Source organism: Musa acuminata, chromosome BXJ2-11 (assembly GCF_036884655.1).
Source record: "Musa acuminata AAA Group cultivar baxijiao chromosome BXJ2-11, Cavendish_Baxijiao_AAA, whole genome shotgun sequence".
In the NCBI taxonomy this organism is placed as follows: domain Eukaryota; kingdom Viridiplantae; phylum Streptophyta; class Magnoliopsida; order Zingiberales; family Musaceae; genus Musa; species Musa acuminata.
This window is the reverse complement of record NC_088348.1, coordinates 1,604,133-1,825,798: the sequence shown is the minus strand read 5'-3', so window position 1 is coordinate 1,825,798 and position 221,666 is coordinate 1,604,133. Positions and strand designations below refer to the sequence as shown.

The 221,666-nt window shown below is 40.8% G+C and overlaps 29 protein-coding genes and 2 long non-coding RNA genes across 42 annotated transcripts; 17 read left to right on the top strand and 14 right to left on the bottom strand.

The window, feature by feature from the left end:
- Positions 1-1,213: 1,213 nt before the first annotated feature.
- Positions 1,214-3,087, bottom strand: LOC103970227 (ammonium transporter 1 member 2). The gene is made up of 2 exons (XM_009383922.3): positions 2,518-3,087; positions 1,214-2,435 (listed from the first exon to the last, which is right to left on the bottom strand). Exons 1-2 carry the CDS (start codon positions 3,018-3,020, stop codon positions 1,424-1,426), a joined length of 1,515 nt encoding a protein of 504 aa, XP_009382197.2. The 5' UTR covers positions 3,021-3,087; the 3' UTR covers positions 1,214-1,423.
- A 10,326-nt stretch (positions 3,088-13,413) lies between these two features.
- Positions 13,414-18,009, top strand: LOC135584855 (E3 ubiquitin-protein ligase WAV3-like). 4 transcript variants are annotated; one of them, XR_010492536.1, is made up of 3 exons: positions 13,868-14,925; positions 15,840-17,805; positions 17,846-18,009. XR_010492536.1 is itself a non-coding variant. In XM_065133068.1 (2 exons), exons 1-2 carry the CDS (start codon positions 13,432-13,434, stop codon positions 17,742-17,744), a joined length of 1,947 nt encoding a protein of 648 aa, XP_064989140.1. In that variant the 5' UTR covers positions 13,414-13,431; the 3' UTR covers positions 17,745-18,009. The 4 variants fall into 4 exon arrangements, 3 of the variants coding, with proteins under 3 accessions (XP_064989140.1, XP_064989138.1, XP_064989139.1); XM_065133068.1 differs by lacking the exon at positions 13,868-14,925 and adding an exon at positions 13,414-13,473 and having other exon boundaries at positions 15,840-18,009; XM_065133066.1 differs by having other exon boundaries at positions 13,869-14,925; positions 15,840-18,009.
- Positions 18,010-21,360: 3,351 nt separating this feature from the next.
- On the top strand, positions 21,361-22,394 carry LOC135627258 (MYB-like transcription factor EOBII). Its single transcript, XM_065133279.1, has 3 exons — positions 21,361-21,596; positions 21,727-21,856; positions 21,922-22,394. Exons 1-3 carry the CDS (start codon positions 21,455-21,457, stop codon positions 22,289-22,291), a joined length of 642 nt encoding a protein of 213 aa, XP_064989351.1. The 5' UTR covers positions 21,361-21,454; the 3' UTR covers positions 22,292-22,394.
- Positions 22,395-32,504: 10,110 nt separating this feature from the next.
- On the top strand, positions 32,505-45,953 carry LOC135627726 (ABC transporter C family member 5-like). Of its 2 annotated transcripts, XM_065133921.1 has the most exons (12): positions 32,506-33,055; positions 33,141-35,396; positions 35,474-35,794; positions 35,868-35,954; positions 36,693-37,352; positions 37,450-37,614; positions 39,024-39,318; positions 39,535-39,749; positions 43,585-43,890; positions 43,976-44,039; positions 44,491-44,730; positions 45,467-45,953. In XM_065133921.1, the coding sequence occupies exons 2-12, from the start codon at positions 33,354-33,356 to the stop codon at positions 45,577-45,579; spliced, it is 4,509 nt and encodes a 1,502-aa protein (XP_064989993.1). In that variant the 5' UTR covers positions 32,506-33,055; positions 33,141-33,353; the 3' UTR covers positions 45,580-45,953. The 2 variants fall into 2 exon arrangements, with proteins under 2 accessions (XP_064989994.1, XP_064989993.1); XM_065133922.1 differs by lacking the exons at positions 43,976-44,039; positions 44,491-44,730; positions 45,467-45,953 and adding an exon at positions 41,189-41,318 and having other exon boundaries at positions 32,505-33,055; positions 43,585-43,768.
- A 951-nt stretch (positions 45,954-46,904) lies between these two features.
- LOC135627951 (uncharacterized) lies at positions 46,905-50,629 on the bottom strand. 2 transcript variants are annotated; one of them, XR_010492734.1, is made up of 2 exons: positions 49,810-50,629; positions 46,905-47,592 (listed from the first exon to the last, which is right to left on the bottom strand). It is a non-coding gene; the product is annotated as an uncharacterized LOC135627951 (long non-coding RNA). The 2 variants fall into 2 exon arrangements; XR_010492733.1 differs by having other exon boundaries at positions 50,241-50,629.
- Positions 50,630-54,743: 4,114 nt separating this feature from the next.
- Positions 54,744-59,994, top strand: LOC135584759 (uncharacterized). Of its 2 annotated transcripts, none has more exons than XM_065133920.1 (7): positions 54,744-54,931; positions 55,815-55,870; positions 55,938-56,102; positions 56,639-56,715; positions 56,804-58,576; positions 58,709-58,895; positions 58,967-59,994. In XM_065133920.1, the coding sequence occupies exons 3-7, from the start codon at positions 56,030-56,032 to the stop codon at positions 59,635-59,637; spliced, it is 2,781 nt and encodes a 926-aa protein (XP_064989992.1). In that variant the 5' UTR covers positions 54,744-54,931; positions 55,815-55,870; positions 55,938-56,029; the 3' UTR covers positions 59,638-59,994. The 2 variants fall into 2 exon arrangements, with proteins under 2 accessions (XP_064989992.1, XP_064989990.1); XM_065133918.1 differs by having other exon boundaries at positions 54,745-54,931; positions 55,958-56,102.
- A 4,029-nt stretch (positions 59,995-64,023) lies between these two features.
- Positions 64,024-66,761, top strand: LOC103970220 (xyloglucan galactosyltransferase KATAMARI1 homolog). Its single transcript, XM_009383899.3, has 2 exons — positions 64,024-64,133; positions 64,301-66,761. Exon 2 carries the CDS (start codon positions 64,636-64,638, stop codon positions 66,370-66,372), a length of 1,737 nt encoding a protein of 578 aa, XP_009382174.2. The 5' UTR covers positions 64,024-64,133; positions 64,301-64,635; the 3' UTR covers positions 66,373-66,761.
- A 2,598-nt stretch (positions 66,762-69,359) lies between these two features.
- Positions 69,360-70,876, top strand: LOC103970219 (GATA transcription factor 1-like). Its single transcript, XM_009383898.3, has 2 exons — positions 69,360-70,000; positions 70,106-70,876. The coding sequence occupies exons 1-2, from the start codon at positions 69,830-69,832 to the stop codon at positions 70,712-70,714; spliced, it is 780 nt and encodes a 259-aa protein (XP_009382173.1). The 5' UTR covers positions 69,360-69,829; the 3' UTR covers positions 70,715-70,876.
- A 3,321-nt stretch (positions 70,877-74,197) lies between these two features.
- LOC135627127 (UDP-glycosyltransferase 92A1-like) lies at positions 74,198-75,763 on the top strand. The gene has a single exon (XM_065133100.1). It carries the CDS (start codon positions 74,242-74,244, stop codon positions 75,688-75,690), a length of 1,449 nt encoding a protein of 482 aa, XP_064989172.1. The 5' UTR covers positions 74,198-74,241; the 3' UTR covers positions 75,691-75,763.
- A 4,589-nt stretch (positions 75,764-80,352) lies between these two features.
- On the top strand, positions 80,353-82,073 carry LOC135627724 (UDP-glycosyltransferase 92A1-like). Its single transcript, XM_065133917.1, has one exon. The coding sequence runs from the start codon at positions 80,384-80,386 to the stop codon at positions 81,839-81,841; it is 1,458 nt and encodes a 485-aa protein (XP_064989989.1). The 5' UTR covers positions 80,353-80,383; the 3' UTR covers positions 81,842-82,073.
- A 4,601-nt stretch (positions 82,074-86,674) lies between these two features.
- Positions 86,675-87,526, top strand: LOC103970843 (putative ripening-related protein 1). Its single transcript, XM_009384771.3, has one exon. It carries the CDS (start codon positions 86,691-86,693, stop codon positions 87,237-87,239), a length of 549 nt encoding a protein of 182 aa, XP_009383046.2. The 5' UTR covers positions 86,675-86,690; the 3' UTR covers positions 87,240-87,526.
- Positions 87,527-88,303: 777 nt separating this feature from the next.
- Positions 88,304-90,233, bottom strand: LOC135627186 (probable indole-3-pyruvate monooxygenase YUCCA9). Its single transcript, XM_065133183.1, has 3 exons — positions 89,424-90,233; positions 88,959-89,330; positions 88,304-88,684 (listed from the first exon to the last, which is right to left on the bottom strand). Exons 1-3 carry the CDS (start codon positions 90,093-90,095, stop codon positions 88,460-88,462), a joined length of 1,269 nt encoding a protein of 422 aa, XP_064989255.1. The 5' UTR covers positions 90,096-90,233; the 3' UTR covers positions 88,304-88,459.
- Positions 90,234-94,626: 4,393 nt separating this feature from the next.
- On the bottom strand, positions 94,627-100,430 carry LOC103970214 (auxin-responsive protein IAA12). Of its 2 annotated transcripts, none has more exons than XM_009383893.3 (5): positions 99,894-100,429; positions 97,169-97,506; positions 96,897-97,002; positions 96,508-96,569; positions 94,627-95,040 (listed from the first exon to the last, which is right to left on the bottom strand). In XM_009383893.3, exons 1-5 carry the CDS (start codon positions 100,277-100,279, stop codon positions 94,955-94,957), a joined length of 978 nt encoding a protein of 325 aa, XP_009382168.2. In that variant the 5' UTR covers positions 100,280-100,429; the 3' UTR covers positions 94,627-94,954. The 2 variants fall into 2 exon arrangements, with proteins under 2 accessions (XP_009382168.2, XP_009382169.2); XM_009383894.3 differs by lacking the exon at positions 94,627-95,040 and adding an exon at positions 95,799-96,186 and having other exon boundaries at positions 99,894-100,430.
- Positions 100,431-106,353: 5,923 nt separating this feature from the next.
- Positions 106,354-110,120, bottom strand: LOC135627237 (probable pectate lyase 8). The gene is made up of 6 exons (XM_065133252.1): positions 109,856-110,120; positions 108,751-108,819; positions 107,365-108,007; positions 107,162-107,265; positions 106,918-107,056; positions 106,354-106,835 (listed from the first exon to the last, which is right to left on the bottom strand). Exons 1-6 carry the CDS (start codon positions 109,960-109,962, stop codon positions 106,614-106,616), a joined length of 1,284 nt encoding a protein of 427 aa, XP_064989324.1. The 5' UTR covers positions 109,963-110,120; the 3' UTR covers positions 106,354-106,613.
- Positions 110,121-115,308: 5,188 nt separating this feature from the next.
- Positions 115,309-119,095, top strand: LOC135627723 (uncharacterized). Its single transcript, XM_065133916.1, has 5 exons — positions 115,309-115,879; positions 115,973-116,155; positions 118,570-118,639; positions 118,724-118,795; positions 118,879-119,095. The coding sequence occupies exons 1-5, from the start codon at positions 115,550-115,552 to the stop codon at positions 118,929-118,931; spliced, it is 708 nt and encodes a 235-aa protein (XP_064989988.1). The 5' UTR covers positions 115,309-115,549; the 3' UTR covers positions 118,932-119,095.
- A 763-nt stretch (positions 119,096-119,858) lies between these two features.
- LOC135627722 (LRR receptor-like serine/threonine-protein kinase RGI1) lies at positions 119,859-124,969 on the bottom strand. The gene is made up of 3 exons (XM_065133915.1): positions 124,514-124,969; positions 120,665-124,439; positions 119,859-120,584 (listed from the first exon to the last, which is right to left on the bottom strand). The coding sequence occupies exons 2-3, from the start codon at positions 123,648-123,650 to the stop codon at positions 120,067-120,069; spliced, it is 3,504 nt and encodes a 1,167-aa protein (XP_064989987.1). The 5' UTR covers positions 123,651-124,439; positions 124,514-124,969; the 3' UTR covers positions 119,859-120,066.
- A 5,085-nt stretch (positions 124,970-130,054) lies between these two features.
- On the bottom strand, positions 130,055-133,866 carry LOC135585693 (protein SOSEKI 3-like). Of its 3 annotated transcripts, none has more exons than XM_065133622.1 (8): positions 133,738-133,866; positions 133,380-133,627; positions 133,212-133,281; positions 132,995-133,110; positions 131,921-132,863; positions 130,871-131,154; positions 130,657-130,783; positions 130,055-130,442 (listed from the first exon to the last, which is right to left on the bottom strand). In XM_065133622.1, exons 2-8 carry the CDS (start codon positions 133,612-133,614, stop codon positions 130,214-130,216), a joined length of 2,004 nt encoding a protein of 667 aa, XP_064989694.1. In that variant the 5' UTR covers positions 133,615-133,627; positions 133,738-133,866; the 3' UTR covers positions 130,055-130,213. The 3 variants fall into 3 exon arrangements, with proteins under 3 accessions (XP_064989694.1, XP_064989695.1, XP_064989696.1); XM_065133624.1 differs by having other exon boundaries at positions 130,304-130,442; positions 130,657-130,803; positions 130,866-131,154; XM_065133623.1 differs by lacking the exon at positions 133,738-133,866 and having other exon boundaries at positions 133,380-133,725.
- A 10,426-nt stretch (positions 133,867-144,292) lies between these two features.
- LOC135627991 (zinc finger protein ZAT5-like) lies at positions 144,293-145,674 on the bottom strand. Its single transcript, XM_065134500.1, has one exon. The coding sequence runs from the start codon at positions 145,311-145,313 to the stop codon at positions 144,450-144,452; it is 864 nt and encodes a 287-aa protein (XP_064990572.1). The 5' UTR covers positions 145,314-145,674; the 3' UTR covers positions 144,293-144,449.
- Positions 145,675-150,096: 4,422 nt separating this feature from the next.
- LOC135627721 (probable aquaporin TIP1-1) lies at positions 150,097-151,272 on the top strand. Its single transcript, XM_065133914.1, has 2 exons — positions 150,097-150,294; positions 150,401-151,272. The coding sequence occupies exons 1-2, from the start codon at positions 150,162-150,164 to the stop codon at positions 151,018-151,020; spliced, it is 753 nt and encodes a 250-aa protein (XP_064989986.1). The 5' UTR covers positions 150,097-150,161; the 3' UTR covers positions 151,021-151,272.
- Positions 151,273-155,495: 4,223 nt separating this feature from the next.
- On the bottom strand, positions 155,496-156,361 carry LOC135626373 (glycine-rich cell wall structural protein 2-like). Its single transcript, XM_065131606.1, has one exon. It carries the CDS (start codon positions 156,311-156,313, stop codon positions 155,666-155,668), a length of 648 nt encoding a protein of 215 aa, XP_064987678.1. The 5' UTR covers positions 156,314-156,361; the 3' UTR covers positions 155,496-155,665.
- Positions 156,362-163,498: 7,137 nt separating this feature from the next.
- LOC135626420 (glycine-rich cell wall structural protein 2-like) lies at positions 163,499-164,350 on the top strand. Its single transcript, XM_065131678.1, has one exon. The coding sequence runs from the start codon at positions 163,542-163,544 to the stop codon at positions 164,178-164,180; it is 639 nt and encodes a 212-aa protein (XP_064987750.1). The 5' UTR covers positions 163,499-163,541; the 3' UTR covers positions 164,181-164,350.
- Positions 164,351-166,046: 1,696 nt separating this feature from the next.
- Positions 166,047-166,622, top strand: LOC135626268 (glycine-rich cell wall structural protein 2-like). The gene has a single exon (XM_065131458.1). The coding sequence runs from the start codon at positions 166,047-166,049 to the stop codon at positions 166,620-166,622; it is 576 nt and encodes a 191-aa protein (XP_064987530.1).
- A 4,945-nt stretch (positions 166,623-171,567) lies between these two features.
- On the bottom strand, positions 171,568-173,103 carry LOC135626887 (protein SENSITIVE TO PROTON RHIZOTOXICITY 2-like). The gene has a single exon (XM_065132690.1). The coding sequence runs from the start codon at positions 173,030-173,032 to the stop codon at positions 171,944-171,946; it is 1,089 nt and encodes a 362-aa protein (XP_064988762.1). The 5' UTR covers positions 173,033-173,103; the 3' UTR covers positions 171,568-171,943.
- Positions 173,104-174,308: 1,205 nt separating this feature from the next.
- On the bottom strand, positions 174,309-177,158 carry LOC103970206 (silicon efflux transporter LSI2). Its single transcript, XM_009383883.3, has 4 exons — positions 177,001-177,158; positions 175,494-176,897; positions 175,204-175,393; positions 174,309-174,817 (listed from the first exon to the last, which is right to left on the bottom strand). The coding sequence occupies exons 2-4, from the start codon at positions 176,697-176,699 to the stop codon at positions 174,549-174,551; spliced, it is 1,665 nt and encodes a 554-aa protein (XP_009382158.2). The 5' UTR covers positions 176,700-176,897; positions 177,001-177,158; the 3' UTR covers positions 174,309-174,548.
- A 10,743-nt stretch (positions 177,159-187,901) lies between these two features.
- Positions 187,902-189,514, bottom strand: LOC135626190 (UPF0496 protein 3-like). The gene is made up of 2 exons (XM_065131320.1): positions 189,262-189,514; positions 187,902-189,131 (listed from the first exon to the last, which is right to left on the bottom strand). The coding sequence occupies exons 1-2, from the start codon at positions 189,311-189,313 to the stop codon at positions 188,020-188,022; spliced, it is 1,164 nt and encodes a 387-aa protein (XP_064987392.1). The 5' UTR covers positions 189,314-189,514; the 3' UTR covers positions 187,902-188,019.
- A 3,463-nt stretch (positions 189,515-192,977) lies between these two features.
- Positions 192,978-194,747, top strand: LOC135627720 (uncharacterized). Of its 3 annotated transcripts, none has more exons than XM_065133913.1 (3): positions 192,978-193,333; positions 193,795-193,919; positions 194,060-194,747. In XM_065133913.1, the coding sequence occupies exons 1-3, from the start codon at positions 193,100-193,102 to the stop codon at positions 194,679-194,681; spliced, it is 981 nt and encodes a 326-aa protein (XP_064989985.1). In that variant the 5' UTR covers positions 192,978-193,099; the 3' UTR covers positions 194,682-194,747. The 3 variants fall into 3 exon arrangements, with proteins under 3 accessions (XP_064989985.1, XP_064989984.1, XP_064989983.1); XM_065133912.1 differs by having other exon boundaries at positions 194,057-194,747; XM_065133911.1 differs by having other exon boundaries at positions 194,009-194,747.
- Positions 194,748-195,013: 266 nt separating this feature from the next.
- LOC135627719 (probable protein phosphatase 2C 37) lies at positions 195,014-198,975 on the bottom strand. The gene is made up of 4 exons (XM_065133910.1): positions 198,277-198,975; positions 197,551-197,904; positions 197,201-197,306; positions 195,014-195,510 (listed from the first exon to the last, which is right to left on the bottom strand). The coding sequence occupies exons 1-4, from the start codon at positions 198,739-198,741 to the stop codon at positions 195,149-195,151; spliced, it is 1,287 nt and encodes a 428-aa protein (XP_064989982.1). The 5' UTR covers positions 198,742-198,975; the 3' UTR covers positions 195,014-195,148.
- A 3,130-nt stretch (positions 198,976-202,105) lies between these two features.
- Positions 202,106-202,729, top strand: LOC103970841 (transcriptional regulator SUPERMAN-like). Its single transcript, XM_065131457.1, has one exon. It carries the CDS (start codon positions 202,106-202,108, stop codon positions 202,727-202,729), a length of 624 nt encoding a protein of 207 aa, XP_064987529.1.
- Positions 202,730-204,110: 1,381 nt separating this feature from the next.
- LOC135626267 (transcriptional regulator TAC1-like) lies at positions 204,111-204,629 on the bottom strand. The gene has a single exon (XM_065131456.1). The coding sequence runs from the start codon at positions 204,627-204,629 to the stop codon at positions 204,111-204,113; it is 519 nt and encodes a 172-aa protein (XP_064987528.1).
- Positions 204,630-214,055: 9,426 nt separating this feature from the next.
- On the top strand, positions 214,056-218,725 carry LOC135627718 (ethylene receptor 2-like). Its single transcript, XM_065133908.1, has 3 exons — positions 214,056-214,284; positions 215,010-216,892; positions 218,036-218,725. Exons 2-3 carry the CDS (start codon positions 215,147-215,149, stop codon positions 218,564-218,566), a joined length of 2,277 nt encoding a protein of 758 aa, XP_064989980.1. The 5' UTR covers positions 214,056-214,284; positions 215,010-215,146; the 3' UTR covers positions 218,567-218,725.
- Positions 218,726-219,515: 790 nt separating this feature from the next.
- Positions 219,516-221,400, top strand: LOC108951702 (uncharacterized). Its single transcript, XR_001976235.2, has 2 exons — positions 219,516-220,525; positions 221,182-221,400. It is a non-coding gene; the product is annotated as an uncharacterized LOC108951702 (long non-coding RNA).
- The last annotated feature ends 266 nt before the right edge of the window (positions 221,401-221,666 follow it).

The following is a 221,666-nucleotide window of genomic DNA, read 5'->3' as shown; positions in this document are numbered from 1 at the left end:
GTTTCATTCGGATTAATTATGGTTCGTTTCAGTTCTAAAAGCCCGAAACTTGGTTTCGTGATTGCTTTGAGTTGAGCAATTTGGTACGGACCCGAATCCTTCCGTGTGAGCTTTTCTCCCTAATAGTATCTTTCAGAAAGGAAGTGATCGCCGTCCACTCATCAAGTGCTATTTTTGTAGGCTGCACTTTTTGACCTCTCTTCCATTCCTGATGCATATATATATATATATATATGTCTCGTATCGGAAGCAGGAAGCGAAAGGCAATAAATGCATAGCGGCCGACCCTTCACATTCATAGCTTCTTTCCAAGTCAATGACCTCTTTTCCAAACCCATGTGTCATAAATATTAGAATCTCTCTCTCTCTCTCTCTCTCTCTCTCTCTCATGGTGGATGTTGTTGACTAATTGTCCTTTGCTATAAATATTAGAACCCGATGATCCGAGTTCTAATTTTGCAGATTTCTAGTCTTGATAATTGATAGACATAATCTGAGTTATAGAAACCAAAGAAAGTTAATTCTAAGACATGGTTTAGGATCTTTTACTACATCCCGTAATGCTCTTGCTGTCATTATAATCAAAGATTTCCCTACTTTCTCCGGTTTCAGTCGAGGCTTCGTCCTCTTTCCTGTTGACAGGCATTGGACTGCGGGGGAAGAACAAATAGACAGACTTCAGAAGCGTCCATGGATCGCACGGTTCAAAGTCAATCCGCATCACGAGCATCGACATCATGTCTTTGATCTCAGAATCAGATTCTTCTCCGGTTCTCTCGCCACCGGACTTCGACAGTAGATGGTGTCGCGAGGTGAGGAGGATGGAGGATGAGAGACTGCAATTTCTGCAGGCTTTTCCCGGATCTCGACGCCTTACATGGTTGACTGAGCTCGGTGGCCACGGGACCACCAGTCGGTGCTGCGCCTTCTTCGTTGTCTCATTAGCTGACCTCCAATGCCATCCGAGAGTCGTTCCCACATTATTGGTACCGCAAGGAGGCATATCACGTTAATAAACCTCCACTAGTGATACTACTCTGTCGCCTCGTCTTCCTACCCCTTTCTTGCTTTTGCTGGTCTGTACGTTTAAGAGGAATCACCTCCATCACTTGATTCTTGGCCACACCTTTCTTCAGCAAAGAACAAGAACCATTTCCACGGGATTCACTCAGATCCTTAAAAGAAGTCTCCACCACCACCACCCACCAACCCATACGAAAAAGGTAAAAGAAGTTCGATTGCTGGTAACATCATGAACCCAACACCATTACAATGCAAGACGGGGGAGAAGACAGAGACACGTAACCTAATCCAAGACACTGGTACTACTAGATTCACCGGTCACCACAGAACCAATCATCCTGTACACATTACCCTGTTCTTAGCAGGGACAGAGAAGAGAAAACACGTCCATCTTGGAGAGTTACACCTGGTTGGCGGTGGCCGTCTGGTTGGCCTTCGGCTTCACCGGCGTCGGCGAGGACTTGAGCATGAACCCGCCTCTGGGGCTGCCGCCGTGTGCGCTGGGGTCCTCGTCGTGGTAGTCGTAGGCGAAGCCGCCGTGCCGGGTGAGGTCCATCCCGGCCAACTCGTCCTCGGCGGAGATCCTGAGCAGGTTGAGCTTGTGCAGCGCGAAGAACAACGGGCCCATGGTGCAACTCACCCACCCGGTGATCACCAGGATCTGTACGATGTGGGCGCCCAACAGCCGCCCGCCCCCGCCCATGAATAGCCCGTAGGGCCGCCCCGGCCGCCCCGGGTACACCTCGTTCACGTACTTTTCCCGAGCGAAGAGCGCAGTGAAGATGATCCCCCACGCGCCACAGCCGCCGTGCAGCTGCGCGGCCTCGAGGGGATCATCGAACTTGAGCTTGGCGGCGAGCTTGTTAAGGCCGATGAGAACCCAGGCGGAGACGAAGCCGCAGACGATGGCGGCCCACGGGTCGACCACGGAGCAGCCAGATGTGATGGCCGCGAAGCCGCCGAGGAGGCCGTTGCAGACGTCGAGCACGTTCCAGTGGCCCGTCTGGAGGCGCTTCCCAAAGAGGGTGGTGAGGGCGGCGGTGCAGCCGGCGAGGGTGGTGGTGACGGCGGTGCGGCCAACGGCGGACCACTGGCCGTGGATGGAGCCGCTGGGGCCGTAGGTCCGGAAGATGATGTTGAAGGAGCCTGGGTTGAAGCCGTACCAGCCGAACCAGAGGAGGAAGGTGCCGAGCACCACCAGGGTGGCAGAGTGACCGCGGAGGTTCACGGAGCGGCCGGCGTGGTCGAAGCGCCCGATGCGGGGGCCCTCGATGAGGGCGCCCCACAGCCCCGCGATGCCTCCCACCATGTGCACCACGCCCGACCCCGCGAAGTCGATCACTCCGGTCTCGAACAACAGCGACTCCCCGGCGTTCCTCGCCGCGGCAGCCCACCCGTCGCCCGACCAGAACCTATCAGCCATCACCACATGATCATCAGCCAAAACAGAGGATCAACCAAACATGACGAAGATGAGATCGTAAAGATCAATACCAGTGGGAGACGACGGGGTAGACGAAGCCGGTGAGGAAGGAGGAGTAAATGAGGTAGGCCACGAACTGGGTGCGCTCGGCGATGGAGCCGGAGGTGATACCGGCGGCTGCGATGGCGAAGGCCCATTGGTAGAGGAAGTTGGAGTAGTCGAAGCTGGGCTGCGGCACCTCCTTGAGGCCGAAGAAGTGCTTCCCGATGAAGCCGTTCGAGGGACCGCCGAAGGCAAAGGCGAACCCGAAGAGGTAGTAGAAGAGACCGCCGGCCGCGGCGTCGAGCACGTTGGTGAGCATGATGTTCATGGTGTTCTTGGCGCGCACGGAGCCGGCGCAAAGCATAGCGAAGCCGAGCTGCATGGCGAACACGAGGTAGGCGGAGAAGAGAAGGTAGGTGGTGTCGATGGCGAAGCCGGCGTCCGTGAACTGGTTGCAGATGTAGTCGGCTGCCGCCGACGAGTTGGCAACGCCGCCAAGGAGCGGCGCCAGATCTGACGTGCACGACGACATCGCGCCTCGAACGACTGCTCTCTGCCAACCGCGTGCCCGATGGGTGGATACGGGGAGAGAGGACCAGAAATGGAGTGAGTTCTTATGGGCCACCCGATCGGAGGAAGCGACAAAAAGGAGGCCGAACAAAATAATAATCTTTTATTATGTTAAAAGTTCCATTTCCACAACATTCGTTTCGATTAAGTCTGATTTCGTCCTCGCAATCCATTTTGTGTTGGCTTGGAAATTACTTTTTAATTACGAGACCCAATATCTTAAAAGAAATCTCAATATGAAAAGGCTTTCTTATGAAGAATAAAAAACAAAAATAAAATTAGGTACCACATATACTTAAGTGAGAAATCCAAAATTTTCAAGATTTATATAAAAAATATATAAGAAAATATGTTAAATAGATTATATAAAAATATCTATATCTCTTCTCGTTTGTCTCATTTCAGTTCCATGATGATTGAAAATACTAATATCGTACCTTTAGCAAAAGACTACGCCAAAGATTTATCTAGCATACATCTATAGGTACCTAAGGTATGTAAATGTTTATTTAGTTATTTCTTATGTAAAACATACTTGACATTACTGATTTATATAGCAACATTCTTATAATTATTGATTTAATAAGGAAATATACTCGAGAGATGTTCTCTTGATATGGCTTGTCTAGTATATGTTGATTGGATTCTAAGTGTGGAGTGTCTTTATCAAAATAATTATCATATTATTTATTTTTTATTATACTTTGGGATAAAATGTTTATCCATCTCGGAACATAATATATATTTTGAGACCTTAAACATTGTCACTTATTGTTGTGGTAAACAACCTTGAGCCGTGGCCTCAGGGCTGACGCGGCTTGGTTCGGGTCCGGATGACGGGGATCTTCCCTAAACGACCTTCGAGCCCACCGAGACAGTCGATGCTGTGGTCGGGACGGTGTCGTCGTACCCTCCAAGCAAGAACTACTCGTCTTTACGTCTCGCGGGAACCTTCGGCTTCGTCCCTGCACAAAGGTTGGGTCGGGGTGCTCAGCCCAACCCCTCCGACGATCAAGTTAATCGATGTTAGGGGGATTTCAGATGAAGTCTTTTCCCCTTCTGTTCTTCCCGTTCGCGAGGGCATTTATAGGGAAGTTTACTGTTTCCTGATGTGCCCACTTGTAGGGGGCAAGCTGGTAGCGTCTAACATTGGTGTTGGCGTGACGTGAAGAACCGAGTCTGAGCGGGCGTTAATGCGCCTCGACTGACGTTCTGGTCCGTTTGAACAGGTGCTGTCGTGTCGATTGAGGCGTGAGGCGCCATCTGACGTTAGTCGAGTCTTATCATAATCACTATCCTAATCACTTATATTAAAAAATGATTAAGTTATGCTTAGGTTGATTTCTTATCTTAAGTGGATGTATTATGTACAAATAAAATATCTTAAGATATGTTGAGTGTTTTGAATGTTTTTAATTACGGGATGCTTTGGGATACATTAAATGCTTTGAATGTCCTTTTGTTACACCTTCATGATTTATTGAGTCATAAGTATAAAATTATATCTTTTGGCATATGTGATGAAAAATCTAGAACTTGGATAAGGAAATTTTTTTCAAAAAAATAAAAACATTTATATCTTATATCTATTGTTGTCCTACTTCAATTTGAGAGTAGAAGTTATTTGTATTCCATATCTTGCTTCCCAAATAAGTTTTCACTAAAATCCCTCCGATTAAATTAGTATATATATATATATATACTTTAAAATTATATTTAATTAATTATTAATTTAATAAAAAATATGGCCCGTCTAATGACATTTTACTATCTTTGATAGTTGATGTGACATATATAATAAACACCAATTAAATTTTATTATATCAAGTATCGATTGGTAAAAAAAATAATGATCATATAACTAAAAAATTGAAGATAAAAATTTTAACTTCCTAAGATATAATTAGAGTAAATATAAAATTATATTAATCCAAACATAAAACGTTTATATCTTATATCTATTGTTCTACTTCAATTTGAGAGTAGAAGATATTTGGATTCCATATCTCGTTTCCTTTGATGATTAAATTAGTATGCCTTTTAAATTATATTTAATTAATCATTAATTTAATAAAAAAAAATATATGGCCCATCTAGTGACACTTTAGTTGATGTGACATATATAATAAACACCAATTAAATTTTATTATATCAAGTATCGATTGGTAAAAAAATAATGATCATATAACTAAAAAATTTAAGATAAAATTTGAACTTCTTAAGATATAATTAGAGTAAATATAAAATTATATTAATCCAAACATAATCACCGGATCATACTTTCACTTCAAACTATTTTGTATATAACCAAACGATTCCGAACTACAATACCAAACTTTATCTATAATTTTAAATTTTAACCAAAAATGTTTTTTTTCTCGAGTTTTGGTTTTGAAAAATAAGAATTTTATGATGACGTAATTTGGTGATGGAATATGATATTTGAGTTTGTTTTCACCTTTATATTGTGGATGACTTTGATTCTATTCTTTTCCGGTGGCTGTCATATTTTAAGATAATGGAACCTTTCCTTGGAGTGGCGGTGGAAGTCCCATACCAATTAATAGAACATGAGTGAATTCAACTTGACACAGTAAGTTTATTCAGACATGATTCGTTCTCACTCTGATCCTTTTCCACCTCTGACAAATTGTAGAATCCAATACAATTTCCCGATAAAATAATGTTCTGTCATATTAAAATGTTTTTTGTTTTTTGTTTTTTGTTGTTGCGAGAGACAGATGATGTTTATGTTGGGCTCGAATCTCAAGGGATATTAAGTGGCAATGATGCAGCTGATCGTATGTGCCAATTTCCCATCCATTAAAAATACCTGGTGGTGATATTTTAATGGAAAGGAATCCATGAGGCATACGACATGTGTTTGGTGGGCAATGGAGATGCTTTTGATACCGTCAAAAGTGGGCCATTAGAACATGACCGTCAAACCCTTGGTAACCACGGAAGAGTAGAACATGATGTTCTTATTTCCTTTTGGTTATTGTCTTATTGCATTCCACTTGAACATAATATGTATTATTTCTCCTGCTCATAATATAATTCGTACAAAGTGGCCTGAGCAGATTAAATGAAATGAGTTGGTTTAGTATTGTTCTTTCTACACACGACAAAATCTTTCTATGTGATGATGTAAATCCAGTAGTTATGTTGGGTAAGCATTGAACATTTTTATACCTCAAGCCTTTAGTGTTCTCATATATTATGTGATCGACTATGGTGATAAAAAGTATATATATATTAATATTAAACACCATTGATAACATCATATATTACCTTAGTCAGTAGTTTGTCAATTAATATTGTCCACATAGTGGCAAAAGAAGATTGCTCCACACGTAACATTGATCTTGATAATGTAATGGCATGGCAGTAGTGTGTTTGGTGTCATCTTCTCGAAAGCACAGCATTTTGTTTAGAGATAAGAGTGTGGTGAAAGGTCTCTACCCTAATAAATATTTCCAAGCAGAAAATGGAAAGTTGACATTTGACTCTGCATGGATTTCCTACACGACCAATCACAAGAGGCTGTGGACTTTCGGAAGATGACGTGTGAGCATTTAAAGATTACAACTCTCAATCGAGTTGATGTGTTGTTGCGTATGACGCTGTGAGAGTGAACGAATATATATGGCATTGGAGCTAATGAGCAGCAGGAAGCAATCTCAGGTCACGAAAGACAATATTATTCTTTTGGAAGATGTGTGCAATAAGAAACCTCGAGAAGAATCTTGCAACAAGTTCTTCTCTCTTCTCTCTCTCTCTCTCTCTCTCTCTCACACACACACACACATGAAGTACAACCAACGAAATTAGAATCAGTATCTACGTAAGCTTGTACAAATCTCAATCAACAAAGTCAAACTTCTCTACCTGGAAGATCCAACAGTGTCTTATTCGAATCCTGTGATGCAAGACTTGAAGTATTTCAGTTCATTTTCGTATGCATCATGTGGGACGTACTATAAAAAATATATTTAGATTATTCATATATGCAGTACTTCCAGCTAGCCGCTAAGTTTGATGATATCTTCTCAATCTTTGCTGTTAATTTAAGGTAGAACAACAATATTTGAAGCATGTCATCGTAAGGACATGACATAGGGAATCTCGGTTTTATTGGCTCTCTCTTTTATGGTATCTTCTGTTGAGTTTGCTGTTCCTTCAAGGAAAAAGTTCATGGAGAAGTCAATTCTTTTCTAAGTAATTAATTATATTTGCATGCCATACATATTGCAAGAAAACAACTCAATTCTTTGCAAGTTGTTTGCTGGAGGAATTGGCAAGATGAAGTGACTGAGGATTATTTTTATAGCGTTGAGTATTAATCGGTGCAGAACTCCGGCGTTGGTCCGGCGTTGGATCTCAACGTCAGGATAGAAAGTCCACTCGATAGCTTGTGCCAACGGTGCAGTATCACATATCAAAATAGATATGACCCCCGAGGCTACCTAATCAAACGATTTGACGGCATTTAGTAACCCTACAAATACTCTCACAAATGCTCAGTTCATGATTTTGGCATAGTCTTTCTGTCCATGAAGAATGATGTTTGACATCAGCCTCATCAGAAGTTCTACAGCACAGTTATCAATGTACTCCGAGATGAAAGGGATCTCATGTGGTGTATTACTCCATTCGTGGTCTCGAATTCGTACTTGGATGTGAGTTGATCCCTTTATATAATTGGGCCTGAGACTGGGCTTGCATTGGCCCAGTTTTCGTGGGCCGTAGCTGCACAGGACGTGACCTTCTCCATCATTCCTTCTACCATACAAGTTTGTAACCATTGGCTCAGCAATCACCTGGGAATTTAGTTTCTCGACCCAGATCACCAATTTTTCTTGCTTCTCATCTTGGGATGGACAGATTTAATTCACATCTGAAACACTGAAACAAAGATGAAGAAGAGTCCCCCCCACGTTTGCTTTTGCTTCCTTAAAGAGAGAGAGAGAGAGAGAGAGAGAGAGAGAGAGAGAGAGAGAAATGAAAGGATGCCGAATGCTACTTGAGAAAAATAAATCACGATAACATTCTCATGATCTTCTTAATATTTAGAAACTGTTTCTAAACCATAAAATTTCTGATAACATATTATCACGATTCTATTAATAATAAAAAATCATGATCTCAATCTCATCTCCTAAATCATGAAATGATTTAGTGAATATTTTATATTTATTATTGACTACGAAAATCATGTAATCATGTATATAAATTTATACTTACTATCAATAAAATTTAAGTTATTTTTCTCATGATTTCAGAGCCATAGTTGCTCCAAGAAGTTTTTTTTTTTTTAATCTTCTCTTTAATATTATGGCTTTGTACCTCTTCCTTAGTTGGGGTTGTACCTCTTCCTTAGGTTTTTTTTCTTTTTCACTCTTCGATAGGGCGGGTAATATCTCTTCAACTAGCCACTCATCTTATATCATCCCCAACTCTTTTATTTCTGAAAATAATCTTGTCTCCATGAATGTAACGTCGAAGCTCAAGCTTCTGTCAAACTCACATTCATAAAAGTGTCAACAATTCAATAACAAAATCACATGTCAAATATATGATTTGTAAGGTCATATTGTTAAGAAATATTATTGCTCATAAACTGCTAATATCAACCTTCATATTCTGTATATCCTACTATATCACTTACTTGGTTTTCATTATCACTACTGTGTGCTCACTTTGCTGCTTAGTAATTTCAATCTTCATCGAACTAGTTTGTTGATTGTGGCTTCTCATCATATTATGTCTAATTTAAATAATTTATTTTTACATTCATGATGATTTATATAATTTTATAAAAGACGATGATAAAAGTCTCAAAATAATTCACGATCGATCCATAAACTTCGAGCACGTGTAGTCAAAGGTGAACGCAAAAGGTAAAATCGAAGCTTTAACCTTCATCTTCTGCTGCCTAGTGGAGATTGCACTCAAAGTCAAACCTCGAGAACTGCTGCATCTTCCCATCCCTTATTGCAAGGTGGCCAAACTGCTATTTTGTAGATGCAATACCGGGAAAGAAGTCTTAAGAGTCTCTCTCTTCTTAGAGGCCTGTGAAACATGAGTGTCGTTCATGTGAAACTTGAAGACTATTTTCCCAATCAAAGGGAAATCTGAATGTAAAAAATAAGAAAAATGTTATTCTCATATTTATTTGTAGATGCTTTTTTTTGCCACCCCAACCTACCCCCACCTACACACCATTAAGAAGAAACTGACCTGTAGTAGAATCTGAGGTAGACTGGGATCAGACTTCATTGGCGCCGAGGTGGCCTTGGTTCCTGTTCCTCTAAGAGTAGGAGAGATTCCTGTAGCCTATTGTAGGACCATTCAGAAATCCAAGGTCTCTGACGAGCACCTGAAACCTACTTGAAATCATACATTTCCTTCTGAGCACTGAATTAATTGTTCACTTCTCTCTTAAATATACTGCATTTATAGCAGAAACCTACACCAGTCCCAACCTACACCAGTCCCTGAAGAGCCTAGACGTTTGACTGACTGTAAAGCCTAGGGCGCTTGGAACTTCTCACGACCAACTCGGCGTACCTTGGAAAACATCCGCATTGTTCTTGCAACGATTGGAAATTTTCTTATTGTTTTGTTCTTGTGTTGTTTCAAAAGTTTCTTAATACAAATATATGATTATAGTGGAAACTGTCACGAAATGCATGAGCAAGAGAGCAACCTAAGCATGATAGTGGAAACCGCTGAGTTGACTCGGTTTTATCCTATTGGATGGCTTAAGTAAGCCAAAGAGGAATGGCATATATATATATATAGCCGTTACAACATGAAATATATTTCTCTATCTGCACTCAATTACGTAATTTTCGATTCGCATGGATCTCAAATTCTATTAAGTATTATCGTAATCTAAGTTTAGTGAATTGGGTAGCAAGGATGCTAAAAGGTTCGAATCCATGCTGTAGAGGCATCTACGTGGATTTAGCCCAATTCTAAACTAGCCATACTAATGTTCGATTAATTCAGGCCATAAGTTGTTGAATTCCGCCCATTAACAGGTGGAATTGCTGCAGCCAGGCTGATGGATGTGTGTGTTCAATAGTAATACTTGGTCTTCGGTAGAGTTTAGTACAGATTGGATCTTTCCAGTGGCGGATGAACAGATTATTAAGAACAATTACTTTCAAGAAATAAAGTCGAAATTTCTTGTAGCATCATCCACGAGTGTCACCCCGAAGAAATGTTTATGCATGGCCAAGTCCTGGTGGTGGATGGTGGAACAGAAGTTGCCCTTCTTCTTTTACGTACAGACTCATCGTTGGTTTACCAGAAAGAGGAAGCATTAACTTTATGCATGATATTCTTTGTTGATTCTCACCAAGTTGAGCCGAAAAAATAGCTGCTGGGTTGGTTCAATTAACGAGTCGACGTCAAGAGAATGACTGCATTTTATATATCTAACAAAGTTCTCTTATCTTCGAGTAATGGATGATCAGAAACTATATATTTGTTGATGGTTTAAGAATCAATGGAATGAACAGTAAGCTAAACCGTTTATATGAGCGTTCATATTTCATAGTTGGCTCGCAATGTTTTCTACTGATTATATTAAACATTATACACACACACTCTCACTCTCTCTCTCTCTCTCTCTCTCATATGAGATTCCTACGAAGAAAACTACGTGTAGAGCCTCCTAACGAGTGAGCGGAACTTCCTGTTCCCACTTACAATTAGGCTTTATGAAGACCTCATCTTAGGGACAGATGGCATTGCTGCCTTTCGTTGCGCCTTTTGAGAGCATATACACATATGCTTTACTTGCTTCCCGTTATGGTGCGGGGAGGTAGATAGGAAGGATAATAGTCTTGCAGGAAGGAGAACCATTTCCTAAGAACCCTAGGAAAGTTTCCTTTACCTTAGCCGTGCGAGCCTTGCAGGCTTTATGGGGCAAGTCAACATAAAAGTTACAGAACAGGCTTTACAAAAGGGAGCTTTGCGAAGAGAGTCCTCTCCTCGTGAGCAGCTTCACAATGAAAAGCATACACAGCTTGACACCATGGCCTTGAGATGATGACGATGATGAAGTACTGAGCTTTTCTATCACTCTTCCATCTTTTCTCTCCCTGCTCATGATGATTCAGCTAACAACATCACGTCACACCACACGAACTTTAGCTTAGGATTAGCTTTTTTAAGGACATGCACAGACAAAGGCTATTTTGGATAGTGGAAAGGTCGTGGTGCAAAATATCTGTGGTTCACAGGAAGACATGCATGCTGCTAAATTATTGCAGGGTGTGTGTGAGAATCTCATCAAAATGGACTTCACTTTTGATGGGTAATGGAGTAGTAGCTTTTCAAAGCTGGATTTTGCGCTGCTTTTAAAGAAAGCACCCATGCATGTCCACAGCTAATTCCACTGTCACGAATCTTACGCCTTTCTAAGTATGTGGAGCAAAGTAATCAACTAAGCATGACTTCTAGAAAGAAGACAACAAAGTTAATGGAGTGTCCTCAAACTAAGCACCTCCTACTTCTCTACACATGCTTGTTTATATATGTGCCGGTTTAAGAACATTTACCGTCCTAAAAGTGATTCATTCAAATGCGTTGAAAGAATAATAATATACTTCAATCATTATCATGAACCTGAGCTGGTTCCGCCTGCTACAAAAGCAAGCATTTCGGCAAGTGTTGCGGCGGTAGCTGTTGTGGCGTGGCACCGAACTTCGATTCCATTTCATGTTGGGAATTACTGAGGTAGCTTTTCATGGAGGCCATCATCCCTGTGGGGCCGATCCCGAACTTGTGTCTAGTGCGGTTCTGAGACTTGAGCTCTCCAAGTGTTCAATGGTGGAGTGGTCCAAATAAAGTAGACTCGGTGGTTTTGGCAGTGCAATGGAACATTGCACCACGTTCAATGGAATTTTACTGTGTGAGAAGGAAACCACCACTAAGGTTTTAACTACTGCGACTAAAAGGTGAATGAGGTGGAGACGACGGCAGGCATTCCTTTTTTTTTTTTCTTGTCAGTGATTGAGGTGTTGGAGTTGATAAAGCATTTCTTTTATCTCTGAAGTCAAGAAATTTCAGTAGAAAAAATCTCAAAAAACTAAAGATTGATCCTTTTATAAATATCTCATACATCTTATTTAGACTTGATGAAAAAAAAGAAAGAAAATGCTTTGAGTATTCTTCGTTTCTCTCTAAAATGTGTAAGAAAAATGATGTAAATTAGGGGTTTTATAATTCTATCTCACATGATGTAAATTTTACACCCTTTTTTTTTTTACATATTATTTGATAGCTAATCTTGAGATTTTTTTTTTTTTGCTTTCGATTCTTATCACCCTCCCATAGCATATGTGTCGATTCTTACTATGATAGGATGACTAATCGCTATGGCCTAGTCAACGCCAACATGTTGGACTTGTCTAAGGTATTCGATCATACCAGAGTCCAGTTGGGCTAATTAAAATTCCTCCATTTATGAAGTGAGTGGGGGTGTTATTCATCTTAATCGATACCGCTAGCATTTAAACCACATATGGATGCACAGATACACTCGTGCAATTGGGTTCTGTCCACGTACAACATGGACGACGTTACATAATGACGGGGACTTGGTGCCCACGACACCAAAGTCAAAAGGCTACTCATGATTCCGTGAAAGGGACCATATAATATGATCCACCACCCAAGAAGGATATTAGCTATGCTTTTCTTTAATTGCATCACTTATGACCAACAACGAAGGTAGCGTGTGAAATCGTAATATGTTTAATTAATCCTAAACTGTGGGCCAATTGATCTTAATTCGCCCGATGTTTTCTCAAACGGAGATGAGAAGATATAGAAATGGAGAGGAGGAGGTTGACTGGTAGAAGCCTCCTCGTCATCTTGATCTCTCAAGCTCGATGTATGTGATCATGGAAAACCTAAATTATGATTACTACACATCGAAATTCTAGTGATTAGATGATCGACATGTAGTTGGGAAACTCACTAAAACGATTAGGTTCTTTCTACTGGGGAAAGAAAGAATCGTATTATCAACAAAATGTACAAACTAAAGAATCGATCAACCTCACCTTCTCCCACCAAGACATATTTGTTGGAATAGCGAATGCTTCATTTCTTTTTCTCCGTAATGAAGTCTTTGTATACTAATTTTTTTTGTCCTCCAAGGAGAAACCAAAAACACTTTTAATCCCAAGAGGCTGTTATCCTTACTGGGAAGATAACACTTTGAAAAGGACTTAATTCTTATGCTTCATTTTCAATGCACAGAAACCAGGCATTGTCTTCTATATATCTTACCTATTTCCAATTCTAAAGCTGAAGGATTTAGTTTCGAGCGACGCTCAAGTTCATCCGGAATGGCAGCCACCGAAAGCAGCGACGAGTCCTTCCAAGGCCAGGTTTTCTTTATGTAGAATCGCATGATATGTTTGATGGTTTCATTTGATGTGTTTATTCTTACTTTACCCGATCAATCGAGGCTTTGTACTTTCACCCCCGCTTTGATCGCTCGAGTGGGGGTGGATGTGTTGCCGCGGTGGGCGTCTGAACTCTTCGAGAGTGCCACGAAGAGGAAGGGAAAGGCATTAATAGAGTAAAGAAGACATTTATGAGCGATGGGCCATGTCGAAGACCATGCTCGCCAATGTCTGGGCACAGCCATGAGGGCAGTCGTTCCCTAGTAATCCCCTCCTTAAATGTTGCCTTTGGGTTCTGTGCCCTACGTTTCTCACCTTCCTCTTTCTCCGCTTCATATCATTCCGCCCTCTCTCTCTCTCTCGCCACTTTGTATCTGTTGAGGGATCTCCTCTCCTCCTTTCAACGCCAGCTTTTCCTTCTCTCTCTTCTTAATTTACTTTATGTAGGGGCTCGTGGTTGGACGAGACAGCGAAACCCATTCCTTCTGCCGTATGTCACTAAACTGCCCCTTACAGTGACCAATGTAAGGGAATCGATTGAGGAAACGGCAAGGGAGCGTGCTCTGACTATTTGGTATAGGTGACGCTGCCAATTTAGCATCTCAATAAAAATAAATAAAGTTTGTGCTATAAATGTTACACTTATATTTTTTTATTTGTCTTGAAATTTTAATTCATGCAACTCGGTCGTCGATTCCTCGACTCGAGAAACGCGTTTCCTTAACAGATGGGGAATCCCCCGGGTGGACCAAATTACCAGGGTCAAATCCGGAAGTCAAAGCCACCCTAACAAATCATTTAAATCACTTTCCATTTAGCCGTCCAAGGAAAACAGTTCCCCTCTCCCTTCTTCTCCTCCCTTCCCAAAGGTCAGACCCTCACCGTTTCCTGTGGCAGCTCCCTCTGTAGGTGATCACACCACCTCCGCTACCCATTTTCTCCTTTGACGGCGTCCCACCGCCGCCGTTGCCACCCTTAGTCTCCTCTGCCCATCCGGCTTCCTCGTCTACCAACCCTAGTTTAGGAGTATAAACCTCTTTCCGGCCTCCGAAACTTGGTTCTAAGATCTGTTCTTTTTGGTGGGGGTGAGAGCGGGGGAAGAGGAAAGGAGGGATCTTGATCTTGTACGCCACAAGATTCTTGAAGAAAACCGCTGAGGAAGAGGGGAGGAGGTAGAGAATGGGGAGTACGTGGAGGAAGGTGACGAGGGCGCTGGGTCTGAACCTCTGCGTCCAAGTCCCGAGGGAAATGCTTCACGACGACGACGGGGGGTCTCGACCCGGTGGGTCCGCCGCCGGACGCAGGGCCTCCGTCGCCGCCTCGAGCACCACTTCCTCCCCGGCGGGGTCGGTGGGGGCGTCGGATTTCCGGGCCCTGACGCCGACGATGTCCGGTGGCCTCCGGCTATCTAAATCCGGTAGCAGATCGTCACAGGTTCGGTTCTCGTTTCAACCCCTTCTGTTTCTTGATGATTTTTCTATCGGTTCTTCTGATTCAGGCGGATTCATGTGAGAGTTGTGCATGCAAATGGCGATTGAATGCATGTGTTCGCTCCTCCTCTAAAGAACTTTGTTTAGTTTCTTGCTCTTTTAATCTTATGCAAATCTTGAACTCGGATGCAGATTTATTTGCTTCCGTGTCTCTTTTGGGCGTTTCTTTTGTTGGTGTCTCTGTCCTTTGAGGACCAATAGCATTTGGCACGCGAAAAGAGAAAGGCCAAAACTCCTCTTGTCTTTTTCTATTCGAATGCCTTGATGCCTTCACAAAAGGGGCAGTAGACTGCTTCATGTGAAGAATTTTGTTTTGTTTTTTGGCTTTTACTTTTCTAAAACAAGTCTCTGTTGATCAATATTGGAAATGGATTTGTGGGTAGACTTTGTAGCAATTGTGCTGGTTTACTTAGTCAAACTTTTCTCGATTAGCTCATTGTCCTGTTCTTTTTTTCTGACTTTGTCCGGAAATAGAACATTATGCCTGTTTCTTAAGCCATCTGATGTGGAAATTGTATCAGAGTTAAGCCCACGATGCGTTGACCAGTTGATTCTTTGGCTTTTGTGTAGCTTCTATATTAGAAACGGCAAGAACATCTAGAAGAAGAGGAAGGATGAAAAATGTGGATTCTCTTTTGAATTGTTCATCATTGTTTACAGAAGAGGTCATATGGTTTACTTTTCTCCTCACCATGTTGGTTTTTCATTTTTGAGATTTTTGGTTGATTTCCTGTAATGTTCTGCTATTAATTTAGCCTCAAATTAGCTTCAGCGAACTAGTTCTTCTTAGTTTACTCTCACTGCTGTAGTTTGCTGCTGCTCCAGTCTTCTGACATTGATTTGAATGCTTTGGTTCAGAAATGTGCTATCTGCCTTGGATCGATGAAAGCTGGAGATGGTCATGCACTCTTCACAGCTGAATGCTCCCACGCGTTCCATTTCCATTGCATCACGGCGAACGTAAATCATGGCAACTACGTCTGCCCTCTCTGCAAAGCCACATGGAAGGAGATCCCTCTCCAAGCTCCCCTGGCTCTTGGGCATCCTCATCATGGGAGAGCCAGGGTAAACCCAGTCCTGGAGGATGGTCGTATGCATGTTGTACGCCGGCTCCCTCGTGCGGCTTCCGCAAACAGGCGGCGCAATCACTTTCCTTCTTACTTTTATGGTTCAGAACCGAGCAGTTTTAACGATGATGAGCCTCTGGATCTGCAATCTGCAGCAGCCAGAGATCTCCGTCAAGGTCGTCCTGAGATGGTAGAGGTCGAGATACATCCTGAATTCTCAGCCATAGCGCAATCTGATTGCCTGGAGAACTTCGCCGTCCTGATGCATGTGAAGGCTCCTCATGCTACCATGAACCAGAGCCCCCGGTTGAACCTCACCGCAGGCTCTACTGTGCTGCAGAACGTTCGTGCTCCGGTAGACCTGGTCACGGTGCTGGATGTCAGCGGTAGCATGGCGGGCACCAAGTTGGCGCTTCTCAAGCGTGCCCTGAGTTTTCTGATACAAAATCTTGGGCCCTCTGATCGCCTTTCGGTCGTTGCCTTCTCGTCGATGGCGCGCCGACTCATCCCCTTGTGCCGGATGTCTGACTCTGGCCGACGACAGGCCTTGCAAGCCGTCAATTCTCTGGTATCCAGCGGTGGGACAAACATCGCTGAAGGCCTCAAGAAAGGGTTCAAGGTGATCGAGGAACGGAGGGAGAGGAATCCAGTGTGCAGCATCCTCCTCCTCACCGATGGCCAGGACACTTACACCTTATCCTCGAGTGGCAGTGGAGCTCAACGCTCACAACCGGACTACAAAGTACTTGTTCCGTCCTCCATTCTCAGCAGCACAGCGGTATCTGTCCATTCTTTTGGTTTTGGCGCGGACCACGACTCTGCTGTCATGCACGCAATTGCAGAAATTTCTGGTGGCACCTTCTCCTTTATTGAGTCAGAGGGCGTGCTTCAGGATGCCTTCGCACAATGCATCGGTGGCATCCTGAGTGTGGTGGTGCAAGAGTTGCGGCTGGGCGTGGAGTGTGCGCATCCTGGAGTACGACTAGCTCCCATCAATTCCGGCAGCTACAGAAACCAGTTGTTGAATGATGCTCGGACTGGATTTATTTACGTGGGCGACCTTTATGCCGATGAAGAGAGAGACTTCCTGGTTTCGGTGAATGTGCCGTTCGCCATCGAAGAGATCGTGCTGCTCAAGGTGGCCTGTGTCTACAAGGACCCGGTTTCGAAGGATACTGTTCATTTGCCGATCAGAGAGGTGAGGATCCAAAGGCCACAGGTCGTCTCGTCTCAAACTCCATCAATCGAGGTCGACCGCGAGAGGAACCGCGTCCAGGCCGCCGAGGCCATGTCAAATGCGAGGGCTGCAGCCGAGCGAGGTTTTCTGTCTGATGCAGTTTCGATTCTGGAGGAGCGTCGGAGAATACTGTCGGAGTCCCTGGCGGCGCGGGCGAGCGACCGATTGTGCCTGGCTCTGGATGCAGAGCTGAGAGAGATGCAAGAGAGGATGGCAAGCCGACAGCGGTACGAGGACTCGGGGCGCGCTTATGTGCTGTCGGGGCTGAGCTCGCACTCATGGCAGCGAGCAACCGCGCGTGGGGACTCCACCGACGGTTCCAGCCTCCTCCATTCTTATCAGACGCCATCAATGGTCGAAATGCTACACCGTTCCCAGACGCTGCGCGACTCACCCCGGCGTCCTGCCCCACCCATCCAGCCAACCAGGTCCTTCCCATCTCGGCCACGACCAATCTAGTGACGGTGAACAATTGCAAGGAAAAAAAGAGAAAGCTACGGATTCGATGGTATACGTTTTCGTGGATCATCATCCAAGGTGTAAATGAATTAAGTCTGGAGGTGGAATGAGATGGAAAGTGGGTGGAACGTTGGTGTAGGGTTGCAGGGGAGAAGGTATAGGTATGTTGCTTTTGGTTTCGGTGTTGTACATAGGAGAAGGTCTTCCTTGAAGACGATTGTAAGAGGTATTGATCTCTGCAAATACTTGGGGGTGCATTCTTCTATCTGAATCGTGTAGCTGTCTGAGTCAGATACTTTCTTCTCAAATCTGTGCTCTCATCTACTAGTAGTAACCTTTCCCTTTGGCTACGGTAGATGGTTCCGCCATGGCTCTCCTGCAACATCAGTTTCCTTCTTTCCATTACAGTATTGCAGAACTCAGTGTCTTCATTAATCATTCGTTGCATGACAATTCGTGAAATGATTCCAGATTTATTCGCAAAAGGAAATGTTCATAAGAAGCATTTACTTGTTTTCTCTATCCAAAGGAGAAACTAAACAAGTCACGCTCAAAAAGGTAGAAAGCTTGTCAGTGAAAACACAAACAAATTTACCTCCTACAAACAAATAAGAACTGGCCTTCCAAGCTAACCAAAATATATAGCCTTATCCTGACTGAGACCAATAGTCATTCCCTCAAGAACCCAAAGTCCAAAAGGAGACTTCCAGATTAAGCTCAATCAAAGACAAAACATCTCTAATGAACAAGCACTAGAAGAAAGGTGTAGCACACAGTCGGAATGCTGGTGGCAAAGAAAACACACACCAGCAACATCAATGTCTTGAGAATTAAGGAAATCTGAAGTAGATAAGTGGTTGAGTAATAACTTCCAATAGACAAAAAATATTTCTAATCAATAGAAGGTGAGGGAGATGGAAGTTAACTGAGAACTCACAAACGCACAGATAGACCTGATTAATGATTGGCGTTGATGATCGCTCTTCAGATTCATTTGTCATCATTAGGCTGATGAGATAACACTATATCCGATAACATCAAAGAAACCATAAGACCAAAAAAACAAAAATCTATCATATCAAAGTTGAACGCACCCACACTAAAGAACTAACAATATTGCATATTATCCGAAACTTTGATATGATAGATTTTTGTTTTGGCCTTGTGGTTTAAGATTTATAGGGGTCTCAAATAACTAATTATATTTATGGCTCCATGGATGAGGCCATCCCTTCTAATGCAACAATAACTACAACAAGCATAGTACCCAACACATTGGCATGAGGGTAGGAAGGATGGTTCACCATAGCTGACATTTGTGTAGTACGCTATCATAATAGCATCTTCTCCGAGGAGAATTGTTGCCCGATCATTGTTGCCGGACATAGATCCATGGGCCATAATAGAATCCTCTAGAGAAGAAGGGTGATGGATTCTAGCTACATCAGAGCCTTCCTACCACTAATATAGTTACTTCGATGACAGTGCAATTGTCTCCTTGCCCCTAATTGAGGAGCTAATTGTTGCACCATTAGGATATTCAAAGTTTTTGTGGCCAACACAACTACACTAAAAACAAATAAAAGGTAATTTTTCATATATCATAACTTGAAAGATTCTCTCATGGGATTCATTGATCCAAATATCTTGTTTAAGGGACTTTAATAAATATAATTCAACACAAACATCCACAAAATACTCTATTCAGATTGTAAACATGTGAATTAAAATGTTTATCCAAATTTTTTTTAATTCACATATTTTTTTTAATTCACTTCCATTTTATGGATAAACTTTATAGTATTTCACTTGTAAATGAACTATGGTACACTCGATTATAATATCCAAGTGAATTAAAAAAATATTTTATCTAAGTGAATTAAAAAAAATATTTTTTTTAATTCTAATGATTTCATCGCAAGGAGAATCGATATTGATAGAGAAACATTAGGTGAGACATCAAGCTTGGGTGAAAGTTATTTGCTACCTAACTCAGGTTTTGAGACTCTTTCTATAAACTTGAATGACCCATTTTATTGCAATGAAGATGATGATAGAGGTGATGTCTTCCAAACTGAATTGGCTAAAGAAAGATACAAGAAAATTGATGCTTAAAAATACATAAAAATAATAAAAAATTCTCTAAAATGAAAAAATCAATGACATATGTTCATAAGTATCATATTTAATGTTTTCTTACAAATTTGAGATCAATAATACATCTATGCGATGAACTAATTTTAATTTTTTTTCTCAAAAATAGTGTATCACCTATTAGGAAAATTTGTTGAATTAATTTTTTTACATATATTGTTGACCTATTTAGAAGCTCAAATGTGAAAAAAAAAATATTATGTGGATGCCTTATAATTTTTCAGAAATAAAAAAATAACACATGCTAAAAAATTCATAAAATATAAAAAAAACCAATGACATATGTCCATAAGTGCCCTATTCACAGCATTCCTAAAAATTTAAAATCATTTTAAATAATACATATATATGTTGTTTGAAGACTATAGAGTACACTACAACAATGACAATGGAATAAAAAATGTACAAGGATGTACAGTATATAGTAAAAGCATCTATTCAAATTAAATTGATTTTTTTATTTAGTTTAATCCTATATAAACCCAAATGATTTTTCAAGGTTTACATTACCTTTTTAAAAAATAGAAGCACTGTTTATGCATTTTTCAAAATAAGGGCGTTCTATAGAAAAAGCCAAAATTAAATTTTTTTTCATGAATTCATCCTTACCTTTTACCTTTTAATAATTTATGATATTATTATAATCTTGAAGATATCATTATTTTTTAAGAGAAAAGAAAAAAAAAAATGATTGTGACCTCTCCTCTGCACTGCTGATTTGGATGTCCATACGTGGATCGCCACTTCATTGCAATGATTTGTCACGCTCTCTTAAACCTATTCACTTTGCGGATTTTGTTCTTTTTTCTATGTCTGTAATCCATGAATCCAGGAATCCAGGTGTTGACAGGATGGTGCGTCCAGCTTGTCCTCGCGTGCTTAAAGAAGACACAACTGGAAGCTTATCCCATGTTTACCCAAACTGGCATCCCACAAAGCTCAGTATCGAACAGTATTCGGCATCATCATGTACGACACAAAGCAAGATTAAAGGCTGTTTTGTTGAACCATGTGGTAAGAAATAGTTGGTGGTGTAGTCTCCATCGAGGAAACGATCACCTTCCATTAGCATAAGCTAATACGCACTTATCTCTTTGCTTTTCTCCGGTGAGATCATGGCTAGCCTCAACTAAAGCACAGCAGGCAAGTGGATGCGTCGTAAGGAGTCCGTACTCACCGAGTTCCTCCAATCTATCATTTCATCCTCGGACTTGTCAAGATATGGATGTGTCACTCACACTTAATCCTTGAAAAAGATTTAATGAACACCCACTGCAGTCAAGCTCTATCATTTCAGCATCAGACTCGACTCGCGCCACACACGCACACCAATAATGTGGCCAATCCTAAAAAACACCTAAATGATAGCTAGCCCAATGCTAAAGTTTATGCTTCTGGAAAGGACATGCCATTGATCACTATCGAGTACGGTGTAAGCATGCTATCATACTCGTGCTTCGTCTTTTTCTCATCACCGATCGACAAGGCGGAAGGCTTTTATATATAATCAGATATTCTCGATTGCTCCTGCTATAGTGGAAGTTACGGGTGAGGCGATGGATGCGAAGTTTGGCTTGGGAACTCTGGATAATGAGGGCTGGAAGAAGGGGCCGTGGACTGCACAAGAGGATAAGCTCCTCATGGAGCATGTCAACCTCCATGGTGAAGGAAAATGGAACTCGGTCTCCAAGTTGACAGGTAATCAATCGCCATGGCTCAGTTACTCATCTTTGGTCTCTATATTAACTACAGTTTACTGCGTTGCTTTCATTTCTTACGTGTTGCTGAACTTGTTGTTCTGCTGCTGCTGCTGGTTTTTGCACTGCAGGTCTGAGGAGGAGTGGGAAGAGTTGTAGGCTGAGGTGGGTGAACTACCTGAGGCCTGACCTCAAGAGGGGGAATATTACTCCACTAGAGGAGAACATCATTCAAGAGCTGCATGCCTTGTGGGGAAACAGGTATTCACTGCCAGAAACAACCATTTCTTATGTTGTCGTCTTCATCTTCGTGTGTGTCCGTGTAGGTGGTCCACCATCGCCCGAAGCCTCCCAGGGAGGACCGACAACGAGATCAAAAACTACTGGAGGACCCATTTCAAGAAGAGCAAGCCGTCAAAGAACGTGGAGAAGGCGAGAGCGAGATTCCTCATCAGGCAGCGGCTGGAGGACCAACAGCACCAGGACGCCGAGCAGCAACAAGCGGACGTGAGAGCGTTCATGGAGCAAGCGGAGGAAGCCACACCGGTGGAAGACACGGAGGAGATGACCTACTTGAACTCGGTGACCTTCATGCTTCCGGGCGGCGGCTTCGACGGCTACCTGAGCGATGGCTCCACCGAGGAGGGCTCGTGGGGAAGCCTGTGGAATCTCGCTGACGCACCTGATGACACATAGGGCGGTTCTCGTGGCACTTGCCGATGTCAAGTACTCGAGTCTTTGCTGACAACAATACATATTGGAGAGTAATAATATATGTTCCATAAAGAGATTAGAATGAGGCTGAAGCATATCTGAGAAACATGTGGCCCGAGATCTCAAGCAACTTTACTTTGCGATGCCACTTCTTTACTCATTAGAGTCATTAAAATGACTATGGTGGGATGAAGTACGGTGGAGGTGAATGTAATTGATAAAGACAAGAAGCACTATCAAGTACTAACATCTTTAAGCATCTTTGCCACTCAAAAAAGCTTACTAGAATATGTATCAGTGACGATTAAAGAACCAGCACCAACAAATATGAAAGTCCGACGGGTCCAGCCCAGTCACCCATCGGATCCAATCATGTTTGAGTCCATATCATCCATCATATTCGGGTTTTTGTATATCATATCCACTTAGAAAAGGTTCAAAGTTTGGAGTGTTATTTATGCTTGAAATATTAGTTTAGTTATGGCATACAATACCTATGTATCCAATTAATTTTTAAATATATTAATTAAATTTTTTTTATGGTTACTAATGATATCTTATGCTCACATCTTAATTTTATCTCTTATCCTTTGAAGTGGGCCAATAGTAGCTTGATGCATAATTGGCACCAGTATCGAGCATATCACATAAAGAAGCACAAGATACACCCATGCAATTGATCTAATTATTGTCATCATAATTGATCAGGTGTACAAGCATGATTTCACTCTCTCAAGTGCCAAGTCGGGGGAGAGCTATGGGAACGTAAGGACACCCATGGCACACAGTTCGAAAAGCCCCGAGCTCATGTTGCTTCTCTCACACGTGTCACCTCCGTGCCGACACAGCCACCTTGCTATTTAGGCTCCCATGCATGGCTCATCCCCACCCTGCCCGAGAAGTCGGCAAGCATCTAAGGCTAGTGAAGTAAAGCTTTTCTTGTAGCCGTCTTCTGTGCTTTTAGAGCCTTCAAGGAGCAGCGGTGGAGTGTTCATCTTCCTCTAGATGGCTCAGACGCCGCTGCTGTTTCTCAACTTCATAATGTACATAATCGTGATAGGCTTCGCGAGCTGGAACCTCAACCACTTCATCAATGGCCAGACCAATTACCCTGGGAGTGTTCTCCTTCCCTTCCTAGTTCCACGTCATCGAACTATGCTGCTTAGAACAGTAAACTTAATTGATCCATTGGGCTACGTTGTTGAATGAACTCGTGAGTAGGTGTGGCGGGCGACGGTGCGACCTTCTACTTCCTAGTGTTCGCAATTCTGGCCGGCGTGGTGGGAGCAGCCTCCAAGCTCGCCGGAGGAAACCACATAAGACCATGGAGGATAGCCTTGCAGCTGCGGCCGTTTCGTCCATCATCGCATGGGCGATTACCACCTTAGCCTTCGGGGACATAGTTCTCTCTATCATCTCCAGGAAGTAAATTACAAAGCCGACAAGAGTCTATAGACCGACACACGAAGCTGTCGTGAGATATGAGGCTACATATCAATCCACGAAGGAGGCATCAGTAAAAAGCAATCCACTCATGAAGCCAAGTCTAATGAGATATGTAATACATAAGAAATAAATTAGAGTAATGAAATAAAAATAGTTATTATTATGATTTGAACTCTAGACCTGATTGAATTAAAACTATATGACTAACATATCTTTTCATATAATATGATTAATATATCATGCTTTTCCATATTAATATATGATTCTTTAGAAATATAAAATTGATGGTGATGAAGCCGATGATGTTGCAAATGCTCTTAGAGAATTAAGGTGGACTTGGGTGCACGTTTCAATTTTGACCTATATGAAGACCAAGATCAAGTAGGTTTCCAAATTCAATTTCTATAACATTGAAGTCAGTCTCAACAAAAGTAGAGTAGATTTAGTAAAAAATAATTAACCTTGATTATTATGTCTAAAATAAACTTTTTTATTTTAATGTATCAATTATGTTTATGAGTACAGGTATCTACAAGGATTCGCCCCTAATGAGACAGAGATGAAGATATAAACAATAATAAAGGGTATTTTTTATTACCCGCATGGTTATGGGTGGGGATATGTATAGGACCCTACCCCACCCTCGTATCCATCTCTATCGATTTATATTATTATATAATATAATATTTATTAATAATAATATAAATAAAAATATATATTTAAGAATTGAACCCAACATCTATAACTCCAACATTAACCACTAAACTAATTTTATATTTAATTTTAATATATTTAAAAAATTATAAATAATAAATAATAAAAATATTCCACCAAAAGTTTAAGACTGATTATGGGATGAAATGTATTGTATGAATATTAATTCGAGTGAAAATATTTTAATTTTTATCTATTTAGTATTAATTCTTAATTATTCTTTCTTATGTTATAATTAATGTTTAATAATATATTCAAAACATTGTATTCGAAGACGATAAAGATGATTATAAGATAACTAATATATATATTAGTTTTAATAATATTATTTATTTTTAAGCCTTTGTTGCTATACACTTTATATTTTTTTCTTATTTATGTAAGATTCATCTTGCATGCATATACATGAGCAAAGAATTGAAAAAGTGAGATTAATAAAAAAAATTAATTTATAAATTTATTTAGATATATTTGTATTTATTTGATTGTGGTTATATTTGAATATATTTGGTTATATTTATATATGAATATTGTTATGACATGTGTACTTTGTAAATATTATTGTTAATCTTTAAACTATTAATTAGTTTTGATAATAATTTTATAAAATAAATTAATTAGGGGAATTGAAAAATACTTATGATTTTCCTACTCTTAACGGGGGATTTCTAATGCCTGCCTATTTAAATGGGGAATGGGGTGAAGATGAGATATGGGGGAAAAGAGTGCTCGATCAACTTCCCTACTTTTTATAGTGGGTATTTTACGAAATGTTCCTACATTCCTCAATTATCCTTTTGGACTAATATCCACATGACCCGGTTATTGATCGAGTTATGTCTCCTCATAGTTGACTGTATTACTATATATTCTATCACATGTTAATGATACATGTTAATGATGGGGATATAAACCAGGAATAACCTTTGTATATGAACAAATACTAGAAGACCATAATACGTAGCGGAATTAAATGGAAGCACAAATCAAACAGAACACCAAGATATACGTGGAAAACCTCTTCAATGTGAAGGGTAAAAACCACGGGGCAAACTAGAGATAATCCACTATGAGAATAATGAATGTACAAATCTCAATCTCTTGCCCTAAACCCTAGCAGCAATCACAAGAGAACAACTGAGATACAAGGATCACGTCACCGTCTACAATATCTAAAACCTCCCCGAGTAATCACAACAAGAGTCTACTGTAGATTTGATCTAACTTGAGATGAAAACACTACTAGATGATTGAGAACCCTCTCTGCGTTGTCCTTGTCTTCTTCCCTTTCTTTCTCTTCCTTTTCTGTCTTATTTTCTTCATTTTCTTTGGAATCATCCTGGCTATATTCTTCTTCCACGTTGCTACCCTATTTAAGCTTTTTTCTGCCTCCAAAACGTAACCACCACACCCCTTTAATGTTAATTAGGATTATGTTAAGAGAGGGTGTGGGCTGTGGGCTGCCCAAGCCCACTATGGGCTAAATGTATGGGCTGTCAGCCCAATAGTTAAGTCATTATTGACATAGAAGATTACCCCTATTATACATGACACTAGTTATGTATAAATAATTATTATTATATGATTATATTAAAATATATATATAAATTACTTGATATTAATTTCATTGAACATTAACTGATAAGCTTTATAATATGAATTTTTGCATCTTGGTATACTAAAACACTATATAATATGTACTTGCTTCACTATTGATATTTATCGAGGATATTGATTACCGTCATTCAAATAGTATTAGTAGGATGATTTAGTTTAGGGATTTAATAGGTTATAGACATGGCAACTAATAGGTGAAAGATATTACTCTAATGAAAATATAATATAGACCTTATTCCATTGTTATTGGAGAGTTATCCATCCCGAGAGTACGGGAGTTCTAACGAGTTATCGGTTGATATAAGTATGTCGATAAGTGACATATATTATGATATTTATGAATGTTTCATATTGTTATTGTTATTATATTATATCTTATTAATTAAATAATTTATTTAATTTACTGTTCATTTAGTATATCATTTGTTGTTATCATTTTATTTTATATCTACTCAGTAATTATTGCTTAATCATATTATTTTTAAATTTTTTAGAGCCTCAAGGTTCTACAAAATACCAAAACATAAAAAAATACGCTTGTATAAGTAATAAAACTTTTATTATATTTTTTATAGGTATACAATTACAACAGTAAATGTTTTACAGGTAATATATTCTTTATATGTTGCATTATGATACTTGTTTATTACCAAGTCTTTCTATTTAAGTGACAAGGTATAAACAAATGGATACGATGTGTAAGCCTTGGCGTTTGCAAAGCGAAGGTTTGAAGTAGTTTTATAAGCTGTCGGAGGAGCATTTGTTGGGGAACGCTTCCGACCTAGTTTTATATGTTTGCCTTTTTCTATTGGTAACTTGGACTAAGATTAACACGAGAATGATCTTTGTTGGATCTGAAATTATCTTCGACTTGAACCATAAGAATTTGTACTAATAGATATCGACAACGTATAGTTGAAAAGCCAAATGCTTATATCAATGATGCATAACTAAAATGCCAAACATGTATATAAATGACATGCAGTTGAAAGACCAAACATGAATATTGATGATGCACGATGGAAAGGTTGAATAGATGATATATAATTGAAAGGGCAAACAAACATATCAATAACATGCACCAATAAATTGAATGCATATATCAACAACATATAGCCGAAATGTCGAATATACATATTGATGACGTATAGTCAAAAGACTAAATTTGTACATCAACAATGTGTAATCATAAAGCCTAATTCATATATCAACAATGCATAACCAAAAGGCCAAATGTGTATATCGATGACACACCAATCGATTGCCAGTCATCTCTCATATAACACTAATAGTGTTGACTGAAGTCGCTTCTCGACTCAATAGTGATGCATTCAAACGAGCCAAGAAACAAGGGCATAGTGATAGGTGGCAAATGACATGATCAACAGTTTATTATCATATGTCTACACGTGGTTGACACGTCGATCGCTCGAGGCCACATTAGCCGCACACGACTGACATATGGTAGATGATCCTAATGGCTCATGAATGCCATGTGACTATATGGCCACACCTCCACCTCCCAAGGCCACGTCGACCCCGTGTGGTGAAGGCTATGTTTTTCCAGCTTGGATCAAGTTTGAAAATATATACTCGCAAGAATATTATCACTTCACGGTAAAGATTTTGAAGCCTAGGAATGAGTTTATAAGAGCAATTCTATTATACGAAGGAAATCAAAATTTATTAGGCATCCACGTCGAATTGGAGTCAGATTCAGATATCAGAGCAGTTACTAAGGTAGGATGAGATTTACTACTATCTGCTCGCAGAAAAAATAAGAACTATATTAACTAGAAACATGGCAGATCCGAAACCCCAAACTATTTATTACCAAACACACCAATGCTAAACTGGGAATTCACGAGAGCAAATCTATTGCCCAGAATCTATCACCGAACTCGCCCACTCTAAACTGAGAATTCAAGGAACAGTACAGGTTTGGCCCATCCTGGACATCAGAGATACCCAACAAATCTCCTACAACGTTACGTAATCTATCTTGGACTGTTCCATCAAGATTAAGTTCTTACATCAATTCTATATCATCATCGGTGCGCCAATGCATGTCTGTACATCCTACTGTGCATCTGTGAGATCCGTCATCGTCTCCCTCGAATTATTTCTGGTGTCATGTCTCTATCCTCCACAAAAGGATCGCAATGGTTTCCACATGTGTATTGCACCTCTAGATGTACAAGCCATGCGCTGTGGTCTGAGTTGTCCATTACGCACGATTGGATGGAAAAGCTGCTTCATGATTTCTGATCTAGCGCTGCCTGCTCCACCTCCTTCCTTTATTCTTATGAATCTCTTTTCAAGGATTCTCCCCCTTCCACTTGCATGGGATCAATGCCTCTCCCTACTGGAGGAGCTTTTCATGGTCACAACTCCTTGAATAATGGACAGTGCTTTGGAGGATATCCCCTCCTGAAGCTACCTGAGAAACCAAGCATTAGAAGTATATGCATTCAGAAATAGTATCTGGCAGATACCTTTCATGAACGACTAGCTCCCATTACTTGACCAACGTGCAGCCTGAAAGGAGCATGGGATTAAGGCTAGGATTCTCCTCTCATGGATAAGCCTTGTGGAGGATAATGTGGTACCAAAGCACTCCGAGGGTAGCATCAAGTGATCTTTGCGATGGTGCTGCTGTGTGGGAGCACCTGTTTCACAATCACATGGAATATGCTCTTTGGATATGATCACAGGCGGGTGTCTTTGCTGCCTGCATTCTGATATCGAAGAACAATTGGACAGGGATTGTTTCAGTATCTCCTTATGCAAAATCAAAGATCATGTGTCTCTCTATCAGTTATATATTGTGCTTACAGGGCTATAAGACAACATAGAGTCTCTTATATGGTCTCCAAAAAGATGCTTGACATGAAATCATCCTAACTTTCCCCTTTTTATATGCCTGCCGAACTTCTAAAGAAACATGATGATGTCAAAGATTGTCTCATAATCAATGTGAAGTAGTGATGCTATGAGAGGATCTTGCATTGTGTGTGCTCGATATGTTATTATTTAGGTCCATGCACATACTTAAGTGAGAAGTATACTGTGCATGTATATTTATGCATGCCCCTTCGCTCCTTGACACATTTGACGTGACGTGTACATTCACTCGATGCCATTTACTCGCATATACTTCAATACGAAGGAGATGTTTTTGTACGTGATAGGCATATTTTTGGTAACCTCCCCTCCTATCATTATTTATAATCACATCAGCATCAAAGTCAACATGTCGACCGTCGATCAATGCTGATTCCGCATAGGCCGGATGGCGTTAATCGAGTATCATGCCATCCCACAAGAGTCGAGATGACACTGACCGAGTACAACACCATCCTAGAAAGATCGGATCGACGCAACCGAGTACAGCACCGTCCCGGAAAGGTCGGGACGACGTCGACTGAGTACTATACCATTTCGCAGGATTTAGGACGACGCCGACCAAGTATAGTGTCGGAAATCATAATTATGACATGTACGACTGGTCCCCTAGGGGAAGGATAAAAATCCCTCGTGGGGGCAGCAACGATGGTCGGTGATTTTTTACTTAGTTCTAACAAGATTTTCGAAGGGATCGAAATCGGGAGCCCCCTTTCCGACCCCGACCTGTGTGCAGGGACCAACGACAGAAGGGCATGCGGTCCACCAAAGGGGGTTTCCCGATATTAAAGCCAGAGCCCTAGCCTGATCTCGCCAGACCGCGTTGCCTGTTGACCAAACATCGACGTGGACGATCTTATGCACCCGGGACTGAACCAAGCCATGCTAACTTCCTCCCACGGTATAAAGGATCATAGTTTTCATGATTATAGTTTTCAAAAAATAATCATATATAATTTAATCCCAGCCATAGAATCTTTTATGATTCCTGTTGCATACAGATGGTAGGGAAAATAAAAATATTCTAAACGAGCAAAAATATGAGCTTTGAAAGTTCAATTTAGAAGTTTCACATCCCAATTAATTAGTACAATGGTGATAAGTCTAAGGTTTGAATCTATATGTCACCATCATATATGTTATTTGATATAATAAATTTTTTAATAAAAAAATTAATTAGAAGACATTTTTTTGACACCACATTATGTATGCATTATGATGATTTATTAATCAAGCAACAAAGGCAACAAAATCTTAGGGAATGAGAGAATACTCTTCAAATTACATGTAAATATGTTCATATGTATCCGGATTTAGGGAATGGAAGAATACTCTTAAAATTACATGTAAATATGTTATCCGGATTTATGGTTTCCTCTCCTGTAACCAATGAGAATCCACTGGTTCAATGTCCTTAAATATTGTGTTTAGAAAGCTTAATCCAACTGAAAATTAATTAGGTCATTCTCAAATCAAAATCACGACACTATTTCTAAATAAGAAAAATTAATTGCATGATTAAGAATCTTGTTAATGTTCAAAGAACGCCAAAATCAATGATAAGTTTTCTCATGTATCCATTACAAATACTTCTATTTGATTGATTGGTTTTGTAGTACAAGATATGCTACGTATCATTTCGTTCACAATACGTGTTTACGTAGCTAATACTTTATATGACTTTAGTGTCCGACTATAACCAGTGGTTGAGGTGTTACATCAGTCTGACTAATATCCAATTCATCCCACCGTCCGCTTTCATTAAATAGGTCAATTATTATGACCTAACAAATTTGTGTTTATGTGCACATTACAATACCCTCCTCCTATTGATTTTGACTCATATTTGATGTCGAAGAATCATGAAATATATTCTAAACTTTCATCAAGAAATATAAGAATACATGTACATTATTAATGCACAAGAGACGACGGCCAGAGAGTTCAACAGGACACCGGTGGCGTCATGAGAAGGAACACATGTGCAGGTGGCCGCCACCGTGTTGCAGGGTGGCGGGTCGCAACCATGCCAATTTGCGGTGCCTCAACACCCGACGCATTGCACCAACTCCGTCGTCGCGTGGAAGCCACAGTCGCAATCCACGGCTTTGTCCTCCGCTCGCGAGAAAACACTACACGCTTTAAGTTCTTTCCATCACTGTGCTGATCTAATTCATGTCTCCGGTGGTTTCATCGGCATGAGTTGTCGGCATTAAATGAGTTCGTATGCTGACTCATCCTCAAGCCTCTTAATCTTTGGTAGTATCTATCTTACGGAGGATTTTTCTTTATTGTTTTTGGTCTTGATAGTTGTTGGATGATTCATCTTTTCCGCTTATCCCAAAAATTTATCTATATTAATTCTAATGTCAATTAGTGTAAATAAAAAAATATTATATAAATACATGAGTTTGTTCGATCGATCCAGGTGTAGACATCGGGTCCTCCTTCTCGATTTTATCATTTCGGAATATATGAGTTTCAAAAAATATCTTATCAATAAGGGAGATCTTACAGACTTATAAGTCTTTGATTCATATACTCATCGATCAATATGAAACTAAATGATCTTATCAATAAATTTTTAAAAAATAAATAAATCATCATCACTGTCGATAATAGCGTCGTTGCCGAGCAAACGGATTGCATCATGGCATCATCACCTTAAAATGTTCTTTTAAAGAGAGAGATGCTCTCACAGTCACACTCCACCAATGCATTATCATCTCCTTTGCGTGCATATGTAAAAATCATCTTTTTGACTTTACAGTCTTTTTCTTTTCTAGATTTCGAAATATCTTTATTAGTCATTTATCTCTTTTTCTTATTTTCTTTTTGATCTTATTGATTCATCCATACGGTCAACCGATCCAACAACAATAATGCCCGTAGCTGTAGCTGAAGTCCTTTTGACTTTTCCTAGGTGGGTGGTGTCCTTCCTCTTCAAAACTCTCTACTAGAATCTTTTTTCCTACTATCTGAAATATTTTTATTAGTCATCTTTTTTTTTTCATTGTGTCATAGTATTTATAACAAATATTATAATATAATATGTTATATAAAATTTCTAAAAATACTATATTTATAATGTAAACACAATACTCATTTTTTTTTCTTGAATTATATTATTATTTATTATTAAAAATATATTATAATTAGATTGACAGGTCTATACTATATAAGAGAGGAGAGAAATAAGATTGTTGGGAGCATTTTATGTGTTGGGCAAAATAGAAATGTTGTTAAAAAAAAAAATCTGAAAATGAAAGATATTTTTGGGAAAAAATAAAAAAAAAGTTTTTTTTTTTTGGAATTCGCTCAGATCTTTAAACCTTAAATATCTTTTTAATGCCTGATTTCATAATAAACACATAACGGAAACATAAAAAAGATATGAGTCGAATCTAAAACTGTTCAACAGCATGACCAGAGGATATCTATCCATCCATCATAATAATGTGTTCGTCAATATCAGAATATAAATTATGGGGAGTTTGGCAATGATCCTCCTCATGCTATTCTTGTGCAAAAGGAGCCCTGCCATTTTCTGTGTCCTACTCGTCCTCCTCCTCCTCATCCTTGCATGCGGAAATAAAGCTTCACACACAAAGCTGTTGTCACCCCCTCTCATGTATAATAATTAGTCCTGCAACATTGCATCAGCCGTCAAAGAGCAATCCGAGACAAAGTTGAGCACAGCCTCGCCTTCAACCACCATCTTTTAGACTCGCAATAGAGGTTTCCCGAAATCCACCCCCCTCACCCACCACTCGATCCGATGCATCCCCCACAGACCAATGTCACTGCAAATCCCCCTCCCGTGTTACCCGTCTCCAGGGTGGCCTCGCGGTAGCATCATCCCACCGGTTTGGTGTAGGAAAGAGAGTAGGACGGCGATAGGAGAAGCCATTGGAATTTAGAGCACGAGAGCGCACCCCGTTGCCCTGCTCCGCCTCCCTGCACCTCTATCAGTCACTCACACCTCTCAAGATCACAGCTTTGGAATCATCGAACGAGAAAGAGAAAGGAGAGGAGGTGGAACGAGAAGGGAGCCCCGCGGACCAGGTCGGTAAAGATTGGATTGTTCGGGGTTTTCCTCTGGTTTTCGCTTGTCTGTTTGCGCATGATTTCCTTTCTTTTCCTTTGGTAGATGACCAGGAAGCCCCTTTTGTTGTCATGTGCAATGTGTCTTCTGCTGCTGTACAACGGACATCAATCTCTCTGCAACATGTCGCCGTTCCTTAGTTCTCCTCCTCTCTTTTAATATCCGTACCATCGGTGGTGAAATGCCCGTAGCTGAAGTCTTCGCCTTGACCCCTTACCGTTCGAGATCTCTCATCAAAATCCAATCGTTTGTCGGGCTATGGGTTCGTTTTCCCTCAGCTCGTTCGGCGACCTCCCTTTTCCCGAGCAGGTCGCGGCGGCCACCCATGCATCGCTGCTTCTCTTCTTCTTGTTCTTTGCCTCTGCACGGCGAGTTTTCGCCTGCGCCATCCGCCGCATCCCGGCTCCCAAGGATGACGTCCGGAGCCCTCATCCCGTTCGTGGCGATTCTGGTTGCGATCGGTTTGTGATAGTCGGTTATTGGTTCAAGATCACAGCTTTCTGCTGCTTCTTCGTTTTCTTCCTTCAAGCGGCGGTCTTGGGGTATGAAACCGTGACCTTCCTTACAAGAGACGCTGAATCAAGGGATTACACTCTTCTCTACCTGCCTGCCGTGCAAGGATTGGCGTGGCTCGTCTTGGGTTCATCGGTATTCCACTGTAAATTGAAGGCATTGGCCAAGTTTCCATTCTTGATTAGGTTATGGTGGTTTATTTCATTCATCTTCTGTCTTTACATTGGTTACCTTGATACCAAAGGATTGATAACGAATTTGATTAGCCTAAATTCACACATACTAGCAAATTATGCCTCGTCACCTGCCCTTGCCTTCCTTCTCGTTGCCTCAGTTCGGGGTGTCACATCTGTAGAACTTTATAGGGCCCATGGAGACCTCAGGGAACCATTGCTTGCCGGAGAAGAAGAAGCGGGCTGTCTTAGAGTCACACCTTACAGTGAGGCAGGTCTTTTCAGCATTGCAACTTTGTCCTGGCTTGACTCACTCTTGCTGCTAGGTGCAAAAAGGCCATTAGAGATACGGGATGTACCTTTGCTAGCCACAAAAGAACGATCAAAGACTTGTTACAAGATACTGAATTCAAATTGGGAGAGGTTGAAAGCTGAGTACCCTGACAACCAGCCATCATTGGCATTGGCCATTTTTCGGTCATTCTGGAAAGAAGCTGCTTTCAATGCTATATTTGCTGGATTGTTCACTGCAGTTTCTTATGTTGGTCCATATCTGATAAGCTATTTTGTTGATTATTTGAGTGGCAACATAGCATTTCCTCATGAGGGTTACATTTTGGCCTCGATATTTTTTACTGCTAAGTTGATAGAGACTCTTACCACCCGACAGTGGTACCTAGGAGTAGATATATTGGGCATGCATGTTAGATCAGCCTTGACAGCAATGGTGTACAGAAAAGGGCTTAGGTTATCAAGCACATCCCGACAGAGCCATACAAGCGGTGAGATAGTAAACTACATGGCAGTTGATGTGCAGAGAATAGGCGATTATTCATGGTACCTCCATGATATATGGATGCTTCCACTACAAATCATTCTTGCTTTGGCAATCTTGTACAAAAATGTGGGCATTGCATCGGTTGCAACACTGGTGGCTACCATTGTCTCCATTATTGTTACAATTCCTCTCGCCAAGATACAAGAGGAGTATCAGGATAATTTAATGGCTGCCAAGGATGACAGAATGAGGAAGACCTCTGAATGTTTGAGGAACATGAGAATCCTAAAGCTGGAGGCTTGGGAAGACAGGTACCGCTTGAAATTAGAGGAGATGAGGAATGTGGAGTTCAAGTGGCTCCGAAAAGCCTTATATGCACAATCTGTTATAACCTTCATTTTCTGGGGGTCTCCTATATTTGTCTCAGTTGTAACCTTTGCTACTTCTATATTGTTGGGTGGTCATCTTACAGCAGGTGGTGTACTTTCGGCTTTAGCTACTTTTAGAATTCTTCAGGAGCCTCTTAGGAATTTTCCAGATTTGATCTCCATGATTGCTCAGACAAGGGTTTCTCTGGACCGGATATCTGGGTTCTTACAAGAGGAAGAGCTACAAGAAGATGCCACCATAGTAGTTCCTCGGGGCCTTACGAACAATGCTATTGAAATCAAGGATGGAGAATTTTGTTGGGACCCCTCATCTGCAACACCAACACTCTCTGGGATACAACTGAAAGTTGAAAAAGGCATGCGTATTGCAGTTTGCGGCATAGTTGGTTCTGGCAAGTCAAGTTTCCTGTCTTGTATTCTGGGTGAGATACCAAAAACTTCCGGAGAAGTAAGTAATACACCAAAGATTGACTTTATAGTGTAACTCTTTTCTAGGTCACTTTTGACTTGTCTCTCCTATTCCAGGTTCGGATAAGTGGCTCTGCAGCTTATGTCCCTCAGTCTGCTTGGATACAATCCGGAAATATAGAGGAAAACATTCTTTTTGGTAGCCCAATGGATAAGCCAAAATACAAAAGAGTTCTTCATGCTTGTTGTCTGAAAAAGGATTTGGAATTGTTATTGCATGGAGATCAAACCATCATTGGTGATAGAGGTATTAACCTGAGTGGTGGCCAGAAACAAAGAGTGCAGCTTGCTAGAGCACTTTATCAAGATGCAGACATTTATTTACTTGATGATCCTTTCAGTGCACTTGATGCTCACACAGGAAGTGAGCTATTTAAGGTTAGGATCCACAGCTCTTCCTCATTCGGTCCCTTCTAGCAACCTGACTCCCACAACTCATGTAATTTTGCAGGAATACATACTAATGGCATTAGCTAGCAAGACTGTAATCTATGTTACTCATCAAGTGGAGTTTCTACCAGCTGCTGACAAGATACTGGTATGACAAGCTTTAGATATGTTCTACTAAGTAATAACTCATTTTATGCATCTTCAATTTCAATTTATTGTTGCATAATATGAAAAAAAGTCCCTCTTTTACATTCTTATAAAGATCTTATGTTCTTGTTGGCTGTTATATAAGAAAGCTGCTGAAGAATTCTCTAACAGTTTAAATAAAATTGTCAATATCCCATCTGTCCTTTACCTACTTCATTCCCTAAACTTCAACCAACAAGATCCTCCATTTTTTTTAATCACCATCAACAGTCAAATCGTTCACATTATTGCCAATTTTCTTGCAGCTGTTTCCCAGTGCTTACAGCGTTATATAAACTTATTTTTTCTCCCCATTATTTGCTTCTAAGTTTCACAGCTAGTAACTAGTATTTGCTGTTATCAAGAATTGACAGCCAACAAGTTAAGTGGTGAAGTTGGTGTTTTGTTCCCATTTCTGGTTGTATGAAGTTAAAAATGCATCAACCTTATTCTCATTGATATGCTGAATATTTGTTAAGAAGATTACTGCTGTAAGGTAAATGATTTTGTGAAAAAGGTTCTTTCTTGAAATTGATTGATCAACTGCCATTGCAAATTGATTGGACCTTATTTGCAATATAAATATTGATACTTGAATTACTGAATGACCAATCTGAAAAAGGACAGCCTTGTAGGAGTTATTCAGGTCCATATACAAAAATTTCACCATGTTATTCTTAGCTCATTTTAACTGCTGCAGGTCCTGAAAGATGGTTGGATAATCCAGGCTGGAAGATATGAAGAGCTTTTGCAGGCTGGAACTGACTTTAATGCTTTAGTTTCAGCTCACCATGAAGCAATTGAAACAATGGATATTTTGGAAGATTCAAGTGAACCCGATAGGAAAAGGTTAACATCAAGTCCAAGCAATATTGATCAAATGAAAAGTGAAGCACCGGAAGATGAACTGCCATCTGAGAGAAAAGCAATAAAAGAGAAAAAGAAAGTGAAACGTATGAGAAAGAAACAACTGGCTCAAGAAGAGGAACGAGAAAGAGGAAGAGTTAGCTTAAAAGTATACTTATCATATATGGCTGCGGCATATAGAGGAACATTAATACCGTTAATTGTCCTTGCTCAGATTATGTTTCAGGTGCTCCAAATAGCAGGCAACTGGTGGATGGCATGGGCAAATCCTCAAACTAGAGGCGACAAACCAAAGACAAACAGTGTGGTTCTTTTAGTTGTCTATATGAGCCTTGCTTTTGGGAGTTCGCTGTTTGTTTTTATAAGATCTGTTCTTGTAGCTACATTTGGCCTAGCAGCTGCACAGAAGTTGTTTCTAAGGATGCTTAAAACTGTCTTTCGAGCACCAATGTCATTTTTTGATTCTACTCCAGCTGGGCGGATCCTGAATCGAGTAAGTAATCATATTTGGTGTTATTATTTAACATGTCTATCATGCGTTATTCTATATTTTTCAACATTGTTTATCATCTGAATTTACAAATTATCAGGTCTCTGTGGATCAAAGTGTTGTGGATCTTGATATACCTTTCAGACTTGGTGGTTTTGCTTCAACAACGATACAACTTCTTGGTATAGTTGGTGTAATGACTAAAGTTACTTGGCAAGTTCTGTTTCTGTTTGTCCCCATGGCGATTGCTTGCTTATGGATGCAGGTAATTGATTTCTACAGATCTATTGTCTGACAGTATTATTGACAATTGTCTGGAAAATGATGCAATGATTATCTTCAAGTCTATGTGTTTTGCCAATGGTCAGATAATATCTTTTTGAGAAGTCATGATAAGAGCATACATTTGTATTTTTTAGCAACTTATTATGGGATGGTTCGTGCCAAAACAAAAGCTTAGGAACTCAAGCCAATAATCAGTTTTTGATGCAATGATAGTTCTTTTTTCTTGTGATGCTAAAAGGTCGGTACAAAAAGATCATTCTGATTTTGTATTCCATGGTGTCATATTGACTCTTTAGCTTTTAGATGCTAGATAACCAAAGCTTCGATAAAATGATTTTTTTATATTGTTTGTTACCTGGTAAGAATGTTTATCTCCAAGTACTTTCTTTTGGAATTATCATTTATTATGGCTAAATTAATTGGTAGTGTTTACAAAAGTGAAAAAGGGAATGGAGATATGTACTCCCAACGGATGGGTTCTAAACATTTCGGTTAATTGAGATTAATGTAGGCATTCTAAGAAAACAAATATTACAAAGCCTCAACCATTAGTCAAAGTATTTGTTTCTCCTTATTGTAAAGCTGACAAAGTTGTATTTCACCTGTATATTCTTCTGTTTGAACTGTGGTAAAGTTACTCTTGTTATCAAACTGTGGTAAAGCTGACAAAGTTACTCTTGTTATCGAATTGTATGTGTTCTTTAAACAGGCATAGAATGAATAACATTCAGTACCACCCATACCTGTGATAATCTGGGAGGCACTGATTTTTTTTTTTTTTTTCATTTATGATGGTTAGTTATTTGATTTTTGGTGGCATTCAAACCGTCCTATTAGAGATAATTTGATTAGCTTTGGCGTAAGATACCAATTTTTGAAAGCTTTTGAATGGAAACTGCAAGAATGTAGACTGAGGTGGTCTTTCTATGAGTTTCACTCTTGAGCTGTATAAATCACATATAATTATGGTACTTAGGTTTAACATGCATTGTTCTCCCATCTGTAAGAAGTGGGATATTTGCTATATACATATTTGGGATATACAAATATTCACATTTGTATATTTACTATATACATATCTGGAATATTGTTAAAGTACATACATTATTGGTAGATGCTTAGACAGTTTTAATGAAATTAGACTAGAATGAAAAATTTTGCATGAAGTACCAAAGTAAAAGAACTTTTAGCATGAACAAATGTGAATTTTAATTTCTGTCGTGCCATTGTTTTGGTTGATATCTGGAAGTGTAATTGCGACTTTCTTCTGGATTTGAATTGTGTTGTTTGTATGATATGAATACAAATCAGATGGTAAACTTGTGGGTCATTCCTCAAGTACATGAATTCTTGTTGAATAAGTTTTAGCTGATAATTCTACTTGTGCAGAAATATTACATGGCTTCATCGAGGGAGCTAGTTCGGATCGTTAGCATCCAAAAATCCCCAGTAATCCATCTTTTTGGGGAGTCAATTGCTGGAGCTGCTACTATTAGAGGCTTCCGTCAAGAAAAACGTTTTATGAAGAGGAACCTATACTTGCTTGATTGCTTTGCTCGTCCATTCTTCTGCAGTATTGCAGCAATTGAATGGCTTTGCTTGCGGATGGAATTGCTCTCAACTTTTGTATTCGCTTTCTGCATGGCTCTCCTTGTTAGCTTCCCACATGGATCTATCGATCCCAGTATGTATTCTGTGACTTCTAAATAATCTTCAGCATTCTGATAATTTGTAAATTCTTCCTGATACATGACTGAACCCTGATGAAACCTCAACACCAAAACCCCACACACCCCACCCCCCTTCCTTAATATTTAAAATGAAATGAGTTTTTGTTTTTATTTCACTTGACATGTTAGTGGAAAGTTCTATTTCCATGACATTTGCTTTGGTATTGAAGGTATGGCAGGTCTAGCTGTAACATATGGCTTAAATCTTAATGCCCGTTTGTCACGGTGGATATTGAGCTTTTGTAAACTCGAAAATAAAATTATTTCTATCGAACGCATACGTCAGTATTGCCAAATCCCAAGTGAAGCACCACCTGTTGTCAAGGATTGTCGACCTACATCTACATGGCCAGAGACTGGAAAACTTGAACTGATTGATCTCAAGGTGTGTATTCAGAACTCATTTCTGTTCTGCTAACATAATTGTCAGGTTCATTACTACATTGATCAGTAAGTACTTTCAGTATATACTGTTGTTTGGACCTTCTATCTTGTGTTATCTTGACAGAGCTATAATTTGTTCCTGGAACATTTATTATCTGAGTATTAAGAGTACTTCCCTTGTGTGGATTTTCACCCTGTTTAATTAAGTTCCCTAGGTTTATCATCAACTTGCTGATTTAATTCCTGGGCATTGATAACACACCTCACTTTTTTTCCATTTAAAACATCTTGTTTCCATCACTTCTAACCAGGACAACTGGCAGGGTAGTTATGCATGTGAAACATTTTATAATGAATCGCAAAACCATTTTCCTTAAGAGAACAGCAAGTCTTTCTGATGACTTTGCTAAATTCGTTATCTTTCTTTCAAGTTTTCTCTTCCATATAACTAAATTGATGTCTGATAGAATTACCAGTTCCTATCAAATGGCACCTTATTTCGAGGGAAGAGGATCATTTTCAAGAGATATAAAGGGAAGAGGAGAAAAAGAAAGATTAGAGAGAAGTGACAAAAAAGAAGACTTACAATTGTACTTACAGAATAAACTTCAAGATAATGTACAGGGGGCTACAATTATTATATATAGATAACCTGAACTAGTCTTGTCTAATATATTCAAAACTAAAAAAATATAAAATAGTTATATATTCCTTTATTGGGATGCTGGAACACCCTTACCTGCTGGGACAAGCTTCTGTGGATGCACTATGTTATAAAGTTATTGATATGGCATGACTGGCTCCTCTTATAGCCGTCCAAACCCAATAAGTAGCTATAGTCCGGATGCTTCCATGTAGTTACGCTCTTAGCATGGCCGGCCTTGGCCCCCCTTTGATTGACCCTTGAGTGGCTGATGGATGCCTTTTAATGCTGGTGACAATAGACCAACTGCAATAATTAGTTCATAGTAACAATATGTTTGTTGACAGAGCAGTTCTATAGCAAAATCTGAAGGTATAGAAGTCAATGGTGACCCATGCAAACTAGATAAACATCAACTTGTGGGCATGTGTGCTAGTCTTCGTCTAGTCTTGGTAATGAAGTAAAATTAGATATGATAATGTGGATCACCAGGTTGTCTGTCACCATGGGATGGGGAAATGATGAAAAATTCTGAGGTAAGAAAATGCAACTAGTCATGCAATATGAACTTCTGGATTGTAGAAATGCACACTTACAAACTTAATGCATTCCTACAAGAACTTATGCAACCACATGGGCACATGATCATCAATCTGTGAACCTTAATATAAAATGAAGTTCTTGACATTTTATCTGTCTCTTCGACTGATTGGATGACCAGTAAATTATTAACATGCTATTATATTTGTTAGAGAGCTAGAATGAATTCCTTTAACTTAAAGTAATTCATTTCTTAGGTTGTTGGTGCTCTTCAGCCTTCCTTGCAGTTGGAAGAATATCTTATGAAGGGTTACTCAAGTTGTATCATTTTGGATCTCGTTCATAAGTGCTATAACTTAAAGCAAATTCATTATGGCCACATCTGATGTATTACATCGTTAGCATATCCACTCTTCTTTCCCGTTGTTTACTTTAATCATACATTCTGATTCCCCTTAATGTGAACTTTGTTAGTGATCTTTATTATTGTTATTAGATATATTGTTTCTAGTTATAGGCCAATGTTTGTTGCCAATATGTCGTGATGGCTAGATTTTAAGAGCACCTACTGAAAATTCGATTTTGAGTTTGTTCTGTGAAGTATCTTTAATAGGATTATAATAGGCAACTAGGCATTTTGACCATTGAGATATGTCCAATGGACATTTTGTTAAAAGACTTGAACATATACCAGTAGCAGTTCTTGTGAGTACATAGTTAATTCTAGCTTATAAGAGCAGAAGAAGAACAAACATAGGGTTATATGTCACAATTAACTTGAACTACTAAAATATCTTCCATCTCTTGGTCCTCAAATTAGTCGAACATGTTTGTTAGTGGGTGTCACCCACCTTAGAACATTGCTGTTAATAAAAGTATGTTCATGTTAAACTATAAAGCTACTGCACTCGATCTTTTTTTTTCATATATTTTTTGTATTTGACTTGTGTTATTCTCATCTTTTTTGTTCTGTTAGTTTTCAGATAAAAAAGGTGCATTGACATGTTTTGTCACATGGGCCATATGCTTTCTCCCTCTGATTGATGGAAATCACATTGTTACTGAAATATTTTTGGCAATTTATCCAGAACGACCGTACTTTATGGGCTTTTACCTAGGAGTGTGCCACTTTTCAGAATTTACTTGGGATGCTTTGAGAAGATGAAAGGACAAGTATCCCTTGTCCTTTAAGGATTATTATATTGTTCAACCCAAATTCGACTTAAAAACTCCTAAAGTACCCTAAAATAGAACTAACGAAATCACTATTTACATTATATTTGTCTATTATATTTAAGATTAAAGTAAGTTGGACAAACTTTATAGTATTACATTTATAAATGAATTGAGTTATAATTGATTGCAGAATCAATCTGAAAATGTATTAAATTCATCCTAAAAAATATCCTAGAATCACTTAAACTTAGAAAAACCAATTGAATCATTATGTATCCCATAATTGGCTACCATGTTAAAAAAGTGAGGTGAGTTGGATAAACTTTATAGTATTTCACTTGTAAATGAACTATGGTACACTCGATTATAATAGCAAGATGAAAGAAAATTATGTTACATTGGATTCTGTACTGTGTTTCATTTATGGGGGTAACACCATAATGTTTATCCAACTCATCTCAAACTTTAGCCATCGAGGGAAAAATGATATATATTTTAACACCATTGATTTTTTTTTTTATTGATTTTAGGAACTTTTATAGTTTAATTTGGTACATGTTTGTCTTGATTCTGCAATTGAATATAGCATAGTTCATTTATGAGTGCAATACCATAAATCTTGTCCAACTCGCATGATATAAATATGATATAAATAATACCTAAACTTTCACGATTGAAATATCATTTGGTTTTCTATTTTTTATAATTCTAGGGATTTATTTTAAGTTTAATTTGGAAGAAGATAAACCAATTCGGTTCTTTTGAAGGTTTAGTATATCAATTCAGTGGCACTTTAGATATTTGAGCAGATTGGAACATCCCAACTAAATTCTGAAGTGGAGGCTCCTAGGTAACAACCCATAAACTGGGGTTCTACTGGGTAAATCACCCAATATTTTCCTGCACTATAGGTGAGTGCTTTTATGCTTATGTTGGCAATAGAGTTCTGCAAGGTTCTCTCTCTCTCTTGTAGAGGGTTGTAAAATTGCACCGTTTTCGAAATATTTTCCTCCCCAAGTAAGTAATGCTTTAATGCATATATTGCAACAAAAATTTGCAGGGTGCTATAGGTTAGCACTATAACATACTAAACCTAAGCTCTCAAATTTTAAATCCGTACATTATTTGCTGTAATATCAAAGTGCAAGTTCCTAAATGCATAAGGCATCCTTGATCATCATGAAAGATGTAACAATTGTTTGGTAATGCAAGTTCTTAATGTTGTGATCTTTCAATGTAGACTAAATTTTATCATCCAAGTTGTGCCGCTCAACCAATTGTGCAAACCAGACTTGGAAAATCACTTCTGCATAGACATAGAGCATATATTATATTGAGAATAATTCACTTATTTTCAGCCAGAAATGTTGATGATATATTTAGAAGTTTCTCTTGCTTTAAATACTGGATATGCTTTATTTTTCACTGACAGATATGGTAACAACTGACTTGATTTTTCTCTTAAATAACAAAAAAGGTGCGTTATAAAGACACCTTACCTATGGTCCTTCATGGTATAACCTGTGCATTTCCTGGTGGGAAAAAGATTGGAATTGTTGGGCGCACTGGAAGTGGTAAATCTACCCTGATACAGGCACTGTTCCGTTTAATTGAACCTGCAGAAGGCAAAATCATCATCGACAACATAGACATTTCTACCATTGGCCTCCATGATCTTCGTTCTCGACTTAGCATCATTCCTCAAGATCCCACTTTGTTTGAGGGTACAATCAGGGTTAATCTTGATCCCCTTGAAGAGCATTCTGATGATGAAATCTGGCAGGTAAACTAATCCAGGATCCTGAAACTCCTTGTGCACTTCTTTCTCTTGACATTGTACTATGTTCTGAAACTTTTTCCCTCTTCAGGCACTTGAAAAATGTCAGCTTGGAGAGGTGATCCGGTCTAAGCCACAAAAGCTCGATGCTCCAGGTATGTTGCCCGTTCATGTCCCAAAAGGCTGTTCAGCAGTTTCTATCGGTAAATACTAGGGTTGCAAAAGAATTTTTCTGGATTGTCAGCTTAAATGAAGATGAAAATAGTATTTCTTCTCAACTATACAAATGTTATCAGGTTTCTTATATGCAGGAGCATCTTTGAGAGGCTTGACCCACAGAGAGGTTTTACTACAGAGGCCACTAGATACATATAGATTAACATATTTATTTATTATGATATCCCTCATTTCTTTTAATTACATGGGCTTGTTTATGATGAATTTCCAGGTAAAACTTTCCAATGAAAAGTAAATTCTCAAAAGCTTTCTATGTGTGATTCTTGCTCTGTGATGTGCAACTAGAAAAGACCGCATATGTGTTTATTAGCTTCAGTCTGCTAGCTCCAAATTATAATTGGCTAATAACTGTCACTTTGACCTCTCCAGTTCTGGAGAGTGGAGACAACTGGAGTGTTGGACAACGCCAACTTGTTTCGTTGGGCAGGGCTTTGCTGAAGCAGGCTCGAATATTGGTGCTTGATGAGGCAACAGCCTCGGTTGACACAGCTACAGATAACCTTATTCAGAAGATTATCCGAAGAGAATTTGAGGATTGTACAGTCTGCACCATTGCACACCGTATCCCTACTGTTATTGACAGTGACCTGGTTTTGGTGCTTAGCGATGGTAAGTTGTTTATCGAGCCAAACTCCTAATGAAAAATGGAATTAAATTACTAATTTACGAATTTATTAGTTGACTTTTTGTTCGATAGTTCTTTAGTGCAAAAAAAAAGGAGAAAGCATAAAAGATACCTTCTTTCTCGTTTATTTTCTCAAAAACTTTTGCTGGTTTCTTTTATAGTTTTCCTTTGAGAAATACTACAGTGTTTTGCTGGTGTACCGTACCATACCAACGTTTCGACCCGGGCTTGGTACCGGTACGGTGTACCGCTCGGTACACCCAAGTGTACCGAGTACTGTAGCACTGCTATAGCGCTACAGTACATTGCCACAGTGCGTATCGGTACCGGGCGGTCCGTGTACTGCTGGCTGTCGGACCGGTATGTACCGCCCATACTGGGCGGTACGATCCGGTATTGCAGACCTTGGTTTTATTAACATTGTATGGAGTCAAAAAGAGAATAAAGTAGTTCACAGTAGGTTCTCATATAGCATATCTTCATCTGCTCATCCCCTTTGCTTATTAATGATGTGATAAATATAGATATTTCTTGTCTCTCTGCATGTGGTTAATACTTTCAACCAATCTACAAATTTGATAACCTACAACACAAGAAAATAATTGGAACCTTAAAAGCTCCTAATCTGTTCATTATATTTCTGCAAGATAGGTTGTCAACTTCGATGTAGATTTCCAACTGTTGGACTCATCTTACTTTATTATAATTGATGCATCTCAGGTAGAATCACCGAATTTGATAGTCCACACCGGTTGTTGGAAGACAAGTCTTCGATGTTTCTCAGGCTAGTTTCCGAGTACTCTACAAGATCTAGCAGTATGTCAGATGCTTGAGTATATGGGGCTATGGACGAAGGTAGAAGGCAAGGACTCATGTTCTAACTGATGACACTGTTCCACTGCATCCGTGAAGATCAATATCACAGGTAGTTTTCTAACCAACACGAGGAAAATGATGAAAACATACTGACGGCTGGGATAATCTCGTTTAAGAGCTACAAACTCAGAGTTGGGACACTTGCTGTATAACGGAGCTCAAGAAATCGGCCACTTGAGGTACAAGAATAAGGCATTTTTTGATATCATGTTTGAAGTGTTATCCTCATTTCTCATTCCCCGGTAAGGCTAGAATCTATCTGTAACGTGAACTCCGTTCTGTACCAATAAATCAAAGTCATCTCAATGAAGAAGTAATTGTTCTCGGCTAACAGTGTTTCTTGCTACCCTTTCAGCATGCAGCTTCAGTTATTTGTTCTTATGCTTTCCACTTAAAATTTCAATTCCACAAGGTGTATCAGCCTCCTACTTTCGACCTTCAGATTCTGAAACTCCAGTCTTCGACTATGTTCTTGTGAAATTGTTTTGTTTGGTTTTCAAGGTGCTGTTTTTTGTGTTTTATTTGAAGGTTAAAAACATGTTTTTTGTTTCATGTACCCCTCGAGGCTCATCCCATTTTCTTCTCTCTTTAAGATTCTTGGAAAAAATATTTTGCTTCTGTTAAAGGTACATAATGACAGTCGATTTGGATCGCTTCATTGTATTCCGTCACAATCAAACTCATCTCTCTCCTTATACATTCTTTCCCTACTGGTTGTAGCTATCTATCGTCAACAACTGTCAAGTGACACTGCATCCAAAACAAGCACTGGCATATACTCTCAGGTTCCATGTTCTTAATTCTTCAGGTCTCCTGTGAGTTTCCATCTCGAATGGAACTTTGAGCCTTTGGATGCGATTGTAATCTCTCAAGAGAACTAGCTGGACTCCCCTTCGGGACTTCGAATAAGCATAACATGTCAAGATGAATCGAATGAAATGTACACACTTTAAATGACTGCCTTTGCGTTTTCGTTCTGAATCGGTGAGATGTTAACAATGGCGAAGGTAGCTGCTGAAAGCCTCTTAGTCTGAAGCAAACTCCAATAAAATGACACCGAAAAAATTATTTGTGGGAAGAAGACGAAGCTTCTTTGGATCCCAAACAGGACCACGCATCTGTTAGGCTTACAGAAACAAGAGCAAGCCCAAATAAAATCCAATGTAGATTAGTCTGGTAAATATAAGAAAGCTACAAAATATTACAAGCTTCAACTAAGATCTGGCTCAAAGCAGATTGCAGGAAGCTTCAAACCACATTATACACACATAATATTTGATAATACCAGCTAAAGACGATATAATCTTTTATTGCAAAAAAAGTTGTTCCATTGTAGCAAATATATTGAACATGAACCTCAGCACTGACAGATAATAACTCAACAAAATTCACCTACTTTGAAACGGCACAAGACATTAGAGCATTGCAGAAAGTCTGCTTGCCATTGGCCATATTCATGAAGATAAAAGAGTTTTCGAGCCAGATAGTGGAGATAAGCCTTTCGAGACAATAAGGTGATTCAACACAACATATATATGTAACACCAATGCAAAGGCCGCCATCCGATAGATTGATCGGAAGCATTAAAATACCAGAGAACCTCTTTAGAAAATTGCTGGTTTGACGGTATCAATAGCTTCAGTAGTGGTTCTTAATTTACTAGACCGATACACCACCCTCTTTCTCAGCATCAGGAACATTGTTGTAGCAATAGAGGTCGTTAGACATCTCCCAACTCCAATCCTCTTTCCTCGACATGGTCATTGGAGGCCACCTGTTGATCCTCACATGGTGATCCCAGATTCGTGCCTCGCCTATATAGCTGGTGATGATTATGTGCATTCATGACCTCCCCATCCTTTATCATCAGGATCTGCTTCCTGAGAACCATTTGGCTGGAAGTAGCTGTGGATTGGAGGGCCAGTACCCATCGATGAAGGATCAAGGTTCTGCCAATATTCTGGAGCAGTCTGTTGATTGAAGATATCAAAAGAGGGGGAAGAGGAAAGATAAACACAAGTAAAAACAGTTCAAATAATTATTTCAAGTAAATGAAACATCGTCCTTCGCATCACTTTCTTGACATGCTATCAAAGGCTATGCTTGATGTTTTCAAAATCTTGACATATTCCAATTCTACACTAAACATTTGACCCTAGCCCGATTAAGTTCTACACTAAACATTTATCCATTCAGAGGCATTGATGCTCAGATGTCCCCATAGGAAAGAATAATAATCATAATAATAACTTAGTTGATCAATAAATTCAATACACAAATGAGCAGAGAACTTATACATGTTAGATATTGGCTATCTGCCAACCAAACATTCAATATCTGAACTTTCGACCACCAATGAGAAGAAAAGTATATGAATATTCAAGATCATGGCTTTCGCAAAACAAATTAACTGGATTTGCAAAAATAAGAAAGAATGTTTGAGGTGAGAGCGCTAGTTACTCCAGCACTACACCATGATCCAGCTGCTACTAGAGTTAAAGAGTGTGTAGAAGTGCATACCCACTAAAAATGAAATTCCCAAACATGATCACAAAGGTCCTCCTCCGCGATGCGAGTCCGAAAAGAATAAGTGATAATGAAGTGTTAGAATGCTAGTGTATCCTAGAACAACACACACGTTCACATGCAAACGAGGTGATCATTGGAATTGGCATTAAACATGTCTGAACTCAACAGCAATGAACTCGGTAGAAGATATCATATAAAATGATATAAAAACGTGGCCTTGTCTAATCTACAAGAATATGGCAAACTGAAGATAGCAGATACAATTAATTTACTTTGTGGAGACTAATTTTTATACTAATCAAGCAAACACATATGCACAAAGTGACGTCAAAACAAGCTACTAACTACTAAGATTAGTCTTTTAGAAATATCTATCCCTTGACAGAAACTCATTAGCAGTAGACAATCTGAAAATGAAGTCAGAGCCATATCATGATTAGATATGGCCCAGAACAGTTAGATTGGCTTTTGACTTCATATACTTTACATGCCTTGAAATTAAGATTACAATTTCCAATGGTGAGAAGATGAGGACTAAGATGCGCTCTTGTTGACCTTACACCATGGGTTTTGTCCACATTAGATGCATGATAAAATATCAGTGAAATTAAAAGGATTTCGATATCTAGGCACTTCAAATGCATTGGAGTTCAATAGTGTTGATCTCATAAAAAAAGCAGCTGGAAATCCTACCCTTCTTTAGTATCTTTACAGATTCTCTATTTTTAGTATACATATTGGTCCATGTGTATAAATAATTACATTTCAGGTACTAAAAAAGGTGGAAGCAAAATCAATTTCAGTTTATTATACAATTTAAACAGATCCAACAGTTGAAACTTCTGTTGAAATTTTAAAATCTCTTTAAGATTATCAAAACAGAAAAAAGGCCCTAAAACTAAATTTCCAAAAGAATGTGTTATATTTAAAGGAAAAGATACAGCAAACCTTGCAACTTTCTGTTTGCTTTCAATGTTAATGTGGGACGCATATGCCAATGATATCGATTTAGCATCATGTTCATTATTGATTTAAACAGAACATGCATATACATCCAACACACTCTCTCAGACCTTTCAGGTAATGGCCATTCAGCTATATTTCTTCATCTTCATATAGCTTTAAGCTGTTCATCGTTTGTTCCCGGAGGGTTAGATCATCTGAACACCCCATCAAAATTTTTTTGAAATCATTTGCTTAACTGAAAACTAAAGTGGTTAGATGAAGATGGAGTCTACTGATGGATGGTTCAGTGAGGGAGATTGCATGCTCATTTCTGATGTCACACCAAATATTCACAGCCACAGTTATCGCATAAATGGTTGGATATGGATCATGTCATCATGGTTTAGTTATGTATAAGTTTTACTCTTCAGCCCTATATTAGAAACAATTTTAGATCAAGACAATTTAAGGTATACAATAAAAAAGATAATTGAAGTAATTACTGTACCAACCATATCATATATCTGGCAGAAATTTCTTATAAAACATACAAAAGATCTACATAGGTTAATCCCTAATCCACATTAAACCTCTCATACCACAAGTTTATCTTAACTCTAATCAGCCACATCAAAATTTTATATCAAAGAACAGAGGTGACGAATATTTTGTTATTTGTGCACACTATATTCAATCTAAAGGCTATCCCTTACTCTTTTTGCATCCATGATGGACATCGAATGGGCTGCTAGTCTTGACGCTATGTGCCTTCCCTTTAAACAATTCCTCATACTGACACAGGACCAAATACCATCAAACAGTAGTAATTTTATTGAAAAGAAACCTGACGATAACACACAAGAGAGTGTCACTTCAAAGAAGAAGTTACAGCTCAAAAAAATAAAAAAAGAGAATTGCATGAGAAGAAAAGGAAGCCAAGTCTATGAATTAGAACGTATGCAGAGCCAGGCAATAATCTCCTGAATCCCCTTCAGTTAGTGGACCAAAGAGACGGAATTTCTCACGGAATCATATTGCAATACTTCGAATCCCCCCCGAGTTACCTTAACGAAGGGTTCAAGAACTGAGTTCACGTCGGAAGACAAGAGAAAGGAGTCCGCTTTGGCGTAAATAAAAACCAAACCTTTTGGGCCCAGAGAAAGTCGCTGGCGGCGATCTCGTGCCATCTGAGAGATACCAGAGTGCGCCGTGCCACGCTGCATGCGTCAGAGGACTCGAGTATTTTCATCATTATATCCGGCCCTAGCGCCGCCGGGGGATCCATCGTCGCTCTCATCTCCTCCTCCTTCTCACCGTCACTTGCCGTCTCCTCACTCGAGTATCCCTTTCCATTGATTCCACTCCGGGTCCGCCGTTGGGCTCCGGCCTAGCGTGCCGCCTTTTGTTCCTCATAAAGCTGCTTCCGTCTCTCCCGATTGCTGCCAATGACCGCTCAACGGAGAGGGCCGACGAGGCAAAGGCGCACGAAGAAGTAGGGGTACAAGGTATTCGGCGGACACCGAGCACGGCCTTCCAGAGACGCGGGCCACCGCGAGGGTAAGATAGTGATTTCACGAATAAAGAACGTTGTTGATCTTTGCCACGTTGGCACAAGCGCGGACTAACATGTGGTTTCTCTCTCACGCATGCGGGTCCCACTTAAGTGATGCTGGGCGGACGTCATCCACTATTTTTGTACGGCTGATTCGACCCGTTTCGGTAGTTCGATTCACAATTCCATGGTCAAGCACAAGCATCCGTTTGATCGATCGCCGATCACGGCCGTCGGTGTCAGATTGGACTCACTGGATTTGGTACTTGTTTTTTGATCATGCATAGAGTGCAGACATCCACAGATCTCCGAGGAACTGTTTTAATCCTGACCGTTGGTGCGATTGGAGAGTTTATCAGTGCCGTTGGTGCCAATTTCTAGCATAACTCTATTCCAACGGAAAATTTGTTAATAATTTAAGAATTTTAATTTTATTTAAATTAGTTAATAAAATTTTAATTAAATTATAACTCCTTAGTAAATTAGGATTTGTTTCTATAAATATATCTTGAGTCTTAAATTTTTTGTGAAAGAGAGAGTTAAGAGACTTTGATCGCTAGAGTTAACGGTGATATCTAAGGTTTCTAAAGATAGTTGAGAGAGCTCTTTAGGCTTATGTGAGAGGTGAACAAGAAAAATCATACTTGAATAGGGATAACTTAAAAGCCTTGTAATTAATCTCATATATTGAAGAATCTATTTTCTTCATCAATGTAGATAGTAATTTGTCGAACCATGTTAATATTGTATCGACTTTTTGGATGTTTATAGCTTGTTGATCTTTCAAGTTTTTCTTTTGATTTTTAGTCTTTCTCCTCTTTCTCTCTCTCCAACAAAGTGATTTTAGAGCTCAAAAGATCTAGCGATTAGGGATTCAACAATGATGTCATTAGTTGTTTTTGCTAGTTTTATTGTAGAGAAATTTAATAGAAGAAATATTTTCACCCTATGATAAAAAAGAGTGAAATATCTTGTTCAATAAGATCTAACAAGAATAACGAAAGGGTCAGTAAGCAAACTAGAAAAGATGATTAATGAAAATTAGGAGGAGCTCGAGACAAAGTATATAAGTACTATTCATCTTTGCATGATTGATAATATTATCAATAATATTTTTGATGATAACTTCATCGTGATTATTTGAGATAAGTTAGAAAAGTTACAAGTTATATCTGAAGTAAAAGTTATATAAGAATAGAGAAAAACATAGACTTGGTAAAGCATCTGAATATATTTAAAAAAATATTAGATCGATTGAAGAAGTTGATGTGAAGATAATAAGACATTGCTTCTTATGACTCTTATAATAACTTTGAGTGGATGATAATATATAGAAAAGTTGTAGTAACTCTAAAATAAGTTAAAGAAGTTTTAATGTCTCATGCTACTAAAAAAATGGATAAATTTAATAATATGGATGATAAGGCATTAGCTATTCATGGTAGAGGTGGAGGTCGACGATGAGAATTTTTTAATAAAAGTATATCTTAATGTAACGGGTTGAGATAAGAATCAGATATTTGGATAATGTTTAGTATTATAGATGCAAATAGTACAAGCATATAAGTGAAATTATCTAAAAGAAAGAAATTAAAAGAAAAGACTAGTGAGTGCTTTTTGTGATGGATAATGATAAAAATGTCCTCTAATTATTAAAGGTAGCAATGCACCATTTTAGAAGAGTTATTTTATTGATTTTGCTTGTGTTAATGATAAATTGATTAGTACGTTGAGTCTATTTTATGATTCTATGGTAAAGATCATGGGTGTTAGTAAGGTAAAATTTAAAATGATTCATAGAGCGGTATATATTCTAGAGGATATGACTTGTGTTCCAAAGATATTAAAGAATCTAATTTGTTTGAGTCTTTAAGATTCTTACGGTTACAATCGAAAGACTAAAGGTGGAGTTATAAAAATTACTTGGGGTTATGCATAAAAACCATAATATGGTATTATTAAGCGAAAGATTTTAATACAAAAATATGAAATCAAATAACAAGGTGTAAAGATTATGATGTGTACCTTTCAACGTTATTTAGAAAAAAATTTCACTTATCTACGAGCACACTATTGTCGGATCCAAGATCTATAATAATATCGATATGTAAGGAAAATTATATTTACCTTCTCTTCTCTTTCTATTCTTGAGAGGACCACTATAATCAATAGATTTAGAGACAAAAAAAAATATGAGAGAAGATCTATAATCTCTTAATCATATCGTATATCCACACATTCGTATACTCGTATATTCGTGTATTCAATTATTGTATGTTTGTATTGTGTTGAGTCCTTTGGAGGTTCTATTTATAGGCAAGAGCAGAGGGTAAATCCTATCATAATTGAACTTTCTTTCTATTGACGGATAATCGTAATCAGAATCTAATCATATTTATAATATATCTTACCAAATCAGATAGAATCACATAATCTAACAATATGATCTTGACGAAAGGAAGATAACATCAAGGGTTGGAAATAAGTTGTATGTATAAGGGATGGTAGTTATCCATGATAGCAAACTTGATAAAAAAAAAAGAAAAAAAAGATGATACTCGTGATTTTTAGAATGTAAATAATTATGAGGGAAAAAATTCGGAATCAAATAGTGCTACTGATTTGGTTCAAGCTACATAGGATGCATTGGCGGGTTTATTGAAATGATGGATCATGAACTGATTTGATTTATACAGTTGGGTAAATTTTTTAAGCCAGTAGTCTAATTTTCATAGGAGAAATAAAGTGAAAATTATTTCCCAAGATATAGATTGTTAGCATTGGTAAATGTTTTTAAGAGTTCTAATTATATTTAAATTAATTAGTAAAATCTTAATTAAATTAAAAAAAACCTTAATGAATACAGATTTATTCTTATAAATTTATCTTGAGTTTCAGGGTTTTGATGACTTAAAAACTTAAGGTATTTTCGTTGCTAGTAAGGATGATTTTAGAATTTTATGTCGAAAGAATTTTTTAAATTTATGTGAGACGTGAATAAAAAAAGTATACGAGTATAACTCGAGAATCTTATATTTTATTAAAAGATATAATTTTTTTAATATAGATAAAAAATTATTGAATAGTATTAATCTTATGTTAATTTTTAATATATTTTTAACTTATTGATCTTTATAATTTTTTATTTTAATATTCGATCTTTTAATTGGGTTTGTCAGAGAAGGGAGGGGGGTTTATGTAATCCGTCAACTAAAACGTATCGCTGAAGACGCCATTGGAAGGGACAGCCGAGCAAACGAGGGGAGATGACGGTGGCGGAAGGGAAGAGCGGAGGCCCATCCGCACATGGGGATGATGAGCTCACGCGAGTCCCCATCGCGCATGACGTCGGTGCGACGAGTTCTGAGTGAACGTTCCATACGTCTCCGAGGCTATCGTATTCCATGTAGCGAGTGCAGACGCCTCACCTAATTGCAAGCAAAACACATCTTCTGTGTTCTCTTCCCCACCTTCCTCTAGCCATGGAATATGGTGGAGGAAAAAGAGAGCATGCACACGATGAAGCACCAACCACGTTTCGTCTGTGGCGTGGAGAAAACTGTGGATTCGAGGATTGTTCATGTCTGTGTTCCAACAAAGATGGCTGGTTGATTGAGATAAGGGAGTCATCAGTGAGAGGAAGGGACAAAGGAAGCTGTTCCTTTCTTTCCTTCTTTTCTTTATACTCTTATCAGCATTGATGTGAACGCTTTGCCTTCTGGAATCGTTTGTCTTGTACGACACTTGAAGTTCCAGGTTTAGACATGCACATATTAAGTGGCGTATTTACGCAAATCTCACTCATTGTGGCTTAATAGATCGACTTTACAATCACTCATTCCATGCAGTAGAATGATATCCAATATATATATTTTCTTATTTCCAAGAATTCAAGTGAATCTCTCACCGCACTGTTGAAAGAGCTATTGCCATATTTTAATATGCTTCATATTTAATTCAGTATTTATGCTTCTCCATCCAATTTATCAGGAAAATATTAGTGGTAATTATTATTCTTTATTTATAAGTATAAATTTCTTTAGTTTTGCATTTGCAAATAAATTAATAATAATTCCAAAGTTCCGTAAAGAAGGCCAAAGCGGGTGTAGTCTCACGTTCATACTTAACGCCAACAGTCTGCCTCTTGACGGCAAACCACTGCTGGCGAGATCTGCGACCGGAGCGGCGTCCGGAGATGGAGGATTCCGGTGTCGGAGCGGCGACGCGCGGCCCTTTTGGTTTAGATTTAAGATCGGATGAGGGGATGGATTCGATCAGATGCGGTAAAGTGATCTCGCTTTTTTTCGGCCCCTATATATTCCAATTCTTTGTGCTCAGCTGTTCCAACACCTTGATCTCGCATTCCGGAGCTCGGTGGATCGCTTTCGATGCTGTAATGATTCCTTTTTCGTTTGGGTTTTGGTGCTAGGTTTCCTCTTCCGTGCGAGTTTGCTACTCTCCCTGCCTCCCTCTTGTCTCTTTCTGCTTGATTTCCTTCCATCAATCTTCTGCTTTTCATAAGTATCTCTGAGATCTTGGCGTGGATTCGTGGGTGTTGGTGTTCATTTAAGAGGCTATATTTGAAATTTTTGAGCTTTTCCCCCTTTGCCTGTCATCCTTCGTCATATTTCAGGAAAAGTGCAGCCTTTTGCAGAGATTCCTTTGGAGAGAGAATTATTCTCTTGGATCAAACCTTTTTCTCTTCGAAATTCCTATAAATACTATGTTGCTTTTCTTTTTCCCAAGACCTGTCTCTGTTAATTTCTATGTTTCGGTACTCTTTTTCCTCTCGACATTCACTTCTTGCTTGCTTTAACCCCCACCCGTCGAAGTCCTGGGTTTCGTTTCATTTGCTATAAGTCTGTCTTTCTATATGATAGGACTTCAAAACAGCATATTTCTATCGTTATCTGTCAGCTTTTTGTGATATGATTTAATTGTTCCCCTGACAAAGAAACTTATAATGCTGTCCTTTTTGGTGTTCAATTTGAACGGGCGACGGTCGAGATGTGAATGTTGGGTTTCCACAACCTTTAAATTAAATCAAATGTGAAGAATCCTACTATGCCGCTGTAATTTATAAGAATGATTTCTCGGATTACGAATGCTGTACCTTTTCCCTGTAATCTAGCATTTTCTTACATCTATTTCTTTGTGTTCTTGTAGTCTGAAGCCTAAAGTGAGAGCTTCTTTTCTTTGAACATGTGGAGATTTTCTGCTTGGTAAGTGATTTTATGGTACTGTGCTTAAGAAATAGGTGATGGCGGTGAATTTTTCTGATTACGTCAGGTGTCGATGCATCCTTCCAGGAGTTGAGATGAGTGGGTTTCAGAATACGGAGGCAGAGTCTGAAAAAGCCATCCCTTGGATATATAGGAAGGATGATCAACATATTTGACTTAAGTGCCGGAATGGCAGGAACCAAAATGCTGCCGGAAAGAGATCATAGAAATGGTATTACTTTGGGCTTTCTATACATTTCCTCTGAGTTGGTTTTCAGTATTCTTTTCCAGATTTATAGTTAGTTTTCTCTCTTCAGGACATTTATACTAGAGTATTCACTTTTAGTGTGCTTTTTCTTCCTAGTTCATTGTTTTGCAAGTGTTTTAGATCTGCTTGTGATGCTAGGATTATGAGGCACAGTTTGTTGATTGTGGATGGGTAATTGATTACTTTCTGGAATTATAGCTTGTCTCAGCGTTGTTTGTTCTTGTAGAAAGGATCTGCCAATCCTAAGTCTGTTACTATTCTCTTTCTTTGCCACTTATGGTTATTTTGGACTGATATCATTCTTTTTCCTTAACCTGGTAAACCAGAGACATTTTTTTCTTGATCATGGCAATTTCTGAAAACAATTACTACAAGGAAAATGCAGTTAGTCCATTTGTTGGTGTCTCTAGATTAATCTCTTTGTATATTTCCAGCTTTAAATCAATGCCAAAATGCTTATTATTCTTAAAACATCTCTCTGCCTGCTGGTTGTTAAACAGGTTCTCCAGTTCATAGAAACAACCCTAATGTCAACGAAGCCGCCACTCCGAGTGCTACTAACACAGATAACAAACAAGTAAGAATCCGATACTTTGTCATTAACAATGAAGCATTAATCCTATTTTTGGATGGTTTTGTGTTATAGAATCCATATTTGATTGCAGATAACCAGTGTCCTGTACCAGAATTCTTCAAAAAAGAAATCTGGTGGAACACCAATGAAGATGCTAATAGCTCAGGAGATGTCGAAAGAAGCAAAGTCCAAGAGGAAACCACATAGTGTTGTTGCCCGACTAATGGGCCTTGATGATGATCTGACAACACAATTGTCGCCAGTGGCTAGTGAAAGAAAGTTGCTAGAGGGTTACCCTCAAACTGCCTCAGCAGGAGTCCATAGAGGTCATCTTCAAGATGATGTCTTTTGCAATAAGGAAGTTCCATGTGAACTCCATCAACATGATTGTTTGAAGATGGAACGCAGATATGTATCTGAAGTCTGGAATCAGCCATCTCAGAGCAGGAGCAGAAGATGTGGAGAGACTCAGAATGACCTAAGAATGGCTCTTGTCCGTCAAAAATTCATGGAAGCAAAGCATCTAGCCACTGATGAAAACCTTATTCACTCCAAGGAATTTCAGGATGCGCTAGAGGTTCTGAATTTGAACAGAGACTTGTTTCTTAAATTTCTTGAAGAGCCGAATTCTCTATTTTCTAAGCAAACATTTGATCTTCGCTCTGTCCCTCCACCACCTCAACCAAATCACATTACTGTATTGAAGCCATCAAAAAAAGTTGAGACGAAGTTTGAAAAAATGGTGAAGAAGCAGGAAGGTCCAGAGATTAAGGAGAGTGGAAGGGAAACAAACAATCACCACTGGAACTCTACCTTCGACCATTTAAAAGCTGAAAGCTTCTCTCAGCCGACCAGGATAGTTGTCTTGAAGCCTAGCACAGGAAATCCTACCAAAGCACCCACTACAACCATGTCACCTAAGCATCTAGTACAGGGTGATCTGGGAGATAGTGAAGCCTTCGGACCAAAATACATAGAGGAGAGAACTCAGCAGATGCATAAGATTCTATCTGGTCATAGGAGGGATGAGTCTTTGCTATCTTCTGTTTACTCAAATAGCTTTGGTGGAGATGGGAGTTCATTCAATCTGTTCGAAACTGACTACATTGAGGAAGATGGTGGTGGCTTTAGCGACTCTGATGTAGCTGCTCCAACGTCACGCCATTCTTGGGATAGATTCAACAGTCCTTGCTCAGTGTCATCTTTCAGCCGGGTGTCACATTCACCTGAGTCATCAGTGATTAGAGAGGCAAAGAAACGGCTTTCAGAAAGGTGGGCTTTAGTGACATCATATGGTACAAGCCAAGAGCAACTGCATTTACCTAAGAGCTCAAGCACTTTAGGTGAAATGCTTGCAATTTCTGATGTAAAAAGAGAAGAATGTGTCAATAGGTATACAGTCTCAGCCAGCAGATCATGTGGAGGAGATGATGAATTGATGTTACCAGCATTCTTCTTATCGGTGGATGGAAAAAAGAATTCAGGAGAGCTTTCCCCTGAAAATTTATCAAGATCAAAGTCTGTCCCAGTCTCTTGTTCAGCTTACAAAGACATTGGCTTGAAATATGAAGGTTCCAACACTCAGCTTTGTGAACCCACAGTGTCAGAGGTGTCAAAGACCAAACACGGTAAATCATCTTTCAGAGGAAGATTCTCTAGCTTTTTCTTTTCTAGGAGCAAGGAAACTAGAAAAAGACCTGTTTGTTCTACCATGGTGAGCTGTGGTGGTGCTGATGTGGTAGTAAGCAGAACTGATGAGATGCTAAAATCAGTTCATGGTAGTTCGTCTGCAAACAGTCAAGTAAAAGATGAGGAACAATCTGCCAGTACAGCTTCAATATCGGTGACAAATGTTTCCAAAAAAGTTAGTATTCTTGCTGTTCTTGCGGATTTGAACACTTCCATTTTCTACTTTGCTCACATATTTACAATCTTTTACTTCACACATGTTTTCTTTTCAGTTCAACGTCAGTGATAAATTTCTTATTCTCTGCAGCCCATGCAATCAGTTGAAAACTCCAGGACAAGTGACAAATCTAGTGAGGAGGAGAAACTCAGTCCACGTCAAAATTACATGAACAACCTGGACCAACCTAGCCCTACTTCAATTCTGGATGCACAATTTGAAGATGATGTGAATGGAAATCTATTGCAGACATCTGAAGCAAATGCTAGGCAACAACGTAAGTTTTCTCTTGCATTCGCATCCATGCTTATCTTTCTATTTGCTGATTGATGTTTTATCTCCAATCAGTAATTTCCAGGGCTTCACCTATAGAGTCAGTTGCTCGTACTTTGTCATGGGATGACACCCATCTGGAAATGCGACTCCCCGAGCCCTCAAGTTATAAAGTAGCTTTGTCCGAGGCAGATGGTGCTGACCAAGATCATTTTGTATTTGTTCAGAAATTGCTATCTTGTGCTGGCTTGGAGAAATCTGATATGATGTTCACTGGATGGCACTCTCCTGATAGCCCATTGGATCCAGTGTTACTTGACAAACTCTTGGGTCTGAAAGAAGATGAATCTAAGTGCATGGAGAAAGGTCCAACCCTGAGGCTCCTATTTGACTGTGTGAACTTGGCCCTTTTAGAAGTCAGTTGGTCTACCTTAATGAGTGTATACCCATGGAACAGGGCGTCCTGTGGGGCACAGGTTAATAATGCTTGTGCAAGTTCTGCCTTGTCAGAGGATGTGTGGGGTCTCGTGAGGGATTGGTCTTCTGGCAACCGGACGGTGGTGTTTACTGAGAATGACATTGGTAGTCTAGTTGTGGATAGAGTATTGAGGACTGAGGCGGGAGGAAACAGATGGGTTGAATTGAACAGGATAGTAGAGGAGATCGCTAAAGAAATAACTGGTGATGTATTGAAGGATTTGGTTGGAGAGGCTTTTTCAGATCTTGCTGCTGCATGTATCTGCTGATGCCTTCTTTTCCCTCTCAGCCTCTTCTACTTCACTTCGTTGTTTTTGCCGCAGCGTTCAGATTTCTACCATGCCACAGGTGACAGTGTATATGTATTTTCTGATATTTGATGATTTCTCGGATCACTTGGATCTCATTCGGCTTTCTTTCTTTGTCCATGTTTGTTCTTCAGTAGCATGATATAGCTTCAACTCTGTTACTTGTGTCAATCTCTGTACCTTTCAAGTACTGAGCTGGCCACTTGAGAAAATTGGTAGGTTAACTATGCATTTTGGCTGAAGGACAAGGGTGATATTTTTCACCCTCTGTATTTATTTGCAACCTATGATTTTAAATGCATTCTTTTAGAGGTAAAAGTCTTCTTTGATTCCAAAGTCTGATGTAAATGTGATGTGGATGTGGCTGAATTAGGCTGGAATGGATGCCCGGTTATGCCACCATTTGGAACCACGACGTGCTCCTCCAAGGATTGGCCTAAGGGGTTATTATTATATATGAGGCCCATGGAGGACCTCATTACTGACGCCCAAAAGTCTTTCGCTACGGTGAGTGTTGGTAATACATTTAACTTTTCCTTGTATGCTTTTCGTTTGTTTTGATCATGAGTTATGCTTTGCGGAGACACCATCTGATCAGGTCAAAGAAAAGGACAACTTCACAGTGAGGGCTGCAGAGAGAGATTGCTAATGAGGTCGAGAGAATCTTGAGTCTAAAAGATGGAACTAGTAATGGAGCATTGTCGTTTGATGGATTTGGCCAGTCGATTGGACTCCGTCCTCCAATCGACGAACAAGGTGAGGGCCGACCGCCTCCACCTCATCGAGGCATTGTTGAGGTCGGACGTGGAGGTAGCTTCCCTTCAGTCTGCTATTACAGCAGGCAGTGGAGCAAGCAACGAAGCAGCTCTAAGCAGAAGAGGAGAGGAGGCCAGCCAGAGTAGTAGGTAGGCCATTGGGATCGCCACTTTTAACCCAAGGTATCTAAAGGTTTTGAGAAAAGTCTAACCCAAACTGGCACATTGGGTATCAACTTACGATATCCCAAACGTGCTACGATCATCTCGGCCTCAAGCTCCCAAAAGGCCACGACAACAAGCAGCCAACTAATAGGAAGGTTGCTTTCGTCAGATCCAATGGACTCTATAATCACAGTGAGTTTGATCCGCCTACGACAAAAGTGAAATTGAAGCCGAGTGTGGGCTCCTAGAGGAGGATGTCGATCGACTGGCCAACTAAGAGGTCGTCCCCCTTACTCTCGATGGTGACGCTAGCACTCAAGATCCACAAGTAATTATTTCAATAAACATTTCATAGTCAATGCAAATTAAAAACAGACTTCATAAGTCGGTCGTACAATAAAATATCCAAAATGATTCACTATAAGTCAAAATCTGCACAAGTAGTGTCCACATGATATAATATTTGTTTGCAAGTCTAAGACGACTACCAAAACCAAAGAAAATTGGGTTGCTAAGGCTACTATCAGTCCTTTTCATGTTATGCAAAGTATGAACAAAATTGAAAGACACAGATATACATGAGCATTACATCAAACACTTCGTTTACGGTTTTGTTCATGACACTTAGTGGAAAACTTTAGCGTCATATAATAGTTGAAATAATCGCACATAAATAAATGAGGGTTGGGCACCCGATCCGAATATAGCGTATAGGTCTATTGTCCCTAACCCCAGTGAAGCTAGTAAGTCAGATGAGATGGGTTGAAGTCGTTTCAAAGATATTAAAATATATGATGTCAACAGAACTACAAGAGCTCTAAGTGCTTAGCTTCCCCTTCTTTGAACACGAGTAGAAGGTTGCCCATCAAGTGAAACCTCTTAGTGTATGGTTCTTGTGCCTAGTTTTTGCAGGAGGACGAACTGTTATCTCTTAATCTAGGCCAACCAACAATTACATACACTTGGTAATCAATGAGCCCATGCGGTCTTAGAGACGTCTCTCATACCTTGTGTAGGCAGAGATTGAGATAACCTCTATGAGCTCTTCTATTTGCAGCTTTAAGTTATGGCAGTCTTTAATGTCATGCTCATAGTCTTGATGGAAGCGTCGAAACTTAGTACAATTCTATCTAGCGGGAGGAGTCCAAAGACGATGGGGTGTGCGAAAGAAGCCTTTTTTTTTCCCTAATTTGCATAAACATTTAATGTGAGAAATGTTAAAAAATGATGAACTCGCTATAAGAAGGTGCTCAGTTACCACAAAACCTATCATTATGAGGTCGCTCTGAGTTACTTAATCATGAGCTTCTCTCCTCAACAGTGTTTTTGAGGTTGATAGTTTTCTTTCTAGCAATTACTAACTTTGCCCTATATGTCGATTGGCCTATTATAGCAACTCTAGAAAAATGGCAAAAAGTTATAGCAACTCTAGAAAAATGGAAGCCATGGATATAAGCATTAATTAAGATGAACAAATATAAGCATTAATTGAAATGTTCAATGTAGCTGGGAAGGGATTCTTTGTCCATTTGCCAACAAAAATGTTCAAACCATTTCCATCACGGGGTTGAATGGTAACTTGTAGACTCAATCCATTTGACATGTTGTTAGGATGGTCAAACCCGTCAACTATGTTTTAGCATGCGTGCTCTTCGTTATCTCATCTTTCTCCTATCAAATAGTAAATTACAGTATTACCTTCGCAATGTATATTAATGATGCAAAGGAGTAAGAATTAAACTTGGTTGATAGAGAAGAGATACTTATCTCTACCTCTTTGGACAGTAGAGTTATTCTGTGACAATTATGATAGTATTCATTTGTGATTACCGGTTAACAAATCTGATTTTGATCAATTTTAGTAAAAAATTTAGAAACTTCATTTGGAATAGAAATGGTAAAATAATAATACATGTTTCTCACGGGATGAAGATAATAAACATCATGGTTCTCACATCCTGAGCAGTGCTGCTTAATACGACAACACGCCATGGTGTGGCATTCGAATCAAACCACCAATATCTTACAGCAATAATAACACTGCTAATCGTTTGCCTTAGCCTCGAGATGTGCTAAGCACTGCCTTCATTTCACACCTGTCATCCCGCTGTTCCTCATTCTCACCATCACGTCTATGGTACGGACTTACTATTATTATTATTATTTGTTTTTTATTATCGAACAAGGACAAATTATACATGAGGAGAGCTGTGATTTACTGTTCCAAGTACAGTAACAGTACAGATATAAAGGGGGCAATAACAGTGAAATAATTTGCCTATGAATAATAATGAACGATATTAGGATCAAGTCATACTCGTTGAGCCGAGAAATCTTATTCGGCTCAGAACATGATATATCAGTAAATCTTATTCCTTATTGGATCTATCTAAATGGCCCGTTCAAACCTGACGCCCTTTAAGAGTGGGAATAATAATACATACGACGATCCAGACATGCCATTATTATACAATGCGTATCTGTTCCGGTGATCAAACCACGATGAGACATGACGGCATATGGCCCGTCATCGCTCCAATTCACTATCATTATCAACACCCAAAACTACTAACTTGAGTTACTCGTAATTGGTTTCTGTCGTCTCATGAGATTTGACTTTGCGTATTAATACGTTTCTAATTGGTAATGTCGCCGACGTGGTAACCTTGATGACATACATCTCACCTCATCCATCATTATCGATGCCCAAAAGCATAAGCATGGATTAGGAATAATTGGCGAGGATTAAGGTAATATTTTTGTCGCTTTAGAGCTTTGACTGTGACGTCTTATTATGTTCCTAATTAACACACCACCGACGTGATAACATGTCCTCTAACCGACGCTTACCCAGCCGTGCTGCGGGCCCCAAAAGCGCCCCCACTTGTTTGCTCCAATCAACAAACGAGTAGCTTTATCAGAGTGGTACGGCGAGTGTAGCTCTTTCTCACGAGCAACAATTTTGTACCTATTTGGTCCTCCCTCGAACACCACCTGCTTTACCATTTGGCATATCGAATGGGATCCACATGGTACTTTGTCGTACCTTCCGGGGTAAGACGGACGGGTGACAAACATATTTTCATTTTTTTTATGCTTCCTAAACGGATCCTGTGACGCGTGGAACGTCAGCACCGGTGATGCTTCGGTAAACGCGACGCATCTGAGCGATGGAGGGTCACCACAGAGGTGTCCCGCCGCCACCGCCGCGAGTTAACGGCCGTTACGGAGACGATGGCGTAACGGCGTAATTTTTCACAAATTGCCGGGCCCGCGGCATAACTTTTTGGCATTGAATGGGGGGAGACCGACACGTCGCGGGGTGCGTCCTACCTGGCGGAAGAAGCAACCGGCTACCGACGGAGAGGCGGACTGGCGCAGCGTTCTAGCGTGCGCGTCTCCCGGCCCTTTTCCATAAGACAGAATGCCAGAGTCTTCGTGACGCCAACGGGTGTTGCTGTCTTCCCGAGATCTACCCCATTGAGCGTGGGTGAAAAGGAAAGCCTTCTCTCCCCTCTTCGCGGCGTCGATTGCTCCGTGAGTCTTCTCTTCCCGTGTCTCACTCCATTCTTCTCATTGCCTTCTCTCAATTCATTTGTAACTCCGTCGAAATTTGTGTTTTTTTTTTTCTTTCACTATTTGTTACCATCTTTGTCGGTGCAAATCGAGACTGGTTGGCCTTTCTCTTCCTGTTGGGATTTTAGAAGGAAATATGGAATTTTGTAGTGGCATTTGATAGGTTCAAAATTGTTTTGTCGGTCAGGCTGGGAATCCCGATCTGGGATCTGATTTCCTGCAAAATTTTGTAATTTTAGGGGTTTTGAAAGTGAAATGTTTCGTAGTCTATATGAAAGATTTGATTTTTAGCGAGAGTTTTTTTTATTGAGGGCTCCGAAGACTGTTGGGTAGTAGTTCCTCGTCTCATTTGGATTTTGGGGAGGGCTCAGTAGAGGCGGCCAATTGGATCTGCTCCTCTCAGTTTGATGAGAATTCATTCCTTTCGGATCGATCAGTTGAGCTGATTTCGGATCAGAATCTCATGAGACGGCGGTCATCGGCGTTCAACCATCAGGAGGAGATGGAGAAGGCCAACGGCAAGCCTCCGCCATCTCGGCTCTGCTTCTTGGCCACCCTATCGGTCATGTTCTGGATCATGATCTTCTACTTCCATTTCACCGTTCTCAGTAGCAACCCCATCAGCAATCCTGAGCAACCCGTTCCCTTCTCCTCCATCTCGTCCAAACCCCAGCGGATTTCGGAAGCATATGAAGCACTTGAACTGCCCAAAATGAAGGCGCCGACCAAATCAAAACCAGCAGATACCCGTCAAGAACCAGAGGCGTTCCCCTTCACCCGTGCCCTCCAGACCATCGAGAACAAAAGCGACCCTTGCGGTGGGAGGTATATCTACGTCCATGATCTCCCTTCCCGGTTCAACGCTGACATGCTTAGAGATTGCCGAAAGTTGAGCCTTTGGATCAACATGTGCAAGTTCACAAGCAATGCTGGCATGGGGCCTCCGCTCGAGAATTCAGATGGGGTCTTCTCGAACACAGGATGGTACGCCACTAATCAGTTCGCGGTGGATGTGATCTTCAACAACCGGATGAAGCAGTACGAGTGCTTGACAGAAGATCCATCCATCGCTGCTGCTATCTTCGTGCCCTTCTATGCTGGTTTTGACATAGCTCGATATCTTTGGGGATACAATACCTCAGTCAGGGATGCTGCATCTCTGGATTTGGTTGAATGGCTCATGAAGAGGCCTGAATGGAGTGTGATGGGGGGAAGGGACCACTTCTTGGTGGCAGGGAGAATTACTTGGGATTTCAGGAGATTGACTGATTCTGAAACAGATTGGGGAAACAAGCTTCTATTCTTGCCAGCTGCAAGAAACATGTCGATGCTGGTTGTGGAAGCGAGCCCATGGAATGCTAATGATTTTGGGATACCTTATCCTACATACTTTCACCCAGCAAAGGATGCTGATGTCTTCATTTGGCAGGACCGGATGAGGAAGTTGGAGCGGAAGTTTCTCTTCTCATTTGCAGGTGCACCACGCCCTGATAATCCAGAATCAATCAGAGGGAAGATCATAGATCAGTGCAAAAGGTCCAAAGTTTGTAAGTTGCTGGAGTGTGATTTTGGAGAGAGCAAGTGTCACTCCCCAAGCAGCATAATGCAGATGTTTCAGAGTTCTTTATTTTGCTTACAACCACAGGGAGATTCATATACAAGGAGATCAGCTTTTGACTCCATTTTGGCTGGTTGCATACCTGTTTTCTTTCATCCTGGCTCTGCTTATATACAATATACATGGCATCTCCCAAGAAACTACTCAACATACTCAGTGTTTATACCTGAGGATGATATTCGAAAGAGGAGTGTCAGTATCGAGGAAAGGTTAAAGCAAATCCCTCCACATGTTGTGGAAACAATGAGAGAGACAGTCATAAGCCTTATACCAAGCCTGATATATGCAGACCCTAGGTCTAAGTTGGAGACTCTTAATGATGCCTTTGATGTGGCTGTACAGGCAATCATCGACAAAGTTACAAGACTAAGAAGGGACATGATTGAAGGCCACGAAGAAAAGGATGTCATTGAAGAGAACAGCTGGAAGTATGCTTTGTTAGAGGATGGTCAGCGAACAGTTGGGCCACATGAGTGGGATCCTTTCTTCTCTAAGCCTAAGGATGGTAATGGTGAGTCTGGCACTTCATCTGCTGAAGCTGCTAAGAATTCTTGGAAGAATGAACAAAGGAGTCAGACTTGACTTCTATCAAGATTGATTTGGAAGATAAGGCTAATTGCTCAAGTATGGTTTGCCATCATAGGTGCAATCTGAAGCTACTTGACAGAAAGAGAATTTTCAAATTATAGTTATGTGGATAAGTGAATTTTGATATTTCATTTTGAGTGAATTTGATGAGCTTGTTCACAAGTTGTCAGAACACATGCCTACAACAATGTTATAACTTCCAAGGTAGGTTGCCGATGTTGTCTTCCCTACATATTGAATTTGATATATTCTTTCTATTTTAGTACATGCTCTATTATTAATTCTCTGTAACTCTTCCATTACATGTTTAACAACGATGGAAACACTTTTATCGAACTGAATGTGAGACATAATAATGATAAATTCTTTAGCTTTTTTGCATACATTTTTGTCGATATATGAGATTCTTTGTGCAAGAAAATGGATTATCATGGGCCACGGCAATATGATTACACAAACAATTGCGACTGTACATCAGATGCTTCTTAAAACATGAATTGTAGCATCCTGAAAATTCATATGGATGTAAAACTTTGGCATTTCTATTGTAGTCCTCTGATGAAGATTATCGATATTAGAATATATATATATATATATATATATATATATATATATATATATATATTCTTTTTCTTAAGTTAGTCAATGCTAATCATTTAGATGGGAACCAAAGTGCCTTTTGACACTCGGGTAAGTTGCTAAGCTACATATGCAGCTCAGTCGTGAAACTGATCTTTGTGTTTGTTTCGTGTAATGCATGTTTCATGTGTATAAGATATTTGTGTTCCTAGCTTCATGTGCTTCCAAGAACCGTGTCACTTGTTCTTCAAGAATACTCAAGCAATCAATGTTGGACTGCATGTTACTCCTTACTGTGCATGATGACACTGGCACAGAGGTAGGGGACAAAGGTTCTGCAACAATCTTTTCTTCTTGGTGCTTGATTGAATGATTGATCCTTGCTCAGCTTTCATCAGTCTTAAAATGTGTGATGCCTACTGCGGAACTTTAGAGACTTTTTATATTGCTTACATTATAATGCTTTATTAAGAACAACTTTGGAGGATGTAGGATATACATAATATGATTATTCGGATTAATTATGTTCTTGCTTTACTTTTGCTTTATATGGAATCTTGTCCAAGAAGCCGAAAGATGTTGAAAAGCATCTCAGCACGCTGGTGGATTGGTAGATGTTAAGTTGTGCTGTATGTCACCATGTTGCCTCTGGAAGTTTGGGGTTTCTGGCCAAGCTTGGACAGTGTGCTGGACCACAAAATCCAACACCATTCAAAAGATCTGGTGGGATAGGAGGGATCGCAAGATGAAGGACATGAGATCGACAAGATCGATGGTTCGGATCATCTGGGTGCAGCAATTGTTGGTGCTCCGAAAGATGTGGTTGGATAGGGATGTCGAGATTAGGTTGCAAGATCGACAACACGGATGGTTGAGATCATTTGAGAGCACGAGTAGACCGTTTGGGAATAATGGAGAGATGATGAGCTGTAATAAACTTTGGTGAAGAAGTCCATCCCGATCTTAAGATGTGGATATGTAATGCAGAGCGAGGAATCTTTTAAGACAATACTAAAAAGGGTTAAAAGTTTATTTTGTGATTTTGACCATGAATTAGTTAAGTTTTTATGATTAACTTAAGTCTATGATTTATTTATGTCTAAATTTTTTTTTATATTTAAAAAAATATAACATATGTGTTTTTTTCGAGACATTAATGATTTTTATATTTAAAAAAACGTAACATATAAGTTCTTTTCGTTAAGTCTAAGTTAATATATATTAAAGATATATTGATTCATGATAAATTATTAATATAATGATATATATAATTTAAGTTAAAAAAAGTATTAAGATTCATTTTAATCGTTATGATTTTTGTTATGGATCACTTAAAACCCTTATGACTTATTAGTATTAAAAATAATTTTTATATTTTTAAAAGCGTAGCATATAATGATAAGTATAATTTAAGTTTAAAAAATAGTTAAGGTTCATCTTGTCGAAAAAGAGAAAGCGACAGAAGTCATAGCAACGAATGAAGGCGGAGAGGTAGAGATAGGAGAGGGCGGAGGCGGAAGTGAGGGAGAGTTGGACTAATACATTGTTGGTGTGGCGTAGGAGAGGACAAATTGAGAGGTGATAGGGACGAAGATGCTAGGAGGATAAAGAGGGACAAGAAGACCATTACTTGCATAACGTCAGATTGGTTGATACACATCCACTTGAGACAAAAAAAAAAACTCTTGAGCTTGTCATCAACGTCGAAGAGGCTACATGTATACAATGCCCTGTTATGACTCAGTGTTGTTGTTGATGGTCGCCTTCGCGACAATGCCTCCTTTCATCATTGATGATGATCTCAATTATTTTTTAACTTAAATTACATGTCACGTAAGCAAACTCTAACATCTGTTAACTCAAACTTGACGGGAAAAGCTTATATGTTATATTTTTAAAAGTATAGAAGTTATTTTAGACATGAATAAACCATAAGAGCTCAAGTGATCTATGACCAAAATCACAAGAGCTAAAATGGATCTTAATTTTTTTAAAACTCAAATTATATGTATTATTATATTAATAATTTATTATGAGTCAATATATTACGTAAGTAGACTCTAATATTTATTAACTCAGATTTGACGAGAGGAACTTATATACTACGTTTTAAAAAATATAAATATTATTTTAGACGAGATGAACTTATTTAAGTGGTCATGACTAAAATTATATGGTTAAAATAAAAAAAATTAAAAAATTAAAATTAAAATTAAAATTAAACATTGTTAGAAAAAAAAATATATAAGAAACAAGAATTCAAAAATGAATTAGTCTTAAAGGTGAAATCTCATCATTTCAAACCTCTTTTAACATCATCGGTGGTATAAAAACACAACTGATCAAAATAAATTTGTATGTTATGAACTCACCCTTCCCCGTGAAAACTTGAACGTGATATTACCATTTACATTACATCCATTCACACAACATGATACACTCCTCGGCAGAAGCACCCTTTCACCTCATCCCATGGATGCGAATCTGAATGCCTAAAGCACTGCCAAATACAATTTTCCTTCTCTCTTCTCATCATTTGATATTTAAATACTTTCCTTATCTCGATATGGTTCACACGAATGCCGAGCAAATTCATCCTCTGTTGGGTAGTAAAACATCCACGACGACTCGCCTCGCAACATCGATTTGTTCCCACGCGTACACGAATCGCTCTCAGACATTAATGGCAATGAAGAGACCCAAAACAGAGCCGAAATGGTTAAAAGGTGAACAGGAAGAAGCAAGAAACAGAGAACGCCAAAAAGACATAAAGAAAGAAAGAAAAGAACAAGGAAAATAAAAGAGTAGGAAGAAAACTGCTGCCTTTTATCTCTCGTTGGTCTCCGCTGCTTCCGAGCTGTCGGAGAAGGCGATGGTGGAGACGTTGGAAATGGCGCCGGCGACGGCGGGGGAGGCGTGCTTCGCGGACGAGGTCCTCCTCCTTGAGTTACCCTCTGACCCTTACCATCCGTCCGTCGCCGAGTTGAAGCATCAGGCCCAAATTTTGCAGGAGTTCTTTGAGCCATCCGTCGAAGGGCTTCCAGTTTGGCACCGACCTCCCGAAAAATCTGATTTTTATGCTTGGAAGATGATAAAAATCTGATTTTTTTTCTTTCTTTTTCTCTTGCGTTTGGTGGCACCTTTCTAGGGCTTGCCGACCGAGGGGAAAGGCGGAGGAGACGAGGAGGAAGAGGAGCTCGAGTGGCTCGCGAACAAGGACGCATTTCCGGCGCTGGAGACGTCGTTCGAGATGCCCTCCCGCCCGCGCACCGGCAGCGGAGGCAGCGAGGGCTGGGACGGCGCCACCGTAGGCGCGGTGGCAGAGCGCAAGAGTCCGGTCTCGGCCTTCTCCGCCGCGACTTCATTCTCCGCGCCGGTTCGACCGAGGAGCAAAGGGCGGAGGCCTCGCCGGAGGGTGCTGACCGGCCTCTCGCCCGAACCTCCCACCGTGGCAGTGGCGGGGAAGTCGACGGCCGTGGAGAGGCGGCGGTGCCGCCACTGCGAGGCGGAGGAGACGCCGCAGTGGCGGGCGGGGCCGGAAGGGCCCAAGACGCTGTGCAACGCGTGCGGCGTGAGGTATAAGTCCGGTCGCCTCGTGCCGGAGTACCGGCCAGCGAGCAGCCCCACGTTTTCCCCCGCCGATCACTCCAACTTCCACCGGCAGATCCTTGAAATGCGTCGCCAGAGGTCTACCCGCCAGCGGAGAAGTGCCGGGGCGCCACCGCCGGCCCCCCTCGTTAATTCTCCGGTGATGTAACCCACCGCTCTCTAGAAAAGACTAAATAGACAATAAATCTCTCTCTCTCTCTCTCTTAGAGAACTGTTTTTTCTTTTGCCTTTGAGGGAGGACTACATATTTTCCATATTTTAGCCATAGAAAATGTTAGCTTTACTTAATTGGTACTCATTTATTTATTTATTTAGCGAGTTTTAAGGCTTATTATAAGTCACAAAAATAAAAAGAAAATCCAATTGGGTTTTTATTTTTAGTTACGTCATATGAATTTTTAGAGAAAAAAATACAACTCTCTCTCTCTTTTATACTTCAATAATTAAAGGGTCGATCTTTCACTTGTATATTGAAAATTATGATGTATTTGTCCTCATCAACAATCACTTATATTGACTTATATTGAACTTTTGTCCTCATCAAGATTTTTCTTCACCTGTGAATTGACTTCAACCTATTCTTGTCCTCATCAAGAATCTTGATTGCCCATCAAACCTAACTACGACTGCAGCACTTTAGAGCTTTTCTAGTAAACAACTGTTGGATTCTTGTGAGGAAGATGCAGTATTATTGCGTGTTCATATCATGGCGATGGCATCTTATTCTTTTCTTCTTCTTCCTCCTCCTCCTCCATTGTCCTTAAATAGTCATTACTTTGAACATCCAACTCTTTAGTTGATGATAAACAAATTTTAATTATATTGTCATTTTTATTCTTTAACATCGATGATAAACATGATTAGTATGTGGATGATCGAAATATACGGAGGAATGTATATGTCACGATGGAATTTATAGGGCATATATGTTATTTTTGAACTTAATATATATGTAAAATTCCCAAGACAATATAATATGTAAGGGATTATTGTAAATTAAATTTAATAATGACCTATAAAAGGCTAATATGTTGTTGATGTAACGAATAAAAAATGTCGAAGGTCTTCAAGTCTCGCCTTGATCACTTATCTTTTGTAATAAAAATAAATCATGTTAAAGAAAAATTATTTTTTTAGAAAAATAAAATGACTGAATATATTGATTGATGATGGAAGCAAATGTGTTTCATTAATATCTAATATATATTAAAAATAATGAGATAGTAAAAAATAATGTTGTTTATTTATACCAAATCATAATTTTTTTGCCTAAATGCTTCGTTCCGAATAGATTTGAGTCTTTTATGTATAAATAAGACTATAGTATTGAATTTGTTGGAAATTGAATAATGAGGTGTTTGCACTAATTGCATAATTGATTGTTTATCGGTTGCATATTAAATTTATCTTTTTGCATGATGAGTTATTTATAGTGAGCAGTAATTTATGCTAAAATATATAAATAAAAATAAATATTATACGGATTAAGTCAAGCATCCAAAATATGATATTGTCAAATCGATGCATATCGTAAGACATTGACTTGAAAAACATCCTTGTGAACATACTTTATTTGTAAAATATAGAGAGGTAGAAAGGATATTAATTGCTTATTTATTGATAGATGATGTAATTTATATTCATAATGATGCTAACATGATTCAAGAGTTTCGAAGGAATTTTAGGAAGCAAAAGGAATATGCGCATTGACAGGCGAAATATCAACTTCTTTGGCCAACCTCAGTGAAATCCAATACTTGTAAGTGCAGGGATTTTTTCTTACAATAAATTGACAGGGTCAGTACCAGCTTTTCTAGCATATCTGCCATCACTGTAGTAAGTATTCCTAATGACTTGTATGATTCCTTTGCTGAAACTATTTAGGCTTAACATCATGAAGCTGCTTGCAGAGATTTGGCAAACAATGAACTGAGTGGATTAGTACCTTCTTCTCGCCTTACAAAATCACAGAATGGATCACTTACGTTAAGGTTTATTTCCTTCTCGAAACGTCGTATCTCTCTCTCTCTCTCTCTCTCTCTCTCTGTTATATACCTTATCATTCAACGTAAGAAAGAACATAAATGAAATCATGATGAATCCTTGCCACGAATTATTCATTGCAAATCGTCACCATTTAATTGACCTTGAATCCTTTGAATGGTAGAATCGAGGATAATAGGGATATTTGTTTCGATGCCACTTCACGCGAAGCAAAGCGAAGAAAACTGCACCAACCTTTACGCCATGGTCGAGGTGTTAATATGGCTTGGTCTAATCCCAGATTCACAAGGTTGATGTCGGGTCCAGTTGGGTGCAAGCGTCGTCTCCCAAGTGTGGTTCTTCCTCGACGGGTTGCTGCTGCTTTGTTATCGGTTCTTACACAAAGGTCGAGGTCGAGTGAGGGATTTTTCGACTCGACCCCTCCGAAGTTCAAGTTAGCTTTTTGGTGGAATGAGAAAGAATTGAGTGTTTGAAGTACCCCTCATCTCCTGATTAAGGAGGGTTAGCTTTTATACATATGATGATAAGTTGGTCGTACAAGGTCAATTAATTACGGTCGGCTTCTTAGGCGGCCAGCTTAAGCTTTTGTGCGAGCGTTGACCGACCTGTACGGATTGACGCCGCACAGTACCGCCCTGAGCTTTCCGGGATGGTTGTTCCATGATGATGTGATTCATACGGAGGGGGCGATAAACGGTTGCCCACCACATGTGTATTGCATGTCACATCGTATTTGAAGTTTCATGTCTATAAAATAACAAATTAAATTATTTATTAATTCTTGAAAAAATCAAAAAAGAATAATTCATTTTATATAAACAGGTAATGAAATATATAAAGTTTTTAAAGTTGTAGAAAATCATGAGTGAAACATAAAAGATTTTATTCGTTTATGTGATTGCTTTTATCTCTTTTTATTATCTAATTTAATATTTAAAGATAAAAAAAAAAAGATGAGGATGACTTCCCGGATTTTGCGGGGCGGCCGTCCATCTAATGGAACAAAGGAGAGAGTCACTTTTTTATGGGTGAAGGTGTGTCGAAGAAATCATGACTCGAGATCAACGAGGGCCCCAACAAATGCAATACAGTGAATCCGCAGCATGAAACTAATGTTTAGTATATTCTAACACCGAGGGTCAAGCTGATACTATCTTATCATCATCTTGATGATGTAACCAATGCAAAAATATGTAGATGCATGTTTAATGTTAGCAAGGTGCTATGGCACGTCTCGATTTGTCCGAAAGTGCTACACCGACGTAACTGTGAAAGATCTGAGTTGAAGATATATTAGTGGACCAGTATATTTGGTACTATATGTTCTCTCCTCGTCAATAATTAATTTAAAATATAAGAAGTAAAAAAAAAAGTCTCAAAGTCAGTAATTGCATGAAAGATATTTCAATCGTTAACCAATGAATGGGTATCGTACACAAACAATGACAGTTATCAGGACAGATAAAAGATAAAATTTCTTCAATTATACGAGAAAATCTTTTTATTCTTTGTGGTAAGAAAACATATTAATGTATTTGAACTAATTCATATTTTTCAATAAAACTTTTTCAATAATTATTCTAATCTTCTATTCTTTCTATTAAGCTCTACCAATCTCTTTATAATCATCCCCCCACCACAACAATCGGCAGCTCGACGCTTGTGTCATCAATGGAGCGCATCAAGAGTCATCATGTAGTTCTCTTTCCCTTCATGACTCCAAGCCACATCAACCCCTTCCTCGCCCTCGCCCACCGCCTCGTCCGGCACCACCCCGCCCTCACCGTTACCCTCGTCAACACCCGTTTCCACATCCAATGCATCCGTAGCTCCTCCTTCCCCTCTTCCATCCGTCTTCGATCCCTCCCCTTCGACCCCGCCGCCCACGGCCTCCATCCTGACGCCGAGAACTTCGCCACTGTACCCAACCACCAGAAACTTACTTTCCTCGTCGCCTCCGAATCCCTCCTGCCCGCCTTCGACCAGCTCATCGTTGACATAGCTCGAGAAGACGGCCGTCCTCCGCTCTGCATCGTCGCCGACTTCCTCCTCGCGTGGACCGCGGACGTCGCGCACCGGTACGAAGTGTTTCATACCGTATTCATCCCCGGCGGAGCTTACGGCATGGCCGTATTCGTCTCTCTGTGGACTCACCTACCTCACCTGAAGACGAGATCCGATGAGTTCGCGCTGTCCGAGTTCCCCGACACAACCATCCACCTCTCGCAGCTCTCGAGATTCATGCTTCTCTGCGACGGCACCGATCCGACCTCAGGGTTCTATCAGAGACTGATATCTCAATGGAAGGAGACAAACGCCATGCTTGTGAACACGGTAGACGAAATGGAGGCCACAGGACTGCGGATGCTGCGTAAATTGTTTCCTGTTCCCACCTGGGCCATCGGTCCTCTGCTGATCTCCTCTCATTCTGTTGCCAGCGCTAGCCAAAATCGATGTATCATGGAATGGTTGGATTCACAACAACCGGCGTCCGTTTTGTACGTCTCGTTCGGCTCGCTGTGCACCATCACGGCGTCGCAGATGATGGAAGTGGCGACGGGGCTTGAGGCCAGCGAGGCACGGTTCATATGGGTCATCAGACCGCCTTCAGAGTTCGACAGCAATGAGGAGTTCAAGGCGGAGTGGCTGCCGGAGAAGTTCGAGGAGCGGATGCGAGAGCGAGGGACGGGGGTGTTGGTGCACGGATGGGCGCCGCAGCTGGAGATCCTGTCGCATACGTCGACGGGCGCGTTCCTCAGCCACTGCGGGTGGAACTCGGTGCTGGAGAGCTTGAGCCGAGGCGTGCCGATCGTGGCGTGGCCGTTGTTGGCGGATCAGCCACACAACGCGAAGATGATGGAGGAGATGGGGGTGTGCGTGGAGGTGGCGAGAGGGAGCATGGAGAGCTCGAAGGCAGACCGGACGGACGTGGAGAGGGTGATAAGGGAGGTGATGTGCGGGGGAGAGAAGGCGAAGGAGATGAGGAGGAGGGCGGAGGAAGTCGGGGAGCTGATGAGAGCGGCATGGAGGGAGGGAGTTGGGTCATCGTTTAAGGGATTGGCCGACTTCTTCCGGGCTGCGGCTTCCATGGGAGATGTGCCGAGTTTGTTGATCGACTAAAATAAATTATTATCGATTAATTAAAATTACCGATTATGTAAGATGAGTAGTCTAATAAAATCAAATTAGTGCATATGGGTGTATTATCTTTCATTCTTTTAAGTTGTTTGTTTACTATCTTCAACGAAGTTTAGAAACAATTCGATTCAACTCCGTGGACAAATCCTCTACTATTGGAATTACTTTGACGGGACATCTCACAGAGCAAACTGTACCGTATAAATGCTATTGGTCGATAGCCAATAAATCCTGCACTGGTTGATAGCAATGTTTTACTCAGTCATGTCATAAAGTAACTCAAAAGTTCTCGGTATATATATACATATATATATATATATATATATATATATATAGCGATGTAACGTTTGGAGAGAGAAGTCATATCGGACAAATGGCAATGAAGTGTTAGGCATGTGGTACCGAGATATGAACCACATGATAGTGAGGTATTGACCTTATAGCTTTGAAGTGAGCCATGTGGTAACTCAAAAGTTCTCGGGGTATATATATATATATATATATATATATAGCGATGTAACGTTTGGAGAGAGAAGCCATATTGGACAAATAGCAATGAAAGTGTTAGGCATGTGGTACCGAGATATGAGCCACATGATAGTGAGGCTTTGAGGTGTCAGACACATGGTAAAAAGAAATCGACTCCGACGATGATGTGTCGATCATATAGGTGTCGATCAAGTGAAAGTGAAGTGTCAGCCTCGAGTGTTGGTCATATGGTAAGGTGGTATCATTATTCATATATCACCATTATAATTAGAACAAGATTAAATCATGATCCAAAAATAAGTAAATTTTACAAAAACAAACACCTACTATAACAGCGAATTCCAAATCCTCTTTTGCAGCCCAGACTATGCTGTCATGTAACAAAAAGCTCCACACTTCCAAGTTAAAACTTCTCACCCAAAATACTATCATATATCGGTGATGACTGAATCAGCTCAATTCAATATAGGTCTTAACTAGTCTGATGTGGTTTGAATGTTAGTTCAATAATTAATATGTACGATGGCCGAGATCGAATGAGATTTTCGATCGTAATCTCTCTGATGCTCTAATTAGTATTTTAAATAAAATAATAAAATAATAAACAAATTAAAAATAATTAATAATTAATCTTAGTCACTATGATACGATGGAACGACGACAGAAATGTATGAGTTTTAGTTTAAGCTCTGACATAGCAATTAGCCTCGATGGAAATCAAGGATGCAGAGATCCATAGTTTAAATATGAACAAAATAAAAAAATATATATGAGTTTTTTTTATCATTTTTTTTTAAAGTCAAACAAGAGAAACAATTTATTTTTTTTTCGATTTTATATATTTTTAAAAAAATTACAAAAGCAAATTACAAATTTGTTTTACAAATATCTACTGATTAATAGAAATAAAAAATATCAACAGAAATCAAAAAGATTTTTTTTATCCAAAATAATAATTAAAAATTTGAGAACGAAGAAGAGTGAGAAGCTTTGGGTCCACAGATTTCTTCTGCTCCTCTCTCTCCTCTACTGCTCTACCCGGCAACGCACGTCTTCTCCACATTGTCCCTGTGGTCCTCGGACGATCATCGCTTGGTCCTTCCGAATCCTCTCTCGTTGACTGTCTCCCCCCTTCTCGTGGTTCCACTGGTCCAAGTCCTCTCGACTCTTCGTATTAGAAGATTTGCTGGCCTCATATGAGCCTCTTTAATTCATATAAATTTAAATAACATATCATTTTAGAAGAAACACCACAGGTTGGCCGTGGCAATCATGGTTCCGTCTATTTTTCGTCATGCCTCTCTCGTGATGGATGATAACAGTTAAAATCTTTCGTGTTAACAATCTCAACAATAGTCAAGATCTTACTAAGTACATGATGAGATATAGTAAAAAATCCTCCTCCGTTGAGGAAAATTCTCCTTTCAAAACATGTGAAAATTCTTCATTCAAAACATGTATAAATATGGAGTACTATTGCTGAGGTTGTTATCGTGAGAAATCTTGATTGTTATCAAAGGGAAGAAGAAACGTAGCTTACCGTCATGATTGTCTACTATCAAGGTTACCCAAATGTTACGAGTCTCTTGAGAATAATTAGAGATGGTGATATTAAACTTCAATAATTCATTAAAAATATTAAAATTATATAAATTATCAAAATTTCTTAGTTTCATAAATTCTAAATCTTTCATTTACCACAACGCCTTTAATTCTGACTCTAAAGCCTCATATTTACTAAACAAAAAGTTTATTATTTTAATATTTCTACCTTCAGTCTCTAAATTAAAAATTAAATATTAAATATTATGTGAATTATAAAATCAATAGTGATGTTGTCAGCATTCACGGAAAGATATGAGAATACTATCCATGCTAGCGATCCATCTTGTAATAGATCAATTAGTTATGAGATCTTGATTTGCTTCGAATTAATTTTGTCAATTTTTTAACCATTCATCATTTATGAAATTCATCCGAAAAAAATAGTTGCTAACATAATAATTATCGATGTGAGTGATCCATCTTATCTGACTTAACCGACTATGATATTTTATTTGTCTCAAATTTACTTTTATTCAAATTTCTTGAATAATTGCTAATCATGAAATTCATTAATTGAAATAATTATTTGTAGAAATTTATGTCGCCTTCATCTTAAAAAATATTAGACAATTCATTAAAATTTATATTGTTTGGATTTTTTATGGTAGTGCTCTTTACTTTAATATTGATATAATCTTTTTAGCTTTCAACTTTTAATATTTTATTTAGGTTTGTAGATTTTCTTAGTAGTTCCATCTTAGTAATGTATGTATTTAATAAGTCAAATTTTGATTGTCTATTCTAGAATAAATATCCAAATCTAACCATAGCCCTTTTAGATGGTTTTCTTCTAGATCATCCCTCGCAAGATCAAGTTCCTATAAAATTAAGTCGAGGATATTTTCAACTATAACCCCTTTGACAGTCAAATCGGTTCTTTAAGCTTGTATTGAACAAACTAGTCAAATTAAGTAGGAGTTCAATTCAAGTCGATGCTTTGAGCTTATGTCGGTTGCTCTCAACCCCTCTAAATTAGCTTTTCTATTTTTTCTTTTATTGAAGGGCTCCTTTTGATGTGTGGGGCCAATTGAACATAATGTAAATACTTTTTTTTGAAGGAATAAAATAATTTTTCAATTCGCTTGAATGTTTATATTGAAGTATAATTATATTGAAGATTGATATACTCTCAAGGATAGTACATGTTTCAAGACTTGGAGATATCTTATTTGTAGTGCCTCGATTTTTTCGACCTACATTCACTCACAATTCCTCTTTCTTCAAGATCATTAGTTTTTATTACTAACCTTATTTCTAACAGATGAAGATAAATAATATTTATATATATATTTTTCTTTTTGAGCTTAGAAAAGAAACATTATACTCACTATTTTACAATATAATTATCACATCTAATACTTTGTATCGTAACTAAGCTCAAAAGAGTAGAGAAGACTCAAACAAAACTCAAATAGAGAATTATAATATTTCGTAACCTCAAAAATAGATGCACCATCAACAAAGTCTGAGTACAGTATTTATAGTCTTCACAATACTTAAAAAATATGATCAAAATTTTAAATTTTTAAAATTTTAGAATACGAGTGACATTGATATTTAATAATACTACTATCTTAACCTTTGATGTCACAATTCTGAACTATGATGATTTTATTATTATAAAATTTAAATTCTCGATAATATCACTATCACCCCATGTGGTATTACCATAGTCATTAATAGTACTACAATCGAAAAGGTCGACAAAGCATTGTTTATCAACTTTCTATCTTTTAGCATGTCAACTTTGTCGCGACATATGATTTTTAGTGTGATATTCGATCCTTATTCCACAAAGTTTATTTTTGATACATTGAGAAATTCTTATTTTTAATTTCGATAAAATAGTCTTTCGACATAATTTTCGACTCTTACTTCTAATTATTATATTATATATATATATATATATATATATATATATATATATATATATATATATATATATATATATTATTTAGATATTATATATATAATATCCAAATAATATTCAAAATATATATAAATATAATAATTAAAGAATTATCCTCCTTCTCGCCGCGACTCCGCAGTCACTGTGATCCTTGTCAATATCTCCGTATTCACCGTAGAGCATATTTATTTATTTATTTATGAAAAGGAGGTATTCTTCGATAAATTCTCCCGTGCGATCTGAAAATTTTATCTTATCCAATAAAAGGCTTGCAGGCCGGATTGCGGAGATTCCCGTACGTATACATATTAATGCTTGTCTGCGTCCTTCTCGAGGAAGCTGACGTAAGTGCTGCTGTAATGGCGATTCTTATAGCAAAAGCGATGGAGCTGCCATGCTTGTCGGTAGAAAGTATGCTTGTTATTTCTCTGATCGTCAATGGATATGGCAGCGAAGCCACTCGATTAATTGCACACGGACGTCATCGGGTTGAGTTACTCGGACGATCTCAATCCAAATACGACGAGCTTATAATTTTGATGACCTGTCAATCAATAAAGAAAAGGAAAAAAACAAAAGAGTGGACATGATTGACTTCCATATCCAAAGCTAGTACATGACCTCCACCATGGCTCGCCCAACAGCGCACTCTGAACACTGATCCTCGCAACAATGGAGGACGGCGAGCGCCAACACGTGGTTCTCTTCCCCTTCATGGCCCAGGGCCACATCACTCCCTTCGTCGCCCTCGCCGAGCTCCTCCGCCGCCGTCGTCCCACTCTCATCGTCACTCTGGTCAGCACCCCTCTCAACATACAAAAGATTAAAAGTTCGTCCTGCCCTCCCTCCCTCTCTTCGATTCGACTTCGCTCCATTCCTTTCTCCCCCGCCGCCCACGGACTCCCCCCTGAAGCTGAGACCACCGGGGCCATCCCCTTCCACCAGATCGTCACTCTCCTCCATGCCTCCCGGTCCCTCCAGCCCGCTTTCGAGCAGCTCATCGAAGACATAACGCAGGAAGACGGCCGTCCGCCTCTCTGCATCATCGCTGATAACTTCTTTGCATGGAGCGTCCACGTTGCGCGCCGTTTCGGAACTTTTCATTCCATATTTTTCACCAGCGGAGCTTATGGCACGACCGTTTACTCCTCGCTGTGGACTCACCTACCCCACAGAAAGACGAATTCCGACGATTTCCCGCTACCTGAGTTCCCCGATACCATCATCCACCGCTCGCAGCTCCCGAAGCACCTGCTCATGGCCGACGGCACCGATCCTTGGTCGGACTTCCTTCAGGGACAGATATCTCTCTCGTCGGAAACCGATGCCGTGATCATCAACACCGTCGAAGAGGTGGAGAAGACTGGGTTGCGGATGCTTCGCAAAGTGCTTCCGTGTCCCGTTTGGCCCGTCGGTCCAGTGCTCTCTTCGCTCTCTTCCCCTTCTTCAGCCAGCGCTGGTAACGATCACATCATGAAATGGTTGGATTCGCAACCGCCGGCATCCGTGTTGTACATCTCATTCGGCTCGCAGAACACCATCGCCGCGCCGCAGATGAAGGAGCTGGCGATGGGGCTGGAGGCGAGCAGGACCCGGTTCTTGTGGGTCATCAGGCCTCCTGTGGGGTTCGATGTCAAGGGGGAGTTCAAGGCGGAGTGGCTGCCGGAGAAGTTCGAGGAACGGATGAGAGACGAAGGGACAGGGGTGTTGGTGCACGGTTGGGCACCGCAGCTGGAGATCTTGTCGCACGCGTCGACTGGCGGGTTCCTGAGCCACTGCGGGTGGAACTCGGTGCTGGAGAGCTTGAGCCGAGGCGTGCCGATCGTCGCGTGGCCCCTGTCGGGGGATCAGCTGTACAACGCGAAGATCATGGAGGAGGAGCTGGGGGTATGCGTGGAGGTAGCGAGGGGGAACATGGAGAGCTCCAAGGCGGACAGGGTGGTGGTGGAGAAGGTGGTAAAAGAGGTGATGCACGGAGGACAAAGGGGGAAGGAGATAAGGAGGAGGGTGGAGGAAGTAAGGGGGCTGATGAAAGAGGCATGGAGGGACGGACCCGGGTCGTCGGTGAAGGGGTTGAGCGAGTTCTTCCGAGCTGCGGCTTCCATGAGAGGTGCCGGGATGAAGATGTGACGCCTACATTTGCAGTACCAAAGTCGACTCCGTGTGACTGTTACTCTAATGGCCTTCAAGTATTGACTACCTTTTAGTTATTTAGTGTTATAAAGACTAGAATCTACCAGGACACGTGGTGCTGACAGTCAACGACAATCCCGATGGATGCCATCTGGCTTTTGTCTCTTCTGCTTAGCATTTAGCATTTCATTGCGCATTATTGCAAGAGTCGTTGTGGCGTGTTTTTCTACACCAGCTGGTCGTAACTGATCTTTGGAAATTTGACCATTCATTGCCTGCAACTCAACCTACGCCGCGACGGAAAAGCTTGGTTCTCTTCTTCTATCGAAAGCACGCGATGGTGTCATTTGTCCGTATCTTGTTTTCTTACGTCGCAGGAGGAGACGATAGAGCTTGATATAGATGATAGATTCACGTGTGGATCCCGTCATATTTCTTCGTTCTAAACTCACTTAAGTGATTATTAGAAAAAGTTACTTTTAAATTTAGATGCCCTCTAATAGATTCATTCATTGCTCGGACCAGTAATCATGAACTAGCTGTCAGCCAATTAATGATTTATCTTATTTACGTATTTTTATCAAATAAAATTTATTTATTTTTAATCTGATGATGCCTCTCTAATTTTTTTTTATACGAGAAATTCTTTTTACACAATAAAAATATCCTATCAACCAACCCAACTTTTAAACCCGTTCAATTAAACATGCCTCGTCTCATTCCTCCTCCGTCGTTACCTTCCCCTCGTCCTATTTCTTGTCCTTTTCATCTATCTCCTTCCTCCTCGTTTATCTTCTTCGCTTTTGCCTCCATCCCTATATCGCCCTCCTTTCTCATACTCCGCCCCATCTCATTCCTTCTCCTCCTCCTCCACCTTCTTCCCTTTCGCTGTCTCTTTCTTCCCTCCCACCTCCACATTTTCCTTATCATTTGCCTGTCTTCTCCCTTCCACCGTCTCCTCTTTCTCGACTTCCTCCCTATACTATTTCTTCTCTTCCCATTTTGCCTTCCTCTTCTTGTCATTCGTCTTATCTCATTCTCTTTTTTTTTTTTTCGTCCTACGTAACGAGATCTGTTTGTGAAATTTTTATTTTTTTAAGGATCTAACTATAAATATTAAATTATTAGAGATTAATTATAAAAAGTATAAAAATAAGGTTTCCTTGCCGCCGCCTCTCTCACAAGTAAAAGAGAGGCTGTGTGGGAGTGAGGGAGAGAGAAACATGAAAGTTCAAAGAATAGAGAAGAAAGAAAGAAATGGAAGAGAAAAAAGAGAGGAAAGTGAGAGAGGATCTCGTGGGAAGAAAGGAGAGGAAAAAAGAAAAGGAAAGAAGAACAGAAGAAAAACGAAAGGAGAAAGAAAGAGAAGAATAAGAGGAAAAAAGCTTTGGAAAATATGTTGAGGACATAGTTTGATATGAGATGAAATTAAATCATGTCAAAAAAAATTACATTAGGTATATTTTTGAATTCCCTTGTCTACCTACTGATTAGATAAGTGTATAGATCTATAAATTAATTGATTTTGATGTTCTTAGATTATTTGATATTTATGTTGCGAAGAGAATAGAAGATTATAAAATTGATCATTTTAGAAAAAAAACCAAAGAAAGTTTTTTTTTGACGATTTTAAGGTCATTAATATAACAAATAAGAAACTTCCAAGTTGTGATCGAGTGTAAAGTAGTTCAAAAAAAAAAAAAATAACTTAATCGATTTGCATGAAACCTATTCAAACTCCTACAAAAGTTTTAGCATATATTGGTAAGATAATTAATAGGATGTTTTGTAGTTTTTGAGAATTTTAGTGTCATTAATATAAAAAAGGGGGAATATTTTGAAACACATAATTTAGTTCAAATACGAGGGTAACTTGGTGAACTTTCACATAAACAATCCAAACTCTTCGGATATAATTCTAAGATTTTTAGTAGTACTTTTTTTTAAAAGTGATTAATTATCAAAATAGAATATTTTTGTTTGAAACTTTGAATAGTATAACTTAAATAAAAACTCAGTATAACTTGGTGAACTTTCACCAAACTAGTTTGAACTTCTTTGAAACTATTAGGAAATGATTCTAAGATAATTAGTAGTATTTTTCTTTTCTTTTTTTTTTGAGAAATTTATAATGATTAATTATCAAAATTATATATTTTTTTATGTTGAATCCTTGAAGGAGAGTGTAACTTAGTTTAAAAACAAGTGTAACTTAGTGAACTTCCACCAAACCACTCCAAACTTCTTTGGAACTATTAGAACATGATACTAATATCATTAATAGTATTTATTTATTTTTAAAGATTTTAGAATGATTAATTATCAAAATTTGATTTTTTTTAGTTAAATATGTGAACATTTTAAAACGAGTGTAACTTAGTAAACTTTCATCAAGCCAATTTGAATTTCTCCGGTACCATTAAGACATAATTCTATGGTGAAGTAGTATTTTTCTTATTTTTTAAGAATTTTGAAGTGATTAATTATCAAAATTAGATATATTTTCAATCAAATATGTGAACAAGAATAACTTGGTGAACTTTCAGTAAATCAATCTAAACTTCTTTGAAACTACTAGAATAGGATTTTAAGATGATTAGTAGTATTATTTTCTTTCTACTTTTGAGGATTTTAGAGTGATTAATCATCAAAATCAGATATTTTTTGGATTGAATCTATGAACAAGTGTAACTTAAATAAAAAACGAGTATATTTCGGTAAATACTAAACTAATCCAAACTTCTCCAAAACTACTAAGGGCATGACTCTAAGATGATCAGTATTTTTTTTTTTTTATAGAATTGTAGAATGATTAATCATGGAAATTAAGTATTTTTTAGATTAAATGTGTGAAGGAATGCAACTTAGTTTAAAAATGAGTGTAACTCAGTAAACTTTCATCACATTAATCTAAATTGAGAAATTTCATCGTACTAATCCAAACTTCTCCAATAACTACTATAATATTATTCTAAGATGACTAACAGTATTTTTTTAGAATTTTAGAATGATTGATTATCAAAATTAGGTATTTTTTAGGTTAAATCTTTGGACGACCATAACTTAGTTCAAAAATGAGTATAACTCAATAAACTTTCATCCAACTTATCCAAACTTCAACATAACTAGTATGACAAGATTTTAAGACGATTAGTGTTACTGTTTTTTTTTTAGTATTTTAGGATGATTAATATAATTTGGCACGATGTGGTAGGATTGTAAGATAACTCAACTAGAACATGATTTAACTCAACTAAATCCACTTTCATAACAAGGTTTAGTTAAAAAACGAGTATAACTTAGTTAAAAAATAAAAAATATCAAAACTTTCACAAAACTAATAGGATATGATTGTAAGATAATTAGTACTATTTTTATTTTTTGAGGACTTTATGATGGCTAAATATCAAAGTTAGAGAATATTTTAAAAGATGTTATGATCGAGTGTAACTTAGTCCAAAATGAGTGTAACTCGATGAATTTATGTGAAACCTATCCAAACTTCCATATAACTATTAGAACATGATTTTAAGATAACTAGGAATATTTATTTTTTTTCTTCTATTTTTTAGTATTTTAGGATAATTAATAGAATTTTATATGTTGTGGTAAAATTGTAGGATACTACCCCAATGGTATTACCTTAACTAAATTATGATTCTTAACCAAAATCTACCTTGAGAACTCAACTAAAGCATAATTATAATAAGGATTATAAGATCGATTGCACATTGATAACTTCATATTCAAAATTAACAATAGTTTCCAATGTTAATGTTTCGTGACACATTTGCCAAAAAATTTTATATATATATTATTTATAAAAAGACCACCTCCTATACTCAATATAGATAATAAAAAACTATAATCAAAATTAGGTTATATAAAAAAACTGAAGATTCAACATTGCTTTACAATTGATAATATTGAGTTAGACAACCATTGAAAATTGCATGAGTATCAATTGTGACTTAATTGTTAACACTTTGTAGTTCAAGAGTTTTCAAATGTTCGCCTTTGTAAAACCACTCGATTCTTATTTGAAATCAAGCTTCATATGACTAATTATTCAAATTCTAATCAACGCGACACAACTATGATCGCCAATACAGTGGTAAAGCTTTCCATGAGCGCTTCATGATTGTGTTGGTAAATGTTGTAACAATGCAACCTTGCCAAAGCAGTCAGACTTGGTCGACGCTGTTAAGGTTTCAATGATGCATTAGTGACATCTTTCTCTAATAATTTTTTGGTGACACAACAACAACACCCACGAACACATCAACAATGTAGCGAAGGAGGGGGAATGAGGTGAAGAAGGAGAAGCATGAACGAGATGAGGCAGAGGGAAGGGTTGATCCATGCAGTCTTGTAGACTTGAATCACAATGATTCAGACTAGAGTAGAATAACTTTTATAGTGTGACATTATGGCTCGTCCTTGTGACTCTTCAACATCGTTACATTGAGATGCGCATGTGGCATGTCTCAGTCCAAAACGGCAAACAAAGAGATGGCATGCCACGGTCAATCCCCGTCTTTGGCTTCACGTCGCGTCCCACTTATGCCTCAGTAGTGGGTTCGATTGCCTATAAAAGTACCATCACTCAATCATATTAGTCATGACAACGTAGAAGTAGAATCACATTAAAACTATCGACAAAGTACAAGTCCTTCGTATAGCTTTATCTCAGAATCAATTTAATTGAAGTCACGATCGGTAGCCAACTTCGTCACATCAAATCCGCCAACCGTTCGGGGCGAGAATTCATAGCACACGCGGATATATATACGCACACTACCACAAAGGCCTTATTACCATCACAAGAAAACCATAGTCCTCTCTAATGGCTGCTGGTTCGCTTCCTTCACTAGTCATCGTTCTGCTACTGTCAACTGTTGTTCTTAGCTATGTCCAGTCGTGCAGCCACAGCGGGTATTTGACCGGCACCACAAGCAAATGCAACGAAGAAAAAGGCGCGGAGTGCTGCAAGGTCGGCAAGAAGTACCGCCAGTATCGCTGCTCGCCGCCGGTCACCGCAGCCACGAAGGCACACATGACCATCTACGACTTCTCCGAAGGCGGCGACAGCGCCGCTCCTTCCAAGTGCGACGGTGAGTACCATTCCGACCACGAGATGGTCGTCGCGCTGTCCACCGGCTGGTACGAAGACGGCAGCAGGTGTGGCAACACCGTCAGGATCGACGCCAATGGCAGATCTGTGCTGGCCAAAGTTGTCGGCGAGTGCGACTCGGTGAACGGCTGCGACGAAGAGCACAACTTCCAGCCTCCCTGCAGGAACAACATCGTCGATGCGTCTCGAGCAGTGTGGAAGGCGTTGGGCTTCTACAAGTCGCACAATGGTGACTACGACATTACTTGGTCAGATGCATGATCCCGGAGAGCTTCAAGCTCTGCTATATCTATCTATCTATCTCAATAACATCTCGATCCATGGGCAACGCCCAGCACCCTGCAGTCCATGTAGCTCGAGAAAGCCGTCCCCGGTAACTGCTAGCCTAAATAGATGGAATACTCTGCGTTACTCCATGCACCAACTTCAGCATTGTATCCTCGAAGACGCCGAGTCATAAAAGATGAGGCCAAATCTCCTAAATTTCTGCCGAATCATAATATATATCTATCTAATATCGGTACTGTCCAAGAGTGCCTTTCTTTTCACTACGGTTTGCAAGAACTTTTCATGGAAATACTCAACATGATGTTTAGAGAAGTGAACATCTAGGAAGAGGAAGAAAAGAGAAGATACACTAATAGAATGGTAAGATGATAGAGAACTCGTGTCTTCTAGCAACAGTAGATTAGTTGACTGCTAACGAGTAGGGCAGTAATCGATGGCTCTTCGAGTTGTCACCAACACTCGTACCCATGTATGCTATGAAGGAACGCGTTTGTATCGAGCAGCCATCGACCAGGCTGGAGTCTGTGCATCATTGCGAGTGGTTCTCTGGTGAGCCTATTTGCAGTTGATCTCCACTTGGTGGAAGACAATTGTAAGGAGAAAAGCATGTGATTCTCATTTAGTGGGTGATTCATTAGAATAATAGCAATAGATGTGATTCTCTCTATACGCAATGCGCGCGAATATTTGATAGTTGAATGAATGTTCATAAAGAATGTGATGGACATTGGCGATGAGGTTACCGTCCTCCAAAGCCTAAATAATTGAATGACACTTGCAAGCATATGATAGATGGTGACCCTCCATGATTACTACTACACTTCTAAGGTCACTAAAGATGGCTGATATGATGCATCAACCTCTTAAAAAGGTGTTTTCGAAGTAGAAAAGCATTAATAATTAGATGATTTCTTATTGATAGGAAGCTCATAGAACTCCCTATCCTACTAAAATAGTAGACACAAGGGGCCAATTTGCTTCCATCCTGATAGTGGTATGTGGAGCATTCTCATATACATCAAAGAGAATTGTGGTATGAAAGTGAGAAAAGCCTCATCGTATCTGTCATGTCAGCCACATTCCTGTTCCATTGAGAGAGAGGGTTCTGTGCAGTTTTGCTGATATGTGTTACACTAGTCTACAATCCGAGTAACGCAAGAAAGGAGGGAGGGAATTCAGCAGGAGACATTTCATCAGATCTGAGAGATGCATCGTCTATGGCAGGCGACGGGTCTCTTGGCGGGCTTCAGCTCCTCCTTCCACATCCTGCCGATGTCCTTGGCAGTCCTCACTGCGTCTGAGGAAGCACCAGAGAGGCCCCTCCTTGTGAAACCCACAGCGTAAAGCCCGGACTGTCCTTTCCACCCGTTCGGGAATGCAGTCTTCGGAAACCCATCTTTGGAGAAGAATTCACATCCCTGCAAAACCAAACAAGCGTGGGTCAATCTTCCATTCTTCCCTTTTGTGTAGAGATTTTAGTTTAAGCCTTAATCTTTCTATTCTAGACCACTTTCTCGGATGTCATTTTCTTGTTTGTACTGAAGAAGCTGTGGTTTTGGATAGTTCGCGAACAGCAGCAGTGTCTCATCAGCATTCTTTTCACTCTCAACTTCACTGGAATCAACCTATATAAAGCTCTATTTCATGTTACTGGCAATCAACTAACTTGTGTGTAATAATCTTTGTTGGTACCTGAAGCCACTGAGGGACGTTGCTTCGGTAACCTGTAGCCAAGACGACAGAGTCAATGTCGAGGACCTGGCCGTCGACGAGCGCGACTTTTCCGGGGGAGAACCTCTTGATCCCAGGAACAACCTTGATGTCGCCAGATCTTATCTTTCCAAGAGCCCCTGTGTCGAGAACAGGGGTCCTCCCCTCTGTGTTCTTGAGCGCCAGAGGACCGGTGGAAGGTCTCCTCAGGCCACACGTCTCTATGTTTCCAAGCACCAGCCACGCCAACACTAGTAGGATCTTGTCCACCAGCCACAGCGGCAACCACCTCATCAGCAGGACAGCCAACTCGAACGTCGATTTCCCGAGTACCTCCCTCGGCAGTACGTGAACCTGTAATCAAGTTTCATAAAGGAACTCCATTAAGGACGATGTTGATGGCAGAGATATGTTCGGAGTGATGACTTTCAAGCAGTGATTGCTCACCGAGTCGCGAACTACCATAGCTGGTAAGGCATCGTAGTCGCAGAGATCGAGAGAGACCTCCATGCCGGAGTTGCCACAGCCGACCACCAACACGCGCTTCCCGCGGTAGGCCTCACCGGACTTGTAGTCACAAACATGCATCACATCACCGCCGAACTCCCTGAGCCCGTCCAGCTCGGGGACTACACTCTCCGCGTTCTCGCCGGTGGCCACCACCAGCCACCTGCCGATGTACTCCACCTCCTGGCTCCGGCTTCCAGCCGCGGTGCCTGTTCCTGTGGTCCTCACCCGCCACAGGCCGCACGTTTCATCGTACCTCGCTAACTGCACCGACTGGTTGAACCGTGGGCTGATCTCCAAGTGCTTAGCGTACGACTCCAAGTAGTCGATGAACTGCTGCTTGGTAGGATACTCGGGGTAATGCTCCGGGAAGGGGAACCTGGGCAGCTGGCAGAACTGCTTGGGGAGGTGAAGCTTCAAGCGGTCGTAGGTACGCTTTTGCCAGAGGGAGGCAATGCAGTCGGACCGCTCGAGGATCACCGACGGTACGCCGTGCTCCTTCAAGCACGCTGCCACGGCCAGGCCGGACGGGCCAGCTCCGACAATGATCGGACCGTTCACCCATACACACCTCCGGGAGAAGAACCCGAATTGATCAGCCATGCTGGACATTGTACAGTAGCAGGAAACAGGGCAGAGCTAGAGAAGATTAGTTCGAGCACAAGTGACTTTAGCCAGTAGGAATTTTGGCTTCGGAAGATAGGAAATGAAGATGGCGAAGAATTGGGATAGCGAAAGGGAACTAGAAGAGAGACTTGCGCTGAAGAGGATGATGCTTAACAGGAAGGGGAGGTGTTTATATAGGGGGTGCTACCACATTACTCATCCGAGCTGCATGTTCCTGCAGTATAGAGAAACAGGTATAGTTTAGCTCCTCGAATGATAAATTTGCCGCCTCTGCTCTTTGTTTAAAGTTCATAGAGTAGTTTACTCTTTAAAATACATCAAAGACAAGGTCTCCCATGGATATATTTCTGGGAGGAGTTGATCGCGATATCTATCTAAGTTTGTGTCAGATATGTTGGCTGCTTGGAACCACCCATAGATAATGCTAAGACCGCCGTTTCATAGTATCAAACAAGAAGATGTAGGTTGGTATACAGAAAGCTAAGTTAAAATCTAAAACAGGGGAGGATTCATCTTAAGCACTTGTTTGATCAATCATTTTCAGATGGATGTCGCTTAACTATTAGCCACTGTTTTCTGCTGCTGCTGCTTTTGGTTGATGGGGATCGATAGGGGTTATCGTTTTGACATCTTGCTGCATTAATGTCGATCGATAGATCTGTCAGAAAAAATTTCCTCCATCAATTGTTCCTCGCAAGAGCCACAAACTCCTTCGTCATAGTCAACAAGTGGTTGAGATCATTACTGTTGTCATAATAGCGGTGCCCTGTTTCCGCAAGGCCTCACGTAAGAGCTTTCGGAGCCTGATGGCTATCTTCTTCCTATGGAAGAACGATGCCTACATGATTAAGGCGACATAACACGAATGGATGGATTTGCTCGTCTTTTATTTCTAGTCTTCCATAAAGTCCTCCACTGCTGATGGAAACCTGACTACTTTCACAACATTAAATACAAAAGTTTGGATCCACTATTCGATGGTCCGTTCATCTATCGATCAAACTAAATAAATAGCAAGAAAAAGAAGTGAAAATGACGTGGCGAACAACGACGGGAGCACGGCCTCCTCTTCCCTACCGAGCCCTTAGTCATAATAATCCGCTACCTTGTGGGACCCACCGTCAGGAAAAAGAATCTGAGTGGGGTGGGGGACCCAGACGGCACTCGCCTTCTTCCCACGTGGTTTTACGGAGTCGGCGCCTTCCCCACCACCACGTTAATACCCTCGTTGGCCAACGCGCCATTAGACTACGTGTTCATGATGCACAAATCCTATCCGTCTCAAAGAAAGAAAAGATCCTTGATTCCAAGTTGCAGATTACAGGGTCAAAGACACCCACTGGGTGTCATCATACTACGGAAAACCTTCAAAGCAGGAGAGACAAACAATGCATCTCTGCCGTTTTACCGAGGGAGTTTGTATGCGGGGAAGAGAAGACTAAGATGTGCTGCCTTCTTTTTACATGGAATCACTTCGAGCATGTTCTAATCTTGTGCAGCTCACTTTCCGCCATCTTTGATCAATGTGATCTTAATTTCGCTAATCAGGAAGCAACCTGTGATGCTTGTGTGGTGCTCAGCTTGAAGATGAACTAAGGATTCTTGATCTTAGAGAGAGAGAGAGAGAGTGTGTGTGTGTGGTGAGGCATGTGCATGCATGAAACCTCGGTTTGCTGAGAAAAGACTCTCCTTTTCATGTCACAAGGAGAGGTAGAACGTGCAGTCCTTCCTCGAGCTCTTATTCCATAGGCCTTGAAGTGAGTAGAAGCAGCAGTTGTTGCCTCAGACAAATGGAGGGAGACTGCCATGGCCACGTCTCCTTATGCTTTGATTGAGGCTTACTTGTGCACTCGTAAATCACATTTTTACACATTAAACTAAACCATTGTTATATTCATTCACGAAAAGCTCCTAACCAGAAATCATGGGATGAAGGATGACAGCTTCTTTGTGGCTTCCAATGGATATGATGCAGGCTTTTAGGAAGAGCAGTTCAAAAGGTGGAAGGAGGGGATGTTGCTTGTTAACATTTCTAGCGGGGGAAATAAGATCCAATCTCAAAGGAAAATTTTGAGCTTTGTAGTTTTACTTAAACAGAGGTTCTTCCTCTTCATAAAAGCCTAGTTCCATATACATTGAGGAGTGTGGACCCTAATAATGGCCATGAACTAACATGAGGCATATAAAATATAGTTCTCGATTCTGATTGATGATTAGAAGGGACCCACAGGATCTTTATGAGAGGTTAGGTTATGTCTAACTCATTGAGTTCTCTATATTCTCCTTCATTTTTGTATGGATTTGTGATGTTTGATGGCTCCATGTGAGAACAAATAATTAGCAATAGATGATGGTTGAGTCAATACTACATAGTCTCTAATCATGCTCCATTAACTTTATACAAGAACGCCGTCGAGAAACCTAATTAGAAAGGTTGCCATACCTCAATATAAGTATTCCATTGACATAACAAATCCTTAATCAGAAGGATTAGTGATATTGATTCGTTGTGAGTCGGTTTAATGTTTAACTTAACTCATGGTGTTTTTTTGCACTGGGAAGATTAGACAATTGCATGTAACTCTTTTGTAGTCAATAGACTTCGTCTTCTTCTTCATGCAAGTGATCCATGTTGGTTTCCGATAAGAATGGCGCATCATTCACTTAATATAATGGAAATTATAGTCAAACATCAGGTGCTCGGTCAAACCAGAATCCAAGTTTTTGGCACATGGCATCCGGTCACAGGAGAATCAAATCATCTGGTGGCAACAGCTGCTTCAACAAATGGGGACAAGGAAAAATATGGATTCATACTCCCTTCTCATAAGACTCGTCCTAAATCCATCTAACATATGCACAGCAATGTGGGTGACCTCATCTCTTACGCTCGACTTACTTCATGTTCTCCTTTGGTCGGTAGCTAACTGCATTTAACTACCATTGGAATCCACATCCAGGAATGTCTTCTTCGTCAAAGCTCCTCTATCTAATAGAGGTTTGCATCTCCGTGGGATTTGTGCCCTTGAGGTGCATCACATGGCAGGTAAGTAATATGGCGGGGATAGAGTGTAGCACATCAGAATGCTTGCATCAATTTCTCTGTGGCCTTTTGTTATTTGATTAGCTTCATCTTCCTTGTGGATCATCTTGCTCCACGCATCAGTGGCACATGCTCAGGGCAGACTTCCTTCTACACCATGTACATGGTACCGCAAAGCAACTATTAGAGAACTCTGAAGGTGAGTTGGGTGATGCAACTCTTTGGTGATTGAGAACATGTCTTCAGATGCTTGCACGGTTTGGAGGATGGACACGTAAAGGGTTTCGATCCATCTGAACATATCTGCACAAGTAACGTCATTTCACGGAATGTATGTACTTGTGATGCTTTGAGGTCCGTAGTAAGTTTCATAGACGAATTTGTGAGAAAGATCCTCTTTTTAGATTTTTTTTTGTCTCACAAGAGGTGTCTATTTTTTAGAATTTTCAATCGATATTGTTTTCCTATTTTTCAAAAAATACTTGATGAGTCATAATAATAATTCTCATTCTTTTTTTGTGAATATGTCCATAAGTAAGATGATTTTAAAACAATGTAAGCCTATTTAAAGATACTATAACTGACATAAAATTATTATTTTTTTTATATTGAGCTGATTTTTATTAATTTATCTCAATTTTAAATAGATTCATAGTGTTTTGACGGAGATGTCAAAAATATTATGACAGATAGTGTGAATCTTATACATGCGCGTTTGGATCGATTCATCATATCGACTAGTATTGCTCCAACTATTTTATCAGGGGTATTTGAAGAATTAGAATAAATAGGAAAATATGAAGAAAAAAATATATCTCCTCGTAAATATTCATAAAGAAGAACGTTTTTTTGAGAATTCTTGGTCTAAGTTTAATTGTAGTGAACACAAGAGAACTCCCTGTGTGTAACATTGAAGCTTGAAGTGAATCAAGTTGGATATTGCACATCTTGCCTATGGAAGTACCGAGATCTCTAAGATATTTTGGAGGTGTTTGGCAGACTCATTATTATTGGCAATGCAGAAAAGAATGTATTAAGCTCAACAGTGGTGCATAATTGTTTAATCCTCTAGCAAATCTTTCCTCTTGTTTTGGGCTGCGGAGTTGCACTAATTTATGTATTTGATATTAAAAAAGAAAAGAAAAGAGGAAAGAATCAGGTGTTTTCCATTCTCAATCATGTTCTTCTATGTTGACCTCTCTACCAAGTGGTAGAACGCATCAGCTCGCTCACATGGAGATGGTGAGGGGGATCGACCGCGTAGGCGCGGCATGTGACAAGTGCAGCGACTCAATTATTTGGTTACCTTCATCCCAAGATTAGATTAGAACATGTAAGTAAAACTGCTGCTGCTGCAAGTGGACGTGATTCCCGTCATCTCTACTGCTGCCATCGGCTGGTGTTTCACTTGATCGTCAGCGTTATACAAACAAATAAAAAGCAAGATAAATTCATTATTGGTCATGGAAGAAATACAAGTCAAAAAATAAGATAAATATAAATTATAGTGTTCCATCTACCATTGGATGACAGTGGCAGAAGACCAGCTTAAAATTGCATAAAGTTACAAGTGTTAATCATCTAATCGATCATGAAACATTGCATAAAGACAATGCTACACGTCAATCCGCAAAAGTGTGATGCGTCAATATACTTTCCCAGGCGCTTAAGTTTCTCATGAATCACAGCACCCAAGATCTTAAACACAAATATCCATACTATCTCTCTAATGCTTGATTCACATTTTAAGGATGAATACGAGAGAAACAATGCTTGATTCACATTTGAAAATGAGGCTAAGTTAAAGTAACCCTTCAGAGTGAGGTATCATACGAAAGACTCCGGGAGAACAAGATGGGTGAACATGACTCTGGCAGACCCATTTGCCTGAAGAAGAACAGAGCCAGCAAAAAATTGAATTATAGTTTCTAAAAGGCATTTACTTAATTTTAAACATACAGAAAATGAGTTCTACATTATGTTCATCAAGGCGAATTTAAAACAGCAAGTATTTAATTAATTTTATAAAGCAGCTATAGGTCGAATTTATCCCTCAAATACTTGGAATAAAAGCATTCGTCCCGATATAACCATCATTTTTTGCAAGAATTTTTATACAAATAACTGGAATTATTTCAGTGCTCAAGTTCAAGGAATATGCTGGGACTTGAAATTTTATATATTAATATTAAATATAAAAAACAATACATTTTATATGAAAATTTATAAAATTAAGAAAACAAAAAACTATTAAGCATACTAACAACCAGTCATGCAATATAATCTATACATTGTAACCTCAAGTTTGAATCCACATATGAGCATCATGAACACAATTTAATATAGTAAAAAAATTTATTTTTTTAATATAATCTCGATCATCAAATCAATTAAATAACAGTTCAAACTTGATGAAAGAATAGTCATACAAGGTAGATTAAATCACCTCTTAATTTTCTGCCATTAATTAAAACAGACACCATAAATGGAGTTTAAAATCCTTAAGAACAAGGATTTGAGCTTTTAAGTCCAATAAACAACACACTATCTACCCAAAGCGCCTCACAGAATAGTAAACTTGAATATGGAGAAAAACTAAGACAAAGGTGAAAAGGAAAAACAATTAAGTCCAAGATCAAATGGGGTGACCGCAAGGAAATCGATATATACAATGTTCAAACGAGCATTCAACCAGATATGAAACATTATGTAGTTTAGTGAACAATAAAAACCCCCCAAAAACAGTGTTTAGAGTCCAAAATGACAAGAAAAGGCAGTATGAAAATTTGTTGATATGATCAATCATATCAACATTTGACCCTAAACAGGTATCAGATATATTTTTGCCTTCTATTTTGGAGCTCTTCTCTCTACAATTGTCATGCACCTTGCTTTAATGTCTAACCAATCACTAGACATGCCAGAGAAACAAAGACGTCCGTGCTGAAGATAAAAAATCCCAAAAGCCTTGCCTTGATGCTAGGATGGGAACCTAGCAAGGACCAATATTGGGCCAGGAATGGAATCTTGGTGCTGTAGAAAGTAACCAAACCACAATAAAATGAATACCGAAGAAAAACTATGAACTAAAGCCATTAGCAATAATTTTGATCTACAGCATTATTACCCAACAGACTCATTAGAAACTTAGCCCCACCGAATGGTCTAAAGCAACAAAAAATATGATACACTTTCAACATTTCTGATGAATATTTTGTTTGCTCATATGAGCAAAGGGTTTAGGAATAGGTTGGTTAAAGCTAGTCATACCAAAGGTCTATATATAGGACCATGGTCCTTGTATAAAGGTGGCATATGATAAATTGACCACATAGGTTGGCTGAAGAAACTTACCAAGCCCACTAGCATCAGAGGTCTTCATGATTCTAAGCCTCTTGACAGTGCTAAGGAACATTCTGTTAAAAGCAACAAAAAAAAAACCTAATAATTAGAGAGGCGATTAGGCCCAGGAAAAGAAAGATAAAGGAAAAGCAAATTGTAAAGTAATTTATGCAAGTCCTCCAAATGACTTCTTGCATAAGAAAGTGGACAGTAAATGCCATCATCAAATGCAACTTAAATCAATTGCAATTAAAATGGCTATTAGCATCACTGAACCGTGACACCAACAAGAAATTATTGTTTTGCACAAGCAAACCTTCCACTACTTTATGCTGATGGTCAAGTTTTCTCCTGCACTGGAATAGTATCAGTGCGAGAAACAAAAGAAGTAGCACACATACCCCCACGGAACATCACCAACTAACATCCAGTCGCCATCCCTGTCTTCATATGTGATTATGAATCCAGATGAGCCATCCAGCAATTTTGAGGTCCTTGGGCCATCATCTATCACAATAGAGTCAAGAAATCAGGCAGCATCTTATCTAAGTATCACCAGTGAAAGCCACAGGTCTAAAATGTACAGATCAATGGGCTAAATGTCCTGAAAGAAACATTATACGTAATTAAGTATACATCCAGAAACAGGAATAAAAAATATAGAGGAACTCACAAATGGAGCTACTGAGGACTAATGTTTGTCTGAGGAACATGGCCTCAAGTGCTAGCGCAAGGGTTTCATAGGAGGGATAGGAACTGAGATCCACCTTCCTCCCAATAGGATCTCCATCCAAATTCACCTTAACAAAGAGGGAATTCACAGAGGATCTTCCTTTCTTTTCAATTTCCTTGCAGCAAATTCTCTCCCCAGTTTTGTTGTTCTTGATGTTTTGAGATGCCTTCTTGTGGGCTGACGTGATGGTAGCATGCGCGGATGTGTTTTCTTTGGATTGGTTGACTAAACTGTTCATCCTGTATGCTCTTATCGGTGGCCATCCTACCACCATTTGACTGCCAAATGAAAATTTGGAAACATGAATTATATGCTGTTCCGACAAGTTAATGAAAAGAGAAAGTACATGATGTCAATACTCGATGCTCTCTTTGATTTGATCAAGCGCAAAAGTGACAAGTACAAGAGAATGCCAATAGGAAGATCCATCTTCATGGGATAACTAGAACGAGAAACTTCTTTTTGGCAAAGTCACCAAATGTGTTCTCTAGTAAATTTAACCGCTCTTTTATCCCATTGTTTCTGACACACCTAACCAAGGGACTCCACAGCTTTACCATAGTGTCTAGGAAGAATAAACATGAGTAGTTCCCATTTGATAGCTTGATGCCCATAAACCAAAAAGACAAACAGAACCAGATTTGTGCTTTTGGTGCATAGAGCAGATTCCTTTTATATTCTTGACCCTGAAGCAACCTCTCTAGCTCACACCTATTGATGATGGAGTAAAGAAAGGGCAACAGAATAAGGAAAAGAGCACAAAACACGGTGCCTCTCATGTTTATTGAAACCTCTAGTCAATGGATGGTTAATCAGCTTCTTAATTTCCTTCTTGAATTTATGTCAAACTTATCTATCCTTAATCATGTCCAATATTGAGAGCTGCTAAAGTTTCACTTTAAACTGGTTGGTAATATCTTAAAGCAACCCTTGTAATAAACTCAACTGACGTGTATTTCTTGCTGCTGCATATCCACACATCTATCTAGCAATGACGCTGCTGTAACTTTGCATATGGTCCTTGATTATCTCCGTTTAGAGCATGTTATAAAATATTCTTTGTGACTATAACTGTTACCCAAGAATTCTCAACATCCAGGAGCAAAAGCAACACTAACTCTGGAGATATGGCCTTGAACAGGAAATAAAATGTGCTATTCTTTTACTAATTTCCATTATCCTTTTCCTCACTGGTATTGGGCTAATGAAAATGGTTGGGATAATAAACATCCATCTCGTTCATACTTCGAATTTCCATTATGTTTTTCTTCACTGGTATTGGGCTAACAAAAATGGTTGGGACAATAAACATCCATCTCATACATACTTTTGGTACCCATATGACCGTCAAAGATCATTTAAGTGATCAATTTCTGGATATAGGGGGCATTGAGGACAGAACAGTTGTTGGAGTTTCCATTTCCATCTAGTGACTGCTACTCTAATGCATGACCAATCAACAACTTTTAATGAATCCTGATCATTTTCCTCTGGCCTCAATGGATTCATCTCACTCATCTACCATTAGGTACTTTTGTAGAGGATATTATGGTTTCAACTACTCCATAAAAGAACTAAAGAATTACATAATGGTGTGCTTACAGCTCACATTCAATGTAGAGCAAGGGCCTGAAGGAGTAAATTTATGGAAGCTAAGAAACTAAATGGCTAGGATAAAAGGGTTTCTACATTATATCCTGACTGTTGACATCATAATCTGAGCCATAGAAAAGAATCTGCTGGTGTTGTGAACCTTCACCAGAAATGTTTCTCTAATGTACCCTATTTCATGAAGGGGGGTGGTGAAAAAATTAGTTGAAGTGAATTTTAGTTTTTTGCCACTTAATGCAGGTGACTTTACAAATCCATGCAATTATTTACTCTCTCTCCATGTGCATCCTCCTGCAAAACCAAGATCCCTCCACTAATTTTGCACATTCTTGCATTAATTTTATCCTCAAAAAGTATTACATATTTGGAGTCTACACGACATACATGGATAAAAGGTTAATGCTAGCACACAGGATAATTGGCATAACAGATTTCTCTAATAATATCTGCATAGAAAATTAATACCCAAACTAGAAAAAAAATATGAAGACAAATTCACAAAAGTTGAAAGCTTGACCTTGATCCATTTCACTTTACAAAGACAACAAAGTTCTATAAGATAATAAAATTCACTAGCTCATGCAAGTTATTCCTGCAATGAGCCAAGAACGGACTCCCAATAGCATATAGGAAGAAGTCAACCCAATGCAAATTGAGCTAGTTAACATACTTGGCAAAAAAACTGACCAATACTCAGCAAAATACCAGATGATAATAGGTTGACACTAATGAGAAAAAACAAAAACAAAATGATCTCATACAACACTGATTTACGATGCCCTATTATTTTCTTTACATACACGAACGCAGTTGGTGTGCTGAGACCGAACCCATAGATTTTAAATAAAGCAGCCTAATCACCACTGAACTACACATTTGTAATACATGATTGTTTTACCAAACACATATATCAGGGGAAAATCATAGTAAACAGTGGGAGCAATAAAGGAAAGCCCAAAGCTAAGGATACCAAAGCAATAAAAGAAAGAGGATTTCTAATTCTTAAACACCTGAAGAAATCCATTAGCCGTGGAGAAGAAAAGGAAACGCACACCTCGGTGGGTTACTGGAGGTCTTCTTAGCCACACGGCCGTTGCACCTCTCCCCGCCCGCGATAGGTGAGGACGAGGATGAAACAGACGACGAAGAAGATAAGGGCGAAGCACGCGACCCCATCGACGGCAAGTCTTCCGCCGTCAATATTCGGCAGTAATCGGCCCACGGCGTTGCGCCGCCGCCGATGGCCTTCTTTGTCCCCAGGCTCAGACCGAGTTCCAGTTCCTCCTCCTCGTCCATTCCACCTCCAACGCCCGCCGAACCGGGGTAAGAAGAGGAGCTTACCTCGGATATCCCCACGTAGTCCTCCTCCGCCACCGCCGCCTCCGGCGTCGCCATCGACCCCGATGAGTAATCCCCGGCGGCGCCTCCGCCGAAAACCATATCGGTCGATTCCTCGACGAGGCGCTCCGAGAGTAACGCCGTCAGGAAGAAGCTGTTGGGTTTTGGTGGAGGAGTTATCGAGGAGAGGAATGGAGTTACGGAGGAAGGAAGACGAGGGCTTCCTTCCGATTTGGTTTTGGGCCTTTTCTGTTTTGTCGTGGCCCGTAGTTATAGCTAACCGAAGCTCCCCGCATGCGAACGTGTGACATCGGCCGTTGGTTTCCGCGTCGTGAGTAATCCAACGGTGGGCATCTTTAGGCCGAGGGCACCGAGGTGGGGCCCCAGAGAGCTTAGAAAAAAAGGACCGCTGAGGAACGGCCGACAGGGGTGGGCCCCGACGGCGGTGACCGCAGACGCGAAGTTTGCTCAAGCCCCGCGGGGCCCACGGCCGGCCTACACGCCTCGTACGAGGCGTCGCATGCGCGCGCTGGGATCGGCCGTCGGAGCGCCGGGGGGTGAGGCGGATGGCGCGCCCGCGCAGGGACGAGCGAACGCGAGCGCTCGCTGGTTGACGTCGTGGGGACGGGGGTGGTTAATAATTTGGAGGGGAAGGTTTTGAAAATGGGAGGAGGACGAACGGAAAAAGCGAGAGGGTGGAAGAGACCGGCATTAATGGTGTCGGGGAGGAAGGAGACAGCTGCAACGACGGTGTCGGGGGACTGACGTGCATTGAAAGCAAATTAAATCCGTTTTCGATTCGGTTTAAAGAAAATATCAATTTTATTTATTATTTATTTAATAATTCATTTAAAAAACTCTTTGGTTAGCAAATAACTATTTGATTGTTGTTGTAGCTATAAATTGACACTAAAATTTATCGTGATTATGAAATATTACGGACGTTTTAGATGTAAAAATGTTTTTTTTATCCGATTTATTTGACTTTTTTTTTTTGTCTGTGCTGACAAACACACTGTTCCGGACCTTTAATTAAAAGGATGATGATACATGGGTGAACACACCGTGGAAGAAAAACCTCGAGATACCAATTAGCTTACGTCTCCGGTGTGTTGTCACGATCTTATATGCCGAGTGATTGGACTCGTGTTGCCTTAACTTGGTAGACTAGAAGGTGATTTGATGGCAGGAAAAATGGCTCCGATCAATGTCACGAATTTGTCGAGGGTTTTGCAATGTTTGAAATTATATTTGGTGGTGGAAGGGGTAGAGTAGATGATCCAATCAAAACCGCGTTTCACAGCTAACGATGATTTGGATGCCAATCTAGAGACAAGCAGCATAATTTGACCAAAATATCTTAGTCTACTCGAGATTTATATCGATCGCTATGTAAATCGATATCTTTCTTTGCAAGGATGGCTGAAATGCTTTTTTCTATATGCGACTCACAGAACACTTAATATATGTGACTATTTAATAGCTTTAACATGATACTAGAGTGGGAGATTTGATAATGTAAGCCACTCTTTTACCTATTAAATTCAAATCACATATATTAGATTTGAGCCATTCAACCAGCCAGCCCCCGTTCGAGGGGGTGTCCTAAAATATAAACAATATAATCTCATCTCATCCATCAACTTAAGTTTTCAGGGAAATTGATAATTGTTACTATTGATTTTGATTATTCGAGCTGAAAATAAATTTGGGTCTAAGATCCTTTTTTTATATTAGTCTATGTCATAATCATTAATTGGAAGAGTTAGACCTACAAAACTAAGCCAAGTATATTTTCAATAACTATCCATCTAATAGTCAAGTTAGTTTTAGGTTCCAAATATTTGGACTAGTCGGATAGCTTTCTTGAAGAGATTTTTTTTTTCTGTGTACACGAGGAATGCACGTGAGGAGCTCTTTTTATAGGTGGCTCTGAAAATTGTTACTCTCAATATCATCAATAATCTTGGGGTGATTGTGCATCATTCTCAAGTCGAATCAAATTAGTGTGTTGGCTCAATTCATGTTGAAAACATATGACGTTTGCCATATGTGGTCATCATGGCCTCAAGCACTCAGTGTGTTTAGCATGTGTAGCCATGTGGTGTTAGCATGTTACCTAGACGATCTGTCACATATCGACCATGTGTGATCGTTGTAGCCTTGAGAGGTCGGTGTGTCGGCCATGTGTAGTCATGTGATGTTAGCATGCCACCCAAACCATCTGTCACTTATTGACCACATGTGGTCAACATGGCCTCGGGCAACCATGTCATTTGCCATGCTATTGAACTAAGAAGCAACTTTGCTGCTACTATGGGTACTGAAAGGGAGATGATTGGCATTCGACAAGGGTGTCATCGACATGTGCATTCGATCTTATGATTGTGCACCATCAATAAGTACATCAACTTATCACTCGATGTATTAGTTTTTCTTAATGTAGGCCTCCCAAAAAGCACATCAACTTATCACTTGATCGGCCCTTAAGGCCTCAAAGAAGATTCTCGAATCTTGTGGAGATAGTGGCGGAGGTGCCCAGTTTAATTAAGCTTTTCGATTTGTTGCTTGAGGTCATAGCAATCCTCCGTGCCCATGAACTTGGTAAAAATAATTAATTTTAATTAATTTTATTTTGTACATAGAGCTCATAGCAAATGAGGTATATAGAAGAGACCCTTTTCCCTTATCTGCATAAATACCTCAATATTGAAGGTATTTAATAGGATAAATTCTTGATAAGGGGGAATTTGATCTTTTTTAAGTCTATTGTTATATGATCATTCTAGAATGTTAGACCAAGGGGCTCTTTCCTCTTTCATTGTCTTTCCAGGTTTTAAGATTCTCTTTTTCATAATAATAGATTCAGTCATGATATAACGATTTGCTTGTTATAACAACTCTAAGAATATGGCCGGAGGTCGTGTGATGGCCAAGTAGTAAAACTTATATGATTGGAGCTCACCGATATATACGTTAGTTAGGATGTATGAGTTTGGGTCAACAATCAAACTTTATCATCAAATTGTTTTAACCTTCATCATTGAAACATTTTATATAGCTTACTAGAGAATTTGTTGATGTATTATCAAAAGGGAGGTTGTAGGCTTTTTTAGCAGTTTGTAACTAATAAAGTTGAGCTTGAACTCCTTGGCAAGCTACCCAAATGAGGAGATTGGTTTTGGAAGTAGCTTAGAGAACCATTCTCTTGTTATCCCTAAAAGTTATCATGAAAAGATAACACGTAAGAGAGTTCGTCATCCCGAACAATGTCATTTGTGAAGTGAATGAAACTATACGTAAAATAAGATTAGAATTTCTTTTATATAATTCCAATGTTAACATTTGGAGCTCCCATTGGATTGATTTCTCTATAATACGTCTAACGATGGAAGACCTTAAGTAGGGCTCGGCTTCTAGCTGCTTTCCTTATATGAATCTCTTTCTTAATGTCTTCCAACTACTGGTCCATCTCATAGTGCTAGACTCAAACATCCAACGAGAGTTCAACTGATCGAGAAATCAGTTCCTTTTGTCCCTGTGGTTCCTAAGGAGGGTCGTTGAGTGGCTTATGAGATTTTAAAGGGAGTTATTCTCTAAGGCAGATCAACGAGGGGAGGACATGATTTTGCTATCAAGTTGGGAGCTAGACCAAATTGTGAAATTGGAAAAGGGAAATATGGAAGGAAGTGGTGCTAGGTGTGACAACTATTGTGCCATTTAGATAAGTTATGGGAGATAGGAGCCACGATCTAGAATATTCTAGTCAAAAATTGGACCTGCTGGGGTTAGATTAGATTGTGAAAAGTTTCAGCAAGTGTTGTCATGATCTTAGTTAATGAAATAAAATTGGATTCTAAGCAAGTGGTGGTGGGTTGGGGTCGAATCCTAAAATAGTTGACGGAAGACTAAAGGAAGTAATTGAAAAGTACGAGGAGCAGGTTTGATTAATGGTCTAGGTTGAGTTAGTCCCGAGAGGATTGGGATAGGCGGGTTCAACATAGGGGCATTTGACATGGTGCTACTCAACCTGTTCAAGTCATCATGATTTAGCCTAGAAGGTCTTACGAAATTTTCGTAGTCACATGGTACATGTGTACTATCCGAGCCATCTACCACCTATCGATCACGTATAGTTATGCGTTGCCTAAACCATCTACGATCTGTCAATCATGTGTGGTCGATGCGGCCTTGAACGAACAATGAATGTGTGGACCATGTTATTTATCATTTATTAATAACTATTAAAATTTGGATGAACATACTGACCATGTCATTTACCACTTATCAGCAACTATTAAAATTTGAGCAGATTTTTTAAATTTTTTTATTTTTTTCTCCAAAAGTATCATCATTTCTAAAATTTTCTAATAATGTCCCTTTTACTTAATACATAAAAACTTTCATTTGACTGTGAATCACCAACTCCTTTTCTCTCTCTATTTTTTTCTTTTTTTTAATGGATTGATCTGGTTCTAATATTTGTAGTAATATAAATATATATATATATATATATATATATATATATATATATATATTATAGTATTTTTATGCTACATTATAATTTTTTAAGTAATATCAAGAAAATATTATAACATATTACAAAAATACTATATTACACTATTTTTGTACTATATTACATTAATTTCTTATATTATTAAAAAATATAATATATTATAAAAAATATTATAATTGTATTGGTTGACTGATCCATATGAAAAATGAGAAGAAAGACGTATATGGTTAGGGTTTTCCATGTCTTAGAAGAAGAAAAAAACAACTAAAAGATTTCTGAAAACGGGGACGTACCAAGGAAAAGGTTGTTCTCGGAAATTTGACCTTAAAATTCTTTAAAATATATATCACAAATGAAATAGACTTACATTTGTAGGTACGTGTGGTTCAACTTCAGCTTTCTGCAACGATACACATATTGAAAAGAGAAAACCTAGAAAGAAAGAAGAAAAGGAATAAAGGTTTTGCCTTTTGTTCTTTACAATAAATTTCAATGCTATAGTAGCTTCTGCATTATTACCTCAATTATTTCTAAGAGATCAGTCAGTGTCACCAAGCTGAAGATTAGCAGCCTTAGCTGTAGCTAGGATAGCAAGAGCAGGACCAATTCCAATCCAACTTCAGCAAAACTCCTACACCCTCAAGTAGCTAGGATAGCAAGAGCAGGACCAATTCCAATCCAACTTCAGCAAAACTCCTACACCCTCAAATTGCATGGTTTATTACAAGTCAATCACATGTAAGATACTTTGACAAGTGTATATGTAACATCTCATTAGTCCTACATCGGAAGTGGGTAATGTATAATTGTAACATCCCGTTAGTCTCACATCGGAAGTGGGTAATGTGTATGATTAGCTTATAAGGATCTGATGAGTATACTATGTTAACTCCCGTTTAAGCATTTTGGTCCGTGGTTGAAAGACCAAAATGAAATTATTGATCAGTTGGCTCATCAGACTCGGGTTATGACAGTATCAGATCAAATGCTCAAAATGATGAACGTAGATATAAAATGAATCCAACCTATGCAAAGCTAGATTTTACATGTAATCCTAATGATGCTTAAAAGAAAGTGATCACTCTTGGCTCTTTCAGGATTGTCAAGAGGGTGAAGCAGGAGTTCAATTGTGCTCTGAAGTGCTGGCGATCACAAATTGAGATCTGAAACATTAAAAACAGATCATTTTTGGGGCCTTGAGACTATATATATATATATATATTAGTACGTCAGTATCTCTTTGAACATATTGCAGACTAATCACTTGAATAGAGAGATTCTGGTAGTCATCATGAGGAGGCAGCCTGTTGGTTGCAGCAGGGGCTGAACAGATCACAGCTTATTAGATGTGGATGGTAGCTATGGGACTGCTGTTTGATCTTCTGCTATAAACCAAAATGATGATAGGTAAAGTATACCGTATATGTCGGAGTTATGTGCGCGAAAGGAAGGATTAGCTTCTGCCTCGTTCCAAGCAGTTCTTAATGCACCACTCGACGGATCTGGATTTTCTTTGGCCGGGCGAGAGGACAAACTAAATGTTATCTTCACCGGACTATTAATCTTCCAGTAGAATACAGTTTATGCCGCAATTATCACTACATGATGAATATATATATATATATATTCATCAGAGTTATTTCACAAGGAAATGTAATGGTAAGGGAGAAGAGGGAACAAGCTTCAAGCGAAGTACAACGTCGTACAGAAAGTAGTGGTCAAATGAACGCAACTGTTAGAATACACCATAGTGAAAGAGAACTTGCAGCGGAGAAAAGAATTAGCAACGCTTCCACCTTCTCCATGGACTGAGTTACAGTGGAAGCAGGGGAGGTTGGGAAGGGGTAAAAGGATTGATTGCTCTCAAATCAAATGTGGGTTATTTGTTTTCCCTTTAATATTACCATTTAAGCAACTGAATCAGCATTGGGAACCCTTGCGGCAGCGTAGGGCGCCTGCATCAGATGTGATGGAGCCAACCATGGACGAGGACTTGGCTCCGAGGCTGGAGGCCTTCGCGTAACTTCCGGAGGATCCACCTCCGGAGGTGGTGAAGTAGGCGCCGTTCAGCAGAAGGTCGCCGTCTGATCTCCAATTCCAACTCTTCCACACGCTCGAATCCGTATCCACTCTCTTGGTTACCTGTTGGAGGGAAGTACCATATGTCAAGAGAATGCAAGCATCATCAGCAGCGAATGAATTGATGATATCGATGTTATCTTACCTCCTTGGCAAAGGGGTTGGTAGGAGCGAGGTATCTGTTTCCTTGACTGTTGATGGTCGGGTCGGCGCTTCCGCCAATGGCGTACATCTCCCAGTGGGTGTAGTCATTGTTCACGACGTGGAAGTAGCCATGTCTGCACCTGTATTTTTACCGCATTTTAGACAATGGGTTGACTTGAAACTCCTGTGAAACTGAAGCCCTCCGAGTAAAGCTGAAAGGTATGGCTTTGAGTAGAAAGAATTACCTAGGCATTCTTTGAATGAGACCTTCGCCGAAGTGGTTGTAGGCGATGGTGACTTGCATGGCCTTGTCCCTAACGTAAGAATCACTGTGGCCCAAAAGAATCACCTGCTTAAAGTCGATCGAGGATTTTGTGATTAGTGAGCGACCGAGTCGCACTGCGGAGCTGCTTCGCATGTTCTAATACAGAAAGATCGGGGACCATACCTCATTGTGGTTGGTGAAGTAATTGTTGGAGATGGTGATGGCAGTGGATCCTATAATGGCGTCGATAAGGCCATCAGCGCAGTTGGAGAGAGAGTTGTGGTCGACCCAGATATGACTTGCTCCGAAGATGGACACTCCGTCCCCGTCGGCTATCGTCCTCCAGCCGTAGTGGGAAGGGGAGCTGCGGACCATGGCGTTCCCCGTGGGCTTGCAGTCGTGGATGTGGAGTCCATGGATGATGATGTTGGTGACGAACTGGATGGTGATGCAGGCGCCGTTGGCAATGTGGACTTCGGCGCCGCGCCCGTCGATGGTCTTGAAGCTGTTCATGATGAGCTCCTGCTCGAGGGTGATGACCATGCTGCGTTTGAACACGATCCAGAGGGGCTCCTCCTGGATGACCGCGTACCGGAGGGTGCCCGGGCGCGGGTTCACGGGGTCGTCGTCGCCGGAGTCCGTCACGACGTAGAAGCGGCCTTCTCGGCCGCCGATGGCGTTGCGGCCGAAGCCGATGCCGCAGTCTGCCAGGCGCTTGCGGTTGCGGTGCCATTCGGGGTCGCACCGCCAGCAGTCGTCGATGGGGTTCCCTGTCGAGCAGGACAAGTACCCGAGGGCCCGGCGAGCGGTGCTGTTTTTGATCATCCTGTTCACGGCAATATTACGAAAACAAAAAAGATGATGCGCCGACTAATGTGTGAAGATTCCGATTTCTTGTTATTGACACTGTTTAAAAGACCTAGTGGGCCTCATTCATGGAGGCATTCATGCGCCGACCAACAGTGCATTCAGAAGCAGTGGTTGGCCGTGGGGGTTGGTCGCAACATTATTGCTTAATGGGAGGAGAGCCAGCGGAGCATGGCATGTTCCACCCATGGTGTGTGGCGACAGGATCTAACCATGGTGCCACTCGGACAGTAAATGAGAAAAAGAAGACAAAAGTACAATTGGTGGGCAACTGGTGGACCGCAGTGGTAGGGTTACGAGGTAGTTCAAAATTACCGGCTGGAAAAGGCGCATCTATCTACAGGCTCAGCTTTCTGTAGCTAATGCTTAATCCAATATAGTTTTCCTTTTCCTTTCAAAAATAGAAAAAAGTAAATGGCACATCGATACGTGGGAATAGACGCAGCATATGTCAAAATGGTCTTCCATCATCAGAGAGGGCAATTGAAGGCTGCTTTTGAGGGGTAACCAACGCGCTGCCGCCGCACCGTACACGTCCCAAATGCTAACTAACAGTAACCACGGTTACAGGTCACGTGACGAGGTAGAGGACACGTGAGTAAGGAGAATTCTATTTAATCTTTGCTTCGGAGGAAACTACAAAAAATTGACGGGTAAAAAAATTGGTGAAAGGGAAGGAAGGTGGTGATCGAGAGAACTTACATGTGTACCTCAGACGCGACCAGTTCCGGATCGTCCACCGCGCCCACCACCACTTCCTTCCCAGCAGCACTGTAAGAAAAAGAGAGCACACAGAGGCCAACAAACACCATGAGAATCCAAAAGTCTAATCTGACCATTCGAGCGATAAAGAAAAATAATGCATCCAATTCTATGGACATCGAAGAAGATACATCTCCTCCACTGTCTGGGAGAATTACGCCCTCTGAGGCGATCGGTGACCTTCATGTCAATTTTCAAGCAGAGAACGGAGCGGGAGAGGAGTTACTCCCACATCCTTTACCCGATTTGACCGGTGTCCTGTCTCGGTACTCGCGGTGGTGGATCGAGAATTTTGGAGGAAAGAAGAATCGATTTGATTGCGCCTTTCTATTGCAGTAAAATTTTGGTCGAAAAAAGATAAAAAGGAGTGGGAGAATAGAGCACGCATAAGGAATTCAACGGTTTGGATTTGATGGTTCAGATCCATGCGGTGGCGATTGCGTTTGAGGTCCGAAGCGCCACCGTCTCCGTCACCGCCCAAAGTGTTTCAGATCTCTGCACGGACGACATCGACGGCACGATTTTATTCCAGCGCTGACATCTTTGCCATGAGGGAAGACTCTTCTTAATGTGTTGCCTGATCCCGTTACAACTAATGATATTGACATGAATTATTGGACATTGACTGCAACGGGACTTTAGTCTTTCGGCTTTGATATCCCAAGTTCTTCATGGAATCCAAACTGAACTTCCAGGAATCGAAGAGATGGAAGGTCAAGATTCCACTCAAGATCAAATTTAGACCTCTTTTCTCTTTTCTCGCCCAGTAATTGTGTTGTTGCTTTGGAAGACGAGGGGGTAACACATCGAACGTGCACGAGAAGGAAAAGAGTTCGTAATGCACGCTAGTTCCAGAACAGAGGACCCATAAAAGCCATGGAAAAGCCCCTGATCCAGGTAAATCGCGTACATTTGGCATCATTAAGAACCTAGCGAAGCCAAATTACGAAATATTCGATTTGATTCCTCGGGAGATTATATTCCGCGAGATTACTTGGAACAAATTGTGATCCATTAATCCAAGAAAGAGAAGAAGGAAATGTACCTCGAGACAGAGACGGTTTCGCCTCCAGACCACCCCATGGCTCCAGGTAGGAGAACCCAAAGCCCTAGTACCAGCAAACTGGAACACCTCAGAGATCGTACCGCCATTGCCACTGCCTCTGCTCTCTCGTACTCTCTCTTCTTTGATCTCAGATCTACGCTGCAATCCCCACAGGCCCTCAAAAATGTCGGCGTAGCAGAGGGAGAAGATGAGAGTTGTCAAAAGGATAAGAGAAGGAGTGGAAGAGAGATAGAGAGGGAGGAATAGTCATATGAGGCTAAAAGCACCGCCATTTTATATAGAAGTCGAGCGTTCCGCTCATTGCCACCACCACGCTTCCAACTTAACCGCGGTTAAACTGGCTATGGTTATTACCAGCACCAACGATCCTGACTGCCGTCAAACGGAGTCGTTGGAGGCGGGGAGAGCACCGACGGGGACGTCAGCACGCGGCACGTGATAGCTGTGTCGGTTGGACACGTGCGAGATAGGACTCCGTGCGACCACCTCGTTTGCTTACTCCTGCTTCCGTTATTCTCTCTCGTTGACGGCTCAAATTAGGCAAACTCGCAACGCGTCGTAACACGTAAGTTTCGGATAACAGTTTCTGCTAATTAACTAAACCTCATGGAGCGCAGAGAGAGACTTTGCTCGTGGATGGGCACGTACGACGTCGTTGGATCTGAGGTCGACTACTCTCTCTTTCCGATCGAAACATGTTATCTTGGTGGCAGTGGTGAGTGACTCTGGGAAATATCACATCGACACCGAAAGATCACAGGGATGTTTCGTTATACCTAAATAGCCTTTGCAATTCGATTCGAAGGTAGAGGCAAATGGTTTTCTCTGACTGATGTCATGTGTCACTATGTTTCGTATCCATCGTACATGTTAAAAAGATGAATTGTCTGAGAGAAGAATCCTGAATCGTCAACTTAAATCATTGCAAAAATAGAAGCTTTATTCTTGCAATGACAAATTAAGACATGTCATTTTGATTGGTGTTGAAAGAAGAATCAGAATCCGATCTAGATCCGCTTCCAATCAGAATAGGAAAATGCTTTGACTTGGTTCGTCCAGAACTAGAACTGGAATCAAAAGCCAAATACGACATCAAGTATTCAATTTCTTTAGCGTACTTGAGATGTTGGACAATGTAATTGACCGCTCGTTGTCAGTGAGGCTAACCAGTAGAGTAGGAATTGAAGAGGACCGTCGTAATTGTTACGTTGCACCTCAGATCAAATCCACTAGTACTACTATAACATGGCGAAACAACGACGCCTTACCATCTTCACTCCGCTAGCTATTATTTTGAGCTTGTAATAGACGCAAATCCAATTCCCAGCTCATGAAATAATGGCAAGAGGCCAAGCAAGAAACAGTTGGATTCCTTCACCGGCGAAGCTCCGTGCCTCGGGGTCAAGACAGTCCAAATAGTTCCAGCACGATTCCTCCCATCGCAAATTCTGTCGACATTAGTGAACAAAGATTTGTTTGTGGCAACTCCACGCAAGCATCTCTCCTGGATTATAAGGCTGTACGTTGCAGGACTACATGTGAATCCGTGAACGTCTACACGGAGATGACTTAGATATGTCTCGCGTCCCTTGTCTTCGAATGCATGAGATCTGAGCACTTGTTAAGACGATCCCTAAAATAATACTCTAAACGTTCTGTAATTTGTCCTTTCAACATCCTGGAACAGTGAAGTACAGTATTGTTGTCTCTAATCTTTTACGGGAAACAGAAAAGGAAAGGAAGAATGGCGGGGGACAGAAAGTTGGTGGTGCTCAAACCTCTGTAATCATCGGTCAGCGGAGAAATCTTCCCTTTGCTTCTTCGATCAGCTTGCACATCAGATCACTAAACATGAAGGCATCGACGTCTTACCTTACCTCGACGAATAGATGGTACAAGTAAGTTGGTTCATTAAATCTTATTTCAGTGGAGAAGATCCTTCTACTCCTACGGCTACTCGCTCGAGTTATTTCTCCGAACACCAAGTCTGCAGGTTTTGGTTGTACCTCCTACTAAGTCTCGCCATCAATGGCGAAGGCGAGCTTGATAACTGGGGAAGCAGTTGAAGGGGGGTAGAAGATTTGGAGCAGAAGTCGTTTGGTGGGACTACGCTTTTAAGTGCTACCGACAAAAAGCTTGAGCCCACAGAAAGGCTTGGATATATAGATGCTCACATGGCGTGTGGTGAGCATTAAAAGGCCGGATGGACGCCGAGAGCCGGTGGCCTCTCCCTCCTTTCCTCACCTCCTTTTTGTTCACCGGACGTCGGTAGTTTTTTCCATGTCAAGTAGACTCTGTACAGTGACTCGGACGGTCATTGCTGAGTCGCTTTCTTTTGTCTTACGCTCCACGTTGCACGGAAATCCTTTTTGTTGCCATGCACGCTAACGACGCCTTGTTGTCAGCGACAGCACGCCATCCTTTTTATCCTTTGTGGCATACTACAGGCATCATGCCAAGAGAGTTAGAAGCGACAGCACTGTGTTTGATCGATCGCTGCTGGAATGGGTAGAACGCACGCAACTTAATGTTGATTTACCGGTTGTCATGATCGTAGTCTCATGTCAAGCAGGCCTCAATCTTCTCGATGACACCGGTCTCATTCTTCTCAATGATTAATGATTGGTTAGCAAGGAAAGCGAAAACAACTAAACAAAGTTGTCAACCATTTACCGATCAATAATTGGTCGAGGCGCATCAATGATTGATCCTTTTCAAGACGAGCGACATAAGTCCGCCTCCCATTAATGTTTTGGTCCAGGGGAACACGGTCCACGCGATTAACATGGGCATGTTCCTCCAGTGGGGCTCCCTTTGGACGTCTGTGTCCATCCATATCAATCAATAGACTTGGCTAAGATTCTCAAGGCAGCTCCAGCGAGAGTGACTTGGTTGTTGATGCTGATTCCCGTGCATGATGTACATAGATGGCAAAATCATATCCTAAGTCATTTAGAACCACTTATCGAAGAACGATGGTTGTCTCGGGACCAGATAAGGGATAGCTACATAGGAGCGTCCTCTTTGGCTCTCTGTGCTGTGGCATGTGCTTGGGTCAATCTCGACTGTTCATATCAGGTGCATTCTTTATTAACTAGTTTCCTGGCATTGGCATTGGCATTGGCCTTGTACTGTGCATGTGGTTCCATGAACCAATGGATGTCCACTAAGAGTCACTTCCTGGTTGAGTTGGTAATGCAGAAGTGAGACGAACCTTTGAGCAGGCGAAGCGACGAAGGGATCGGGCCCTTTTCACGACACTATCACACACTGTTCCTTCTCCGTAGGCAGGTGTCCTTGTGCCGTATTCCGGTAGGACCCTGAGCATTCATTCCGTACGTGTCATTGAGCTGGTATCACGCGTCGGATGATGGGCCCCGCGTCGGTGCGCCCATACAGCAGCGGATATTTCTACGTAGAATTATTCAATAATTTTCTTACAAATATATATTTATTAATTGCTTGGATCTTAAAAGAGAAAACAATGTTACTTTAATTATTTAATTTGTGTTGGTTGACTAAGGCGTACTATTGTCAAGATTAATCTTGTATCTATGGGACAATCTAAGACGAATCTCTCTCAGCATAATTTATTCACCTAACATCGAGAACATGCAAAGACATCAATACAAAGTCCAAAAGATAGAGTTAAAAGAATGATCTCCCCCGCTAGGAAAGAGGTTCTTATTTATGAAAAAAAAAATATATTCTTAATATAAAAAATATAAATAATATTCTTCTATTTAATTCATGTTAATATATTATCAATATACATAGACCGTCGATTGATGAGTCGACCTGATTGATTTACTATCGAAAGTATAGATCCTTTCCGATGAACAAACATTATGGGAAGAGCAAAAGAATTTGTATGGAGAGGTGGTTCACCGAGAGCGACTTAATCTTTGAGCAATGAAGTTTGGTTGGGGAGCTGGGCAGTCCCCTCTGTTGGATAGCCTATTGGGCATACCTTCGGACCGAGCTAATGATCCAATACAGCAAGCCTGTGTCGAGAGTGTCCCGGCTCGATCCATCTGATGTTTAAGTTAGGAAAACATAAAAGCGAGAAGATAATAGTATCAACGGTGTAAATGAGAGAGTAAAAAATTATTTTTGCTTGCTTGTCCTAGCTTAGCCCACATCTTAGCTTTTATACCCGAGCATTGGGTGGAGCATATGGGTCTTCGTCAAGGCCCCTCTTACCCTACATGGAGGAGGCATTTAATACGGACGGCTTATCGGTGTGAGTCCTTAGAGGCAGCACCTAGGGACTATCGGGGTGACGTCTCTGGTCTAGCTTCTTTGCTTCTTTGGATCCGGTGGGGCATTATCCTTTTTGTTATCCATTCGGAAGAGAAGGCTAGTGAAGCCGAGCCATGTCGTCGACCATTAATACGAAGTCGGATTTTCTTTCCTAAACGTAGGATCGACAATGGCCGGGTCTCGCAAGCCCATTTTGGGAAGGTAAGACAAGCAACGTGATCTTCAGTTGGTGGCTATAGAGAGTAGGTTGTTCCCAAACTTCTACTTTTAAGTGTTTATGTAAGAGGAGCTGATGAGTGTTAGGATTATCCCAATCAAATGCCAAGCTTAGTTAACTAGATTTTATTTATCAAATTATGATTAGCCTAAAATATTGACCATATAAAAAGGTAATTTTTTATATTATCAAGGTTTATTTGCAAAACTATATGTTTTCTTTCATCATCATCATCAACGTCATCATCATCATCATCATCATATATATATATATATATATATCGAGATTCAAGTCAATATAAATATGGTGTAACATCTCATTACCACCGTCTTATGTACACCTTAAAACTCGTTTTGTCGTTCTCGGACACAATTACTTGTTGATCACTTGAATGGATTAAACCCGACATAACTCTACTTGATTTCTACAAGTTCGACTTCCAATTTTTTATTTGACATGGTTGATCCGCTTCAGTGCCATCGAGCACTCACATATGCTCCATGGAAAATGAATAATAAAAAGAAAATTATTTCTTCGAATTTCCAAATCGAATATTTTCTTACGTCCCATCCGACCGTACACTTACGTTCTAAATTCTAATCCACGCCACCCACCCATCGGTGCTCCAATTCTACCCATCGCAGGCCAACCCGACCTGTCTTATTAATGCTGTGACAGGGATTGGGTCTCCTAAACCCGAAAATTTAATGGATCAGGTTCGTGTGTATGTTTTTGATACGTTTGTTGAAACGGGTTGTCTTCGGGTTGGATCTATTCGTATTTCGCATCAAGATCCGACCCGACACGAGAAGCACTCATAAGGGCGTACAAATCCGAATCCCTGCTGCGACACCGTACCCACACACTCGGCCCACTAAAGCGTGGCACGGTCTTCGGTGGTGGCCTGGGATGGCAGCCCATTCTGTTGTCACGAGATGGCGACGATGTCGCTTTGCGGATGCGAGCGCCGTGTGATCGGAAGTGCCTCCGATGGATTCGACCTGCCATCCCGCCGCTTGTTCAGCTGAGCCGTTGGATCTCCACGTTTCTGTTTCATCTACCGTTGCAATGCAACGGCGATCACAGGTACTTCCGATCCAGTACGCTCATCGGCGTTTCTCGAACGGATTACTAGAGGAGCCTTCTTCATCGGCCCCTTCCCCGGAGTTTGGAGGCGACAATAGCAATCCGTCATGGCTTGCAGCATCTCTCTCCACCGAATCCACTTCCTCTACTTTCCCCTCAAACCCCTCTCCGGTTCTTTCTTCTCCTCCACCACCGCTTTAACGCCTAGGATGCCACTTCTCTCCTCCCCCTCCTCCGCGTTCTCTAGGAACGGGGGCGTCGGATTCAACCGGAGCAAACAGATGCTCTCGGCCTTCCCTTCCTTATCCGACGACCTCCGTCCGGCCCTTGGCGAGAATCCCGAGGGAATCATCTCCGGAGAGTGGCCGGAGAATTTCTCGCTCCTCAGCTTCGATGACCTCCGCGCCTACCTTGAGACCCAGATCATCAGCGAGAAGGTCTCGCTCCTACTCCCTTTCTGTCCTCTTTCTTCCTTGACCGTGGTGTTGATGGCATCCTTCGGTTTGTTTTTTTCTTTGGTGTTCGCGCAGACGAAGCCGTCAGCTACGCTGGATACAGTGATGTCGACGGAGATCCGGACGGCGAGGCCGGAGCAGACGCTGGAAGAGATCGACCACAATTTCGAGGTTGTCTCTGGGCTTCCAGTCGTCGATGATGAGCTGAGGTGTATCGGTGTCATCTCCAAGAAGGACAAAGCCAGAGCATATAATGGGGTTTGTTTCTTTCATATTTTTATCCGTTTCATTTCTTTCTCATCATCTTTTACATGTAATCTGAAGAGTTTCTTTAACATAATCGATTGATTTCGATCTGATCTCAGTTCTAACGTGTTGTGGCTGGCTGATGTCTGATAGGAGTCAAACAGTCGTCACCATAATAGTTTCTCATCAATGGAAGTCAGAAAGTCCATCACAATTTTTCAGATGGATTCTCTAATTTGACTGTTCATATGCCATACAATAACGAAATTCAAGCTACGCTTGATGACTCTAATATTTATCTCATTAGTTTAAGGTACTATCACGTTAGTCTAGTCAAGCATATTAAATTCGTCATAGTGGTTTAGGCTCAATCAGCCTGTGAACATGATATATTATACATGCCTCTATGGTTAATTAGGCTTAATCGACGTGTGTCTATGATGTATTTACACATAATTGTATGATGCTATCACAAAAAGTTGATGTAGGCTTAATCAACCTGTGTAAATGTTGTCTACATGTATACCGATAAACATATGATGTAAAATAGGCATATGTATGGGAATACAAAAAGTTGAGCTTCACAATCTGAGTTTATATGTTCATGAACTTGTTACATGATTTCAAACATCATTATTTGGACAAGTACCATTTCTGTAGTTTCCTCTTTAACTTGATGTTGAATATTGAGCTGTCACTTCCACAACTACAGAAAGTGCACAATTGCTTGCAATCTATTTACATAGACATAATCATCCTATTTCTGAGGTCTCTTTTTGTGACTTTGTGTGTGTATGGTAATGTTAGAAGCACTTTTCAATTCTCAAACCTACTTTCATTCTTGTGTCAAGAGTCTTGCACTTGATTTTCACTTTGTTAATCTCTAAACAATTGCTTTAGGCTGCCCATCTTTGTGGATCCAATGAGTTATAGGGGTCTCTGATAGCGTCATTCTTAGTTGGATTATTGCAGAGCTCTCACAATTCCAATCTATGTAACTGCCTTACTTTCTGAAGTGTATTTACATTATGAGTCAAATGTTGAATCTCATTTCAGGAGAAATAGATAGGAAAAAGTTGATGTTGTGCATGTATAAATAAGACAACTTATCATTGAGACAGTGGATCTTTCTTGTACTAATTGCCCCATTGCCTCGTGAGAAATCAAGATCAGTGGAGATCTTCTCAGAATTGAAGTTTTCTATGCATAGAGTTTTCAGTTCACTTGCTTACATAAAATCATTTGACGATTTGACTAATGTTAAAGTTCACTTAGGATTCATATTTTCAGAGTTTCTGTGGCCTTTCAAATCATTCACTCACATTTTTCAGTCCTTCCATTGTCCATATTGGGATGCTTGTGGATTTGGATGTTGAAACAAACATTTGTACTGGGAGCTACTGGTCATTAAGCAAGGTAGCTTTTTAGTGATTGTACCATGTGAAAGGCTTAATCTTTTTTTTTATTTTTTTTATTTTTACAACAAAAGGCTTAATCTTGCTCTTCCATGGTACTTCATCCTCTTTTCTGCTACACTCTTTGCTACCTTCCAGGATTCTTGTCCATCAGCCTAAGGACTGCAGCTATAGAAACAGATCAAGTAACATTTTGCAATCTACTTTCACCTTCAACTCATTTATGCTTCCTCTGAAGCTTTTGCTCTTGAACCGAACTCACTTAATTGGCATGCTTCTCTGGCCACAAACAAACAACAAGATGTTTGTTTGATATTAGAACAAACAAACATCTTGTTGTTTGTTTGTGTCATCACAGTAGCAATATGTCCATTTTCATCCTTTGCATATGATAACTATGTAAGACATGGTCAGAATGAATTGAACATGCAACCCATATCTGAACTAGCAAAAGAGTCGGACTTATTTTGCTCATGGCATGGATGAAGATATGATAAATAGCCTTTGTTTGGTTGGGGAAATCATTTATGACTGAGAATGAAGCGTCTTGAGTGGGCTCAAGATAGAGAATTTGTATGAGTTTCATGGTGTATCTAAGCAGAAGATAACAATTTTTTTCCTGGTAGTTCATTTGCTTAATTAATCATCAATATCTTGTCTCAACACTTGTCTGCAGTTCAGCCATTTCCACGGAGGTTGTGAATCATGTCACTAGGTTCCATGACTTGGAGCAACTTTATCTAGAGAACTGAAGCATCTTAAATATTGGTTCGGTCATCCATCATAGACGGCACATTATCATGAAGCATTAATTTGTACTGAGAAGTAATGGTATACTCAAAATTTTGGGATCAAATCTTCTGTTGTGAGTATATCTAAGACATGTCCATTGCCCTGAACGGTTGACAGCTAGTTACACTGATCATGGGGATAAAAGCTAATTTTGTCTTTTCATGAACCTTGTATTTTCGGAGCTCTATAATTTGCTAATATCCAATTTTGCTTAAGTAGTTGAAATCCAAGGTCGGTGAAGTCATGTCTTCTCCTGCAATCACACTATCACCTGACAAGACGGTCTTGGGTAATCTTTCTTTACTACGCATGTTGCTTCAAAATTTTTTGGTCAAATTTGAATAAAACTGTTTCGATGTTCATAATTATGCAGATGCTGCAGCTTTAATGCTTAAGATGAAGATCCACAGGATACCTATTTTGAATAAAAGTCAGAAAGTTATAGGTAAGTGTTACAGAGTGTTTAGGGAGAATTTCAATCATGAGGCCCGTCCTACCATGAACTGATTTTTTTCTTTTCAAAACTAGGAATGGTTACTCGCACCGACATTTTCCAAGCACTGGAGGCACAGGAGGTATAATCCATCGTTTAAATCTCTCCTGCCTGTTTTGTTTATAAGGAATAATTGGAAAAGATGCTTTAGGATGGTATGCAGCTACGGCCTCCGGGTCCTAATCTTGTATAGTTGGTGATGCTGTGATGAACTGTTGTTTCATAATACTATGCAGTTGTGGCTTCTAATTATTATTTTTGTAGCATGTCATGCTGGTGTTTACTGCTTTCAGCACTGTTCTTTTGGTTGGTCAGGTATTGTTATCTGGTACTTGTGATCATCCTATTTGTATTAGTTTTTGAAAGTGAAATTTAACTGCAGCATTAATTGAAATCTCAATATAAGATTTGGTTCCTTGCATTATTGGGGTCTCTCAAGTAGGATATAGAAACAAATAATAGGCATTTTGTCTCCCCATCTCTCCTGTCTTATGTGCTTTATTTTTCTGTCTTGTTTATTGGGATTAGCTGGCACTGTCCGATTACTTGGAGCCCTCCCAAGTCCTTCCTCAACCTACCTAATTGATGTGGTCCCAAAACAAAGTGCTAGGCTTCTTTGTATGAATAATATATGTCTCTTGGAATGAGATGAATATGATACTTTGTGAGGGTTCTTTAACCTTGCTATGCATGAAACAAGGAACTCCCACCATCTATCTACAATTAGAATTGTTTAGTGTAATGCGAAGGTTAACAAAAAGACAAATTGAAGGCCAAAGGACACATGATCATCAGTCACTAGTTTTCTTGGCAAATCGTGAAATTTCTCAACTAGTCTTATGTTGATCATTAGACCTGCTACCACTATCTAGCTTAAAAGGCATCAACTAGATTACCAAGCGTGTCCGTTCATTCGGTCGCCTGACTATAATTCACTGGTGATGGCATTCTTCTTTAAATTGTCAGTCTAACATCCAGAATATTTGCTAGTACGATTGTGCAGCACAACCACACAGATAGAAATCCAACATCATCTTTATTCGTCGAGCCCTTCACTCTTGGTTTAGTAGTCACATATAGCTAAGCGAGGAACCAAAACCAATATGCTGACCCTCTTCTTTACAGATCCAAGGCCAGTGCTTAGTAGAGAGCACAAGAAAAGAACTACAGCAAATTACAAAGCTCAAAAAAAGAAAAGAAAAATGAGATACACAAAATGCTGGTCAGGAAGGATAGGCAGAAGTGGACTCGAACGGTGATTTGGCCCTGGCGGAAGAGTAGATGCTGGAAGCAGAGAAGCTGGAATTACTACTGTTACTCTGACCCCGTTGGCCCAGCAACGCACTGCATGAGGTCGACGTCGTAGCGTCGACTGCCGCGGCTGGTGCTGCTCCCTTGAGGAGGCAGTCCACCTTGGCGTATTCCTCCCTTTCATGCCGGATCTCTTTGAGCATCGCGGCCACGTCCTTCATCGTCGGTCGCTCGTCCGGCGCGGCGTTCACGCACAGTAGTGCCACCCCGAGCACCTGCAGCATCTCCTGCACCTCCGAGTCTGGCCGGCCTCTGAGGCCGGTGTCGAGCACCTCCGCGCTCCCTTTCCTCCGCCGCACCCAGTCCACCACATGGAGCCCGTCCGGGATCGTGGGGTCGATCGGTTGCTTCCCCGTTAGCACCTCCAGAACCACCACACCGTAGCTGTACACATCGCTTTTCTCCGTGATCTTCATCATGTAGCCGTACTCTGCAAAACATTTGACGCAGTTAGGCACTCCTGGCGTTCACTGCAGCAACGAAAGGGTGGATTTCGATTTCGATACCTACCGGGAGCAATGTAGCCATAGGAACCGGCGAGAGTGTTCGACGACCGAGCAAGGTCCCCGTCCTCGACGAGCTTCGCGAGCCCGAAGTCGGCGATGTAGGCCTCGAAGTCGAGGCCAATGAGGATGTTGTTGGCCTTGATGTCTCTGTGGACTATCGGCGGAACACAGTCATGGTGGAGGTAGGCCAGACCCTGGGCGGCTCCCAGGATGATCTGATACCTCAAATCCCACTCCAGGGAGAAACCGGTGCGCTCGTGCAGCAGCCCCCCCAGGCTGCCGTTGGCCATGTAATCGTACATTAGCAGCCGAGTGCTCTTGTTCCAGCAGCACCCCAGGAACCTCACGATGTTCTTGTGCCGGATCGAACCGAGCGTCCGCACCTCAGCCGAGAACGAGTCCCGGACTCTGCTGCTGTTGCAGTCCTCCTTTGCTGCCAATTTTCCGGCTGATGCGCTTGTTGGCCACAGCTTCTTCACGGCGATGGCTTCCCCGTTGTCCATTTGAACGCGGTAGACCACTCCCGAGCACCCTTTACCGATGACATTGGCGTCGACCAAGCTACGCACGACCTGGTCCACGGAAAAGCTCAGCTTTTGGAAGGGCGTGAACTGCCATGGCCAAGACATCTCCCCGCCCATCTCGGAGCCGTCATCTTCACCGCCTTTCCCTCCCATTCTCCTCGCCCTTATCACTCCGATCATCCCAAGAACCATTGCGACCGTCGCAGTGATCAGCAGAGCTATAGCTAATTTCAACTTATGCACTCTTCTGCTCTCGGCCTCAACCGTCATGATTGGCCGGCCATTGGCATCCAAGGTGACGAAGCACACGTCTCCACCGTGGGTGCAGAGCCCTTGATTGCCGGCAAGGTCAGAGGCCGAGAGTTGGCGGAAGAGCTTAGTGTCCGGAAGGTAGCCGGTAAAGTTGTTGTTGGAGACGTTCAATGTGACCAAGTTTTCTAGTCCAGCAAGCGGAGTGAGACTTCCGTCAAGCATGTTGTACGAAAGGTCGAGCACTGATAACTTGCTGAACGCAGACATCTTCGCCGGGATCGGTCCGGTGAGCGCATTCCTGCTAAGATTAAGAGCAATGTCAAGCCCTTCAATGAGGCAGAGGTCGTCGGGGATGCCGCCGGTGAGCTGGTTGCTGCTCAGGTCAAGCAATTCCAAATTCGAACATTGGCCGAGCGATGTTGGTATCGGGCCGGTCAGTGAATTACCATTAAGCACGAGCTTGTTCATCGAATCCAGCTTGCCAAAGCTGCCGGGGATCGGCCCCGTAAGCCGGTTGAGCGACAGGTCAAGTACCTGCAGCCTGGTGATCAATGATAAGGAATCGGGGATGGCATCGGAGAGCGTGTTGTTACTGAGGTTGACCATTTGTAGCTGGGAGCTGTTGCCGATGGACGCAGGAATGGGGCCGGTGAGCCGGTTGCCGGAGAGGTCGAGGAAGTCGATGCTCTTAAGCCCGCCAATCTCAGCGGGGATGGGACCGGCAATGCGATTGTCGCCGAGGCGGAGACGGACGAGGGAAGCGCACCTGCCGATCTCGGCGGGTATTGGGCCGGAGATGTCGTTGGAGAGCAGCAAGAGCTTGGTGAGGTTGGGAAGGAGGAAGAGGGCGGGCGGGATGGGGCCAGTGAGGTGGTTGTGGGAGAGGTCGAGAGCCTGGAGGTTCGTCAGCGAGGCGAGGGAGGGAGGAATGGCGCCTTCGAGCTGGTTCTGCCACGCAAAGAAGACGGTGAGCGACTTGAGCGCCGCGAGCTCGGCCGGGATGAGGCCAGAGATCTGGTTGGTGTCGAGCTGGAGCTGCGAGAGCGACGTGAGGTTGGCAAAAGAAGGCGGTATGGAGCCGGAGACGTTGTTGTCGCTTAGCATGAGATCTTGGAGGTTTGAGAGCGCGCCCAAAGATGGCGGGATGGCTCCGGAGATGGTGTTGATGGAGAGGTCGATGGACTGAAGGGAAGAAAGGTCTCCGAACTCGTCTGGAATGGGGCCGGAGAGAACATTTTGCCACAGGAGAAGCCTCTCGAGCTTCGACAACCTGCCGAGCGACGCTGGGAGCGGTCCAGAGAGCGAATTCTCGTAGAGGTACAGGTTGACGAGCGACGAGCAGTTGCCGAGCTCCGGTGGGATCGACCCTGACAACATGGTGGTGTAGATGGACAGTGTCTGGAGATTAGACAACCGGCCAAGCGACGGCGGAATGGGGCCGGAGATCTTAGTGTCGGCGAGGCCGAGGACGGTAAGGTTGGCGCAGAGGGAGAGGGAGTCTGGTATCGGCCCAGAGAGGTCGCGGTTACCACCGGCGCGGAGGGTCTCGAGGAGGGAGAGGTTGCCAAGGGAGTCTGGAATGGGGCCGGAGAGGCGGTTGTCGAAGAGGATGAGGTGGCGGAGGGCGGCGGCGGAGCCGAGCTCCTCCGGGATGAGGCCGGAGAGCTGGTTGGAGTTGAGGATGAGGGAGGAGAGGTAGGACAGGCGGGCCAGGGCGGCAGGAATGGCCCCGGAGAGGGAGTTGGAGCTGAGGTCGAGGAGGGTGAGGAGGGAGCAGGCGGCAAGGTCGGACGGGATGGCGCCTGTGAGGTTGGCATCGGAGACGACGAGGGTGGTGAGGGAGGGCAGGGCGGCGCAGAGCCCGGCGGGGAGGGGGACGGCCAGGGAGACGGATCGGATGGTGATGGTGGACACGGAGTCGTCGGCGTTGCAGGCGATGCGGCTCCACTTGCACGGGGTCGCGTGCGCCGGGTCCCAGTCGGGAAGCGCTCGGGCGGAGGAGGAAGAGGAGTTGATCCACTGGTAGAGCGCAGTGACTTCTTGGTTGGCAGAGGCAAGCAAGGAGGAGGAGAAAGGTGACAGCGACAGCAGCAGTGGCAGGAGGAGATAGAAGCAGCAGAGTGGAGGGTGGTGACAGAGGAAGAGTGGGAGGAGGTGGCGGTTTTGGCATGGGGATGATGGAGGGTGGCGCTGTTGCCTCGACCTCGACATCATCAAAAACTCCTCGACTTCAAATCCCAACTCGCTCTCCCCGGTGCTCTCTCACTGCTTGTTTTGCATCGGGTCTCCTCCCTCTTTGTTTGCTCTTTCTCGCCGCTTCTCCTCGTTTAAATCTCAAAAATATAGCAAAGCCCAGCACTATAATTTTGGTGGGGTTGCCTCCACATATCTATCCATCCAGCTATCCATGTTTTCCACGTACTCTACGAGTTCCTTGAAGCGTCGTATATTGGGTACACTCGTCTCCCGCTGCAATCGGTGGCTCAAAGCTCATCTATTTGCAAGCGCGGGACTCAGGCGCACCGGACCGAACCGAGCGGCGACGTCGGATCGCATCACCCGCGGGGCCGGCAGCAGCAAAGAGACGACACCATGTGTGCGTGTTTGCATGAAATGGTGGGGTGGGGCTACTGTTTCCCTATGGATTCGCGCGGTGAGTCGATGAAACCGGGATGCGCTCGCCTCCATGGCAAAGTGTCGTTTCGGGAGACACGGAGCATCTCACCCCGGTGGTAAGTCTTTATGTGCAAGAGATTAGAAAAAGGAAGAAGACAGCACCCACATAAATAACACGTCAGTCGTAACCGACGAGGGTTACCGATATGACGCGACCAATCCGTGTATTTATTACTTGTTACTGCTCCCGGTCTTTTCTATTGTCTCTTCCACGGCGACGCAGCACTGGTACACACTTGCACATCCCTCTCGGATTCCCTCGGCTCAGATGGCTCCGAAGGGGCTTCGCCTGGGGCTCCGGGCCGCCCTCCTCATGAACTCCAAAACCTAATAAACAGTGTGGGTCTGTCGTTAGATCATTTTCGAACCATGTCATTTATTAGCTTGGCATGTATACGAACCGTTTCGTGGAGGTTTGCATGGGTGTGTCCTTTTGTGGTCAACCCAGACTACGATGTGCAGCTGCCGTGGTTCTGCCTACTGCTTCTACGAAGCTGCATGCAATTCCATTTATGTCATTCTGTCCATCATTTTGAGGATGGACATCCATCTAGTAGGCTTACGAGGAGAACCAGTGCTCGACCTGCTACAGCTTCCTTCTTAACCAAACCTTTTGAGTTTGAATGCATTATAGTAACTCCATACTTGAAATAACTTCTATCCATGGGCAAGAACCAGCTACTTGGCCTGTGGTTTCACATGCATTGCACATGCTACACAGTGATATCACAGACCATTGCAAACAGCAGGTAATGTAAAAGAAGAATAATGTAAGTCATCCACGTTGAGGTCACGCCACCACCCACTCACCCGGTTTAAAGTTTGGACTGCTGCATTTACCCACATCCCAAGGCCAAAACCACATGGTGGTAGATTCCATCACTCACCTCTCCGGCCTTGGCTTACATCGCTTTGTACCTCTCCCCTCCCTCTACGTCTGTTCTTTAGTCTGTAGATCAAGATGGCCACATTTATTTATAGAGCAGAAGCCCAGTGCAATGGATGCACTGCACAGCGTACTGCTTTGGAGACACATACAGCTCTCAAGGTTAGTGAGGTTGGTGGATGCAAAGAGGGGGCGGGGGGAGGGGCCCATGCAACGCAAAAAGCAATAAAGCTAAGCGGCGCTCCACGTAGCCCTTGTTTTAAGGGTCTTGGGCGCCTCGGAACACTCTCCCTAATCGCATCAATCCACGTTTCCCCGTAATTCCTAACCCCATTAAGGGCTTTGCTAGGTAGGTATATCGAACCCAAAGACAGGGATCCTCGCTAGCTATCTTAGTCCAAACTTTGATCTCACCCTTGGCGTGATTTTTGATGTGGGACTCGGAAGATCCTCACCCTTAAACCCCCTCTATCGTGCCATAGCCATAGCCATAGCCATAGCCATAGGGGTGGGGAAGGACATGATGTGGTCAGCTAAATAAACACTATACAAATATATGCCCTTCATCGAAGAGACTCACACGTGACTAAGCCATAAACAAACTAATCCATTCACTCAAAGCGTGTAAATGGAAGACGAGACATACATAAAGAAAACAAAAAAGTAGGTTTGTGGAAGGGAGCACACCTCGACTCGGTTCGAGTATCCGAGGGCAAAGCAAAGGAAGAGGAAGGAGGAGGTGTTGATGAGTGTCACCTGCTCCTGCCATCACCATGCGCTTTCCTTTCACAAGGCTCATGGCCTCGACGAGCTATTATTAGTGTCATGGCTTAGCTCGTGAAAGAGAAGGCCAATGATCTCGTTTCAGGCTCGTGTTTGGCTAAGCTTGCTGTTCTTCTAATGCTGCTTCATCATGAGAGCCTTGCTCCTGAAGCAACTCGGGGTGGGGTGTTCCGTGACATGGTGCATAAATTACTCCACCTTGGATAAAGGATTGGGCGATCAGGACGATTGTCTTGCTTATTGCAAGTGGGTTTAGCCGTAAAGGCTAAGGTTACAGTGCTTCGAGTTGCTGCTTGGGGTAAGCTACAAAAAATAATAGGGTTACATTAGATCGTTTTGCTTATGGGTTACACCATTCCAAGAGGTGCAATCCTGGCTTAACCTAAAACACGATGTTGAATGCCACCTAAGAGGATGATCGACATCATCTCTCTCATACACCTCCGAGTTATAATGACATGATCCACATCAGACTTAGAAAATGTAAAGATGGATACCACATATGAAAACCGAAGAGCTCTCCGATCAATGTACTCTAAAAAGTGAAGGGACAGAGTGATTCCAGGCTCACAACAGGCCACTAAATAGTTTTAGCATATGCTTTCTGTACCAAAGAGTAGCCTTGCTTTCATGCAAACCGAAAAAACAATTAGGAAAGTCAGGATTTGGTGCTTAGACTACCCGTAGCCACTAAATAGGAGGATAAAGAACAAATGCATGATCTTATTCCATATCTGAATCATTGTTATTTATTACTATCTGCATGCAAGCAAACAAAAGTCCCCAGTCAACTACATGGAAGAGCAAATCACAAGATGGTGACCAATAGCGGGTGACAACGCAGAATTGGCCACTATGGAATCGTAGCGTTCCAATGTTCTGTAAAGTTCAGATGTGTGTTTTTGTTAAGAATAGAATTAGAAGTGATCGAATATGTCTCACTCAAAAATCTTTGTAGCATAATTGATTCATTAATTTTATTAAGCTTTATAGTATATCCTTTTATTCCTTCCATACGTAATTCTTTTCTATCCGAGCAATAACTTATTTAAATCAATGGTTCAAAATATTTAATCTAAATTAATATTAGTGCAATCATATCATATTCTTGTAAGTTAATCTAAATCAATGGTTTCATGCCTTAATGGTATGTAATATTGAATTTATAGAACATGGTTATTCAGCAGTCCCCAAGATTAGACAAGCTGGATGGAACACTAAACTTGTTTTTGTAAGAATCATTAGGACTCTCATTACTATCCACAAAATTTTCTTATTTTTGCAGAGCAATAACTTGATTTTAGTTCCTGAAGCCAATTGAATTAGGTGTCATCGATTATAAAATTGATATTTGATCTTTTTATGTTGATTTAGAAATTTTACTCGGTCGATAATATATACAAACTTTTGGAAAACTTAAATTTGTTGAAAATAGCAATACATTTGTCAAAATATAATAAATTAAATGAATGATTCTCCTAAAATGATGAAAATAATATTTTTCTGAGATTTTATATCGTATAAATACACTTTATTTATGAATGATCATCATAAATTGACGAAGACAATATTCGTTTACCAAGTATTACATTTGAGATTTTGCATGATGCATGATGTAAATATATCTTATATGGTATAAACAAAATATCAACATAGTCAAAATACATCTTGTAAAAATTTAAAATATATAATTTATATTTTTTTAGAATATGCACAAGTAACTATATATATATATATATATATATATATATATATATATATATATATATATATATATATATATATATATATATATATATTCCTTGAGACTTAAAAAAGATCATCATTCTTCTGCATTATCGTTATGTCATAATGCTGATTTTCTCCACAGAGTCATTTGTATATAGATGTTGTATGTGATGAAGCCACAACACTTGTAGAGGTGGAAGTTGCAACAACTATAGAGGACATAGAAGTTGTGCATGATAAGATATCTAATATAGTAGCTTCATCTTTTATGGATCTTTCGTACCCTATTCTTTTTTAATTACAGATCATATAGTACCTTCATCTTTTGTGGATATATATATATATATATATATATATATATATATATATATATATATATATATGTTTTTATTAATAATTCTATTAAGAGATTGTTATATGATATGAAGTATTCTAGCATGAGATCGCTAGCTAGCTGGTAGTCGCTAGCTAGCTGGTAGTCGCCAGGGAGCTGACGTAAGGATAACATGGCATTTGTCGAGAGGGTTAGGTTGGCGATTGACACTCCCTTAATCATCTCCTGCTAATCCCATGCTGTAGGAGGCAGTATAGATTAGCATCATACCATAAGAGCCCAAATAGGCTAACCCGCATTGTAGGGGGTTGTACGAGTCAATCGCTCGCATGAATACATCGCAGGAGGTACGTGTAACCCTTATAATCATAATTCTCTCTTGTCAATTTCGTAGGTATGAAAAACCAAATCTCGATATCTAAAGAGGGATCGGTCCTAAAAAACCCAACCAGATATAGAACCAATTTTTCATTAACTAACTTAAGTCTTAGAGGGGTCAGGTTCGGAATCCCACCGATGTCGACTTATTATGCAGGGTTCTAGAGGAGATCAAATATACTCCAATTCCACCTCAAGATAACCTCATAATCACCCTTGCTAACTCAACTTCAACTACTCCGTCCCTCCCTCAAAAAGACTCATGTGGATGAATTCGTACCTTCATTGAGCCATATCAACTCTCGATCCATGACATCAAGCTATTAACACTATGTATAGACAAAAAAAATTTCATATTTAAAAAAATACAATGATATGATATTATCTTAGTTCCTCAACTTTATTGAATCTAATTTTGCTACTAGCTAAAAAAAATCTAATTTCACTAATATTCCAAACGGAGAGAATATAACTTTAACGTATGCCCATTTCATCAAATCAGAAGAGTTATGGTATGAAGTGTAAGGAAGGAAGTTGAGGAACGAGAGCAAAGAGGCAATGTAATATAATTTATCATGAATTTAAATGACTCATATTCTACCATCAGTGTTAAGATACTCGTAATGCATATGTTGACTATTGTTGAAAAAGTTTATTCGATGATTTTCTAATTAAAAAAACAACGAGGGTCATCTCCGTTGAATCTTAGATTTTGATAATGAAACTAATTGATAATTCATCCCCTTAGTGTCGACTTTTTTTCTAACAATCTTTAAAAATGAATTTTAATAATAACTCATCAAATAAAGTAAAATTAATAATTATATTGTAGTCATCATAAAGAGGCAAAGAGCCATCCAAAGGCAATACAATTTCTCATGGGTTTGAATTACTCATATTCTACTATTCGTGCTAAAATTTTCCTAATAAAAAAAAGTTTATTAGTTGATTTTTTAATAATAAAAACAATAAGAATCATCTCTAAAGATGTTATGTTGGCAAATTCTCAAAAAAACAATCCTAACAATAACTCATAAAATAAAAGGAAAATTGCATTATAGTCATTATAACGAGAACAACCACAATATTGATAGATGTTATGATTTGCATGGCTTCTCTCATAGACATAAATTTCACAAAAGAATAGAAATCAAGAAATAAAATAGTAACATCCTTTCGCTAACAACTCACAATCAATGACTCTTTTAACTTTCACTCATGAATAATATTAACAACTCTTTTTATAATTATAGATGACAATGGTCATGCTATCATAATAATCTCTCTATGAACAATTTTGAATTATGGATCTTGAAAAATTAGAATATTTCTTTGAGATGGAAGTAACACATTGCGTAGCGAAAGCATATATTTATTTGATGGTTTTTGACGATATGGGTCTCCTTGGATTCAATTACTGATGAACTTCTTAACGATTTATCATAGCAGAGAAGGCTTGCTGGGTGACTTATTTATCTTACAATCACAAGACCTCTTAATCGATTTATTCTTCAACCTTGGAAACCAAATCTTGTTGTGGTAATCTAAGTTTTGTAATATTTAAAATGAACATCAGAACAAAGACCTTTTTTTTTTCTCTTATCAAACATTATATGATTGGAACTTTGTATGATGTAAATATACCTTATGTGATATGAGCAAAATATAACATAGTAAAAAATTACCTTGTAAAAATCAAGATATATACACCCCTTGACCTCGAAAGTTAAATGAAAAATCATAAACTTCCAATTATATCTTTTTTCCCAAAGTTGGATCAGTTTTCAAAAGCCTATGTAATATAAAAATACTAGCATCTAAAATCAACACAAGTTGCATTTCCAAAGGTTTCATAGATTACATCCATTGGGATACAATAGCCCGATATCCTTGTAAGTCTCGTCAGTCGGAAGATTTCTTGAATCTAGCTAGTTCTTACAAAGAGCAATCTTTCCAAATAACAGAGTAGAGACCAGTGAACAAGGATGTATATTACATCATCATCATCATCAACATAATCCAAGTCATTTTCCTACACGATGCAGCTCGTACGATCCGCAAAGAGATGACAGAATTTGAAACCAACTCTTGATGTTGAATCACTAGAGTTGGTGGACAAGAGTGATTGCCATAATCCAGTCGGCCGAGTTGAAGATGGCAACTTTTCTGCTGGTTGCTGACGGCACGTTGAACATTACCTTCTTTTGGACTAAGAGAAAACCTAGATGAAGATGGAAGTGACGAGATTCATTAAAGAGAAATATTTATCTCAAAGGCACAGAAAAAGCAGGTGAAATACAACCTCCATCATTGCACAATAGAAACAATTGCAGATAAAGCAAGGTTGGGAGGATAGAAATGGAATTTCTTGTAAATACTGGATTGAATAACCTGAATGAAAATGCACATATGATAACAGCCTTCTCCATGCTCACCTCTCAACAGGTTGACGATAATACAGTGGATGATTCATCGCCGAGATCCATTCAAGAATCAGAACCACCCTCACTATCATCGCATGGAGCTCTAGACTGAATTGTAACACGAGCCCCTGACAGAAGTCTGCAGGAGACAAGTATAATCTATCAAGAGATGAAGCAGCGCAAGGTCATAATAACAGGTGACAAGGGCAATGAGAGACAACGTAACTTTCCTCAATCTTGATCACCTTCTCCTTTCGTTCCTTAAAAGATTCTACGCTGGTGGATGATGCTTTGACTGATAAGGTGATCTTTTGGTATTCACCTATTGGCAGTTCCTTGCAGTCTTGCCCAACAGAAGATTTCCTTGGGCCATCTGAAATAGATGACCTATGTGCTTCATTTTTGGGCTGCTTGTTCGATGTCATCTTAATTGCACGCGGGAGGCACTTCGATCGCGATGAATCCACTAGCTTTTCGATGTCCTGCTTAGAGTCTGGTGTCTTGCTATTCCTGAGAGTCACCGAGTTATCTATATCAAGTTCTAATGTAGCATTACCAAAAGAAACAGTAGCACTATTGCAAGCTACTACAGGGCCTAACCACTTGGATGAATGTATATTGCTGAAACACTAGGATAAGAACTAAGGAAAAGAGCAAATTTAACATAATAGTTAGTTCTACATCATAGAAGACGAGATCATATTTCATACAAAATATGACTGGAACTCAAATATCAGCTTATCCTGCCATATTCTTGATAGCATTCACTTTCTAGTACTGCAAGCTCACAGAGAATTGAATTCTCTATGCTAGGCTTGAAATTTTCAGAGTACTATGCAGTAAATTCCCTATTTTCAAAAATGAATAACCTCATTATACCATAGTTGAATAGACAATTTAACAACTCAAAATGACATGTTTAAAATTCTTTCACACAAAATATGGCTCAAACAATAGCTATACTTCACTATTTATACTATCTTAAGTACTGTGCGTCGACCTATGTAGACATAGGAACTAATGGACAAGTCCTCCATCTTCAGGAAACTATTTAATCTTTCTTGGTCACAATGTTACTCACACTGTCAACTGCATAGCTCCTGGTTTTGTACTTTAGGCGCTTTAACTAATTTAGATTGACCAAGAATCTGTAGCTATCTGATTTAGAAGTGACTACTGCAAAAGATCATTAAACTTTTCCTCAAAAAGATCTATTAAGAAAAGAAACATAGATTAAGCTTTGGGTATGAACATGGGCACCATAAGCGAAACGTACCTATCTGCATTATATGAAGAAGAACGTTTGAGGGTGGGCATCATTTGCCCTACTGTATCCTTGTGCTTCTTAGTCTCAATTAAGCTCCCACTGAAATATTCCTTCTCATCTAGTCTCAGTCTTATTAGCCTCGGATCCTCTGACAGGTAATCAATCTCTCCGAGGGTCATGGATCCACCAAACATCGGCGAAGGGAACTTCGCATGGGAGAACCTCGGCTTGTAGGTTGGCACTAGTCCGAAGCTGTGGTGATCCTTCACAGAGATTGACCCACATGTAATCAATTGCATCAGCACATTGGTTGGCCTCACCTTTGGCCCTGTATCAAAGAGGACTTCCTCCTCTTCAAGTATCCGAAAGCTGTTAACCTTACCGGCATCAGCTCTTATCAAAGATTCCAAGGTCTCTGTCTTCCCACTAGAGGATGACTCGCTCGACAAAGTTGGCGCAGGGGAAATTTCATACCCACCTGTCTCCGAGCCCTCTTTGGATCGCATGTCACGGTTCCACCGCTTCTCCTCGAATTCAAGATCTATTGAGCTGTCATCAGTTGAGATTCCTCTAATGCAGGTGGCATGACTTCCATGGGCATTTCTCCCTCCGCCATCCTCGGTCTGGGTTGAAGCATCTGCCGCACCAACGGGCTTGTATGCTCGGTACTCTGCGGCGACCGACGAACTGTTCTCCCACGAAGAAGGCCTACGGGGTCCATGATCCGGAGATATGTTGGTTGGCAAACCGGGCTGACGAAGCAAGGGGGAATGCTCGTCGTCTTGAGGGGAAGGCAGTGACGGCGATGGCTTGAGATCTTTGAGTACAGTTGAGGCAGGGGAAGAGGAGGAAGAAGCAGCGGCTTCTTGAGTTCTTGAAAGTGCGGGGTTCTCCTGCTGTTGGGGCTTCAGATTTGGCAACCTCGGGTTGCCATTGCTTTGATGAATTCGATCTAAATGAGCAACAGTACCGGACAACGATAGTGGTTTAGAAATCTAACGTTCTTCCTTAGCTTTCTATCACAAGTACAGCTCCAAAAGAGGTTTCTTGAAAGAAAAAACTATGCTTTCCATTAAAGGGCACCTGAAGGAGACTGGTCCAAGAGCTCAGAACCCTTGAGAACGTACTCGTTGCCATTGGCCGGGAGCACGAGATCATCCTCGGCGAGGTCATGCCACACGAACCCATTTTTGTAGCTCCTGAACCATCATGTTCGTAGGTAAGAACACAGACAAATGTAAAATGGTTTTCAAAGCGAAAAAAAAGGAAGGGTTTTTATGACATCGCGGTGCCTCACTACCTCTTGCAAGACCACGAATACATGGCGGGCATGCCCTTTCCTCTCAACATATTGAGCCGATTGATGACATCTACAAAGCAAAACACGACGTAAACCCCAGCCAGAGCAATACAGTTCGTGAAAAATCCAACCTTTTCGAGTGGCTTATGTCTGATTAGAACAACTGACCTCTCAGGTACAGGCCATCGAGGGAAGACAGGGGAACTTCGATGAAGTGGGGATGCTCGAGGTGGCGGTTCCGGCAGAGGTAATACACAACGGGGATTTTCCACCCCTGGGGAGGCGACGGCGGAGGCGGAAGCTTCGCATGCGGCGGAAGAGAGGGCGGCACTGGCGGCTCCGCCCAAGCTCGGGCGCTCTCCGGGCTGGTCTGGCCGCCGTGCTTCCTCACTCGCCCCTCCATCTCCAACCTTCTCCTACACTCAGAACGGGAGAGAATGGGGTCGGTCAACGTGGGATTTTTGAAATGCTTATAGATGCGGAACGTCAAGACAAAGTAGAGAAGCGAGAAATGGTCAGGGTTTACCGCTTCTCCACTGCATTCCCAGCAAAAAGTCGGATGGAGTTTGCCGAGGAGGGTGAGGTAGGAAGAGGTACGGCTGCTTTGGAGGGAGTAGCGGAGGCATTAATTACTCACTGGGAGAGTGCCGTGGAAGGAAAAAGGAAGGCCCGACGACTCTCCTTGGAACGAGTTAATTGTCCATCATCGTCCAACGAGAGATGACACGTAGGATGATCACACTTTAAGATTCGGACATCCTGTTGATTCGATCTTATCCCATTTTAATAGGATTTACTGACTACCGCTCAACTCCTCGCCCGCTGGATAATTCAAAGCTTCGTCAAACGGTCGTGGTTGACTTTTCTTCGCTATTATTATCTTCTCTGTATTGACGTAGTCATGATGTGATAAATGAAATGATGTCTACAACTGATGTAAAAATAGTTAAAAGAGACTCCTCTCTCCCGAATGTAATATGAAACATAAAAATAATTAAATAATTTATTTTTATCTTTTTTTTTATTTTAATCAAAATATTGATTATACTTACTAGATTTGAGTTAATTTTGTAGGATTAAATCAATTATTTTAAATTAAAATTAAGTCAAATCGATTCGATTGAGTCATAATTATTTAATTGATTCGATTAAATCTTAGATTATCTCTTATTTCTTTTAAATTACTCTCATTTTCACTATCTTTATTTCATCGCCTTCTCCTCCCACCTTACCTCGATTGCTCCTACTCCTTATTCCACTCTGTTATCTTTTCCTCATTCACATTGTCTTTCTCCTCTTAACCCTTTCTTTTCGCTTCCTCCTCCACCCCTCCTACCTTCTCCTCATCTCACTTCACCTCTTTCTCTCTCTCTCCTCTTCTCCCCAACTCTAACATTGCTTTCTCCTCATCTTCTTTCCCCCAACTCTAACATAGCTTTCTCTTCCCATTCTATCCTCTCATCCGCTCTCTTGCTCTCTCATCCTCCTCTTAATCCAACTCTAACGTCACCTCTCTCTCTCTCTCTCTCTCTCTCTCTCCTAGTTTCCTTTTTTCTCTGTTCTCACTACATCTTCTCTCTCTCCTTTTTTCGCAGTGTGCTTGTATTTCTATAAAAAAAAATTAGATCGATTTAATGAAGATGTCTTGATTACACTGGAGTTACACTTATATCACGCTTAAGTGCTAGTCTATCCTTAGTTATATGTTGAGTGAAGCCGTGGCTTCAGACACGAAGCGGCCGTCGTGGCCTTAATCATTAATATGAAGCTTTATGTCAGATAAAGTGAATATAAGAGCCACATCGATCTTTGATTCAACATAAGCTGTGATGGCAATGATCTAAGCAGAGGAAAGTTGGAGACCGACATAAGGGTCCAATTTGGACCAAAAGTGGATGTCAGTGCTTTATGTTAGTGGTCTCGTGTGGGTAAATGCGACTTATGTTAGTGGTCTCTGCATGGAACTAAATATTGTAGTTATGAGGACGTCTACGCGTGACAGCAGTGTAAGAATGTAACGCCCTCTTTGGACAGATATGAACTCGATACGATTCACGAAAAGCCGAGCACAATCTTGAAAATTATTAGGAAATCCGAGTCATGAGTACGGACGTGAAGATTCATGTGATGTGATAATGATGGAAGATGCCCACGAGAGTGATTTAGATGTGATGATGAATGATACTAACCGTGTTGAGCTTTACATTGATGGATCACAGGACGATTGATGGGTCACAAGATGCCTATGCGATTGTGGGGTACTAATTTCAGTTAGTTATTTTTAATATTTTGATTCTTATATTTTTTAAAAATTATATTGATATTCTCATAGTTATAAAAGTTAAACATCTAGATATATTTACCATAACGTCATCGATTTTATCACAAAAAAAAAGATAAAAAAAAATAATTTTAGTATTTCATTTGGTGATAATGGATGACGATGCAGTTGGGGGCTATGAGTATATGTTATAGATAAAGAGCACGACGATAATAGGTGAGGGTGATTCTACATCTATGTCGATACTGACGTAATTGTCGGACGACCCTTTTGTCACTCTATACATTCCATACATGTGTCAGTGTTAACGAAATCGTTGAGCCACGAAAGGGCCACCGATGCAGATGTTGAGCAACACTACTTTGTATATGTATTAGCATAGTTATCGAGTGGCATCGCTCGGCATATGTATTGTGATAATATAAAATGTCAAATGACCCTTTCGCTGCTTGGCAATTGTGTCAACGTCGACGCAAATGCAGAGCAATGAAATGGTCACTCGGCAATTGCGTCGACACAAATGCAAAGTGATCCTCATATCTCATCGTCTCTCTTCTCATCCACAACACTCACCCACGAGGCCATCGTTTGTCACCACCGATGCTATCTGTCACCACTAATTAAAATTTTAAAATTATCTTTTTGTCTTTTATTTTTGAGTTTATGTTAATAAAACAGACATCATTAGGTTAAATAGATATAGATATTTTACTTTCATAATTATATAAACGTAAACATAATATTTTAAAGCGTAAGGATCAGGATATTAAAAATAGCTAACTACATATGATAATATATAATTCAAGGTTCGTAATTTCATATTGTACCAAAGTATCGAGCTCAGCTCAATACGGTACAGTATGAGTATACCGAGTGGTACATTATGATGTACTATTATATATATATATATATATATATTAAAAAAAGATGATGTCATCTCGATTTTCTACCCACGTGGGGAGAAGAAACTAATGTTTCCTTCTCCCCGCGCAAAAGAGGGTGACTAGGTGACCATCACCTCGTTTCTTCTGCTTGTGTGGGGAGAAGAAACGTTGCCTTGACGACACTTAGTTTCTTCTCCTCGTGACATTGTCGAGACTTCTTCTCCCCATGCGGATGAGGAGAAGTCATCGACGATGCTGAGGCCTCATTACCTTAGACGAGGAAAAGGCGACATCTCCTCTGCGAGATCTAATGAGGGAGGGCGACGACAGATCGGGATCATCGAGGGAGAGTGGCACTGGATCTCCAGGTTCTTCCTCTTTTTTTTCTCATTTTTATTTTTTCTCTCTCGGCTAATACCACCCGGTGGTAGCAGGTGGCGACTATCAAAATCGATCATCATGATGGATGGTAACAGGACGAAAATAATCACAATCGATGGTACAATTCGGTAGCGGACAATTCGCGTACCGATCTACTGACAAATCGGTATGTACCACCCGGTATGAATGGTAGTATTCGAAATAAGAGACCGGGATCTTGATCATTTATTTCTTAAAGGGATAGTAAATGTTATGCGAGCCAAACAGACTCTCATTGCGTGAATGATGAACGAGATGGAATGAGATGAGATGGACTTCGATGGCCGAAAAGAAAGAACTCGATCGTCTCGTTAAAGGTTGGAACACAAGTAGAGTTTAGGGATGAACAAAAACATATATTGTGCGGTAGTGAACAATGAATGACGAGAGATAGAAAGAGAAGCATGGAATGAAATAGTTTTAACTCCCAGAAAACTTGCGCCACCGCAGCATGGAACGAACAATGAATCACGGCCTCCACGCGCTTTTGCCGCTGCAAGGAGAGCAGGCAGAAGTCCATACTCGCCACGCTTTCCTTTCACCAAGCTCGATGCGCTCTCGAGGGCGTAGGACGCACGGCGACAGCTCCACCGTCTTTTTTTGACTGCTCCGCACGCGGTGGTGGGTATTGGGTGAAGCCAAAAGAAAAGGGGAAAGGGGTGTGCGTGCGTCTGACAAAGGCTTCCAGCGAGAAAAGGGTAGTGAAGCTGCTCCCGCAACATGGCTCGTGATGAGTCGACTTCTGACTTCGGAGTTTGTACTTCCGAAGGAAGAACACAACACCACTCAACTGGTTCCGAGTAGCAGTTATAGCCGCTGGATCAGTAGTTATATCGAACACACATAGCATAGCATGAACACTGTCAGAATTTAATATATATATGTTTGTTCTAACAACATCAATTTAGAATTATTTATCATGATAGATTATAAGTTTGAATTCCATATCCATACACATATCGGCAAATTTGACGAGGAAAGAGTATGCAACACCAGCAGACGACGACACATGACCGACGCTCACATCAACAAAATATCGTTCGTTAAAACATTATTTCTCTCTCTCTCTCTCTCTCTCTCTCTCTCTCTCACTCTCTCCACTCCATCAATGCAAGCGCCCCAGATTCAAACGTTGCAAGCTGCATGGAGTTCCATCCAAAAAGTCATTTACATCCATTCACCTCAAGAGCATAAAGAGAAACTCTCACCTTTATTTGGTTATCAAATTCTTTCTTTCTCTTTTCACTGACTTGGAGCTCATGAGACTCGCTCTCCTCACAATGAACATCCTTTTATGAAAGAGTTGGAGAGGAGGAGGAGGAGGATTGCCCATCAACCCTCAACCCTCCTGATCTCTCTTTGTCTTGCAAGTCCTACTTGCAGACTTTGCAAGCGAGATAAGATGTCATCTCCATCGGACCCCAGAGAATATACGTCTCCTCTTGACATCACCTGCCCCACGACTAGATTAAAATCATGGAGCTTTCAAACATAATCGATCCGATTGTTAGTGAAAGATGGTATAAGAAACCTGTACTTTATTTGTACACATTTTTGTGTACATTTTAACTTTATTTATAGAGTGAAAGTCAATCAAATCAATTTCACAAACTAAAAAATAAAAGATGTTAAAAATCCTCTTGTGTGATAGGAACCATATATGATGATTATTACCGTGGTACATACTTTGACATGCTCATCATGTAAATTTAAGATGACTTAGTATAAACTAGTTTAAGTTTGAAAACTAGGAAACTAAATCGTCGCGGTAATAATGGTTTGGCAAATATATCTATCATTTGATCTTCAGTATTGATTGAGCAAAGTTGTAGATTACCGAGTTGAAGATTATGTGTAAAATGACAATCAATCTTAATATGATTTGATATCATTGTGAGCGATTTGAATGACACTAGAATTATCATAATAAATTTATGTTAGAGATTGGAATAAGGCTATTGAATCTTGAAGTAATCAGTATAACCAAAACAATTATAATATAGTATTAGCAAGAACACGATATTTTGCCTCGGTACTCTGAATGGGTAACAACATTTATTTCTGACCTCTTTAGGAAATCAAAGAATTACCCAAAAAGAAACAATCTAAGTATATACGAAGCACCGGAGATGCTTTAGTTAATTTATAATATATTTTATTTAATTATATTTATAATATATTTTATTTCATTAGATAAAATCACGTAATTTAACGATTGGTAATCACGTCCCCAGTACAACATTTAGGACAACTTTCCAAAAAGAAATAATGATTACGTACACCAATGAGGATATATGAATTTTAAAGTCTCCAGTATAACATCACTTCTTTAATAAAGCTTATTCAATAATTGTTCTTATCTCTTCGTCAATCTGCCAATAGTCGACGGACTTAAGGGGAACGAAGGACGGATTTAAGGGGAACGAAAGGAACGCCTGTGTCCTTACAGTAATAGCAATCGTAACAACAGTAGCGATCTGTTCTTGCTTTACTCACTTTGCATCGATCCAAGATTGGTATCCTTTACATGAGCATCAACAGGAGCATCATCTTACGAGGGCATGATGCACCATCTTACGGGGGCATGAAGAAGATAAGATTTCCCTAACTATATAAAAATCTCTCTATTAAAAAAAATCCTTCAGGAAAATAAATAGGAAAGGGATAGCTTAATATATTTAAGTTTAATATATTTAAGTTGTTTATTGTATAAGGGACTCTACACAAAGTGAATTATTATTCTTTCGCCTTTCACAAAGAATACTGTTTGCTTGCCACTCCAAAACACTTTTTTGAAGGAGCTTCTCTCTAAAGAGGAGCCCCAACACTTAAAGTTTTGGATGCTTTGCTGTTTTTCTAATGTATGATGCCACGAAGAATTTATTTGCTTGTTCTTTTAATAAGCTACATCGTTTCAAGAATTCATTTAAAGAAGGTTCGGCAGTGTATTTTCTAGTAAATTCAACTTTAACAAACCAAGATAAATTAAATGGAATATCCCTCGGAAAATAATATATTTTCACTACATTAAAAAGCTAATTTTATTTTTTCATTTTGGATTCGTGAGATCTTAATAGCTACACCGTTAAAATAGATCTCAACAATTCAATATCAACCATATCGAAAAAGGATAATTTCTTTTGAACAAGCTTTTGTTAAATAATAAATAAATAAATAAATATGGGTAGCCGAACCCTATACTTGCAGGACAATGGCACACCTGATTAAGCAACAGTTTCTAAGTTGAAATGATAGATGTTAGTTATGTTATGCATAGGTGTTACTTAAAAGAAAAATAGGATGACAGCTTTCCAGAGTAGAAAATGAATTCCTTCATTGGCTTTCTAAGTTAGCCTATGATTTTAGGAGGGTGTCATTGTAGGTGGAAGGTTATAACACATGACCTCTTGGTTTGAATCGATGTACATGAGAGGTTTGACATGATTGTTAAGGTGGCTAGAGTGCATGGGAAATGAGCTGAACTTGGATGCATACTTTACCATTGACTTGCATAAAGATAGTGGTCGAATAAAATTTTCTATCTGATCTTTTTAATACTCAAGTTAATAATTGATAAGAGTAGAATAAATTTAATAAACAATAAATTTTTGATCGTCGAGATAACTTTTGTAAAGTGCTAATAGTGAAGAATATTTAGTAGAATGTTCCTTCCTTTGTCATTTCTGATATTAGTGTTACTTTTGAGTTAGTTAGTGTCCACCTTGATCATAGAATCTTGCCCTTGAATAATTGATTGTGTATTAATATGTGTCGAGTCACTATTAGAAAAATAATTCTCCTATTAATAATAAATAAATTAGTTATAATTAATTCTTTTTTATAAATTATTTTTTTAAAATTTTTTAAAAACCAATTAATACCATATTGAACACAGTTTTGATTCAAAATGGTAAATGATTTTCATGAAAATATCTTTTTGTTTTTTACTTGGATGAGGAAAGATTTTGTTTGTCGGTCACGGACGACACATTAAGTGATATGATTTCATTAGTTTTGAAATAAATACAAAAAAAGATATTAAAATTTTTAGTATGTTAAAAGTAATTGATATGTTATTTTTAATGACATGACAATTGTCTAGTGAGCATGATCCTATTAATGGGGGTTAAATATTGATATATGTTGCTTGTACCATGAGGGTTAAACATGATTTTAGGCTTTGGCACAGGGATATAACATAGTTGTAGCCATTAATACTACTAAGACTTACGTTATGTACATATTAGCTATATTTATTATGTTTGTGAACCCTTAGTTATATTTATATAAATTGTACTCCTTACATTACAATATGTTATACTCTGATATGAGACATTAATTATACTTATATATTTGTTATGAAAAATGTATCGTGCTTTGAAAAGTTTTATTAGCATGCCATGATTTAAAGAATATATAAAACTGATGTTGTATAAACTTTATAAGTATAAAGTATATATTTGATACCCATTCATTGTTTTTTTTTGGTAAGTATTTTGAAAGTATGTATTGAAGGCATAAAGATTCAATGTATTTATGATAAGTTTTAATTAGTATAGAATATATTAAACTGATGTTGTATAATCTCTCTCTCTCTCTCTCTCTCTCTCAATATGGAGCTCAAGAAGCTTCACCTCATACGATAGGGTACCTTCTAACTCGAGTATCGGAGAAGAGAGTGTTACCAGCAATCCTATTTACTCTTGCAGATTTCATCGAGGTAAGAACGCATCTATGTGTCGAAGGAAGGTAGGACAGACCCACCAACTAAATCACCATCAGGACTCCTGAGACTTTGAGGTCCAGCGACACTGGCCCTCCGTCACTTGTACATTGGCATTTGATCAACAAGAAGAAGGAAAAGAATCTCTTACTATGTACGTTTTTAAGCAGCTCGAGAACAAGAAACTATCCTTAAAGCTTATTGATGATTGACTCTAGTAAAGATGACGAAGCAATTGGGCTCCAACCCTGTAGCCACAATGTGCAGTGAAGAGGGTTAAATAACCAAAACGTGAACCCATTCGGCTCCAACCCTCTTATCTACAATGTGCGCTGGGGAGAGAGCCTCCCGTGAATGTCCCGATCCTGATAACTCTCTCTCTCTTCTCCTTCCTGAACTCATTAGGCTACCAGTCAACACAAGGATCCGGAGAACAAAAACATTGAACCACAGACGATTCGGTTGATTGACAACACAAAGCATAATACAAGGAAGAAAAACCATGGAAAGATGGTAATTTATATTCAATCATGTCACGAACAATTTCTGTGTAGAACTTTGTTTGGTGTTTACAGCATAATATTTAATTTTCTTTTTAACTATACATCATGCATTCACATAGTTATGTTTCTCGCGTAATGTTTAGGTCATTGGTCCAGGGTGTTGGGCTAACAGCTCATAGTGGACCTTAATCTTTTTAACTAAGAATTGTGATAGCTAGCGAAGAAAAAAAAAACAGCGAGTAAAAAATAGAGAAGCAACAGTAGTAGGAAATGATAGAAAAACAATAGAAGAAAAGGAAATAAAAAAATGATAGCACAAGAGACTATTCTCAATTATCACATGTACAGTATTCTCATTTCAAATTAGATCAAATGTACAGTAAATTCTTGCTATGATTACTTGGGAAGATTTTAGATATAGTGTACGGTGACGTAATTCTTGTATCATAGTTATTCTCTTATAATTGTTGCTTAGGTTTTTGGTAAGAGACTTTGAGATTTATATATTCAGTGAATTTTCTCTAGTTTATCCCATGATTTTTACCTTTCACGTTGGAGGGATTTTTCATATAAATCTTGATATTCTATTTTATTACGATTTTCTTTAATTTTGATATATATTACGGCCTGCATCTATTTGCTTATATATAAAATTTCTTCTTCTGTTTATCCCAACATATGTGAAACACGATGATTTTGTGCATAAAAGAAGAGGTAGAAGAAATATGACGAATATCACCATATGCTTGTCACCTAAACTATCATACGCCTATTATTTTCATGGAGGAGAGGGTTCCGACAACTCATAATAAATTAGCTAATTTATGCAAAAATCATGAAATAATTGACTATTTGAGAAAAATTTGTATGCAACTAAATTATTCATATCAACAAAAATGCCGTAGCGTTGCCCCGCGGATGAGGCCCAACAAAGGCCCATTATAAACCGATGCCTTTCCAAAAAGTCGAGCAGGCATTAGCAGATCGGTAATGTGTAATTTATTCAATCTGATATTGTACCAGAGAAAGAATACAATAAACAAATGCCCTTTTTTTCACGTCCCTCCATAAAAATAAACATCTCGATGCTTAATGGGCTAAATAAAGTAGAAGCATATGCAAACTCATTTCCGATTTAATGCTGCCACCAATAGTAAACGGCAAATGCCACACTGGCCGAGCGAATCTTTAGCTAGCGACGACTTGCAACCACTGGCGCAGTAGCTAATTCCAATTCCACGACGCGAACTATTAGATTACTCTCGACGGTGTTAGCAGAAGCATAGCTGAGAGTGCGAAGCACACGAGAGCTTGCTCCATCACAACTGGCAGCTTAGTTGCACTTCCTCGAGTGGTGGTGCCATGCCACCATCACTTGAGAAGGCAGCAGTGCACACTATAATACTGGTCGATCATAGGAGTGCACACTATAATACTCGGCAGCCCAACTCAGTCTCCAAACGTGCACTTAACTCTCATGTAGTGGTCACACACACACACTACATGGGAGCATGTCATGTAATCACAGCTTGGAAACGAGCAAGCAACGAAAGATGCAGCGGAGGAGCATGGTTTCTCTTCGATTGGACTCGGTCCATCACAATAATTAAAGCCACAGTGAGAGGGCTTCGTGATTCACGTGTGCTGATTCAGATGAGACGTCGGACTCTGCTGGTTGGGAGCGACGGGCGATGGGTTCATCGGTGTGGCGTTAGGCAAATGACGGGGGCAACTCGGCCTCACGTTTGCGATGAGATGTGATTGCGTGCACTTGGGTATAAAGCGCTCCCAGTAAAAATACTATTGGGAACTGTTCGGGCACTGCCACTTACTGTTGCTGCGACGCTCGTTTACAATGTGAATAGATGCATCTAACGACGTTCTTGGCTAATTATTTAGTGCTTGTTGTGGACGCGGTGGCTAATAGTCAACCAAGATGAAGAAGAGTATGAAGCTTGAAGGAGTCATGGAAAGTGAAAAGGCGATGAGAGTGTACAAGTTGGCCTCACCAGATATCTATCACTCCATGGATGTCTTACAAACGAAACAAACTCGTGGGAGGCCGAACCTAATCTGGGTGGTGGAGAAACCAAACTCATCTAACTCGTTGAAAGCGAGAGGGGGCAAAAAAAGGGAAAGAGACTCTCTCCCTTTACGTGAACGCAATGGCACCTCTCCTCTCTCCTCCTCCCAAAAGGCAAAACATATATCCATCTTAAATAGGGAAAAAAGAAAAGGGAAGACGACAAAGAGCTAAATGGATCAAAGAATTCGAAGAAATTTGGATCAATTAATCGATATGAACTTGCAAAGAAATATTAAGAGTTATTCACATAAGCCACATTAGCCCAAGTTGTGATCGAACAGAGCAAGGAAAGAATTTGTGCTACTGGACAGCTTTGCTTCCATTAGCCCAAAGCGGCCTCCTTAGTAATGGCAATCCACCACTAAGGCCGGTGCCGATGCCGACGCCGAGAAGATGAAAGGCCTCTTGGTGGCCAATGCCAAAGTCGGGGAAGGCGGCCTCTGGAGCTCGTCCTCGGCGGGAGCGGGGAGGTTTAGGTCCAAGGAAAGAAAGCTCTTGTCCTTCTTGGCTTCTTGGCTGTCGGCGATGGCCAGCGGCCTGTGCCGCCTCATGTGTCCTCCGAGCGCCTGCCCGGAGCTGAACTCCGATCCGCATATGGAGCACTCGTGGACCTTCGGCTTCGTGGGAGTCTGGCTGCTGCTCGCAAATGGCTTCGAGAAAGAATTCATGCTGATCTGCAGCATGTCGTCGGTGACCTCGAGCTTCTTCTCCTCCGCCGTCGTGGTGGTGGCAGCCAGCTTGTGCTTCTTGTGGCTGGTGCGGTGCCCGCCGAGCGCCTGGAACGACGGGAAGCATTTGCTGCACGTCTTGCACTCATACACGTAAATTCCAGCCTTGCCGTTGGTCGTCGTCGCCGCCTCGATCAACTTTCGGCTCGTAAACTTCTCGGACCCACCGCCGCCGCCTCCAACTTCGTCCTTGTGCTCTTCTGGCTTAGGCCCGGTGTCAAAGGCGCGGCCCTGGGCGAGAAGGATGAGGCAATTCGCCATGTCCTCCTCCTCCTCGGTGATGGTCCCGGAGGCGGCCTCGGCCGAGGAGGCGGAGGACGAGTCGGCTACCCCGGTGGACAGGACCTGTGGCATAGGCGGCGGCGGCTGCGTCCTCTGACGCTTGGTGCGCTTGCCCTTGACCACAGCATGAACGAATTCGCCGTTGGATATGCTGTCGCTGCTGTTGGAGGCTAAGGCTTCCTCTGGAGCTTCCATCTCCCTTGGAACCAGGGGGAAGAGGTGGAGAAACCAAGAGAGAGTGAGTGGAGAAGGTGCTCAATACTAACAATGCTTATGGAAGATGTGTCTCTATGTATATATTTATACGGCAACAGATGGGAGTCAAATGGCCGCCCCTTGCTATTCTAAGAGGAGAACACAGCCATGAATTGTCCTCACTCGTTTGCAGACATGGGTTTAAGCCCTAAATATGGGGGAAATTAGGTGGACACAGGAGAGGTGTGGAGTGAAGGGAGGAGCAGGCGAGGAACAATAGCAAAGGACAGAGGGGACGGACTCCACAACACCAAACGAAATGCCTAATCCTGGAGTTTGTGTGCACTCTTTCTCACTTAGCTAAGATTTGTAAAGATAGGAGTTGGCCACACAAACTGTCAGAGGGCAGAGGAGATGGTGACAACGAAGACTTGAAGAAAAGGTTGGCACCATGCAAGTCATGTGCCTCTTCAATTCCTCCCATCACAGGTGGTGGTGAAAAGAGTGTCCAGGTGAGTCAGTAACAAAGTCAAGAACGCGACCGTCTCTCGAGCGAACTCACCGATGCCTTGTGTGGTGAGCCTTTCCTTCCTTGCTCGCTCAACTGGGTGCAGTTTGCCATGGGCTGGTTATGCGAACCCCTCGACGGAGGTAAAGATGAAGGTGACGGCAAGTGGTGCAAGCAAGGCACACATGTATGTTGATGGATTGCTTCTAGTGGTTTGTCAAGTAAAGGACCAGCTATCCTCGTCGACGAGCACTCTTCTTCGGTTCTCGAGAAGTAGCTCGTATTCCTTTCGTCACGTCCTCTGTGATCGTGCGGTACTAATTGTTCTGCAAACATCGCAACAGAGACCGATAAAGTCAAATCGGCGGACGCATGTATCAGTACCACAAATTGTTCAGACCAGCAGTCGAGAACATATGCTTTTGCAGGACTCGTTTAATTATGACTCGGCAGATGTAATTTGGCTAAGCAATTAACTGGATTTGCGCTGGAGGAGATTTCTCTCTCTTGCATGATTAGAGACTGGGGGAGAGCTTTGTGGCTTTAAAATAAGGAATCACGATGATTAGCCACAGGATTCACGGCTTCAAACAAATGGACGGTTTGTTGGTAAATGATGGCACACACATTTATATATCCGGTTGGTGTGTAACGCATGTTCCTACGATGTTCTAAGTCAATGGGAGGCGGAGACGAGCGAAGCTAAGTAGCTCGTTTTGGTTGGTTGTGTGAGTGAGGCATGAAAGCTTCAGCTTCTCCGAACATTAAGTCGTGAGACATCAGTTGGTGGGGTTGATCGATTCCTCTCTCTCCTTTCTCTCCACTTCACTCTGCTCACGTTCCCACTAGTTATTTCACTCTCTCCCCTACCTAAACCATATTAAATGATAGATTCCCTCCTGGCGTATATCGGTACGGCTGGTTGGCAAACATTGCCAAGCACGCAAGATACTAAGCTTTGCTGCTAGCTTCACTGCGAGAGAGTATAGTTTACATGCATCGTGGGTGAAGATGCCAATCCCTCTTAGTTTGGCATCATTTTTTTCGTAGTCTCCCAATCATTGCTAGCTTTCTTTTGTTCCTCTCTTACGGGTTCAGCCTAAGCAGTGCGGTGGATTAGGAGTGTGGGTATGGGGAAGTTGATGCCACATCTTAATTCGCTAATGTCTGCTCACCACTTCTGTTGCATGTCTTCCCTTTTGTGCCATCACATGCAGTCCCTCACCTAATTATCCAACCGCAATTCTTCCCTTGCAAAGTAATCAAAATAGCCTTGCGAGTTGGGACACAAGTGTTGCCATCCGTAATGGACTTTTAAGCTGTTGGGTGTTTAATGCTTCGTAAAAGAACTTAAGGACACCGTAGAACGTCATACCTCCTCTGCATTAAAACGCTGTTGCTTCAACTCACATCCAGTATAGGAGGAAGTGATTAAGAAGGCATAATAATAATAATAATAATACAGGCAATTGAGATTGTGTGGAGGGTTTGGTACAACTCTGACTTAAACATGTCTTGCAGTGGAAGTGGGAAGAGGGCGGTTAGAAGCGGCAGGTAGATTTGTTGAACTTAATTGTGTACCACTTGGATATGGAGACAAGTACATGTTGAATCATGTGACGTCGTACCTACTGGCTTCGGCTTGGATCAGTAGTTCTACCGAATATTAAGCATCTCCGTTACTCTCCCCCTTAATCTTCGCACTGGATTTGGGTTGCATCACATCGATCGGTCTAAAAAGCTCATCTTTTTCTCATTGGGAACCTCCAAAAAATTCAGAAATTTTCAATATTTTTCCAATCTTCCTTTATTTTTTTTTTGCATTTTTCTCTTGAGAATCATCTGTTCTATGAACTTTATTTACTATGAGGGTTTCTTTTTGGGAGTGTAGTGTGTACAGAACAACCCAACCCAAAGAGTTGCACCGTCTCTTCCTTTTGCATATAACCTTTAAGAGGCTCTCTAACGGGGAGAACATGTGAAGTGTCACATGTATACGTATCTCATGACGGTCCAAAGGGTACATTTGCATCCATGGGAAGAGGGAAGCTGGCGAATAGGAGCCAATTGCCACGGAGGAGACGCGCTTTCGCCGCTAAGTTAGCAGCACCCTCGGGCACATCGCTCAAAATAATAATAGTAATCTGTAGCTTTATGGGTACGTCGCTTGATGGTGAATAAAGAGCTGTGGCGATGCTGGCCTTCCACAGCAGGCAGCCTGGCTTGTGATCTTATTCCATGACAGCTCCACATCGCTTAATATTTGAGTACCACAACAGCAACACTGATGGTCTTGCAGGATTGGGGAGCGAAACAGAATACTTTGGCGGACCTAATGTTCGTATGTTAATGATGTTGCAACATGACAAGGACTGCTTAGATCTATCATTAGCTCTGACGATGTTCCTGCCATACTACTTGTATGCATGGCGGGAGCATGTGCAGTCACCAGATTGTGTTTCTTCTCTGTTGTATTCGTCAATCTGACATTCTCAGTTATCGGCACTCACTACATCTTCTTCATCATCCTCTTCTTCCAAAGGCTTCATAATCGGACGTGGAACCCATGCTTCCCATGTACCGGTTTCCTTTATCGATGGCATGGTTCTCTTGATTGCAGCTAATTCTGTTGAACTGCATCCGAAATAGATATCATACGCCCTTACCATGACACCTATTGTGCATGCAGGATGACCATAAAATGAGATTGATCGCAGGCTACCGCACGGGCTCGCGAATGAGCCCATGTCTGGTTTTTCATGGGCCCCATTTTGGGATGCTTATTGGGCTGGGCTGCATATTATCGAAGAGTTCGTCCGATCAAAAACATAATCCTATTATAATATAAACTTCTTTTACTAATATCTATTATCAGAATCTAATTAGTTCTATTATATATTTTATCTAATTATAAAGGTTCACATAATCTAACACTAACATCGAATACACAGTAAGTGTATTCGATGAGTGTTATATGTATGTTTATTACCCAATGTAATACATCTAGTCGAGTTATGATTCGATCTATGACATAAAAGATGAAGCCTGTGGCTGGCGGTGGCAAATTAGGCATCCAACGGAAAAATACATTAAAGTTCCATCTCAAAAGAAGTCGAGTCGAACTCAAATCATTTTCTACCATAACTTTCTCACATCATTTCCTCCGTATTGACGCACGAGATCGCTCGACGTGCTGTGTCTTTACTTTCTCGTGAATGACGAGAGGACAGAGTGGATTCAAACTTCATATCCTAACCTGTGGATGTCATCGCCCATAGCATTTAAGATGTCTCCGTCTCACTAGTGTCAAGTGGGCGGCAGTGTTGACACTGCTGTCCTATGGGACAGCGTGGAATGTGTGCTGTAGCACATGCGAATGGGGTTACCCTTGACAGCTAGTCCATCTTCTTGTTCATCGCCTCACTGATGAGGGCAGGTACTGTTCTTTATCTTTGTTCCACGGCTTCGCGCAGCAGCTAGCAAATTTCTTGTCTTTTTTAAATTATTTATCCACCACAAGTTTGCTAAGTCTGTTTATTTGGGTTTACAGACCTTTTAATTTTGATTAAGACGGTATCAACTACTTGATGGAAATATGAATTGCGGCCCCTCTCCGACCATAATGTCGCTACCATCACGGAGATAATATCAACTCATGAAGATAGACCCCATCATTTATAGCGTACTTATCATCAGAAAATATATATATAGTCCATTCAGATAAATAGATATGTAATCGTAATTCCGGCATCAATACAGAAAGTGGATCGCATACCACAACCTCTGATCACGTCCCGTACTTAGACAGGAGACACTTGCTCCAGCCAATGCTTCCCGTTTATCCTGGCTAATGCACAGCATCAAGAGCAGTATGCGATGCACACGTCACCCATTGGCTTCGGGAAGCTACCCTGGATTGAACAGCCGATCCCTGAAAAGATGGTGCCGGTCACATCAGCGCGACTGTGGTGGATTCCTAATCGAGACGAGTGGCCCTTGGTCGGACCGACCCGGGACACGTGGCGTCAGCGCAGGTCTTGGGCGGACGAAGCTGAGCTGTACCAAATATATAGTTGGCGTGGGGCCGGATCACGTGGATCTTATTAATCGAGTCCACTTCGTTGAGAGAGACAACAGTCGAATAATTATAGCAACAATAATGAATAATATTAAAGAGAGAAAACACAAGGTATTCATTTACCAACCACCGGCTACTCCCGGTCATCTCTCTCTTCCTCGCGCTGTATATATTGCCGGGTGCATTCGGCTCTCTCCGCTCACTACATTATTGAAGCGGAAGAGCTCCTCGGTGGTGCGGGTTTTAGAGGGCAGGAAGAAGAATGCCGATCACTCAGATAGCCATCGGGACTACGGCCGAGGCAACCCACCCGACTGCACTCAAGGCCGCGCTCGCCGAGTTCATATGCACCTTCATCTTCGTCTTCGCCGGCCAAGGCTCCGGCATGGCCTACAGTGCGTTCTACTTCTTTGTCAACTTGTTCCTGTATCTTGTCTTTCGTTGGATGCCTCAGCTTTTCGTGGTCTTCTTGGATGCTAACGTTCGGTCGCCTGCGTACAGACAAGTTGACGAGCGACGGGGCTGCGACGCCCGAGGGGCTGATCGCGGCGGCGCTGGCGCACGGCTTCGCCCTGTTTGTGGCGGTGTCCGTGGGAGCTAACATCTCGGGTGGGCACGTGAACCCGGCCGTGACCTTCGGCGCCTTCGTGGGCGGCAACATCACGCTGCTACGAGGCATCCTCTACTGGATCGCCCAGCTGCTGGGCTCCACCGTGGCCTGCCTCCTGCTCCGCTTCTCCACCGGCGGGCTCGAGACCGGCACCTTCGGGCTGACCGGGGTGAGCGTGTGGGAGGCGCTCGTGCTGGAGATCGTCATGACCTTCGGCCTCGTGTACACCGTCTACGCCACCGCCGTGGACCCCAAGAAGGGAAGTCTCGGCACCATCGCCCCCATCGCCATCGGCTTCATCGTCGGCGCCAATATCCTTGTGGGCGGGCCCTTCGACGGCGCCTCCATGAACCCCGCCGTGTCCTTCGGCCCGGCTCTCGTCAGCTGGTCGTGGACCCACCAGTGGGTGTACTGGCTCGGCCCACTCATCGGCGGCGCTCTTGCCGGTATCGTCTACGAGATCTTCTTCATCAGCCACTCCCACGAGCAGCTCCCCACCGCCGATTACTGAGGTGGCGTTTCGGGCCCTGCACGTCGTGGTCGTCTCCTCCACGTTCCAAAAAGTCCTTGCTCTTTGCTTTCATCAACGTGTTGTTTATCCTTAATTTCCGCTCCTCTTTCGTTTGAGTCCGTGATCCAAGATGGTGTTCTCTTTCGTGTAAAAGCCTGAGAGCTACATCCTTGTGATGCATTAAATCGATGATCGCGATGGTTGTACGCACCTTTCTCTATAATCCGATTTCCTTTCGATCGGAGTGTCCAACTCTAAGCATCCAAATATCGTGCCTCCTTGCACGGACGGACTTGACGTAGAAGAATTAGTACCGCATAAAGAAAATAAAGTAATACGATCAATAAAAGTTTAGTTTGATGAATTCACATAACATATCGTTCACTCATAAAGTTTAGGAGTACCAAACGAAGCGTCAAAAACTTAGTCTTGCAGTCTGTGCATGCATGCCGCAGTGGGGGGCGGTTTGAGCAATACGAGTCTCTTGTCCAGAATAAGAAAAGATGAATGATATCAAATTCAAAGCACATCTGAAAACCATGTGTTGGCGCACTTATCATCACATATTATCATCGTGGAGACGACAACAGTAGAGCCAAACATGTTTAAGAACAGTGTATGCATGATTGCATTAGGAGCTGGCACAAGGCCAGTGACACAACTCTTGTCTAATCACATTGTTGTTAGCACGTCTACAATATATATATCCATGTCGTGTTGTGTTTGTGCAGGTTTATTCCCTCAATCACACACTTAATTTTCTGTATGTGCTCTGATTCAGAGTTTTATTTAATGTCAGGCCGGATCGAACCGGACCGGGCACGCCCACGAATCATCTCTTTCGCGATATCATTGACATGATGACTTGTCTCCATGCGCTCGTCCTCATCTCCCGCTTTGGAATAATCAAACAGGTAGGTTTATGGAGTGACCATCGGATTGGCTGACACAGGTGACCGAGTGGCAGCAAAGCCGGGCGGTGAGCTTATCGATTGTCCACTGACCAGCGGGCAAGACGTGGCCTCCATTGAGAGCCGAGTCTCTATCTTCTCCCTGTGGGCCTGCGAAGGGCTGTCCGGTCACCCTCTCTCGTCTGGTCTCTTTCCTTTGCAGGGTAATGAAGCAGCACAGTACCGCATGAGGTGGCTTACTGTTCTTTTCCTTCCCTGCTACAGTCATGAAGAAGCAGTATAGTACAAGTTCACGTGAATCCGGAGACATGACGCAGCTCTACGGTGAGTAGGAACTGAGACATCATGCTGGGGAAGGGAAACCTGGGAACTACAGAGATAACTTGATTGATCGGTGGATTTAAATGAATGCTTAGGACAGTCTTAATTGCTCATCAAGACGAAACTTACTCGTAGCACTGTGATCCAAACATGAAAGAAGTGTCCGCCATTGGTTCCCGACCTCGGTGGGTATAATTAGGTTTGCTGTGATGCGTAGGAACCACATAGAAAGCAATAGGAGGAGATGAGTTGGTCGGGTGAGCCCAAGACAGAAACCACACCCAACAATAGTTGTGATCCACCATTCTGCTGCTGTACCAAAGCAAAAAAAACAAAAAATGTAGCGATTTGATTGACTTTTTTTCTTTTTCTTTTTGGGTTGAAAATGTACTGAATTAGTTTATTATTTGTACAAGTAAAGAGAGTTATAATGTTAAAACATGATAATTTGCTATGACGTTCCGATTTGACATAGTTTGATTTTTGAAAAAAAAAATGATTCATGCATAGATAAAATTATTTTTTAATAAAATAAAATAATTTTTTATTTAAATTTATATATTTAAAATTATTGAATCCATCTTCACCTTAAATAAATTTTTAACTCTCACTCTTAACACCACACCGCGCTATCTTCGAATAAAACTATAGTTTTTTCTAAGCACAAATGTCTAATAAGAAAAAATGATAGAGTTTTAAAATGCTTATAATAATATGTCAAATCAATATTAACAATTACATGAGTAAAACATCAAATTAATAGACGAACCACCATGTCTTGTATGACACATGTATAGTCACAATAAATAATTTATAAATAAATGAATTAATCATATATTGATGCCATAAAGAAGAACTATGATAGAGTTGGAAGAAATGTCCAATAAGAAATATGATAGAGTTGGACGAAAGCTTATAATTATATGTCAAATCAATATTAATAATTACAATGGTTTATGTCATGCGTGAGTAGAGTATCAACCGAAAAGATTAATAGACGAATGAGTATATCTTGTAAGACACATATATAATCATAATAAATAATTTATAATTAACATGTATTAATCGTATGTTGATACCATAAAAAAGAACTATGGTACCAATTATGCATAACACATACTTATTCAAATATTTACTCTAACTTAATAGCTTAAAATAATAATATTCTAATAAAAAATATAACATACTTAAAGATATATCACAAAACAATAATAATAATCCCCGTAGCATGGACTATCTCGACATTTTTGATGTTATAGTTATTCCTCGGAAACTATGATCTCATAAATCATTGACGAATTAGCAACGACAATCTAAGAGAAAACTTGGTTTCAGTTAATGATTGGTCCAGTTCAATTCACTAAGAATATTGCACCATGTTGATATATTATGATAAGATAAACTCAAGAACTAAGGAGAAGAATAATGAATCTATAATGGTTTAATTCATTAAGAATATTGTACCATGTTGAAGCTTTTCCCAATAGGCTTGAGCAAAATGAAAATATGATCAATAGAGTTTGCACCTGTATGACAGACTGAGCACATGATTCCATATAACCATTTTATAATAGGTAATCTCTTCTAAAATAGTTTCCATAAAAATATCTTGATTTTACTCGCACATATTGATGGCTTACTTGCACACGATGAAGTTGGTCCAACCTGATTCAACATCTCAATTGTTCGCAAAGCATCACACCCGACATAGATTCTTTGACACTTAAGTTAGTTATTGATCGAATATTCATGAATTAGTATTATAGAAGTAGGAATTTTCGATTCGATCACTATCTAGTACAAACTTTTGAGCTTACGGATCAATAGAACTAGGAGAACTAGGAGACCTACCAACAAAATACTAATATTGCTAACTTTCACAACCTTAAGTTTGTCAATAAGAAAATATTTGTCATAGAAGAGACATTGCAAAAACCAGACAACTTGCAAGGAGTCAGACTTGATCCAGAAAAATGCAAGCTGTAGAGAAGCAGCAGATCTAAGGGCCAAAGTTTCAGCCATCAGTAGGCAGCATGCAGCTTTGCAGGCTCCTCCGCCCAGCCATGGGGGTTGGATAGTTAAGCTCTTGATAAGAAAGCCTACACCTACAACAAGATCAAAAGAAATAAATGAACCATCAAACTCTATACAGAAATCATAACTTACCTAAAGTTCCTCTAGGTTAGCAGCAGCACCCTCAACAGTGCTCTTAGGATCCTGGGAGACCATGTAAGAATCATTAGCAGTTAACATGACCTTTCTAAATAGGGAAGCAGGATTGGCAGAGCGGAAGCTAATATTTAGCTTCGTTGCGATTGTTCCACAAGGCCTAAAAAGCAGTAACAATGATGCAAAGAAGCTTGTCACGGGATGGTTTGTCAAGCGATAAGTTTTCTGCAATCCAGTCTCCTTGATGCCAAGTAGGGAAGAGTTGAAATCGAATGTTTAGAAATTGCCAGAGAAGATCCCAAAAAGATTGAGCAAAGGCGCATTCGAAGAGGATATGTGGGGTTGAATCCAGGTGCAAATGACAGACAAAACAATGGCCCCAAGTCAAAGTTATATCAATACAGATGTTGATATATTGGGTTACATATATCTCCTGTTAAATGGACAACGAATGCCCATTAAAAATCAATAGAAGTTAGAGATGGAAGTACATTATTCTTTTCTTTCCATCTTTAGTAATCTTATTCCCCATAAAAATTATGATTATTATATAAAAAAAAATTTTAATTTTAGAAATTAAAATCAAATAATAGAATATTAAATATATTATACGTACTTTTTGATGTAATTAATTAGATTGAAAACTCTAATAAGCAACTTAACGGTATTGATATCAAAGTTTTGCTCTGTGACTGGGACTATTCATATAATAATAATAAGTGTGGGACGAGCAGAGGAATAAGAGACCACATAAAATACGTACATGCATGAATGATTGCAGTGCGTGCGTATAGTATGCGAATCGGAAGAAAAATGCATGAGAAAGGGGATACGAATGATACGGCCGGAGTTCTCTATTCCGATGCAACACGGGATTTAATAGATAAGATACTAGATATGTTCAAAATCCAAGGAAGCGACTCAGATTACATGTAATCTTAGCTTTTATCTGTCTTCCATTTTTAGGAACAGAGGAACCCGTTCGTGATACTTGATATGATGAACATGCTGCTCAATTCAGTCTTGGCTTTGGCCAGTGTATTACTCCAAGCAAATTGGAACGAGAAACGAGACTTGCAATAAGCATTCTTTATATATTTATTATAAGCAAGAAAGCAAGTTCCACTTATATGGTGTTACACAGCATCACTTATTTCATCATCTCCAAGCATTCCACTGGACTTCTGCTGATACAACATTAAAGCTCTTATTCCTGCTACCTTCCAACATCTGTGTGCGTAAATCTAGCGGCGGCCATTTCCTCCACCGCTACCGTAGCCAGAACCGGAACCGGAACCGGAACCGTAGCCGGAGCCGGAGCCCGTGCCAGAGCCCGTTCCGCCGCCGCCTCCACCGCCTCCGCCTCCGCCACTCCCATAACCTCCGCCCTGACCACCACCAGCGCCCGAACCGTAGCCTGAGCCTGAGCCTGAGCCAGAGCCAGAGCCATAGCCAGCGCCTGAACCATCACCTTGTCCACCGCCTCCACCGCCGCCGCCGCCGCCACCGCGACCCCTGCCATATCCTCCAGCGCTTCCGGAACCAGCACCCTCTCCATAACCGGAGCCATACCCACTCCCATCACCAGAGCCGGAGCCTGCACCTCCGCCTTCTCCCCCGCCACCGCCGCCACCTCCACCACTTCCATACCCTCCAGCACTGCCCCCACCGGCACCCTCACCATATCCAGCGCCGGAGCCGGAGCCGGAGCCGGAGCCATATCCGTACCCCCCATCACCACTTCCACCACCTCCACCTTCACCTCCTCCACCGCCGCCCCCACCACCTGCGGCGCTAGTTCCAACTAGGGATCTAGCAGCGAAGGTGAGCTCGAGGCTCAGAAGAGCGAGGAAGGCAAGAGCCCAAAGCCTAACACGAGTTCTTCCAGCCATTGCAGCTCAGGTAGCAGTGAACTGAGAGATGAGTTGTGGTAGCGACGAGGGGTGGAGGGGTATTTATAGCAGTCTTGCATGGCTAGGCTAACAGTCCAAACCCGATTTCACAATGCACGTAGATTTAAGGCTCCGACCCGAAGAAAGTCGTGTGAAATTAGCGACTTTGGAAAGTCGTCGGGCAGCCGGTGGGTGGTTACTTTTTTGACACTTGAGGTCGCAGCACATGTCACCGGCCTTTCTTTTTCCTCTTCGTCTTCTTCAAGTCTCATGCTCACTATGTTGGAGGCATTCTCGCCACCGGAATGCCTGATCCCACCTCTTTCTTCGTCCCGTCCCATATACGCGTCGTGGACATTTTATGCAATATATATTATAGGCTTCGCCCATCGTTGATGGAGTTCGATTGGTAATGACGATGTGACATGTCTTATAACACGGTAGTGCACCCACCCATCCAATTGCAACAGGGGAACTCAAGATGACAAGTGCGGTCTCGAGCTGGATCGTGTTTGGTGCAAGTAGCCGTATACAACAGATCGACATGTCATTATTATGTGGTTATAACAGAGGAGAAGAGTCGTGATCGAAGTAATGGAAGAGGAGGATTTTGCTGGTCATCGTCTTTGCCCCACTAGTACTGCTGCACCAACTCAAAATATTCTAATATGTATTGTTGCAATTCACCTAAAATATAGAAATGAAGATATAATATAAGGAACTCTAATCATCATTCATTTGGATTTTCAATACTACCCAGACTCCTAATTTTTTTTTTGTATGTTTAGCTTAATATTGCAATATACCTAATTATGTGGGCTCATTATCTATCAGAGTTAATCTGTGTCATGCAACGAGTCAGGTGTGGCGTGAGTGTAAGAGCATTCGGCTTAATTAAACGTCGATATAAAAATAAACAGTAAAAAAAATTGAAGCTTCATTTCAATCCTTCGTTTTGTTGATTCAATAAGAGAATAAAAGGTTTTATTATTAGTGACCACCAACACGCGAGTGAGTGAACTCTTCTTCGTCGAGAAGGTTCATATGTCATCAATGGCGTCGGTTTCACATGCATTTCTTGCTTAATAACATAAGAATTATCCATCCCATGCATTGTTATAATAATCGCCCGATGATAGAGATCCCGGATAAAAAGGGATCGTCATTGCTATGCACAACATACTGGTAGTGATGGAACGAGTGATCCATGGTAATTTTAGATGATGATGGGTTGGCGTCAACCAAACAAAGTCGCTGACAAATACCAGCACTAATCCTCCATCACTCATTGTAGCCATGTGGACAACCATGTTGAACATAAACACCGAAAGGAAGTCAGTCTCTCGAGGAAACCGTGCCGACGCCAAGAAGAAGAAGAAGAAGAAGAAGAAGAAGAAGAATAAAAGAAAGCATGAGTCCGGGTTTACTATTTGCGTTCGTTTGTGTTCCAAGTGGCCAACTGCACCACCTGCCGACAGAATACGAGTCGACTGCGGAGTAACCAGCGAGCTGCGTGCATTTCCGGTTGCACTGCTGACTGAATTCTTGGTTTTCTATGGACATGTATTCCAAATCCCTCGTTTGACTCACTCAGCTAACTGGAGACAGTGGGGATAATGAATGCTTCACTTGGGAATCATTATTCTTCGCTTTACATGTGATAAATAGATCGATTAGAAATTAAAATATTCATACTAACAAATAACAAGTTTGTGTCAAAATTAAGGAGAATTACTCATGCAGGTTTTATTTCGAGGAGAATGAATAGTGATTCAACATTAATCAAGATCACAGGACACAATCTGACAACCGGCTATTTGAATTAATACAGAAATTATAATAGCCATGCTTTAATATTTATCACGGCAAAAAAATCTAATTGCCTGTCATGCTTCCATGTCAACCATGGCTTGCATTCGGATCTCACGCTATTGCCTGCGATGCTTCTCTGTCTCTCTTGCATCGAAGTTCATAGTCAAGACGGATCGCATACACTTGTCATTTAATTTATACTGAACACCAAGACCTCAGCAGAAGATAGCGAGAAGTCATGATTCCCACCACCATAACTTTCACCACATGACATATGATAAAATTTGGGATGCATTGGGAATGCCGATGCTTAGCGAAATATATTATTAGCCACCTATGTCAGCTGATCAACACTCTTACTTTAGTAGTTGACTCCAATTAATTAAGTGAAACAAGGCACGAGTATTTGCAGAGATGTCGCGTGTACTACACTGATAAGCCATGCAGTCATCCCATTTCCGCTTCAAGTACGTTGCGGGACGTGGGTTTCTAATGTTAAATTTACAAGGTCGAGTTAGAGTAGCAGCAGTAGCAGCTAGTGGCTGTATCTTGACTAATCTTGTAGCTTCATCTTCAGAAAATTATTCTTGATCATCACAATAGCTGTTTTCTCTCTTAAATGCCCTATTATTGTGCTTGTCAACGCATCTCCTACCTACGTTCGTCCTATTTGGATTGAAGTTATCGTGATGATCAAGAAAGATGGGATGATGCGTCGGTGACACTCAGCAAGACTGTGAGCTCAGGCAATTCCATGGACGCGAAAGTCAGATCACCTCGGAGTTCGCACTCAACGCAGGATTACAGTCTTGCTGAGTGTCACCGACGCACAGTCTTGCTGAGTGTCACCGACGCACCATCCCATCTTTCTTGATTACATCCCACTCCCATTGCTTTCAAGTAAAGTCCGGGCCTCCTCCTAATCCATATTGCCTTTGACTAACGAGGCATTACACGATCTGTCAGAACCCATAGAATCTACGCGTGTCGAGAGATGTGCACTAACTTGGAAAACAAGGTCGTTCCTTCGATGCTCGTAGCTGGATATGGCATCCAGCTACACGAACAGCTTAAACTATCAAAAGGATCGTAGCCAAATACGGCAAAGGATTGTGTCATATTTGTTGGTCTCGATCTTATCAAACTGTATCTTTTCCTTGTACAAGTAGAGAGATTTGTTTCCATGTTTCGTGTGATAATAATGTATTTTGACATCATGTTGCAAGATCAGGACACCAACTAAGGAGCGTAAGTCCACTAGCACAATCCCTTGAATGGCGTATACGGAATTCTAATATGTGTTTTGGATTCACATCATATTAGAAATTAAAAAAAATATAATATTATATTAAAAAATATCTAAAAAAATGATGGGCAACAAGAAATTATAGAAAAGAGCATCGAGGAGAATAAAAAAATCTTTTAAAAATTTTTTATTGAACATAAAATTTATAATCTTTCGTATCCCAAATTGTATGTCTAAAACAAACATCAAACTTCTAATTTATAGATTTTAACTATGATAAAAACTCATAACTAAGACTCATAATCTAAAATCTTATCTAATCATATGATCATCTCTAACCACAAAGTTTAATTTATATTCCAGCATCCTCCCTTAAATTAAATTTTAGAAAAATATTAAAAAACCTAAAAGCTTGATATAATATCTCAAAGATCATATTCTATGCATAGTTTTGTCAGGCCCATATGGTTTCTACTTGAGTCATGCTCTAATTGAATTCTTTCGGAAAACTCTTTCTCTCTCATTCCGAATGACCTTGGCAAGAGATTTGTATAAACAAGAACACATGAGATATTTCTCTCGGAACACTCCTCTTGCTCGGGTGAGGTCGCTTACTCCGGTCTTTCGAAGGATGAGGTCCTTGGCCTTAAACGGTCGTGGGCGGACTCTGCGGTTGTAGAGTCAGACTGTGGCCTTTTTTGCACGCAAGAGTGCGTAGTTGTGCCTCGACCCTTCTTAAAGCTTGATGCAATATCCCAGAGATCGTATTCCGGGTATGGTGTTGTTAAACCTATATAGTTTCTACTCAAGTCTCGTTCTAATCGAATTCTCACGGAGAACTCTTTCTTTCTCCATCCGAATGACCATGACAAGAGATTTGACATCACGTTTCTGGGATATTGCATCAAGCTTCTAGATTTTTTAATATTTTTCTAAAATTTAATTTAAGGAAAGATACTGGTATATAAATTAAACTTTGTTATTAGATATGATCTTACGATTAGATAAGATTTTAGATCATTAGTCTTTGTCAAGATATGAGTTTTTATCATAGTTGAAGTCTATAAATAAGAAGCTGATGTTTGATAAAAAAATTTAAAAGATTTTTTATTCTCCTTGATACTCTTTTGTATAATTTCCTGATAACCATCATTTTTTGAGATATTTTTAATATAATATCAATTTTTTTAATTTCTAATATGATGTGAATCCAAAACACAGGCTAGAATTTCTTATACGCCAGTTCAAGGGGTTGTGCTATTACGCTCCTTAGTTTGTGTCCTGATCTTGCAACGTGATGTCAAAATACATTATTATCATACCAAACATGAAAACAAATCTCTTTACTTGTTCAAGGAAAAGATCCAGTTTGATAAGATCGAGACCAACAAATATGACACAATCCTTTGCCGTATTTGGCTACAATCCTTTTGATAGTTTAAGCTGTTTGTGTAGCTGGATGCCATATCCAAGTTGTTGCACATCTCTCGACACGCGTGGACTCTATGGGTTCAGACACATCGTGTAATGCCTCGTTAGTCAAAGGCAATGTGGATTAGGAGGAGGCCGCGTGTTTACTTGAAAGCAATGGGAGTGGGATGTAATCCTGCGTTGAGTGCGAACTCCGAGGTGATCTGACTTTCGCGTCCATGGAATTGCCTGAGCTCATAGTCTTGCTGAGTGTCACCGACGCACCATCCCATCTTTCTTGATCATCACGATAACTTCAATCCAAATAGGGCGTACGTAGGTAGGAGATGCGTTGACAAGCAAAATAATAGGGCAATTAAAAGAGAAACAGCTATTGTGTCCACGTAAGAAGAATAGTTTTCTGAAGATGAAGCTACAAGATTAGTCAAGACACAGCCACTAGCTGCTGCTGCTAGTCTAACTCGACCTTCTAAATTTAACATTAGAAACCCACGTTCCGCGACGTACTTGTAGTACATGCGACATCTCTACAAATACTCGTGCCTTGTTTCACTTAATTAATTGGAGTCAAATACTAAAGTAATCGGGTTGATCAGCTGATATAGATGGCTAATAATATATTTCGCTAAGCATCGGCATTCCCAATGCATCCCAAATTTTATCATATGTCATGTGGTGAAAGTTATGGTGGTGGGAATCATGACTTCTCGCTATCTTCTGCTGAGGTCTTGGTGTTCAGTATAAATTAAATGACAAGTGTATGCGATCCGTCTTGACTATGAACTTCGATGCAAGAGAGACAGAGAAGCATCGCAGGCAATAGCGTGAGATCCGAATGCAAGCCATGGTTGACATGGAAGCATGACAGGCAATTAGATTTTTTTGCCGTGATAAATATTAAAGCATGGCTATTATAATTTCTGTATTAATTCAAATAGCCGGTTGTCAGATTGTGTCCTGTGATCTTGATTAATGTTGAATCACTATTCATTCTCCTCGAAATAAAACCTGCATGAGTAATTCTCCTTAATTTTGACACAAACTTGTTATTTGTTAGTATGAATATTTTAATTTCTAATCGATCTATTTATCACATGTAAAGCGAAGAATAATGATTCCCAAGTGAAGCATTCATTATCCCCACTGTCTCCAGTTAGCTGAGTGAGTCAAACGAGGGATTTGGAATACATGTCCATAGAAAACCAAGAATTCAGTCAGCAGTGCAACCGGAAATGCACGCAGCTCGCTGGTTACTCCGCAGTCGACTCGTATTCTGTCGGCAGGTGGTGCAGTTGGCCACTTGGAACACAAACGAACGCAAATAGTAAACCCGGACTCATGCTTTCTTTTATTCTTCTTCTTCTTCTTCTTCTTGGCGTCGGCACGGTTTCCTCGAGAGACTGACTTCCTTTAAGTGTTTATGTTCAACATGGTTGTCCACATGGCTACAATGAGTGATGGAGGGTTAGTGCTGGTATTTGTCAGCGACTTTGTTTGGTTGACGCCAACCCATCATCATCTAAAATTACCATGGATCACTCGTTCCATCACTACCAGTATGTTGTGCATAGCAATGACGATCCCTTTTTATCCGGGATCTCTATCATCGGGCGATTATTATAATAATGCATGGGATGGATAATTCTTATGTTATTAAGCAAGAAATGCATGTGAAACCGACGCCATTCATGACATATGAACCTTCTCGACGAAGAAGAGTTCACTCACTCGCGTGTTGGTGGTCACTAATAATAAAACCTTTTATTCTCTTATTGAATCAACAAAACGAAGGATTGAAATGAAGCTTCAATTTTTTTTACTGTTTATTTTTATATCGACGTTTAATTAAGCCGAATGCTCTTACACTCACGCCACACCTGACTCGTTGCATGACACAGATTAACTCTGATAGATAATGAGCCCACATAATTAGGTATATTGCAATATTAAGCTAAACATACAAAAAAAAAATTAGGAGTCTGGGTAGTATTGAAAATCCAAATGAATGATGATTAGAGTTCCTTATATTATATCTTCATTTCTATATTTTAGGTGAATTGCAACAATACATATTAGAATATTTTGAGTTGGTGCAGCAGTACTAGTGGGGCAAAGACGATGGCCAGCAAAATCCTCCTCTTCCAATACTTCGATCACGACTCCTCTCCTCTGTTATAACCACATAATAATGACATGTCGATCTGTTGTATACGGCTACTTGCACCAAACACGATCCAGCTCGAGACCGCACTTGTCATCTTGAGTTCCCCTGTTGCAATTGGATGGGTGGGTGCACTACCGTGTTATAAGACATGTCACATCGTCATTACCAATCGAACTCCATCAACGATGGGCGAAGCCTATAATATATATTGCATAAAATGTCCACGACGCGTATATGGGACGGGACGAAGAAAGAGGTGGGATCAGGCATTCCGGTGGCGAGAATGCCTCCAACATAGTGAGCATGAGACTTGAAGAAGACGAAGAGGAAAAAGAAAGGCCGGTGACATGTGCTGCGACCTCAAGTGTCAAAAAAGTAACCACCCACCGGCTGCCCGACGACTTTCCAAAGTCGCTAATTTCACACGACTTTCTTCGGGTCGGAGCCTTAAATCTACGTGCATTGTGAAATCGGGTTTGGACTGTTAGCCTAGCCATGCAAGACTGCTATAAATACCCCTCCACCCCTCGTCGCTACCACAACTCATCTCTCAGTTCACTGCTACCTGAGCTGCAATGGCTGGTAGAACTCGTGTTTGGCTTTGGGCTCTTGCCTTCCTCGCTCTTCTGAGCCTCGAGCTCACCTTCGCTGCTAGATCCCTAGTTGGAACTAGCGCCGCAGGTGGTGGGGGCGGCGGTGGAGGAGGTGAAGGTGGAGGTGGTGGAAGTGGTGATGGGGGGTACGGATATGGCTCCGGCTCCGGCTCCGGCTCCGGCGCTGGATATGGTGAGGGTGCCGGTGGGGGCAGTGCTGGAGGGTATGGAAGTGGTGGAGGTGGCGGCGGTGGCGGGGGAGAAGGCGGAGGTGCAGGCTCCGGCTCTGGTGATGGGAGTGGGTATGGCTCCGGTTATGGAGAGGGTGCTGGTTCCGGAAGCGCTGGAGGATATGGCAGGGGTCGCGGTGGCGGCGGTGGAGGCGGTGGACAAGGTGATGGTTCAGGCGCTGGCTATGGCTCTGGCTCTGGCTCAGGCTCAGGCTCAGGCTACGGTTCGGGCGCTGGTGGTGGTCAGGGCGGAGGTTATGGGAGTGGCGGAGGCGGAGGCGGTGGAGGCGGCGGCGGAACGGGCTCTGGCACGGGCTCCGGCTCCGGCTACGGTTCCGGTTCCGGTTCCGGTTCTGGCTACGGTAGCGGTGGAGGAAATGGCCGCCGCTAGATTTACGCACACAGATGTTGGAAGGTAGCAGGAATAAGAGCTTTAATGTTGTATCAGCAGAAGTCCAGTGGAATGCTTGGAGATGATGAAATAAGTGATGCTGTGTAACACCATATAAGTGGAACTTGCTTTCTTGCTTATAATAAATATATAAAGAATGCTTATTGCAAGTCTCGTTTCTCGTTCCAATTTGCTTGGAGTAATACACTGGCCAAAGCCAAGACTGAATTGAGCAGCATGTTCATCATATCAAGTATCACGAACGGGTTCCTCTGTTCCTAAAAATGAAAGACAGATAAAAAGCTAAGATTACATGTAATCTGAGTCGCTTCCTTGGATTTTGAACATATCTAGTATCTTATCTATTAAATCCCGTGTTGCATCGGAATAGAGAACTCCGGCCGTATCATTCGTATCCCCTTTCTCATGCATTTTTCTTCCGATTCGAATACTTTACGCACGCACTGCTATCATTCATGCATGTACGTATTTTATGTGGTCTCTTATTCCTCTGCTCGTCCCACACTTATTATTATTATATGAATAGTCCCAGTCACAGAGCAAAACTTTGATATCGATACCGTTAAGTTGCTTATTAGAGTTTTCAATCTAATTAATTACTTGTTTCGTTGAATATTAGTGCAAATTATCTAAATCAATAACTGCAAATCCTCTACAGCCTCATGCTAGAGAACAACATCGAGGATCAACTGTTCGATGGAGTGTTTTGTATGGCTTATAAAGAAGAACATGAATTATCGTGCAGAAGCTAGAAGAAAACTGGTCCGTCATGCCTAGTATCATATTCTATCTCCATTCATGCTTCTCTGCAGTAGGTGGGAAAAGCAAAAACAAAAAAGCCTTTTTTTTGTTTTCTTTTATCGTTAATCTAAGTGATGAACAAAGAGGATACACATGAGGTCCACTAATTTATGTGTAAGCTGGATTTATTTTGTTTTGTGTTTTGTGATGTTAGTAGTTGTAGCTTCTAATTGGGGCATGCAATTTTTCTCTACCTCATTTTTTTGAGTCATTTTCAGATGATGTCGGGTTTTATTTTGGTTAAGTCCACCACAGTGTTAAATAATATACACTTCCAAAGGCCTTTAACCACTTTGCTTAGTCATATTTCCTCTTTACCTATTATTGTAAATGAAAATAAGGCGAGTCTTTACTTTGAAAGAAAATTCAAGATTATATATATATATATATATATATATATATAATAAAATGAAAATAATAAAAGCGACATGAACACCAGATTTACTTGGTTTGGTCAATTAATCTTGACCTACATCTACGGACGAAAGATGAGCAAAGCACTACTATAAAAGAGACTATTACAAATGCCTTAGGAAGATGTTCCTAGGCCATAAAACATCCGAAAATACTAAACAAGAAAAACCTCAACTATAAGTCCAAACTATTGAACTGAATATGGACTTAAATCCAAAGCAAACACTTAGGTTTTTCTTGTGATGCTACTTGTAATGCATTTGACTTCAAAGCTCAGGCCCTTATTTATAGTTCTAATATGAGATAACAAACCTGATTTTCCTGACGTGAGACTATGAGACTTGTCAAACTAACATAAATAATGTCTAAAGTGATTGATCGATGGGCCTACTCAATGATAATAAATCTCAGCTGATCATGTAAGAAAAGAGGGAAAAGAGAAGGTCGGGGCGGCAGTGTCAAAAAGACTTCCTTCCCGGCCCTCGGTTTCACACGACTCTGCAATACTATACGCGCATTAAGGCGTCGGATTTGGACTGTTACCCATGCAACCAAGCCTTGTAAGTACTCTTCGGCTACCTCCCTCCACCACCACGTTTCATCTCTCAGTTCACTGCTAGTTCAGCTGCAATGCTTAGCAGAACTCGTGTTAGGCTTTGGCCTCTTGCCTTCATCGCACTTCTGAACCTCGAGCTCACCTTCGCTGTTAGATCCCTTACTGGAACTAGCGCCGGAGGTGGCGGAGGCGGGGGTGGAGGAGGTGAAACTGGTCGTGCGTCCGGATATGGATCTGTGTATGGCTCTGGACATTGTGAGGATGCCGGTGGGGGGAGTGCTGGAGGGTACGGCAAAGGAGGAGGCGGTGGCGGAGCTGGTCATGGGTCCGGATATGGATCTGGGTATGGCTCTGGTTATGATGAGGGTGCCGGTGGGGGCAGTGATGGAGGGTACGGAAAAGGAGGCGGCGGCGATGGAGAAGGGGACGGTGAAGGTTCTGGTTATGGTGAGGGTGCCGGTGGAGGGAGTGCCGGAGGGTACGGCAGAGGAGGATGCGGAGATGGCGGTGGCGGGGGAAAAGGGGGAGGTGCCGGCTCTAGCTCTGGTTATGGGCGTGGGTGTGGCTCCGGTTATTGTGAGGGTGCTGGTGCCGGGAACGCTGGAGGATACGGCATGGGCGGCGGTGGTGGCGGCGAGAAAATATTGTGAGAGAATATCGAACAAAATATATAAATAAAAATATGAGCAATAATTATTACTTAAAGAATGAACAAACATCTCAATCTCACCTTATGCTTATAAAAATGAACAAATATTTTTATGCTTATACTTATTTGATCTTAATCTCACCTTCATACTTTATAAAAAGAAGCAAAGGTTACTCACAGGGAATATGATCTTCAATCTTTCTAAAGTCAGATTGCCAGTATAGAATGACGACAAATGATCATGAGATAGACCATAAATGATCATGAGAATGACCAACTGTATACTTCGATCATATACATCATTTATAAAACTATATAAAGCTATATGAGTGAAATATTTGATGGAATCGTAGCACTGTCACATCATTACAACGGTGAAAGAGGATAAGTTTTAGTTTGCTACGTCGAAACCATATTAGCATAATACTCTATTGCTAGTTTTTGAACTAATCAACTTTCTCTTTTACAAGTCTTACAAGAGACTTGAGCAAAATTGTAAATTAGCTAACTTTTTACGGATGGATATCGTAAGGGTATGTTATAACTTAGGTAATCCAAATTTGAAGTAAATATCCTATGAATCTCTAATACCCTCCTCTCTTCTAGAAGGATGTATATGACATTTAGGGTAAAACATATGGATTCTTATCTATCATTCTTTTAGGGTAAAACATATGACATTCCTCAATGGAGACATTCATTCTTACAAAAACATTATAAACCCCACATTTTAGAAGAGATGAATAAAGTGCCGAGGATTTGTAGCTAAGAACTTTACGTGAGATGTATACATGAGAAAAGAGTCAGAAGCCTTATTTTATTTATTCTTTTCATTTTTCTTTTCCTTATCATCTTCTTCTTCATCTTTAATCATCACGATAATACCATCACTATCACAATAGTAGCACCACCATCCAAATGAGCAATAACATTAGCTACTTATCGTCATCAATGCACCCTTGTTGAGAACCACCACCCTATGTGCCACCTCTTCTATCGCACTATCCATTCGATCATCATTTTATTGTCTAGAGCTAAGAGTAATAGATCCTTTTCTATTATGTTAAAAGCTATTTAAGGGAGAAATATTCTTTATCTTCAAATTTTAAATAATGTATTAACTCAGAAAATATTATTGATCCAATCATAAGGATTGAATTTTGAGACACTTCATTTTCGGTCCATCCATCCAAAGTTAGCCTACTAACTCCTCGTGTTTTTCTTTACTTTGTTATTCTACGTTTGCTTATCTAAATTTATTAAATTATTATTTAAAATAATTAAAAATTTAAACAAATCATTGTTTAGAAAATGAGTTAGCATCATTGCTACGACTTGTTTTTTTTTTAAGACTCTTTGACTTTATCACCTCTCATTATACAAACACAAATCAAAATATATTACGTGCTTAACTTTGAAGTTTATCAATGGAGAATAGATTGATAGATTTATACAACATTCTAGAAGCCCGTTCAAGATACAATACAGAAATATAGAGCATTTAAGACACCTGAATATACATAAAGCATCGATATATATATATATATATATATATATATATATATATATATATATATATATATATATAATCTAATCTAATCTCGCTTTGTATCCTACATGGTAGTGAAGCCAATGTCATTTAAGTATATATCTTTCAACATTTTTTCCTTTCTTGTTTGTTTGTAATCTCCATGCTCTTTCAGATATCTCATCTTCGTTTACAAATGAGAATCAATGATTAACAATCATCTCATTGTATTTTTCCTACATTAACAACATAATATTTTTAAATAAGTATCATTTGATTAAATATAAATATAAACAATAATAAATCGTTCATACCATAACTTATTTCGCATAATCATCAACCCACTTATTCCTCATTTTGTCCTTGTGTGTTACCTCAAAAAAAAAAAAAATCTTGGATGGTTCCTTACCTATGCATCTTATCTAACATTAAAAAAATAAAATATTAGTATCGAATATAATAACAAAAAAAAATATCTTGAAGCATGGCCTATGTTATGAAATTATGGCATGAATACAAAGACGTTATCGAAATATTTGAGAACTAAATTAATTTACGAACCATTTCGATTGATCATGCGGAATTGTATGAAGATTTTTTTTTCTTGATAAGTGGCATTCACATTAAAGTATTTTGTTTCGGTTTTATACTTCATTTGTGTATGATGATCATGATACACATTCTTTATGATTGATTCTTTTGTACTTAAATTATAAATATCAGGAATCAAATTATGAAAATATAACATTAAATCATCATGCACACAAAGATACTAATTTGTAAATCTTATTCTTCTTATGTTGTTCGATGTTATCACCATTCTTGACATTGAAAGGAGTATAATAAGGATTCTTCAAGATAATTTGGGTGATTAAGTAGTGGATTGTCCTCCCTAAAGGTTTACCATTAGAAAATCAATTGGAACCTCACCCTTTGGCAAATCAATCAACGGCATGATCTAACATGTTTATCCCATTCCTTTCTTTTCGCTGGAATAAGATCCTAATAAAAAAGTTATCACATTGAATAACATTAAACGATAAAATTATAACATATAAAAACTATAGCATTGAGTAATAAAAATGTCAAAAGAGAAAGACATCTTACCAATAGCACCAGACTAAACATCTTTAGTTGACCGGCGAGTGCTTGCTCGACGTGTTCTCATTGTGCTTGGCATTGATGATTCATCTTCCTCCTGTGACCTTGCAAGAGAGTTTTTTACCTTTGCACTGTTTTCTGTCTCAAAACTATGGCTTACAGACCAACAGTAACCAAAAGCAATCAAATTCGGAACTTCTTTTGTGTCTCCAATAGTCATGAAGTAAACGTTGATCGAGTGCTGAAATCAAAGAAAATACTTCAGAATGAGTAGAGAAAAAACAATAGCCTCTATCGGAACTAAATGAGCATTTAATTCTAAAACATCAACACAGAATGATGATGTTGGAAACATACAATTAGAAGCTATACTATTCAAAATCATTACGACCGACCTTAGAGAATTCAAAAGAAAGATAAAGATAACATGTTCAAAATCTCTGACCTTTGAAGAGTAATAAAATGTCTGGAGTTAAATAATATCTTAATCTTCTTGAACAAGAAGGACATCTTCCGTGTCGTCGTCGTCGTCGTCGTCATCATCATCATCATCAATGAAATCTTCAATATCATACATATTCTCTATAATCGTCATCAATTGCCTTATATTTGGAACTCACTCGTATCAATAGTCAATCGTTGAAGATTATTTATTTCCCAAATTAAATCATATCAATTAAATCATTGATATGACTTCATATTTCATTAATATTACAAGTATGGCTATTGTTGTTTGAAGACTAATTGGCTCATTGTCTTGTTTTTTTTTCCGTTTTTTTTTCGTATTGAAAATCATCACATTATAAAAACCTCGAGAGGCAACTTTTACAATATCATTAATATTTTTAACTTATTCAACATGGCTTACAAGAACAAACGGATGAGATATCCCTCCTCTTAGAGTACGAGATAAATCTTTTATAGTAAAATTATAATCATCAATAATAATTCTTCTTTTTGGATAATCGAGGTCAAACTAATCACACTTAAACAACATAACTTGATAACCTCCTATATAGTGGAATTCAATAATGTCACCTAAAACCTAAAAAATTAAATAATGCTTCATATTTTCATGATCCTTGGTATAGAAATGAAAATCATTTACGATGTATCCAGTGATTTATTACATCATACTATACACTAGTGACATAAGTTGATTATCGACTTCTTGCATTCATGCAATGTATTTTTGGCATAAAATTAAGTTAATAACTAATAATTTTATAAATAAAAACTATTTATAAATATACTTGCATATATTTCAAACCACATGACAAGGATCTTATTGACCTTTGCATTCATGTGGTCTTTTTTACATTATTCAAATTCTCTATATTAAATACATAACGAGAAAATACCAAACAAGATATATATATATAAAAAAAAGATCTATAATTATTACTCGCTTAAGGAATAGATAAACTTCTTCGTGATTCTGCAAAACAAATATATGACCTAAATTCCACTCCTTCAAACCAAGCTTACTTAATTTTTTTACCTAAACATAAAGAACATCCAGAATTTGCAAATATAGTCAATTCCTTGTTTGAACTTAATCTCACCCTCATAATTTCTTGGTATCTAATTAAATATCGTTTCTATATTATGCATATATCTGGAATAAAATGTGAGACATTCATCAGCAATATTCCATTCTACAATGGAACCTTTTGGATGAGCCATATTCCACACATAATTTTTCAATGTTCTCATATATCTAACATGACGAAAGCATATATTAGATAAGTATTTTTTAAAAATATTAATGCAACAAAAAATATACTATAAGATTATAGTACCTATCGGTCGAATACATCCACCTATATAGCACTAGGCCTCCAGTTTTAGCCTCACTTGCTATGTGAATTGGAAGATGCTCCATCATGTCATGTCAAACTTGACGATCTAACTCATAAATGATTACAACTTTAGCACAAAGATCTTCGAAAAATAAACAAAGCTCAATTGAAACATCACAGACGTTCTTATTCAGTATACCTCAAAAGTGCCGGTGGTAATAGATTTTTCGAAAGAATTTGATAATCATGGACATATCTTTGTATATTCGCAAGTGGTTTCACTAGAATAATATGAAGATTATTACTTGCATTGATCGAAAATGTAACGAAAAGCACAAGGACCATGTCTAAACCTATCTAGCTCTTGATACATATTTTGAGAGGCCAATGAGAGATCAAGAGGCTACAACTGCATACCGTATTTGATAACCAGGAGGAAGCTAAGTTTTCGGTCAGACATTGTTCGAGTAACTCAATTATCATCCGAACAAAATATGCCCATACAAATTGTTTTGTCCTTCAAGTCGATGAGGGTTGCTAATTTAGCTTTAATTTAGATGGCAATGTTTCCATCAACTTTATAGCTATTCTAACTTATATAATAGTTACCTTCTGTAAAAGAAGAAGAAGGAGAGACTGAAACAAAAGCTAGGGAAGGAATCAGAGTGATGAAAGAAGTATTCTGAAGTTTCATCTCCCCACTTTTGTGATCCTGGTTCCCAATATGATTGAACTCAAGCAGCAGCAGTTTCTTGCAGCACATGTATAAGCTGGAAGCAGACTTATGCACAGTAACTTTCAGAAACTCTATGAAATCATTTAGTACAGAGTCTTTGTTTCTACCACAAGCAAAAGAAGATGGAGAGATGAGACCTTCCTACCTACTTTAACTTAGTCCCGCAAGCGACTGAGTTGTGGAGTGTGCCCGACGAACAAAGCCACATGACCCATGAGCTTGTCCTTCCTGGAGAAGTTGGTTCCGCAGGAGCACCGCCACCGCAGATCCCCGCAGTGCTTCTCGTGCGTCCGGAGATCCGACAGCACCGAGAACTGCTTGAGGTTGCACCGATTGCACACGTACATCTTGGGGCAGTGGCTCCGCTTGTAGTGGTTCTTCGCGCACACCACCGACTTGAGGGGCTGGAACTTGGCGTGCTTCCTGTTCCACCTGCAACCATCGTGGGGACACGAGTACTTCAGGGCCACTCCTGAGCTGCTACTCCTGCTGCTCTTCGTCGGGTTGGCCAGCGCTGCAGCGCTCTTGTACTCATCCCCGTGCGCTCTCATGTGCATCCTTAGATTTGCGTCACGCCGAAACCCTTTGCCGCATACTTGGCAGTAGTGCGTGTACTTGGCTAAGAGATCAGCCGCATCCAATTCGATTATAGTATATCCGTTCGACGAGAGACCTTGAGAACATTCCTTCCTCATTCCGGCACGATCAAGGGGCGGTTTCACCTTTCTAGTTTGATCCCTGGTAGCGCTACCATTGTCGACGTCAATAGCAGAATTGGCACTCGGATTATTGCTGCTGAAGAAATCGTCCTTCCTAGTGATTCCTAGGCTGTTATTTGATGAATGATCCATCCATGCTGTTGCGCTTTCGACCTTCATCTCACTCGGTGGCGGCTCATCGTATGCAACGGCAGTGCTTGGGCCCACTTGCGGAAGCGTGCAACTCAGTGATGATGCCGCAAGAATGATCTCCTGTATCATGATTCCTGCACAGGAGACTCCCATGGCTATCGACTCCTGCTGTGTTCGATTCGGAGAGGTCATCATGCTCACGCAAGATTCCAATTGCTGCACCTTTTCTCTAAGGACCGAGAGGCTATACAGAAGAGCGTGGGAGGATGTGATCTGATCCGTGCCAGAAGCAGCGGCTCCGGCGGATGAGTAGAGGATATCATCCATCCCTTGATAAATGTGGAAGCTGTCCTGCGGGCTTCTCTGCAAACACGAAGAGGTGTCTGAAATCATGGCCGGGGCTTCTGCAACTCCTCCTAATTACAAGGCTTGTATAGTAGAAGAGAAATGGGACTTGGGGAAGGAAGGATGCAAGAACGGGGAAGATATAAGAGAAGGAATCGGCGTGGAAGTCAACTTAGACGTTAAGAACATCCCTGCTTGAGCCTTCCTCAAAGCCCACCGATCCCACATACGACAGACATTGGAAATATACTATTATGTTCCGCAGCATTAGAATACTCGTACAAAGAGGACCGGGCGCAGTTTCCTTTTTCTCCATTCGTGGTGTCTCCCTCTTGAGGTTCTCTCGCATGGCTTGTTGATTCCTTCAACATTTCCATTCTCCATTACTGTTGTGATCTCAACCTCTTACAACTCATCTTGGATTCGGTCATATCTGTGGCGGCCATGGGAAAGAACACCTACTTCTGCAGAGAGAGAGAGAGAGAGAGAGGAGGCGTTGTCGAGACCAACTTGGAAACTGGATTGGGATATAGTAATAGTTGCTTCCGGGGTGAGGACGACCGCACCAGCGTGGCGGCTTGGCAGCTTGCTGCTGATCTGGGGGACAGGACCCACTTTACGAGTCCAAGGCCCACCTGCAGCAATAATGCACTGACACGTGGTTCGGTCATCGCCTGGATGAGACGAACGGAAATTTTTATCGGTATGTGTCATCCTACATAAAATTCACATCAGTAAGATTTGATAGATCTTTTGTCACATGAATAAAAATGCTTGGATTTAACTTTTAGTACTAAACTCATCCAATCTTAGATACCAACCAAATCTATGGTTTGCTGCCTATGTGTGACAAAGCTAAAATATCATAATGTACACGCACACCCATTTCAAACTATGCTACGTGACTGCCGTAGGAAAATTGTGCTGTGGTGTACGTTGTTGATTGGTATGTTAGCATATGACATTGGGCTCTCGCATTCATGTCGCAACTGGGATCCGGTGCGGGCCCCATCTCGATCGGTGGTTGATTCATGTCGTCTTGTATGCAACGAACGAGTGGGTGAAACCGTGATGGCCACGGTTGTGCGTGACACCTGAGGTGCCGCGGCCCAGCGGACTACTGCGCATTCCACGGTACGCTGACGTGGACCCGGACAAGGATCCAGGGTATTTCACGCACAGCTGGCGGCTCTTTATTATTCCAGTCCTGGGCTCCACTAATGGGACCCAACGGTTGCTGAGCAGAAACACCGACCCCATCCAGAAATCCAAGTGAGAAACGCTTTCTATTTATATTTATATTTTATTTTATTTAAAGAGCAGGTGACGAACCTAAAATTCAAATTACCATAAATTATTGAAACATAATAAAATTACAGAAATAATCAGATTTCCATCTTCATTATCTGCTATTCGTTCTACCAAAACCAAGCAAATTACTTTTCCACACAACCAGATGGCACCGTAATTATTTCCCTTCACAATAATGATGCCTACTACTTATGAGATTTGATCCTATTTCACCGAAGTCATGAAGAATCTATCTACTCTGGTCGAGACTAATTTAGTAACTCCTGACCAAGAACAAACCAATCCCCGCGACGAGAAGGGTTGAGGGGACACCGAAGCGGAGATGGCCGAGGAAGGAGAGGTTGTAAGCGAAGTACTGAACTCGCCGAGCTTGCTCACACACTATAAGGTTCGCCGCAGAGCCCAACAAGGAGAGGTTGCCTGCCACCGTGCTGACCCATGCAAGAATGAGCCATGCCCGCATCTCCTCAGCGGGTGATATAAGTGCCGCAGATGCGGCAATTCTTCCGCCCAGCAGCAGAACTGAAACGAGCAGAACAGAGGGTGAGGAGAACCATTCTAACATTAACGACAGCAGTTCATCATGGATTGGCTGGCCAATTCTTGATGACATATTGAGTATACCGTAGATTAAAATGATCGAGGTGGTCTATTACTATAGTGAGCCGATCTGGTTTTCGGTAAACATAAGATGCCGCATTCTCCAAATACTTCTTTCGTTAAAGTCCATTCAACTTAATTTAGAGCAAAGGAATGTAGATTTCAGTTCTGAAATGTTAAGTTCAATTAGGTTCTGAGAAATCAAAACAGTGAATGTCAACGAGACGTTTAGTTCAGCAGCAACTGCTATGCGAAGATTATCGGACTACGTACTTAGGTGGCACTAAAGAAAAGGAAGAAGAACATACCTGTAGGGACATTGGAAGCAACATTGGAGAGTACAAGAATCACCAGAGCGAGAAGTGTGATCCCACTAGCACTGTCGATGCGAGCATATGGTTCCACAAACTCCCACAAAGCACTCGGTATGCCGGTTTTGTTGAAGCCATCCACGGTTATGAACATCCCACAGAAGAATAATAAGAGGGAGTATGAAACCTGCTTCCGATTGTGCAGCAGACAAGGATGGCTCAGGCAAACCCAAGATGAACATTGCAAGAAGCACTGTATCAATCGAATCGAACGCGATCCAAATTACCTTCTCCAGGCAAGGGCAAGCATCCTTGAAATCCAGCACGACCAGAGCAAGAGCCGCAGTGATTGCAGTCCACGACATGTTTAGCCCCATCAGAAGAGAGATGAGCATCCCGATAGTTACAAGATAGACGCAGGCGTTCCACATCCTGCTCTTCCACGTCTCCATGGAGCTTTCCTTGGAGTCCGCGGCTTGGAGAGAAGCCTCTTCTCTCGAGACGCATCTTTGGCTGCTGTAGGTCCTGGAAACCCTCCTCGATGATACACCTTCCTCTCTCTGAGTGATTCCAGCACCCTCTGCTGCGTCTCGAAATGCAGCCGAGGCCCTCATTGACTCGATTCCAACATTTGATGCGTTCTGCACATCGATGTCGATGCTGTTGGCCCTGCTCCTTAAGCTACTGATATGGGCGAACTCCCCGGACAAGGATGGGCTCCGGAAGAATGCCTCAAGGGAAGAACCAAATTCCTGGGAGTTCAAAGAAGCAACGTGCGACATGGTAGCCGGCGAGAACCGGTGCAAAGTCATGTCGTCCTCAGCCACCACCTCCCCGACCGCGGAAGCCACCTCCTCATCCTTCTCGACCGACAGTAGTTTCCAGAAGTAGCAGAGGAGGATGGCCGCATTCAGAAGCCCCCCAAGGAGCACCGCGGGGAACAGCCCCGCCAAGAACTTCTCAAAGGAAATCCCGCTTTGCACGGCGATGACCAGGTTTTGCGGGTTGCCGATCGGAGTGGCCGCAGATCCGATGTTGGAGCTGGAGGCGAGGGCCAGAAGAAAAGGCTGCGGCGGCAGGTTGTTCTGCCTCGCGAGCTTCAGTATGAACTCCGTGAGGACGACGCAGCAGGTGTCGTTTGTGAAGAGAGCGCTGGAGACGGCGGAGACGAGGCAGATGCGGACGAGCAAGTCCTTGCCGCCCCGGCTCTTCCAGGAGAGCAACTTGCCCAGGTACTTGAACATGTCGGCCTTCTCCAGGAAGACGCTGACGACCATGGTCCCGAAGAGGAGGCCGAGGATGGGGAGGTCGATCGCGTCGTAGGCTTCCTCCGGCGGTATGACGCGGAAGATCACCATGAGCATGGCGCCGAGGAGGGAGCCTGCGGTTCTCCCGATCGGGAGGAAGGGAACCGCAGGGAAGACGGCTAAAACCCAGAAAATGCCGAAGGCAATGGAGCCGAGAACAACCTTCACCGGAGCTGCCATGGCCATCTTTCAACAAGGGAAGAAGATGGAAGACAAGGATCAAGCAGTCAACAGCAACCCATGGAGTTCATGCCACCCATGACTACAATTTCGATCGCCCAAAGCTAACAAGAAGGAAATCTAGTGAAAGAAGGCAGGTACTAATCACTCCGTGATGACCAAAGCACTAGAACGGCTCTGCTTGCTGATCGGATGTCCGTCTTCCTGCAAGAGCGAGCCATGCAAGCACAGCCGATTAGGACAACTTTTACGGAACATAGAACTCAGAGCCAGAGAAACAAAAAGGAAAAGAAATCCAAATACTTACTCAACTGAATCGAGTAGCAATGGTCGAAATCCACAGCAAGCATTAGGAAGAGGGGCCACCTGCTGTTGCTGTGTGCATCCATCAGCATGCAAGACGATGCAAATAAAGGAGGAAGAATGTGAGGCCACGGCACACGAATTGATATTGCAAGTTTGGCAGCGCTTATAAGGAAATTGGAAGGAATCCAATAAATGTCGGCCTTCTATTTTCTTTTTTTATGTGGACATGAAAAATCACCCCAAGATATGTAGAATCGATCGATTGATTTTGTTATCATCTTTTGATATCATAACAATCATGAAGTAATTCGCCAAATTTAGAGTCTCAATTGATTTTTAGTAATAAGACCAACTCAATAATAAAATCATCTAAAGTTACTTATTATAATATATATATATATATATATATAATAAATGATGAAAATGACATTCGGATACTTGTAATGATACGTCAACATCTTAATTAGATAAGTAGTCAACACTTATAAATATATCAAATGAGAATTTTAAAGTGTCTTACTGCATACATATATATATATATATATATATATATATATATAATTTTACCGTAACTCTTACGAAGTCATTATATATTACCTGTCCAATAAAGAGTCAGGCAGAGGCACCTCAAACAGCCCCCACACTCTTACGACATTTTTGGAGCCGTACGAAGAGGTCCAGACGTGAATTAATGACTCCCCCCTTCTCAATTATTGGTTCTCTCCTTCCAGTCGTTGTCTTCCTCCCAGTGGCAGCCATCATCCTCTACTCCGTTGCGGCACAGCCATCGTCGGTCGTCGTCAGTGCCACGAGGTCTCCTCCAATTGAAGCACGGAACACACAGTAGCCACAGAACAAGGCATGTTTTCATCCAATGGACTGGAGGGAGACTTCCCGGTGTTCCCCCATCCCTTGATGTGCTCGCTTTTGTCACCAACGAGGTCCACTCATTGGCCATCTCATACATCAACAATAATGCAGCATTTGGCTGGCTGTAGCATTAAGTGAGTTCAGATAGGTTATCTATAAAATCATATCAACGTATGTTTGACGATCACTCTTCTGATGATTAAGTTAGAATTGTGAAGAAAATATGATTTTTGCGAGTGAGGAGAAGTTAGACCGACTGAGTGTTTGATTTAGGTGCCGAGTCGACGATGAAGTGGCAGAAGAACTGACTATATTGAAGTGCCCAATCAGTACTGATATAACTTGTTATGAGTCATCGCCAAATCATTTGGTCTGATCTCTAAAGTGTAATGATCTAACTTATGTCATACGTGGATTAATACGAAGATAAATTAGAAATCCAACCGAGCTCATATTGTGGAATTACCTGATGGAATAAAGCTGTAAAGAAGTAATGGCAAAAAGTAAGCTTACAACGACAGTGTGCAATTATGTGGGTGTTGTTTTGTAGGCATTTGGGAATCATGGAATGCGATCCATCCAAGGGTCCAAATCAATAAAACTACTGAATGATATGATCAACTTTGCATGATATATAAGAAAGGAAGAAAACACAAAACAATACATATTACAGCTTCAAGTTCCCAAACAATAATAATAGGAATAAGTACATGCAATCACTTGGCTATTATCGAAGACATTTTTTTTTTGCTTTATGTTTTATTTCCTTCAAAATCGCAGTTGGTGTGGCGTCCAATCCTTCCTTTAGAATGGCTTCACCTCCTTTTATAAGTATGATATAAGATAAGAGAGAAGTAATGACAAATTTCGAGAACAAATACTTGTATCAAATACCATTTCAGCAGATGACTGAAGGAGTAAGTTCTACACGCCGTAAAGGACTGAGCTAAATAAAAATCCCAATCGATCGGTGTTAAACTTGCATTACAGAATCGATCTGTGGGTCAGGTTATCACTGCCAATTCGAGAACAACTATGTAATTCCCTATGTGAATTGGAGAACAAGACAGCGTTGTCGCTATGTTTAACCCACTCACATTTCTTCTGGTCATTTTCTTCATTATTTTAAGCACAGGCGACAAACAATCGGTGTCTCAAGTCATTTCGGGTTGAAAGCAGCAATAGCATATACACCGTGCCATTGTAACTCTGAGATGCCATAATAGAAGTGGACCAGAAACGAAAGGGAAAGGAAATGATGTAACACATTCTTCGGTTTAAGTGGTGAACTCAACAGGGATGCAAGCTGGCTTTCTGCAAAACTCTAGGAAAATAATAGAAGGAATGAGAAGTATCTATAGTGTGTTGGGTTGATCTAAGAATATATATTTATATTAGTTAAAAAGATAAAATATAAATTTTTAAATAATAAAAATTAATCATAGTTCAATAAATCTTTTTATTTATTTATTTTTAATCTAAATTCTCTTTTATTGCATCTAATTCTAACTATTTGAATTAATTATCGTACTCTCTTATTTCAAAATAGTTACAAGTTGAAATTATCTACAGAAAAAATAATTTTTTTTTCCTTTGCTAAAGTTTTAATAAAGATGTCAGTAAGTTCATCTTCAATGCTACAATAATTTATTTTAAAAAAAATATCAACTAATTTACAAATAAAGAAATATTAAAGTTCGATGTATTTGGTGTGCCCGTGAAAGATAGAATTCTTCGTCTTTGTAATAGTAGGCTTATTATTATAGTAGATTTTAGTTAGTTCATCTTTTTCTTTTTTTTTAGACCTATAAGAATTCTTAAAAGCCAAATTGTTTGATTTGCTGTACTTATAGTCATAATGTTCTTCACCTCAAAGCTTAAGATATACATTCTTACTTTTTTTATTATCCATAGAATCACCCTTGAATCAAGAATGAGCAAAAATCTTAAATTATTATTTTTATCTGCACAACCAACCCAATTACTATCAGTATAAAAATATAACTTAAAATCATTTACTTGCTTATAACGGATGCCATAATTAAGAGTTCTAACTAAGAACTCTTTTAGTTGCTTAAAATAATACTTGCTAGGACTGTGTATGAATCTGGATAATAAACTAACTACAAATATGATATCTAACCTTAAATATGTGAGATAAATTAACCCTCCAATTAAACTTCTATACTATTTCTCATATTATTTTTTTTAACTATGTCATCTAACATAATTTTATCATTTGTACTTATTAAAATATTCAGTGACTTACAAGCTATCATATGAAACATTTTAAATAAATCTTTAGCATATTTTTCTTAACATAAAAAATTATTTATATCTTGAATAATTTTCATTCCAAAAAAATAATGTAAATATCCTACATCAGTCATTTGAAATTCTAACATCATATTTTTCTTAAATTCAATAAGCATATTTGATGAATTTTCAATAAAATCATATCATCCATATACAAACAAATAATAAAAAATTTCATATCTTAGGCTTTTATATATATTTATTTTCTTCATGTGGAACAATCTGCATAGACCCATAAATATTTGTGTACATAAGTTTCATCTTTGGCTCTCCAAGAATAATTTGTCTAAAATTTTTTTATCTTATTTAAAAAAAACATAAAATTCATAAATAATATCTTATTTTTTATTTTAGGCAAACCAACTATCGTATTCTTTTGATTTAAAAGTTCTAGTCTACCGTAATTCAAATGATAGTATCTTTTATGTTATAATGACCATTCATTAATAATAATAATAATGATGAATAACGTAAGGAGAAATCTGAAAATAATAAAAGAAACATTTTAATTTTTTTATCATCCTCACAATTGTTATCAATTTTTTTTATTTTCATTATAAATCAAATATTTTTCATCATAAAAAAATATAATATTATTTTCTCATCAATTGTCCTATACTATTTTATTTTAAACTAGGAATAATCATCACATTATCAATAAATTTCTTTACCAGTTCAAATAATTATTCATTTTCTTTCACCTAAACTTTACTATTATTTCTTATTAGTAAATCTAATTAGATCATCAAGCCTTTAAAATAAATTTTTATCTCCTGTCATATGATTATAGTATCCATTATCCAAAAATCAAAATCTAGAATACTCTTCTTCATCATATGTCATAAAAAAATATTTGTTACCTTTTTTTCCTATTATTTTCTTCATGATAATTTATTTATTTTTGTTCCAATAATATTTTTTAAGATAAATATATTTTTTACAATGAAAGCAAGAGAAATATTTGGATTTTTATTTTTATACCAATAATTTTTTTAATATGTCTAATTTTTTTAATAAAAATATTGATGGGTTTTTTTGTTACCACCGTTGGAGTTCTTTTGACTCTCATTTAATCATCCTCTATCTTTATTTGAAAAGCATGTTTTGAAGTTTTATTTGAAAATATATTTATTTTTTATTTATGAATTAAAAATGAGCCTATTAATTCATTAATTTTATTAACTTCTTTTATAGCAATAGAAATCATATCAAATTTTGAAGATTAACTCTATGAAACTTTTTATATTACTATTTGATCTTTTAGATTTTTACCAAAAGATTTCATTTCGTTCATAATAAAAAAGACTTTTATAAAAAAAATAAATGATAGATTTAGAATCTTTCAACATAAGAGTTTCAAAATTAATTTGAAGCTTTAAAGTTTTTACCTTGTTTGTACCTGGAAACACACTTTTTAATATTTTTTTATGCTTCTATTTATGTTGATGCCAACATAATTCGAGGAAATAGATATTCATCTATTACTTATTGTAGCAAGTAAAGTACTCTTATATCTTTCTAAATGTTCTCATTCATTTGATCTTTTTGATTATTGTAGCAAGTAAAGTACTCTTATATCTTTCTACATGTTCTCATTCATTTCATCTTTTTGATCTTTAGCAATTTTAAGATCCTATATATCATACTTAACAAAATTATTTTCTACCAAAATTTATAATCCTTGTAAAATAAATAAAGTTCATATTTTAAACTTTAGTTTGTAGATCATACTCAATAAAATTATGTTTTTACCAAATTTTATAATCTTTATGAAATAAATAAAGTTCTTATTTTAACTATCCAAATTGTTAATTTTCATCTTTGAATATAGGTAGACGAAGTTGATTAAAAACACTTACTCCGATACTTATCATTTTTTTTTCTAGATTTATTGGTCTCCCCTTCTTTTTAGTCAAAATACTTTTGTTAGTCATTCTCGAATTAAATTCTGATACCGCATTTGCTGGTAACCTTCGATACTTCAAGGATAAAGAAAAAATATATATATAATAAAAAATATTTTGTAGTATCCTGGACCCATCTAAGATGACATACTTATATCAATCAAAAGGGTAAAGTATAAATTTTTTAAGTAAAAAAATCAATCATAAACAAACAAACCTCCTTGTTCTTATCCCTGCACTAAAAAATTAATTATTTATTTTAATATAATTTTTATCTTTTATGTCTAATTGAAACTATTTGAATTATTTTTATCGAAAGAAAAAAAAAGTGTAGATAAGACATTTAATGGTAGTAAGTGAATCGTTGTACCACACAAAAAGAACGTATTAAAAGAGGTGGAGGAGAAGTCATTTTTCCTCCGCCCCCAACCAGACAGCCAATTTTCTTGTGTCATTGTCCTGAAATCTTGGAGTGTAGTATCGACCGGAGAAGTTCTTCAGTGGAGTGACTGAGACCGGCCAGCTGTTCGCCTTCAAACACGCTTCTTTTCTTCTTCTTTTTGCCTCTCGTACAATGTCACATATCCAATGATGCGTCCACTCCAAGCCGTAGTCTCTATATCCAACAACGTTTGGTGTCTAATCTTTCAAGCCTCCCATGTGGTGCGTTGGGTTAGGTCCAGAATCACGACACTAGTACTGCTGTGATAATTCCGCTTGAAGTCTTTGCATCAGCGAGAAAGACCCACACGAACACTTGGAGACCTACACGATAAAGCTTGTCATAATAGTAAGCTCAGCTGGAGCAGACGTAGGACACACTGTCTTTAACCTCTGTACTGGGTGTTGATTTGAACCATGCGACATAGGCTACCTGCTATGGGATCACGATTCGGACAAGGAAGAGCTCATGAATAATGGATCTTGACGGATGCGGGGTGAGCCCTCTAGGCTACCATCTTTTCCGTCTCTTGTTCTTCATCTATTGGAGTGTGACCGACGATGTGTCCGTGGAGCACGTCGAGACATGCCAAACCGAGGATGTTAGATGCTCTACATCAGCCTAGCTATGCGGTAAAAGATGGCTTTGCCTTTTACGATTCCGACCTACGAACCGACCAATGGTCGAAATGGGGCCGGTAATTAAAGCCGGTGGTTGGATTCAATGACCGGCGCTACTCGGATCCTTTCACCCTGTAGCAGCTATGGTATCATCTTTGCCCCTTCCATGCACCAACTGTTGGCCTAGCAATTTAAAGATCTGTGTCTTTAAGTAAAGATCAATGTAAGTCCGGCAAATGTACAATGCAATCATCACGTATCGAGAGAAAGCAATCACACATAAAAAGGATTCGATCATGTATAAGATGGCCTTACTTTACCTTATTTGACTTGATAGCAAGCCAGGGGAAGATCATTTAGGTGTGTTCCGTATCCATGAAAGAACTCATACGTGCAATGTGGTGCCTTGGGATAAATCGAACTGTTGTCTTGAGGCTACGATCAAATCAAGATAGTAAATACATAAGAAGAGATTATAGCATGATACAATTATTCATTTAGTTTAAAAGACAAAAGCATGAACAAATTGAGAGAGAGAAAATTACCGACATCAATTATGTACTCCTTTTGTGTGTAAATAGAGAACACCATATCAAACACAGCATTTCATTCTTAACATAGTATCTCCGGCTCTGATACTATATTAAGAATGGAATGAAAAATATGTTTATATTTGATATGGTGCTCTCTATTTATACACTAACGAGGAAAGATTTTTCTCAATAGAGCAACAATATTTCCTATATAGTTGGGATTTATTCCAACTATTATCATGGGAGAGCTTAGTTGCTATCGGTACAACATATGGTATTGCTATAAGGTCATCGTGGTTGACAATTCAAATCATCTTAATGTGTGTATGGGTCTCGCTTATAGTGTGGAGTGTTCCTTCGGAAGAGATTTTTTTTGTTAAAAGAACACTTAATTGAAATTTTTCAACGGATCCTAAGAAAAAACCAAAAAAAATGTATGTGAATGGCTTTTACCCCTTTAATGTTCAGTGACTTCAGTCAATTACAACCACCTATTGGGCAGAAATTGACTGATTACAACTACAATAAATTATTAGATTATATGTAATCAGACTTTTAATGGATGTTTAAATTATCTATTAGCTTATATCACATATCAATTTCTATTAACTCTTATACCATCTATAATATATCTCCTATATATTATTAGTTTAGTGATTAACTAAACAAGATTTGTTATACTGTTGTCTCCTATATTTTCTCGTTTCTCCCACAAGTCACCTGTTGAGCAATTTTCCAAACTCTCACGTCAAAATTAGGTACACGATGAGCAGTGCAACGATGCATCCGTCACGATAATAGCAGCAGCATTATTTTATTACTGAAGCAAAGCAACACCGCACGACGGTACACGACATAGATTAGAAATAGATGGATGATGGATGGATGGATGGATGGATAGGGCGAAGAGAGAGAAGACGACAGGCGAACACGAACGTAATTGGATTGGATCACACCATCGTCCCTAATTTCTCACCGGTTTCTTCGATCGCCCACTGCTGCGACGGCTCTAGTTTTGGGAAGCCATCAAGCCAGCCACAGGAATCGGCCTCGCAGGCCTTGTAGTCCACACAGATCGACGCAAGTGCACTCGTTGAGGACACACTCGCAGTTGGTGCAGGCGGAAGGGCGGGAGGAGCCTTGCCAAACGCCGCCGCAAATGGACTAAGCAGAGGACAGACGCACCTGCAGCACGGCCCATCCGGCCTTGCCCCCAACGCACTGAGTACCGCTGCAGCGTGAAGACGGGATTAAGGGTGTCTCGATCACCAGCCCAAACATATGAACGTTCGCGAACATATTTATCTACCAACCTCTGGCGAGGGGTTGCGGACGGGGTGTGACACGGGCCGCTGAGGAGTCGGTGGCGAAGAAGGCCAACAACATCACAAGTAGTCGAGACGACGCTTCACCTCTTTTGCCTCCTCCGGCCATTGCTAATTCTAACAATAAAACTAATTCACGCAGTAAAATCAATAACATAATCATCTAAATAATTATTCTAAAAATAACATGCAATAATGTTACAAAAAAAATATCAACAAATCTAATCAATAAATCAACAACGAAATCACATATCAAATAGATGACTTAAAATGTCATGTTGATAAGAAATATATCTTACTACACCACCTACTCGGTTTTCATTACTACCATCGCATGCTCACTATGCGACTTAGTCTTTTCAATCTTCATCAAACAAGCTTGTTAATTTATGAGCTTTTCATTATATCATGTTTGACTTGAATAATATGTCTTTTTATTCATATTATGATAGTTCATATGATATCATGATAGGTGATAGCAAAGGTCTCAAAATAACTTATATCGGTTCCATAAATCTTTCATCTTCTTCAAAATCTTTTTTACTTTATAAATAGAGATAGAGTTTATGAGTAGCTAACAATTGCACCATTCAAATCCATCTTTGCTTTAGCCATCATCAAGACTCCATTTCAAGAATGGCACGATTGCTTAGGGTATTCTTCTTTTAAGGTTCTAAACCATATTGTTTGTTCTTGTAATTTACTTTTATCATCATCATCTTCTTATTCCTTTTCGGGTAACTTATACAAATGCAATAAAATGTATAAGCTTCTATTTTTTATATCCTATCTCATAAGTAATTCACTTTTTGAACTTATATATTCTGATGTTTGAGGTCCTTCACTAACACAATCTCATGACAGATTTAACTACTATCTTATTTTTGTTGACCAATTCATGAAGCACATGTGGTTATTTTTCATGAAGAAAAAAATCTAAATTATTCATCAGTTTTATAAAATTCAAGCTTATTATTAAAAAGTTCTTTCAACGATCCATTATTTTATTTTACTCTAATTACTATGGTAATGGTGGTAAATATCAAGAACTTTATAAATTTTTTGAAACCAATCTCTCGTTTTCTCACCCCTCCACATACTCCTGAATATAATGGGACTGCATAATATAATTATCAGCATATCATCCAAATTGGTTTCACACTCCATATCAACATATCTTAGTAATCGCATTCCCACTCTAGTTCTAGACATAGTTTCACCTTCCTCCTAACAATTAATCAACAATTATTAATCAGTTTATTCAGTAGCATAGAAATAAGTTTTTATCAAAGATTTTGGATCTGTTAGCTATTTTCTTAGTGTTCAAGTAATCCACACAAAAAATGATCTATTTCTTTCTCAACAAAAGTATATTCATGATCTTTTTTATTACACAAAAATGCTTGAAGCCAATATTATTACTACGTCCATCTCTACAATGTATTTTGTTTATCCTATCTAATAGTGCTAACCTTAGTGATGCCACTGAGTATCATCAAGTTGTTGGCAGTCTAATTAACATTTACTCATCCGAATATTACATATGTAGTAAATAAATTTTCTCGATTTATACACAAGTCTACTTCCAATTGCTGGACAGCTATTAATATCTTCTTCGGTACTTAAAGAGCACTATTGATTGTGACTTATTTCTCATAAAAGACTCTCCTCTATGACTTCAAGCATTTACAAATGTTGATTGGGCAAATAATAAGAATGGCAGAACATCTACTAGTGTTTATATCATATTTCTTGGTCATAATCCAATTTATTAGAGTTTCAATAAACAATGTTCTATTGCAACATCTTCTATAGAGGCCAAATATCAAGTGATTACTTTTACAACTATTGAACTTTGTTAGACTCAAACATTGTCATATGAATTATTTGTCATAATCTCTAATCTTTCATAAATATAAATATATATATATATATATATATATATATAATGATAATATCGAAGCAACATATATGTGCTAATTTTATATTTCACTATCGAATAAAGCATATAGCTATCGACTTTCACTTTGTTCATAACAAGGTTCAAAATGGTGAACTACATGTCTCTCACGTCTCATCTTCTAGTTAACTTACGGATGCTCTTACCAAGTTTTTATCTTGCAAGCAATTTGTTCTATTTTAGTCCAAGATCAGTGTCTCTAATAAGAGCACTATCTTATGCGGGACATATTAGAAAATATATTATTTAAAAAATAAATAATTATAAGATTATCGTGATTCTCTTAATATTTTGATACTATATTATCATAATTTTAAATCATAAAATTTTTGATAACATATAATCATGATTATATCAATAATAAATATCATGATTTCAACATGTTCTCTTAAATTATAAAATAAATTAGTAAATATTTTTATATTTATTATTAATTGAAAATATATAATTATCATATTTTATAATATCTCTCTTTTTTTTATATAAATTCATACTCTAAAAATTGAGTTAGTTATTTCTTCTTATCCCCAAAAAATCCTCGCAATGTGAAGAAAATTTTCGAGGAGAAAACCAATCGGTACTCGTTTCAGAGATTTCGAAATTGATTCAGCCGATGGTTTCTGTTGGAAAACCGACTGCATATGGTCAGCCCTAACTATGACTTACGGTGGAATATTTACTAGCGTACTTTAAGCACCTTCGTAAGTACAACCTGTGGCATTGCTACGAGATCGTCTGCGGTCGATGGTTCGGATCATCTGAGTGTTTATGTGGGTATGTTTCGTGCGTGTAGTTCAATTTCTCTAAGACATCTCGCACGGGATTGAACACTGGACAATGAAAGGTTATGAAAACAGAACAATTGTCGCTATTTCACGTAGTGGTATGCATATATTTGTCTCTTTGATCGAGCTATTGAAGGAATTCCGCTATGACAAATTACTCTATGGAGTGGTTTAGCAGTTCATATAATCCTTGGAAGATAGAAACTTAGTGCAGGAATACAACAATCAACTTATTGCGCATGAAGAATGAGTTTGACACTGTACATTAATAGCCTGGAAAACTACAACGCGTTGAATTCTTCTGGAATCTGCTAGCGTTGGCCACCGACAACTCCTTCATGACTAATCTCCTAGCCTTGTTGATGGTCATGAAGCAGAGGTACAGGTGTTCCTCCAGTTCATCCAGCTGCTGGTTGAAGCTCGCGAGGTTCTTCGATATTTGCCGCACCACCTCCTGCGTCAACTGGCGGCGGTGGCCGTCGTGCCACTCGCAGAGACTCAGCAAGGCGAGCATGTGCTCGGCCTCGTCGTCCAACCGAGCCACGAGTCGGCTGATGGTGTCCAAGTCCCGGTTCAAGATGTACGTCCCTTTGGCCGCTGCGTCCAGCTGAGCCATCACCCGGCCCAGCCACCTCGACAAGGCCATCCGAGACGAAGCCGAGAGGAACACCGGTAGAGCTATCAAGGCCACCAAAGCGTGCATTGTTATACAAGCACCGACTATCGACGCCGAAGCCGCAAGGACGACGACGGCTGATATGGCCAAGGCTCGCTTCAGGCGGTTGATGAACCGCAGCTTAGCCGTCACCTTCTTACGGCGTGAACCGAGCCTCTTGAGCAGGTCTGCGCAGCCCTGTTGGACTGCTCGGAATTTACTTTGAGATGAAGCCGATGAAAGGAAGGGGTTGGCGGTCTTGGAGATGTCAACTAGGTTGTCGATGATGGTTTGGAGGCCATGATGTGACTGGCTATCGTAGACGACAGAATGAAGGGCGGCTTTGAACGGGCGGTACCGGCGTCGAATCTGGTCGATGTCCTTCAGGAGAAGGCCGCAGAGGAGTGAGGCGTCGGCGGTCTCGGTGTAGTAGTCGGAGAGGAGGGCATGGATGTCAGGGCGATAACGTGTTCGAATGTGGGCGAGGATTTTGGTAACGGTGGGCTGGTCGGGGTGGAGAAGATGCTCCGCGAGGAGGCGGTGAGAAGGTAGCCGAGCAGCAGTGCCACTTCCTCTCGGGTCGAGGGCTGCACCGTCGTCGAAAGCGAGACCCAAAACTTGTGCCCAGAATTCGTGGTATGACTCGGTGCGGAAGGCGTTGGTGTACTCCTCGGACAGGTTGAAGCTTGAAGACGAGATCGGTGCGACAACCTCACATTTTTCTGCGTTTCATAAAAGATCGACGTCAAAAGGAGGAGGATGTGTCATGGAATGAAAATAACATGAAACCCATCGAGAAGTCGCATAAAGATGAATGACTATTGATATGATCTTGTACGTAGCATTCATTACCTCTTCGAACCTGGCATTTGCAGTCTCGAAAGATACCGAACCTTATGTGCATTTCCTTTTTTCTATCCGAGGTGGTCAGATCAAGATCAGCAAGGAAGGCAAGTGAGGATTAAAAAGGTAGAAGGAAAGAAAGATGCAAACGGGAATGATCCTTTTGTAGGTTTAGGTCGTCGAGGAGCCTTCTTTGAATCCGATGGTACAAGCTTAAAGAGTCTATTTGCTTGAACAGCCTTTGAGACGAAGGCTGAGGTGTTGGCAAAGCTTAGATTTATATGACGAAAGATTGCCATCCAATGCACATAAATCAAACGAGACGTGGAGGAGCGGCCACATCGACAGCGGAAGCTTGGAAGGAACAACAAAGGGTGGCACGTACTCAAGGGAAACCTATGTTTGACACCCGGGAGTGTCGTGTATTGAGGTATGAGTACGTTTATAAGGGAAGTAGGCCGGCGTACGTGATGTTCTCGATACTGACCGTGAGTTCGGCCATCAACGGTCAGATGGAGATGTAAGATGTGCGTCGATCCGATCGTGTGTGGATTGTGCAAGCTGCTCCTGATGGGGCCCAGAGAATCTTTCTCCCGTTACTTGTGGAGCTGATAGATATTGTCGATACGTGTCAACCGAGGACGATGACATGTGGCATCTCGATTCAGAAGATCTTTCTTGCGGGAGGAGGTAGACAGACGGTGTTCCGTTTGTACAAAAGTGTGATACCAACGGGCCACAACATATTTGTTTGCTCTATTAGCATAATTGAAATCTGCTATCTCTTCGTGGGCTTTCTTAATTCTGCTACTCCTCTTAACGTCCCTTTGTATTTTCTTTTTCGAACCTAGAGAAACATAAATATAATTAGAAAATCAAAATAGAGAAAAATCTACGATCGATTGTCAGACCTTGGAGTACGTAGACTCCGGACTTCTGATAGATTATATAATTATTTTATGAATTTATATTATAATTTGAGCGATTTTCTTATAAAATATTTTTATTTTAGATTTTTCTAAAATAGTTACCCTCATTTTAATTTTTTTTAAACTATACCCCCTAATTCAAATAATATTCAAATTGTCCCTTCTCCTCGACTCATTTTTCATTGTCTTCTTCCCCTCCTTGTATCATTGTCTTGTATCGCTTTTACCTTTATATCTTGCACTACCTCCTATCCACTCTGTCGTATCAAAGTTAATACCCATAGCCCTTATGCGAGGAAGGAGGGAGTATAAGGGTTATCGTCAACTCTTTTCTTCACTAAAATTATTGTCATTCATAGTTCTCACGCGAGAAAGGACGGGCGTAAGGGCTATTGTTGACTCTCTACTCTATCATTATCATCTGCTCCATAAGATCTGTCACTCGTAACCCTCATATGAGAAGGGAGAGGGTCTCTTTCTTCCTCATGTAAGAGTTATGAGTGATAGGTCCAATGAGGTAAATGGTGATAGTGGGGCATATGATCAATAGGAGCCCTTTGCTTGGAAACGTTGGCTCCAACGAGGTAAAGGAGGCAATAGCAGAGCAAAAGGCTGGCAATGACCCTCGTACCCTAATCCTCTCTTGTACAAAGGCTATGAGCGACGACTTTTGACAAAACAAAGGGAAAGAGATGTAGTATAGGACTTAGAGCGATGGTGAAAGTGATGATGGATTCAACGAGATAACCAACAACAATGAAGAATATGACAAGAAGGAGGGACAAGTTGAGTAGTTTTTGAATTATGAGTCTAATTAAAAAGAATCATAATGTGATAACTATTTGAGAAATAACCTAAAATAATATATATATATATATATATATATATATATATATATATATATATATATATTTGTAGGAAATCGTGCTTATAATTTTTTGTTTTGTAATATTGATTTTAACTCTCTTACTAAACAAAAAATCTCTTTGAACTCTTTCGGGATTCTAAACATTATTATGGGTGGTGGTGAGGCCTCTGCTTGCAGGAAGAAGACGAGAGGAACATGAGGGCATTCTGGAAAGGGAATCAAAATCGAACAAGGGCAGAACGGCGGGGTCCATATGGGGAAATGACCATCGTCAAAGTCCTGCTCATGTCTGCTCCTCCTATCCATAGGTTAGCACAAGCATCCTCAGCAGCAGCGCCCATGTCAGTTCAACACATGACTGTCCCACTCTATATATTACTGAGCAAGCAAGCAACCAGTACCGAAGTAAATCTTATGAACGAGGAGGGGATGCAGCGAAGGAAGAAATCGAAAGAAGTCACTGAACAACTCAATACATGCACAAAGAGGGAGGGTAAGGGTTGGTATTGTAAGATGCCGGCGCAGGACGCACACGCTTTGCAATCACCACCTCAGCCAGTTTCGCTCCTGCATAGGTAATGGCACCACCACCGACGTACGTAGCAGGAGATAGCAGCGGCAGGTGCCGGAAGGCCACGAGTGGTGCTAACGCTAATGAACACTATTTAAGTATTATTCTGTGTTTGGGCTCGGCGCAGAACGAGGAAAGGAGGAAGTGGGTAGAATCCTATTGTCTGACGGCTTCCCCCTCCATACTTCCACGAAGTTAGGGTTTAAGCTGGGAACACTCGACTCAGACAATAAACAACTCGTCAGGCAATTAAAACCGATAAGTTTTTCTAGGGAGTAGAAAGCAAGTTGGACTGGTGATGAGCGGAGCTCAAGGTTCCATTGTCAATAAGCTACTCCTCCGACAGCTGATCCATGGGACTGGCGGGCGATGCAACCATGAGCGTCTGACGGAGAAGGCAGCTGGTTCTCTAATGTGTAGTGCTACCATTGCTGTGGATATGGGCCTTTGCAAGGGAAGACGGAGGAAGCAGTTGAAGAAGACGCCAGAGAGAGGACCTGGTCTCTGCCCAGAGTGATGATGATGACAACGACGACAACGAGTACCTGACGACGAGAACGGTAGCAGTGGAACGATCGATCTGATAACAACGGGAAGAACTCTATATATCTATATCTATATATATATATATATATATATATATATATATATATATATATATAAAAGAAGACTGGTTCTCTTCTTTCGTCTATGGCGTGATTGTGCCACCTGCGTCAGTCTTTGTTGCGTATACGCAGGTGTAAAAGATGGAAGATGATGATGGAAAGAGTTGAGTTCACCAATGCTACCTACATATATGTACACAACTTATCGAAGAATCCTAATCACCTAAAGAATTTGACCATGGAAGGTGGGAATACTTTGGGGCCACCAACCTTTGCGCCGTGGATTGAGCCGGACCAGGTTACATGCTGCGCCTGCAGCTCCACAAGCCCACCATCATCGACAAGGTTACAAGACGATATCGATCGCACATGAAATCACTGAGCACTGCGCAGTCGTGGGGGGCATCTTCGTCATTTCACCCGAACCTCGTGGGCCCTGGTAAAAGAAAAGCTCTCATGCCGTCCACCAGAACAATATATATTGTCTGTATATGCAGATCGAAACATACTCCCGAAGACGGTGCTGCGCGTTCCGACAACAATGCGCTAACGGCCTTAGGATTGGTCAAACGAACACGACCAGCTGGGACCCGAAGGGTCCCACGATTATTTTCCAATCAGAAGGCTGGTAACTTTGCCGGAAGACGAGAAATAGGTACGTGGCGATCTGCCAACCAAATCTTCGGTTCGAGTGGAAAAAGGCCTTAAACCTGAAATAAAAGGAAAAAGAGGGTCAAGTATCAAAAGGGATGGATCGAGAGCGGCCTCCAACTCCGCCGCGAGAAGGAAGCCACCCCACCCCCCCGTTTGGTGTCGCGCACCGCCCCATCCATCGTCCCTCATCGCCGATCGGCTCAGCGGCCGTTGATCGGCCATGCGGATCCGGAAATGCGCCGCCCGGCTGCTGGGGACGCCGCCCGTCTGCTCTTCTCCCCCGCTTCCCGCCGGCCTCGCCTCGTCTCCCTCGCCGCCGCCCCAGCCGCGATCGTGGGAGTCCGAGACATCCTCTGCCGCCGCCACCTCCTCCTCCGTCGGGCTCCTCTGTGAGCTGAACCGCTCCCCCTGGGATGATTTGTTGTGCCTCGACCTCATGGCTTCTTGTGATCAGGTAAGATCTATCCCGCTCCCTCTCCTGCTCTTTAACTTTGGGTCTTAAACCCCTTGCCTTCAATGTAAATATGGAATATATCTGCGCTATTTCTCTTCTCTTCGTCTGTTGTTAGCCATAATGCTTCCGAGAGTTAGGGTTTCCTTCTCTTTCTTCTTCGTCTTCATCCTAATGCTCGAAATAAATCTGCTGTAAGGTTGGGACGGGGAAGTACTTACTACCAGTAGGTTATCTGCCTCTTCTGCTAGGATTTATTTCTACAAGTTTCGCTGTCGATTTAAGATAAGGAAATTAGATCCGGAAGACCAAACCCTAGATTCTCGAATCGATCGAGGGGAGCGATCGGTAGTTTCAAGCAGTCGCTCCGATCTCATTTTTCTGTTCCTTTCTTCTTCGCTTTGTTTTGTGGATTTTTGTTCCTTCTTGGACCGGGATTCGACCTGCTAAGTAAGTATTGCCAGGAAGAGGAGGAGGAAGACGGGGGCAGCTTGGGAAATGGCGTAAAAGACGAAGTCGAAGAATCCAAGGGCATTATGGGGAATCGCATCAAATATGAGGCTGCTGCTGTAGCTTCTCTCCCTGACAGGTAACCATCAAACCTAGCTTTGAATCCTTCTCGTCCTCGTCCACCTCTATCTCTCCTTCACTCGACTGCCCTAACCATGGGACATGGAGAGGATTGGAGCTGTCGATTCTCATGGCACAGAGCGAAATATCTTTCAGCAGCGAAGCGAGCATGAACCGGTTAGACGGCAAGGCAGAAGGGAAAGCACGGAAGAAGGTCACGGCGAAGGTGAAGAGGAAGAAGAAAGACAAGGTTATCAACACCAGTGGAGGAACTGCTGCAGTTATGAAGGGCAGTGCGAACTGCAAGAAGAGCGACGGCAAAGGTTGGCACTGTAAGCGGACTGCGCAGCACCCGCACTCCCTCTGCCGCTACCATCTCTCCCAGCTTCGCTCTTACAGCTGCACCCATAGCAATGGAAAGGTCGCGGAATCGGTGAAGGAAGGCGCTGTCGGCGTCGCTGGTAGAAAGAGGAAGACCGACATAGCTGGTGTTGATTCCAACTTCTATTACTACTACTCCGGGTTCGGTCCCTGGCGAGGAAAGATGAGAGGCGGTAGCAGTGACAACGGCGATCAGTGTGACCATAATGCTTCCGACGAAGACGACGGGAACGAGTATTCGGAGTCCGGGAACGGGTATGACGCTGCGGTGGCAGGCGACGACCAGGACAGCGACGACGAAGACTGCTTTAACGACGGCGGCAGTGAGGGGAATAAGAGGAGTTGCAGGAAGAGGGGGAGGAGGAAGATGAAAGCTCGGTCCCTCAAGTCGTTGCTTTGATGTACGTCTTGACGTTGTTTCGTTGAACCGTGTTTCCTCGAGATATGGATTAAGAATCTTTTTGCATGTGTTAAGATCACCATTTTTCTGCTCACCATCATTGAAGTCGGACGAGTCGGAATCACATGTGTGCCCCCATCAGTCAAATGATTGACCACGTCAGCTCTGCACGAGTTGACGTACAATCAAATCTATTTGGCATTTTCCTTTAGTATCTTCGCCACGCTCGTCATCTGTGCCGGTTAAAGAAATAATGACTTGGCAGTCAAAACGGAAATGAGGCGTTGTTCGACGAAACCTTTTCATTCGCATCCACTTTGTCCGGACAACTCTTCATCAAATTTCTTTCCTTGTTGAGTAAACCCTTCGATCCATCGAACAAACTCATTGTATCAAGCAGACAATAAAGACTTATATTGTCAGCGACGACTACGCTTATATCAAGCAGACGATACAAATTCATTGTATCAAGCAGACCGTCCTCGAGTTCTTCTCAAGTCAATGACAACTACGCTTATATTGTCAGCGCTTCTCCTCCCCAAAGCAAGCCTGGCCAACAGTGCTGCTGCAAGAGAGCAGCGTGCGTCGGATGCGTGTTCTTTCTCCGGGTCACCTGCCGTATCACCACCGTCTTCGTGGACGAGACGCTCGGATCCCCTTGTTGGGTCTGCTTCTTCCAAGCACCGTCGAGCCACGTCACATGCGAGATCATTAGGCAGGACGTCCCACAGGCCATCGCTTGCGATGATCAGGCACTCATCTGCAGCTGTTATCTCCACCACACGGATCTCCGGTTCAGATATCACAGCGGGTTTCAAGTACTTGTCACCTGTGAAGGTGCAAAGCATGGATTACGTAAGGATACACGCAACAAACAATACAGATCCAGAATCACATTTGGGCAGGCATTGCGGTAGTCTTAACCAGAAATACAAACAGAGAAGCAAACTGAAAACACAATACAACACACTTGAATATAAGTTCGAATGAAGAATCATGATGTATGTTATCTTACCAAAAAAAGATCTAATAAAACTGAAAAAAGAAAATACATCTTTTATAAGCGCAGAAAATATTGTTCTCAGTAATAATAACATGACGATGTGCTTATAAGCAGTTTGTGACGGCAAACAATGAACACAAGAAGAATCCTGGTTGCTTAAAGTAAAAGTAGATTCCACACTGACCAAATTCCACTATCAGAATACAAGAGCTTCTATTGGAATACAGGAGTCACAATGGTCGTTGAGACATTCAGGGGTCCTCCCTTTGCTCATATTCTATATGGCAGACTCATACTTTCAAGGTATTACCATGATCCACCAAAGGCTTCCTCTTCCTCGGGGTTAACTTCAACATAAATATATCATTCTCCTCATCAAACAAAACCTTACACCGTATAGCAATTTGTCTAGGTAGTTCTTAGGGTGCAACTTGTATACTCTTCGCAGCCTATTCTCACAATATTAGGCTTAATAGAGGCAAAATTAGATTTCAACTATACAATGGGGTGGATCCAAATAGATGGAGGCACACTACATCTCAATCATGAGAAGTAAATTTTCCACCTCTTTAAGTGTAATTTTAGCAGGGCTCCCACCTCCACTGTACCTTTAAGAGGCGGTGGCTCACCACCAATCATGGCTGGCTGACTCCTTGTAATGATCTAATTGGCAAGGTCTTCCTCATCCTGATTTGTGCTCGAAGCAAAGATATTTAGAATATTAAGATACGAATAAATGAGTGCAATCAATAGACAACTACTTAGACGAGTACGTGCTTCTAAGATATAGAATCCCAGTGCAAGCCGGATTCCTCAAAAGGGCCACTAAATGAGGGTCAACCTAATAAGGAGATAGCTTAAGAATTCAAAATTGCAACCCTCAGTCTAATTCGGGTGCATCAAGTTTCTCTACAAATCTACTATCTTTTGGTCGACCGAGGAAGTCTAATCTGAAACTCCACGGCGCCATGTGTCCGAGCAGTTGTAAGTCAATTCTACCCACAACAATAACCACTACAAAAAGGAAAGGCATATTAAATTCGAAGATTGGAGGTACTCCTCGCACAGAGATTTCCAAATGTCCCTATTATAATTTGAGCAATGTAAGAAACAAAATTCTACCCACATCAATAACCACTACTAGAAAAGGAAAAGCATATTAAATTCAAAGATTGGTGGTATTCTACTCACAAGGATTTCCAAATGTCCTTAATATAATTTGAGCAATGTTAGAGTCAATCACCCCTGTTCTTCAAAGTGTCAAGACCACCAAAGTTGCCCTTGTACTTCTTCTACTCTCAGATTTGTCTAGCAAATGAATCTCGCATTAATTTTTAAATTTTGTGCATTAAATTTTGCTTCATAATTTTATTTGCTCCATTAACATTTAGTAGGATTCCAAGAAGTTATTCAACAGAGTAGCAGAGTAGATTGATCAACTCAGTGAAACCATCAGACTCGTTCTATACCCAATAGTTAAGGAAAGAGACGGCAGCTCAAAATGTATATCTCGTACCTAACGCCCGTGACATGGCCAGTATGCCGTAGACGCGTGCCCCGTTCAAATAAATCACCCTTCCGCCCGCCGCTTCGATCCTCGCCAGCTCATCCGGTCGGTCCGGCTGCCAAAAATGAAGTATTAACCCGCCCGTAAGACACACGATGTACCACAAATTTCCCGAATCTCGTCACCGAAACATCTTGTCGAACCACGTGTCCACCCGGATGACACCAGTCACATCAGGAAGGAATTAACCGTAATCATCTGCCAACTCGTCGCGCAAACCACGTGGCGGACGTTGATCGCACGGAAGAAAATGCCCCTCAGGAGCCCATCATAATTGCAAGAAATGCCACCGGACTAACCTTGTGGTCGTCGGAGAGCGGCACCGCGCGGCCGCCTCGGCTAAGCACTGCCCGCGAGTCCCCGCAGTTGGCGACGACGAGTCGGCCGCCCCCGACGAGCGCCACCACCGCCGTTGAGCCCACAATCTCCGACTCGGTTCCCGACCGCTCGCACCCGCACGGCGGCAGCCCGATCGTCCCGCACGCGCAGGCCATCAGCGCCAGCTCATCCATCCGCGCGAAGCTCCGGCCTATCGCCGTCTTTATCCGCGCCTCCTCCGCCTCCGCGTCCCTCTCCCTCTCCGTCTCCGTCTCCGCCCGGCCAAGCTCCTCCGCCAGCAGCACGTGCATCTGCCCTTTGCACAGAGCCGCGACCTGCGTCGCGAGGTTGAGATTTCATCAGACGGCTACGACCATCCAAATCGCCGCTTGCAATAGCTGGAAACATGGCTTCCGACGTCGGTGATCACCGTCGATTGCCGATCACAAGGCCACGAATAGTGTACGAGCGGTTTCTCATAGAGAGGACCAAGAGAAAATTGTTACTGCTAAATTACCAACATTTTGTTACAGAAACAAAATCATAACTCCTACATGTAGTGTATATTCTAGAAAATTCGGAAGGTAACCAGAAACTTGCTGTTGGTGTTTGAATTTTGTTACGACCGGTGTTTTTGTTTGCTTTCAAAGCATCAAACACATATTGTAGTTCTAAACGGCGAGAAGAGGTCGGGCTTAGAAATTTACGTGGGAGCCACCGTGGCCGTCGAAGACGGCGAAGAAATGGATCGAGGGGCCTCCTTCCGCCCGGAAAAAATCCGGCTGGATGGATACAGCGTCCTCCATCTCCCTCGACCGGCCGGCAAGCGATATCGATCCGAATGCCACCGCCGGCACCGACCCGGAAGTCGACCCGATCGCCAGAGAGACAGGTTCTCCGTCAGAAGCCGAAGACGTGGAAGACGACGACGACACCGCCAAAGAGGAGCTCTGCGGACGAGGAGACGGAGCGCCGCCATCGGCGAACCGGTTCCGCTTCTCGCTCACGGAGAATCCTGAGGTTTCTGGCTCCTCGTGGGCCTCCCGCAGCTTCCCGGCTCTCTTCCGGCTCGGCGGTCCAGCGCCTTCTCCGGCAGCCCCGAGGATCCGCATCTCGATCCGCTGGCGCCGTGCCTCGGGGCAGTTCTCCGGGGAGTCGCCTTCGCTGCCCATCTTCTCGACGCAGGAAGCCGCCCGTCATTAACGGCAGGGACCGGCGGGAGGGGGCCACAAGAAGCGATTTCCGCCGTCGACCATCTCCTCCATGTGGGTTTCGTGTGGAGAAGTGGTGGGGGTTGGGCTGTTTCTTCAATCGAACAAAGGGAAGGGAAAGGGCGAAGGAGCGTCTCCCGAAACAAGCATGAAGGAAATTGAAGGGACGGGGGAGGGATACAGTGTGCGCCTTTTTTCGTTTGTTTTAGATTAGTTATTATTGGAGAGAGGCAGGTGCTCGTTATCTGCCGTCGATGATAGCTCGAGGTGGCCGTGACCGACCGCGACGTGTGGACACGTGTACCTTGTTAGGACACCGCGTCGCCATCGAGGTGTTGCTCTCGCTTCACATCTCTGCACTACGTTCCACGATGGAACACTTGATTTCTTTATTAGACCCAAAGTCCTGGTTTCCATACTAAGTTCTGGCCACGAGCGTTCCACGTGATGAAGAAAATAATAAGTGCCATCTCACTTAGAAAGGCAGGAAGATGGGTCGGATTTTAAGCCCATCGCTAAGCATTTAAGTTGTTGAATTTGATTGACCTCAAATAAATCTTCTCCAACGTAATACATTTACTACTAAAACTAGCTCGCATCCATCGCACACACGATTCACATTCCATAGTTTTCGTATATTTATGTAATAAATAATTACTAAATAATTTTGTATTATCGTCGTTAAGTCATATTTTGACTTATGATCGAACCATGGTTGAACCGTTCAACCGAGATCAGCGACAAGAAGCATATGGTACGCCGCTTCCAGTAGCTCTGCCAAGTCGTGACGTGGCGCACACAAAGCGACCAACCGTGAGAGTCAAGTCCGCTGTCCGCGGCGTCTTACCGACAAAATTGCTGTTGATTTGATGAAGATCCAACCGTTGGTTCAGTGGATAGAGATCAATGGCGTCCATCCATGAACCGGATTTTCCAAATTAGGAGCACTCGTGGAGAAGATCCGTAGCAGGTCTGACACGGAGGCGGCTTCATTGCGACGACGATACTATGAAGAATAAATAGAAATATGAGTGTCGCGGGTGGCTCGAGGATGGACGCGTGTAAAAGGGACCGGTGTGCTTTGGGTCACGGCGGAGTTCGATGTACTGGCCAATGGCGAGGATCCACGATAGTGGGAACCGGTGGGTCCCGTCCACCTTCCGCGGTCCCGGACGGCGATGGCTGGTGCCGACGTTGTGGAATGCCCATGCCGTGGACAATTTGAATTGGCTTCGGAGGATTCATTCAAATCTGGTGGGGTTGGATTCGTACCGGAATGTACTGATGAGCAAAAGGGTCGGAGATCGGAGTAGTGACGATTTATATTGGAAGGTAAATATGATGAGCTTAAGTTTAATGGCAGATCGCTAATCGTCATGACGTTTCGATAGATGGATAGAGAGAGACTCATAAGCTCAAGTCTCAAAGCTTTGCATCTGTATCACAAAAATATGTTCTCTGATCTCCACAGGCTACTCACTCGATTCTCTATTTTGGAAAAAGAAATCGTTTGTAGCTCACGGCTGCAGTTCTCTTCCGTCGTTATGTATTACTCATAAGAACTTTACATTTGAATGAAATGGTCGACCCATCTTTGTAAAAAGATAGCAGTCGGTCTTTCGTAGCAATTTGTCATGCTCAGACTGGCATATATACTGAGTGAGTGGATTCACTAATTTGTAGGTCTTTTCGTGACACAAAGACCACAGAGCTTCTCTACCACCAACCACAGGCGATGCCGTCAGCTGGAAGAGAAGCATGTGAAATGTGTCTCAGGGGAATGAATTGGAAGATTCATCGATGGCAGTGTGTGTGTGCGCTGAAAAGACTGATAGATTGCCTACGACGGTTGAAATGACACCTTAACCAATCGTGTGGGTTGGGGGGGTGGGGGGGGGCTCAGCCGAGGTCCACAGGTTCCATCTAGACCAGATTCCCCACCCCCACTCCATCGACTAAAGAACTCAAAAGAAACATGGTTGTTAGATTTCCCATCACTCTTGTTCCAATCTCATTCTGGTTTTTGGAGGACTTCGGCCTGAGGTGTACAAAAGATTGCTATGAGATGCAGTACTTTGGGATGGAGTGACCGAGAAGCAAAGCTAATCTGTGCTGGGTAACATCTGCAGTGTCATCCTTCCATCCTAATCGAAACAGACATGGATCTAGCAAACGAAGGGTGCATGTACTTGGGCGTCTCTGCCTCCCAAATCTGAAGCTCAGGGTTTCTGCTGAGGGATCCTTTGGTCCTTCCTGGATCAATTCTAGGGATAGGTTGCTGTCGACCTTGCCCTACGAAGTCACAGGTTCTAGTGATGCTGGCAACCATTGCTGATCTTGACCAATTCGGACCGTAGTGATGTTGATGAGTGAATGACTCGTTTCCTCTCTTCTTCTTCTTTTCCAACCACATATGGGCTTCGCAACCACGCCTGAGACTTCTTAAAGCACACAGCGTTTGTAGTTAATGAGATAGAGAAGCAAATGCTTAATAAGAATGGAAATTAGATGGCACGGAGATTCAAACTCAAAACCTTTCGCTCTGATACCCACGCACGCTGCAGTGACACCGACATCCCTGTGCTCGAGCATTGATTGGATTGCGGGTCCCGGTACTATCGACTTCCAATTGATGGCTGCCACGTCATCCCATCATGTAGCATGGCCACGCCCAGAGGGATCACGGACACAGCTCGTCCATCTCGAATTGACACCTGCATGCGAGCTCCAACGAGCCTGTTGGCACACTTGAATACCGATATAATTCACTTCCGTAGAAGAAGCTCCAAAACTTCATCCCCTCACCCTCTCCCGATGCCCATTCCTCTCACGTGCAGAGGCCAGAGAAGTCATGGAAAGAGTTAGAACATGGCGCTCACAGAAGTAGCAAAGCGTATAAGGTGGCAGATGGAGGGGAGCCGTATCTGCGAAAGGTTGACCATTTACAGTAGCAGACACTTGCAGGTGGTACCGCGAATGGGATTATCAGTTTCGGGGTTAGAATTTGATGGGCACTTCTGCAGCCCCATTACTCTCATGTCAGATGAAATAATAATCGCAACAATTTCAACCAAAAGGTAACACCAATGTCACAGCGGAGGCCGAGGAGAGTGACAGAGACCCGACTCTATATCATGATTACACTGCCCTCAGGTGAGTAAGTACTGTGTACTTGCCTTCTCTTAGCATATGCGTCCCACTTCGGAAGTCATTAGGAGAGCTGGTTGATGAAGGCCTCTTCTTGTTCCTGCTGTTGTCGTAGTCGCAGTATTAAGAGAGCTGGTTCTGGAAGGCTTGGGGTTTTTGTGGTCTTTGTGTACGAAGAATGGAAAGATATGTTAGAAGCACTAGAGACGACGATAACAGCAACAACCACAACAGCAAGGGGAAGGAGACATGGATGAGCTGCAGCCATTACGGCAGAGGAGGGGCCCCCCTTTCCGGTGGCTCTCTGGGAGGCTTCTCATGGCCCCAAAGGTCATATTCTTGCAGCTTCTGCAGGAGAGAGTTCAGGTCAGCTCAGGCTCTTGGGGGTCATATGAATGTCCACAGAAGGGATAAAGCTAGGCTCAGGGAGTCCCCACCGTCGGGTCCCTCACTTCTCAACACAAACCCTAACCCTAATCTTAGTAGTGCCCCTATCCCCAATCTTAACATGCCTCCACCTTCAAGTGCTACCGGAAATTGTAGGCACACTCCGGTGACCTGCAAGGTTCCCTCTGAGCTTTCTCCTCTGATCCATCTATCTCCCTCGTCAGCTTCTACATCAACAGGGGAAGGTTTGAAGATCATGGAAACAGGGAAGGCTTTGTCTGGAATTGAAGAGTTCAAGGATCTCGATGAAGAAGGCAGCAAAGTAGTGAGCCTGGACTTGGAGATGGGAGTTTCTGGAGATTATGGCTACGTGGATGATCTTGATCTAGAGCTTCGACTCGGGTATACTTACTAATGCATGTCTGGGTCTTGATCTCAGTTTATCTTATTTACTTTGCTTTGTGTCTACTGTACTTAGAGGAACTGTGTTGACTCAGTATCTACTTGTGGAGTTTCTATTTAAGTGAAGAACCTTTTAGTACATTGGAAGGAAGATGGAATGATCATATACGAGTGGAAGCTAGATTCCAATGATATACTTGCTTTCGTCATACTCATAAAGATGATCGATGATATAAATCGCATGCATTTTCTCCTTATGAATTTTGTACCCTTTTCGAGGATAGATTGCCCCTCGCATGAAGACACATTATTTGGCTTAACCCGAGAAATCACATTGATCATGTTCTTCCTTCCGGTGAAAAGAAAACAAAAGAACCTCAGTTCGGACAATGTGACATTTGGACCAGTAGATGGACAAAAGCTTCTCCAAACAATACCAAGATGTACACAACTATGCGTTCTACAAGAAGACGAAACCATCAAATGGCTTTTCACATACTTCAGATTTCCCACACGTCGACTCTTGCAAACGTTGTGTCGTTCTCTCGTTGATGTTTCTACAGGACGGGGTTGGGCGACGCAGGGACGACATGATGGCCGTTTCCATAACAAGGGAGAGAGGTGTCAATCCGAGGAGAAAGAGAAGACTTAAGTTGATTGGGAATCCCCCTCTCCGGACATGACATTGTAATAAAAGCCAGAGGAGATCATTACATCTCAGTAAAGCAAAGCAAAGAGGCCTTTTGAACTAATAATAACCAGCGAATTAGGTCATCATTTCCTTTTCTGTGTAGAAGATTTCATCTCATCACATTGATGCACGTTTTGGCCTTTTAACACATCTTAACACGGCTAGGAAGTCTCTTTAGCTCCCTACTTGTCCATGGTGGCCAATCAGTCATTCTTTAGTAGAGGAAGAGAAGAAGAACAATGATTCATTCCCATGCAGAATGCGATCGATGTTGATGATGATGTAGCACATTTCTATCTTCACATGGGGCTTCGGCGTGAGACACGGGGAGCTGAGGCGCTCGCACAAGCACCTGTCATGCATGGCAACGAGCAGAAACAAGACCTTAGATTGCATTGCGTCTTGTAGTGACGTAACAACACGAAGGACGACCAAGAGAAACCCTTGGTTTCTATCAGTTCATCCAAATCATGAATGCCACCTCAAAACATTTCGGATGATGAACACCAAAGTAGTTGTATCTCATTTCCGCCACTGTGCCCACTTTTATCGGTTCTATTATGCTGCTACAGTGTATGATTTGTTTCATCATTAAGACCCACAGGCAACTGCTTGTAGCAAATATAATGACGCAAACAGCACAACAAAAGTATATAAGCAACTGTATATGTGTATACGTCTGTCTATATGGGACTGACTTCTGCTATGGTTGATGACCGAGCCTCAGCTCCAGGTCCAGTTCAGCGTCTTCCACCTCTTGCCTCCTTCCTTCTCCGGTCACGGCGACGGGGCCATCGACATGTGTGCTCGAGCCCATGCGTAACTCCCCGCCGAAGAGGCTCATCTCGTATGGCGCTTGTAAGCCATTGTCCGTGCCCATCCTCACGTCACTGCCATTGTATGATAACGATGATGATGGGAAGTACGTGTAACCCCTGAATGACTCATAAGGGTGAGGGCAGAAGGCACTATTGTTGCCAGCATAATCGTCCTCGGTCCTCTCCATTACCGAAGGCGTTGCCGGCGACTGCCGTTCCCTGGTTCGGTGTTTGCGGTGGAGGTTCATGTGCCCTCCTAAAGCTTGCGCGTTGGAGAAACCCCGCTTGCAGAAGGTGCACTCGTAGTATGGCCGTCTGGTTCCACCACTGTCGTCCATCCGCGGCTCTGCAGAACCGGTTTCGTCGCTCGAGGGCTTCGAGTCCTTGTTCCGACCATCTGCCATCAGGGATTTCTGTATTGGTTTTGCCGAAGAGTGGATGGCTGTGGCGAGAGCGAGGGATGGAGGTGAAGGAAGAGGGTGGGCTTTTGTAGAGTGGCCGACCGACAAGGTCAAGGGAAGGGCATCGTAGAACGTCCGGAATGAAGGAAAGCTAGGGGGGGAAGAAACTAACACGGATTCATGTCCACTTTGGGGGAGTATTCTATTCGGCCGGCTGTGATGTAGAGCTGCCCCCACTGCCTCATCTTTCTCGTTCCAGTTGCTGTTCGCTACGGCTTGGGAACGCTCTTGTAGCTCTCTCGCTGGTACCCTTGACGCGGTCAGGATGGAGGCGGAACACCCTCAACTCGTAGTCTGCAGTCCTATGATGTCTTCACCACTGTACTTGTTATGGAGCATCCGCTATGTTTAGAGGTCACCGTCGACCGCAGCGCGACCCCCTTCACACTAGTTCTGTGAGAGATCCATGATCTGGTATGACCTACTACATGTTCCTCAGTAGACATGACGAGTGGTCTTTACCATTTGATGCTGTGAGAGAACACAGCACCTGCATTCCATGCTTGCCTTTCTAAGTGAAGTCAGATCGTGGTATACTACTTCTGATCGCTGCCAACATCACGGAGTCAAGGGTCAGTGGGCTCAGAGAGTTGTTGCTATGAGCTCTGACGCGGCCGACACTATACAGTAACTTCTCTTTGCCTTCGTAGTCGCTAAACTTCCAAGATTAGGTTGTGCGTTCATAACTTCCTTAGCCTCGAAAGGTTTGTACATTGAACAGAAGCTGATCCTGACGTGAAACTCGATCGTGTTCATACCCATTCGTGAAACCTCTTCGCCTATGATTAGAATCATGATGGTGGAGCCACTTCTATACGCCTATAGGCTCTCTAACTCTAGCAACGTAAGTTGAATGCCTCTGTGAGAATTTGCAGAGAGAGAGAGAGAGAGAGAGAGTACCATCCCTCCTTCTTCTGTTGATTTGAAGAGGATTAGGAATGCTTAAACAGCAGATTCCTATCAGCTCTTGCACTCCATTGGAATACCACAAGTGCTTGACAGGGAACCGGTGACCGCTGAGGGCCAAAGAGAATATGACAACGACAAACTACATAATCGAATAGAGGTGAAAATAAATGACACTTTTGGTCCGATGAGGACACTGGCAGATCTGCACCGCGGTTGTCAGCATATGTTGATGTCTCTCGCTTGACTAAGGAGATGACTCGCTTGTCTAACCTTCATCCAAAGTTCGAGCGAGAACTGTAGACGACATCCATTCCTCCACTTGCGTAGTTTATCTTTGTTGGAGCAGAGAGAGAGAGAGAGAGAGAGAGACCTCAGAATCGGAGAAAGCAATATATATTACTTAAGTACAAGGGCGGCACTCAGCTATTTGGTCATCTGAATCGGACGCACACCTTTCCAGCTACTGTTATTATCCTTTCTTCTGGACATGCTATCAGTGTCTTCCTCTCCCATCGTGCCATCTGCAAAGCAGCATCTCATTCTCCAAGAAATGGTCAGTTGCGGTATTATTATTTTGGCCGATTGACGGAGCAGATGACCACTTTTGAGAACGAAGCTTGTTGTTTATTACAAGCGGCTTTGAGATCTATCTGATGGCGGCTAGAGAAGAACAAGTCCTCCACTTGGGGGGATCAAAAGAAACTCTAAGAATCCAACACACGGCCCTAATCTTCTGATCAATCCCACCTTCATCCGTAAAAGTGTACTGTGAACGTACCAACTGATAAAAACCTTTCACGTCAGTGCTACTTATCAAAACACTTCATACTTTGAAATTGATGATAATGATAAGACAAAATATTTGCAGTTAAGAACTAATTAAAACGAGATATAAAAACATTCTTTTTGACTTTGAGGTAAATGATAATACTCGAAAATTGATGGCACCATTCGATGGAGTTGGATGGCTTGAGATGTAGCTGCTTAGTGTGGAAGGAACGAAGGAAGGCTAAACAGGGCACAAAGAACAGAGCTCCAATCCATATGTTATCTTAGATCAAGCGGGACGTGGATATGGATTTGGACGTCACAAATCCAACCTGTGATGTGGTCTTATGATCCAATTGATCGCTGCATCAAATATACTTAGCATTACCATTAGAACAATAATATATATATATCTAATTCACCTAATTACTACTATTAGTTGCAGCCCATAATCCCCGGCCCAATTGAAGAGCCCACGGTTCACCATTTCTAATCTAATCTTATGATATTTTGCATTATTCTCTATTTCAAATAATTTATATCTTATATGTATTTTTTTAATTATAAAATCATAATAGATCAAAAGAGTTCATGTTGATAACATTGGAAGTGATACCAAAAATCAATAATTTCACTAGTATAATCTGTTAGGAAAATAGTGATATGGTTAATATTTAAGTATTACATGATTGACACCTTGGTGTCACGACCATAGCACCCTTGTCGAATATGGTAGATGTGATCATAATTCGAAATACATCATGGCTCTCGCACGTTCCCTTGACTTTACATAGCACAACTCTACTCGGATAAAGAAATACGTAAGACTTTTTTCGACATTAATACACATTGTAATATTCGAAAAACCACCCTATAAAGATCCTTTTCATGTGCATTTCCAAAAAGAGTTCTTATTCTATTAATATTTTTAGCTCATTATTCTCGATGCTTTACCAACATCTCAATCTCTAAGTTAGCTTATGTATCGAAGAGGTTTTGTCATATTTACCCGAATGCAGCTTACAAGGTAAGACGTCTTTCGAATCCCTGATATGATACTCCCATGAACAAGATATTGATCGACTCCGTTTTTATATCCAATTTGAATAATCATATTTCCACCTAACATAAGCTAAGTTCAAATTATATCTCTACATCATATATCGACTATATTTTTACTTTCTTTGCTCATATTAATTAAATGTATCAATATTTTTTTCTTTATTTCCTCCCTCAATGTAGATAGCACATCTTATATATATGTATATATATATTCGGGGTGACATGATGTGAAAGATGCATGGATTTCTCTTATTTGAAGTATATCTTATTAATTGTTGAATGGTGTATGATATCGTATTCGAGTATAACCTCGTGCTGTCGTTTGCTATTATATTCGTGCATTTCTTGCTATTATATTCATGTCCTCTTCGCTTGTTTGGTATGGTTAATGATTGCAATGCCCAAATTTGAACCGAGACAATATTTCTTATACGTACATAACACATGAAAGGACAGTCGGTGACGATGATGGCTGTCATCTGCTTAGAATAAATAAATTGGGAAAATATTATGTAAAGAAAACCAACGAAGGAGAATGAATGATTCAGATGGAAGAGAAAGACCACAAGAAGAGTCTTTCGTGTTTTTTCTATTCTTACGATCTGTTGAAGTTCTTTAATTTTATTTTATATTTATCTTTAAGAGACAAATATCAGTCTCAATTCTTGTCTCATTGTTGCAAGCTCTTATTCTTTAGTTTTTTATCGTTTATTGGTCTCTTATTCTCTAGAGGGTAGAAGATATTTATGTCTCATATTGTACCTCTTGTAAGAGACTGTGTCAAAGATTTGTCCGACATGTATAAGCATGAATAATAATTAAGTATTTTTTTGAAATAAAATTAGATCCAAATATAGCTGATAAGATTGCTATTAATGAGAGAATATATTTTTTGGATGTTATATTATGTTCGAATCCAATAGACACTGATTAGATTATGATATTAGTAATTCGCGACCAGATAGATTTGATTAATGGACTCGTTTCCGGCGACGCCGATGCGGCGGCAGACCAACGCACCGCCGTGAAAAGAGGCTCTGAGGTGAGAATTCAATCACGTGCATCTAGAGAGATGGAGACAGTGATCCAACGCAAAGACAACTCATGAAGGGAGGCGAAGTGGGGGCTGCGCTTCTGTGGCGGCAGTGTGACCATGGGACGCTACTGTCGCTCATGCATGCCTCCTCCAAGTTCATGCATCCCACCCGTTTCTCCGCCCCTCCCCCACCGCTGCGACTGCGACAAATTAAGTGCCCAGCCGGGAGGAGACGCGTACATGTCTCCTCTCCAATGATTCCAACCAAACCCGGGTGTGCAAGGCAGCGGCTTCCTCCTCCTGCTCCATGTGGATGGATGGACGGGACACCGCAAAGGACGTGGTGACGCACATCTTAAATTAGTGTGTTTTTGCCAAGGGGGACGCATCCTCTGGCAGAAGGAACGGTGTTACCACAGAGAGAGAGAGAGAGAGAGGGTGGCATGCATGCATGCATCAACTCGCTGTAAATAGTTTCCATGGGTGAGTTTGGAGCTTTTGACTACGCTACTTGATGCCTCCTTCCCTCGAGTTTTCTTTCAATGGAAAGCTTCGTCTTTCCATTCACTGCCTCATAAAATGTGGCATCTCAAACTTTCTCCTGAGGAAATCTTAAGACATCCATCCACATGGTGATAATTTTCATGATGAAAGTTCTCGAATGGAACTTTGTGATGTTTGCCTAAAATATCACGTAGATGACACGATAAGCTACTCTTTTACCCAAGTAAAGTTTGAGTTAAGAAATGTTTTCTCTACACTAAATCGTCCCTTCTCAGTGATGTATATTTGTCTCGTTTATGGGAAAAGATTCAAATTTCGATTGATCATGGAGAGCTTCTCCAAATCAATTCTTTATAGTGTCGAGTTGCAAATTCTTAGAACCTTCTTCTCTAGTTCGGCCAATCCATTAGATAATCATTGCAACCTTCTACAAATAGAAGACATTTTATATGACAAATATATATAAAAAAATGAGTTATATATATATATATATATGTGTGTGTGTGTGTGTGCAAACTTGAGGTAAATAATTTGTAGTAAAAGACTGTTACTACACTTCATTTCCTTTTTCCAACAAATAATACGTCCCCACAAAGATACGATTATTAATATTCTAATACAGATTGGGCTTATGTTGTGTGTTCAATCATGGCAGTAATCAAATTAAAAGATCCCCAGTACTGCATCTGCATGACCAAGGGGAATGCATCCAACCTCGAGAGAGGAGGTAGAATAATACCAACTTGGCTTGGGCCTGATTGATCCGGTGAGACAAGAAACACTTCAGCCGCAGCTTTCATGCATCGACTTGCAGTTTGATTCCGGATCGTATGTCCTTTCTGTATACGTGAACTCACATGGGATGTACAGTATAGAGAGAGAGAGAGAGAGAGAGAGAGGTTGCATGATTCCTCGTCCTTGCGTTGCACCGCCTGCACCGTAGTGACTTTTCAGAGAACACGTCATTAAATATCATCGACGGCTGATGAGGCCTACTGAATCAGCCTGAGAAAGTATTCGAGGGTGATTAGGTCTGTGAGTCAACCCCCTATTTAAATACTTCGACACCTACGATGGGACATATTTTGAAGAAACGTTGGGTAATTTTTGCTTATTCGGCTTAGTTTTATATTCAGGTCTGAATTCTCAAAACATGTTAAATTTGAATAATATAGTTTAGCCTATAACTTTCATATTCAAATTCCTCGATGAATTATTCTCTAGTTATAAAATCAATATTCGTGATCGTCGTCTATCATGAAGTGATGATGGTGTCTAAATTTGATCGTTCATTCAAAGATTTGACTCTGATTCGATCTAACTTATTTTTTTTAAATAAGATGAGCATAGATATTGTTTGAAATAATATTCAAGAATATTTAGAATTAATTATATATTATTTATGTAGTTAAATGTCTTTAGTATTTTGATTCTATATTTAAAAATTTTATATTTAAATTTTATTTATTATAATATCATTGATTTTATCGACGGAAGATAACATATGACAGTACATATATGAATTACAAGAAAACGATAGGTAAAAATATAATTTCAATGATGATAATAAATAATAATACTACGAGTGATTGACTTTGTCGATATCGATTTGAACATTGAGGGTAGAAAGAGAAGGGAAAGAAAGAAAAGAAAAGATGATTGGGATGTTAAAACAAATCTAATTATATAAGTTAATAATATGTAATCGTTTGCATTTACGGAAGATTTTACATGTCAGATTTGTTGAAAGTAATATTCTAAAGTGGGATCGAGGATGATGTGGCACGTGACCAGGCTGACAAAATTCAATTGAGATGATATCCTCGTGTCATACGTCGTTGGTTGACAATGGATCCCTGATTAATCTGCCACGTGCCCCCATCACGTCAAACGTGGATTCGGTTACTTGGCATGATCACAATGATGAGTCGGCACATGGCTTTGCTACTACTATTACCGCACCTGCCTGCGGACATCCACAGTGCAATGCAATGCAAATTGCCTTCTCTCGCTGCTTACTCGATGCGAGTGTTCATTAGGGACTTAGGAATCCAATAAGCACGTACTGTGTTTGCCACGAGGTTGGCGCGGGCTCTTCGAGTCGCGTTGCATGTGCCCTCTTCCCCACGCCATGCCATGCACGCAAGCTTTCCTTCCTCCACCTGAAACATCATGCATGATTCAGGTCAGGTCGTTCCATGTGGTGTGTTCTCCATGGGGAATCCAACCGTGGTCAATCCTCAATTTTGATGGTGTTGAACGCCCGCAATGGTTACTTCAAATCCAACAACAAGATCTTTGATCAGTTCCCATGTCTTTCTCGTGGCCCAAAAGTGTCATTCCTTAATTATTTTTCTAAATAAAATTTGAGATGATGAAGAGAGAAAAAAAAAATAATATCAAAATAATCTTGATGTATGAGATAAAATATTTATCCTAATCATGATGATCCATATAAAATTTAAATAAATATTGTTTGATGTTAAATCGATTATAAAAAAATTATCGAATCATAATAATCAATATTAATTTTTTTATTTGAAAATTAATTAAATGGATCATATGAGAAGCTGATCCAGAATGAAGGTAAAATTAACTTAATTTAGTGAAGTCACCCACCCCCACTTCAAGACCAAGATAATCTTAGAATTATAATTCAATATAATGATTCTTTTCTTCTTCCCATCCATCATCATGATTCTCATCCTCATCCCCCAGAGCTGCACGCATCCCAATTCCTAAAGCTGTGGGGCCGTACGAACTCCTGTAGCTGCAGCGAAGTAAACCCTCCGGCACCGCTGCAAGTGTTTGTCGCCGTCGCCCGTCTCCATGCCACGCCAACCATGTTTCTAACATGGGGAGGAAGGAGGAGATGGAGAAAGACGACATAACCAGCGAGAGAGAAGAGAGAGAAAAAAAAAAAGGAAGAGGAAAGGAAATCCGCAGGCCTCCTGCGTGGAAAAGAATATGGTGGTGGTGGTGGTGGTGGTGATGGGGACGGGGTGACCGAGGGCGTCCAGGTTCACCTCACCCCTATAAACAAACAACACAAAACTGTGGGACAAGTAAAGCTTACAATACAATACTCATGCATGGCAGCTCATTCAAACAATACGCCCACCGCCTGCCCCTCTCCCTCCCCGTCTCTTCTCCCTCCTTTCCTGCTCTGCTTCTGCCGAGAACCCTGCTCTCCTTCTCCGTACTCTTGTTATCCTCACTCCCGCTCTCGTGTTAGGGTTAGCATGGCTCCGTCCACTTTTACTCCAAAATCTTTTATTTCTTCCGACGGGGATCACTCACTATTCTAATCCTTATCTGCATGAATTTGTTACGAATAGTATAATCATTAATAATTTTTTAATACAAATAAATAAAAAAAACTAATACTTAAGTTTAAAATCTTATGATAATCTATCAAAATCTTTATTAGTTAAGCTTTTACCAAACATTTTGTCCCATTTCCTATTTTATTCCCGAGTGAATTAATAATATCAATACTTGTAGTACTCAAGTCTCTTTGCATTTCTCACTCTACCATATAATTTTGAGGTAAAACACTATAATATTATTAACCGGACACTTGTGACTTTGAGCAATGGTGACTTCCCGTAAGATTTCTAGGGATGAGGAGCAGCTCAAGATCATAAATTCTAAGAATAAGGCTTCTAATATTAAAAAAAAAAGTTAAGAAATTTATTTTTATATTATAAAAAGATAGAATTCAATATACATAACCTTATTCTACGTACCACATCTACGTACTACAACAACTAGAGTTCAATACATTAATTAACGTGAAACATTTATCTTAGAAATAATTAAATTTTTTCGTGGGGTATGTCAATTCTGATTATTCCAAGACTTTATTATTTATTTGTTGCATAAAAAAACCTTTTGAATGTTAGGTGGAAATTTTTAGGTAGATATACAAGATCGTTTCTAGAAATTATTTATGCAAATTAATTATAATTAATTGAGCATAAAAATAGGCTTTGGATGGGGGGGGGGATATTTAAAAGTGTTTCCTCGTGATTGACATAAAAAGGAAAAGGAAAAGAGTATTAGGTAGAATTATAGATACTAATTTGCACAATCTATAATTTTTATAGATAACAGTGCAAAAACTTCATACAAAAATATTTTTATTCGGGACTCAATCGAAATTCTCATTTTTAAATATTAAAAATAATAGAGTCAAAGATTTGATGGAAGAATGTTGAAATTGTCGAGCGTTTTGTGTCAGTAAGTGAGAAAAAGATTGGTAAAGGCGGCTTCTACTATTATCCTAATTATCCATCGAGATAAGCTCTTAATATACGTTACACTGTCTCTCTGAATGATTGGAGCAAACATCGATGAGGTCGATGGATAATCCATATGCAAAAATGATGGACTATTGATGATAGCAACCATTAGACGAAACATCCCATTCTTAGTACAAATTCGAAAACGATCCTAATTTCATCCAAATATCCAAAGCCATATTTCTAAGAAATAATCAAATTCACATTAATTATTATTATTATTATTATTATGACGATTTTTCGTTCGTTCCCCAAGTCGACTCTCTCTCTCTCTCTCTCTCTGACCTTTCAACACTAACACATCCAAACAAACGCAATCCTCCCCGAGAAACACATACCCCGTCGAAATGATCCAAGTCGCAGAGGCTCCCATGAAACTTCTGCCTTCCGTCCCGATTGAGACGACATCACCCGTGGAAATCGTGCACTCCCCAAACGCAACACGGTGGAGGATGACTCCACCGTCGATCGACTTCCTTTTGTGAGTTATGATGATAACAACCCCCCCTCTTTGGGTCATCAACATGTTCTCGGAAGCATTCAATGTCACGCCATTAGTTCCGTACGGATCGATGTACATAGACGTATCGGCGTATTCTATGCTTTGAGATTCGGGCACCATCCAAACGGACGGACGGGATGAGCAGTGACTCGGTCGGGTGTCACCTCCCTCCCCCGTGTGTGTGTGAGAGAGAGAGAGAGAGAGAGAGAGAGAGTCGTAAAGATGAAAAAGAGTGGGGTGAGAATAGAAAAAGACGCAGCTTAGCTTACTTGGACGTCCTTCCCATCTCGGTCCCTGTTTCCATTTCTCTTCTCTCGTTTCTCTGCTCTCTGCGGCTCCGCTCCCAGCGTCGCTTTTGAGCCCATCGGAATGCGTGAGGAAAGCAGAGGAGGAGCCGCGGAGGAGGATCGGAAGGAGGCGAGCTGAGGCCGTTTTGCCCTCCTCGGTGGGAGCTGCGGCGCCTGGATGCGATGGTGGTCCGAAGGCCGCGGATGCAAGATGGTGGTCTCGTAGGTAATGCTCCTTGCCCCTGGTGGCTTTCCTTTTGCTCGTAAACTTTTGGTTCCTGTGGATCTCTTCTTGTACGGAAGGAATTGTGAAGATACAAGAGTAGGGAAGGTGAGGTTTTTTTCTTAGGTTGTCGATCCATGAAAGAAAAGGTCTTCTTTGTGTGTGACGGGGTTCCATGAACTTTAGGATCCAGTTGTTCCTTCCTTTTTTTTGTTTTTGTTTTTGGGGTTCTTATCTGGGGATTCTAGGGATTGTTCTTTTGGTCTTCTTTGATGGCATTTTCAGGCTCTTAAATGTCCATTTTCGACCTGTGGGAAAGTACCGGAAGTGGTTTTCTAGGCCCCCTTTGTTTATCCTCTGAGATTTCGGTCATTCTTCATAGCATGTATTTTTTAGGAGCCTATTGACACTCGCTTCTGCGATTCAAGATTCACTCCTTTTCTTTTCCTCTTTCTTCTTTGTATTTGGTTAAGATCAATGGTGTCCAGTTTCCACTCGGATGTAGCTTTATCATAGGATCTTCACTTTATCTATCTAAATTGGTCAGTAGGCCTTCGATCTACTTATTTTTAGGTGTACCAAGGTTGAGATCAACACTCTTAGATAAGCTAAAAAAAAGGCCCTAGTGTTTTCTTGAAGATCTTCTTTGACAGTGAAGTGTGATGCTAGGCCTCTTTTTCTTGATGTATTATTCCATTCATAAGAATTTTGTTTGCGCTTGATTCTAGGGATCCACAAAGAATCTTGGAAGCTTTGGATTTTAGGGTTTTGAACTGTGATCTTTTTGGCAATCTACAAGCCGGAGTGAAATGAAACAAGCTTGGGGTTTCTAGTCAGATGAAATGAACCTGGTGTCCTAGCTCAAATGTTAAGAGCATTGTGCCATGGGCTTCTGATCTCTTCCCTGCTATTTTGCGCATCCGCGATTGAGATTGGGTACTCACGATGCAACTGCGATGGGGACAACAGCTTTTGGAACGTTGAGAACATTTTCCAGTTCCAGAAAGTGAGCGATTTCTTCATTGCCGCTGCCTACTTCTCCATTCCCCTCGAGCTCTTATACTTCGCCACATGCTCCAACCTCTTCCCCTTCAAATGGATCGTCTTCCAGTTCGGTGCCTTCATAGTCCTATGCGGACTCACACACTTGCTAAACGTGTTCACTTACGAGCAGCATTCGTTTCTCCTGATGCTGAGCTTGACCATTTCCAAATTCTTCACGGCCCTCGTGTCCTTTGCTACGGCAATCACCCTGTTAACCTTGATCCCTCAGCTCCTGCGAGTGAAGGTGAGGGAGAACTTCTTGAGAATAAAAGCTCGGGAATTGGACAGGGAGGTTGTCCTGATGAAGAGGCAGGAAGAGGCCAGTTGGCATGTAAGGATGCTGACTCAAGAGATCCGCAAATCACTGGACAGACATACCATCTTATACACCACCATGGTTGAGCTGTCGAAAACATTGGGCCTGCAAAACTGTGCAGTGTGGATGCCAGATGAGAGTAAGAAGGAGATGTACCTAACTCATGAGCTAAGGCAGAGGAGCTCCTCGGATTTGTACGATCGTTCTATTCCGATGGATGACCCAGATATATTAGAAATTAAAGAAACCAAGGGTGTCAAGATGCTCGGTACTGACTCTGTGCTTGGCTCTGCAAGTAGTGGAGGTATGCTCGAACCAGGAGCCGTGGCTGCGATACGGATGCCGATGTTGAAGGTTTCCAATTTTAAAGGTGGAACACCAGAAGTTGTCCAAGCAAGCTACGCGATACTGGTTCTGGTCCTCCCTAGGGATGCTGCGAGGGTTTGGAGTGATCAGGAACTAGAGATTGTTGAGGTGGTGGCGGATCAGGTTGCTGTTGCCCTCTCCCATGCTGCAGTTTTAGAGGAATCACAATTGATGAGGGAGAAGTTGGCAGAACAGAATCGAGATTTGCTTCAGGCAAAACGAAACACTTTAAGGGCAAGTGAAGCAAGGAACCAGTTCCAAGTTGCCATGAGCCAGGGTATGAGGAGACCCATCCATTCCATCTTGGGTTTGTTGTCAATGATGCAGCAAGAGAAATTTAGCCCCGAACAAAGGCTTATCATTGATACTGTCACAAAAAGCAGCAGCGTGGTTTCAACATTGGTCAATGATGTGATGGAAATGTCTTGTATAAACAGTGAGCGAGTATCCTTGGTAATGAGACCATTCCACCTACATTCTATGATCAAGGAAGCCATAACTGCTGCAAGATGTCTTTGCGATTATAGGGGGTTTGGTTTCAATTTCCAGGTAGAAAATGAAGTGCCTAATGGGGTTGTTGGTGACGAGAAACGAATTTTTCATGTGATACTGCATATGGTTGGTTCTGTTTTAAGTGGATGTGGTGAGGGTTTGCTGATGTTCCGGGTTCTGAGGTATGATGGGATCAAAGACAAAGAAGATCAGGAATGGGTTCCTTGGAAATCAAACTTTTCTGATGGGTATGCTTGTGTGAAGTTTGAGGTTGGGTTAAAAAGAACAGAAACTGACAAATTTAGTTCATCATCGGTTCAGCTTTCTCAAGTACCAGATTCAGAAGTTTTGGAGATGGGCCTTAGCTTTAGAATGTTTAAGAAGCTCGTGCAGGTAATCATCTCTCCTTTACCTTAAAATATTTAATAAAAAAAACAGTGTTCCAGTTTGTTGGATTGGTGGAGTCATATGCCGTTTAGACTATTGAACATGTTATACACATGAATATTCTGGATATTCTGGATGCCGTTTAGACTATTGAGCTTCTGTATACTTAAAAGCCTCTTCTTAGGTTTTGGAAGTTGAAACTATCTTCAAGAAACTAACTGGGTTCTAAGAAATCTCTTTTCAAAGAGATTTTGGAAGTTCAAACTATCTTTAAGAATAGTTATTGTCTAATTCTATAGATTGTGTGTACAGAAGAATTTTGTGTGCAGTTTGGTCACGCAAATCTTTTAAAAAGACCCTCAAACTCACTAGAAGCCAGGTTGAAGGATTTGGATCTTTTTGTCAGTTCTTTCTTTTTTGTCTTATGATTCTGTAGAATTGATCAGTAAATATTTAAGCTCCATAAATGTCAATTCTGGATCGTAGACATCATATTCTGTAATGTCTGTCACAGCCTGCAAAATTCCTGCTGCCCTTAGCAGGCGGCATCTTCTAGGTACTTGATGAAATCACTCAAGGAAATCTGAGGATACTGAGGCAGTAACTCTTGGATTCAATTGCTGCATTCATTCACATCATCTTGTGCTCATATGACATCAACCATTATAACCCACCTGGTGTATCTTGGTCATTGATTGAAAGAGGGCCTGCGCCAGTCATGTCAGAACAATAGACAAAAAATAGCAGTTCACCAAGTAATAAGTTTAATGTGTTGTCAGGCTTATTTTTCTAGACAGAGAAATAGAATGGAGATATGGTGCATGAAATGCTTGGGGAGAAATTATAGTGACTCATTTTAGCAAAATAGAATAAAGAGTATATGAATCCAAATGACTGCTGACTTGGAAAACCCTTTATGTCAAGCATAATCTGCAATCTTATTCCCCTTCATGGAAAGTGGTTTTAACAAACAACTGCAACTGTATCATGCCGTACTGATATCTGCTTAACCTTATGGGCCTGAACCTAATGTATTAGGTGATGGCATCTGTTGCCTTTGGTGTGATTGTAACATGATTGATGATAGAAGCACATCCTGTATGCAGCCAAGTGCAGAATGTTCACTAAACAGTTTCTTTATATGTGCAGATGATGCAGGGAAATATATGGGAAGTTAAAAACCCCCAAGGCGTCACATCAAATATCACACTAGTTCTTCAATTCCAATTGCAGCGGTTGACAGCCATGCCTGAGGCCAGAGGATCTTTTGAGCTGCATTCCGCATCTTCCACCCCCAATTTCAAAGGCCTAAGAGTTCTACTAGCTGAGAGTGATGACATCAACAGGGCTGTTACTCGCAAGCTCCTTGAGAAACTGGGTTGCCGCGTTTCATCTGTCACATCTGGAATTCAGTGCCTGAGCTCATTTGGTGCCCCACCAACACCCTTTCAGCTGATAATATTGGACCTTCACATGCCCCAAATGGATGGGTTTGAAGTGGCAATGAGAATTAGGAAATTTAGAAGCAGGTCTTGGCCTTTGATTGTGGCTTTGACGGCAAGTGCTGAGGCTGATATATGGGAGAAGTGCTTGCAGTCTGGGATGAATGGTTTAATAAGAAAACCTGTAACGCTACAGTCAATGGGAGATGAGCTTTATAGGGTCCTCCACAGCTCGTAGGCACGTTTGATGTAGCATCGGCACTCATGAGTTCTGTTTCCGTCCCAATCTGATTTTTTTCTCTTCTTTTGTATTCAACAGAGTTTTGTAACACCATCAATATACAAGTATGCACACTTGAAACATGTATACAGAAATCAGATAATGGCTTTTGATTCAGCCGCGGTAAATTATAAGGTTAGGGTAGACCACAGGCTTTTTTCTGAAACCCATTTTAGTTCTTTGGGTGCATGTTGATGATAGTTGGCAGGTTTAAATACTTCACAGAAGAGAACAGGTAGGTGTGGTTGTAACTACTGCTCTGAAGAGCTACAATGCTAAGTTTGGCATATTTCAAAGAGAATGAGAGATGGGCTTTCTTCAGTGAGTTCTTGTTCTTATTTGCTTGTCCCTCCACATAGTCTCAATCATGCTTGGTTAAAGCTACTGTACCAGAGAATAAGGACCTAAGATTTAGCATGATGTTGGTATGGATGTTCTTTCTTGAAGGTAAATTTATGATGAGGTTTTCAAATTAAGTTTCCAATCAAATTGATCAGGCACATGATGAGGTGGTGATGCCATAGAGTTTTTGTTTTGTTTTGTTTGTTAATCTATGAACAAGATCTATAAATAGTTCCAAACTAGATAAGATCCTATTTAAGCATAATGGGAATGATTAAACTAAAAATTTCAAATCTAATTTATTATTATTATTATTATTATTAAAATTACTTATATTTTATTTAATATTTTTAATGATACGTCTACAAGTAATTTACGTTTTGATTGAAGTATCTAATTCTTTTATTCTTTTATAATTTTACTATCACAAATGAATAATTTGATTTTCAAATCATAGGCTCGATCGATGATGAACGCCATAATTGTGACTCGATTAGTTGGAATAATCCCTCTAAAAATATATTTTTTATTATTGACAAATAAAGAACAAAATAATGCGATTTGGTAACCGACTCGAGAAGGAGGCAAAGGGAGAGGAGCGGCGGAGAGACGGCGACGAAGACGACAGGCAGATTGCTACCGCTCGAAGGGCAACTGCGCCATCTCCTCTTTCTACCCGACCACCTCAACCCTTCTCGTCTCCTCCTCCTGGTGTCCGCCCTTCGCGCAATGCGCGGGCCAGCTCACCCCGCCGCCGTCGCCGCCTTTACGCCAGAAATCAGAGTTCTCGTTTCCAGCCCTAGCTACGGTTCTTCGATTTGCATGCATAGTCCTAGACTTAGAGATTCCCATACAGATCGGCGTCTTTTTTGTACTGCAAGCTGTCCTTTTTTCTCATCTTTTCCTGAGTTTTTGGAGGATACCAATCTTTTTGTGAGTAATCGGATGGTACTTACTGTTTCTTTATTGCGGATCTTCTTTTCATCTTCTCTTGAGTTCCTCGATCGTGCCGGTACCTTTTTCTGCGTTCTTAGATGATACGTGGCGTTTCCATCCTTTTCCAAGTTCTTGGATGATGCTGATCTTGTTTCTCTTTCTTTGATGACACTTGCCGATTCTTTATTGCGATCTTTTTCATCCTTCTGGAGTTCTCGAATGATACTTCTGGCGCTGTGGTCCTTGTTCATTCATTAGAATCGTTACATTTAATTAGCAAGTCCCACGCCCTCTGTAGAATCAATTTTCTTCAACTCATTTGTTGCTTTTCCTTTTATCACAAGAATTGGCCTGAATCAGTGAGTACATGACCACACATAGTGATCGGAAATCTTTAGATCGTGCAGAATGGGGATCGGAGCTCTAACCTCTTGCTATGGGATTGACTGGTTGAAGAATTGGTGTACTGTTCTCATGTCATGTGGTCTATATATACAGCAGGTGGCATATCACAAACCCTCCTATGATATCCGAAGCTTTTGCATCAAGCGAAACAAATAATTTTGGCCATTTGAGTACTCGAGTAATAAGTCGAAGACATAACCGGTACAAGTCAAGGAGTGCCCTTGCGGCCTTACTGTAAGTGTTTTTCCCTTGATATAATGTACCACCTTAGGCTCATTTACGTGCCATACCTGCCAATTGTTTCCCAAAAGTTAGATAGAGGTGATTGAAATTCGCATAATATTGGTCAAAGAAATCCTGTGTCCTAGACCTGTTTTTGAGTTTATTTGTGGATAGATGGTAGAATTTGGGCTTTTAATGGGCTCATTCAGTGTGAAGTGTAAGGAAGGGTACTGTTTTCTTAGTAAAAGAGATTAAAACTACCTAAGATCAATTTATCAATTTGGCCTGGATTTCGGCAAGAACCACTAGACAGAGCTTACTAAGGGTGTACATGTATATGTCCTTTGCCAAATATGTTTTGTGTGTGGGCGTGAATGGTTGATTTGCAAATATATCATAGCGTAAGGATGGTGTTTGCTACCATGTTCTGCTATTGACCATCTATCCAATTGCCTAGATGGCAACTGGTGCTGTCCTCCTTCCTCATTGGCTAGTTGACAAGTAGCACTGTTTTCCTATGTTGGCTGCCAATGCATTATTTCTTTCTTTTGCAGCCATAGTCCAATACTTCATCTCATATGCTCCTGCTTACTGTAATCAATTTTCCATTGCATTTAGCATCAATTGGCTTCACTTTATAACCTTATGTTGCTGTTACAACTTTGTAGGTTGTTGGACTTGGGAATATGATTTATGAAAAGATCAAGCAGCATGCCAGTATTGGCCCCTGTCGTCGGAGCATCATCACTGTCTTATTTGAAACCTGATTATGTCTACTTTATTGGTCTTTCTTGTTAGGGTCCCATATTCAAGGTGACTTTGTTTGTCAAATTTGTTCTGTTTTATGTCTCTCTATTCGTAACTTAATGGATCGTTATGGTGGTACTCGAGCTTGGTAGGTCTGGCATATATGATGATTGCTCTAGTTGTACAGACATACCTTCACATGATCATCTATACACTGAAGATGAGTCACTCTTTCATCTAAGTCAAGTTGCTTAACTCATTAGTGGCTATCCACTTGTCAATCTAAGGCTACACACTATATCAACATGTGTGTTAAACTATGTCCTTGACAACTCATTTTTTTTCTCCAAAGATGCTGCGACTTAAAAATTCATTTAAAATACATTTTTTATCGATTAAAGTGCTG

Excerpts from the sequence above, each read along its gene's own strand:
- LOC103970227 (XM_009383922.3), bottom strand. The coding sequence starts at position 3,020 with ATGTCGTCGTGCACGTCAGATCTGGCGCCGCTCCTTGGCGGCGTTGCC. Across the intron at positions 2,436-2,517 it reads TACCCCGTCGTCTCCCACTG|GTTCTGGTCGGGCGACGGGT; the intron begins GTATTGATCTTT and ends GATGGCTGATAG.
- LOC135584855 (XM_065133066.1), top strand. The coding sequence starts at position 14,671 with ATGGGGAGTACGTGGAGGAAGGTGACGAGGGCGCTGGGTCTGAACCTC. Across the intron at positions 14,926-15,839 it reads CCGGTAGCAGATCGTCACAG|AAATGTGCTATCTGCCTTGG; the intron begins GTTCGGTTCTCG and ends GCTTTGGTTCAG.
- LOC135627258 (XM_065133279.1), top strand. The coding sequence starts at position 21,455 with ATGGATGCGAAGTTTGGCTTGGGAACTCTGGATAATGAGGGCTGGAAG. Across the intron at positions 21,597-21,726 it reads CTCGGTCTCCAAGTTGACAG|GTCTGAGGAGGAGTGGGAAG; the intron begins GTAATCAATCGC and ends TTTGCACTGCAG. Across the intron at positions 21,857-21,921 it reads CATGCCTTGTGGGGAAACAG|GTGGTCCACCATCGCCCGAA; the intron begins GTATTCACTGCC and ends GTGTCCGTGTAG.
- LOC135627726 (XM_065133921.1), top strand. The coding sequence starts at position 33,354 with ATGGGTTCGTTTTCCCTCAGCTCGTTCGGCGACCTCCCTTTTCCCGAG. Across the intron at positions 39,319-39,534 it reads ACATGGATCTATCGATCCCA|GTATGGCAGGTCTAGCTGTA; the intron begins GTATGTATTCTG and ends TTGGTATTGAAG. Across the intron at positions 44,040-44,490 it reads ACAAAAGCTCGATGCTCCAG|TTCTGGAGAGTGGAGACAAC; the intron begins GTATGTTGCCCG and ends TGACCTCTCCAG.
- LOC135584759 (XM_065133920.1), top strand. The coding sequence starts at position 56,030 with ATGATCAACATATTTGACTTAAGTGCCGGAATGGCAGGAACCAAAATG. Across the intron at positions 56,103-56,638 it reads GGAAAGAGATCATAGAAATG|GTTCTCCAGTTCATAGAAAC; the intron begins GTATTACTTTGG and ends GTTGTTAAACAG. Across the intron at positions 56,716-56,803 it reads CTAACACAGATAACAAACAA|ATAACCAGTGTCCTGTACCA; the intron begins GTAAGAATCCGA and ends ATTTGATTGCAG.
- LOC103970220 (XM_009383899.3), top strand. The coding sequence starts at position 64,636 with ATGAGACGGCGGTCATCGGCGTTCAACCATCAGGAGGAGATGGAGAAG.
- LOC103970219 (XM_009383898.3), top strand. The coding sequence starts at position 69,830 with ATGGTGGAGACGTTGGAAATGGCGCCGGCGACGGCGGGGGAGGCGTGC. Across the intron at positions 70,001-70,105 it reads CATCCGTCGAAGGGCTTCCA|GGCTTGCCGACCGAGGGGAA; the intron begins GTTTGGCACCGA and ends GCACCTTTCTAG.
- LOC135627127 (XM_065133100.1), top strand. The coding sequence starts at position 74,242 with ATGGAGCGCATCAAGAGTCATCATGTAGTTCTCTTTCCCTTCATGACT.
- LOC135627724 (XM_065133917.1), top strand. The coding sequence starts at position 80,384 with ATGGAGGACGGCGAGCGCCAACACGTGGTTCTCTTCCCCTTCATGGCC.
- LOC103970843 (XM_009384771.3), top strand. The coding sequence starts at position 86,691 with ATGGCTGCTGGTTCGCTTCCTTCACTAGTCATCGTTCTGCTACTGTCA.
- LOC135627186 (XM_065133183.1), bottom strand. The coding sequence starts at position 90,095 with ATGTCCAGCATGGCTGATCAATTCGGGTTCTTCTCCCGGAGGTGTGTA. Across the intron at positions 89,331-89,423 it reads CTATGGTAGTTCGCGACTCG|GTTCACGTACTGCCGAGGGA; the intron begins GTGAGCAATCAC and ends ACTTGATTACAG. Across the intron at positions 88,685-88,958 it reads ACGTCCCTCAGTGGCTTCAG|GGATGTGAATTCTTCTCCAA; the intron begins GTACCAACAAAG and ends TTGGTTTTGCAG.
- LOC103970214 (XM_009383893.3), bottom strand. The coding sequence starts at position 100,279 with ATGGTTTTCGGCGGAGGCGCCGCCGGGGATTACTCATCGGGGTCGATG. Across the intron at positions 96,570-96,896 it reads GTTGGTGATGTTCCGTGGGG|AATGTTCCTTAGCACTGTCA; the intron begins GTATGTGTGCTA and ends TGCTTTTAACAG. Across the intron at positions 95,041-96,507 it reads CTCTGATGCTAGTGGGCTTG|GCAAATGGGTCTGCCAGAGT; the intron begins GTAAGTTTCTTC and ends GTTCTTCTTCAG.
- LOC135627237 (XM_065133252.1), bottom strand. The coding sequence starts at position 109,962 with ATGGCGGTACGATCTCTGAGGTGTTCCAGTTTGCTGGTACTAGGGCTT. Across the intron at positions 107,057-107,161 it reads CTCATTCAAAGAATGCCTAG|GTGCAGACATGGCTACTTCC; the intron begins GTAATTCTTTCT and ends GTAAAAATACAG. Across the intron at positions 106,836-106,917 it reads CCAACCCCTTTGCCAAGGAG|GTAACCAAGAGAGTGGATAC; the intron begins GTAAGATAACAT and ends TCCCTCCAACAG.
- LOC135627723 (XM_065133916.1), top strand. The coding sequence starts at position 115,550 with ATGGCTTGCAGCATCTCTCTCCACCGAATCCACTTCCTCTACTTTCCC. Across the intron at positions 115,880-115,972 it reads CCCAGATCATCAGCGAGAAG|ACGAAGCCGTCAGCTACGCT; the intron begins GTCTCGCTCCTA and ends GTGTTCGCGCAG. Across the intron at positions 116,156-118,569 it reads AAGCCAGAGCATATAATGGG|TTGAAATCCAAGGTCGGTGA; the intron begins GTTTGTTTCTTT and ends TTGCTTAAGTAG.
- LOC135627722 (XM_065133915.1), bottom strand. The coding sequence starts at position 123,650 with ATGATGTCGAGGTCGAGGCAACAGCGCCACCCTCCATCATCCCCATGC. Across the intron at positions 120,585-120,664 it reads CTATGGCTACATTGCTCCCG|AGTACGGCTACATGATGAAG; the intron begins GTAGGTATCGAA and ends AATGTTTTGCAG.
- LOC135585693 (XM_065133622.1), bottom strand. The coding sequence starts at position 133,614 with ATGGAGGGGCGAGTGAGGAAGCACGGCGGCCAGACCAGCCCGGAGAGC. Across the intron at positions 133,282-133,379 it reads CGATGGCCTGTACCTGAGAG|ATGTCATCAATCGGCTCAAT; the intron begins GTCAGTTGTTCT and ends TTTGCTTTGTAG. Across the intron at positions 130,443-130,656 it reads TATCGTCAACCTGTTGAGAG|GTTTTCTCTTAGTCCAAAAG; the intron begins GTGAGCATGGAG and ends ATCTTCATCTAG.
- LOC135627991 (XM_065134500.1), bottom strand. The coding sequence starts at position 145,313 with ATGGAAGCTCCAGAGGAAGCCTTAGCCTCCAACAGCAGCGACAGCATA.
- LOC135627721 (XM_065133914.1), top strand. The coding sequence starts at position 150,162 with ATGCCGATCACTCAGATAGCCATCGGGACTACGGCCGAGGCAACCCAC. Across the intron at positions 150,295-150,400 it reads AGGCTCCGGCATGGCCTACA|ACAAGTTGACGAGCGACGGG; the intron begins GTGCGTTCTACT and ends GCCTGCGTACAG.
- LOC135626373 (XM_065131606.1), bottom strand. The coding sequence starts at position 156,313 with ATGGCTGGAAGAACTCGTGTTAGGCTTTGGGCTCTTGCCTTCCTCGCT.
- LOC135626420 (XM_065131678.1), top strand. The coding sequence starts at position 163,542 with ATGGCTGGTAGAACTCGTGTTTGGCTTTGGGCTCTTGCCTTCCTCGCT.
- LOC135626268 (XM_065131458.1), top strand. The coding sequence starts at position 166,047 with ATGCTTAGCAGAACTCGTGTTAGGCTTTGGCCTCTTGCCTTCATCGCA.
- LOC135626887 (XM_065132690.1), bottom strand. The coding sequence starts at position 173,032 with ATGATTTCAGACACCTCTTCGTGTTTGCAGAGAAGCCCGCAGGACAGC.
- LOC103970206 (XM_009383883.3), bottom strand. The coding sequence starts at position 176,699 with ATGGCCATGGCAGCTCCGGTGAAGGTTGTTCTCGGCTCCATTGCCTTC. Across the intron at positions 175,394-175,493 it reads CTTGCCCTTGCCTGGAGAAG|GTTTCATACTCCCTCTTATT; the intron begins GTAATTTGGATC and ends AATCGGAAGCAG. Across the intron at positions 174,818-175,203 it reads TGCTTCCAATGTCCCTACAG|TTCTGCTGCTGGGCGGAAGA; the intron begins GTATGTTCTTCT and ends TGCTCGTTTCAG.
- LOC135626190 (XM_065131320.1), bottom strand. The coding sequence starts at position 189,313 with ATGCACATAAGGTTCGGTATCTTTCGAGACTGCAAATGCCAGGTTCGA. Across the intron at positions 189,132-189,261 it reads CAAATGCCAGGTTCGAAGAG|AAAAATGTGAGGTTGTCGCA; the intron begins GTAATGAATGCT and ends TATGAAACGCAG.
- LOC135627720 (XM_065133911.1), top strand. The coding sequence starts at position 193,100 with ATGCGGATCCGGAAATGCGCCGCCCGGCTGCTGGGGACGCCGCCCGTC. Across the intron at positions 193,334-193,794 it reads TCATGGCTTCTTGTGATCAG|GAAGAGGAGGAGGAAGACGG; the intron begins GTAAGATCTATC and ends AAGTATTGCCAG. Across the intron at positions 193,920-194,008 it reads GTAGCTTCTCTCCCTGACAG|AGGATTGGAGCTGTCGATTC; the intron begins GTAACCATCAAA and ends TGGGACATGGAG.
- LOC135627719 (XM_065133910.1), bottom strand. The coding sequence starts at position 198,741 with ATGGGCAGCGAAGGCGACTCCCCGGAGAACTGCCCCGAGGCACGGCGC. Across the intron at positions 197,905-198,276 it reads ACGGCCACGGTGGCTCCCAC|GTCGCGGCTCTGTGCAAAGG; the intron begins GTAAATTTCTAA and ends CTCGCGACGCAG. Across the intron at positions 197,307-197,550 it reads CGCTCTCCGACGACCACAAG|CCGGACCGACCGGATGAGCT; the intron begins GTTAGTCCGGTG and ends CATTTTTGGCAG.
- LOC103970841 (XM_065131457.1), top strand. The coding sequence starts at position 202,106 with ATGGAAAGATATGTTAGAAGCACTAGAGACGACGATAACAGCAACAAC.
- LOC135626267 (XM_065131456.1), bottom strand. The coding sequence starts at position 204,629 with ATGGCAGATGGTCGGAACAAGGACTCGAAGCCCTCGAGCGACGAAACC.
- LOC135627718 (XM_065133908.1), top strand. The coding sequence starts at position 215,147 with ATGTTAAGAGCATTGTGCCATGGGCTTCTGATCTCTTCCCTGCTATTT. Across the intron at positions 216,893-218,035 it reads TGTTTAAGAAGCTCGTGCAG|ATGATGCAGGGAAATATATG; the intron begins GTAATCATCTCT and ends TTATATGTGCAG.